This window comes from Gavia stellata, chromosome 14, assembly GCF_030936135.1.
Source record: "Gavia stellata isolate bGavSte3 chromosome 14, bGavSte3.hap2, whole genome shotgun sequence".
NCBI lineage: Eukaryota > Metazoa > Chordata > Aves > Gaviiformes > Gaviidae > Gavia > Gavia stellata.
Window position 1 is genome coordinate 23,615,230 of NC_082607.1, and position 261,262 is coordinate 23,876,491.

Genomic DNA, 261,262 nt, shown 5'->3' on the forward strand with positions numbered 1-261,262 from the left:
CCCAGCCAGCTCGCAGCTCCAAACAGGCAGAGAGGACAAAGCTGCTCAGTGCACAACTTCGGGGAGGTCTGCTTGGGGAGGTCTCAAAGCTTGGAAGCTAAAAACGAGCCAGTCCCTGAGAAAAAGGTTTGGCGTAGCCCAGCCCAGCCCAGAGCCCCAAGGCAGCAGGAGGGTGAAAGCAGCCGGGATCTCTGTCTCCTTTTCCCACTCCACGGAAACCAGGCTGCCCGCCAAGCATCTCAGAAACAGCCTTTCCCAGGCCCGTTTCTCTGAAAGAAAAGGGACTGAGGGTGTTTTGGTCACCACCCGGGTACCCCCTCCTAGCACACGGCTTGCCACCGCGTTTGGCTAACACCGTGGATGCGGAGCCTCGAAACAGACGCCTTTATATCCACCCTTCCCTGTGCCATGAGACACCCTCCTTTCGCACAGAGACGTGCGGGGATGTAATCCTGTGCGGTAGGATGCCATGGGCAGCAGCGGAAGGTGGCAGGACACGGAGGGGTTCCCCAAATGCTTTCTGCTGGGCTGTCCCCGCGTCTCAGTCCCCGCTGTGAGAGCAAGAGCAGAGACAGCTGCCTTGAAGGAGAGCTAGGAAAGCGGGGCTGCGGAGGTCGGGGACAGGAGCCATGCTGGCCCACACAGGCGGCTGACGTGCCCGGACCCCAGCTGGGCTGGGCTCTGGCTGTCCTTTTTCCTCTTTTTTTTCTTCCCTTTTTTTTTTTTTTTGATGTGCTGCTTTGCCAGGAGGTTGCAAAACCCGGGCAATGAGTCAAAACAACCTGGAGCTCCCTTTTACCCGCTGCAGGGCAGGAGCAGCCAGGCGTCGTGTCCCCGTTTAACAGCTCAGGGATGGCCGGAGCAGCCCTAGCATGGAGACGTCTTCCCTCGGGGTGCAATGACGGATCCTGGGGCTGAGCCGTGCTGTGTGAGAGGAGAAGCTGAGCCGAACCAGCCCAGATCCTGCTGGTTTGCCGGCGGCCACACGCACCAGCTCTCCATCACAGCTTCTGGGAGTGGGAGCTTCTGGTCCGCGAGGGCCAGCTTGTGCCCATCCAAGCCAACCCGTCCTGTCCCATTCGGGGTGGCCGCCAACCCCTCCAGCCTCAACCCTACACCTGGCAACCTGTGGGGCTGGAGATGGCCTGATGCAGCCAGGCAGGGAAGGTCTCCGTCCCCCGTGGTAACAGGGAGAAGCTCACCCTGGCCCCAGCCCCAGGCAGGGAGGGACCTGATGGGCAGACAAGAGCTGGGGGCTGCTCCCAGCCCGAGCGCTGTGAGGGTATGGGGGGGAAGAGGCTGGGTCCTCATGGCCGATGCCCTCCCCGGGCAGCCCCATCGCCAGCGCGCAGCGGGGCAGCCCCAAGGCTGCTCCAGCTCTGCCGCAGGCTGAGAGCAGGCGGAGGGGCCAAAACCCGCTGCCCCTCAGCACTGCGCAGCCAAAGCCAGGCGTACATCAACCCAGAATGAGCAAAGTTCACCCAGAAAGAGTGTTTCTACCAGGATACAACCAGGCAGTGAGCACACGCTGCCCCCGTGAGCTGCCTCGACACAGGGAAGGGGCCTCTCGCAGCTCTGCGGGTGGTGAGTGTATCTCAGCATCCTTGCGAGGAGCTGGATAGTTCTGGGGAGCAGGAGGGAGGAAGGCATGAAAAAGCCCTGAGCCAGCAGGAAACCTGTGGTGGGAAGCTCTGAGTCAGCTCCAACCACGGCTTTGCTGAAACCGGTCCCCCGCACAGCCTCCGCATGGCTTGCACGGTTCTCCGAATTCCCGGGAACAAAGGAGAGGATCTCCGCACCTCGCAGAGCGAGAGCACGCTGTGTCTGTCCGCATCAGCGTGTCCGTGTCCGCGTGTGCGGGAGAGCAGGGTCTTGGGACCTCATGGAGCTCAGGCTGAAGGTCCCTGCACAGGTCTGGCCAAGGGACCGGCCCAAACCGGGCGGTTTGAGGCTGACCCAGGGTGAGTTTAGGGGAAAGGACAAGGCTGAAAAGCAAAGTCTCCATTTAAACGGATTGCTGGGACCGTGGTTTGTACACTACCGCATGGCACCGCAGCATGGCAGCAAAGGGTGCTCTATATGGCACGGTGCCATGGGGAAACTGAGGCAAGGAATTGGGCCAAACCGTGTGCTTGGCTCATGTGGGAGGAAGGGGTGAGACGGGTAAGACTGGTCATAAACCCTAAAACTACTCTTCCACAAGTCTTACTGAGAGCATCGGCATGGCCTGACCCAAACGGCCAGGCCCAGCCGGACCCCCGGCGCTGTGGGGTGCTCACGCCTGCAGACCCTCCAGGACCACGCCTGAGCCAGGCTTGCGTTGTCCTGCTCGTCCCGTTACCGGGGCTCCCTTTCCGGAGGGATATTTTGGATGCGGCTGAGAAAGAAGAGCTTCTCTGGGCGTCTCTCAAAGACAGAGATCCCTCCCATCGTGCAAACTTTTGGGGTTGTTTGGGGGGATTTTCTGCTGGTTCAGTGGTGGTCTTAGGCAGACTGGCACTGCCGACCCCAGGGAGAAACTGGGCGCCCAGTTACTGCAGCATCAGTTACTGTGGCATCAGCACTTAGATGTTGTCAGACGGCATTTCTGGGGTGCTGAGTCATGCTGTCTGGGTGCTGAGTCACGTCTGCTTGGGTTGCCTCATCCTGGTCCCGCTGGCACATCCTCGCCCCCAAGCCAGGCTGCCGGAGGACCCCACAGCAGGACCGACCAGCGCCATGTGCTCCCACACTCCTCCCCTCGAGGTCCCCTCGGGGAGGGCGAAGGGGCACCACGAGCCCTGGGCTGAAATACTTCCGTTCTTCCCATTCTGAATTGAGGCTCTATCTCTCCCTAAAGTGGCCGACACATTGGTCTCACCCCCGCCTGGCATCTCTGCAGCATCCCCCCGATCCCCTCCCAGCTCCAGCACCGCAGGCGCCCGCATCCTGCCCAGGGGCTGTGTCTGCCCAGCCTGCCATGAGGCAACAGCCCCATCGCCAGACGGCAAACCCAAACGTGTCTCCCTCCTACCCCTCTCCCCGCTCAGACCCAGCAGACCCTTCTCCCAGCCCACCACCCTCCCCAGCAGCCCAGCTACTTGCTGGCTCTTCGGAGGACCAAGCGTACCTCCCAGCAGACCACCCTGCAGCAGATGGGACCCTCCACATTTCACCACACGTTAAATATGCTGTAAAATCACTGGTATTCTGGGTAGGGGAGGACAGAAAAGACCTGGCTTTAATCATCCCTCTTTGCTCCAGGCAGCAGCAGGGCTGCCACAGCCATCTCCAGGGGTTTTCTGCCCATGCCTGATGCAGGGATGGCGAGTTTCTGCTCAGAAATGTGTGGCAAGGGATAACACTGACTCTTGAAAAGCTTAAAACTGGCTTCAGGAGCTGGGAGCAGCGTCCCGACACTGGGCATTTTGCTGTTGGCATCCATCCCTTTGCACCCTGGGCCTCCCAACACCCCTCTTGTTCCCAGACCTATCCCAGTGCCACACTTTGGTTTCCACAGGCAGGGAGAGGCGCTGATGACCTGGCACGGCCCCAGCTGGAAAATCACCCCAGTAAGACCTGTGCCAAGGTCAGTACTCAGCCGTGCTGCAGCAAGGCACCTGAGCACCCTGTCTCCCAGGTGTCCCCTCTGCGGTGGCCTTGTAGAGGTGCCCCAGCCAACAAGAAGGTTGCTCACCCTGCTCCATCCAACGTCTCCATCCTGGTCCCCGTAGATCCATCTCCAGCTCAGTTTTTCAAAGGCTCTTCTTTTCCCCAGGACCCTGCATGGGCATCTCCCCCGGCGGCGCTGGCCGATGGTGATGAGGACCCTGTGCTGCCACTGCAGCTGGATACCCCAAAGCACCATAGAGGTGGGTGAGGAGAGGTCCCAGCACACATCCACTCTAAAGCCTGACCCACTTCACAGCCAAACGTACCCCACAGCCCCGTGTCAGCGGCCAGCTCCCCAGTGCGCAGGCACCAGCTCCCTGATGTCCACCCACGGGTGAGAGCATCACCCAGGGAATGTGGTACCACCCTGAGAGGGGATGAGCTGCCCCTCACATCTCCCCCCTTTCTACATAACAAGGGCTCTGGGAGCCCTCCTGCTATTTAAGCCTCTTCTCATAGCATCTCTCATCTGCTTCCAAACCAGCCTTTCCTCCCTCTGACCAAACACACTCCTCCAGGGCACTTCACTGTGGCAGAGCATTTGCGGCGTTCTCTGGGATGAACAAACACCAGGGCATCGTCCAAGCTGGACATCTTCCTGCCAGTGATCTCACGCGCTTGGGAAACCACGCAGGAAGCAAGACCCTCTGAGAGCTGAACAGGGGGGAAACTGAGGCACAGAGGGGCAGGGGGCCAAGACAGATCACTGGCAGTCTCCTGTTGCCCAGGTTCCTGCGACAGATAGAAGGTGTGGTGTTGCGCTGCCCCATGGATGGGGTGAACCACCCCGGCTTTGCTGGGCCACGGAAGAGGAGGCCAAAGGAGGAGGGTGGGTGCCTGCCACCCCAGGGGAGGGTGCTCCCTGCGGTGAGGGCAGAGCTGAGCCCGGCACAGAGGTCCCAGGGGGTTCTCCACGTGGTCGGGGCAGACCTGGTCAGGAAGGTGAGCTGGTCCAGCACCTCAGCTGGAAGCACTGACCTTCCCATTGAGCCTTGGAAGTGCAGTGTGATGGGGAAGAGGTTTTTCCCCCAAAAAAAATCTCAGCACAGGAACTGATCAGTTCAAATCAAAAGAAAAATGCTGGAGAGAGCATACCGGGGAGGTTAGCAAAGGCCTTCCCGAGCTGCATGCAATGATTTCACATCCCGGGGGGCTGCTGTTTCCTGACTGAAGATCATGTAGCCAACACATGTTAGAAATCATCAGCTGCTCGAGCAAACGCCAGGCTGTGGTTTGCCTTAAAGGAACAGCCTCAGGAAGCTGAGCCCTAGCACTGGAGCTCTGCTCCAGAAGATGCGAACCAGGGAGGAATTCCCTGTCGCTAACCCAGCTGAAGAGGGGTCCTGCCTAGGGTAACCCAACAGATCCTGCAGGCACTATCACCCCCCTAACAGGGGAAAATAACAGGACTAAATCGCACATTCAACCGTCCTGCCTGAGGCAAAGCTGCAGCGAATCCGAGGGACAGACTGGAAAATCCCAGACACACAACTCACATCCCCATGCAGGTACTCCCTGCCTCTTTCCCCCACCCCAGTGCCTCGCTGAGAGCGCTGGCAAGACCCCAGCAAACACCTTCTCCTGCTCTCCTGCACTTGCTCTGCACCACTGAGCGCTGAGGAAACATATTTCCAGGCTCAGCTGACCCGTCTCTCCTAGTGCACAGACCAGGAAACATTAAAAGTGAAAAACAACTCCTCAGCCAGTCTCAGGAGGCATTTTTTTATCTGGCTCCCACCCAATTTTCTTTGCACAGTTCCAGCTCTGGTCCTGCCCTCGCTCACAGGCTTGGCTGCTCTGCAAACCTCCTATCTCCCAGGCACGGAGAGCCGCCCCAAGCTACCAAGTCCTTGTAGCCCCAGGCTTCCCGCTGCTCATCGGCAGAGCCAGCGTGTGCCCTTGCCCCATCCGACGGAGCAGCGCGTGGCCCAGGATCGCAGCACGCGGATGAGCGGTACCCAGGTTGCTTCTGCACCTACCTCCACGCCCCAAATTGCAAATGCATCCGGCTCTTCAAGCTGACCTCCACCAAAAGCAGGAGCCTGGCCATCCCTGCCCCCTCTCCAGCCGCCCGGCTGGCTGCTCCGGCAGGCAAACACAGCCCCTGGCGTGGGGGGTTCCCTGCAAGCCCCCCCGTGCGTGCAGCCCTCCAGCACCAGAAGCAGGCAGAATTGCTGCCTGAGACCAGGGCAGGGGTTTGCAAGTAGTTTGTGCCACAGATGCGCCTTTTGCAGCTCTTCCCCCTCCACCTGGCTCTGAAGGTCCTGAGCCTTTTCAATGAGAAGAACAACCAGGAGGGTTCATTCTTCACTGGATTTTTTAGAAATGAATACTCATCTCTCCCCTCGCTCGGTGCCCTTCCCCAACTCCAACGAAGGCATCTCGCCTGGGGCAACAGCTGCTTGCCAGGGCAGGGATGGTGCCCGCGCTGGTGCTGAGCTGAGCAGCGCCTGCTTCTCACAGGCTCGGGGCACCGGGTTGCGCACCGAGTTGGCAGAGAACAGGGGAAAAACTGCTCGTGGACTTGGCAGATGCTCTTGTCTCAGGAGCATCCAGACTGACGCAGCACGGAGGTGGAAGGGGCAGCGTCTTCCCCACCCAGGTCCCTGCGAGACAAGTCACCGGGAGTTCCGTGGCCCCTTCCCGCAGGAAGAGCGGAGGACAGCAAAGGGTGGTAGAGATGAGAGCGGGCACTAAGATCAACGAGCAGCCCAACCTGAAAGGCTTTGGCTGGGACGGCTGGTAATAAATCAGTCCTCAGCCCTTCAGCATCCCCCTCCGTGTCTCTTGTCCGCCTCGGGTCCCACATCCTTCGCCCTGCTCCCGCAGCTTTGCTCCGACCAGGCTCCGGTGCAGGTCAGCAGGAGATAGGGAACAGGGGGAGCCGCAGCCCCCATCAGTGCTGCCTTCCTGCTAAAAGAGCAAGAGGAAAAACCTTTTTGCTACCCAGAAGATGCCAAGGAAACCGCCAGCCTCCTCCACACACACTCCCCCCCATCCTCTCCCTTTGCACATCACAGCCCACTGGAGACACTCATGCAGCGAGCGAGTGATTAGATCAGTGATCTACAGACATTTGTATGGAGCTTGCATTATTCAAGGCTCGGCGAAGCCTTTTACAAAAGCACTAAAAGCAGATAAGGTGACTAGTTACCCATTTTCCTATGGTTGGGAGGTCGTGATAGCTGGTCACCGGGCTCCTCTGCGTGCTGGGCAGAGCAGTAGCCTGGAGGAGCCCGGCACGCCTGGCCGGTGCTGCAGGGACCACCGCATTCAACCTCCAGCTCCTCTGTCTGGGTGCTCAGCAGCCCCGTGCCAGGGTGCAGCACCTGCGTGATGGGTGTGAGCCACCGCAGAGGCAGCACCCGCTGCCAGGAAGGGCCACCAGCACGGGCCAGGGGCACCCACGGGCCACCAAGAGCGGCTGCTGCCACAACCAGATGAAGCCCGAGGGTGGTCGGGAAAGGAGAAAGAAGCGGGGCCTGGGGTCACCCCCAGTGCCTGGGGACCGCCCTGCTGCGCAGGCAGGATTGCTCCCCATCAGGCAGAAGAAAAGGCAGGATCTGCTTGAGCCTTTGCCACGCTCTGCCCCACGCATGAGCAGCTCGGACAACAGGGCCACCCACTCACCTCCCCGCACCCCAAGTGGTGGCTGCATTTGGGGACGGGCAGGGGGACCTGCTCCCAGCCCCGGACATCCTCCGACAAGGGCCATCTCCTCCATCTCAACCCCAGACAGCCTCACGCTGCCCCACCACCCTCCTCCTGACCCGCGGGAGGGTGGGCGCTGCCTCGCTCTCCGAACGGGGCAAAGAGCCTGGCAGTGCTGCGGGGACAGGACACCGTCCCTAAGGGGGGACAAGAACGGGTAAGCAGAAAAGTAGGATGGGAAAGATGCTTGAGAGGTTTTTCTTCAAGCTCCTGCGCTGGCAGCTAAGGGAGAGGACGATTCCCGTCCCCCCCCACCCGAGCCCAAGGCAATTAGGGACCTGAGAGGGAGCTGCTGCTTCCCCCCAGCCCCACAAATCATTCAAAAGAGAAACTGGACCGGCTCTTCCGCTTTTAACTAGGTGGTACCTGTGAAGAGCTGCCTTCTGCATCCCCTCTCTGCTGAGGCTCCCTGCAGGAAACTGGTCCGCACGAAGCCAGGGGGAGGCAAGAGGATTCGGTGGAAGAGACAATGCCATTCCTGCCAGGCAGGACGTGAAGCGGCACAAGTTTCTTTCTTAAAGGGAAAAAAAATGCCCTTCATTGTGTGAGAGCGCTGGAGAAGCGAGCCGCTGGCGAGCCGCCTCTTCCGACCAGCTCTCCCCATTCCCCGGGTGGAGGGGGTCCTTAGATGACACACGCTCTGCAAGACCCAGCCCGGAAAGTCCAGGCTTAAGGGCCAAATCCTGAACTGATGTTATTGCTGAAATATCACAGACAGTTTTAAGCCCCGTAAGGATCAAAGCTCAGCCTGGCAGGGCTTTGGTTCGCAGCTCTCACCGAGGGAGAGCAGCACTAGCTGGGGACCCCCACGGCACACAGGGACGTCAGCCCTGGTGGACTCGGATCAGCTCTGGCTTCATGCCCACGTCCCGGTGGCGTGTCCCTATGGATAGCCGTGGCTGCGGCGCTGGCCTGTGTCCCAGCCTCGGGACGGCTGCAGGGCCTGCAGTCCTGGGGACAGGGCGGGCCACCTGGGTCCATCACGGGTCTCACCTGGGTCCAAACTCTCCCGCTCACAGCCAGGTCCCTATTTTGCCATCAGTCCTAAACTGCCCCCAGCACGGGGCTCGGGGTTCCCAGAGCTGGCCGTGGGTTTGGGCTGAGGCCAGCCCACTTTTCCCACGCCCCATCCTTAGAGAAGAGGGAGCGGTTCTGGGCGGACTGGAGCGCTCCAGTGTTTTATCAAGATCTCACTTCCATTTCAGAGGTAAAAGCACTAAAAGCCACAGACTCGGCCGACCACGGAGCGGCTGTTTCAGTCGTCAGGTAACAGCCATTTCTCCAGCCTCTCTGTTTGCTTTCCAAACAACTCAACATTCCTACTTCGGAGCAGCCGGGAACTCTTCCCACCCGCAGGACGGAGCGTTGGGGCTCAGCGGCCGGACAGCAGCGTGCGCAGAGGACCGCCTGCCCAGCTCCCAGCCCGGGGTGGGCTCTCACCCGTGGGCAGAGTGGGCACCTTCCCCCCGGGCGAGGCCTCTGGGAGATGCTCCGCAGCAGCTGACCCCCTTTCTGCAAACCTTCGCCTGTCCGAGCTTCTCGGGGTGGCCCGGTGCCCCCCAGCACGCGTCGCCCACCACCCAAACGCGTGTCGGGTCCCGGCCCCCAGCCCTGAGACCTGGTCTCAGCCCAGGCAGCACGGCCGGGGCGGGGGGGCTGTTCCCGCTGCCTGGAGCTGGGTGTCCCAGCCCCGGGGGGCCGCCCCACCGGCACCCACGCTGCCCTGTGGGTCACACGGGCGCTCCCCGAGGAGGCCCAAGCCCGTCCCCGAGCTCCCGCCGCCCGTCTCCCGCTGCCGACGGGGCACCTGCGGCCGCACCCTGTCCCCGGGGCCACCCCCGGGCCCCGTCCCCCGCCCCGGTCCCCGCGCCCCGCGGCGGGAGGTGGCCGGGGAGGCCCCGCCCCGCGCCCCGCCCCTCGCCCCGCCCCTCGGCCGGTCCCTCCCGCCGCCGCCGCCGCGGCCCCGTCGGAGCGCGGCGGGCTCGGGGCAGCGGCAGCCGGGGCGGGCCGGGCCATGGCCCCGCACCAGCCCAGCGCCGGGCAGTACCTGCGCTCCGACAGCGGCGGCTCGGAGGCCCGAATGCTGGCGGACGAGGCCGGCCCCGGCGGCGGCCCCGGCGGGGCGCGGGGGCGGCGGCGGCGGCGGTGCGGGCCGCTGTGGGGCAGCGTGGCCGTCATGGCCATCCTCGCCCTGCAGATCGCCTCCACCACCGGCCTCTTCGTCTACTTCACCATGGCCATCTCCAAGGTGAGGCCGCCGGCGGGGGCTCTGTCCTGCGCCCCCCGCGCACCCCCCCCCCCCCCGCCCCGGAGCCGTTCCGGTGCGGGCGGGGCCCGGGGGGGGCGGGCCGGGAGCGGCGGGGGTGCTGCCCCCGCGGGAGACCCGACGGCTGCGGGGAGGGCTCTGCCCGCTCCCCGCCCCGCGCCTCTGCTCGCCGGGGACGGCAGCTACCGGCGCTGCCCCGCCGCGCATCCAGCTGTGGAGGCGGGGGGGAGGCACTGCCCGAGCTCCGCCCGGAGCCGCCGGTCCAGATGTGGGGCGGGGGGTGGACGCTGCCCCCGGCTCCCCTGGGAGCCGCCGGTCCAGATGTGGGGCGGGGGGTGGACGCTGCCCCCGGCTCCCCTGGGAGCCGCCGGTCCAGATGTGGGGCGGGGGGCGGACGCTGCCCCCGGCTCCCCTGGGAGCCGCCGGTCCAGATGTGGGGCGGGGGGTGGACGCTGCCCCCGGCCCCGCCCCGAGCCGCGGATCCAGATGTGGCGAGAAGGAGCCTTTGTCCTGGGCTGGGGCGGGAGCTGAGGGGCCTCGCTGGGGCGGGGGGGGCTGCCCCGGGGTCCCGTCAGAGTTTGCAGCTCCAGCTGGGGATGGGGGGGCTGCCCTGGGCTCCAGGCCCCGTTTGCCCCTGGTTCCTACTTCATCTCCCCCCGTCCGCCCCCGCCATTCCCGTCCCACCCAGGCTCCGGGACCTCCGGATCCTCCGCGCCCCTCTGTGAGATGCTGGAAGTGGCCTGGCTGGGACCCCCCCCGCACCAGCAGCTCTTGGGTGCTTGCTCTGGCTTAATCCCACCAAATAACCGTGCTGGGACCCAGCCATTCCCCCCGACCCGCGGTGTCTCTCGTGCCAAACTCAGATGTGACGGGCCTGATCCTGCTAACAGCCCCCCCCACCAGCAGCCGATTCGGGCTCCACAGCAATCCCCGAGCAGCGGGGGGGCAAGGAGGGGAAAACCCCCGACAGGAGAGATCTTTGCTGCGGGAGAGGGAAATTCAGGCCTGGCAGGCAGCTCCACTGAGGGCACCCATCATCCCTGCTGATGCTGGAGGGCCCGTCAAGACAAGGGTCCCGCGGTGCCAAGCGCTGCACAGAACCACAACAGAGACGGGGAGAAAGGGAAAAAGCCCGGCCCGTGGAGGAACGGCCTGTCTGCTGCCGGCGGAGCAGACTTCAGCCCTGGCTTTGGGCTTTGTTTCCATCCCTGGATCCCGTGGCACCCGCTGTGAGGGATTTACATGAAAGGCACTGGAGAGAGGAGGGGAATGCGGGCGGAGGAGCCACAGGAAAGGGCTGAAGGGAGGAGAAAGCCACTTAAATTGACCTCTTGGGGCTAATTTCCGAGGCTGGTCACTGGATCCCTGCGTGGGATCTGTGCTGGGGATAGGTAGTCAGAGCTCAGCACCTCCGGGGACACCGAATCCCTCGGCAGGGCCAGCCTGCCCTCGCCCCCTCACGTGGGGTGCTTCCCGTGCCTCCGGTTTTACAAAACTTTCCCACTTTTTCCTTAATTCAAACACCCCACCCAGCACAAGGTCCCCAGGAGGGGAGACGGAGAAGGCAGGCGGAGGGGTTACGCTGCGAAGAGAGAGGTGCTGGTGGTACACGCAGCCCGTCGCAGCAAGATTTAGTCAAGGCAATTAGCGGGACCAGTCGGTGCCAGGCAGTTGTTGGGACCCAGAGGGACGAGGCACACGGTTGCAGTCCCCATGGTACTGCTGGGAACGTGCCACCGCCCTACCGGGACCGGTTAGAGGAGGGCTGACCCCAGTTACACGGGCACACGCCGGTAATTAGTGCTCCCGGCAGCACGGCGGAGCTGCACGCACGGGCCCTGCCCGAGCACGCGCTCGTCTTGTGGAGTTTCGTGTGAACAGCCCCATCGCTCGGGGATTTACTGCGGGCACCGTGCAGCCACCCGCTCGGGCAGGCAGGTCTTCGCGAGACCGCAGCCCGGGTGGCTGAACCCCGCCCGGGGAAAACGCTACGAGGGCTGCGCTCGCCTTTCTCCAGCCATGTGAGCCACCGCATCAGTCCCTCCGAGCGTGCCGCTGCGGCGCGTCTGCCAGCCGCCGTGCTCCTGGCCGGTCCAGCCGGCCCGTGCTAGGACAGACTGTTGGCCCAATAGTGCAAACAAAAGCCCCCCACCCCTTGTCATCTGGCCTCACGCAGCCTTTCTGCTGATGCTGGAGTCTGTATTGCTCCCAAACGCCAGCGCATCCTGGCACTAGGCCAAGTGAGCACCCAAAACTGCGGCCGAGGGAGGCGGGCGGGCCGGAGTCTGGTGAGGGCTCGGAGCAAGCAGGGACCTGGGGCAAGTGCAGGGTGCTGGAGGTGGCCAAGCCCCAGGTGACGGTGTGGCCAAGCTGAGGACTCCTGGGTCGTGTCCTGGGATCTGGGAACGACCCAGGTGGTGAAGGCAGGATGGTCAAGGTGCCGGTGTTCATTCCCAGCTCCTGATTTCAGGGCAACCGTCCCATCTGTGCCTCGGTTTCCCCACGCCCTAGACAGCAGCGCGGTGTGGTGAGACCCTATAGCCAGCCGTGCCTGTCCCCCACGGTGACGCCACGGCCAGAGCTGAGCCGGGTCAGCCCCGGGACAGCCTGGGAAGGGGCAGCTCGCCGCGCAGCAGCCCGCGTCACGTGGAGGGAAGGCTTCCAGCCCAAACCACAAGCCAGCGCAGGCTAGAAAGTGTCTGAGATCTGCCTGCGCTGACGCAGCCCTGCGAGTGCTCGGGGTCCCGTCTCCAGCCAGCACGGCTCGGCAGCTGGAAGGGCAGAGCTGCGCGAGAGCTTGTTTTGCAACCCCAGCTTAGCTCAGCAGCGGGAAAGCACGAAGAGCGGGGACCAGGCTGCCCGGACACGTCCAGCCTGCAGCTGCAGCTCGTACCTCTGTGCGCCATACAGAGCCAAGCCTCGCAGGGCAACCGCTTCCCCGGGAGCTGTGAACACCTCGTTCGAAGCGAAGGCTGGGTTTTACTGCTTGAGGGAGGAGTCTCGTTCCCCCAGGGCAGGAGAGGAAGAGGCGAAGGAGATGGAGAATGGGAAATTTGGGTTCCTTTTCTTTACCTGGTGCTCTGCAGCTTGCAAGAGTCCTCGAGTCTCGCCGCCTCCTCACGCTCGGCGCCGGAACTCAGTGAAAGGGGCTGTCATGTTTCCCGAAGGGCTGGGATGAGCAAGACTCGCTTCTTCCAGGGACCACAGGAGGACAAGATAAGCTTTAACCTCTCCAACTCACAAAAACGGAGTTCTGACAGAACTTGGGATCTACCCGGCCTCCTGCCACCCAACTCCATCCCAGCACTGGAGATGCAGTTGGTGTTTGCATCCCGGCGGTACCGCCCTGTCCCACCACCAGCTCTGGGGTTGGGGCAGCTCAGGGCTATTCTCCACCCCGCGTGACGCCAGACGAGCCGGGCCGAGGGCGGCTGCCCCGTGCGCGCACCCCGCCGGGCATCCCCACGGCTCCCCGCAGCCGAGTCGCGCACGCCGCCCCTGCCTGCGCGCTGTGACGCGGGGATGTCCGGGTGTTTCTGTTCCAGCTCAAAGCCCAGGCGCCGGGGAGCGCGGAGGAGCTGCGGTGCCTGCAGGTTATCAATCAGCAGCCGGAGGGCTCCAGCCTGGAGGAGCTGATCAGCAACCAGTCCTGCCTGAAGCTGGCCAACACCATCAAAGCCTACGTGGCCACGGTGAGCCCAGACCCGCCAGCTTTGGGGGCTGGGGGAGGATGGGACAGCCGATGGGAGAGCTCCTGTCTGCCCCCCTGCCTCAGTTTCCCCATCCGCCTCACCGGAGGGGTGGCAGAGGGCAATTGCAAGGATGGTTTAAGAGGGGGGGCGGAGGAGTGGGGCTGGACACCAGGCCCTCTGCAGCGAGGAGCTGCTGGAGCCCAGAGCCATAGCATGAAAGACAAGGTGATGAAGGGTTGGAAGAGACGAGAGGAGCTGGGGCGCGGGGAGCTCCCGTTTCACCTTTAACCGCAGGACCGTTTCTCTTCTCTGACGGTCCAGGTGACAGAGAACGTTATCCGCAGGAGCGCGGTGAAGGGTGAGTCCCTCCTGACCCAGTACCAGGGGTGGCAGCCGCGCTGCCGCTTGCCAACGCTGCAAAGTATCGGCAACCTCTTCGCTGGGGCCGGCTTGCAGCCGGACAGACGGAGCCGCGGTCCACGTGCGCACGGCTCAGCGTGCGGCTGGGCGTGCCAGCGGGCTGGGGAGGCTCGGTCGTTCCCGGGGCAAACTCCGCCGGGCACGGTGCTGCGAGCTGGGGCAGGAGAGGGGAGAGCAGGGACTGTCCCACTGGGCGGGTGAAGGGCATACGTCCCCAGGGAATGGGTTGGAGGGACAGCCACGTACGTCTGCCTGCAGTCCGGGGAACCGGGGCCACAGGGGACAGCACAGAAATGTTGGATAATGATTGACTAGACATTTCCATCCCCAAATAACCTCCCTCTTCGACGGTGAGTGGGGCATTTCCCTGCCCCGCTCGCTCTGCTTGCTCAGTAAGGACCTGCTCTGCCGGCACGGGGCTGGGCGTCCCCACGCTCTGTCCTCTACAGCCGTGTGTCCCTTTCCTCGCAGAGGCCCGGCGGAGCTACTTCAACACCTCGGAGGGGCAGGTTCCTCCCAAAACAGCCGGCAAGCCCTCGGCACACCTCACCCTCCGCCCGCAGAGCCTGGCCCAGGATGGTGAGTGGGGGAGCCCCACTGGGCACCAGCGGCTTTCTGAGATGGGAACAGGGGAAAGATCTCACCCAACGGGCAGGGACCGGGATGGGAGGATGCATTTGGTGGCAGATGGGGAGATGTTTCTCCTGTCCCATCCAAGACCACCTTCTCCACCCCTCCAAGCTGGATGACACCTGGGAGAGAGTTAGAGCCACCCCCGCTCCCCCTTTCTCCTGACCCTGACGGGTGCTCCCCAGAGCATCTCACTCCCCTCGGTGACCATTCCTTCTCCCCAGGAAACTCCAAGCGCTTCGGGAACCTCTCCCAGTCCTGCCGCCACGCCATCGCCCGCTGGGAAGACAGCACCATCCACTCGCACCTGCAGAACATCACCTACCGGGATGGCCGGCTGCGGGTCAACCAGGCGGGCAAGTACTACGTCTACTCCCAGATCTACTTCCGCTACCCCAGCGACGGGGCCAGCGCCCGAGTCTCCGTCCCCCAGCTCGTGCAGTGCATCAACTGGAAGACCTCCTACAGCCAGCCCATCCTCCTGCTCAAAGGGGTGGGCACCAAGTGCTGGGCGCCCGAGGCGGACTACGGGCTCCACGCTCTCTACCAGGGGGGACTGTTTGAGCTGAAGGCCGGCGATGAGCTCTTCGTCTCCGTCTCCTCCTTGGCCATCGACTACAACGATGCAGCAGCCAGCTACTTCGGGGCTTTCCGGCTCGACCTGTGACAGCCACCTGCGCCTCCCACCTTCCCGCTGCTCCTGCCCATCGACTCTTCCACGTGGCTTCGGGGCAGCAGCTATTGGAACAGGACAACGGCCGAATGGCCGGGGGGGGGGGGACCCGGCGCGGGGTCCTTCCCTGCGTGCGTGGTCCCTTGAGCCGGAGGAGGGCACGGGGGGTGGCTGCCCGCAGGGACCCCCTCTGCTCGGTGCCGCACCGGGCGCTGCCATCCAGCCGGGAGGAAGCCCGTGAGCCAGGAAGGGTCTCCGAGGGCCCACGGGAGACATGTGTGAGGGGGGACGTCCCAGCCCTGGTGGCACATCACCTCCCTGGCTCCCCTCTGAGCAAACGGAGCAGGCAGCACCGAACGGCTCCCTGCTGCAGGAGAGGCACCGGGGTCACATCTGCAACTGCAAGACAAAGCGTCCCCGTGGCAGGGTGACCCTCTGCAAGTCTGACCCCGCGTCTGGCAGGGGCAGCGCCAGCCAGGCTGTGAGCCCTCGGGGACCCCGAGCGGGAGGCGCTGGGGCAGAAGCCGGGGCTAGCGGAGAGCAGCGGCACGGCGAGCGCAGGGCTGGCACCCCCGGGGCAAAGCGGCAGGGCCAGGCTGCAGGTACGAGGCGGGTCCAGCGTCAGCTTCTGGAGACGAGTTGAAGGAGTTTCAGTTCGGGCTAATTAGAAACCTGGAGCGATGCCAGCAATCGGTTTCAGGGGAGGTCAAAGAGCAGGACCACGAAGCTGTAATAGTCACCAGCCCAAGCAACCGCGCCCAGGCACGTGGCAGAGGCACATTTTGCCCGAGCCGAGCTGCCCAGGACCATCCGGCCCAGCAGCTTGCCATCATCGCACCTCCCCTTCGCTTCTGACCAAGCGTCTCTTGCCTTGGGGTTTTTGGTCCTCCCGGCCCTGTTGGGCCAGCGCAGCCACCCCCTCGCTCACGTCGTTAGCCCCGGCAATCGTTAACCTGCAGGATTTCAACTCATGGGTGAGCCCCAGCGGTAGCAGCACAGGACGCGGGAGGGATGAGACCGACCCCTCGGTGTTAAAGGCCACGTCAGATGCAAAAGGTGGGTTCGAGCAGAACAGAGCATGGTCAAGCTGGCTCGGCCCATGGACGCTGGGCTGGACGCAGCCCCCTTTGTAATTACCTGTATACTCTCTGTATCATATTAAGACTGTGTAAGATGTGTATGGGCAGGACGGCAGCACAGGCTCCCACGAAGGATGCAAGCACCCCCCGTGCCGGCACGGCTGCGGCGGGGGGCTCTCAGTGCTGGTTTAAATAAAGCCTGTACCCCAGCACTGGTCTCGCACCTCTTTGCATCAGGCACCCCAGGCAGCGTGTCCTGGGACACAGCAGCCACAGTGCTGCGTAAACCAGACATTTTGAGGTCTGGGCTGGTTCCCACACAGCACCCCCGGGTCCTGGGCAGCCCCGCTCGCTGCCGCTCAGCCTTACTGCCCCCTTTCCCTCTCCCAGCCCAGCCCGGGGCAGAGGCTGGCTGCAGGCGGAGGGCTGCAAGGGGCAGAGCAGAGGGGCAGCTTCCCCCCGGGCTTCCACCCCTGCCTGAGCGGCGTCCTGCCGCGCCAGCCCGGCGGCGGCAGCGGAGCAGCCCGGGTGCGGTGCCAGAGGTGCCAGCTGCCAAGGCAGCCTGGGGAAATGGTTCTGCGGTTCCCAGGAGCTCTGGCTCCGAGAGCTGCAGACGGAGCCCAGCGAAGGCTGCAGGCAATAACCAGGTCCTGCCCCATCTTGCATCTGTAGCACCTCGAAGGGCTCCCCTGCCGCAGCCTCTCCCCTACGGACACCTGCGGCATTCCCAGGGAGTTGCACTCCCGCTCCAGGTGCCTTCGTCTCCCCTGGGACCAGGGGCAGCTCCAGCACCAGCTCCGGCAGAGCCCCTCCCGGGACCTGAGCCTGTCCCCATTCCTCTTCCTCATCAGCTCTCCAGGCTGTGTCGGTGCTGGTCCTCCTCTCCCCGCTTTGGGGTCACCAAGCCCAGCCCAAGGCACAGCCAGACCCCGGGGTGCCGAGATGGGCGAGTTCCCCATCACGCCGTGGCCAGAGAGGGGCTGCTCCTTGCTCCCGCTCTCCATCCCACAGCTTTCCAGGCCTGAGCCCCCTCTCTTCGCATCCTTGGCTAGGAGCCAGTGCCAGGCTGAGCTAGATGGCTCTCCCGTCCCCCCACATCCACAGACGTTGGCCATTGCTGCTCAGCAGCCCCAGCTCCTGCAGGCTTCCGCTCCAGCAAGGCGATACAGAAAGCCCCCCCAGGGGCACACTGCGGCCCCCTCACCCCGCACACAAGCGCCTGGCCCAGCCCCAACTGCACGGGCAGCTTTCCCAGCTCATCCACAGCCTCCCGGCCAGAGAGCGCCGAGAGCACCGTCCTGCTGTCTGCAAAAGGGGTGACGCGGCTGCTCCCCGCTCCAGGCAGGGCTGCAGGGTCCTGCTCCCCCCGCGGCCACCCCCTCCCCGGCCAAGGTCCCCCCGGCCCCATGGAGGGAGGCGAGCCGTGGCTCTGACGGGCGCGTTGTGCTCTTGCCCGACGCAAACACAACCCGAAAGCGCACAGCGCAGCGGGGTCCCCCGTGATATCGCTTAGCAAAGACCCCCCAAACACGGGGAGCCCTGCCACGGGCCGGCCCCGCTAACCCCTCCCTTCCAAAACCACCTTCGAAATGGTCTCTTTTTCATCCACCTCCCGTTCCTCCTCCCGCTTTCTCGACCATCTTGGTGACCAACAACAGGAATCAGGCTCCCAGGGCTCTTAAAATCCTTACCACCCCGAAACCTCCCCCCGGGGAGCACCTTACCACCCCGAAACCTCCCCCCGGGGAGCACCCAGCTCATGCCGGCTCCCGCACCCCCGGCCCCTCAGCTGCCTTTGGCAGCAGCTGTGGGAGCTCAGGGTTGAATCAGAGGATGCAGAGCTGCAGGAAACGGAGAAGGTAGTTCAAAGTTTTTCTTTGCAATAGAGTTTAAAGCAGCCCCCCGGCCCATGGGCGCAGGTCGGAGGTTGCCATTTGCCACGCGGCAAGCAGGAGCCAGGGGTACGGCAGGTAAAGCAGCTCCATGGGTGAGCGGGGAGAGCCGGGCTCCGCGCCAGCGGGGCGATGGGTCGCTCCGCTTTCCTGGAAGGGAGAAGACTTTGTGGGCGGATGCTTTTGGAGAAGATGAACTCCACGAGCATCAGGCCAAACGGCAGCCTCGGAGAGCCGAGCGGCACTGGGCAACAAGAGAAGGGATAGACTTGGGGGGCGAGAGCGGGCAGGGTGGGGTGGAGCCGGCCCTGGCCTGGGAGGGTGTTCCCAAGGTCCCAGCTCCGCAGCTTTGCCAGGTCTCCTGCTCTGGGCTCTTCACAGTGGCCAGTAGCGGGGAGGGGGGCTTGCAGGCATCCCCCAGCCCCGGAGCTGCTGCCGAGCTGCCTCTGGAGCCGTGGGGTGGACCCGGCCCGTGGGCACCGTGGGGGAGAGCAGGGTCCCGCAGAGCCCTGACGGCACGAACAGAAAGGGAAGGCAAAAGCTTGCCAGCGCCAGGCAGAGCTGTCCCAGGGAACAAACCCAGCATCCCCGGCGCTGGGCTGCGCATCCCGGACACGGGTGGGTTTGAGAGGCACAGGCTGCTCCAGGAGCATCGCCGGGTCCTGACTCTTCATCTCCCTGCCCCAGGACATCTCCCCTTTCAGAACAACCTCACCCTTCCCAGCCCTGGCGTGAGCTTAGAGGAGGCTTAACGCAAAAAAACCTAAGAGGCTGAGAAAAGCAAAACAATCCCGGGAAATCGATGCACATTTGACAACGCACCAAACTGGAAGACCGTCTTCAGTTTCCCAAACTAGGTTGAAATTTAACAACAAGCGGGGTTGGAGCCAAAACCATTTGGCGCCCATGCAGACAGGCATGGGAGAACCTCCTGCTCCGGCACATCCCACCCCAGCCCCTGCAGAGACACTGCTTTCATTCCCACAGTCACACGGATGTTTCCAGCACCCGGCCAGGCTGCCTTGCTGCTTCTTGTAGAAAAGCCCAGACCTGCTTTTGTAAGTTTGACGTTAATGGAAAGTCCTGAAGATTGGACAAGATCAACCCCACGGCCACATCTGCAACGTCCTCAGAAACTGAGCATTTCCACTGTCGGCAGTGACTGGAAGAAGAACCCGGCTCGTGCCCTTCTCCAAGCTGAGAGCTCGTTAACACAACATTATGCAAAGACTTTTTTTTTTTCAGGAATACCTGCAGAACAGCCCGGAGGTGCGAAGAGGATGGGGGAGTCTTTAATCAAGGCGGTTGAAGTCACAACCGTAACCTGCTAGCCCTCACCACCTTCGTTTTCTACAGCTGCCAGGGATGGAGAAAGCAGTCTGAGTAGGGCAAGAACTGAGCACTGCTCCGTGTCTTCACCAGAAGACCTGGTCACTCATGAAGCCTCTGTGCCTCGGTTTCCCCACTTGTACGAGATGCCTGTGGACATCAGTCCTTGTAAACGGCTCCAAGAGCCGCAGGTACGTGCACACTGGAGGAGCCTGTGGCTCAGCCGGGGTTTGTGGTGGCACAGACAGCACCAGGCAAAGACCTTGTGCCACTCGCTGTCACGGGTTTTACACCAAAATGTCCGTCTCTGTGTGGGTGTAATTACACACAGAGCATTTGGCACCGAGTAGCGTATACAGCAACGCCGCCTGTTGCGATACGCGCCTGGCTGCCCGGGGCAGGGCTGCTTTTCCCTGCCGTGATTCCTTCCTGCAGCTGCGAGGGCAGAGCCAGGGCAATGCCGGGGAAGGCAGGTGGTGGTTTCAGGGAAGAGGATCGGTGCTAAACCTCGGTGCCAGCACGCCAGTTACAAAACTACTCCCGCCGTGAAAAAGCAGTTTGCCTTTCCCGTGCCAAAAGCAGATTAGCCCACACACTTCAGGGGGGCCCTTCCTGGCCTCTGCCTGCACGACATCCGTCAAGCTCAGAACCGCACAGAGAACAAAACAAAAAATCCCCCGAAACTGAAAGCTGCTCCAGCTCCCCGGCCCGCTCCGGCGCCTCATCCCTGCCCGGTGACAGCTCCGAAACCTCCCCTGCCCTTTCCTCCTGCTTTAAAAGAGGCCGGGGGGTGGACAGTAATTGCAGCTCTAATAACATTTTCAGGTTGACCTTATTTCTCATGGCTTCACCGTGCGGATTTGATCCGGACACATACTGCTTCCTTGTAGTCGCTGCCAAAGGACCGTCTTATCTTCGCCGCCGCGGAGCTCTGCTTTCAATTCAGCGCAGACGGACGCGCCAGCCAGCCAAGGGCGTTCACAGCGCTAACTGTGCTGCCCTTTGTCTCAAAATAAATTCTGGGGCTGAAGTTTCTTCCCCCCCACCTTGTTAACCAGTTCATCACTACATCCAGGTCTTTTGTTCCCTTCCAAACACGATCTCGTTTTACTTTCAAATCCCAAGCCCAGAACAAGTCCGCAGCGGGAAGGAGGAAATCCACACTGAAAAACACGTCAACACCCCAGGAAATCATTTCTTGGGACATTGTAAATAAAGCGTACAAAGAAAGCAAACCTGGGGTTGTGACCCCACTGTCACATGGGTGCAGACGCTGCTGGCACCCACCGCTCTGCCCTGATGCGCATCTGCCCCGGGGGCACCTGGGGACATCTCCGCCAGCCACGGCTCTCCCCCAAGCATTGATTAAGCCTGAAAAAGAGCAAAACAAACCATCAAATCTCTTTCCTTCAGCAAGAAGGATTCAAAGAGCTGTAGGAGGCAGGATGCTCGTTAAACCGACGGGAAAACATATTTCTCTCCCCTTCCAGAGTCAATTACCTTTTACTGCTCAGACCTTGGATCCTGAGCGCCAGACGTGGGATCCTGAGCGCCAGACCTTGGATCCTGAGCGCCAGACCTCGGGGCTGCTGAAGCAGCGAAGCTGTGGCCAGCAGCTTGGCCATTCCTCCCTTTTCGCTCGCGGACACATCACCGCCGCTCCCTGGCGCGGTCCCAGGCTCCCCTGCCAGCACCGGCAACTCCCCGGCTCTGCCCTTGGGACAAGTGAGCTGTACACAAGAAAACAGCTGAGCCAGCTTGATCCAGACTCACGGATCTCGTGCACGAAGGACGCACAGTTTTCCCCTTTATTTCCCCAAGCGAGACAAGCTGGAGATACCAGGAAAAAAGAATTCCACTTACCTACTGCCTGCAGCGTGGGGGAGGCAGGAGGAGCCCGGTCCCTCGCTCGGTCCCTGGGCATCCGGACGGAGCTGCTAAAGCAAGTCCCAACCGCTGCAGGAGCCCACCCCACACGGACACCCACCATATACGCTGCCTTAGTCCGGCCGGGAACCTGGCAGGGTGGGACGGGAGGGCATCGGGCTCCCTTTTCCGCTGCGTTTCGTTGGGGCAAAAGTTCATTGAGGAGCTTCTCCGTGCAGGGGCAGAGAAGACGAGGCGAGCAGCAGAGCGTAGGCGAGAGCCCGCTGGCCCCGTTCCCCCGTAACAAACTACCTCGTGCATTTGGCGTCCCGCTCAAACCCCAGCACTAGGCTGGGGGAGCGCAAAGCCAACTACCCCAACCCGCATCCCGCCCTTGAGAAGGCCGACGGCTGGAGCAGGCAGCCAAACCTCTCCCCAGAAGGGTCCCCAGTAACGTACTTCATAAACGTGGTATCGTAACACCCCCCTGCCAGAGCCCTTCCTTTCCTGGGCGAGGGTAAAGGGGAGGGTGCCCTGCGGCCACCTCCTCACCCAGAGCCTCACCCCCGGCGTTAGGAGGTTTTAGCCACAGATGAAAAAGGCTTTTCCAAGAGCATCAACCCCAGCCTTATCTCTGGTTGTTCGACCCAGCGCCGCAAGCAACGTTTCTTGCTCCGCTGAGGAGATGACAGGCTTGGCGTTGTTTATCGCGCATATGGATTGTCTCCAGCTCTGACCTGTGTCACCAGCTGTTTGCTGCAGAGAAATCCCAGGGCTCCTCCTGGAGTCGCTCCGACGGTAAAGCAATGGAGAAGCAAGAACTGGACGGGGCAAAACCCTTCACAGCAGCTCCAACCCCCCCGGGGAAGGGGAACCCCTTCCCAGCCAGCGCCGCTGATTAGGGCCAACGGAGAAAATGCTCGAATTAAAAAATTTGAGTACCGCCCCTCCCCTGCACAGAATTTTTGATTAAAAGAGATAAACTTATTTTTGTAGGAATTAAATAAAAGCAGACAGCGAACAGCCAGGAGCTTCTATAACCCACATCTCACTGGGGAAGGGAAGGCACCAAGCCCAGTATAGAGCTATACGTCTATACCCGCATAATCCCCTCATGAACCTCATGTTCTGAGCACAGCGCATAGCACTGCTGCAGCTAATGCGATAACGGCGATCGGGTCATTTTGCTGCAAGTTTCCCTACGCAGAGAACCACAGCTTAGAAACAGGTCTAGAGCTGAAGTGAGTATTTTCCTTACACGGACATCATTTATGTTGGTTAATGCGGTCAGCAGGTTTTCGCATACAGAGCGAGCAGCTACAAAGTCACGCTCCAAGCTCCTCTTTCCACCTTGCCCACCTGTACCAGACCTCCAGCCGTTAAAGCGTGCATCCCCATTCACAGGAAAATTATCAGTTTCCACATTAAAAAGCAGCAAGAGCGGAGAGATCTGCTCAAGCAAGAAGCAAAAAAAGGTCTTGTACCATTGCAGCATTTCTCTTTTACTTGCCCATCGTCGCCGTGTTTGGTTTGGCACCGCAAGGACTCGGAATCCTGCCCACACCAAGGACCAAGCCTCACTAAATCCCAGCTCTACCGGGCTGTCCTGCAAAGTCAGGGGCTCTGTTTTCCCACACTCTCACCTTCCTGTGCAGGATTTTCTCAGGCCAGCCTCCCGCGGACACCTCTCCCACGCCAAGCCAAGCCACGTGATAGGCACGCCGACGGCCGCAGCGGAGCTGGGAGCGTGCCGGCTGGCCGAGCCCCTGCGCTGCCGGGCAGGTGTTTCCTGCCCCGAGCTCCCCTGTGTTTCCAGTGCTCCCATGCCCAGACGGCAGAGCGGCTGCGCTCCCCCTCCGACGGCGCGCTCCCTGCCCCGCTGCTTCCCCAAGAGCATCTGGGATAACCTGCCAGGCAGCTGCAACGCTCCAGCCTGCTCACGGGTTTCCCCTTCGGCACCTCTTGCCCTTACCTCCACGCTGGGCTACTGCAGCCTTCCCACAAGAGTGAGAGGAATGGGCTCTCACGTATTGCAGATCTAAGTGAAGCAGGAACCGTATTCTTCAAGCTAGAGCTCTCCTGTGTATTGTAAGGTGAGCAGAAAAGTGGAAAAAAGCTTTGTCTTTCTGGTGTCCCAAGCACGCCACAAAGAAGAGAAGCCCGCGCAGGCAGGACGGGCATCCCCGGCCTCTTCCAGTGCAGACACCTCCTGGAGGGAGCCCCCAGGGACATGGAAGAAGGCGGCTTCTTCCCTGGACCCAGACCCAGACTCACAGAGCATTCACCCTGGTGAGAGGGAGACAACCCTCTCCAAAGAGGACAAAAAAAGCATTTAAAGGCTTCTGCTGCCAGCCGCAGCAGAACGCGAGGCACGTCGAGTTGTGAGCAACTTACGGGCACGCTGCGGTCCTCGTTTCAACTCAGCAACCATCTCCCGCTGTACAAAACCACCACAGACAAAGTCAAGGCATTTATTTTCTAAGCAGAAGGTATCTGAGCCATCAGTAACATCTTGGTGTGATTCAGCTTTAAGCGATACAAGAACTCAAGACATCGCCACCTCACTGCCAGGTTAAAGACAGCGGCAGCAGGTACTCGCCGTTGGATGGCTTTGGAAAATAAATAAGCTGGCTTCTGCTCCAAGCAGGGATGAGGAATTTGTTTATATGTTGGAGAGTTTAAGATTGACCAAACTTCCGGCCAACTCTAGCCAGGAGTCCCCACACCCCACAGAACAGGTTTATCGCCGGCAGCGGCAGCAGCCTCACACGGACAGCCCATCGCCCCCTGCCACCAAGCCTGCAGGAGCCCAGGCGGGGACGAGGGGAGTTGTCACCACGGCCTCTGCGCCTGAGCAAAGTGCCGGAGGTTTCTCCGTCAGGAAGTGGAGTCGGAGCCCCCACTCCGTAATTTTTGGCCATTACTCAACAGCTTGGCTCCCTTCTGCAGCCTCAGTGGCGAGCCAGAGGCGAGAGGAAGCTCTGCCGCCACCAACAAGCCTCAGCCACGGACCGTAAAACGACGTCCGCTACAGACTGAAACCACGATGAACAACATCGACCTCCGAAAGCATTCATATACCTTCAGAATTCCAGTAAACGGTCACAATTTTATTAACAGGAAAATAATTTGATAAGATCGGGACAGGGACTCGAGGAGCACAGACGTGGAACGAGTTACTCGGCTGACAGTGGTCAGGAAGGGCTTTATTGCATAGTCGTTGGCAAGAGGAGAGACACCGAGCGGTGCACGTACGTAAAGTGGCAGTGCTGCCAATCCTAGAGCCGGGATCCGGGCCTGAGTTGGGTGCGGGGCTGAGGAGAGGAGCAGGGAACAGCACACGCATCCATGTAAACGTCCCGGGCGCGGGGCTCTCCGGTAGGACATCCTCAGCCACCTAAGACACTGCTGATTAAGGAAGAGGTCAGTTGTGCAATATCTAACGTGATCAGAGTTTACCGGGAAGTGCAGTAAAGGCGGGGCAATAACTTAGGGCTCGGCCTTTGCAATTTTAATTACATGCTCAAGGGAAATCAAGGAGAAGAAATCCTTAGGGATCTACCTAAAAAAGGGATCACGATGAGAATACAACTGTTAACTCCTCCTGCCTCCTCCTCGGGGTTCTCCTGGCAAGGCAGCGTCAGAGTAATTAAATACATTCACAGAAGATTAATCAAAATAAGCATCTTCCCAATCAGAAACTGGGCCCAAGTTTAAGGAGATCTGGTCTTCCCGGGGTTTTGTTTTTGTGGGTTTTTTTCATTCTTTCCGCAAAACATCCTCAGCTAGCCAATTATTTTTTTTTCCCCTCTCCTATTTTGACTTTACAAGGTTCTTATTTTTACCAAGTGGCTAATTGGGAATACACCACCCCTGAGTTACAACCGTATCCTTCTGCCACCACCTGAACGCTGTGTGCAAAATCATCCTTCTTCACAATTTCTGAAGGTACAGACCTTGTCTTTTCCTCCCCACGTTAGTAACAAGAGTTCAAATAAAGTAAGAAGAGGAGATAGAATTCTATAGCATTTTGCTTTTACTCCTTCATGGAAACTTTCCAATGCAACTTCACAAAAGCAACGTAAATAAAGTCTTTTTTTTCTTCTAAAAGAAGATTATTTTCCACAGATTATGTAGTGCAATCGGTTATCTGGTAGAAAAAAAATTATCTTCTTCAGCTCCATGGAAGGAAATGCTGAAAACAGTTCCATGGTCTCAATAAAAATAGGAAAGTATATCCAGGATCGTCTATAAAGTTTCCTTTGTGTTGAACACACGATACCTACTAGTCTGCCTTTAATTGAAGAGTATAGAATCTGGGTCCTGGTTAGCCAGCTGTGCAATGTGCTTTAATACATCCTTTTTGGTAATGATCCCGAGTAGCTTCCTGAAAAATGAAAACACGTTTTTAGTGCATCAACACCCACAGAAGGTATCCTTGCTCTCACAGAGCTTCACGGAGGGCAATTTTAATGCCTCGCAGGAGTTGAAGTGCCTTTTTGGATCACACAAAGCATGGCGCTCACAAGCCCCAACAGAAACTCTATCAGTATTTTACACTAAAAAAGGTAAGGAGGTTATAACCAAAAGACAAATATTAATAATTATTAACACCCACCTTCTCCGAAAAGATCAACCTGAACGTCTAGGGCTGCATTTTAAGTCCTACTACTCTCAGTAGCTATGCTTTCAAAAAGGTGCCGAAAGGCACGCCAGGAACGAGGGAATTAGGCAGAACATCTGCTGGGGAGCGATGCTGAGCCGTGCGGCTGCCTGTCAGGAGCTGAACGCATCAGCTGGTCCGAATGCACCACAGCAGGGAACAGGGAGAGAATTCCTGCTTGTGCCACGCTTCAGGGCACAGATCGCTGGGTTTCCATCTTTGCCCTCAATTTCTTCCCACCTCACCAAACACACTGTTTCTGATCGACACCAAAGCGAATTCAAGCAGTTACACGATATGTGTGGCCAGATTTGAGAGGAGGCTGTGAGCCCTTTCCATCAGTTTTAGAGACCCGTCACCCTATGGAGCCGTGTCTTCGCCTTACAGGCTCAAAGAGGCTCAGGGGTTTCACGATCGCTTTTTTCCAGGTAACAAGAGCTCCAGCTGATGCTCAGTGCTCTACACATCAGAGGCCTTTGTTCACTGGAAGGAGAGGAGGTTCTGACTCAGGTCTACAGGCAATCCTGGGACCCCGGGCTCTGTGTTCTTACCCGTTGTGAGTAACCAGGCACTGGCGCAATCCCAGCTTGCGGAATATATCCACGACGATTTCCATGGGTGTTTGGTCCGTCACCGTGAAAGGACTGAGGTCCAGGATGCTCCTGAGTTTCAGCATAGAGGGGGAGCTTGGAGGCAGCGGAGGAGAGTGGTCAGTGAAATAAATAATTGAAGTGCTCACGATCCCATCCTGCTTCTTGCGGGCGTTTTCTGGAAGAAGAAATATTTTATTAAATATCATGCTTCCTTTCCTTTTCCAAACTGAAGGGCATACCTTTTTCTCTCTCTGCCCGCATTGGGATGGCCTTAAAGGTCCATTCCTTCCCTTCACCTGCGCTGTTTCTCAAGGCAACCCATGACCCAAGGAGGGTGTGATATGTTTCCATCTTATCTTCTAATAACTACAGCATAACCTCAAAGGTCTCCAAAGTTTCACCCCAGGGGTGAGACCAGCACACGCTTTGCCTAACGTCAAGGCTGCCATGCATCTCAGCATTTTGCTCTGGCCATGTAAATGCAAGTTCTGGAGATCTTTAACTTCCCAGTTTTAAGAGGAGGTAGATAAAATGCTTCGCACTTTTATCAGTCACCGATTTGGGTCCCATGCAGAGTAGCTAAAGAAGTATTTTTAAAAGCGCTTAACCTACTGGCGAGGGTCCATGCCCATGACTAGGATCAAGAATAGAAAACAAGTTAAGTACTTGCCATCACTCAAATATTTACACTAGTGCATTATACTCCTGCTACACAGGCAATTCGGGTATCTGCCACATTGCAGCTCTGATTTGATATTTGCATTCCAAGACTCACCGGGAAGGGGCTAGCCCGGCAGCCCAAACACCAGACTGGACATTCAGAGCTGGCCATCAGAAGCTAAATCCCGTCCTGTGGCACACAACAGTGCATTACTGTGCATATCTTGGGGAAAGATTACTCTTAACGAGTCCCTGGAGATTCAGACTAACACAAATGTAAGAATTCGTGGTCAGACCACAAAGCAGCCTTACAGAGGACGACAACGCGCATAATTATAATACGATAGTGCATTTTTTCCTGTATTTCATTTGATATTGTCATAAGCATTTGGCCAGATACTTATCAGAAGAACAAGAGCAATATTCACGTACTCCAAAAGACTGTACGACACATCCTAAAACTGACACTGAAAACTCACCTTAAAAGAGAGAGGGAACACACAGGGTTGATTCATAGCTGCAGGCAACTTAATGATAAAATCTACTCTAGCTCTGCCATGGGACAAAGCTAGCTCAGGACCAAGCCTTCACACCACCCGTACAGAAAGTCATCAAGCTTGAGCTAAGACAACGCATTCAACCCCGCGCTGGAGAACGCACCGCAGAGCTCAATCCTCCGTGATCATGCTGCTCCCACGATCACTTTCTGCTTTCACCCAAGGTAACTGCCACCCCCCTCCCAGTCAGCGTGCTCTCACCCGCTCCCTTGCACCAGCACCCGTGTGCCCCCGCCAAGAGCCAGAAGAGGGGACTGACCTGCCGGAGCTACCCAAGCAGGGAGGGGAGATGTGTTTTCGGCTGCATCAGCTCTCCCATCCCGCTCGCCACGGGGCCTGCACGAACTCTGCTGGTGCGGGCGTAAGGAAGCGCGTGAGCAACCCCAACTCAGCCAACCTTGGCACGGATGCTTGGAGCCTGAGCTACAGCTGGACACAAACCGTGTGGACTCAACTTCCATGAGCGTACGGCTTGGTACCCCTTACACCCAATCTTCACTCCAGTGCAGGCGCAATTTTTAAGGACTTACATGCCCGTGTACCTCTCAACCCTAACAGACACATTTCTCATGCTTCATCAAGAGAAGACATACTGTCTCGCCCAAGCCAGCAAGAGACAACATGACCAGAACTTCCACTTGGGTCTCATGCTGGGAAACAGCACTAGCAGGTTTCTAAGAAACTGGAGAGCAAGAGGAACCTAAACGTGCCCTAAATTGTAACATGGCAAGGCTGTTTCCAAAGGAGCTCAATTCACATCACAGATGGGAACTGCATCTGAGTGATGCCAGGACAGCGTTTACCAAGGCCTGCCAGCACCGCACACCACCTGCCTCACAACCACCAACGCTCAAGTGAAACAAGTGAAAGACCGGGCTGGCTTTCAGCAGTGAAGAGAGATGGAAGACTTTAACATCAGTATCGGTATTTATCATTTTGACAGCACCACCTCAAAAGTGACCCAATATTCAGTAAATGGACCAACCAGACTTTTTTCCTTAATGAAATAAATTCAGGTTTGAGACATTAACAGTTAAGAAAGCTTTCCACGTCCAGTCATCCACAAAGTCAGGAAGGCTTAGCTCTGGCTGGCAAGAAGTCTCGTGCTTCACAACCATGCCCTAAGGTTTATGAATTCCGCAGAGCCATACTAATTGCACCAGGCAAGCCATCCTGTCCTTCGCGCTCAACGCATGCAGATCCCACGCTGCCCAGGGATGGAGATGCAGGCGCCAGTAAGCACAGCCACCACCACTACTGGGTGTTTAAACTCGTCAAGTAAAGTACAGCTGGTGCCATTTAAGGCCTCTGATGGCATCGTTTATCTATGCAGTATCTTGCCTCTTACCAATTGAAATGATGAGGTCTCTCCTGAGGACGAATCCAACAAGCCTCTGGGACTCCCGTGACACCACCACTGGATAGCCACTGTACGTGGTTTCATTGATAATGGTCTCAACATCTTCTACGGTCATGCTGTCCTGAGTGATGACAGTCAGAGGAGGATCGTTCCTCCGTGGCCTCATTACGTCCATCGCAAGCGTCTTGTGCGAGAACTCTTCCTTGGCTTCCAAGAAGGGGTAGCCGTTGAGGCGAATATGGGCATCGTAAATGCCTTCCCGCCCAATGGCATCAGCCACCCACTTGCTGGTCATGGCTGCTGCCATCAGAGGAACGATGTATTCCAGTCCACCAGTGAGCTCAAACATAATGACCACTAGCGACACGGTCATTCGGGTCACCCCACCTGCAAACCAAACACAGGAAGACAGATGACATGAACAGGCAATTTTGCGGGTATCCAGGCAGGAGAGCTGCTCTGAGGTTTGCTACAGCTGTCCTCTGCCAACGCATCTAGAGAACGTCTTGTGGCAGCAAGAGGTTGTACTATTGAACTCGAACTCCTACATCACATTCAGCATCGCAGTGGACACCAAACACAAGCAGAACACAGTACTGAAACCATCCGCCCCTTCCAGAATATCGTGCCATGGGCTGGCTTACAAGGGTTTGTGCTACATGGTTTTGATGGGTCTTTCCCTGAACTCCAAAGCAACCTTAAAGGATGGCTAAGTTTCTCTCGCATTACTTAGTTACCTGCAAAATAATCTGGCCGTGCCAGAGAAGGGCCTTATAGACACCTCCATAGGCAGATTCATGAAGCGCAACCTCTGACAGGCTGTACGCAAAAGGCAAATGTCATTATGACATCCTCTGGTTACTAGCGTTAATCCCCCTAATAGCGAGGGCTTCAGACAACTTAGCTTTCAAGTTTGATGGCTTTCAGTCAGACATTTTGACTACTGTTCATTACGCTTTTGTAGGTTTTCAACACTAAAACAGTTGAGGCGTTTCAAGAGAAAACAGATGAGTCTTCTTAAATATTGACATCATTTTTTAATAGCAGCATTTTGTCTTGGCGTATTTTAATTATGTTTTTGAGATTCAAGTCCTAAAGCTACTCCCAAATATTTTAGAGGAGTTTTGCTCCAATAACCATCTCCTAAAGGGGCACGTACCCTTTACTACTGTCTAGTTGCAAACAGAACAGTTAATGAAGCAGAACCATATTTATTTTTCATCAATTACATGCAAACAAGAAGGTTTATCCCCTTTAAAAAGACCAAAGATAGGTTTTGGTAGCATGCTTTTATTGTCCCCAAAATGAGAGTTTCTCTTGACACAGTGAAGTAGTCCCTTAAGAGTTAAATGTATTATTCCATGGAGGAGAGGACTGGGAATTACAATGAAAGTGAAGTTCAGTCACGTGCACTCAATTTCTCAAATTCAGCCAAGCGGAAGAAGTGTTACCAAAAAACAAAGCGCTTGAAAGAAGAGTTGCATCATAAGATTTAAGGCCAGAACAGGAAGTAAAATGAATTGAAACCCCACAGGAAAATCTCAAGTCCCTGGCCACTCTCATGTGTTCTAGCTGCCCATTCAGGAGACTCCCCACTGAAACCTGTCATGTCCAACGACAGGTTGGTGCTGGCAAAAGAATGCAAACAGGATGAGAAACACATTGCACATTCTACTACTACGTTTCCTGTTCTTGAGATGAAGCCAGCTTCTACGGACCGCGAGAACAGCAGCAGCATTTCACTACTATGCTTCTTTACCTGGGCCACCAAGACCCAAACCGCAGCTTGGACTTCGGAAGATATCTTGCTTACCTAGACACGCCGCAGCCCCAACCATTGCGTAGAGGCCAGGAGTGATGCAGTCAGCTCCTTGACTGCACCAGCCGCTGAAGATGGCCCAGTCGTGGTGGTAATAGGCCAGCTGCTCCACCGCTACTCCGAGCAATCTGCCTGCTATAGCACCCACCGCCATGCTGGGGATGAAGAGACCTGAAGGGACCTGTGAAAACACGCCTCGGTAAACACCCCATTTCTCAGACATTTCGAAGACCAGCAACGGAAGCTGGAAACAGGACTGAGATAGAGGTTACGCTGAAGTTAAAACTGGCACGGATGCCTTGCTCTATCACCTCTGCCCTTCCTGCAACCTCATGCTCTAGAGTCTCTGCAACAGAGTTTGAATTTACTTCTTTCTGAGCAGAAAGACATAGCCACACAAGAAGTTAGTGTGGACCAGAAAAAGCTTTTTTCAAAAGCTTATTTCCCAAAAGAATATAACAAAGCTTCACCCGCACACCGCTAACACTCCCCCAACCACAGGAGTACGTGTTTATTGCAGGCACAGGATTTCCCCACTCTGCTGGCTTCACGTACCGGGAGTGGAATCATCCTTCTTCCCTGGCAGAAATTCAAACTCCACTGTGAAAGTGAGGGTGCCTGGAATTAGCACACACAGCACAAGTGACACCCAGCAGAGCCACTGCCAGCAAGTTTCACCTCTGCACTTCAGCTGTTCCAGGACTCCAAAAGCTCCTGTTCTTTGAAGTCAGAGAATCTCCCCTCCTTTCCTTTACACATTTGTCATACACCTTTCTCACACACTGTACATCTTTCTCACAGACTTGGTGATTGCCCTTGAATGTCAGCGACCACCTCACGGCCACAACGATGTCCAAACCTCTGTGGTGGGGTCACCTTTCTGGACGGACCACTCAAGCACTGCGGGGCAGTGGGAGATGCTCAGCTCCAACTGCTGAACCCCACTGCAGGGAAGTTCAGACCTAGGCAGTACATCCACGGCTCGGGAGGCTGCCACCGAACAAGTTCAGGACTGTCTGACCAAGAACAGCTATGATAAGTAAGCATTTTCAAATTAAGGTTATCAACTGCTGTGCAATTAGCTATTGCGTATATATTGCATATATACCAAAAAGGCTTAAGACAGGACAATTTAGAAGCACTCCGTGTTTGGAAAATGGGACATGAAGCCCTGAGACACCAGCTTCAGTGACTGCATCTGGCGCCAACACTCAGGCGAAAAGGTTTCTACTGCCCTCAGTTACGAGCAACAGAGCAAATAATTGCAGTCTATCACCTTGCCCCCTTCTCAACAGAGCTTGGGAAGGAAAACATGTCTGTTTATTGGGCAAATAGAACTCTAAGATGTGGGGTTCCTGCAGAGGATGAGGAGAACGTGAGCTCCTTTACAGGCAATTCTCACCTTCATGCCAAAGGTGAAGATCGTGATGAAGACTTTCATTATAAGGGCCAAAGCCAGCTGCCACATGGCGGTGTAAACTCCTGGGCCAGCAGCTCGGTCTGGCAGGTCATCCCCTTTGGTGCTGTTGAAATCATTCACATACTCGCAGAGCTTGGAAGAGTCCAAAATCCCACAGTCATTGAAGAGCTCAGAAATCAGCTCGCTGGTGCTCATTCTGGTGTACTCGTTGGGAAAGGCCAGAACGGCTGTGATCGCAGTCACTACAAACACCTCCAGCACAGGGTATTTACCAAGCTTCGTCGTCTTGCGTCGCCTGCACCAGGCAATGTTGCTGCGAATGAAGAAAGCTCCCCAAAGCCCACCAAATATTCCCAGAAGGATGAATGGCACAAGCTCCAGAAGATGCCATGGCATGTGAAACTCCACGTAGAAGAGAACGAGGCGGCTGTTCCCAAAAGGGTTGATGGAGCGCAGGGTAAATGCAGCGACCAGAGCAGCGAAGAAGGAGCGCCACAGTGTCTTGAGAGGGAAGTAGTAACTGACCTAAAAAGGAAAAACAAAGCAGATTCAGTCACTTTAACACTTGTCATGACACCGATTGCTGCCCAGTAACAAAAATCCCCACTGCATGAAGCAAGGACTGAGATCAATGTGCACTGGGCTACGTACCCTCCTCTGCAGCCAAGCACTCCAGGCTTTGTTCTGAGCTCCCGTTCAATGCGGATTGCAATGACCAGGATGGGTCCTGGCCTGCATAATTCCAATGCAGCAAGTGCCCTCTATGATCCCTGAAGTGGAGGCAACTTACTCAGGTAATAAAAGCTGTTACAAATCAGCTATGAGCTGAACCCAGAGAACTATTTGCCTTGCGTGCTCTGCAAAGTCCAGAAGTGCAAAACAGTGCTTGCCATAGCTGCTGCCACAACTATTGCTCAGTTGAGCAAACCCATCCCATTCCTCCTCTGAGCTAAGCCCTGAAGCAAGCAGCAGTGATCCATTGCATGTTTGGATCAAAAGAACAAGGATTAGAAGTTCCTTGGGAAGAAAAGGGGTTTGATAAGCCAGATAAGTTTGTTCCCTGGGACAGAGTTATCAGGAGAGAGTGGACACACGGAAAACATGACAGAGGCTGTGGCTGTGAGCAGTCAGTGTTGCTGAGCACGGACAGAGCCAGGGAAACCAACAGGTTTATTGCAAAGCTATGGATAGATATCATCCAAAATACATTCTCCAGTATTCGTAAGAATTACCTGAAACCCCAATAAGCTTTTAGGTTGCTTGGCCTTGTAAATACACCACCAATCAGTATTCAACAGGGTCTCCTTTCCACACCCAAGCAGTTATGAGTGGACTGTATTTTTAAACCAGCAGGGTCAGTTCTTGCAATAAAACAGCTCGCCAAGAGCTAATAGAAAATGCTGATGTTACCTCTTCCAGACTAAAGAGCACTCCTCCGATCGGTGCACCAAAAGCTACAGACACACCAGCAGCTGCAGCTGCTGATAAAACCTAAGAGAGAAACCAAAGACAGTCAGACATTTTCAGCCCCCCTCCAAACCTTCCCCCTTTTTTTGTTTGTCTTTACTTAAATTTGTACAATTTTTATCTCCAGCGAGTGCACAGTAAGCCAGGGTCTGACCTGTTTTAAAGACAGCAGAGAAAAGATGGCATGAGCCAATTCCCTAGGGAGAAGGGCTGCAAGTAGCTACAAAAACATTGGTGTTAACATTTCACAGTCCCACCCCCAAACCACTAGAAGTGGCCTCACTGGCAATTACCTTTTTCTGTTTCAGCTGATTTCGTGCTATGCTTTCACCTTAGATAAAATTTCAGTAAAACAAAATAGCAGTCATTTCACCTCCCAGAAAACATTGCCTTTTGCCACGTTTGCCTGTCTCACATTCACACCATTTCTCAGAAGAGGGTAACACAGTGTATCTAGAGATGCCGTGGGGCCACTCAAAACCCTACCAGCCCACTGGGTGGATTCTGTCGGGTTTGATTTAGCAGAAGGTGAGTTGGCCAATGTGATACTACACATCTCACATTAACCACCCTCCAGTGACTTGTCCAGAGAAAAGCCTTATAGCACTGTGAAGAAACACTCACAAGCTTCACCTTAGATGTTAGCTCAGTTCTAACACCATACCCATCACCGTGTCCCTGAAAGTGGAGCCCTTCATTCTGCTCCTATGGCCAAGTCCAGGTCCCTCAAAGAGTCCCAACATAGTTTATGGAGCGGCATGGCAAGCACAAACAAGCCTTGCAGAACTGGGTCCGCAGCAGGTTAGTGCCAGTGAACGCTCCCCACACTACCTCCCCAGTTTGACAACATCGGTGTCTCTCCGTACCTCTCTGCGCTTTGCTTCGTTCTTCCTGTATTTGGTGAAGAGATGACACAAGATGTTTCCACAGCAGCAGGCGACGTGTACCAGGGGCCCCTCTTTGCCCAAGCTCAGCCCAGAGGACACCGCCAACACTAAGGTGATGGTTTTGATGATCAGCGTCCACTTGCCCAGGTAGCCTCTAATGATGAAACCACTTAAGATAGTTTTGATCTGGAAGTCAAGCACACAAAGCTCTACAGGCTTTCATTCAAGCCCTGGTCAGAGCTCCTGTTTTACTAGGCGCTCCCAATCCTGCCCTCAACTTTCCCCTACAGCTTTCAGAGTCCCTCCCCAGCTATCAAAAGTAACGTAGAGTCGGTAAAATTATCCCTCCGTGCAAAGGCAGAAACAGCCATTTGAGCCCTTCCTTCAGGGCCACTATCCCTGCTTAAGAAAAATCCAAGGCTAGCTTTTGTAGCCTGTCTTACACAAACGGTGTGCTTTTGTTCGTACTTCCTGCAGTAAATGCCAAAACATTTTAGTTTTTAAAGGGACTGCACGCAGACTTAAGTACTAGGCACATTTCAGGAATAGTTTAGAAAAAACCCCACATATTAAGCCACCATCTAAAGTGCAAGAAATTATTATTTGATAGCAGGCATGCGTAATCCTTGGATGGTGGATCCCTACCCCACCTTAAAAAAACCCAACCCACTTTCATTCTCACTCACCTCTGGGATCCCTGAGCCACAGGCATAAGGAGCAAACCCCTTCACAAGTAACACAGCAAGAAGGGAGAATAACAAGGCCCAGATAACGTACATGAAGTAGTTGAGGATATATGCAAAAGCCCCCTGAAATGCAGAAAAATTTACCCAAATCAGATTGTTTCAACTGAGATCACATCAAACCTGCGCGCTGAAGCAAGCACACAGAAATAGCAGGTAATCTCACATACAGTTATGAGTAAGTCTGAGGTTTCAAGGGCAAGTTACGTTTGCTGGGTTACAGGGGTATGAACCAATAATATCTCCAAAGACCGTTATATCAAATAGCAAGCAAGGTGCACAAGTAGCTTGGTACTGGGGTAAGTGTTGTCCCAGTCAAGCAGGCTGCTCCACTGGATAGAGCTGCCAGAAACGCAAGACTTGAGCTCATCTGGCATTCCTCTAAAACGTTCATGGGCAAAATATGCTTCAAGCAGCAAGTCTCAGACACACGACTAAACCACCGCACTTGGAAATGTGTCCATGTTTTGCTTCCCCTCCGAGGACAACACATAAGTAACTTGTTCGAGTTTATTTACACCCTTGGAAGACCCCAACAATGAATGTTAAAACCACCGAACCACCTAGAGCTTGCACTTCTGGCATGTACATCCAGATCGCCAGCAAGGGACGACGCAGGCTGGGGAAATGGGACATTCAGCAGCAAAACCAGCCGTAGGCATACGTCACCTCTCCATGGCCGAGGATCAGCTGGGACCAGCTCTTCCACTCGGGACACTTGTCTCTGTCCGTAAAGGTTGTGTTGGATTTCCAGCAGCAGTGCTCATGGTTAAACCAGAAGCCTGCTAAACACACTCCTTCTTTCAAATCTGTCATCCAGTGGGCAGAAATGTCTATCAGACCTGCTAAGGAGCCTAGTTTAAAGAGGAGAAAAAAAAGAAAATTTAATAATTGCCCTATGCAGACTCAAGTATCTGAAGGTTACAGTCTGCCCTACTAATTTTTAACTCACCTACCAACAAATAGAGCAGTACTGATATTTTTGCCTGCAATTAACTTCTGTTCTATGGAGAGCTAAATGGGAAGATCTGCTTAAGTATATATATTGAAAAGAGTAGGTCAGGAAACAAAGCACGCCTAATAATATTTCAACGGTTGACTATTGCAAACTGCGTTCAAACCACCCTACATCACTAGAAATTAATTCTTCTCAATTAAGCTGAAAGAGCACTTATTAAACATAGCACAGCAAGTAGTCAGAGGCAGAAAGGGACATACTGCATTTCTGGAGGACGCAGACAAAACGTGTCACTGGTCTCCAGCGCTAGAGCTGGAATCCAGGAGTTACACTAATAACCCTAAGACTGTGACAGGAAAAACTTTGAATTTGGAGAAAATGTTTCCAATCCCAGTTTAAAAAAACAAACAAAACCCAACCAAACAAACAAAAAATGGAGGGGAAAGTTACAACAGTGCCAAGTGAAATAAAGCAAGCAGAGAGCCAGTACAGAAAGTAATTCAGATTTTAAAAGAGGAATCTTCAAGCAATTCCTTATTCTCTGTTAAGGACAACTCCTACAGTCTCCAAAGATAAATGCTGCCATCAGCTCTGTTCTCAACTAAAACACCACATCAACACAGAGGCCAGGAACAGAGACCTCCGATCTGTATGAGCAAGTGCTACCACAAGCTCCAGAGGTAGCAATAAACATTTAGCAAATCTTCCTGTTAATGAAAAACTGGCTAGCAGCTTTCCTATGTAAATATTAACAGAAGATTTAATTTCATTCCTCATGATGAATGCTTAGCTGCTTTCTATTGGGAAGATCTGTATCCAACTGATTTACTTCTGCTGCACTGGGTCCAAAGTTTGCTTCTGAAGTCATTTAAAAGGTCTCAGCCAACCAACCTCTTAAAGAAGCCTGACTTCCCAAGAAACACCTCTCACTTTTTATATCTAAGTATAGTAGGGAAAAAAAAAAGAAAAGAAGACAATCTTGCTAGCAGTCCTTGGCATTAACCTCTCCAGTGTTAACAAAGAGCGTTCAGCAAAGATGATGTACAGCATGACACTCTCCTCTGACCCAGCATTTTGATCTGCTCTGCTTTGATGAATTTTTTTATTTTATTTCAGAGCTCTACACCCGCAGCAGATTCAGAGCAGTGTCCAGGACAGCTTTCGATCTCAGTTTTGTGTCTGGGTATTTACACAAACACGGCCTCAAAGCATTTAAAAAATAATTCTCCGTAAATTGCAAAGCAGCAGCAGAGCCATCAACATCAGCGCAGCCCCTCGCACAGCCCTTGCTCCAGGGACAAAATCTCCCGCTCCAGTGATCTGCCAGGGTTTGTGGGAGGAATCGACACTGATGCTGCAGTGCAGAACCAGGACTTAAGCTTTAAACTGAGGTTTGCTCTTACCTGCCAACAACCCAATGAGAAGCATCAACAGCCAGCCAGAAAAGGCATCGCTCACGCTGTGTATCAGTGCCCATGTGGACTCTTTACTTCTACTGGTGATCTAGAAAAGTTTTTTTCAAAAAGAAACAACAATCGCTTAAGACACTGCTCTACTTTGGTGTAAATGCTCTAAAAACTACATGGTGACGTTGTTAGTGGAAGATAGCCCCTAACATTCAAAACAACAGCTATCGCGACATTCTGCTTTGAGGGGCGAGAGAAAAAGGCAGTGTCTGCTCTCACAGCTGGCACAGTAAACGCAGCTCTGGTTAGGAGATGTACAAGAACGATCTATGATACTTCCATTCTTCCCAGCAAAAAAGAAAGTATTCGAGTAATGCTTTCTTCCTAGGTGTCTTCTGCATAAAAACAAGACAAAATTCATCCCTTAGTCTTTTAAAGCCAATACTTGTTAGTAATAGCAAGTTACCAATATCCTGATGCCACGTGCAAACCTGAACACTCAAGAAACCCTCCAAGCACTTTGCCCCCAGCAATTTATCAATGCCACCTCGCGGGTATTGATACCCACCAACCGTGAGAGCAAACAGCGGTCACCAGCATTTCACAGTCTCCAGCTACTGCCTCGACATCTGCAATGCAAACTAGACATTGCTTTGAGCAGAGGAGACTCTGCCAAGCACTGCTCAGCTGGACACGAGGCGCATTGCAGGTTTAGTACCAACACAGAGGAATGGTCAGGCTGGGAACCAGGCTGTGCTGGTGGCCCTGGAAAGTGGGACTCGGAGCCGTCCACGATGCCGCAGCAGGGTGAGCTCCTCTGAGGCTCTGGCCCTGATCTGCCTGCGTCTGGCAAGGACGGCTGAAGCCTGTCAGTCTCACTGCTCTTGACAGGCAGACAAAAGGGTGACCGAACAGCTATTGTACGCCCCGATTACCCCGGCTGCCTTTCCAAAGGGAAACATTCCAGGACACCATGATTATTCCCAGATAAAAAGGCACATTGATGCAAACAACTAATACCCACTAAATGAAGAATAAATAAAGTAAGAATCCTTTCTGCCAGAATGAGCATCACTTGGGGTTTTTTTCCCTCTGGATTTTTGTCTTTCAGATGCCACACTGATCATGAGTAGAACTGCTACTGAATCAAGGCAGGGGTTGGGGTGGGTGCCAAAACTATTTCCTTTATATTTCTTTTCATTGGACCAACCCTACACCTCTTTGGCCAGCAGTCACTTCTGCCTCAACCTGATTTCAACTTCTTTTGATAAAGCCAGACGCGGTCTTTTTATACAAGCATCTCTCTGCAGATAGGAAATAGATTGTCCTGCTCCACGCTGATGGGCATCATCTCTATGTACATGCATTGTGCATGCGGGCATACGTGTGAGAAGTCTTTTGGGTTTGTACTCTCAGTCCACAGATGGGAACAGTTTTTTGGGCAGGAGGTAGTGGGGGCATGGAGCCCCTTAATAGGGTCTGTACTTGCTCAAGTTTGGGCATTATACTGTATTGTATGTACTCACACTGAGCAGGGACTGCGTTCAGTTCGTGCCCTGTTACTAAGATACAAGTCGTTTTGTGAGGCTCAGGAAAAAAAAAAAAGAATATTTTGGGAAGCAAACAGACAAGTTGAGTTCAGTCATCGCCCTACAAGAGTTCTGCCAGCAAGGGTTTCTTGTGAATCAGGAGCACGTGGGGGACATCGGTACTTTATTTAAAGCATCCCTTGCTTTCTAAGTAGATTCCTTTAATTGCAGAGAGCTGTGAAATCCCACGAATGAATTCTGAAAGAATTGCACTTAGTTTTCTCAAACATGCAGCACAAAACAATTCCAACAGAAAGAGCATCATTCGCAAGTGCAATTGTGTGAGCAGAAAAATAGCCTGTTTCTTTATCAATAAACAGGATCATGGGTGCTTAGATTCTTCCATTATAAACCGTGCAATAGCAATGTAATTCTTCCAAATAATGCATGCACTTTCCATGAGTAGGAGGGCAGGTTTTGCAATGCTTCAGAGTTGAGCAAGTTTAACACGGCATAAGAAAATGTGCCATTAAGGCATTTAAGATGTGTATCAGAAATCCACTAAAGCTTTTTAAATAAACAAAAGCCTTCAGAAGAGAAGCAGCAGTTGATAAACTGCAACACGTTCAATTTAGCATTCCTTTTCCTCAAACTAAAGATCCTGCGGAGAGGCTCTCAGTTCCCATCTAAGGGCAATCCCTCCGCCCTAGGTGTATCTCCAGTTAAATGCCTCCCTAGTCCAGCAACCAGAACTAAGATTAGCTCTAGAGAGTTAATTATTCTGCCTTCAGTGCCAGCAAGGAGTAGTAAGAAATTTTACCTCTCTGTGCCTGTCCCGGTCCCTGGACTTCTCTCGCACCCAATCTATAGTGTTAAAATCTTCGTAGGTCCCCACACCAGGAAGAGGTTCCTCCAGGAAATCCATCATTGTGCTCGTGCCGTTCATCCCTCCTCCATTATACGAGGAAAATCCTGGGGAGAAAAATTGAGCATTTCTTGGTTTTCCCCCTTTTTAGGAAAAAAAAACCATCACCAAAACACTAACTTAGTCAGAAACCCACAGATTTCAGTGGAAGCAAACAGCTAATGAGCTGTTCCTTGAGGTAAGTATGCCAAGCAAGCCTCCCAGGGATGACCTGGGCAGTGCAGGTATGTCCTTCCCCAGCTCCAGCAGTTTTCTGCATGAAATGCATGTGAAGGAGGGAAGGATGCAACTGATACCCCCTCCGTTTGCACCTACAGCCTGCCTCTGCCTTCTGCGTCCGGGAAGACAGCACAGCAGCGAGACGCAGTCGTCGCACTCTGCATTTGGAGGGGGCAGAGAAGGGAGCTGTGCAACAAGCTGTAAAGCAGCAGGGAGTTGCACAGATCAACATCCCTGACATCTCAGCTCTGAAGACCTTTTAAAACAGTCTTGTATGACATATATTGCTGGTCAGAAAAGGAGAAGAGTAAGGTGCTGCCAGCCAGCTAACACGCATGTTGAGCCATCTCAGTAAGCGGCTGCCAGCCAGCAGCAAACCAAAGAGAAGTAGAGTACAGAAAATCTACGAGAAGGCAGTAAGAGACTGAAGTCCTCAGTAGCCCATTTCTCACCTAAGCTGGGACCCCCAGCCTTAAATAACCACAAATCATTCACTTGGCAATCCACAGCACACCAAAGCCACTTATACCCCGTATGCCCCGCAGAGTTCACATACTCCTAGTAATCCATATTAGTAGAACATAAACCATGCACATTCTTCCTCCAGCAATACGCTGCTACAAAGAGCTTCCAAGGGCGTACATATGGAGATATGGGTAGGGAGGCTGGCTTTTCAGACCTGGGCAGGAGAGTAAAACTAAGCACGGTTGTATAAGACAGTAAGCGTTTATAGTCATCCAGAAGAAAAAAAAAAAAGACGCAAAAACCAAAATCCAGTCAAAATTGAAAGGTGGTGGGGAAGAGGAGTATTAAAACTCCCATACAGAAGAGTAATCTTTAGTATTTCATTTAGCATATTTAGGTTGTAGATACAACCAGGGCAAAGATGTCTTCAGATGGGGAGAAGTGTGGAATTCAAACAAGTGCTCTCTACCCCATCATCTAAAAGCAAGAGAGGGGAAAAAAGACCTGTGATGTCTTCCCAAACGCATTTCCCAGATTGGCACAGCAGCCTCTTCACAGAGAAAAAGCCGCGGGAAAACAAAATGAGTCATGTAGCATAACTGACAACTACCACAAAATAACCCACTTAAAAAAGGCTCCTTGCTTCATTCGGGACAAAAAAAGCTTAACTGAAGTTCTCCAGAGGTCATCCCAACTGGAGAGTGCACAGACTGTGAGCCCCACCTGCCCGACTTGCACTGTAAAGAAAACGGGGCACATTTGTTAAGAGCCTCGAGGAATTACTCTGTTTTTAACACCATTATTGCACTTACGAGGCCGACAGCTTGGAAATACACAAACTGGCATCAACGCTTTCAGATATCACGTTCAAATATCCCCACTGGAAATCACAAGCACTGTTCTACAAATCTGACAGACCAAAACCTCCTTGAATAAATCATCCCAGTAACAACAGACAACCAGGTTTAGCACGTACAGCCCTGAGATACCTGCAACTCCTCCTGCAAGCCTGCTTACCTGCATAAAGCCGTCTGGATCAGTGCTGCCTCACAGCCTCTCGAGGCAACGACCCCTCTGAAGCAGTTATTTGATAGAGGGGACAAGACGAGGCATCATCCCAGTCAACCACAGCTCAAACAAGTCACACCTACAGTTTGGAGCTGCAGATCTTCACAGCAAAGGCCACGGATGTGGAGACCGTGACCACAGCAGAACAACCGAACCAGGGAGGCAAGCCAAGGTTTGATCCAGTGCGTCAGCTCGATGGTGGCACCGGGCTGCAAGCATGCCACTACCTCCCAGACAGCACCACATCCCAACACCCACCTGGGCCACTCTGTGGCATGCCAGACATTCTCACCACGGTCACCAGCTTGCTCACCTGGGTCCAATTCCCATTTCCAGGGTCCTCCCATCACCTTACAGTGGACTTTTAACAGCCTCGCTTAGATAGCAGCTGCTTTTCTTGGTAAGTTGAAATATAAATTTGGGGGTGGAGAGGTGGTTCCTGACTGTTGTTAACAGCATTAAGGAAAGCCAGCATCCATCCAGGCATTTGGTTTAGCTCTGTCCCCAGACAAGGGAACCACCACTGCCGCATCACTTTTAGAGCGCCTTCAGATACAAGTGATGAGATGGCTCTGGTGGGGGAGTCTTGGAGGCTTTGCTAAGTGTGGGTGATGGGTTTCTACCAAGTCCAGCGATGCAGAAGACTACTCTGAGTCTACCTTGAGAAACAGAATATGAACGACTGTCTCCCACACACTCACCTCTCAAAGCCAAGCAGCCCAGCCAGAAGAGTTTGCTTTTGTTTCTACAAGAATGACCAATTCTTCTCGAAGCACAACAATTCCTGTCTCCATGCTGCAGACACCGGGCTTTCACTACCTGTTCAATTTTATTTTGGCACACCTACCGCAACCTTTCCTAAAGATAAAAAGATATAGTTGTCCTAAAAAAAAAAAAGTACTAATAAAGCAGTGTTAAACCTAGTTAACTGAGCCTACTTTGAGAAGCATTTTCTGCAAGATGAGATCAGGGTCATTCCTTGCTCACTCTTCTGGAATAACTGCCCAGACCAGCGACTTTTAGCTGTCCTGGGAACACTCTCCCAGCTCAGAGCTGCCACAGAGCAAAATGAACAAGACCCCGAGGGCACAAACTCAGCACACAGCACTGCCCCACAACGCAAGAGGGACTGCCGGTCATCGCTTCCTCAGATCTACCCTTTTACACAGCACCGAAAGTCCCACAGGTACCAGCCCGCACAATCCCATCCACACCACAGCCGGCAGCTGCACAGGGGATCTCACGACGAGGTCCAGTGCGGAAGGGATGGTCTGGCTTGACTTGCACGCTCGGGACTAGCCAGGTGCAGTTTGGAGTCTGAGCCTGCTCTCCAGACACGGACCCCATTCAGCCCGGCCTGCCGTCCCTAAAGCAGCTGGGGTTTATATTACAAAATCAGAACCTCAAGGTCTCCAGCCACACAGGGCAATTTCACAGCCGTGTAAGCGGATAGGCTGTCCTTTTGACAGAAGATAATAAGAAAATGCTCTTACATTTTTTCCAGGAGTAATACCGAACTATAAAATGGCTGACAGCCATAAATATTTATCAAGATCATATTTCCTGCCTCAGCTTGTAGCAAATCAAGGACCCTTGGATAACCAGACAGGAATAAAGGAAGAAAATGAACTCAGTAATGCCTTGTCAAAACACAATCAAGGTGATCGTACAGGCCTCTGCGGTTCCTAATGTACGGATCTCTAAATCACTATTTAAGGCCCAGAGACAGCAAGTTAAATGCGACCCTGGTAGAGAAGTACAGTTTGTCTTTTAAACACAGGTTTGTTAGCGTTTTGATCACCTCTTCTCCCCAAGATGGGTTAATGCTCCACTTCAGACAGTCTGCCTGGCTAAAAAAAAAAAAAAAAAGGCAGTGCTTGTTAAAGTTACAGGCATCTGTCATTTGCAGCACAGCAAACCCACAGGGCTTTATTAATTGTCCTGCCAGCACAATTTGATGACAGCAACAGCACCTGGGAGAGGTCTGCCTCCGCACCGCTTCCCTTGCTCTAGCAAATCTGGAAAAAGAAAGGGTTTTGCAGACAAAAGGGAGACCGGCAGTAAACAACCAACCATTACACAGCAGAAATCCAACAGACCACCCCGGCTGCTCACCCGGCCCAACCACCCCTTCATCCGAGCGGAGAAGCGGGAGCAGCTTCGGAGTCGCCGCCAGCAGTTTGCTGCCCCACAGCCTCTGCAACGTGCGCCCACAGACAGACACGTTCCCCCTTGGCTCGCGTCCCCTCTTCCTCCCTGGAAAGGGTCTCCTCACCCTCGCTCAGCCGCTCCTCCTCCCGCGGGAGCACCTTCGGGAGCCCGTCCGTCCCATGGCCGCGTGGGTCGAGGGACGGCAGGCGCTCTTTCGTCTTACAGCGGCACTTGCTGCATCCTTTTCCTCCAGACTCGGCCAAAGACGAGCCCGCAGCAGCGCTGGGCCCTCCCCGCACGCCTGGCGTGTCGTCACATGAGCCGGCCCTTGCACCTCGCTGGAAGGGGCAGGATTTGAGCGGCACGGGGAGAGGTTCACGCTTGCAGGCAGGCAGGCAAGGACAGAGGAAGCTGGCTACATCCAGGGATCGTGACTCCCGATGCGCCCAGAATGGAGGCTGCACCCCGAAGCTGCGAGCGGAGCCGCTCAGGCAGCACTCAGGATGTTTTAGCCGGCAGAATATATTCCCTGGGACTTGCCGTGCTGCACAGACTTGGTGCTGCAGACAGCTGAAGCTGACTGTGCAAGGGCTTTAAGATGGAGAATAAATAGCTCGTTGCTAATGCTGTTTGCTCTCATAAGCACTAGAAGTCAGGCAGGTTAAAGCTGTGCACTCAGGCCTCCAGATCCCCTTCACCCCGACAGTCCAACCCCAAAGATCTGGCAAACCCGGCACTTAACCACCTCACCCACAGTCTGTCCGTGGGGGGACCCCCAGACACGAGCACCCAGCTAACCACGTCAGACCGGCGATGCTCCTGGCACACCAGCCTGGGACAGACCCCGCTCTGCACCCGCACGTTTTCAAAGGCCGGGACCAAGTCAAGCTTCAGCACAGGGAAACACGCGTTTATCAATGGAGTTTCCTGACATCGGTGGGTCAGCCACAGACGTACTGAAAAAACCCTGTCTTTTCCCACCTAGCTGACATTTTGCTTGCTCAGTAGCAATGCTCTCTGCTCACCGTCTGTCCAGGAGGCAGGCAGGCACTGAGTTTTTCTTTTGTCCTCTCTGCATAGGCAACACTTCAGAGCGCTCTCCCCAACCCCTCCCGGGCCCCACGAGCGCTCTTTATCTTGCCATTCAATGTACATAAGAGCTCAAAGGGGCTGGTGATTAAGTTCTTCTGGCTCCAATTTGCTAGTGATAACTTGTCACTTAAACATTGCCTGGCCAGTCCGACACACTACACCCCAGCAAACGCTGACTTTGGTCTCACCCGATACGCTGGCCGGAGGCCGCTCCGACAACCGTGGGTTTCTGTCTGGAGGTCAAGGAGGAAGGCGGCTGAAGAAAAAAGCCAGGGGAGATATGTCCCAGCTCAGGGATCGATCTCAGAGGTTGGCCCTTTAGCATTTCTAACGGATGGGTCAATTAGTCTAACCTGCCAGCGGTGCAGCAGTTGAGTGCAATCCCCTGGCTAGCAAACCAAGGAAAGGCATTTAATCCTTCTGAGAGGAGCAGCCAGCTGGCCAGCCCCAACACTGCAGCCAGCTACGCCACCCACCTCCACCTCCCACTGCATGGAGCAAGTATGTCTGGAGAGCACAGACAAGGACAGGGCTAGTGGATAAAACCATAAATCCATACGAAACCAAGCTTCACTAACCCTGCTGCGCTTTTGGGTGTTATTTGTTGCTATTGCAATTCTCAATTCTTGCCCTTAGAGTTCAAAGAGAAAAAACCTTCCTAAATCCTACAGCAAAAAGGAGACGTTCCAGCCATTGAAACATCTTTAAGTCTTCCTCCAAAGGAAGTGGGGAGGACAGTCTTGCCTTTGCTCCCTGCAATTTAAAGCACATCCAGAGACTACCCGTAATGCCCAGGCATTACATCTTGTTCCTCCCAAGCCTGCTGCAATGAGCGGAGAAAGGGCCACTAAAGAAAAGCACAAAATAAGCCAGCATCGCTGCCTAACTTATACACCCAGCCAGAACTACTTTATCCTATTCAGGGGAAACCATTTGTATTTTAATAGTTTTGGAAAGGGATATCGAGGAATTAGAAATCAGTACAACTTACCCTCATAACAAACCACTTGACAGAAGCAACCCTTCACTAGGAGATATCATTTGGTAAGGCAGCTGTTCCAACAGAGATTTTGCTAAAGGAATCAGGCCTCGTAAATCTTATATTTCTTCCAAAAAAAGAAAAACAAAATCAACAGTCTGCAGATATAACCTAACTGACCATGCACTTGGGTGCCCATGAAGCTTTGGACAGAATTTTCTTCAGAAGGTCTTAAGCAAATTAAGCTCTTGGAGAGTAACAGGGAAAGTTTTCTCACAGAAAAGCAACTGGCTGAAGACACAGGATGTTAAAGGCATAAATTCCTACGTTTTCAAAACAGGAGGAAGCTAACAGTGGAATCCCATTCATTTCTGCTTGTACTGGACTATTCAACGTATTTATAAGTGGTCTGGAAAAGTGGTGCCTACGCTTACTGTAACTTGTGCTGGGTAAGCAGCACCTCTTTGGCTGGCTTTGAAGGACTACAGCTGGACTACAAGAGAGCAGAAGACACTCAAGGCCAACAAAACAAGGCACACGGGGAGGGGGAAGAGACAACTGTAAACAATGTCATGCTCTAAGTCAGCATGACTTAAAAATTCAAGTGTCTGCTGATAATGCTCTGCAAGTCATTGCACCATACTTGAGAACAGTCGACAAGGAAATAGCTTTTTTTCTAAATCCCTTAAACTAGGAAGCAGAAAAGATTTACTGCTGTAGAAATGCACCTTGAACATCACGTGTAGTTCTGGTCACCTTTACTGAGGCACAGAAAGGAGGTGATGCCCTTAAGATGAAACAACTTCTGGGAAGCATGACTGTACCCTTAAAAAGGCTATGCCACCCCATCAACCCTTTGGCCAAGATTAAAATCTATGCTTGACAACAACCTTGAGAAAGCACTGCTAAGATTCACTTGCTGCCTGGTGCAACACCATTACCTTAGTACCAAGACTACAAGGAAAACTAGAAAACTATCAGGGGGTTTTACTAAAAAGCCAAGTTTGATTCCCATGCACAAATTAACAGCCTATGGGAAAAAAAAATAATCAAGGAAAGTCTTATCTGTTACCTTTTATTGATGAAATGCTGAAGTCCAAACCAGGGAAGATAAGAGTGAGAGAATGTGCTACTCACAGTGAGTTTTCAATGACGCAAACAGCACCATAGCAGGCATGAAAAGCCACTGCAGTCCATTTTAAATCATTTTGACTGAAAAAAAGCCTAAAGCACTTGGAACATCTACATTTTGGCCCAAGCTCTTAAAGAGCTCCAGCCTTTGGGGAGCAGGTGCCTTCTTGCAAATACCAGCTAGGAACAAAGTCTCATAGTCAATCTAGATCCTACATGAAGATATTTTTCAACACAAGCATCCTGTATTCCCGGCAGCAGGCAAGGCTGGTGGTTCCCACCAGGGACCTGACACAGTACGAAAGCCCTGTCACTCAGTAGTCAAGGGCTCGTAAGGAAAGCACAGAGGAGCACCGGCTGCCAAATGCACTCCAGATTCACAAATCCACCAAGCAGCAGGTGACCCTTCCTCCTCTGGTCACTTGACAGGATCTATAAGCTCCAGTTGTGGCTGTTTTTTCAACTTGAGATGCCACCCTTCTTGTAGGAGAGTCTGGCAGTCTTGCAGAGGGGGTAAGAGAGGGCTGGGCGCTGCTTCCAAAAGGTGTCACTAACTCACCCCCATCCAACAACACAGCAGACAGCAAAAGCAGCAGGGCCCAGCCAGAGGTTTGCAGCCAACTCCACCACAGGAGAACCTCGGTTACCACCTCTCCAGCTCCAGTCAAGCCTGTGCCACCCCATCTTCTGGTTGCGCACCCGGCGCCCAACCATTTGCCAGCAAACATTTCCTGAAGTCAGCAGGGGAAATTTGTAGAGTGAACTGAAACCACCATTCGGGCAAGCAGCTCTTTCCCCTTTTAAATTTCCTCTTTTACTTCTGTGTCAACTCCCCCGTGGACTTAAGCATCCTGCCGACAGAAAGAGCCTCTTTCAGGGGAACTGCTCCTCTCTGCCACCGGGTTTAGGGCAGCCCCCCGAAGTGTCGCCAACACCGTCACTCCAAGCCACACGTGCCAGCAGGGCGGACCCCCGCTTTTTTCATAGGAGTAGCCACAGGCCTTCAAACGCCCTGAGTGGGGACGGGAAAAGGCTATTTAAGCAAGGAGGGAAACAAGTGAGTGCTGTTTCAGGCTGGCAGCAAAACCAAACTCAGGTGGAGTTACCCACTGCTACTTCTAAGCTCCACAGAATAATAATTTCCTTACAAGATGTTAAAGAATTCAGCTCCTTCTCTCTAAATATTAAACACGAGCACAAGTTTAACTTCAGACAGCTGATACCCCAATGGCTATAGAAAAAGCAATTCTCACCAGCAGGTAAGAGAACATGAATTTACAATTCCATTACCAACATGCATTACGTGATGATTTCTATGCACCTAATTCTGCACGTACTAGTAATTAATAGATCTTCAGAAGTAAATTCGGTCACAAGTCATTATTTCAAGCTCTGTGGGAGTTTTGAAGTGGACTCCCAGATGTGCCCAGCTCTAAAAGCCACTTCCACCACCAGGTCAGGCTGGAGAGAGCACCAGCCCGATATCTGCACCGCAGCCGACCCCTGCGTACCAGCCACCCTCCTTCACGTTGGACGGAACCCAGGAAACAACACACTCGGAATGCAAATCTCTGCGTCCCCTCTGCGCACGGACAGAGGGTTTTTAACCACAAACCAATGCTTATCACTCAGAGTTAATGCAAATGCTACAAAAACACCGCGATCCTTCCTCTGCTTGAGCCTGAAAGCGCTGAGAGGGACCAAGCCAAGTAGAAAACAATCACACGCTCCTTGCAGGATCTCCAGCAGCCCAAGAGCTGGTTGTTTCGGCTACTGACAGGTGACATTTGAGGAATTCTGTCTTCGTTTGCACTACCTGGAGGCAGACCACGTAGTTGAGCAGTAAAACCAGAAGGATTTCTTTTTAATTTTTGCCCTACAGTAAACAGGGGTGGGGGAAGAGGAGGACAAGAAGGTTTATGGGAAGTCATGGAGACTTGCAGACTGCTGTCCAAAATTAAGTATTTTTGCTTGTAAACTAACTTACGATAATTCACAGAAGACAAAAATCAGGAAGGTCTTGCTGGTCTAGTGCCAAAGCTCAGCAAAACCATGCAGATTCATCCCACCCCCGTTAATTTCACAACCTCAGGCTCAGACTGGAGGAGGCAGCAACAGACCCTCCCTGGACAGAGGAGTGGTGGCAGGAGAAGCCCAGCGTCTCAGGCTGTGTGCAACCTCAGCACCAAACCCCTTTGTGCCATCATGTTTCCAGATTCTCTCCGCAATGGACAACCTTTAAAATTACAGGTAAGGAAGAAGGGACGGGGAGGCTGGAGTCTCTGCTCCTATCACAAACCCCTCGGAATCGCTCTGCGCTGTCATCCCTGCCCATCGCACTCACGACACCTCCGTCGTGGCACGGCCAGCTCTTCCCTACAGCAGCTATTTCTGAAAGCTCCAGAAAGGACTATCCAGAAGCCCTAAAAGCAAAGTGGTGGGAGAGGATATGCTACATCTAACAGCAAAGTAACCACACAGATGGCTGAGAGAGCAGTTTTCCTCTCTGACAGGTTACTGGATGCACACAGTCCAAGATCAGGCAGCTCGGTTGCTGGAGACAGACGAGCAGTGCCTCCCCACCACAACGAAGTCACTCACATGCTTCTTGCAATCACCGTTTATTTTAAGATTTTCTACTGTGCACAGAACACGCGCCTCCCACCAGCCTCACAAAGCAATGCTGGGAGCCAAATGCGGCACGTGAGCAAGCGTTCAGCTGTTCTGCAGAAGTCTATTCAGGGATGCAATGCAGTGCAGAATCCTGCAAACTATTCATATTGGTGTCGTGAAACACGAGACTCCCACCCTCGGCAGAGGCTAGCGGGACAGAAAATATTAACATGAAATCCTACCAAAAGCCATTATGAAAAACAGAAATCGGAGAGATGCACGGGTCTTACCTCCCATCTCCCTGTCGAGTGGTGGGTCATCATCTGCCATGGAGAAGTCCAGAGATGCTCCTGCAATTTCCAGCATATCTTCATCACTAGTGCTGCTCTGGAAACTCCCCCGTCGATAGCCTTTCTGCTCCATGGCCAGAGCTTCCAAACCTGGGAGCAAAGGGAAAATTTTTAGAGCACAAGCATGGAGATTCACAGAATCACAGAATCACTACGGTTGGAAAAGACCTGTAAGATCATCAAGTCCAACCTGAAAAAAAAAAAAAAAAAAAAAAAAACCCACAAAAACCCACAAACAACCCACGCAAGCCAACCACCACACAACAACAACAAGGCACAACACACCAAAAACCAACCCACCCAACACCACACAGCACCATGTCCATCAAGCTACATCCCACAATGCCACATCCACACGCTCCTTGAATACCTCCAGGGAGGGTGACTCTACCACCTCCCTGGGCAGCCTATTCCAATGTTTCACTACTCTCTCGGTAAAGAACTTTTTCCTAATATCCAGCCTGAACCTCCCCTGGTGCAACTTGAGGCCATTTCCTCTTGTCCTGTCACTAGTCACTTGGGAGAAGAGACCAACACCCACCTCACCACAACCCCCCTTCAGGTAGTTGTAGAGAGCGATGAGGTCTCCCCTCAGCCTCCTCTTCTCCAGACGGAACAACCCCAGCTCCCTCAGCCGCTCCTCATCAGACTTGTGCTCCAGACCCCTCACCAGCTCCGTCGCCCTTCTCTGGACACCCTCCAGCACCTCGATGTCCTTCTTGTAGTGAGGGGCCCAAAACTGAACACAGTATTCGAGGTGCGGCCTCACCAGCGCCGAGTACAGAGGCATGATTCATTTTCTAAGCCAACTGGACTGACGCCCACTTGACACTTTGTCCTTAAGACCAGGAGGCCGCACCGCTCTTCCCATATGAAGGGGGAGCGCAGCGATACCACCTGAAGTTTGGGCTACAACAGGACAAAACTGGATGTTCACCAGTCCAAGCAAAGCTCTTGCTCTAGATTTGATGTTGCCACGTGCCAGAAACAAACCTCAAGTCCCAGTATGGTGTCTGAACTCAACTGGAAAGACATACAAACACAGCAGCATTAGGAGGCCCAGGTTCTCAAAAGAAAACAGGTTTGGAAAACTTTGCACGCCCAAGCTAAGGCTCACAGAGGAAAATCCTTCCGTAATAAGGGATCCTACGCACATATCCTCTACTCCTCAATCCCCCGCCAGCTGGAAAAGGGCTCAAACTGGATTTTGAATAACCAGCTGCCAGCCACGAGCCAGGCTTAACCAAGGCAATGAGAGTGACAAACTGCAAGCAACCACCCCGAAAACTAGAAAGAGCCCCCGTCCCAGCTGCCATAGCTCAGGTGCACTGTCTCCTGTCACCCACGACCACTCGGGTGCACCAGAGCTCCGCTGAAGGTGGGACTGGAATCATTTTGAAAATTAGGTGTCATACAAAATCCACTACCTGATAATCACGTACAAGTTAACGTTAACTTCTGCGACTATCGTCTCAAACACAAGAGCAGCCCGAATGCCTCAGATAAAAATATAATTGGTTTTCTATAGAGAAAAATGTTAAGTTCTTGGTCTAAAAAGCCTTGTTCTTGGTCTAAAAAGGTATTTCCTTTTTCTCCTTTGTACTTCCCACAAAGGCTGCGAATCCATTTCTATCTGCTGATCATTACCAGACAGAGCAATTAGAAATCCACTCTAACAGCAGGTAGAAAATGACTCGGGTCAATACCACATTAGACAAGGCAAGTGACATGCACTGACGTCTTTTCTAAATACTCGTCACATGTGCTCTCAACAGGTTTGCAATCACTTTTTTCTTTTTTTTGACCATTTCACCTCCCACGGTGTCCTTGTATTTACTGCTAGAGCATTGTGCAAAGCCCACCACGGAGGAAGGATCCTCACAGCAGAAACACAGCTGTAATGCTCTCCAGATGTGCCAAGCTCACCTACCTGTCCTTCTCTCAGATGCAAGGAAACGATCAAAACAACCCCCAAGAGAATGATGATTCTTAACCACCCGCACACGGAGCTGCAAAACGCAATCTGGAAGTGTGCTATTAAACTTCGTAAGTAATCTTAATTAAGTACCCTCGACCTGCTGCGGGACCTAGCCATCTAAAGGAGCTGCCTGCGCCAGACCACAACACAAGACCCATCATCTCTCCTCCTCTTCTCTAGGATGGCAGGGAAACTATGAAAGCACAAGTTCTGAAAACATAATAATAAACTAAATTGGAAAAAAAAATTTAGGTCTCAGCCTCAAAAATAGCTCTTGCAACCCCAAAGTGGGAATCTTTTCATCTCAATGAGATGATGGGCTGTGCTCGCTGTTCTCTTGCAAACATACGTATTTTTCAAGAGAATTATAGAGGAACCAAATATGCAGCTCAGCCTTATTTCAGGAAGGGAAAAAGCCAGCCAGCATTTGCAAACGGTATGAATTACACACTCTGCAGAAAGCACTTCCTATTAAAAAAAAAGCCACCACACCACACAAAAAAAAGTCTTGGCATTGTACAAAGTGACGCACTGGGCTCTTTGCTGAGCCTGACTCTGTGGAACACGATGTTACTTAACTTTTAAGTCCTGTTTACTCATTAAACTGGTGCAGAATACACCAGTAAAGAAAGCGCTGAGCACTGGCCGAGGGGAGCTGGGCTTTCGGGAAGGCCCGTGAGCCGCTGCACGCCGCCCTGCCAGCGGCAACGCTTTCAGCACACTCTGAAAGCACAGAGACGGCGCGGGCTGCACTCCTCCATCAGCGTGGACGGAGAACCGAAGGTGAGAGAAACCGAGGAATCCAAAGCTATTATTTGCCAGCTAACAATAAAAGATAATTAAATTTCATTAAGGTGCTGTGGTGCACCTCCGGTAAGCTGCTTCCAGGGAGCACAGCGGACACCAGCTCCCAGCCTAGGAGAGAACTAAACTCTGTGCTTGTGTGTCACAGGGCTTGTCTGCAGCATAGATATTTTCCAATAAGACTCTGTGTGTGTGATACATATATGCGGGAGGGGAGGTTTAAAATTTGTCTGTATTCACATACTTGCTTTGCACAAAAAGCATAAATCCGTAGCCCTGCCAGAGGGTGAGCCCCTCAGCCGGCAGAAGACACGGCATTGCCAGCACAGGCAGCCAGAAGTCCCTGTTTGAAAATTGGAGCAATGTCACCTCCCGCTCCCCCGAAACCATCCCCAAGTTTCTTCTCATTTACGGTTTAAATAACCAAAACCAAGCCAACAAGCACACCACCTTCCAGTCGCAGCACAGACCATGTAACACCCAGCGTGTATGCAGCACAAAAAGGACACAGAAGATGCTAATTCAGCGCTCGATTCTCTCCCAAGTCCTAAAGTAGTCCCTGGAGATACAGGTTTAAGTCACTTTTTCTTACAAGAATGCTCCCTCTACGGGTGAGCAATGCCTCTCCGGGCTAAACCATGTGCACCAAAAAAAAAAAAGGACAAAAAAAAAGACTGTTCTCATGCTTATCTAGGTTGTTAATTTACCGCAATACTTCATTGGGCAACGGCTGCTTCTTTCCTACCAGGTCGGGGCACTCTCTAGGATGCCCCCGCATCAGGCGTACGTACCGAAAGGCTCCTGGTGCACCCAGCGCTTGCGTGAGTGAGAAGCCATCCTCCTCCAGCTGCTCCCATTCACCTCCTCTGCCTTTTTCCCATCGCAGTCAAGCAAAGGGAAGCAAGGAAGCAAAACCTGACGGGGTCGGTCAGCCCCGCGACGCCTGGAAGTGACTCAGATGACAGCACTCGCAACCAGGAAGCCGGAGCACCCCGCTGCACCCCGCACAGCAAACCCAGCCCCAGCCACGATGGCAGCTTCAGCCCTCGCAGCGCTTCTCCATCGACACCAGACGTTGCAGGCACTTCTCCCCATTTCATGCTTCGACGTCACCAGCACACCCAGCAAATCTGCTCCCCCAGCCTCGCCGCAGCACCCGTCCTCGCGCCGCCGCGGCACCAGCGCGCTCGCCTCTTCCTCTCTGCAGCCACAGGAGCGGGACTGGCGAGCCACCGGCACCGCCACGCTTGCCTCCACCGAGCCCCCGGCCAGCCACGGGCGGGCTCGGAGCAGCCCTTCCAGCACGCAGGTCTAACGCTTTCCAACTCAGAGCATGGTAAAAGCTCCCGCAGCATTTTTTCCCCTCCGTCGGACGGGAGGCTTGGCTCCGGCTCCGCAAAGGCATCGCACCAGGAGAGCACAACTTAAAAAGGAGCAGGGAGTAATCCTGAGCAGCTGCCTTCAAGAGCCATTGCTGCTGCGGGGGAAGGAGCGAGCTTACCATCTAGTGGCTATTCCATGTGAAAACCCAAAGCCCCGATCACAAGACTGTCTTTTTTTCAGAGATCAGCAAATCTAAGCTGAGCTTTGACAGTTCAGGGCACTTCTTCCTCCCCATCCCCACTGCATCTCTTCACAGGGGCGGGCACATCCCTTCCCACAATTACCAGATCCAATGGTACACAAGTAAGAAGAAAAATAGAATAAGCCAATTGTAACTGACAAAACAAAGGAAAGGAGAGAAAACTATATCATTTAGCCGTTATGTCAATACTCCTGGTACCTGGCTGGGAGCCAGCAGAGCAAGGCTTTCCTGCAACATTATCTCTCCAGAGGCTCACATTGCCAATAAGAAAACCACATTTTTCTTTCGAAGCAGAGGAGGTTACTCCACGAGACAGAAACTTCACTGCACTGCTCAATCAAGTAAGCTGGCTTGGATTTCGTCGTATCCCAGCCCATGAAGCACGTAACCCTGCCAGGCGCAGGCTCGATGTGCAGACTTCAAAGTGAATTGCAAGAGGGCTGGGCACTGATCTTAAAAAAACAAAAACAAACAAACCAAAAACCAAACAAAACAATTGTAATTTGTTCTTTAACTGCTAAAAAAAAATCAAACCAGAGTGCATACAAAGTTGGAGGCAGCATTCACAGAGGAGTTCCAAGGTTTTCAGCCCTCATCTGAAAACAAATCAGGGCTCAGATACCGGTGGAACCCTTGAAAGTATCCTTTTGTAGCTTTATAAAAGAGACGATGCTATTTTTCCAAGTCATTCCTTCCTCCACTTCCTTGTGCTGTCTGAAGTGCCTACAACCAGTCTCCCCTTCTGCACAGATGAAACCACACCGACAGGTGAGCTGATAACCGAGAGGATTTTTTACACCATCATTAAGTTCTCTTCGGGTGCAGTGTGTGACATACCAGTGTCTTCAGGGAAAAATGAAAATGTTCTAAAACGTGTTGCTATTAGCAATGGTTTGGTTCCACAAACAGCACATAAATCACTTAACAGAAGGGTTTAGCGGCTCAATTAAGATTATCAACATGCCTTTTGCCATTGCATTTTAAGTGTACGGTCATAAAAGCATTTATTTACCTACATGCACTTCTCGCTGTCCGCCTGCCTGTTTCTCCTCTGAAGAGCAGACACCTGCTTCATCCCTGAGCATCAGTCCGCTGCTCCCAGTCCCCTCCTCTCTCCGTAGGAGAGGACAGCTCCCTTCCTGGGGGGCTCCGGGGCTCCCCCAGCCCAGCGCTAGCACAGGAGCAGGGAACCGGAGAAGTTGTCCCTCCTGGGCTGGAGCAGGCGGCACGGAGCGCCGGCGGCCCCGGCGCAAGGCTGACCCGGCCAGCGGGAGCCTGCCGCTCCACCCCACAGCTCCACGCAGCGCCTCGTCCTCGGCGGCCGCTTGAGCAAAGGCAAACAAACAGGGGGTGAGCTGTTTGCGTTAGGCAAGGGCTGTACAGCCACGCTGGTCTGGAACAATAGATGGTTTTAGAGAAACTGGGAAGTCTACCAACACAAGCCGAACACAAAGACTTGAATTGTTTTAGGGCTTGTTTGGGGTTCTTTTGTTGTTCTTCGACACGTACTCACAGGGGCCCCAGGGAGACGATATTCCGTGCTCTGGTCTGACATCCTTCCAGCAAGGTAACACGCACCGTCACATTTCACCAGGTAACACCAGAAAGCAGCGTACAAATCCGGTGACATTTCAGGCTTCCCTGGCACTTTCGTACATCAGGCCGATACAGCGTGTTAACGGATCCACTGCCATCCTGGGAAGCTTATGTACTGACAGGCACTTAAGTCCGCATTAGTATCACCTCTTCTTGAATAATTCGTCATTCCACATAGCTTATGCCACTCAGCCCCGTACAGTGGAAAACTCAAGTGAAGGCAAACATCAATCACAGCTGATTTCATCCTCAGCTCGTGAGTAACCACACTTGGCTTCTGAATAAAACCTTGTTTCTGAGAGTGTTGTTAACAGAATCACATATACTTGCCAGAAAAGCGTATCTTCAGAAGCAAGATGTTCCAGTATTTTATTTATTAGATTAAAAATCCCCCACAATCATCCTTCACCGATTAAAGAAATGGTTTGCTCCTGCAGATGCTTTACATAAAAAGGATTTCTAGAAATAAGAAAAAAAAAAAAAGCAGCCCATTTCTCCTGCTTTACCAGGGATTTCCACAGCTCACATCAGCTACACACAGCTGGTCAGGAGACTTCAGGGAAGCAAAATACACTCATAAGGCCCACTGCAGGAAAGCTCCTCGGGTTTGCTCAAGAGGGCAGATCGGGGTGGATTTTTTTGTGTTGGTTTTCCTGGAGGAGGAAGAGGAAAGAGGAGAACAAGCAGCCGAAGACCTCTCTCCTGGCGTTTTCTGCACAATAAGCATGAAAACACTTAACACCTACAACGCAAGAAGTTATAATGGCTTTGAACTGTTCAGGTCACTGAAGAACTGGCTATGTATTTCTAGTGGATCCAATGAGGACACGGAGCTGCGTCTTGCGAAGATAAAGACCTCGTTACTCAGATCGCAATCAAGGAAGTGCAGAGCTGTTCCACCCCAACTTCTACACTAATTCAGCTAGTTTTCCCCGTCAGTACCTGGAAGGCATGTACCTTGGTAAAGGCCTGTACAACTTTCTAAAACTGGTATTTGTGAGAAAAGTTTTGACAGTCACCATAGGCATAAACACTGTGCATGCTGCTCCTAACCCCCGGGTAAGTGCACATTTAAACAAAAATCAAGCAGGAATGTGCTTTCGGGAAAAAAGAGGCAAGAAGACAGAGTGGGATGGGAACTCTGTAAACATCTGGCTTTCCGATGGGAGAACAAAGGCCAAGGATATCCACAAAGTGCCCAGGCTCGTCAGTGCTATTACAGAGACCGAGCCGGCCCGGCCGCCCACCGCACACGGGCCTCGCGGGCTGCGGAGACGGCAAGAGATGGAAAAGAGCAGAGGGAGGTCAAAGTCCTGGGGAAGATCTGCTCCCGAGAGTCACCCCATGAACAGAGGGCTTCAATGAAACAGCTGATATTCTCTCGCTCCTGCACCGCGCTTTCCTTTCCGACGAAGCCTGCCGTCGCACCCTGCGGTACCAACAAGCAAAAAGACATTACGAGACAAGGTCGCACAGGCAGCGCAGGCAGACTTGAGATCAGGAGCCAAGAGCCACAGGGCTGTGTCACTGTCCCAGAAAGCCACTTGTGGTTTTAGCTAAATCATATTATCTGCTTTGGTGTCTCCATCCACATCTCCAGCTGTGTGGGAGACAGGAAAGGACAGAAAAGCCTGCACGCCGCTGCACGGGAGGTGCAGAGCAAGGCACGCCTCCCCTGCCCGCAGACTCCTGAGGGTGAGCGTGGGAAGATGCACACAGACAGACCGACCCCAACGTCCCTCAGAGCAGCCACGCCGCTCTTCTCGGAGGGTTTGATTTTTTCCTGTTTCACTGAGGCAAGCATCTGTGACGCTTCAAATAACCGTCCTATTTAGAGAGAGATACAGACTACACCTTGGATTTCCCAATGCCCGCTCCCCTTTCCTAAGTTACACGCTGCTTACCTCTCCTCCCAGGCTAGACACCTCTGCTTCCAACCCACGGAGACATGCCTAGCGCGAGCCAGCCGGGATTCGGGAGAGGACCCACAGCAAAGCCAGCCCAGGCTCTGCACAATCGCCGTCCACGTTACCAAGCGACACTTTGATTTGCATCCCTCTTACGACGCTGACCACAGGCCTCAGACAGCTCTCGGGTCCAGGCTCACCTCCCATTCAGTCACCCAGCTTTCTTCAACAGGTTTGGTTTTATCCTCTTGTACAATATTACCCCCAGTGTAGCTTCGCTCAAGTGTTGCTCCATGTTCAGATCAAAGCAGCCTGACCGGCGTGTTTACAGGGATCATGGACATTTCAGTGCTTTTCTCCAGAAACCCCTGCTCTATGCAAGATGCTTCATCATATAGAAACACAGTAAATGCCGAGACACGAGTCAGACCGCCTTCCTTTCGCTGGGTTGGGTTTCTTCCTCCTAAAGTTTTTCTAATTTCCATTTTAACTTTCAGTTAAGAAGCCACAATCTTAGCTCAGACACCTCTTCCATGGTCCCAAAGCATAACCACCACACAAGTCTCTAACAGCCAAGAGCTTCTTTACAAGCACTTCCAGCTCCTTTTCAGGTTCATGTTTTAATAAAAAGCAGCCTAACTTGAAAATGCAAAAGACCAAATTTACAGGCAGTTTGCGATTGTGCCATGCAACAGACAGTTAAGGGGGTTTTGCTACTGTTTTTTAAGGTTTCTGTACTTTCCAGACTAAATTCAGTTATTTACCACTGTTCCCACAGTGAAACACAACCAGCAGCTTCTCTGCCATTCCCATCCTCTTTGGAAATCCAGGATGGTGAAACTGGTTGACGAGCACATCTCTGCACAGCAGTATCAGCTGAGCTAGAGCCTTGTTTATAAAATGTACCTGTGTAGCTGGTAAGCGATGACTCCAAAATGTCTACGGGCCACCCTCAGGTTAGGAAATCTTCAACAACATACAGCCAGATGTCACTCCATTCATCCAGCCTCCCCAACGCAAATGGAAAGAGCACGATTAACGCATGAGCCAGAGTGAAACAGCCAGAATAAATGCAGGTGTTTTTCATCACAGAGACTGCTTCAGCATTAAGAACAGATCTGACATGGTTTTCATTCCGAAAGCACCAAAATCTCGGATGAAGTCTCTAAAGCCACCTCCTGCCAAAATCTCTAGTCTTAAACTGGATCGCGACCAAAGCTGTCCTCAGGGCCAGCTCCTTCCCTAGGAGAGCTCTAGGAAGCAGAGCATACCTATGGGCCCCGTTTTTGTTAAGGAGATAGGCTTCTTCTTGGACGACAGCTTCCAAGGCGAGATGACCACAGACCGTGCTCGAGGAGCTACAGCCAAAGTCCAGGCTGATGAAAAGCGGAGAGGAGTCAGGGGCTCCCAGGCACACGGCAGCGAAGGCGTTCAAGCAGCCAAAGGCTGCAGGACCTCCCTTCATCCTCTCCCCGTGACGGGGTCCGGAGGGACCAGCCCCACGACCTGCAGCTTCAGTCCGGCGAGGTGTAACACACGGCAGTTCACAGCAGCGTATCCAGATCAAACCAACCACAGCACATCCGCCCCAAAATCAAGTGGAAAAAATCAAGATGAGATCTTCATAAGGAAAAGTCCTCAAGGCAGCATGAAAACCAATAGTACTGGCCAAATGTGGTTTTTATCAAAAGCATTCTTTTTCCGCTTTATGGTAGGGAAGCACGCAAAGTACATGTGCTAGCCTCGTCTAAACCCAGACACGCTTCAAGGCTCAGTGATGTTTCTCAAATGCAATTCCTGATATTGCAACGGGCAGATCCCAAGACCTAGTCTAGCAAGAGGCTTATATTCTCTCCCCCATTCCCAAAAATACATCACTGCACGGTCACCCAAGCAGCACAGCTCCCCAACCATCACGCAACCAGCGCTCTGCAGCCGTCGTCACCCGCAGACACTCGGTACCCACACAGGTCCCCTGCGCCACAAACCACGCCAGACAGTTCCACACTCCCCGCAGAACAACTTGCCAGGCAGCAGCGTTTTTAAAGACTGGCCCTTTCCTGTTTACCCCAATAGGGCAAACAAGAAAATAAGTCAATTTATTAAAGGTACGGATAATATTCTACGTCCCGACTAAAATAAGTTAACTGGAGCCTCAGAACTAGCGTTTCATAAGGTCCTCTCCACTTTTCAGGTTAAAAATGTAACTCCTCGTAGTCACACGCTATTCATACACCGTAACCACCAGCTGCGCAACACTGAGACAGAGGATCCTCACTTTCGGATTACATGCCTTACAATCATCCCATTCTTTCCGTATCTGTTACATATAGTTATTTTGCTGGAATTCAAAAAGGACAAGAATTTGCTGTTACAGAGCTGAAGTCCTTCAGATCTCACGGAGAAAGCTTATGCCCAAAACTGTGTCAGGCAAACAAAAGCCGATAACCACTGATAAAATATCATCTCCTCAAACACCACCACTTTCTTCCTCTTTTCCTTTCCTTTTTCCCTTTTTTGCCCCCCTTTTTTTTTTTTTTAAGAATAAGGACCATCATGGCTACGACAGCAAGATTTCAACAAATATTTGCAACTATATTTTATAGTCCAGTTTAGTTTCAAGCTTGCATCAAGTTTCAGCCAGAAAACTGTCACTTCGTATTTTTGTTAAGTGTCAAGTACTGTATTTCTTCCAGCAGCGTACCTGACCTTTTTTGTTTGTTTTTATGAGACACTTCACAGCACACCCCGAAATTCAAACAGCACAACATGGTATCAGGTTAAGACTTATCTTGGGGAGACTGCAGTTCTGCTTCTTGCCTGACAACACAGAAAACACCCAAACTACTGAAATATAGGCTACAACAGACTTAAGAGGGGATTTTCCGAGGCACAAAGAGAATGTAAAGTACAAAATCCTCAGTGAGAAAAGCCTCCTGAAAGCCTCCCCATCATGGTGGTAAGAAGGTTACAGGAGGAGAACCGGAGCCCTGGCAAGAACTGCTGCTAAGCCTCCCCAGGGAGCTGGCGTTCATGATCCAAAGAGATGCTGCCAAACTGCAGGGAGAATTACAGCTGGCACGCACCGAATGCTGTGAAGCAGCCAGGCCCCGAGTGCTGCGCACACAAGTTACCTTTCCAACATCTCCCTCTCCACGAAATCCACCTGAGCTGCTCGGCACACGTGATGCAGAGGATTTTACACGTTTTTGTCAAAGCAAAGGATTTCATTCTGCTTGCAGGCACTTCCTCAGGCTGACTGGCTATTCGATCCAAAGTATACATGCTCTTTCCTTGTACAGTCACTAGACATCTTAGAAAAAGCCCCAGAAGTTCCTGGGCTGATAATGGCATTTTGGAAGTGCTGAACTGCAGCGCAACAGGTCTGAAACCCCTTGCATTGAACCAGAACAAGCTGGCACACAAACAACAGGGCTAACTCGCTGACTGCAATGTTGAAGCAGCTCTCGGGACTCACTGAATTTCTACAGATGTTTCAGCTCCCTACAAAACCAGGACGCACGTTCGATAGCTCAACCTTCCACCCTCCAACAGCAGAAGCTGCAACATTTCGGTGTCCAGGTGTTCTGCAGCTACCCACCGACGCCAGCGCCCTCAAAGTACAAAGACGTTTCCGTATCCCCTTTGGGAAAAGTGAAATTTGGCTAGAGAGTAAACCAGCTACGGCCACTGAGATAAGCAGCCTGACCCTCTACTTAATTTCCAGCCAGTTTCTTAGGAAGCACCTTTAGGAGTCGAGCCTCGGCGGTGGCGGAGTCAAGCCTCATCGGTGGCACACTGGCCTCATCCACAGCGCAGTTTCAGACCCTCTGTTAATGGACACCTTCCGTGCTGTTTGCTATAAAGCCTTCTGGAAAACGCAACTGCACGTACATTTGATCAGGAAGTGTTCAATGTATTGTCATGCAGCACTCTAAGAGATCATGGGCACTAGAGGAACACACAAAGGATTTTCCCTTTACGGATTAGGGTCCTTACGGTCTCATGTAAGAGCAGAAATGGACTACCACTGACTGCAGCAGTATTTCTTTTATTTGAAACTTTTTTAAAAATTATATTGTAGCAGGTCTCATTAAAAAAGAAAAAAAATCGAGGTAATTTTACATACCCTGTGTAGGTCTCGCTACAGTACTTAAATTTCTGGATTTTCTGCTTAAAGCAAAAACCCATGAAGAGGCAAGAGGACTATTAAGATGAAAATCAGGGAGATGATGAACATCTCCTGCCCTCCAAAAGCCACCTGTTGCCTCTATCCAACCAAAGTGCTCGTCTGGGTATTCTCATCTCCCCTAACTCTGTTACCCAAAAGCATGCCTGCAGCATCCCTCCTTCTGAATAAAATACAGATACATCCACTACACAGATAAATCCGAAGTTCAGCAGCAGCTGGCTGCTGAAGTTCGACTGAAAAAGAGCCGTACAGAGACAGAAGGAGCGTCCATGGCAGCCCACTCTGTCCAGGAGACAACCTGATTCTGCCCTACAGCTCAGCCACTTCCTTCTTCTCCAGGTAACGACAGGGTGCTGCAACAGCCAACTTCCCGGGACACAGTCTCACCCATTCCTCAGCCTTGCGAAACGGATGGCTGTTGAGGAAAGCCTCCATGGTTTCACCCTAAGGATGCAGGGACACGCAAGCGACATCCCACCTTCCACGACACGGTCACGCAGAGAGGGAACAACTACGAAACACTGCCAGCGACACCGCAACAAGCCCTGAAACACTAGTGAAACACCGCCAGCGACACCGCAACAAGCCCTGAAACACTAGTGAAACACCGCCAGCATCACCGCAACAAGCCCTGAAACACTAGTGAAACACCGCCAGCATCACCGCAACAAGCCCTGAAACACTAGTGAAACACCGCCAGCATCACCGCAACAAGCCCTGAAACACTAGTTATGGTGTTTGCACACCACTTCACAGTATCCAAGCACTGGCCTCAAACCGAAAGCACTACGCAGACACCTGCGGCGTGAGAGCGACGGGCACGCAGCACCGCAGAAGTCCAAATCATCTGGCTTTGTAGCTTCTCCTATTAAGCAGGCACAGATGCGCCCAGGGTTACCTTGGCTGAAGCGGTGTGCCTGGTCCGTCTCAGGCGACAGGCTCCCCAGGGCCCCTCATCTGCTCTGCCTGCGGCTGCTGCCCAAGCTACACCAAGGAGACGGGTGGGCTTCCATGCTCAAGGGACTCATTCCGAAAAGGATCCTCCAAAACCAAGGCTCGCAGTCCTTCAGAAACAACTGCACATGAAGCTCTGCTGCATAACCAAGAGCGAGTTGTTATTCCAGAGGGAATAATTATAAGCATGATGCAAGATGCACATAAATATTCAAACCCACGCTGTCAATTCTGCACTCGGGCGCTCAGACCTGAATTGAAACTCCCAGACAAACCCGCTGGATGAGTCTAAGATGAGACAATGGCAATGTCAGTCACCACCAGCCCTCGCCCGGCTGTGCACGCAGTCTGGGGCAGCGTCCACCGCATCAGACTTCATCTGTCTCCAGAACACACAAATAACTTGTGATATTACATGGGTGAACTATACCCCTATGTAAGCACGCCCAAGGTGAGGAATTTTGGGGGACAGACTTGCCTTCCTTCACTAGTGACCACACCCAGCTGGTGCCACCTTCCACACTAAGGGTGGAAGAAGAAAAGAAGGAACCGTGGCAGAGGGAAAGAAATAATATGGGTGTTGGGGAAGGAGGAGGTGGGCGAAGGGGGACACAGGACAAAGGAGCAGAAGAAGCAGGCGAGCCTCGACAGCCCACGGAGCTGCAGCAAGCACGTCGATCTGAAGGGAGGATGCCACCACCACCGCACAGACGCGTCCTTCAAAATGCTATTCCCAGGTAAAAAAAAAGAAAAATTGTGTACATCACCCTGCACTTAAAATCCCCTGCCAAATCTAGGCGGCAGCAGCACAAGCTGAGATGCTGTGGGAGATGTTTCCAGGCACCTCAGCAGCAGGAGACCCTCCCCAAGCACAAAGCCACCCGCCACCACCCCACACCAGGGCCGCTGCCCCCCTGCACCGTTGGGCTTCCCCGATTTTTGAAACCTGCTGAACCCTGCTGCCGACGGCTTGCGTGACGGTAACGGCTGCCGACCTAAGAGCTCACTCCACGGTTCCTCCCATTAAACCAGTTGATCATGAAGAGCAGCTCTTTACACAGAAAGGAAGCGACTCCGTGCTCTAATTGCATGCTGCAATGCAACAATTGCACAACCGGCTTTTTGCCTTGCCAAGACATCTAGAGCTGAAAGAATAATGTATCATTGACAGATATTTCCTGAAATATTGGTGGTACAGCCACACGCCTTACTCAATTACCAGCTTCATGGCCTTTTTTTTTTTCTTTAAAAACAAACCAGACCAAATGCAAATCGGACAAAACAATGCTGGAGAACGACCAAAGAAAAGTATTTAGATGAAAAGAAAATCTTGCTTCTCAGCGTTACCCAGTCCTGAAACACAATGGGGTTGCCAAGAGCCCATGGCAGCAGAAAGCAACAGCACGGCTGTACGGCGAGGGACACGAGAGAAAAGAAAAGTACGTCAGTGTGGCACAGCTTCCCAATGACCCCCTACAAAACACAGCAGGAGAGAAGAGAAACGAGCTTTGGTATTTTAGGGCCCATGGTGATTTTCTAACTTCTGCAGCTCTCTAGTAGCTGAAGATCATGACCTACGAGTCCACAGGGAGACCAACGGAAATTTGCTGTTATGTTTTCAAGTGTGTGCAGCGTACGAGGGGGTTAGAAGGTGCAGGTACAACACAACTCCATTTAGAAAAAACTTTTGGTTGGGTGCTGCTCCCAAACCATTTCAGTTTAAGGTCATATACCACAGACCTTCACCTATCACCGTGCAGAGGGTGGGAGGCCATTTCAGAAAGGAGCAGCTCAGCAAGGCTCCAGCTCGGGCTGGCAAGAAGATGATTTGGCCGTTGAGTCCCAAAGAATTAAAACCAATTTGCCAGTTTATACAACTGGCATTCAAGCAGTATTTTAAAAACAAAAATAATCCTGTTTTCAAGTTCTTCTGGGAACAAAGGGAGTCAGAGGCACAGTGGTATCTGCCAGCCACACATCACCGCTGCCTCCCAGGTGCCATCGCTTGCAGTCCTGCCCCACGGCCACCCTGCCCCACGGCCACCAGGAGCCCAGATTGAACCACCAACACCTGGAAAATTATGAACTGTGCATTTCACAAACACCTGCTCTGCACAAGGGTAAAAAGCTAAATTGTTCCTTTCGTTCTGTCCACAAAGAAAACTGAGGTACAACCTTCAAGATTAATGAAGGCTTTAAAACTTGGACAAATGAAAGCTCACAACATCCAGAAGCTGGTACCGCACGTTGTATTAAAGGATTCCCAAACTCTGGCTGACCTATTTCTCACCCCGTGTACACCCGCAGGCTCCTTCAGATGGGAATTCTCCTTGAACACCCAAACAAAGCGAGCGGGACACCAGCTCCAACCACGGGTGCTCCAGCAGAGACAGACAGAAGGAGAAGCAGGTGCCGTGCCCCCCGGCAGCTCCTCACGTTGTCGCCGCACCCTGCCCGAGCCCGGTTCTCTGCTCTCGGCACCGGTGCTCGCCCGCAGGAGAGGTCGATCACGATTAGGAGAGGATCGTTTACCCATCCAAGGAGCGGCGTCGGTACCTTCTCCCAAGGCTCAGCTGCTCCTGCCTTCCCTCTGATGCTTCTTGGAGCTGCTGGAAGAGAAAGAGTGACTTGCTCAGGCAAGAAAACAGCCGACACACAGCCCTTCCCAGCGCTAACCCGTGGGGGTGAGCGTCAGCCCCGAGAGCAGGGGGCCGCAGGCCCTTCGGGCGGTGGCCCTGCCGAGTCCCATGGAGGCCGTCCCAGCGCGACACAGGGACCCAGCGACCCTCCCACGTCCTCCCCAGCTCTTCCCAAAGCTCCTGCTTCCCCCCTCCAGCTGCCACATCGGCATCCTTCCCCACCGCGGGACCCAGGGCACCATCGCAAAACGCGGGGGGAGAAGAGGCGGCGGGCGGCCCCCCGCCCGCCCCACACCGCTGGGCCCCACAGGCTCTCCACTCCCGCCCAAGCAGCTCAGCCCCACGGCTACGCCGCGGCCCTCCCCGGCCTGCCCGCGGCTGCCGCGGCCCCTCGCCCCGTACCTCCGCTCTCCGCTGCTCCGGGCCCCGCTCCGCCGCCCACAGCCGCTGAGGCCGAGCCTGAGCCTGAGCCTGAGCCTGAGCCTGAGCCTGAGCCTGAGCCTGAGCCTGGCCCCGGCCCCGGCCCCGGCCCCGGCCCCGGCCCGGGCCCCGGCCCCCAGCGCCGCCGCCGCCCCCCGGCGCCCGCCGCGGCTGCTGCACCTGCGCGACGGGCGGCTCCACCCACTGCGGGGCGGGGCGGGGCGAGGAAGGGGCGGGGCGGGGCGCCCGCATGACGCTACGCTACCCCGCCCCCGGCTGACCGCCCATCCGCCCGCGCGGCCCCCGCCTGTGCCTCACTCCGGGCAGGGCTTGTGCGCAGGCGCACTGCGCCGCTGTTGAAGTAGGGGCACGCCTTGCCGGCGCCATCTTGAGTGTGGGCGCCGGGCTCTTAAAGCGGTACGCTCCTCGTTCTGGAAGGGGGGAGTCAAGTGCAGGGAACACGGGTGCGGGGGGTCCCTGCGTGAGGCCACCGCGCGAATCGCACCTCCACCCTGCCCCGGTCCCGGCCCTGCCATATCCCCTCCCTCCCATCGCTGGCCCCCCACCGCAGACGCCCCCATCACTGACCACCCCCATCGCTGGCCCCCCCATTGCTGGCCCACGCCACCGCAGACCCCCCAGCAGAGACTCCCCATCACAGACCCCCCCATTGCTGACCCCCCCATCACAGACTCCCCCCCATCGCTGACCCCCCATCACAGACCCCCCATCGCTGACCCCCATCACAGATCCCCCATCGCTGACCCCCCCATCACAGACTCCCCCGCATCGCTGACCCCCCATCACAGACCCCCCATCGCTGACCCCTCCATCACAGACCCCCCCATCACAGACCCCCCCATCGCTGACCCCCATCTCCCCAGCCGGGCTGGTGCAGCCGGTCCCAGGGGTCCTGGCGCGATGCTCTGCCCCCCGCCTCCGCCCTGAGCCCCACTGGGACCCCCCCAGGCTGAAACCCTTGGGGAACAGCAGTCCCACCCCGTGGGGCGAGGAGGGCTGGCCCCGACCCAAACATCTCTGCCTTCCCCCCGCGCTCCGCTCAGCCGTCACCGCCGGGCCCTGGGCTGGGACATCGCTGCTGCCAAACCTGGGGGATGGTTTTGACCCCCCGTCTTAAAAATAAGTGCCCTCCTGCCCTCGCCCAGCCCTTCCCCAGGCCACCGCTGAGCAGTCGGGGGGACACGGAGGAGTTTCTCTCCCGAAGGGTCTCCGGCTGGAGAATACACCCTTACGCGTGATGGGGCACTTGCCAGCCCCCCGAAATCCGACCGCGACGAGAAGCCTGTGGGAGAATGCTCCTGGGAACGGGATCGTTCCCAGCTCCAGGAACACTTTTCCCTCTCAAGTCACTGAGCATTTACAAAGGACATTAGTGCTCTCGGTGGCCCGCAGACAGCTGTCCCTCGGCTCTCTCCCCGGGGTGCCCCCGTCCCCCGCGCTGCCGGGGGGTCCCTTGGGGCAGAAGGTCCCTCAGGTGGAAGAAAGGTGGGTTTAAAACAAGGCTCAACGTTGGGAAAACAACGTTTTACCCCCAGGTCCGCTTCTGGCGTGGCTGCGGAGGACAACCTCACTGACAACACCCTGCCCCGGGCCAGCGCCGGAGCCCCGAGCCGGGGCAGAGCGGGGGGCTGGCGGCTCTCCCTGCCCCCCCGGGAGGGCTCCATCCCTCCTGTCCGCCAAAGCGGACAAGTCTGGAGGAGAAAAGGAGTGCTAAAGCCCTCCTAAACCCAGCACCCCTCCACTTCTCCCCACCCAAGCCCCCCCAGATGGGCACCTCGGGGCTCTGGGGCCTAAACCCAGCTCCCCCCAGCCCAGAGCCCCCCCGGGCTTGCCTGCACCCACCGGTCTCTGCCCAGACGCTCCCCGTAAGCCCCCTGTGCCAAACTGGGGGCACCGTCGGAGCGGAGCACTGAGCTGCGGTGTGAGCCGGGGAGGGGGGAGAGCCATGGTGCCTCAGTTTCCCTGCACCCCCCGGCCTCCATGGGCCAAGCACTGTGACGGAGGACTCATTGGCAGAGTTTTTACGGGGATCCCCCCCCCCCGGCGCACGAGCATCCTCAGCAGCACCGAGCTCCCTGGAGCAGCAGCCGGGGTGGCTGCGGGTCGTGCCCCCAGTAGGAGCCCCGCCACCAGAGCCCACCTCCCAGTCCATCACCAGTCCCACCAGTCTGCCTGGGGACAGGCAGCACTAGAGGGCAGCAATGGTGCAGGCAGGGGCTGCCCGCCCAGGCAGAGCCCCCCACCCGCCGGGAGCCCCTCGCTGGGCTCCCCGGTCATCCCTCGGCGTCCTTGGAGGCATCTTCGCCTCTTCCCACGGAGACTGCTCAAAACCCGGCTGGTTTCTTCTCTGGGCCTGGAAGCGTGGCCGGTCCCTGCTGGGAGACAGCCCAGAAGAGCGCGGAGCCGCGCTGAGGACACGGCGGGGCGATGCCGCTGGCAGCGGAGCAAGAACCCGTCTCGTTCCTGGCGAGAGGCTGAGTCCAGCAGCAGACAGCCCTGCGGGACCAGGGCAGGGCAGGATCCAAGCCTACGGCTCTCCCTCGTCCCGGGAGCAGCGGTTCAGCGGGCTGGGGAGTCTGTGCAAGCTCCCCGCTCCGGCTCGGACGGAGATGCACAGATGCTGCACAGATGCGTTCGCTTCCCCCAGGAACGTCTCCTCAGATGGCACGTGGGAAGATGTCCCTACATCTCTTCATCGAAAGGCTTCGCCGGGTGCCCAACCTCCCATGTCCCACCAGGAGAGGTAGCAAAGAGGGTGACTGTCACGGTGGGGCTGGCAACCCTCCCATTTTCGGGATGTGCGAGAAGAGACACCTTAGTTTTACCCTAACAGCGACCCTAGAAGACAGCACCAGCATCATGCCATGGCAAGACCCCGCCATAACTCCTGATGAGGTGAACCCTGGCTTCATCTGATCTTCTCGGCGATCGCATGGCTCGGCCGGGCTCCCCCAGGGATTAGTGCCAAGAGATGAGCACCAGCTCCCCCGGCCTCAGCCCCAGGCGGCTCCGCTGGATGCAGCCAGCCCCACCGCATCCGTGTGCACGGTGTGGTGCTCCCACCCTTCAGACGTGCACTGAGCTGGGGCACGCTCTCAGCCCACCCACCGCCTCCCGGGGAGCGGAGGCTGCTGGATTAGGCCTTCCACCTTCCTCCCCTCCCCGTGCTCAGGGCATCGGGGCGCATGGAGAGGGGCAGGCGGGCAGCAGGTCCCTCCCGAGGGATGGCAAGTACCATCCTCTGCCCAGAGGCCCAGGACACGCGGCAGCGAGCGGGTCTCTCCGGCCCTGCTTGCTGGTTTGGTCCCTTTCTGGTCCCCTTCTCCCCACCTCTCCGAGTTACTGTCCCAGGTCTGGGAAATCCCGCGTGCCCCGCGGAGGAGGTCCTTGCCCTCAGCGCTCCGCGGAGCAGCCCCATGTCCAGCTCCCGCGGGACTGACAGCCCCACCATTTTCCCATGAGATGAACTAACGTCTCATTATTTTTTTCCTCCTGGAAAAATCAGCATTTATTTTCTCATTTGCATAGCGTGCAAAAGGCCTGGAAGAACCAGAAACAAACAGGATGGGGAGGTGCAACTCGGAAACCTCGTCAGAAAACAGAGTTTCTGCGAAGCAGTGGCCTTCGGGATGGAGGAGCAGGGCTGTGGGGCCAGGGAAGAGAGGGAAGGAGAGGGCTCTGCTCGGCTCCACCGCTGTCCTGCTCATCCTGACAGCGACAAGCGCTGCTGCCGTAACCGGGCTGCTCCATGGGGGAGCTTTGGGAAGAGAAACCCGGACCTGGAGGTACTTGCAGACATGTTCCATGGGCAGAGCTGCCGGGACCAGGAAGGCAGACCCCATCCCCGATTTCCTGCCCATTGTTTTCTACGCCGCTTGTCCGGGAGCTTCATCAGAAGAAAGAAAAAATCCCCCTGGCTGGATGTGAAAGTCAGAGCCATCACACGGAGGCAGGGCCAGCCCCAGGGCTGCCTGCCTCGTCCCCAGCGTGCTGGGAAGCCGCTCGGTTCAGGGAAACAGGAAGCCCTGAAATAGCCGAAGCTGGAAACACGTGGCTGGGGCGGGGGGAGTGGAGCTGGGAGCACCCAGCGTCCCACCACCTCGTCTGCACAGCCCCTGGTTTGCCCCTTGGCATCAATTTGTGGTGAGCCCGCTGCCCTTTGCCTCTCTTGCCACTGTGGTTTCCTCGTCTCCCCACCCACTCCATCCCAGCAGACCCCAGTCCAAAGCACTGGGTGCTCTGGGACCTGCCCCTGCCATGCTCTGGGCCACCCTGGATCTGGCACCCCACTTGGAGAGCGCTCCCAGAGAGCGGTCCCGGTGATGGGTGCAGCCCGTCACTGCTGCCTGCAGAAGGCATGGCCTTGTCCTGCTGCTAACAGAGCGCTCAGCCCCGCACCCTCCCGGGGAGGGGATGAAACCAAAGGCGATCCTCGGAAAGGAAGCAACCAGCTTCTTGTCCAACCCCACACCACGACCGTGCAGGGATGGAGCTGCCGACCCTGTGTGCTGACCCAGGAGGGGCAGAAGGACCTAGAGCCAGGTCTGAGCTGACCACGCAGAGGGCGGGCGGGAAGGAGGGGATGCTCTGACCACGCGAGGCTGCAGGGAGGATGCTGCTGCTTCATCCACCTGATACTTGCACGCAGTGGCTACCAGCGATATCTACCCAGCACTGGCCTTCCAAGTACTGACAGCCAGCACGCAGCTGGGAGCCAACAGATAGCAAGGAACACACCCCCAAAAAAGCAAATATCACAGCAAAACGGGAAAAGAGTTGAACTTTAAAACCTAAAAATGCCCTACAGCGATAGGACTGGCAGGACAGAAAAACTGATGGGACACAGTGAGGAAAGGAGTGTGCGGCTGGGCATCATGCTAACCAAACCATAAAGAATTACAAGGAAAAAAAAAGATATTTCAAGTCCAAAGATCATTGCATGAATAGACTGCTAGCCGCTGGCTGCAGGAAATCAGGGGTGATTATGTCGAGGAGGGTTATTTGCAGGCTTAGCCCCCTGCTTCAATGCAGGCTTGGTGCCGAGGAATGGCGACACAGGGCTGCACCCTCCTGGTATTAGTTTAATTAGTTTATTTATGAGGTTAATGCCAGCTAAGCCAGCAGGGAGCCCGGCCGGATCAGCTGTGTTCCTCTGTTCTCCCTCGAGCTCGCCCCGACCTGGGCCAGTCTCGGCAACGTCAGCCAAAGGCTTTTGGCTGGGATGGAAATCCGGCTCCTGCCCCGCGGTCCGGGGCTGCCCAACATTGCCGCTGGTGGGACTGCAGGAGGGCAGCTCCTCATGAGCAGAGGGAAAGGCGTCAGGAGAAAGTCCGGAGAGACGGGATAACCTTTCCCTGCCGTCGTCCCATGCCCCAGACGTGCTCTGCCGCCGAATGAAATACCACCGGCCGAGAGGCACGTGAGGCTCATCCGTTCCCGGTCCCCGGGGCCAGCCGGCAGCCAGCCCCTGTCCGAGCAGAGCAGAACAATCCCGGGAAGTGACCGGGGGGGGCAAGGGGACAGGATGCCTCGCTGGCCGCCACCGCCGGCATTGTCTCTTTGGATACCTGGGGGATGAAGTCAGAGCCCAGCCCCACGGAGGAGCACGGGGTGGGGGTTGAGCGGGGAGCAGCGGTCGGGAGAAAGAAACACCAAGTCCCTCTGATCGCAGGCACCCGCCTCGGTCTCCACCTGGGTGAAGCCTCAGCGAGGACCTGGAGGAGCTCCTCTCCCCTCATCCCGGGACATGGCATCCCCAGGGGGAAAGCGCCCACTCCACGCTGACCGACACTGTGGAGCTCTCCTGTCCTCTGGGCAATGGGGGGGTCACACAGAGACTCCCTGGGGGCTTTTTCAGGAGTCAGAAGGGGCAGTTGCACCACTGCTGAGGAAACCTCCCAGCCCCGTTCTGCAGCCTGGTCTGAAGGCACAAGCCTCCAGGCCACCGTGGACAAACCTGTCCCATTGCCTGCCCTGGTAGCCCTTAAAGCTAGCGTGCTGTCTCCATGGGCTGCCAGTTCACTGCCGACCTTCCCAGGGTCTCCCCCGAGGCATCCAGAGGTGGGGAGCACCCTTGGGGTTTCCTTGGGGCACTGGTGGTGGAAATCAGGGTGAAGGGTGTAAAGCAGGAGCAAGACCCCTGCCTCTGGTTGACACCAGTACTCTCTGCAGCCCGGAGGGACACGGGTTAGAACCAGCACCACACTGTTCGCTGAGGGGACGAATTTGAGCAATGACGGGGTTCACACTGGGGCGGTCCTTCGGGCACTGGTTGGAGCAGGGATGCGGCTCACAGGCCTTAACGCATCCTGAAAGGTGGTCCAGGAGAGACTCGCTGCTCCTTGGAGAAGACCCTGCTGAGGGCTGGTGGAGCTGGGGACTCCGCGGGGGCTGTACAGGATGGAGAGGCACGCTCCGCCTGGCTCTCGGAACACCCTCTGCGTGACGGAGACCTCCCTCCACCCCGCTGCCCATTGCAGCTTGGCTAGCTTCATCCTTGCACCGTTCTTCTGTGCAGGTAGCCTGAGCCCACCATGGCTACTGAAGCCCCTAACCTCTCGCCTGGCCCCTAAGTGCCATGTTACCATGTTCCTGCCACTCTCAATCAGGATCTGAGGCTGTTCAGCCTGAACTAGAGCTCTCCTTGCAGCCCTGCGCCAACCAGCCTCTCTCCAGCCTGCCTTTCCTTCCAGCAGCTGGGCTGGCCCCCCTGGGGACCCCCCCAGCACAACCATGACCTGTGACGCCCCGAGTCTCCTATGTCCTCACTGGATCCCTCCGTGGTTTCACATCTCCCCATGGCATCACAGCTAAAGTCTGCTGTCTCCGCAGTGGAAGCTGTGGGCAAAGGACGGTGGAGAGCTGATGGGACCGGTGACACCGGGCTATGGGATTGGAGACGCCGTCAGGCTACTTTCGGTTCTGGGAAGGAAGTTTGTTTCTAGGAAGGCATTTCAACAGAGAGGAGCAGTCAAAGCCTACGTTCATTCCCCTCTTGCCTAAGCGCGGGTCTCCCTCGGAGGAGGCAAAGCCACCCCACGTAAGGCAGCAGCGTGTCTCCTGTCTGTGGTGGCCAAAGTCAAGGACCGATGCTTCAAGAGCTGAAGGACAGTTGGGTTCGTTATGTCTGGAGGCAGGCAGGGTCACCATGCCCATCCTACCCTGGTCCCCAAAATGGAGGCACTCCCCGGAGCCTGCGTCTGGCTGCACTGACAAGGTGGTGAAAGGCAGCAGAGGGGAGCGAGTCGGTGTTCGGGGCATCGGGGACCTGCACCCCCCGGGAAAACATCTCGGGCTCTGCGCTGCGGTCCTGCGGGTCCTGCGTCCCCACGCAGGCGTCACCAGGGCTGTTCTCGGGCAGGGATTCAGGTGATGGAGACTTCGGTCTTCCCAGGTCCTGCACCGGTACCTGCTTCGCCACCTCCCACGAGCGGGACCTGGGTCGGGCGCAGACAGGGCTGGCAGCTCCCTGGGGAGAGGGGGGGCCGAGGACAGCACCCCCCAGGCTGGCAGGCAGGACGGACAGGGAGGGAAGGGCTCAAGAGCGGCGCTGCTCAGGCTGTTTCACATAAACCTGTTAGGAGGAGGACCAGCTGACGAGGACCTGGAGCCCGCATCACGGTCAGGTCCCGCAGAGCCAGTGCTCCTTCCCGCTCCCCCCAGGATGGGACCCCCACGGGTGCTCCCCTCGCTGCTGCCAGTCACCCAGCCCCGGGCGGGGGGACCTCTCACCCTCACGCCAGCACGGGCGAGCTGCGGTCTGGGTGGGCGAGGAGTGATGAGCCGGGCTTTTGGAGGGGAAACGTGAGCTATGACGAGAGCTGTGCCTGCCCCCACGCAGCTCTCTACCTCCAGCCAAAAAGCGTGCTGGAAAATACGCTTCTAAGTCAGGACCTGAAAGGGTCCTACTTCTCCTTTCCCGTAAATGTGGAAAGACTCCCCTCCAAACACATGAGAGGGCTTGTTGGGAAAGAAAGGCAGCAGCAGACGGCATCCCCAGCCTTAGGTTATCTCCCAAAATAGTTACAGCCTCTTGCATCACCACGGCCAGAGTGTCTGGGCAGCCAGGGACTTCCCTCCCCTAGAAGGATGAGGTTCCTCTCTGAAACGCAGCATGGCACAGACCTCCCGTCCCCAGTTGCACGCAGCCCTGGGCAGCACCACGCCAGCGTCCTCCCGGCTGCTGGAGGAGAAAGCACCAGCTGGAGCTGGTGGAGCTCAGCAGTCCGGAGAGGACCAGAGACCCATGGTTATGTGGGGATGAAGGAGAAATTTGGTGGGACTGCTGAGGTCCTGATACAAATCTTTCTCCAGTTCGACATCAAGCCCCTCTTGCTACTAGGTTTTAAACTCAGCAAGAGCAACAGCTCTTTGCCGTGGTTTTTTGGCGGAGAAATACCTCGCCTTATGTGCCTTTCTCAGGGCTGACCTGGTCAGCAAGGTGCGACGAAGGAAATTCGACCTATAATTTCTTTAGGGGGACTCTGGTGACTCTTTTTACCCCCACAGAGGCTGGGTAGGTCCCTCCAGGTGAGAGCAACTTCACTGAGGAACACCAAGCCTGGGTAGGCTGTGGGAGCGTGTCCAGCTCCATCAGCCTCCGTGCACAGACAGAAGCCCTGACATCTGCATGCTTGTCCTGCCTCCCCACAAGCATCAAGGGACGCCTCCATCCAGGAAAAGGCACCCCATCCCTTCTCCCTGCGGAGGAAGAACACAGGGAGGCACAGGCAACACCTGCCCAGAGGTGGTCCCTATGGTGGTGGCCACCGGGGAGGTTTCTGGCTGCCCTCCGTGCAGCGAGGGAGGAAGGCGGCTGGTTGCCAGCCGGCCCCTGCGTGGCTACGGGCCAGCTCTGCTAAAGCTCTCACCTCCATGCCCCAGCCTGGCCGTCCGGGTCCCCAGGACGCCAGGAGATCTGCTGCTCTGCAAGCTGGCCTCGCAGCTGGAGCTGAATGTCCCCAGCCTGGAGGAGGGGGCTTACTGAAGACCCTGTGAAAAGAGCATATGGGACCTACTGCTGGAGCAGCGCCTGCTCCGCTAGTAAATAACCGCCGCGGTCTCCGGAAAGGCTGGGTTTGTAGCTGGGCTTGAAGGAAAAGGTGCAGGCAGGAGCCCGTGCAGTTGCCTCGACTCCGGTTAGCCACTTCCCGTCCCTCGGTGGCCCTGCATACGCTGCTTTCACTTCTAAGAAAACAAGCAAGCAGTTAGCAGGCAGCAGACCGCAGGGTGGTGAACGCAAGGCTGGAAGTGGTGCCAGCCTTGCAGGTGGTCCCAGGCAGGCACTGTGTGCCTGCTCCAGCCCGCCTAGGGCTGGGTTTCTTCTCCGCTGAGCATGGCAGGACGGGGGGCTGCAGCCCACTTTCCCTGCCCGCTGCTGCCCTGCACCCTGACCAGCCTGGACCAGCAGCTCCCAGCTTATGCTGGGGGCTCCAGCATCCCCCGGGCAGTGCTGCTCAGGGGCTGACCGTCCCGGCTCCTCCAGCACCCTCAGCTCCCGCTGCCTCTGGAGGGTGGGTTCCCACCCTGGCAGGTCCAAAGCACTCTCAGGATTCTTTGCAGAGCCCTACACAAAGTCCAGCCTGGCCTCGCTGCTCCCAGGGCTCCTTGGCCCTGGTCCAGCCTCCTCCGAGCCGCTGTGGGAAGAGGGGCCCAGGGCAGGAACTGACGTGTTGCAGGACGTGCTTGTTCGCGCTGATTATTTTTGCAGCACCTCCACCGCACGTGCACACAGGGGCCATCCGACCCTCCCCACCGACCGCCTCAGCCAGCCTCAGCCCTCCCTGCTCTTGGGTTTTCAGCCACCCCATGAACGTGGCCAGGAGGCAGTGGTCCCCCCAGGCTGCACAACAGCCCTTGGACAACTGTCCCCCCACGAGCCGGTGGATGCCGTAGCCCCCATCTCAGTGCCACCCTGCCACCCAGGCGTGTCCCCAACCCCTGCCCGGGGTCCCCAGGAAATAAATCCCCCACCCTGTCCCAGCAGAGGACCTGCCGGAGCCCCTGTGCCCAAAGGGCTCTGCTTGCAGCGATGTGCACGAGTCCGTCCCGGGGGGGTTAGGCTGAGCACCACCATTGCTGCTGCTGTCGGTGCAGGCTGGGCAGGATGATGCTGGCATTATGTCCCATGTCACCCCGCCACCCGCATGTAGCACCAGCACTGTGGGGTGCCCAGTGCCAGCCCCACCATCCTCCCAGCACCAACCCAAGCAGATGCTGACAGCTATATCATCGGGTGCAGGAGGTACCGCGAGCCCTGGAGAGGATCCTGCGCAACATGGGACAGCTCAGCCTCGTGGTGCGGGCAGCACCCACGTAGCCTGCACAATTCAAGGGGCTGGAGGAAACCCGGGGTGAAACCTAAACCCCTCTCCTGGCAACCCCCACAACAAACAACCCCTCTGGAGCATCACCAAGTCTGTTATTTTGCAGCAGGGGTGTATCAGCCACAGCAGATTTGGGGCTTGAGAGTATTTATATCTGCAGCTGCTTAGCAACCTTCGCAGACGCCGTGCTGGTGCGAGCGGGACCCAGGGAAGGCGACAGCGTGGGATTCCCCAGCCCAGCACCGAGCATCGCCGCGACCCAGCCGGAGACCGCACCGTCAGGCGGGCCGGGGGGTGGTCTGTCAAAAATCCCCTTCCCACGCAGGCTGCTGCGGTGCTCATGATGCCCAGAGGCAGAAAGGGACCGTGGGTGGAATAAATACCAGAGTCAGAGCGAGATTGCAAGGGCGAAACGCCTGCGTGTAGTGACTCAGAGGGGAAAAAAGAAATGTCCCGAATGACACTGGGGTCACTGCCATCACCGGGCGCATGGCAGGGACAGTCCCTGCAGCTCCTGCTGCCCTGGGCCCATTGATGTGGGCTGAGTCTCCCCGCAGAGTGGGGTGCTCCAGCCCCCGTGGCACAGCCGAGCATCATGGGCACATCGAGCGTCACCTCCGCTCCCACCGCACTGCTCTCACCCCCATTTTGTGGCTGCCCCTCGGCGGGGCCGGGGGGTCCGTTTGGGCGGCAGAGCAGCGGCCACATCACGCAGCGTGGGGAGAGTGACAGCGGAAAGTGTTCCCACGCATGACCTGCCCTGCACAGGGCTCTGCTGGGGCTGCTCAGAAGCCCCCGCCACGCTCCTGCCCTCCCTCCCGAGCGCTTGAGTTTGCAGGATTAACGCGCGTTCAGCAGACTTGTGCAACAGCACTAAGCCCTGGGCTGGCAGATTAGATGACCAATATCCTCCTGGTCAGCACCCCATGAACCAAGGGGTGAGGGAAGAAGCTAAAACCGTCTCGTTTTCTGCTCAGACGGTTGCAACAGAGCCACATGTGGCCCTGCTCCACGCGGGCGTCCCGGGGAAGGAAGGGCAGCGCTGCCAGCCCAGAGACAAGCAGGACCCCACATTCCCGCGCTCCCCTGAGCTCCTCCCGGCCACCCCACTGCTCACGGGGCAGCTTCTGGGGACGGGAAACCCCGGGGTGGACTGAGCAACCCTCGCAGCTGCCAAATCTCACTCCAAGCTCAGGTGCCCCCAGGTCCATCTCCCACTTGAGCGGTTCCCTCATCGACAGCACCTTCCGTGAGCACCCCCCCCGGGACAGGGACACGCAGGAGCCAGCAAGGCAGAGGTCTGCAAACCCACATCCCCTGGGGACTCGCTCCCGGGGTTGCTGTGAGCGGCGATAACCAGAGAAGTGTCACCAGGGCATGTCCGTTAGGAAGCGGGACCCCCGGGGCAGCATCTGCAGCGGTGTCACCCAGGGACACGCACCCCAGCCTTTCCGAGCACGCTGCGAGCAAACCCGCAACTGCAAACCCGGCTCTGCATCAAGGGACCTTGTTTGCCTCTTGTTTCTTTAGGCCAAGCAAGAAAACCCCCCTGTAACGTATCTTCAGGGTAAAGTAGGTGGCTTTTCAGAAGAGAGTATCCACGGGAGCACAGCAGGTCCCCCAGCACCCCGGGACCAGGTCCCCAGGTCCCCTCCCACCGGAGCCAGCGGAGGGGGCAGTGGCTCATCTCCCCTGGCAGGTGGAGGTGGAAAGAGACGGACTCTGCCCTCCTCTCCCACCTTGGGTGGCTTCCCCACGCTCTCCAAGAGCCGGAGCCCACACGATGGGATGTCGGAGGAGCTGCTGTGGCGCTTTGCCCACCCCGCAGCTCCTGATGAGCCCCCGGGCTGCGTGGCTCCAGCCCCCCTCTCCCCCCTCCCCAGGGGGGCCAGGGCCCCCGGACGGGCTGGATCCAGCCCCGCTGGAGCAGCCGGGCTCCCTGCCGGCTCCTGGGGCTGCTCCAAGGAGGGCCAAGCTCCCAGACTGCCACGGACAGCGCTCGCCCAGCCTGCCCCACCTCAGCCAGGCAGGACTGGGGGATCCCCTGATCACCCACCCTCTTCAGGCAGACAAATGCTGCTTAATTTGCTTCCCTGAGGCCTCCCCCCCATCTCTCTGACACCCCACCGCCTGGCAGCCCCCAGGACTAGGGCGCAGCACAGTCACGCCGGCACCCAGCGCTGCGGGCAGCTGCGGAGAAGAGAGGAGCCCCCAGGAAAAGGCTGGAGACACACACACAGAGAAGCGCAGAGACTTCAAATCCCGTTCATAAAAATACATAGACTCTGTACAGCATGTGACATCCTTTTTTACAGTATTTACAGCAGCAGGCGGGGCAGAGGCACTGGGGTGCAGGCAGGGGCCTTATTTGAGGCTACCCATGGAAAGCGAAGGGTCAGCATCTGTCGCAGGCAGCGACAACCACTGCTGCAGTGGGAACAGGCTTTCCTGACCCAGGAGGGGACACCACGGTCTCACTGATGTACTGCAAGCTCATCTTCCCTAAGATCACCCAGGGTTTCTCCTCTGGCTTCAATGGCGGCATAGACCCCACACACGCATCCCCCCAAACCCACTCACTCACAAGAGCTGCCAGCCCCCCTCGCAGGGCAAAGCCCGGTGCCCCCAGCGAGAGCCCGTCCCAGCTCAGGCTGGCAGAGCCCTGCCCTGCACGCAGGAGCAGAGCGAGACCCAGCCGCCGTCACAGCCCAGCTGCCCGTCCCGGGGCTGGATCAGTCCCCGCTTGCGGCTGGCGCTGCCCTTCCCCGGCGCGGAGCTGCGTGGCACGGGAGAGCCGTCACCCACGCAGGCGGTGGGTGGCAGGGGCACAGAAGCAGAGGGTGCATCGGGGAGGGACGGGGCTCATCTGCTGCGGGTCCTCCTCTCCAAACTCGCCACCAAAACCGCATCTCACATCTCTGCAGGACAATCAAGAGGGAAAAAAAAGATTGGGGAGATGACTGTTGGGGGAAGGAGGGCTGCACGGTGCACTGGACCCCCCCAGGCATCACCAGCAGCAGGGTTAGAGCTGAAATCTGCTGGGCGGGCTCTGGTCCCGTTCCTGCTTCGCTGCCTCCCAGTATGACTCAGGGCCAGCAGAAGCAGCGCTTCCCACCAGCCACCTCATTCTGGACACTCAGAAGGGAAGGGAACAGATACTGAGAACTGTGACTTAGCCTGCCTTGGGGGAAATATTTCATTTTATTTTTTTTTAAATCAAGTTCTCTCTGCCTTCAGCCTGTCACCCAGGGACCCCTTTGGAGGGGAAGTGTGGCCTCTGCCTCAGTTTCCCCAGCAAGAAAGCTATTGGGGACCAGCCAACCTCACAGGATTGCAGAGCTGCCCGGGTAAAGTGGCCAGAGATGCCCAGCACAGCACCACCACCCTCCCCTGGGGTACCTGCAGCCAAGCCCTTTACCAGGAGAAAAACATCTGCAGGAGGAGACCACGACCCGCCCGTGCTCCCCGGGGGCTGGGATTGCCCTCTCTGCCACCGCACAGACCCTCTGAAGCGGTTCCTGCTCCGCAGATGCAGAAGTCGCACCCCAAGACCTGCCCACGGCTTCGCTCAGTGCCCCAAGGGGCACTTCCACAGGCGCGTGTCCAGCGGTGCTTATCCAGTCTGAATCCTCACTTTCCTCCCTCCAGATGGGATATTTCCACAGGGCTGATTTTTTCCAGGCGGGAGTATACCACAAGGAAAAATACTCTTTCCCTCCCGCTCACCTTCCCCCCCCGTAGCAAAGAAAAGCCTTTGAGCAGCAGCCAGAGGGATGCTGTAGGCAGAGAGCCACAAGCATCTGTACATCTTCCTGAACACATCAAGAGCTCTGCAGGCTGCACTATTCAGCCACCTTTTTTGCGGGCCTTCATCACCAGGACCAACCCAGCCTTCGCATTCCCAGTCCCCTCCACTTAAACAGTTGGGGGAAACTGAGGCACCAGAGAGGGAAGACACTCAAGCAGTGGAATTTCTGCCCCAGCTGAAAGAGCTTGAAGGGGGATGGGGGGTGACATCCAGATAAGCCCCCCCACAAAACAAAAAAGACAGAAGGATTCCATCCCTGCAGCCAAAACTGGGCTCTAACCCCCTGCGGTGGGAGCCCCAGCTGGGAGGGGTGCTGGGCCAGGCTTTGCTGAGCCAGAGCCAGTGGAGAAGCCCCAGCCCAGGCATCCTGCCAGGCTGGATGCAGCTTGGGAAGCACAGAGATCAGAGCTGCGTACGTACCCTCCAACACTTTATCCAGATCCGCAATGAAGTCCTCCAGCTCCTGCGTGTCTCCAAGCTTAGCTAGCGGAAAGAAACACACCATCAGGTCTGTCCCATTTCCCCCCCAGCTATAATATGGGAGAAGAAAGATCCCTATCCCTTGCTTCTAACCACAATTGCTCCAGCTGCCTGCTGCTTCCGTACCAGCCAGGTGCTGCCTGGCGGCGGTGGGAGGGGGTTACAGGGGGGCTGCATGTGCGACGGGGGCCGGTCACTGCACAGCCCAGGAATAACCCCAGCCAAATGCCCCCGAGCACAGCGTCCCCGTGGGTCGATGCATCTCTGCGGGGTTACAGCCCACGCCTGTACCCAGCTGCTGAAGGCATCAGAACAGCAGCACTGAACCTTTCCAAGCAGTTGCCTGGCGCTGCCTGGCTCTGGCATCCCGCGCTCGCATGGGCCTTAAGGGCAGCTCTAGCATCACCGGTCCCCAGGGGAGGGTGCCCCCCCCCCCCGTGCGCACACACAGACCAGGGCTGGGAGTTACAGGGCTGAGGAGCAAGGGGTTTCACCAAGGATGCTGCTGGAGGAAGGAAAACCCCAGGACTAGCTCTGACCTGCAGACACACAGCATTTCCACCCCCCAACACCCCCTCTGCCCCTCACACCCCAAACCCCCACACCCCCTCTGCCCCTCATCTCAGGTCCAGGCTCTGGAGGGAGGGTGGTGCCCGCAGGTATCATGCCGATCACCATCCCATAACCCAGCCAGTGGCACTTCAGGCTCAGCGTGGGGGAAAGTGGAGAGGCAGGGCACGTCCTCCCAAGCACACGAGGTCGGTTGGCAGGGGCTCAGCTGAGGCCAGAGCTGGATCCGCACACGGTGGGCAGGGTGCTCACCTTCCCTGCGCTGTCCCATCCCTGCGCAGTCCTGCACTTCCCGGGTCAGGAACAGAGCCCCTCTCAGTGACACTCCCAAACAGACCTCTGGCACAGTCTAGCATTGACTGGGAACACACCAATCCAACTTCATCCCTCTTCTGGGATCCAGGCAGGACCCCAGGGCTCACTCCCACCTCCAGACCCTGCAGGGCCCCATTGACACCCCCCGCCCAGGGCCGGTGAAGGCCCATCGCTGCTGAGCAAAGCCAAGCACGCAGAAGGAAGCCCTGGCATCAGCCCTTCGGGCAGATCTTTCAGCCTCACCTTTGGAGGGGTAGGCATTGGCAGGGGTGTTGAGGTCCTCCTCGCTGGAGTTGAGACTGCTTCCTGGGGACGTGCTGGTACCTGCAGGTACAAAGCATCAGTCACGGTCGACGGCCGCAGGCACCTCATAAACAGGTTGCAGAGGACCAGAGACCAATCTCGTGCGCAGCATAGGGTCCCTGGTCCACCCTCACTCTTGGCCAGCCTGTCTGCTCTTTCCCTGCTGCAAGGAATGCTTGGAAAAAGGGAACTGGGCTTCTCTGCCAGGCCAAAGAGCACCAGAGGCTGCCTGGGCATGGCCACGGGGACTCTTTGGGGTTATTATGGCAAACTGGTTCCCTCCAAGCTCCCAGTTATCTCAAGCCTCGTGCAGTCCTGCAGCAGCCGCCCCAGCAGAAGGAGCCCCCGCAGAAGGAGCCCCCGCAGATGTTGGCAGGCCCTGGGCCAGGACCCAGTGGTCATCACCCCATGCTACTCGTCCAGCCCTCAAGAGAGAAGTCAGGCAGGCAACTCTGAGGTGGGATCAGGAGGAAGCTCCCGTGGCTTACCATGGAGCAACCCCAGAGCTCCCAAAGCAACTCCGTCCCGACGGACACCGTCCTCCCCCAGGACTCCTCATTCCCCAGCCCCGGACTCACTCTCCAGGTCGTCAACACCGCTGTCGTACACACTGTGCCCCGCTTTCCTCTTCAGCTCCTCCAGGTGCTGCTCGTATTGACACGCAGGGCCTCGGCCAAAGTCCTCCATCACCTCATCGAACTCCCGCAGCAGGTCACTGAGCTCATCAGCCATCGCTGGGGGCAAGAAGTCAGCGGAGGGCAGGGCTGGGGCAGCACCCGGCAGACGGCCCCAGCAAAAGCCTCCCGGGAGCGGCACCGGGCGGGGGACGGGGCAGCCCCGGGCCACCCCCCGCAGGCCGGCTGCCAGTTCTTGCTCCGGGCGGCAAGTTCAGGGCTGGCATTGCCCCCCCCAGCTGTGAGCCCCCCAGCTCCTCGGGCAGCTCGGCCATCCTTCCAGCTCACCCCGCAGGGGCCCAGCCCAGCGAGGGCTGGTCCTCAGCCGGCAAGGGTCCTGAGCGCGGGCCCGGCTTCCTCCTCTGCCTGGGGGGGTTACGGCCGGGCTGAACAGGGGCCCCGGGCTGTGCCGAGGGCGGAGCCGGGCCGCTGCTCCCGGGGACGCGCCGCTCGCTCCCGCCGGTGCTGTCCGCCCTCCCGGGGGGAGCCGTCCCCTCCCCTCCCGTCCCGGGCCGCCCCACGGAGGCGCTTGGGAGAGCTGAGGATGGCCGCAGAGCCGGCGGGCGAGGGCCAGCCCTGGGCTGCCTCCGGCCCAGCACACGCGGGAAGGGGCCACGCGTGGGTCTGCGGCCCCGGGCGCGCTGATGCAAAGCCAGGGGGAGACCCGACGGAGCCCCAGGGGGCACGGGGCGGGGGGGGGGCACAAGCCCCGGCCAGGCCAAAGCCCGGAGCCTCCGTCCCGCACGCTGCAAGCCGCGTCCTGCTCCCCGCGGAATTCCCGACGGGAGGCTTAGCAAGGCGGGGGGTAGGATACAGGTGGGGGGCCCCCTCGGGGGGCGGGGGTCCGGGAAGGGGAGGCGAGGCACGGCACGGCACGGCACGGCACGGCACGGCACGGCACGGCACGGCACTCACCGGCGGGCGGGCTCCGGTCCGGGCGGCGGCGTGTCCCGCCGGGCGCGGCCGTTTTAGCCCCGGGGGCCGCCCCGCGCCGATGGGGGCGGTGGCCGGGGCGTGGCCGGGGCGTGGCCGGGGCGTGGCCGGGGCGTGGCCGCAGCGCCCTGGCAGCCCCGCCCCGCCCCGCCCCGCCCCGCCCCGCCCCGCCGGACTCGGGCGACCGCGTGGCTCCCGTGGGGTGCCGGTCGGGCCCGGCCCCTGCGGTCTCCGTGGGTCACCCCCCGCCCCTCCGCTCCGCGCCTCCCCGTCCGTGCCCGGGCGAGGGTCGCGCTGAAGGCACAGGGTCTGGGTGTCGGGCGCCTCCCCGCTCCCCCGCGGGGCTCGCCTTGTCTCCACGCTCTGAGGGTCCTGGGTGACGCCCGAGGACAGAGGGCTGGGGACCTTTGTCCTGCGGAGCCGGGTGGCCGAAGCCCTTCCCCACAGCAACAGCCACGGGGGGGTCTCCCTCCAGCCCTCCTCCTGGGGGCTGTTCCCTTCTGCATGGCGGGAGGCTGCTCCAGGAGAGCTTCTCCCGAGGCTGGAGATGTTCTTGGGACCTTCAGGTCTCCTCCCAGGTGCCCTGCTCCCTTCCCTGCATCGTTGTCCGTCCACCAGAGCTTGAAGGCCCATAGGATGAGTTTTCCACTTTCCTTCAACCAAGCTTTGCCTCCTTCCCTCGGAGCTCACCCCTCCTTCATCCCTTCTGCGGGCTGAGGTCACACCCCAGCGTGTGAGGATGGGCTTTGATGCAGATTTTCGTTCTCCCATGTTTCTCCTCCTGCCACAACCTTAAACCCCGACCTACGACAGGGTGGATGGACGTGGTCACCCATTACAAGAACGCTGTTGCTCCTCTGCACCCACGAGTTGCATCTCCTCTTCCCTGCCAGGAAAATGAAAAGCCATCAGATCTTCCAGTGGCATTAACCCAGCAACCGTCCGGGTGGCGAGAAGGCGGGCAACGGAGGCAGATCTCCCTCGCTCTCGTCTGCTGCTTTGGAAAAGGTGGATTCAGGCTGTGCTTGCTTTTTATAGAGGCTACATGCCCCTAACTGCCTAAAATATCTTCAGACCACCTCAGTATTTATTTTTTTTCAGTAGTGAAGATAGCTGTATTGAAAGTCTTAGGTATTTTAAGGCTGCACTCAAATTTGAGGTCCAATATTTAAATGAGGGAGCTGAAATCTGGCTTGTCCTCTCCAGGTTTAGGATGGTCGGTGGTTTGTCTCAGTGGAGAGTTTCAATCCACGCTACCTTGGTGGATTCAGGAGCCCATCAAGAGCTCTGCCTGCTTTTTGCCAGCCCTGAATCAGCCCAAGCGAGCATCCTCCGGGCGGGTGAGCCGGTCCCAGGGGAGACTAGAGCCTCTGGAGAACACAAGGGCACTCGAGTTTTTCTTTAGCTCTCACTCCTTCTGCACCTAACCACCAGCGAACGCTGGCGGTTGGTGGCTCCGGTGGCTCCGGGAGCGAGGTGATACGGGCGAGCTTCTCTCCTTCGGCTTTACTAGTCAGTTTTCAAGCCAAGAGGTCTGCGTCTGGGCAACGCTCTACAACGCGCTCCCACGACCGGTAGCTGCAGCAAGCACTGCCGCTCAGCCCAGCGCTGAGTAATTCCAGCACCAACAGCTGGCGAATGAAGAGGTCCTCGGTCGTTAAATGCCGTCTCGCTCCTTGTGACAGGAACAAACGCTGGAACATCGGCCAGAGACCTTTGCCTGGCGATCATGGGCTGTGCTGGGGACTCTTCGATCTTTCCCACAGAGCAGAGGAAGGCATTCACTGCCCCTTGCCGTTAGCTGCTGGCTTGTGGATGGGGACGGTATTCCCTCACAGTGCTTCGATTTCGTAGACGAGAATTATAGAATGGTTTAGGTTGGAATAGACCCTTTGAGTCCAACTGTAAACCTAGCACTGCCAAGTCCACCACTAAACCATGTCCCCAAGCGCCACATCTACATGTCTTTTAAATCCCTCCAGGGATGGTGACTCCACCACCTCCCTGGGCAGCCTGTTCCAATGCCTGACAACCCTTTTGGTGAAGAAATGTTTCCTAATACCCAATTTTGACAAAACCTGGCTGCCTGCGTGGGCTCCCGTAGGTAAAGGTCCCTTCCAACCCGAACTATTCTACGATTCTATGATTCTATACAGGAGACCAGGCGTTACAAGGGAGAAGAGTCTAGTTACTGCATTATTGCAGATGGAAAGTATCTTTACTGTTCATCTCCATTTTTTCATGTTCTGGGTAACCATACTGATCGACCAACGCCAGCAGCATTTGGCAGCATCCCCGGTTCTTCCCTGCGCGGGGTGGTGCAGGACATGATTTCACCCCTTGCGATGCAGAACCTGTATTTAGCAGACATGGCACGTCGGCAGCTGAGATGCCATCGGGAAGCGGTCTCAGAGCAGGCTGAGCCGCCGCAATGGGAGTGACCCAGCTCCGGTTTGCCGTGCCCTTGTTTTGGGATTTTCCACAGTGACTGACACAGCCCAGGAACCCCGGCAGTTCCTCTCACGCTGGGTGGTGAGGGGAGCTCTTCTTTGGGCTGGTTCTGCTCCACATCTCCTGCTCTCCCTCCAAAGGCAAGAAACATCCACCCAGCCAAGTTCACCCGTCGCCAGCAAAATGTTGCCCTTGCTGCTCCTTCATCTGACGGCTCCTTTTGGCTGGGGCGAACTCTCACCGGCTTTTTAGGTCAAACAAAATTAAGTATCGATCCCGTGGTACTCAGCACTGCTTCAAGAGACCAGGGCAATATTATCCGCCAGGTGAGCGTGACCCCTTTCCTCTCTGGATTTAACCCCTCGGGCAGTTTCTCTGGTCTCAAAAATACGAATAAAGCCATGCTTTGCTTAAAATTGGAGGAATTTATTTTGAGTCATTTATGTTCTCTCAGTTTACCCTGGGAACTTGAGTTGATGAAGTGTTACATGATGCCATTTGATATGTTTACATGTGTGCATATCCTGATCAGCAGTATAAGGGAGACACATGGGTTAAAAAAAAGGATCCAGCTTTCTTTGCTGTTGACTGTAAAATCACTCACTTGCTCATGAATCTCAGTAACTGATCCTACTGCTGCAAAATACTCCCTGTTGTACCCTTCTTAAGACCTCTAAGCTTGACTCCAGCTGTAAAACCCCCTCCAGTACTGAGCGGCCCAAGAGGTTTTTGGTTGCGTTGCTGCCAACAACCAGCCGGTAATCACCCCCAACAGCAACCCACCCCCCGTGCCGGCACTGGGGGTCTAGAAACAGCAAGACAGAAACTTTCAGATGGTTTCAAAGGGTGAAATCACGGAGGCTTGCAGATTAGCTTGGGGAGGAGGGGAAAAGAGCCCGACGGTAACCAAATCTGAAGCATAAGGTAACCAAATCTGAAGCGTAACAAAAGCTAACCGGCTTTTTCAGAGCCAGTCCAGAGCGATGCTAATGCCTCGTGAATGATGGTGCTTTGCAACTGATTTGTAAAGCGGGGTTTATTTTGTGAGGCTGAAATAAAACAAGTTACGAGCGAATACTTGTGCATGCCAGGCAGTGACAGCCGGTGTGCTTTTGAGGGAGAAAAAAGCTTGTGTACTGCTCAGAGGAGGCAATTGCCGGCAGAAGGCAGGGACGGCCGGTGCTGGGCTGCCCTCAAGAGGAGTCTTGAGCAATATCCCCATCAGCAGCGACAGCCGGTACTGAGCAGTTTCGTGTCTTGCGATGTGGTGGTAGAAAGTCCCTGCAGTGATTTTTATATTTTCTGTAGCAAACGGAGAAAGACGGCGTGCTTCCCAGCAAGCCCCCAGTGCCCTCTTCTGCCCACCATTACAGCGTTGGGAAAGTAAACTTCAAAAGGACTTTTCCTGCAAAGCAAAGCAAATAGCCACCGAGTATTTCAGCATCCCTGTCCCGTTCAGATTATCATAAGCTGGGTGGTGATTCTATGTCCTGTGCAGCGGTGCTTCTGAAACCGGCTCTGCAGCGCCTTGCGCTTCTTCCCATCACCCAGTGAGAGCGGTGTAAAATACAGAGTGTAAAATCTGAGGGCAGCCAGCCGGTCTGTCAGGAATCCTTCATCAGGATGACTTGATGCTCTTGTACATGCCTGTTGTAACGCCCAGTGGTGACCACAAACGTTTCCGTCACCTTTTAAATGCTCATGTGGCTTCCAAGGGGGCAACATATACAGACAGCTCAACACTACGGTCTTGTGTAGACCTGTTGGCCAACCATCTGCAACCCCCATGTCTCTCACATCCTCAAACATGGCCTAGCTCTGTAGCCCGTATTTCCCAAGAGCCATGAATGCGTTAGAGTTCATATGTTATCCACTACAATTTCTCCGCGCTTAGTTCTTAGAGAGAGGTATATGGCAAAAGCAGTGGAAGAACAAATTAAAGCTCAGAGGAATCAAGGGAGAGAAGCCAAAGTGATGCTGGTGGCATCAATCTACACCACAGCTGCTCTCTGAGTGACTCGCTGAGGTGAAGAGGAATGAGGAAATGTTCACTCTGCTTGGGTTTTTCTTTTTTCATACTGAAAAATTTGATCAAAAACATACGATGGAGGCTGTGTGGACTTCTCACCATTGACCTCAGTGCCCGATATGTTGCTCTTGATAGTAACAAGAAGTCAAAGCTACACCTAGAAGCAGTGGCATCAGGTTAAGCTCCGGCCATGACAAGGCATGAAGCACTGTGCCGGTTTTGTGCTCTGCTCAAGATCTTAACGTCAGCCTTGATGCTTCTGGCTTCCTCCTTTATGAGCAGACCAATGGCTGCAGCTGCTGAAATGTTTGGGCAGCAAAGTGCTTGTGATGTTCTCACGACGAACTAAAGGTGAGGGATGCAGGAGGTTTGTGCCATCCCCATCCACTGTCCATGGCTGTCAGTCTTGCCATCACCGCAGACAGGCAGTGGGCTCAGTGTTGTCTCCAGCGCTGCTAGCAGTGGTGTGCCGTCCTGCTTGTCTGTGTTGCCCCTCGCACATTACGAGTCTCCAGGCTTTGTATCACCAGTACTGCACAACTGTGCCTTTCCCTTTCCTCTTCCATTAGAATATGTTTCTTTTTGGGCCCCAAGGAATCCAATGTATAACACGCTTGCAGGGAAGTTCTCCCCAGGGTGGCCCATCACCCACTGCACCGGTTGAGCCTTATCCATCCATTCTCCGTACACCTAAGACTCCGACACTTCACATCCCTCCCTGATGACAAAAAAGCAGTTTTGCAGATTTGCAGTCCAGGTTTCAGGTTGGCAAAATTATTTAAGTGCCCTTTTGTCCAACTGAAGATGTAAAGATCACCTGCTTTTTCTTGGATTCAAAATTCTTGGTGAACATTTGTAAGAGCTCCTCCCAACCTGAGGATCTGCCCCCTTCCCAATGCTCCCCCTTAGCGGGGACACAGAGAGATCCACCATCAAGTCATGGCCAATAGTTACTGGAACACCTTGTCCTCATTAGTGCGTTACTGTTAACGGACTCAAGCTGTTACGACTAACAGGAGATAACTAGTCACTCACACCACTCGGGAACAGTGAGACCAACGCCAGCTGCTGACTGAGGAGTGGAGAGTCATGCTGACATGCCAGGGGCTTCTAGGCAGAAATTTGGAAGGTCCCACCAAGGGTCTGCTCTTGCAGCAGGTACAATCCTGTGGTCTGCCTGCACAGAGCAGCCACCGCCGCCTCCTTGGATATGGTGTTGGTTACACAGTTGATGCTCGAGTGTGCTGGTGACCTCAGAAACCTTCAGCAGACTCATGGTGTCCTGAGTTTATCTGCTCCTGCAGACTCAACAGCACTGCTCGTCTCTGGAGCTTATCGGTTCTTGGGACGCTTTCAGCAGCTATCTCTCAGCACACACTTCTCTTTTCAGCCCGCTGTTCTCCAGGAACTACTTATCCACCCATCCCGACTGCACCCATCCACAGGGAAGGGACCTTTACAAAATAAGAGCTCAACCCTGGGCAGTGCAGCCGAGAAGGTGTCGTACCGTGAGACAGGTACCATCCACTGGACAGAGGCAGCTGAGGCTATGGTGGAATACCTCCTCCCTCTCAGGCTGGGGGCACAGAAAGGCTCGTGCATTCATTAGTAATACTCTTGATGCTACAAGGCGTAGCCAAAGCCATCACACTGTTATGGGGGGGCCAGCTCCCCTATGGGACCAGTTTGGGCCATTGGTGCATGGTTCCAGCACGGGGCCCCCGAGTCACCCCCAGTGGTGTGAGCACCATGTGGAGCACCCGGGAGGAGCTGGGCTGTGAGAACCCAAACGACCAACGCTCAACTCTGCAGAGGCGCTGCCCCCCTACGCCTAATCCCCAGGGCCATCCGCCGGCACAGCCCCAGCCCCGCTCCGGCTGCCCGGCCGCCACGTGCTGTCAGAAGCTGCGTCTCAGGCCAGGCTCTGACCCGCATCCCCCTTGTCCCCAGGACTGAGCTGGTACCCGGCCAGCACCTGCCGCTCCCCCACACCGAGCATCCTGCCAGCCCCAAGCCTCCCGGGGCGCCAGCCCCAGCTGCAATTCCCCGTTCCACTTCCCATCCGTGGACCGACAACGGATGCGAACATAGGAAAACCCACACGGAGCGAGCCACTGATGGAGCTTCGGTCTGCCTTTAAACATCCCTGTCCCTCCTTGTCCTCCTGGAGCCGCAGTTCTGCCAAACACTCCAGCCTGGTTTTGTTTTCCAAAGCACTCTTTTATTTTTCAGCCACTTTTGGGAGGGGAAGGGGTGTCAAATCCTTCAGCTTCAACCCAACATGCCAGTGTCAACAGAAATATTTTAAACCACAACAAGAAAAAAAACTATGCCCACACGTCAGTGAACAACAGCTGTGATGAGGAGCTCATAGCGATGAGCTGGGAACTTCTACGGAGACAAATTTCAATCAGTTCTCTGCTATGGTTGAGTTTGGGGGAGTTTCAGTGTCATACACAAAACCGGACGATTAAACTCATCACAGAACAGACATTTCTGTCATACGTGAGAAACTCTGCTGTCTAAATCCAACCCAAACTGACAGATGGATGGAGACCTACAGAGCAACAAAAGGAAGGAACTGCAAAGCCAAACTCTCTGTGCCCTGAGTTATAAAGCCAGATGTTTTTGCCATGGGGGTTACTGAGTCAGGGGCTTCCAGGCCATGTCGAGCAGAGTAAAGGGAAAGAAAACAACAGAAAATATTTGCTGATAACTTCCATTCTGCCATACCAGCTAGAAATGTACATTTGCATGTAACTGGCAGTGACTTCCAATGCCTGAGCAGGAGGACCAAACCAAACCAGACATTTCTCAGCCAAAGATCATGAAAAGACACCGCAATCTGTAAAATACATTAGAAGGTCTACTTACTGAATATTAACTCAAGGAAGACTGAAGGATTTATAATCCTCAGAGTACATTGTTCCCTCTTACTACACCAGCCATACATTTTGGGGTCAATACAGTGTTTTCTGTCTATAAAACGAGCAGTTTGAAACCTGGCTTCAAACAAAGAAGAAAGCTGTGATTCATTCTGAACATGGCAGGCCAGGGTGTCTTTGCAACGATGGTGCTGTTGCTTTAGCTCCACGGGCATTCCTTTAGCTCCAAGAGAGCTTGCTTTCTGCACGAGCCTGTGACTCAACATCACACGGTGGACAGGATCCCAAAGCACCAACTGCACAAAGTTGAACTGTATTTTCCATCCTCACCGCTCTGCTAACAGCCCCCATCCCCTTCTGTCTCAGGCCACTCTCCTCCCTGTCTGCCCAGGGGGTCTCAGCCCTGGGCTACTGCTCCCCCCGTCCCTGCAAGCAGCCAGCCCCACCAGAGCCCAGCAAACGCCTGGAGGTGCCCCAGATGGTGTCTATTTTGGACCGCCGAGTGCCATCCGCCGAGTATGGCACCAGCTGTCAAACACCTGCCTGCTGCTCCCCAGCCTGCACCAGTTCGCTGTCCCAATTCCCCGGGGCTGGTGGTCACTGGGAGGGGAGAGGTTGTCCTCCCCAGGCAGGGATGCCACAAAGCCACGCTGCAGTCCCCGCCTGCACCGCCACCCAGCGCGCTGCTAACGCTGAGCCGTGAGCTCACGTGCAGCTCCAGGGACAGAAATCTCGTGCCTCGAACTCCTGTGAAGCAGCAGATCGCGGAGGCAGCGCTGCGCTGAGGGCACTGTGGTCCTTCAGCCCTGCAAGCAGGCTACGGCACACGCCAACGGCTTTCCGTCCCGGTCCCGGAGCACGCTCCCCTTCGCACACCACTGCTGACACGACCGTGCACGCACAGCCGCTGCACAAGCACATGGGCTTCTTGGTTGCCATCCAGCAACAAACCCCCACGTGGAAAGCCTTTCTGCTGGCAACCTGCGAACGCCTCTCCTGCTGTGGGTCTGCCTACACCAGAACAATTTGGCACGTCTGCTGGAAGCAAAGATGCTCCCGCAGGCATTCACGCTCCCTTCACTTCTCCGCTCCTCCAAAGTGGGATAGAGGTCTTATTTTTGCTGGGGAAAGGTTGCCCAGTTTTGTCCACGGACGGCAGTGCAGAGGGCCTGGCCCAGGTTGCTAGATGCCAACGTCCAGGTTTAGGAATGAGACGTTGCTGTACAACTCTGATGAGACCGAGCTGCTCTCCAGGGTGCGGGTCTGACCCGGCAGCGGGGAGGGAGCGTCCTCACTTTCCGTGCTCCTAAGAAAGTACAAAAAGAGAGATGCTATTTGCAAACTGCTTCTATTGCCACGTCTACGTCCTCTAGCAGTGACCCCAAAGATTTGCCACCTCTTTGGAAAGTCCCGAAAGGAACGTGAAGACAGACAAGGAACAGCAGCAGAAATGACTCGTAAGGTCTGTGCTCGGGAAAGCCACTTCGCACAAGACAGTCCACGTTTGCTGAAGGAGTCACCAGCCCTACAAGGAGACAGCAGGCTGCCGAGCGTGCCCTGCTCGAGGCCACAGGGGAGGAAAACACCTCCTGCGCTACGTGCCGTGACTGTGGGCTCAGACCACGGGACACAAGGCCCTTTTACCCCACCTTCTTTAATCACAGGGAGGGGCATGAGCTCAAATTCTGAGCCTGTATGGGACTATCCGATCTTGCAGCCCAAAAGCAGATGTACAGACATAGCTGCAGTCTCAGGCACAGACACGTGCGCACACAGATGCACACAGGACAGGCAAAAAAATGCACAGGAATGCAGACAACACCAAAGCAAAGAAAATTTGGAGGAGGCTAGTGATGGAGCTGAAAATGGAGCAGGCATCGGTGTGTGATCCCGAGAGGCTGGAGCAGCGGAGGGGTCTGGGGGTGCAGCAGGACGAGAGCTGTGTAGGTGTGCACACAGAAAGATGTGTGCAGCGGAGGAGTTCTGATGCAGGGCAGATTGGGGTAAAGGAGAGAGCATGGCACAGGCTGGGGGAGAAAAAATGGGAGAATAGCGTGCTCCAAGGGACAGAAAAGCTGGGATGCTTCAGCTGTTAGGTGTTAGCACAGAAAGTGAAGGATTTTAGCTGGAGAGCTCATGACCGAAAGTGGTGGAAGGAACAGGAAAGATGGGCAGGAGGATCAGCAGGATTTGCCCATCACTTGCCAGCAGCGCGGTGAGTGTGGCTGCAGGAGGGCTTTGCCCCCGTGCAGCAAGGTGCCCGCCAGCAGCACTGCGCCTCGCGGGGACTTACGGCACGGCGTTGAACTTCCTGCGCAAAAGGTGGTCGATGACATCGGGGTCTGTCTGAAACAGCCTCCTTAGGACGTCACGTTGCATTTCTGGAGAGACCTGGGAGGGATACACAGACACACTCACTCATGGCACCTCCTCCTCTCGGGGGAAGACGAGCAGAGGCAGCCGAGGGCAGTGAAAGGGCTCCAGGTCAATACACAGACCCACTGTGTTGGTGTCATGTCCCACATGCCTCCCAGGGGTCTGAGCAGGATCTCAGCCCCGGCTTTTCCCACACTAACCCCGGTCCTTTGGCTCCCTGCAGACCTGACAATTGCTAACAGGCTTTTTGGGGACCTGAAACGTCACGTTCCCATAGACCTGTAGGAAGTGGACGTTTCTGGTATTTCCCAGGAATTTCCCAGGTCCTCTCCTAAAACCAGGGCCAGGAGGACTGCTCAGTGTGTGCTCTTGCTGATCCAGGGGGTTTCTGACAAGCTTTCAAAGCAGCTGCACAGCCTCCGCTGGGTCGTCCCCAAGGAGAGCAGCTATGTGACTGCATGGCGCCTACCTACATCACGCCCCTTGGGGTCTGCTTCAGAGTGCCCAAGTCCTCACGAAGCACCCGTGGTGCTCGGAATGGCACTTTGCTGCATACCCACAGGGGCTCTCCTGCTCAACCACCGTACCCACCTCCGAGCCTGCACCGAGCAACCCCGCCTGTGCTCAGGTAACGCATTGCACCGCTCTCATCCCTCTCCACCAGCGTCTCCCGCAGTAGTAGAGAGGAGCACGGAGACTGGAGAGGTGTCCCCAGTCCGTCATGCCTCCCTGGCATCCGTGCTGCAGCAGGGCAGAGCGGAGAGTGCAACAGTGAAGGCTTGAAGTCCACCTGGACAGCCATGCAGACCAGGATTCGGCCAGGAGAAGATGCAAGAGGCTCTTCCTGCTGCCTGCAAGCACCCCGCGGGAGGGTGGAGAGAGGATGGAGCCAGACTCTTCCCAGAGGTGCCCGGGGAACAGATTGAGGTGCAGCAGGGACGAGCTGCAGCAGGGGCTCTTCTGACAAGGAGAAAATTCTTCCCCTGAGGGTGGTGCAGCCCTGGGACAGGACCCAGAGAGGTCAGAGCTCTCCATCCCTGGTAGTAGGTAAACCCCAGCTGGATGCAGCCCTGATCTAGCTTTGAAGTGAGCCCTGATCTGGTCGGTCCAGAGGCCCCAGAGATCTCTTCCCATACAAACCTTTACGTGACTCTAAAAGATGCATTTGGGAACCCCAGGTCGATGCATCCTCAAGGACAGGATGAGCATTCCCTGCCTCACACTGATGGTCCAAATCATCCACTGAAGAGTAGAATCGAAGTGATCCCACTCTTCACTGCCCTCACCAGCTCTCCCCACTGTTACAGCCTCCCCACATCTGCCTGAGGCTGTGGCATCTCCACCCCACACCATCGCCTTCCAGCTCCTTCCCTCTTCTAGGGTCTCCCATTTTTTCCTCTTCTTCCCCCCTCACTGGGACTTTAGGGGAGAAACAGTCCTGAGGTGCCCCTCCTGCAGCTGCTGTTGGCCAGTTGTTTCCCATGCCAAAGGAGCTCGGTCAGACATTACCAGGATGGAAAGCAACAGAGAAGATGGGACCTGTCCACGGCACAACCCTCAGCTCTGCCTTTACGATGCCAGTAACAAGCCATCCCAAATTAATATTTACAGCTGGCACGAGGGATGAATCACATTTTCATAAGCTGACTCGAGTCACCTGCTGCTAAACAGGGCTGTGACTACATCCTTCCTTCTGCTGCCATTAGAAAAGAGTTCAGAAGGGAAGGAAAGGTCTAGAGAAGCTGCCCTGAGAAAGCCTCACCTACCATGAACAAGGTCTGGTAGTGCTCAATCAACCTCTGGAGCACCAGTATGATGGCAGCGCTGTCTTCAAAGTTCATGGCACCAGCGTCTTTCTCCCCAGGCTTCTCTTTCTGAAGGATGTTGGGACCAAAGATTGTGGCCAAGTTTGAAACTGTCATTTTATTCCCAGGAATCTAGCAAGCAAGCACAAAAGGAAATTACAGACTGTAGATGCACCAGCATGAGATGTCCCAGGACAGCCTCACCCACCCCAGGACGGGAACACGAGCTGCTGAGCGAGGCCGGGGTGTTGATCTGGGTCCAGTTTGGTCCTGTCCGAGCTGGTGGCAGGGCCAGCATGAAGGGTTTGTGGTGCTGGAGCACACGCTCATCCTCTCCTTGCATCAGGGCCTCCATTCCCATCTACCTCACTTTCACAACACCTACCAGAAGATTAACAACCAATATTTCTGTATCATCTCACAATATGGGACAAAACCAGCCTCTTTGAATCACAGGGAGACTTAGAGCTTGAATCGTCCACAGAAACCAAAATCAACCTCAATGCACGATCGTAAGTCCTTCATGAAAGTTGGAGGTGGAAAACCAGAATTAGTCCACAAAAAAATGCCCCTTGCACTGCCTACGGACACACAGCCAAGTCTCTCTGGGGTTACTGCAACCCAGAAAATCGCTTGGCTGGACTGAGCGCAACCCAGGCCTGCCATGGACAAGGGGATTTATCAACAATTTGGTTTTGCCAAAGGATTCACCCAGGCTTGCAAGCAGCTCTGCTCGGTTTTAACCAACGAAGTTTGAGCAACCCCTTCTTCGTGCAGTCGACCCGTTTGGGCCAGCCTTACCTCCTGGCCGTCGGGGCCCCAGGAGCTCTCGGCGTGCCGGGCCACCTCGCTGAGGAACCGCAGGAGCCGGTGCAGCGTGTCGCTGTGGCAGGGCGGCAGCAGGAAGAGCAGCAGCTGGAGGGCGGCCAGCTGTGCCGGGCCCTCCATGGCTAGGCAGAGAGCAGCCCGTTAATTAGTGCCGTTCCCAGCCCGCTAGGCACTTCCAGCTGGACAGCCCTCGTTTCCACCCACGGTAACGAGCTCTGGAGGGAGCCAGACTGGCGTCTTACCCTTCATCCCGTCCATGCAGGGATAAGCACTCTGGGAGACCCCAGCAAGGGCTGCGATGTGATGGCACTTGGTACTGTGCAGCCCCACAGCCAAAGACTGTCCTAGACCAGAGGGATTATAACCCAATTATCAAAAAAAAAAAAGGCGCGGACCACAGTAGGTGCGTGGCAGGGCCAGGCAGCACATCGCTAATCCCACTGCTGTCAAGCGGTTTTGGCAAAGAAGGGCGGTAAGGAAAGATCTGGGAGCCAAATGTTTGAAAAATCGTACGTGGCGTGGTGTGAATTTTCATGGATTGACCCTACAGTGCACATGCAGCCCAGGGCCATTCGGCCTTTTTATTAACAGTGTCAGCAAGGGGAAAGAAAGTCACCTCACTGCAGCGATAGTGATATTGAGCTGGCAAGGGATGAGGACAGGGAGACAACAAACAGCCAGCCAAGGCTAGAGAGAGTGCCTAAAAAATCCAAAGGAGGGTATGACGCAAGAGGGACACTCAAAGCTCTGTGTGATGGACGACAGGTCAGGAAAGAGCAGCGGATGGGGGACTGCGCTGCTCTGGTGCTGGCTGCGAAGGGAGGCTCCTCAGATCACTTTTATAAGGAGAATTGGCAAGATCATCTGGTTCAGGTGTGAGGATCACAAACCCGGCGTGAGCTGAAGATTCACTCAGATCACACACCCTCACAGTGACAATGACTGCAGTGTGTAACGGAGCATGTAACTAAACCGCAGCCCTACAACCTGCTGAATGTTGTGTCCACCGCACAGCTGGATGGGCTCAAAAAGCGGCTGGGCAAGCAGCTGGAACAGAAATCCACTAAAGGCTGTAAAATGTTACCAAGAGTTCAGGCTCAGGTTACTTGGAGACCACTGGAAGGTGGAATATTGGAGAAAACAACACTGTTTTTACACACTCCTCTAAGTAAAAGACCCTGGCTGCTCCTGGAAATGGGATAGCGGTCCAGACCAACTTTGCTCCAGCCACGTGTGCCCACCCTTATGCTAAGCCTGGAAGACATGGCTGTAGCCTGTACGCATCACTCAAAAAAAAAAAAATATATATTTCAGTATTGTGAATGTTCTGCAGTTCTTCTTGGCTTTTTGGGGCAAATGTTAATGGCAATCTTCATTAACCTTCCCATCTCCAAGGAACAAAAACGTGAAGCCCATCTTTTAGCCAGAGTAACACCAATTTCCACTGGGGAAAGCATAGAGAAGGTAGTTCATCTGACAGTTCCCAACCATTTGCTTTACGCTGTGCGCTAAAAGTCCTTATATGACATAGGTGCATCGTTTATTCTTCTGTCTTTTAGGCTGCAGACTTGTATGAGAGATACTGTCACTTCACATTCAGAGAGAGATGAAAATACAACAGAAGTAACAGCTTAGCAGGTCTGGACAAGCGTTGAGGCTCCTGACCCACAGGGAGAGCATCTGACATTGCCAGGGAAGGGTCAAAGCCGGGACTGGCAGCGACTCAAACCCTTCCAGGGGATAACCACAGGCAGAGGGACGGTGCCGCAGGGCAGTGTGCCGGGCGCCGCTGCCTCCCTTCACGGGCAGTGGCCATCACACAACCGCCACCCACGGTGGCCGCCACCACCCTGGCCGTGACACACACAAACAGGGGAGAGACCTGTCCACAGACACAGAGAAACCAAACAGGGGTGACCGTTGCTAAAATACGAAGACGCAAAGTCAATGGGTTGACACAGCTTCTGCAGAGAGACGTCCTGCCGTTCAGACCTCCTGGAGCTCTCCGGTGAGTCAAGAAGTACCGGTGAGGGGGGTTGCTTCAGTCTTCCTGGATTTCTAGAAGGTTTTGGGCAAAGGCTCTCACTTAAAGTTTTGTGGTAAATGAAGGAGCTGGGACATAGGAAGAAGATCCTCTGGAGGACAAATAATTCATTAAAAAATGGGAAACACGGGGTAGGAGCAACTCGCGTAGTGTTTGCTGTTCGCAGCTTGTGCTGTTCAACGTCTTCCTTAATGACCTTGAACAAGAAGACAGCAGCGGCAGGAAGACAGCTTTGGAAGCAGCGGTCTGGCCTGGCCTTCTCTCCAGCTTTAGATGGCGGTTCCTTCCCTGCATCTTCCTCCGTTACGCTCTTTACAGGCAGTGAGACCATCTTCTGAGGTCAGCGATCTCACCCAAATGCTCTGTGCCCCAACCCTGCAGGTTCATCACCCTGCAGGCTTCTGGAGAGTGGGACACAGGCAAACACCGGGCCCTGTGTCCCCCGAAAGCATCTGCATCGCCTAAAAGGAAGAGAAGGAGTGATCCAACTCCAATCTCAGCTTTTGCTGACTCTTCCTGGCAGACTAAGTTTACCCTTGTGCTCCAGGAACTCCTTCTTCATCACGGACTCTCCCATCTTGTCAGGTGTTGGCATCACCAGCTTCCCAGAGCCCCTCTACAGCCTTTCTGTAGATGGGTCTTACAAAACACTGAAGGAGCTGGCAGCCCAAATTATTGTCGATTTGTAAAGTAGCTGATTTGGAAGCTCATATCAAACACAATACAAATTCCACATCTAGGACTCTAAACAAAAGACACCAAAGTAAAGACAGCACAGCCACTTCCAGCTGGGATGCCGTACTGGCCTGCTTTGCACTTGGGATGCTCTCTGCTGTTTCTCCCCTTTGATCCAGCTCTCTCCTGCCCCTGCAGAGACGCGGACCTGTTGCACAGCTGGAAGAGGTGGGCACTGCAGTCAGCCTTCCATCTTCACCACCCCCCGGGTTTTCCTGATCTCCCTAAGGAGACCGCGTGCTGAGACATGCCCCAGTCTCAGGATATATTTATCCTGAAGAAACTCAGTGACCCGTGCCCACAACTAGAAGACACACCTGTAGCCCCATGCCTTTGCTCTGGGGTGATTTCAGCTAGGACAGGTTGGTTTACGCTCCTGCTTTGCAGTGCACGTGTGCTGTATGCTCAAATACCTGAGCTTGAGGGCAGAAGGCGGCCTCGTATGTTCCCCTAAATCCCTGTAGCCCTCTGTTCCCCCCACCACGTGCCCTGTCTTGCTCCCCGACATGGCACAGCCTGGCAGCAAGCCCACTGGTGTGCAGCTGCTCGTCTTTGATGTGGAAGCAGGGATTCAAGGCTTTGGGTTTGGAGAATCAAACCTGAGGAGAGAAGGATGGCAAAAGGGAAGCAAAGAGATGGCAAAGGAGACCAGGAAAGAGTGATGCTGGAAGCAGTGGAGACTGCCTAAAAACTCAGTCACCAGAAATATGGAGGGCAGGGAGACCTGGGCAGCGCATTTGCAAGGACAGCCTTACAGGCAGCGCAGACTGCTGGGCTGAGCTGCCACGCAGCACGCTGAATGGTGCTGGGACCTGGTACTGAGCCAGGTAATTGCACAAGAAGAAACTTCCCTTTTTTCCCTTACAAAAGCAAACGCGGTGGGTGGACTGCGCAGGGTGAGTCTCTGCACCCCAGGTACTCACAGGCTGTGCTGAGGAAGGCTGCATAGAGCTCCCTGGGAATCAGTGAATCCGGCATGTCCCGAAGAAACTCTTTGAGCAGAGCAGCGACATCATGAACGCTTTGATGCTCATCCAAGAAAACATCCAGTCCTCGGTCAAACTCTTCCCTCAGCTTAAAGACAGAAGAAAGGAGAATAATAACAGCAACGGTCAGTTCTTCCTCTTTATACGAGTCATGCTGTCAGGAACTGGGTGAAGCACTGGAAGAGGCTGCCCAGGGAGGTGGTGGAGTCACCATCACTGGAGGTGTTCAAGGAACATGTGGACGTGGCATTGTGGGACATGTTTTAGTGGGCATGGTGGGGTTGGGGTGATGGTTGGACTTGGTGATCTTACAGGTCTTTTCCAACCATAGTGATTCTGTGATTCTGTGAACTGCCCCTGTACAGAGGTACTGCAATGGCAGGACAGGAGGGTTGGCTGCTCCCCATGTCTCCCTGATGCCGGGCACCCCAAAGAAGGCACGCCAGAGCCCAAGTGGCCGCTTGGAGGGTGGGCCACAGGACCAGAAGGAGCTGCTGGCTGGTGAAGGGAGCCCAGAGGGGCCTCTGAAGTGCCATCCAGGGGATGGAGGCTCACCTGCTAAAGGCAGCTTGGAGAGAGGAAGCCTGCTCTCCACGGCTGGGAGAAGGACCCAGCAGCAGGTTACAGCTTGTCTGTGATCCAGCACGTGCCTGTGATACTTTAGACCCCTCCATGTCAATGTCTGCTTTATTCATTCCCCACCCATACAGCAATCTGTCCTTTGGATGCGGTACTGCTACAGAGGATGCAGTAAATGTCTCACTTTACCTGCTGAACTCTTTTCTTGGAGCTCCCAACCCGGAAGATGCCCACCGTTTGGAGACCTGGGAGACAGACAGGTTAGTGCTCTGCATTTCCACAGCTCCCTGCCGCCCCAACTAGTCCTTGGAGCACCTCAAAGTCATGGAAGTGGTTGTCTTGCACTGCACGTGAGGCAGGGCATCCTTCCCTGCTCCTGGCAGAGGGGGTAAAAAGAAAGGTTTTTGGAGTTGTAAGATTTTTCTGGGGTTGATTATCTGTGGGCCAGGGAGGAGAACTCACCGGCACGGTCACTCTGAGCTAGATGCTGGATTTGCAGGGGGAGTTAAGGCCAGAGCGCACCGGGAGATGGGTCACTGATACGCACAGTGACATTCACTTCTCAGCCCTGTTGCTACCTCCAGCCCAGAGGACTCTCCCAGGCGGCTTTTCGGGAGCATGCCCTGCCCCAGGAATCAGCTGCCTCCTCCTGTCTCGGGCAACGGCCGAGCTAAACTGCCCCAGCCCACCATGTCTGACACGTTTTACCGACCTACCACGGGACGTGCCGTCTGGCTGGGGAGACATGCATATTTACCGTGCGTTTCAATATGTTTGCAACATCTGTCCACAATCCGCGGGACCTGCCAGGTGATGGGGTTGAGGCTCAACATCTTTTTCTTGCCCAGGCTTCTCCGTGGATCCAGCTCGTGGGGGTGTGACAACTGCAGGGCCTCCAGCAGCTTGGAAGTGTTGTCACTCAGGTCAGTGATGGAGTCCACGGACATTGCCCCCTGAGATGGAGCAGAGGTGATTCGCAGGGTGGCAGGAACTACCCCACAGGATCCCAGTACAGCGTCACTGCTGTGACCTCAGAAGTTTGTGGGAAAGGGAGGCATCACCTCCAGAGGAACACAGAGGTCTACAGAGCCTGTCTGGGGTTGCAAGAGAACCACAGAGAGACCTTTCATCCCCCACGCATTCGTTCATGCGCACTGCTCCTAGCGTGAGCTGTTCCTAAACGCAGCCGTCCTACTGGGGCAGACCCTACGCCGCACACAGACATGGAGAAAGAGGAAACATCCCCACATCCCTCACCTTTGACTGCGCAATACACTGGATTTAGTTACCTGTATTGGAGCTGCTTTACACCAGGGGTTACAGGCGCTTAGCAAGAGGCAGGCGTGGGTTTTCTCTCCGAAGAGATGAGGCAAACCAAACCCAGCCTACTACCCACCTCCCCTTGCAGGAAACAGGACTAAAGCCAAGAAGGTGGTGGCCCGGGCTGATGAGCCACACCACCTTCCTCGTCCTTTGGCGCAAGGGTAGTCGATGCTGAAAGCAGACCAGCTCAGCGGCACAGCTGATGTCCCCATAGCAGCGAGGAGTCTCTCCCTCCTGCATGGCCAGGGAGCCAACACGACCCACCATCGACCGCCACAGCTCCCGGTGGGAATTTTGCAAGTGTGCAGCCCAGTCTCCAAGGTGCGATGCAATGGAGGAGTAGAAAAATCCATGCTACTGGTGAGGAATCTCTTCCTACCCCTATCTACCTTTGGCTACCCGGCCATGTCCTGCTGGTAACCTCGGCTCCATAGGAGCTGAGCTAGTAAAGCGTGTCCCAACCCTCACAGACCATCTCTTGGGGGATGTAGGGGCATCCCGTTTCCCCAAAGGCAGACCGGGACTGAGCCAGCATGCAGCACAAATAACTCACATTCATTAAGAAAAGACCCCGGGAAACCGTATTTATTGCTGAAGGCAGAGCCTCCCCCAACCTGCAGCCCCATCACAGTGCAGCCCATTTTTGCAACCGTACCCTTCGCTGGCTCCAGGAGCTGCTGTCGAGAAAAGTTGGGGAAAGCGGCTCCTCCGGGAAGACCCCACAGGGTACCAGGCGACAGCTCCTGCCCATCGGGGACCTCTTCTGCCTCTGAGCCCGAAATCTCGTCACTGTCGCTTCCACCTCCAGGCAGAACCGGCGGCTCTTCTTCACTGCTTCCTGCAGTTGCTTGTAGGCACGGTCATTGGCGATGACTTGGAAGAGCGGGATCCCAAAAGTCTGAGGAGAGCAGTCTAGGGAAAAACACGGGAGAAAGGGAAAAGTATCGCTAGCAGGAAAAAACGAGAGGGAGCTGCACGAGCCCAGCCCAGCTGCCAGGGGCACGTGTGAACTTTCCTTCCTTTTACTGGTTACAGCCTCCTGAAGACGCCACAGTGTCTATGAAGTGGAGACTTCATAAATCACCAAAAATATTTGATACGAAAGATTCTTACCAAATTATAACCTCCAGTTTTCTACAGGGTTTGCATCAGCTATGTCTGTTCAACAACAGTCTTGGCATTAATGGCATTTTCCTCAAGTAACTTCCCCCCTCCATACCTCCTTGCAGATGCAAGGAGAGCCCTCCTTGCTTCCAGCCTCCACGCCACCCTGGGCCAAGGTGTTTGGTAACTGGAGTACAAGCCACAAATCCATTTAGTAAAATATCAGACTGCTGCTCAATAATTTCCTTCAGTGGACTTTGTACTGGTGTGAAGAAAATTAGAAAGTGCTCATTCCCAGCTGGCTGTGCTCTACACTTCTGGTTTCCCCAGGTTTGTGGCTGACGTCCTTCAAGGGACAATAAAACAGAACTCAGAGCAGGGAGACCAGGGGTAAAATAGGCAGGTAGAAATATTTCTATGTGTACATCTTTACAAATGCACATTCGCGCATACACATATTTCATCCACGCACATGCGCATCCCTTCCAGACTCTCTCATGCTTGTGCACGCGTCGTCACACCCCACTCTGGAGAACAGCAAAATGACATGGGACAAAGCACCTTACTGAGTCTGGGCACCTCCCAGCTCAGCCCCATCAAAAATCACCAATTCCGTTTGAGAGCAGGGACCAAAACCTGGGTAAAAGGGAGGCTGCTCACCTTTCTTCTCCTTTGAAAAGCTCTCCAGTTTCTGGCGGATAGATTTACTGCCTTTAGATCCAGCTACGAGGAGAAAAGAAAGCAAAGGTTCTGCATCAGTAGGCTGTTTTAGCATGGTCCCCCCTTAAAGGCGTTTGCCTTTCTGCACCCTGGCAGGCAGAGCACGGCCACAGGCATCTCCCACCGGCAGAGAGATGCTGTGGGCCTGATGTGGCCATGGCCCAGAGAAGATGCACGAGGCCACGAGGGATGGCACAGTGGGCATCAGCTACCTGGGAGAAACAGCCCCAGAGATGGGCCACCATCCTCCCCGAGTGGAGGAAGGGACCCCTCCGCACCCAGGCACCTGGACCCCACGGCACCGAACCATAGCCGTGGGTTAAAGACACCCCAGCTGTGGGGTTCTCCCCACCTGGCTCAGACCACAGCCCTATAAACCTCTCTCCGTCAGCGAGACCCACCCACTGACTCCGTCGGCTTCTGCTTCCTCCCAGTGAAAAAACTTCAGCTGTCCAGAGGCTGTAGCTTAAAACTGTTCTAGCCACCTTTAAATCCTGTATCCATGTTATACGTGACTCTGTGTTAATGATGATGTCCTAGCAATTACTTACTGACTCAGCAAGCTACCCCGCTTCATCCTCAGAGGTCTGGTCTTAACGCTGGAAAAAGGAATACAGCCCCAGAAAAGTTTTTGTGAATGTTTTACAGAGCACAGACAAATAAAGTTAGACAAAACACACACCACCAGAAATCCGTGCTGGTCCTAGAGAGGCAAGCCCTGCTCCTAAGTGTTCCCCACATTGCACATCCAGGGACAGCAGCCAGCAGCGATGAACTGAAAACTCATTCACTGCCCACCCTAAATCCTTCCAGGACACATCACCCTCTTCTGGCTTGTGCTCCTTATTCCTGAGGAATTCTCTTATCTAACTGTTTGGGTTATTTTGTAAGATTTACAAGAAAGCTATGAAAGTTGGTATGAGCAACACGGGCATTGAAGAGTAGCCTACATGAACTACTCCATACGCGTTGTTTCATTCAAATGACCAGCGAGCAGGAAGGTGAAGAATAACCTGGAGACGGAAAACTCCCAGCTAAGGAAGCAAAAGGCCAGCAACACTCCACTGTTTCGGCGTAGAGTCAGGAGGGGTGACACAACGTGCTGAGGCTGAGCAACAGCATAATTCTCCACTCCTAAAGTCGTGTGGATGTTCCTAAGGGAAACAACCCATGAGGCAGCAGATAGTAAAGGAACCATCAGGATCCCCCTGCCCAGAAAGCCTGAGCCGGTACCTCCATGACAGAGTAACGCATACGATCCACTACCAACCTACGAGACGAGGACAACTTCTTTTCACTGAGATGCATTACAGCAAGCTTGATGCTGTGCATCCTTCAGAGATTTCCTCTTTCTTGGCCATCTCCTGCTCGAACCACAGACTTGTTCCTGCAGGCTTGGCCAAAATGAGATGCAGTGCCCGTGACGGGTTTGCTCTGTAGCTCGGGAGCGTTGTCCTGAAGGAGGCTGTTTGCTGTAAGGTCCGAGATGCTGCAGAAGTTTGTTGGGATTGAATGAGATAAGGACTCTTGGAAGGAAAAGAGCAGCCCAGAGGGTATCAAAGCTGCAGGTTGCCCCAAAGGATGGCTCACAAGGGGATGCACACCCCATGATCCTCACCATCTAGGTGTCTGGAGATAGGAGGATTAAAAGAGGTGCTGAACACCTTTTCCTGGAGGAAAAGAACAACAGCTGTGGAACGGCTGTTTATTAAAGAAGGGAGGAATTTCACGTGGGTAGATGTTGGGGAGCAAGTACAGACAGGCGGATGGACCCAAATGGAGACCGTGCAGCCCAAATTCAGGCATCTCCAAACATGATGAACTTCCCTTTAAAAAGCTGGGACAGGAAAATGATGTTGCAAGTACAATAGTTTCACAGCTAACCCTCAGCATCTTACACTGACTCCCAGCCAACTAACTGCAAGAGCAATTAGCAGGAAGAAATCTAAAGGACACGAAGATGGACAAAAGGAAGGAGGGATTCCCTGACAGCAACTGCTTCCTTCAAAAACCAGGTGAGCATGAGAGTGATGTCCAAAATACACACAAGGGTGAGATCAGGACTTTGCAGTCCCCTGCACTTATCCCGCAGGAAGAGAGGAGTCCATCGGACAAAATGCAGCAGGCTTAACAGCAAGGAAGGAAATATTTTTTCTGCTTTTTGCACTGCACTGTTCCCTAGAGAAGTTACTGCTGGAGGGTATCACTGAAAAAGGGATCACGACAGCTCAAATCAAAAAAAAAAAGAAAAGGAACCAGGATGTTTGTGGTCAGAGTCCCCCAGGGACTTAAAGGCTGTGGTGGCTGCTGCTCCAGCCCTGGAGCAACTGGGTGTTCTGGGAATGAGAGGGGAGCTTTCTCTCTTTTACTCTTCTTGAAGCCATTTCATTGCATGAAATCTTCCAAATATTAATCAAGACAGGAAACCAAACTTGGATGTGGCCCCGAGTAAGCACTTGCTGTCCAGTATGAGGGTGGGTGTTAGGAAATGCTCCTTCCCTGGGACAGGTCCCCAGAGATGTGGGGGGCTCCATCCTTGGGAGGTCCCAGCCCCAGCTGCCCTGGGCTGGTGCTGGCGACAGCCCTGCTGCGAGCGGGTGGTGGGGCTGGAGGCCCCCGAGCTCCCTTTGCACCCACGCTGCTGGTACCACGCGACCCTGGGGCTGGTGAGCTGTAGGCATCTCCTGCCCTGCTGGGATGCCAAAATACGGCCCAGGGCAGAGGAGCCATTTCAAGCCGGTCTGTCCACTCTCGAGTAATGAGTAAATTTGGGAAGGAGTCAGCTGATCCCCAACTCCCTGTGCTTGCTTGGTTAGACGTGTAGACGTCGGGGGAGGCAGGCAGCTATGGGAACCCAGACAATACCTGTATGTCTACGTAGGCCAGAACAGAGGTGCTTCTGTGAAGCTATAGAAGCTGTGAAGCTTCTATATTTATCCACCCATTAATTTCAGTAGCACGCCTTCTAGCCTTGCATAAACCCCATCCCAGCATCAGGACCTTGTGCTGGACATTAATCCAAAAAGCAAAGCTTGTCCCATCCCAACGGCATTAAGATAGTCCCAGTGGAAGACCTCGCCAAGTCATACCACATCTGGTTTGGATTAGGGGGATCAGAGGCAGACAACAGGCAAGGTCATATTCTCACACTCTTATGGACATACAAACCCTCCTCAAAAGGCTGACTGGGCCTTCGAGGCTCAGACCAAAGGAGGGAACAAAAAATAAAATGGACCAAAATGTGTCACAAATGTCTTCCCATAAACATCATCCCGTGTTATGAAGTGCAGGCGTGGGGATGAGCAGCAATAATGGCTCAGAGCTCAGCCCTCCCTCGGCAGGAGCCGTCCTCTCCCATCTTCTACCTTTGGCCAGGCTGAGGTCTCCAACGGGCAGCTTCTCCCGCAGCTGGAAGAGAGCAATCTCTCGCAGGCTGGCTCTTTCCAACTCCGAAAGGCTGTGCAGGGGCACAGGCTGCATTTTGGCGTTTCGTCCTGGCAGAAGAGCTGAGATAAAGGTCCTCTGAAAAACATATATAAAAACAAGAGAGTCAGGAGCACATCGCAGACGCGCCTGCGTTAGGAGCGAAGCTGCTGAAAATGCCACAGGGTGTCTTTGCAAGGGCAGGAGACACTTGGCCCTCTTTCACCTCTCCGAAGAGCCAGCCCCGGCCACACCACCTCACTTTGACCTTCCAAGCAAAGGCCTTGGAGGCATCAAGGAGCACGTCGGGGACCTCAGCCCTGGCTCCCAGGACCCCACAGGCTCCCTGAGGCACCTCAGCGCTTGGCAGAGAGCTCCCTGGCCAATTCCAGCTGCCATCTGTTTTCACATGAAGCCCAATGCCATCAGGCTCACACACCCAAGATGGGGAACATCCTAGCTAGCCAGAGTAGGGACCGTGGTCCTGATGCTGGGACTTGGCCATTCTTCACCACGGGAATATAGTTCCTGGCTGGCATCAGCCTCGAGACCACGCTCCATGTGAGCAAAGTCAGGATGGAGGGAAGTCCGACCACCTCCCTACCAAACCTAGACGGCACAACATGTTCCAAAGCGCAGCAAAAACTCGCGTGAGGGAAATGGCAGTGAGCAGCGCTCCACCCTGCTCGGTCTGACACCATCTCTAACACGTTCCTCTTCCCACCTGGGAGCTGCTCAGCAAACAACACACACACGGAGCCACGGGCCCCATCCCAGTGCGTCCTCGCGTTGCGCCCACAGACCTAACCCTCAGCTGCAGGTATTGGTGGCTGCATTGGGATCAGCTCTGGATGCATTCAGACTTGGACTTCCTTCGCCTTCCTGCCCCCCTAAGAAGTGGCACCTAACGAAAAGCTCTTCCTGGCTGCTGCGGCAGCCCGGGCATATGCCTGCTCCCCCCAGACACCCGCCTTGCTTCGCCCCTGCCCTCCAACGATCTCCACCAAGAACCTTTTGGCATTACGTTAACAGGTCCCAGTAGTCCTTCTTCATACAAACCAGCTGAACGCCGCTCCCGGCCAGCCCCTGACTGCAGCTCAACGCGAGCAAAACCATGGGCTCTGGGTGGAAAGGGCTTGGGATGAGATACCAGCTTGGGACCGGTCTTCGGAGGATGCTGTGCAGATGCACATCCCTCCTCGCCTTCACCCACGTCCCACCACATGCCGGATGCCCAGGTAGAAGGAGGAACGGAGGAGCAGTGACCTCCTGAGAGAGCCACTCGGGCTGGTTTATAGTGGCTGTTCAGCGTGGGGACGCCGGGGCTGCACACACGCTGCCGCTCCCTCTCTCCTCCGACAGCGTGCTCCGTCAGGCGGGGAGAGGCTGGACGGATGCTTCCCACTCTGCAGAACAGTGGGCGCAGCAGCTTTCCTCCAGGGTGGGTGAAGAGAAGAGAGATTTGGGGTTTTGTTCTTTTTAGTCCTAAAAACCCTTTAAAACCTAAAAAGCAGCACTTATCCCACTAAATAACTTATGGCACCCTTTTATTCACAAGCTCTTCTTCTCTGCCTTTCCCCCCCATTTTAAAATGGTTTATTTCTTAACTTAATACTTAACACCGAGCTTCATCTCTTGTAAATCGGACACTTCCAGCAGCGACCAATGCTGCCGAAGCCTCACCAACGCCTTTACGCCCAGCACAGGCTGGACCGCAGCCCACAGCCCTGCGCAGGTCATGGCCAAACGCCAAATGCCCCATCCCCTCTCCCGCACCTTTGGGATCTTTCCCTGTTGTTCGCAGCTCCCGGGAGAGGCTGCGCAGGGACCCGTGCTGGCTCCCGGCTCCTCGCCCCGCACTGACCTGGGTGTCCGCTCCGGTGCCGCAGGCGGAGGGGCTGCGGCTGCTCTTCCTGCCCCCAGCCTGCCGCAGCCCGCACCACCTCCCCGGCACCCAGCGAACCCAGCCACGGTCCAAAGAGCAAAAAGCAGCAGTAAACGGAAGAAAGGACCAAGGTTATCAGCATGCGCACAGAAAAGATGCGGTCAGAGTACAGGCTCCCAAAGGAGCCTTCCCAAAGAGTGCTTTAAGGCAATAATGAAAATTAAATGCCTGGAAATCTCCCAAAGCCAGTGGTAATTGTGAGAACACTTGTCACAGGAGCGTGACCAGGCAGTCTGCCCAGGCCCTCGTGTCAGCCCCAGCACAGCGCTGAGTGCCCACCTCCATCCCCTGCGCCCGGGGAGGGCTGTTGTCTGGGGCAGTGTCTCTTTTGGCCAGGTTTTTAAGTTCTAAAGATATTTAGAAAGTTACATAAATTTGTTAAAAAAATAAATATAAAAGAGTTGTTATGAGCTCCCCAGAAGGGCACACCAAAAAGGGAATTCAGCTAAAGACAAAGATACTCTCGAAACATTTGACATTTATTACAAAACCAACGTGCCTCAGCACGGTCGTGGTGACACACGTGAGGTGCAGCATCGCCAAGCCGCGTGGCACAGCTCAACACCTCAGGACGATTAAAACGGGGGTGCCCGGGACTGTCTCAGACACTGGACTCGGGGGTAACTCACCCAGGAAGGGCTGGTGCAACCCGACTTACACGGCAGCTAATCCTGCAGGCAGCCAGATGCAGCACTGACTCCCACCCGGGGTTTGGGGCTCAGGGGATGCATTAGCAAAGGGGCCAGAGAGTCCCAATACCTGATTACATTTTAGGTGAGGCACAGCCCATGGATGCACTCATGTCTGGCTTGAGAAGGGGCTTTTTCATTATTAAATTATTAAACTTAATCAGGAGCTGTTCTTTAGGCTCTGCAGCTTGCTTTGGCTGCCCCTCCGCTTTCTGCCCCTCCGTGCGCTCCCTCCCGAGGCAAACTCAGCAATTGGCCATGAATGCAACACCTGGCTTTTCATAACTTTCATCCTGCAGGAAAAAAAAAAAGCTGTGGAAGGAAGATGCAGCCCTTCAGGAACGTATTTTGTTCACTGTCTCAACGGGGCTGTATGTAAGAGGTCAGTCTTAAATTAAAATAACCGCCTGCTCCTACCGAGCTTTGCAAACAGAGATCCTGGGACGTGAGCTCCCCTGCGACAGCCTGGGCGGGAGAAGGGGGCACGGGTAAAACATCGGCTTTGACAGACGAGAACATCCCCACTTGCCAGCGATAGCTCAGGTGTTTCCGCCACGCCAGAAGTGAGGGGCGAGCAGAAGCGGTGCCTGAGCAGGAGCCTCCCGGCAGGAGCTCTGCTGCGGGTGGACAGACCGGCCCCCGAGACAGACACACTGAAGGGAATTACCTCTCTGCAGGCAAAGCTCGCTGCTCCGGGCAGAGCCCACCTTCACAGCCCCTGCTTGAGCGGGAGGGATGGTCGGAGCAGAGTCAGGGAGGATGCGGCTGCCTTGGGGCAAGGAGGAGGAAACCCGATTAGGAGAGGGAGCAGAACAGAGGGAGAGCAGGAAGGAGAAGTCAGGGTAAGCTGCTGCTTATCTGGCCCTACCGTAAGCCCCACGAGAATAGCCCTATAAAACGCCATCATCGCTAGCTTTCCAATAAACTAGCCCTTCAACTGTTAACCCCGAAAAACCTGGCCTTACTTCCTGCAACGAGCGTGTATTTATGCTCACGGGAGCAAGCTGGATGGGGACCACCACCGACAGCTTCAAACTCCCCGATGGCAGCACAGCAGCTCGGCGGCTGTCCCTGCCCCGAGACGGGCGATGCCCTGCAGAACCCCGTACGGCAGCGGGGCGGGCAGGAGTCGGCAGGAGAGCTCGCTGCAGCCTGGGCAGGGACCAGTGCTTCCCGCAAGGAGGGAGACTCCAATACGCAGCGGGAGCAAAAGCCAGAGTTCTGCAAATCCTCCTTCAGAGGGGGATGCCGTAGAAGGAATCTTACTGACTCGAAAACAGAAATAAAATGCCTTTCGCTGGGAGCGTTAACACGGCACTTCCTCTCTGCAATGACTTTCCCTGCTTATTTTTAGGACTAGGGCTTATTTAAGGAAATCTCATGAGAAAAGCTTAGCTCAGCCACCCCTTCTATTCCCAAGGAGCTGCAGTTGCTCCCCCATTTTCAGCAGCGAAGTTACTCTCTTCCCAGCCAGAACGAAGGGCTGACATTTACCTTCCTCGTTTCCTTCTCACAGCACAACCAGCGGCAGCCTGGGCTCCCTTCTCTTCCTTGAAGATGATGGTTTTCAAAGCGGTGTCTCCGCCGTGTCTTGCGCGGCCCCGTAGAGCGGGTGGGAGAACCTTCCCTGTCCGCTGGCGGGAGGAGAAGCGGAGAAGTGACGGCGAGGAGACGCTGCAGCTGACGGCGGCCGAGGGGAGGAGAGGGGTGATGAGAATGTGAATTTTCTGCCAAAAGAAATGAGAGCCAGAAACATTGTGTGGCGAGAGAGGGCAGGGTTCGATGGGAAGGAACAGCACTTCCCACGCCTGACAGTGTTTGTGCCTTGGCAGGGGATCGATCATTGCTCGATCTATCTCCTCTGTCCCCGTGCTTTCCGCACTCTCACCTATCAGTACCTAGGACACCTACCGAAGCATCAGCTGTTCCGGCAGATGAAACCTGAAAGGGAAATTTGCTGCCTGGGTGCTGGTCGATGAGGGCCAGTGGGTGGTTTTCAGCTCGGCTCTCCATGCAGAGCTCTCAAATGCTCCATCACAGCATCTTCACAATGACCAAGTCTCAGTGCGGTCAGGCAGGGGCAGGCTGGGCCAGGCACGTGGCTGCCCTCCGCATCCACCATGGTCCGAGGGACCGCAGGGGTGCCCTGCAAAGCTCTGGCATTGAAAAGCTCACAGACCCAACGGGACAGATGCACAGCTTGCATCTTGTAAGATGCATGGTACCTGGGGGGTTACAGACCCCAGCGAGCCTTACAACCCACAAGACATGCATGTTAACACCCAAAATGGGCACCTCCTTGCATGTAAACACACCCACGAGCGCCTCGGGGACCACAGCCAGGGTCCTGGTCCATGACATGGTGGTGATCGAGGTGCAACAGCGCATTCCCCGGGCAGAGTCACAGAATCACTAAGGTCGGAAAAGACCTGTAAGATCATCAAGTCCAACCACCAACCCAACACCACCGTGCCCATTAAACCACATCCCACAGTCGTGCTGCCCCAGTCCCGCTACAGCCTTGGCTGCAGCTGGGGAGAAGCTGAGCTGAGGACATGGTGCAGAGCCCCGGGAAACCACCCGGTGACTGCTCTGCCGGGGTCTGCGTGCAGCACAGAAAAGGGTGACTACCAGCACGAGGTTTAATGAAGGACCGTCTCTGCTCCCACGCCCAAAGAGAAGGGAAACACCCGCAGCCCCTGCCTTTGCTCCAGGCTTGCCCGCTGAGATGCAGGCCAGGTCACAGCACTGGGGTGACAGGCCTCACCTAGGACTTGTCCCACTGCTGCTGAGGCTAACAGGATAGCTTTCCTCTCAGGAAGGGGTCCCCAGCCCCGCCGAGGGCTCCGCTGTCCCTCGGCAGCTGGAGCTGCTGTCCTGGTGCCAGGAGCGCCAGGCAGAGTCCTGACCGGGATGTCCGCTCACTGGTGGCCATCCCATCCCCAGTGGGATTGCTAGCACCAGCTTCCACCTAGCAATTCAAACCCCGGGATGCTCAGAGGTGCTCACTAATGAGTGCGAGGTGATTCCTGCCTCCTGCCCTCCTGCTGTTGCAGTCCCGATGTTCTGCTAGCGCTCAGATGCCCACGTCATGACACGTCCCACCCCAAGCCCAGCTCTCATATCTCCAGAGCATCTTTCTCCAAGAGGGCCAGGGTTATCCGCAGGCTCCCTTTTAAACTAGACACCTCCTGTTCATTGGGGACCCGGCTCTGCCGCTGCCTGCTGCCCAAGGGATCTCTGCAGGCACCAGTTGCCACCAGCCGACGTGCCTCCTTCCCCGCAGCAGCTGCATTTTGAGAGGCCACAGCCAGGCTTGCAGCTTCCTCCAAAACGTGCAGCCATTGCACGGGAACCCCCCTCGCAGGCTGTTGCACCTTCGTGGAGCACACTGAGTTCCTGTTTGCTCTGTGCATCGCCTCGTTGCCCGTTTTTGTCACCAAGTATAAACTGCTGCACCAGACGTCCACCCCAAACACTGCCATAATCAGCAAATGCCGTCTGCTTTGAAGAAGGAAGGAGGAGGTCACGGACCTTGAATTCACTGCCTGTTGAGCTAAACATCAGAGGAGGCTGGAGAGGAAGCAGGGAGCGTTTCGTAGTCATTTGCCACTGATCACTTGCTGGCCCGGTATTTGTGAATGCTCTGGAAATTTACTACAAGGACAGTAAAGCCCCATGTTGGCAGAGGGCTTGGGATGGAGCACCTCCTTTGCTGTAGCAGGCAACCTAAGCTAGGTGAAAAAAAGAAAGCAGCAGGGCCAAGATTTGCCCATAAAAAATATTTATTACTTAAAAATACAACGTTCACCTGCAGTGACACAACTATTCAGAACACTTCTTTAGGAGGGTTTTCACCTGCTTCCAGCATAGCAAGCCTTCAGCGTCAGGAGCAAGGAGAGCAGGCAGCCCCACGGGTGGGCAGCCCACTCCCGACAGAAAGGTTCCTTTCACCCCTTCCCGCTGCCGGCACCCAAGCGAGCTGTGCACGGGGCCCTCGCCCGCTGCTCCAGCTCCAGGAGGCACCCGCTCCTGGAGCTCTGGAGACAGAGAGGGTTTGGTACCTGCGGCAGCACCCCACTTTCCTCCTCACTGTCCAGGGACCCCAGTGGCAGAACAGATTTCTCCTGGTGGCAAAGAGCACACAAAGTTTCAGGGAAACCTCAGTCCCTCTGGAAGGGCCTTGGTAAAGAAAGCCTGGAGAGGGGAAGAAGCAGGACCCAGGGCTCGTCCCACCCTTACTTGCTTCTACAGCACAGAGCCATCGCTCCGTAGGTCCCAGCTCTACTCCCTCCCGCTGCCCCACACAACAACCTGCCCGGTCCACCATGAAACTGCAGAAGACATTCTCAGCCACACCTCAGAGGAGCTGCCTCCAGCCACACCAGCTCCCACAGGACGGGTCTCTTGCTGGCCAAGATGGCCTGTCCGAGTCACAACTCCCACCCTGCACCCTACAGCCGACACTCTGGAGGAGTGGAGCATAATGAGTCCTTCTGCTGCATCAGCTCCCACATTTTAGGTTAAATCCAGCCACTGCACCCCGCTCATCCAGCTGATCTCCTCTGGATGCAGAGTCAAGGACATGCCTTTCCTGACTCCTGTGTGCTCTGGCCATGCCTGCCCTCTGGGCTCTGAAACTGCAGTTTGCTAAAGTTTCTTTCCTGATTTTCCAAAGGAGAGGTCTCTGCTGAACACAGACTACCCTGTCCTCTCTCCACCTGGCTGAACACGGTGACTTAAGGCAACAAGTTCCTGCCCGGCGCAGCAGGCGCGTCTCCTCCGTGACCACCCCCCCTTCCCTTGCATCATAGGTACGAGGATTCTGCAAGTGGAACCCAACAATGATGAGGACGGTGGTTCATCCAGCTTGGAGGAGTTGCCAAGGTTAAGTTGACCTACGACCTGCGTGAAAACCGCTTCCATAAAGACAAAAAGATGGGTCATTGTCATAGGAGTCTGTCTCCTGAGGGGAACAGAAGGCCCAATAGACTGGACCCACTTCTTAGGGAAGTCTGCTGCCTCCCGGGGGACGGGTTAAAGATTCCGACCCTGGTATGGCCCTCGGTTTATTAGCCATTAGTGATTTTTCAGGTAGGCAGCGATGAAGTTGCATCAAGAAGTCCGAGGGCGCTCAAGAGAGACTTCAGGACCTTGGGACGACGGGTTAAGGGACGAGAAGCACAAGCAGTGTTCTCCTCTGCCCTTCCAGCTGCTGGGAACGATGAAGGGAGAAACAGGAGGAGCCAGCAGATCAATCCCGGGCTCCAAGCCCGGTGGCACCAGCAGAATTTGGGGGTTTTTTTGATCACAGGCCAGGCTACCCGACACCAGGCCTGCTGGCGCCAGACGGGGTACACCTGTCTGAAATGGGGAAAAGACTCTGCGCAGGAGTTAGCAGGGCTCAGTGGAAGAACTTTAAACTGGCTTTGAAGGGGGAAAGGGATAAAACCAGGCTTGCTAGAGATAAGCCTGGGGGCAGCACACCGATGTTTGAGGGATGGTGTGCTAGCGAGGTCCTTCGGTCCGCTCCACCACGTGCAGAGTACACTGGAGCACATTTGAAATGTCCCTGTATTAATGCACGCAGCCCCGTAGCCATCTCAGTGGAGGCAGGGGATGGAGATCCACACGGCAGCAAAGACGCAAGGGTCGTTGATGTGTTAGAAACTTCGGAAGCACCTGGCAACAGTCACATAGGAATTGGGGCTTCTCCCCCCAAAAAGGTGGTGGGATCAATAGCCCAGCTGAAGAGCATCTACACCAATGCACGCAGCACCGGCAACACACAGGAGGAGGTGGAAGCCGTTGTGCAACTGGAGAACTATGATACAGCTGCAATCACGGAAACCTGGTGGGCTGAGTCACACAACTGCAGTGCTGCAACGGAGGGCTACGAAGTCCTCAGAAGGGACAGGCAAGGAAGGAGAAGCGGTGGGGGAGCCCTGTCTGTTAGGGGCCGCTTTCACTGTCTAGAACTTGACGGTCCACTTGGCAGCCGGTCACGAACGGTGTTCCCCAGGGCTCAGTACTGGGGACAACTCTGTTTAATACCTCAATCAATGATCTGGACAAGGGGATCAAGTGCTCCCTCAGCGAGGTTGCAGAGGACACCAAGCTGGGCAGGAGTGTTGATCTGCTTGAGGGTAGAAAGGCTCTACACAGGGATCTAGACAGTCTGGGGCAATGGGCCGAAGCATTTTACCCTACATCTTACCAACCTTCTGCAGAGGGTTGGGGAGGAGCCTGGCATGTACTGAAAACACAAGGAACAGCCTTTGGGAAGATTCAGGAGGAGAAAAGTCTGTGCTACTTGTAGCACTTCCAGAGGCTCGGTCTCCAAAGCAAAGTGGGTGGAGAAATTTGGTGGTAAGTCATTACTAAAACAGAGGTCTGACGGAGGCTCTCTGCTCCACCCAGATCAACAGAAAATTAAATACCTGTCCCATGTAAAAAAATTTACAGACAGACTCTGCAACGCACAGACCACCCGTGGCACTGCCAGAATCACACTCGGCTCCTAGTGACACTGCCATCATCTTAGCGCAACTGTTAAACCATTAGTAAAGAAAATAGCATGAAAAAGAACCAATTGTTTGGCTCAGAGAACGCTGAGCCATCTAAATCTTCTTCTGTTTAAACATACCTCAGTTTTTAATCATAGAAATGTCTAAAAAAAAATGCCTTTTTTTTTTTCCGTCTCCTTTTGGTGGTTCTAGAAACCAGAAAATGCCTCTGTTGTTGGTTCAGAGGACAGTCTATGGCTGTTCCTACCAGTAAGAAGGTACAGGACAAGAGATTTGGGCACACAAAACACATACACAACATTGGCAAAACATACAGTCAACACATTGTGCTTAAAAATATCAGACATGAACTTTTTTCACAAAATATATTGAACAGCACTTGCCCATTAACAAATAACTGACCAAAGAAGCTACAGAACTTGAAGTTTCTTCCAGTGCTGCTCTGGACTTACAGTTTCACTTACATATTATCCCCCCCGAGTCCATGATGCGTGCAAGATAATCATCATGAACAGAGGTAAGAGGCATCCCAGGTTTTCTTGGCGTATATATCCTGCTGTTGTTTTCAGCATTAAGTCAAAGCTCAAGTCATTTTCAATCCATCAAAGCCACAAAACTTCCACCTTTTCTCTAGGCTGGCCCCAACGCCACTCAGCTCCTGCCTGAATGTGTTCTGGAGTCGAGTCATGAGAACTTCCACTTCTGCGGTGCAAATCTGTGAAAACAGAAGGAAAACATCACCAAAATTAAGATGCTTTTGGTTACGGAAGCCCTGTAATGACTGGTGATATTCAAGTTCAAACACATTTAATTGCTAAAGTACACCTAGGCTTTCCCTAGACGTCCTGTCCGACCACTCACGGTAATAACCTTGGGACAGCAGGAGTTGTGCTGCTGTCGCACTTCGGTGTGAGGTGGCTGCAGATATAACAAACACTAGCAATAAGGGTAAAAGGACTGCCCTAATTTTTGCCACTGTGAAATGCAAGATAATGGATTAAAAACTCCCAAGCATTTAAGTAACTGAACAGTGAGTACTTTTACTACTGCTGCAAGAATACCACTCCCAGTTACTGGGTACAGAAATCAGGGACATGGAGAATTTATATTCACATTCTGAACAGTCACAAGCATTCATCTACAGTGCAGCTACCATGTCCCTAACAGCCCAGGAGCTGCTCAAATACAGCCAAGATACAAGATCTGGAGGTTACACCGCTGCAAAAAAGAAACCTAAATATATAAGGTGGACAGATTTGCTAGAGCGGGTCAGACCAAAGGCTTCTCAAGCCAGACTCTTGTTTCAGGTAGTGACCCTTGGTGGAGAATGATCCACCCAGCTCCTGCCCCTAACCAGACCAGAGTGCTGGCGCAGCCCCAGGGATGTCACCCCCGCTGCCTTTCAAGACGACTGGTGGCACCTTTCTTCAGGAAGCACTCGCTGCGGCAGATTTTTCAGCTTTTGTAACATGGCAAGTGGTAGGAAGCATGATGCATTACATGGTTTTTCTCATACAGCTAAATCTTACTTCTAGAACACTGGCAAACTTACGTGTTTTCTCAACCCTGTGCCCTGCAAGAGCTGAAACTAAAGCCTCTGTAGTGTTTTCATGGGGTTGAAGCAGCGCAGGTACCTGCCAGCAGTCACACACCAGCTACACAATCTGCATAAAAAGTCAATCACACATAGAAAAGCACACCCGTAAATTTGACGGCTCAGGCATTTACTAGATACAACTAAAGTTCAGCAAGTGAAAAAATTTTAAGATGCTGCAAGTTAACAGTTTCAGGACATATAAAGAGTGCAAAGGCCGTGTCCACCTTATATTCAATTGCCTGCAGTGGTTTTCTTATGGCAGCAGAAAAATTGAAACCTTATTTGTTATATCCACAAGAATTCAAGATTGCTTCTGCTGTGTATTTGGGACTGCTTTGACACACGTTCAGAGCTATCTCTGCACAATAACCTCATCCACCTGCTGGTTAGGTAGAGCATTAGGATATATTTTTGGATAAAAACATGGATATTTTCCAGCAGAACAGCACAATGTGACATCCTTTGTACATGTTCTGTTGGCCTACCACAGTCACTGTCTCTATTTTTAACTCCCTTTACAGCTTGCAGAGTCTGTAGCTCTGCGGTTGCAGCACTGTGAGCTTCCAGGGGCTGTGCTCTAAGCCAGGCGTGTATCAACCGCTCACCTCAGCAGCGCTTTCTCCTGCTGATGTTTCATTTTCACCCCTGGCACAGCGGATTCAGTTTGACTATTCTGTAATGTCAAGCCTGATTCCACTTCATGGTCTCCAATACAACGCAAAACTGGATTTTCCAGGAGCTAATCCTGAGTCACTTCTCCTACCATCCTTCCAAACTCATGTTCGACACTGACATTCTCAAGGAGGCATTACACTGTTCTTTTGATTCACTTACTTTCTGTGTATGCCAGCATGAATTACAGTTTCAGCTAGCACTTAGCTGGGGAGAAAAGGTTTTTGCTTCCAAGAGTGCCGGGTACCACCTACCACCGGGAAGACAATGTACACAGAAAGTACATCCACTTTTAAGCCTTCATTAGTGCGCAAGTGTGTTCCTCTGAAATCCCTTTGGCAGTAATTGCAGGTCCACAGTTTTCAAAACGTGCCCAACATGTGACAAAGATCAAGAGCACCTGCTTTGCAAGATGGCTTTGCATTTGGTGGATGTGCTTTTTTCATCACGCTGTTTTGCAATCAGGGAGAAACAACAGCCCAAGTTTTGAGAGACAGAGAAGCGCACAAGCTCAGGCTGGCAATGGGTTTGCTAAGGCAGAGGTCCAACCTAAGACACGAAACAGAGTGGACACCCGGCGAGGAGCATCATCCACACCGCCCAGCACCTGCGATGCTCACAGTGCTACAGAGAGTTCCTGCAAGGAGTGTTTCACGGCTTCAAACCACCCTCAATCTTAATTTCTGCACTGTCTGCTGACCTGCTGGCCTTCTTGGTGAGACTGATGAGCAGGGAACAGGGGAAAGATATTCCTCCTCCTTTCCTGCTGGCAGCTTCAAGAAACCGGGTTCTACTCTCAAGTACTCCCCCCAACTCCTACCCCATCTCAAGCCCAAAGATCTGCTAGATGTCAAAAGCAACACCCCCAACTAATACCTAGCCCCTGTAATAATCAAGAGGGAGACAAAAGAGCTAAGATGTAACCTGAAGAACAAATGGGAAGACCTCCTTTGAAGAGACCAGGCACAAAAGACCCGTGCACGTCAGCAGGCTGATGTGTTTACTTGTCAGCGAACAATAAAAAAGACTGATGCCACTGCAGAGGTTAAAGGATGCTCTTTTCACGGGGCTTTTCTGCTAAGCTTATTGTAGAAACTCCCAGGAGCCCTTTTCTACACTGTAGATTCCAAAGAGGACGTGGCAGAAGTCAGATGAATGATGTGACAGCATTTCTTTAGGAGCTCCAAAGAAAAATAAAGGCAGCTGTTCACCTCATAGACAATTCGGAACTAGGATGAGAAGATAAATTATCAGCTATGTCTGTAAAGGGCTGGAGCAAGCCTGGGAAACGCAGGCCAGCAAGCTGCGCTTTCTTAGAAAGGGGAAAATTAAACAGTAAGTTATAAACAACAGCAGCTGAAAAAGTTCCAGTCACAAGAGATGATTCCCATGCTGGTAAGTCTCCTGTTCCTGGGGCTCTTCAAGGAAGACAACAGAAGAACAGTATAGTAGAGGAGCGAGACGTTTTTTCTTTGAACTTTCGAAAGCCTTTGCACAGTTCCTCCCCCTTTACTCTGAAAAGGAGTCTGAAGCCAGCGATACACAGAAATACTGCAGGAAACCGGAGCTTCTTGTTGTACTAAGGAAAACGCATGAGCACCGCTCTTGTTATTGCCCTTCTTGACCCCTGCACCCAGGACTCGATCCCTCCACTTAGCACAGATTCCTGTAAGCAGGGACTGCAATTCAGTGCTTATGCTTTTGTAGTATAAAGCCCTTGCACAGCACCCTCCTAAAAATGACCTCACTGATGGTATCAAAACAGAGACAGAAAAGGCTCAGTGAAGGGCTACAAGATCAGAAATATGGAAAAACTGTGCTCAGAGACACAGAAACAATATGACTGTTCAGTTTAGAGAGAATATATACAAACAGTGGCATGCAAGATAAGATAATAAACAGTACGCAAGATGCGGGTTGTTTGCTCTTGTCCTTAGAGGTCATAAGGGTAAGGGAAACAAAAGCAGCAAACTTAAACAGAATAAACAAAAATACATTTTAGATGGAGATTTTAAAGATGGAATTCACTGCTGCAAAACACAGCTACCACCAAAGGGATTTCTTGAATTACGAGCAGGATTACACATGAACGTCTGCAGTAAGAACATCATCCTCAGCTCTGTATTCACGTTACATTAAGCTGTGTAAGGGCTAAGCTAGGAGCTGGGCTGCTTTGAGCAACCTGGTCTAGCACAAGATGCCCCTGCCCACGGCAGCGGGGTGGACTGCACGATCTTTAAAGGTCCCTCCCAGCCCTAACTGTTCCGTGATTCTAAGAAAGTTCACCCTTTCCCTTGTCCTCTTCCAAGAGATTAGTCCAGTTAATACACACCAGTTCACAACCAGGTCCAAGCCCCGCACCCTTCCCCGGGGGGGAGTGAAGCTCTTCACCAGCCACACAGACCGAACGCACTCGGGCAAACACACCACCCAGGCTGGCTCAGGGAACTGGAAGTGTTGGTACACCTACCTTGCTGTCCAGACGCTGCAGGTAGGAACAGATGTACTCTATGCTTGCTCCAAATGGGTGCACGTGAAGAAACGTTGAAATTATTCCTGGGGAGAGGAACACCACAAACGTCATTCTCATGAGACAAGAGCCAGCTGAGAACACCAGCTCTCTGTTACCACTGGCACAGCACAAAGGGATCTAATTGGGCATTTTTGTTTTAAGTACAGTGAGGTTTGACTCACAGACTGCAAAGGAAGCAAGAGCTAACCAACGCAGCTGGCTAGCACTTAAAACAGCCCTCACCGCCCTCACTCCTTGCCGAGTACTGGTAATGTGCCCAACGATCAACCACACCGAGATTATCATCCACGTGGGGATGCAAGGCCCAAGGAGAGGGAAAGCAGAGCTCTCCTCCAGCTGTCCATCAAAGGCCAAGGAGCAAGAAAAGACAGAATTCAAATGGGGAGAGCAGCAGTGGCATGTGTGGCCCATCCCAATGGTTTTGCAGCACTCAGATAAATCGAGCAGCCCAAGTTTGCACCCTGTCCCAAAGAGGCTCCGTTCCAGCTCATGGCCAGGACTCTATCAAAAAGGCTGACTTGCATTTCTGACCATCACCTGCAGGAAAAGGCTGTGCCTTTGGTTTTCCCCAAAGTCCCTTCCCTCTCAAAGCAGAAACCAGCACATGATCTGGCACAGATCCATCTGGATAATAGCAAATGATCTATTGTTATTCTCAAATCAGATGTAGAGGGATGGCTAAGGGAAACTTGACTGAGTGACAATGAACTAAAGAAAATGCCTTGTCCTATCAGGACAAGGACTTCTGGTCCTCCTTTTCAATGCTCCAGAAAATCCCCAACTACCCAGTACTTTGGCTGAAAAGTCGTAACATGCCATGTTAAGTTATTTTTCAGTATTACTAGGAATAGGCAAGGGGAAAAGGAAATAAAAAGGGTAGCAGATACACCTGCGCTGTAAATCACTGGTCACCAATTGCTTTGTGAGCATCATTTGAAAATGCTGGCAATATTTCTCATCCCATCGAGCCGGCCTTCTCTCCCTGCCACCTTTCTCCACCCTTCCCTTGCTCTCTGGCTACAACTTCTAAAGCTAGAAGAGCTTATCTGCTTGGGGCCCACAGCACGCCATGCCTGACCTAACGGGGTGCCTTACTGCTCTGTGGGTCCACAAATGGCATCCACACTGTGAGGTGCTGCAATGCTCAAGCTGATTAAAGTCTTAGAGCCTGTGACACTGCTTAGGATCCTGTAAGGTTGATTAGGCTCCAACTGAATGAAGACAGACCCTCCTCTGTAACTTACTACCTTCAGTGATGCCTCCCAGAAGAGCAACTTGCACTCCGGTACGTGCTGACCTGGACTGCCACTACACACAAGCCCACTTCACATGTGTGTGGTTTTGGCTGAAGGGTGCACAGCACAAGATTTCCACTTGAACAATGCACAAGGTGAAACCCTGACCCCGCCAAAGCTCGAGGCTTTCCTTGCTTCCAGGACTCGCACCTCCACTGGCATAACAAGGAACAAGAGGTGGCCAGCGGGAGCTGCGAGGCCACCGTGAAGTAAGTCCCACTCAGTTCAGGTCTCCAGCATCGTCACCAAGCCCATCAAAAGAACTTACCAACTAATAGAACTTCTCGTTCAGATTTCACAGGACTGTTGCTCAATGTCTTCTCAACCGGGCATTCCTTCTCCTGGCTGCATGCACAAACTCTGGATGTACTGCTCTCCTGCAAAAAAACCACAGGGCCTGTTCCACACACCAGCAGCACAGCAGGCACTCTTCACACCAAGGAGCAGCTCGGTCAAACTTGACAAGAGTCCGTATCTTTGTCTTCCTGTTTCTGTGAGTCATTGCATTCATGGCATTGCTGTATCTAGTTTGTTTTGCAAAATGCTTCCAACAAAGGACAGCTATGTTCATGCTGCTGTGTCTGAATTATTGATTTAGATTAAAAGCCTATGAAGTTAAGCAAGATGCCACAACACACACTTTATCAGCGCTGTTCACTGGTGTGACGTCTGCTCTAGAAGGGCCTTGTTGTAAATAATAAAAGAAGAAACAGCCCAGAAAGCAAGTCTTGCAGTGACTGATTCAGATGCGGTTGTTTATTTTTCAGATGCCTAAACTGAGGCAAGATGATTAACCAAGCGCCCAACGGCTGCACAGGGTTTAGGATCAGCCTGTCCTTGACTTGAGTTCGTGGTACTGAATTAAAACACAATTTTACATAATTTATTATCCCAAAAATAAACACAAGACTGCCAGCGATGCAAAGACATAGTGAGTGCACTAAAAACAGGACTTTCTTTTACTCCTAAGTTTTATGCGGAATTCCAGTGGTCTGAGCGCTACAGACAGCTATAATTGGAAATGGCCTCCAGTCACCAGTGAAATGGACTGGACTTGGGCCAATAACAAAGATAGAATTAAGTGGTCCCTTGGGTTTGCTTAGCTTCTTACGTCAGTGCAATTCTCAACTACACAGGACTGAAACTGTGCAGTCCTGGCCTAAGCAGGCTATAATCTGCTTCTGCAGGGGAAAGTAAAGGTCTGCACTGTGGAGACGGAGCTAGCTTCAGGCTGACACAGGGACTGCAGTTCAGCCAGGTGTGTTGTAACGGCAGCGCGCTGCCTGCCTTCTCTTGGAGATCCTACAGATACTTTTGAAGGCTAGTTGAAAGAACAGTGCAACAAATTATCTTGCACACCAAAACCCATTTCTACACCACACTGTTGCAAATACGTACCGTTCTTCCAGCCAGAAGCTGCTAGCAATGGATAACGATGATTTTAATTTGTACATAGAGACAGTCTGTATGTACCACGCTTATACACTTCACAACAAACCAAACTGTAAAAAATTGCTCATTTTACAATGAGGTGTCATGACTTCCTTCAGTAAGATATTCTGACTAAAATAGCAGAAAAGAAACTCTTAGACTTACATTCCCTTGACAATCAATTGCATCTCTCTCCTTGTCCTCTTCATCTGCTATGCTTTGCTATATATAGGTAAAGAAAAGAAAGGTTACTGATGATAAGTCTGTTACTTCTGTTCTTTGATATCAGGCACTGAAGCTCCTGCATTGAAGATCACTAGGACACAAAGCCATTTTTAATTACTAGAAAGACATTTATTATCTTCCCAGCTCATGGCATAAAAAGGGGGGGCTAAAGATTGAAAATCTGAGACAAGACCTAGGATTTGGCTCTATGATCCTCAGTGAGAAGTGCTGCGTAATGTTTCTTGTCTATCCTGTATAACTGTGCTATGGAGGAGAGGACCAAGCCAGTTTAGATCCATGCATGGGTCCACAATCAAAAGACAGAGTGGATCACACCTGAGAAGAAACAGTATGTATTTAAGTTTAGAATATATCCAGCAAGTATAAGAATCTTCTAACACTGACAAAACCTTTCAATGCAATAGTGTTTTATGGAGGCCAGCTCAAAATATGTCCCTAAAAATCAATGTCTGATAATTGAGACCTTTTTTTCTTATCTTTTAAAGCTCAGGTTGCAGAAAAACACATTTCAGCTACAATACCACTGTATAATATAAAATGAAATTTAATCTTTTATTTGTACAGTTGCTTAAGTAGATTGTCTCACTAGTAGAGGAAGCAATCAGTAAGTTCATTACTGGTACACATCCTCCCATTTGGCAGGTAATTTTTTTCTAGCTTTCCAAAGACAACTGCTTCTAAGCCAGGGCTAGGCATCTTCTACACTCTGTCCTTCACTGCGCTCGTGACGGACCACGAAATCCAAGGACTGCTTTTACTACTGACAATAAGGAAGCTCTGGGATGGCACATACCTGCTCCTTCAGGTTTTCTAATAATGCTTCTATTTTTAGTTTGTCTTCTCTCACTTTTTCTAGCTCAGCTTCTCTCTTTTTGTATTCATCTTGTACTTTCAAAAGATGCTGGAAGAGAAAAGATAAACTCAGTTCTTAACCCGCCTTTCACCTCCTACCATTTAAAGAATATAAAATGAATACGAGCTTTTCCATGAAGACCAGACAGATCACATTCAGAAGAATTAAAAGGTTAAGTACATAACAAGAAGAAATCTTTACTACAGTGTACCTTAGAAACATCTTTGCCTATTAGCATACAAAAACAGCATGACTTTGTAAACATGGGGCAGTAATTCCACCATCAACAAACCTTCACTGTCCCTGAAACAAAGCATGTGCTGTGCACTAGACTGCAGGCCTGACCCGTGTTAAAGCCAACTTTTCCTCTCCCCCAGTCTGGTTCCCGCTGTGGCTGTACAAACAGCCAGCACGTGGGAAAGAGCAGCACAGAAACAAGCGACCTGGGGAAGTCACCTTAAAGTCTTCCTAGATCTCTAGCCCCATGTTAATACAGACATATCTTGCAATTTAAGAAAATACTCTGAAACAGCTATTAGATAAGGAGATTTGCAATATTATTTGCACAGTTCCGCTCTGCAGAAAAATGCGATGACTGGTCCCCACCCTGGGCATCAGCCCAGCAGTGCAGGGTGTTTGCAACAAACTCCGCAGCAAGCTGTGCACTCCCTTGACTAGCAAAGCTCAGGAGAAAGGGTGGGGGGTGAATCACAACCCACATCTCCAAGGCAAGCAGAATGAAGTTCTCAAGCCCAACCTGGTGTCTCTCAAGGAGAACCAAGCTGTGGTTGTGGATATAACAGTCTGCTTTCAGAGCAAATTTGTACTCTTGAACACGTCCGTAGGGAAAGCAGATGAGTACAAAAACCTAACTGAACAAACCAAAACAGGCGACAGAGGAAAAGTATGATTGATCTCCCATTAGAGCCAGAAGAAAACAGTGCTCAGCAAACTGCTAACAGCACTGGACCTCCCAGAAACAGGCAAGATCAAATCACCAGGAGGAGAAAAGCTTATATGCTAATATGGCAAAGGCACTAGCCTAGCAGCTTTCCTAAGTCAAACAAGGATACATAAATATGTATCTATTTCAGTGAATGCTTTCTTCCACGCTTAGAACACTCCTAATCAGTTGTTTAATATTTTTCTCCCTCAACTAGAAAAAAAAAAAAAAGAAAAAGAAAAAAAGACTTAATATCCCAAGGGCTACTCTTAAGGTTTACGAGGACCCAAACCACTTGATATTCAGCCCAGGGAAATCCCAAAGAACAAGACATGCCCTACACATTTCCATGAGAATGAAAGCCCAGTAAAGTTCAGAAAAGGTGTCAAAGCAAGCTTGGGATTTCCCACTTTCTTGCTCATGATGATAATCAGGATCTCACACGGTTATAGAGCCGGTAAGCACAGACTCAGTACTTCAGAACTCACAGTGCGGTCAAGCAAAGAGCACACAAGGAATGCATAAACTATGGATTATTTCCATGTGACTTATCAGTTCATACACAATCACAGTTTGGAATGTTTGGTCGTTTGGGGGTTTTTTTTGGCAAGACTGGAGATGACAGAAAGTTGATCCCATTTGCCAGCTTTGATCCCACTGAAAAACAAAACGCTTTTGGCTTGTGTTTCTGCTCCACATCACAGCCCTTTTGCCTTTGTAGCAAGGCTATAGCTACAGAAAAGTCCGGGCCCACCTTCTGCATCCCCTGCAGAGCCTGCTGGAGAAGCTTCATCTGCTGCTCCTTGGTCGTGTCTTCATCCCTGCTCGCTTTGCCTTGCTCCTGCTTTAGCAGTTCCACCTCGTTCCGGTAGGCATCCAGCTGCCAGCGCAGACTGTCGTTTTCTTCTTTCAGGGCTTCCACCTGTGACACCAGCACTGGAGAACAAGGCAGGCAGGGATTAAAAGTCAAAGAACTGGGGACAAGAAGTCCCTGGGTGCTCTCTCCCAGCGCACAGTGGCTCTGTAGCTCCCACCACCCAGTTACAAATCAAGAGTACCAAAATTAATTTCTCCCAACCGCTGTTTGTGACGTCTCTTTAGAAAACAAGCTCCTCTGGACAAAGAGCACCTCTCAATAGTGAATGCAGTATTTAAGTTGGAAGAAAAATAAAAAGAAGCAAAAGAACATATTGGGGTGAAATGACCATGCTGGCAAGGAAGCAGGTTTCCTAACCAGCAAAGCTGAAAGACTCTGGGACAGACTCCAGGACAGACTCCACTGGCACATTCAGCCAGAAGAATGTTTCCATCAAGTCATGGGATGAAACACTTGCACCAGTCTGGTGTCCACATAGGGCTTGATAAATTCAGGAATGGGATTATATAACATTACGGCTGCAAAGACAGCTTCAGCAGGTTTCAAAACAAACCCATGATGTGGAGGGCCATAGTCTGACATCCCATAGCCTTGCTATTAACCGCTGGTACCTGGGCCACGGCCAGAGCATGTGGAGGTACGTTTGCTTGGGACTGGCACACTGTACTCAGAAGACAGGGAAGACATGTTGCATGGGAAGAGGGTGGGGTTTGGGTGGGTTTTATCTAATTGCCCCCACCCATTATCCCAGCTACTGAATATGTGTTGGACCCCACTTTGCGCAGCTGTATGTTTCAAAAGGAAGGACAGCAAGCAATATTCAGTAGATCAAAAACTGCTTTCCTCATATCAGAAAACCAAGGTGGAAATTAATGAATTCCCTAAAATGGATCTGGACCAAAAAAAAAAAAAAAAAGGCAGCTTCCAGGATGAACCCCTGCTCTTTATGAATGCAAAGAACTGACAGATTTTGCCTGGTCATTTGGTCGTTGGGTCTGCTCTTTGCTCCCATTCACCATCTGGCCACACAGAGCGGGGCCAGGCAAGGAGATTCTCTAAGCTTCTACTACAGCTGAAAGAGCTACACATGCCTGTACACTGCACGGCAAGTTTAGGAACAGTGAGGGGGAGGCGGGACCATCATTGGGCAAGAAAAGCCTTCCAGTGACAACCTACAGTCTCCCTAGCACAGCCCATGGCAGTGGGAAACGTACCTGAACATCACCGAAACACTCCTGTTGTCAACCAGATTTGTGCCTATTCGCCAGTGAAATGCTCAGTAACAGCAGGAAAAAGTTGCAGTGTTTCTGAGACAGTGCAGGTGTCTCAGCAAGGCAGCAGGTGAGACAGTGGAGGTGTCTGAATAAGCAGGTGTCCTCCTGCTTATTTCAGAAGGAAAAAAAGACTAGATGTTTTTAGCAGAAATGTTCAGAGAGACAGGCCTTCTATGGTTTTCTGAGGCAGCAGACAGCTTAGGAACAAACTACATTGCTTAAGGCAAATGTAAGGACCTGGCTACTTCTCTTCAGACGATCTAAGCAAAGCATGACGAGCAAGTCGGAGCATTTAGAGTCTGGTAAAACAGACCATAGAAAAATTTTGCTTAGATGGGGTCGGGGTTTGGTGGCAAGAGGGCACCTGGAAAATGCTTTGGAGGCATTAGAATATTAGTTCAGCTTGAATGGAAAGGTTGCTATGGCAGGCTCATCCCAGGTTATCATCCAAAGAGAATAAACTGGAAGCAACCTTGACCGATGACTTTTCTAACTCCACCGGTGGCATGTGAGAAACAAGAGTTGGAAGCAGCCCTGGAACAGTTCAGCAGCTGCGGCACACAGCTTTGCCAGCCTCCCTCACCCCAGAGGGACGGTATGGTCCTCAGCAGTGCATTACCAGAGTCACAACCAGGGCTGTGCACTGGTGCCCTAGAGACCAGATTCAAGCCTTTTAAGAAATGATAGCAGGAAGACAGACAGAATGGGACAGTGGATAAATCTAAACAATTCACAGAGGGGGACAGAATGGAGAGGCAAAAGATCCTAACGGGTACAACAAGGCAGACCCCAAACCAGTAGAGGCTCACCAACCGAGAAAGGACCCAGAGGGCATCAGGAGGACGCAATAGCTGCTGTCCCTTGTCCTCCATGACACCTGGAGGAATCCCCGACAGACCAACAGGATACAAGCATCTTGGTGCCTGCATACTGGACAGACCATCTGGAGACACATCCTAGTGCCTGACTACTGGACAGGCTACTTGAGGACATGTTTTAATGCTTGTGAGTACATGGCTACACGAGTATGTGTGTGAACCACTAAAATCAGCACGGCTCCGCTTTTCTTTCTCCCCTTGTATAACGAGTTGGCACTGAGATCATATGATTTCCCACACAACCTTCATGATGGCATTTCCTGAATGTTTGGCAAGCTGAATGTTTGACTTTATAACCTCAATATCCAGGAAAGTCCTTCAACGCATTTCTGGACTATTCACCTTTTATTTCCAGCAGACAAAGGTATTTGGACAGCACAGTTCTCATGTTAGTCCCAGCCAAGGGCATTTCATGCTGTACAATACAGGAGCACTCAGCTGACCGCACAGCCCTGCGCTAAGCCTACAGCCACGTCTACCACCGCACAAGCCTTGCTGCTCCCTCTCCAAGCGCTGCTGTTGGCCCAGCTGCTGCTCAGAGTGCCAGTGAAACCCAGCACCTTGGGATGGGGATCTGCTGCTGTGTAAATGTGTCTCCAGTGCTGGGCAGACATCAGCGGTGCACTGAAACGGGACAGCTCAGGCCAACAGCGGTGTAGCTGCAAAAGCCCAAAGCAGTTGTGCAGATGACCTCACACCAGGCACCGAGAGGAAAACAACTCCAGATAACTGCAGCTGATTTTGCTCTGCCTGTGACAATTTTGGGGTATAGAACAGTCAGAATGGGGCTCCTGAAAGAAAGCGCTGAAGAGACAAAGTACTTTGAGCTGTAAAAAGTGATTTTACCTGATTCTTCCGTTTCTTTCATCTCTGACGGATCTTCTATTTCTTCATCAGACATTTCCATTTCCTCCTCTCTTCGAATACCCATTAGTTCATCATTATGAATGTTACGAATTTCCTAAGGTTCAGAAAGCAGAGTTTTTTTTTTAAATACAGATTACAAGGAACAGATTGGTTGGATAAAAAGATGCTGAAATCTAAGTCTGCAAAATGCAGGTCCATGATACAAGAAAGGGCAAATGATAAAAAAATCTGGCACAGACTATTAGATCAATATCTAGCATGAGTCAATCTGCCAATGCTACTGGTATTACTGACTCTTCCATCTCCCTTCTACTCTTTGCCCCAGGGCAGGCACCTAGCCTTGCCCACAGCACAGTTTCTGGGCAAACCCTCTCCCCGCATCTGCCCTGCTCGATGTCCACACACCTCTCCCACATTCAGCGCTGCCCAACCTTGTAACCTCCACTGGGTCACTACCTCGTGTCTTCTCGCTCGCAGCACACACCTAGATCAGTAACTCCCTGCCATCACAAACTGCATCTGTGCTTTCCCCTGCCCGCGCACCCAAGAGTTGTGCCAGCCTTACCCTTCCCTGATGCCATTCTGCCCTGCCTCTTCCCTGCTGGGCTCCTACCCCACGCTCTCCTGCTCAGCGCCTGCCAGATCCCCCAACTATGACTGAGCGAGCAGTACTTTGGTTCAGCCATCACCAACAAGTTTGCCCGACTGAAGTCAGCCCTGCTGTGCAAACCGTGAGAAATTGTGCTAGGCTGTATCTTCTCAGGAGCTAACGGTACCAGCCTGAGCTGGGACTAGAGCAAACTAAAACCACTACAGCTGTGCACCTGCACATACACCGAAGGGAGTTTGACTACGAGTCCATCACTTGACACTACAAATATCCGTAGCCCCCCTGAGCCCACTGAGCTCTCCGATACGGCAGCGGGCTGCGCAGCGATCTCCCTTGAGCAGGGACACCTCTCACTCAAGGTTACCCCTCAAGGCTGAGAGACCCCTTATCTGGCATCTGATGTCTATAATGAGGTAAGCAACATTTTACATTACACCTAAAAGTATATTGTATGCTAGCAACATTTTATATATATATATATATCTCTCTAGCTACAGCTTAATTATTAGAAGTACAGTAAGTAGTAGTGTTCGACCACTGTCTAACCACTGTCAAATCACTGTTTAATTACCATTTAATTATTGCTTAATCACCATTTGATTACCACTTCATTATCAGATTAATTATCATTTCATCATCGTTTAATCATCAATAAACCCCTTTTAGTTAACCCCACAATGATGACTTCTTTTAATAATTCACCTGTGACAGCACCTCCACTGGCAATGTCCCCTCCTGACCCACGTAGCCTGGCTGCTAGCTGACACATCTCCCTGGCATTTCTTTCCCCTGCCATACAACATATCCTGCACCATCCAAGCACGGACCTACATGGTGCCCACCACACACCCCTCTTGCCCCGCTGCAGCATGACCCGTAGTGCTGCCCACTCCGTTCCTCCCTGCTCCATGTTTCCTCCATGCAGCTGCACGGCTACAACAACAAAACCTACCTGAGACAGAGGTCATGCCAGTTAGAAGCAGGAATTGCAAGCACACAGATAGAGGCCAGCAACTGCCCAGCCACCTCCTGACCCTTATCAGTCCTGGTGCTCTTTGAAGCTTCTCTCCCCCTGTGCCAACCACCGGTGCTCGGCCTCCACCACAGTGACTCTCCCTCCGGCTGCCAGGATCCTCTCCACTCTGTCACAGCCTTGGGCCACATTAGGGATCAGAAAGGAACAGAGATGCTACGTCCTGCGCTGGTCCCTGAGCCACCCCAGCTCCTGCTGTGTGTCCTTTCTGCTCCATTCACCTTGTCCAGGCAGAGCTGGCCAACCTCACCCACTCCTCCAGACAAGATCCCCTGCTCTGTCCTCTGCTCCGGCCAGCTCACACCGGGCAGAGACAGAGCTCAGCCTGTTTGCAAGGCAAGGAAACACCTAGCTCAGCCTCTCCATCCCCTCCACAGAGCAGGACAAGCAACATTCAGAAAACAGTCAGTTATCCAAGGAGATGGAGACGACAAGAATACTTACTAGAGGCTAGCACAGGCGGCCAAGTGTCCCTACCCGATGTCAGTTTACCACAACTCCACTTGGATTATACACCCCAGAAACAGCCATAGGAGAAAAGATCTAGAAGATTGACTTATGAAATAAAATTAATGTCCAGCTCTTTGTAGATTTCACTCTAATGGCCTGAAACTTTCAAAAACTCCGCTTGCCAGCACCGAGCACACGTCCACCAAGAGCAGCCAACAGGGTAAACGACCACGTGTCCAGCTTGGAAGAATGGACACCTTGGGGACAGCAACGGGGAAAGGGCAAGAACGAGGCAGATCCAAGCACGATGGGCAGCACTGGCTACACCTCCAAAGCAACTGCTGCCTGCCCTAGAGACCACCCATAAAATGGCAGCTGGGTTGACAATCAGAGGAAAATCTTCCCATCGTCTTTAACTGGACTCTGCTCAACAGCTGAAAGGCTGAAGTGGCCTCGACGCTGGAGCAGGCTGCGCAGAGCACCGCACGCAGCGGGGCCAGGCTTGGCGGGGCTGCCCAGCAGGCTATACCATGGTTCACCAGCACCCTGACTGCATCCGAGGGGGAGTCCTGGATGGGAGGGGAAAAAGCATCAGAGAAGCCAAATACTTGAGTGAGGCCCTTTCTAAGCAAGGGAATATGCTGGCTGGTAGCTACCGTAGCATGGTGGTTCACCAGGTCTCAAGCTTCCATGGCTTCTTAATGCGCTGCCTGCAGCTACAGCTCTTGCCGGCACTGCCTGGGAAAAGCACCTGAAGTCACCATTGATAAAAATAAAACCCTGGCCTAGCCTAATGATTCCCCAACACATACTCAATCCCTGAGCTGCCCACCAGGCTCTCCTCCGATGTGGTGACCCACAGGATTAAATTCTGCCAAAAGCTGTACCGAGAAGATGCATCTTGTGAGTCCACCTTCCTTTAAGAGAAGACCCTAAGCTGGGGGAGACCAGCACGCTGAGCCCAGCAGCAAGTACTCCTGGAAGAGGCCTCACCAGTGGTCTCACAGCCTCTTCCCACCGGGAGAACTTACCTTGGAACAAAAGACAGCTCCAAATGGAGAGAGTGCTCCCACCCCAGTCATAGTAAGCAACCTCAGTAAGCAGGAAAGAACAGGAGCACTAGGATTCAAAGTAGAGGCATAACCTGAATCAAACTCTGCACCTGGCTTATCAGATATAAAACAGATCATTAGCCCCTCCTTTAGCCACTACAAACGGTTTGACTCAGGGGGATTTGGAAAGAAAGTCCCAGAAGTGCAGTCTCTTGGAGAGAGCACAGCTGGAAACCTCCCAGGAAAACACAGTCATTTAGAGTTTTCCAACATTGTGGAGGATCGATCATCTGCCTTTAACCAGAAGGCCACTGGCTGGGTATTATCCAACTCTACAGATTGTTCTCAGGTTGCAGCTGTGTGTGAAGGCGGCCTGCACATACCCAAACTTGTTGCGATCATGGATCACTGTCAACTTTGCCCAGATTTACTTTTGATGTTAAATAATCTTAAAGGTGAAAGACGGCTTCTGGCTTTGCTGGCATAGACTTGTTTTCCAAGTTTGTAATAAGGAACTCAATAACTGAGAAAAACACAGAACCCCAGGAAGATTTATGCTAGAGGGAAGAGATGCCAACCAGAGGGACCTGGACAGGCTGGAGGAGTGGGCTCATGTGAACCTCATGAGGTTCAACAAGGCCAAGTGCAAGGTCCTGCACCTGGGTTAGGGCAACCCCCGGTACAAATACAGGCTGGGGGATGATGAAGGGATTGAGAGCAGCCCTGCGGAGAAGGTCTTGGGGTATTTGTGGGTGATAAACTGGACATGAGCCAGCAATATGCACTTGCAGCCCAATCGTATCCTGGTCTGCATCACCAGCAGCGTGGCCAGCAGGTCGAGGGAGGTGATTCTCCCCCTCTACTCCACTCTCATGAGATCCCACCAGCACAAGGTCCCCAGCGCAAGGAGGACATGGACCTGTTAGAGTGGGTCCTGAGGAGGCCACAGAAATGGTCAGAGAGCTGGAACCCCTCTGCTAGGAAGAAAGGCTGAGAGAGTTGAGGTTGTTCAGCCTGGAGAAGAGAAGGCTCTGCGGGGAGATCTTATCACAGCCTTTCAATATACAACATGCAGAGAGGATACTGTGTCACTGAATTTGTACCCCCCATGATGGCCTTTCAATATATAAAGGGGACTTACAAGAAAGACGGAGAGAGAGACTTTTTACCAGGGCCTGTAGTGACAGGACAAGGGGCAGCGGTTTAAACTAAAAGAGGGCGGGTTTAGACTGGTCATAAGGAAGAAACGTTTTACAGCGAGGGTGGTGAGGCACTGGAGCAGGCTGCCCACAGAAGCTGTGGATGCCCCATCCCTGGAAGTGTTCAAGGTCAGGTTGGACAGGGCTTTGCGCAAGCTCATCTAGTGAAAGGCAGGAGGGTTGGACTAGATGGCTTTGAAGGTCCCTCCCAACCCAAACCCTTCTGTGATTCTGTGGTTCTATGCATAAGCAGTCTGGAAGACAAATCTTGCAAGAAGTCATATGAAAGTTCCTAACAGAAGTAACCTAACAGAACCAAACAGAGACCTTTGTCTGCAAAGCAGAAACATGATAAAGTTCAATGATGTTCTTTATTACTATATCATGAAGGTTAAGAAAGCAAAGCCCGTACAGCTCTTATAAATGACCTCTTCCTCCATAGAAAGAATGATACATGCACAATCTCTTTCCAGAAAAGCAATTTCTCCTGTCTATAAATCATGTTCTTATCTCAAATCTGTCATTTATGCCTTTGCAGATGAGTTCTATGGAGAGAGGCTTAATCAGCTACTTGATGCACTTTTTTCTGTTGGTTAATGTTACACATACGTTGCAATATCCATGTGTCACCATTCCGTTAAAGATTAACGTTGACATACACTAGAAAATAAGGATAATGTACATCACAAACATTTTGCACTAACACCCAAGAGCGCTGGATTAATTACCGTTTCACCAAAAGCAACCCTGTAAGATCCCTCCTGTATGAAAGTATATAGTGATCTGCTTCTTTCATTTCCATGCCCTGGCTGAGACAATCCCACGTCTTTCACAGAAAGTAACATCCCGCAAAGAGTAACAGGTTTCTTTTTAGACACTCAATATTACAGGCTCAGTTAAAAAAAGATAGTAGGTATTTTAACACAGTTAAGACTAACAAGCCAGACTAACGTTTTCAGAGGCGGTTTAAGCAAAGCTGTTCTGTTTCACACTGGGACAAGACCAGGATCCACGTGGGTCTGAGACAGGGTGCCTAGCACTGCATGAGGAAACAGTGAAAATTCACAAAACACCTCTGGAGCTATCACAAGTGATGCTCTGTGAGCTTGGTGTTCTTGCAGAGTCATAGCTACCTAATGAAACCACTAAACTCATTTACCACTGTCATTTTCCACTACAAATGTATTGGAAATGGAATATTTTAAGATATTTGCATGCCATTTCTTCTTCCCTGTTCCGAGCATTGTCAGGAAAGAAGCGATGATGGAAGTAATTTCTTCCAGACACATCAGAATACCCCGCATGGCACTGACGTGCTGCACAGGCAACTTTAGTATAGCCCAGCCTTCAAATCCCTAATAGAAATCAGTGTGCATGCCTGATGGACTGGCACGCTGCGGGGATTTGGGTAGAATATACGTGCTCTCTGGCTTGGAGCTCTACTTTCGAGACAGACACCTGAATATTGCAGAAGAGAGATGCGAGAAGGAGTCGCTGAACAGAATTTCAGCACCGTACTGAAAGAGTAACTGAACAAGATGCTGTGGTTGAAAGCTAACCTTGCTCTTTATTTGCTGCTCTAGGGCTTGCATATTAGAGTCCTTTTTCCCGGGAATAAACAAGCACTCCAGAATACACTTGTCTTTTACCGCTGCCTTCACCTGGATGGGTGTCATGAAGCATCTCCAGACTTTCAGCTCTACCTAATCTCCACAGTCAGACACAGGCACGCTCCTGCAGCATGGCTGTGTGCTCGCAGTGCCGAGCGCCATCCACAACTGGGAGCCAAATATCTGGTCTTCCAGAGAATTACGGGGCAACATTAGGCAAATGCTTCTTCAGTTGGGGCCTCCCCTCTCCCCATCTCAAGAGGGTATATTCACTGCTGGCTGCACAGCGCTCTGAAAAGCCACACGATGAGGCCCAGCAGTCAGCAACCTTTGCTTTCCAAGCAAGGGAACCAAAACAAAGAAAAATGAAAATCCAAAGCTATCAGGCAGAGCAGGATTTCTCACCCAAACCTGACTAATCTGCAGTATGTGCAGACAAGACCCTCTCGGCTGTTCACACATCTGTCATGGGAACACTTAGACAACGGTGCCAGACGCCCAACTCCTTTCCAGTCCCTCAGCCACGGCTGCCGTCTTACACATCCAGATTGATATTCCCAGCATGGCTTTGCTGAACGCTGGCAACCCACTGGGCTGGAAGCCTTCTTAAGGTCACGCTGAGATGAGAAAGCATCTGCTTTGCCTTATTTCTGACACATAAATGACAAGATCAGCTCTGCACTGCTAGCGTTTCTGCAATGAATAAAGAATATTTCCAAACACAGCAGTGTCTCCCTGGATTAGGATATAAGGCAGGTATTTTTCATAGCAGTTCTTTTCTACACTTCAGATCTGGGTCCTACTACTTTGAAGAAGTCTTTGGTAAAAACTAATTCAAAACTGTCAGGGGCAAAAACTGATTCAAGCTCCACCCTACTTTAAAAGCTTAATGAGCAAGAAAAATACAATTTCTTGCTCTTCCCTTCAAAACTATTCATACCCCAGGGTGACAATAGTTCTGTTACCACTTTGAGCATTAACCTTTCTAGGGAAGGGACACAGAAGCGAGACTCCAGGGGAGACAAGCTCTGACTAGGAGACCCACGACGGGGCTCTTCCGCCACTCATGGTAGACCTCCACTTTCCCAGGAGCGCAGCTCTCTCCCCCTTCTTCCTCAGGCCAGACAAACATCAAGATGGGCTCCACTGCCAGATGCAGCCAAGCAATGTGACATCCCTACTATGCAGGTGACAGAAGGCAGCGTGTATTTCATCACAGACTCCAGGACAAACAGCTCCCAAAACCACCACTTTCCCAAGAGACAGTCTTTCTTTACCTTAGCTTCATTTTTTCTGACATTGTGCCTGACTCCAGTAAGATTGGATAAGATCTGATAAGGGACTGAGAACTATTCTTCCTCTTGCAGGAAGAGCAGTTTAAGTGACATGCCTTCTTCCATCAACCCCATCCTTGTCACCGCCTTTAAATCCTGTATTTCACTAGCAATGTCGCTGCATGGGATAAATACACAAATATGAGAACATCCTCCCTCAAGTTTTCCAGACTGTCCAGCTACAATTATTTCCACCTCTCAAGTCTGTCAATAAAAACGTGATAAAACAGATCTCTGATGATGCTTAGGGTTTACTGTTTTGGGGTTTTTTAACACCTCTCTAGAAATCCCTCTTGCTTTAACATTAAAAACAGCAGAAAACAGATCAATAATTATTATTGTGCACAACTTCAATCAGCACACAGATCTCAATGTATTGCTACTAGTAACACAAATACCAAAAGAAAATTTATTACCTGTAACACAAGAGATGACTGAGTAATTCCCATCTTACACTGTGAATTAAGGTGGTGTTATCCACGCGAGCATTGTGCAAACTTAACATCAATATCCTGACAAGAAAGAGACCGTGCTGGAGGATCTAACACAATAAAAAATTACCAACCTCTGCTTGTTTGCACCACACGCTGATGTTCTTACGCTGAGCTTTCGTGAAATGGTCCCAAGCCTTTTGTTTGGAGGCAGAATGGTACACGGCCACTATCTGCTCGACTGTAGTATCAAATCAGCAGTCAAATCAGGCCAGAATATCATCCAGAGAGGGCGAACAAGAGGAGTAAAGGAGTAAAAAAGTGGAATCAGGCAGGTGGTTTGGCTAACCTTTTCTTATAACACTGTACTGTGCTGAAGCTATGCTCAGGAAAGGGACTCTGTGCCTGGAAAGAAAAGTCTGGACTTCACCAGGCCAGTGTCAAATGCTCACAGAGTAACGATCAACTGGGAAAACGGCATGTGCTCTCAACTGGAAAAAAGGCAGGCACACGTTGCACTGGAAGATATTCAAATACGCTGCGCAACGCTGCCTAGGACTGTAACAAGTACAGCTGGGTGGCACTCGCTCTCTAAAATGGGATGATGAAGTACAGCTGTGAAAGCAGGCACTTCAGATGCTCTTCTGCCCAGTGGGCGCAGTCCCACAGAACAGTGCCACAGCCTGAGCATGACCGCATCCCGCCCGTGCGTACTACAGAAAAAGGACTCTGGCATCAGCCATCAACTCTTTTTTGTTCCTGAGATTTATTCCTTCTATTTCTCTAGAAAATTTGCAGAGGTTTTTGGAAATACAAAGTGCCTCTCCTGGAATGAGAATTCACCCAACAGCAGAAAGCACATCTACCTCTTTTTTTTTTTTTTTTTACGCTTGTGATGTTGTAGTAAGCATAATTCTTATAAAATAAAATCTTCTCTCTGCTACTTAGATTAATCTAAGAGTGGCTGAGATATCAGTGGGTGTTTTATAGAGCGGAGTTGCATGCTATTATTTATTACTACTTACTCTGCAGTGCTTACTGTATTTCCCTCTGGACCATGTGCCCATATGTTTCACCATGAACAGAATTTTTTTAAAAAAAATAAAAAAAAAAATCAAGTATCAAACAAGTCACAGCCAAAATTATTGACTATAAAACCAAAAGTTAAGAATGTTCACAACCTAGCCAAGGGGCTCAAGGAGACTTAGGAAAATAGTGGAGAAGGTACTCTGAAAGGTACTCTTGGAAAAAAAAAAGTAAAAAATATTCAGACTTACTAAAGAAAGGATGTGCAAGAGGCAGTGAATGGTTTGAGGAACTGTTATAAATCACACCTTGGATCTAATATAGCCCATGCCTCTTCCTTGATTTCATGGTTTAATAAAGTACTGGGATTTGAAAGACCCAGGTTCGAAACACTGTTCTGCAACAGGTTTTCAGTTGTGACTGAGAACAGGGTGTTGGGAACACTCTGCTGCATCCTACCTTTGGTGAATAAATCCTGTACACTTCGCTGAGGCACCAGATTACCAGGAACTTACCTTGTCTGTGCACAGAAGTGGAGTTGAAAAGATGACAGAACTACTAATAGACTATAATTGAAAGAGGAAAAAAATTAAGAATTCATTCTCTCCTCCCCTCAAATGTGGACTCTTACTCCACTAAAAAGTACTATAAGAAACTTTTGCCAAGTTAATGATCTATGCTTACAAATTAACTGTAGCTGCACAGAAGCGATTGCTACTTCTTTTCCTAGAGCACTTTTAGTGTGGCCCCTCCAGACCCTTGAAATTAATCATCTTCCCTACAACAGAAGGCAACCAACATTCAGCGCGGAAACACTACTCACACTGCACCAGAATCCCTGAGAGAGCAAGTTTGAATTTCTCTTTAGCTTCTTCCATCTCTTTCTCATGAGCTGCTTTCTCGTTCACTAGTCTGCGAATGTGGCTGTTGGCCGACTGGATCATGGAGTAGAAGTTGTTGGCAGTCCTCCTGTTCACTTCTCCACGCTCTATCCAGGTCAGCAAGGTCTGGATGGCTTCCAAGAACTTTGTGTCATCTGCAGCAAGAAAGGATACCTTTACACCACAGAAGTACAGGGTCGCCTGCGCAGCTTTCAGATCCTTTCCCCATCACTGCTGAACTGCTCTCTTTCAAAGGTCAACTTACTTTAGGTGGCTAATCACAATTCTTGAAAGCACGGTATTATCTGAATACAAGGCTATACAAAGGAAGGCAAGTCTAACATCAAGCTGATGGAACAAATCATCCGTTGAGCTGCAAGAAGAGGAGGACCAACTGCTAGAAACCTACTGGAAAACATCATATGCCTATTCAGATGTACTCTTTCATGAAAGAAAATATCCTCCAGCTCCAAAACAATCAGGCTGCACATGGGTCTTAGGCTTCAAAGAAGGTCTTAGGGCTTACACTAGTCCTTTTAACATGAACAAAAATGGTTTGGAAGAAACTGTTGTACTCAAGTATGGGTTTGTTTTTACAAAAAGACAATTCTGAAAAAGAGTTGGCTACGATTGCTGCTGTGTGCAGGCTGAGGGCTCAGTCTGAATGGGCTCTGCAAGGTGTAGATGGCCCCATCATTTCAGTTCAGCAAGACAATCACTGGGGAATACAAATCTCTGTCCCAGCATCTGCAGAGAAGGGTGGTTGTGGCCCACAGAACCACTTACCTTTCAGTTTCTCAGCGACAACACTGCACTCGTGGTCGGAGTAATGCACGACGGGAGGTGGGGAGGGTGGTCGGAAGCGCTCCTCTTCCAGCCTCCTGCGATGGCGCTCCTCTCTCGCCAGCATCCGCTGCTTACATTCCCACTCGTACAGATCATCCCGAGCCTGAGCAAAATCCACGTGCAGGCGCCCGGTATCCTTCTTGTCAGTGCTGGAGCCCAGCCTGATGCGATAGCCTGGCAGTGATGACAACAGTGTTCAGACAGAACAGGTGACTTACCTTAGGCTCCAACCACCCACCAGTGCCCGTCTCTCACTCCTACAGAGCCAGAAAGCCCCTGAACAGAGGAGTTTGCTGAAAAGTTTAGTGCACAGAGAGTGATGCTGGAGAAGGAAACGTTGTTAAGGCGTTTGCTGCTATCTGCCTGTGTTCTGCACATGCTAGGCAAGATCTTACACGGGCTGTTCCTCCTCTAAACGCTAGCGGGTACTGGGTCTCCAACAGCAACGGTAATTGTACACAACCTCGAGGGGTGTGGGACTAAGGCCGGCTGTTCACATAGGGAAGGCAGAACCGCCTTGGATCCACACTTCCGCAAACTTCAGAAATCGGGGATGGGAAAGGGGGAATGAGAGATGAGACAGAGCAAAGAGGGCAGCAGATGGATGGCGGTAATCTTTGGAACAGCTCCCATCACCCAGGGGGAGCGGGAATAGCGTCACCAAACGTGCACATCCACTGTGTGGGAACTCTTCTTCCCAGCACGGTTTGCAGGACTCCAGAAAAGGAGTTTCACATCAAACATGCTAGAAGGCTCTCCTCTGTGACTAAGAAAAGCACAGCTGGGATGTATGGAAGAAAATCTGAACCACAGAGAGGCTTTGTACAAAGAACAAACCCAGAAACAATGCTTGCGTGTGGAGGACACCGATGACCCTGCACACGACCATGGCTTTGGGCAGGAGGAACTGTAAGGAGAGAATGCCTGCAGCTGAAGAGGCTGGTTTGGCTATGCAGAAGGGGTAACCGCAAAGGGACACAGCTCTTACTAATGGGGCACTGCAAGTCTAACCCAACTCAACAGTCTTTGGAATGAGACGCAATGCTTACAATGAGTGAAAACAGACTACAGGAAAGTTTCCATTATTTTAAACAGCAAAGAGCATTTCCCTCACTTAGCTTGACAATCTCATCTCTCTGGAGACAGTACGGGCCTTGGAGGCAGTACACTGGTTTGTTAGTATACTGAAAGAATGAATTTGGAAGGGATTTTAGCATGGAAATAGAAAGCATTACTGTATTTTTTCTAGAATGTTTGAGAGGTAGGTGGAGAGCCCAGGCTGCTGAGGGCAGAGGTAACCAGCATAGCAAACGCGGGCTTGGCTGGTAATGCACAATCTGCCAGCCACGCAGAGTCTGTGAACACCAACCATGAGGTCTCTCTCCTCCATGAAACAAACCTCTTAAAACCCTACGGATGCAGAAGAGAGGCTCCCTAGGCAAAAGGAGCCCAGGTGTTTCAGTTCTGATGACTAACGGGAAAAAAATACTGGCAAAAAAGTCAAGCACACCATCCAATTAGAAGCAATTGAGAGCAATTGCAAATTTTTATAGGACCTTTAAGCACCATCTATAGAATCTGCTGGACATTTACCCAGGTAAGACAGGGATGGACTCTGTACCTCATCCCAGTATTTTGCAGAGGTTTGCAGTACACCCAAGGTAATAAAGCATTGCTATCTTTCCTATCAGGAGCTGTTTTCATGTATTTAAGCAGAAATGCAACAGCAGCAGAAAAAGAGGCAAACTGACACAACATTAGACAAATCTTCCAATTGCAACAAAGCCTATCATTACAACTGTAAAGAAGTCATTACATCTCTGTCTCAGAATTTCAAGCTGCCATCTGAGACAGAAATACACATACCAGAAAGATAAAGTGCCTTGTCCACCATGAACTCCTCAGCAAAGCGGATATGACAGAAATTCTTCTTACTCTTTCGAATAGCTATGACTTCCCCACACTGTTCAAACACTTCCATAATGATCTGCTCGGTTCCGTTTTCCGGCAGTCCTCCAACAAACACCGTCTTACACCCTGGGGGCCTCTCTCTTGTTGCTGGAGGGGGAAGATCTGAAGACAGCAGGAGAGAGAAAGCAGAGCAGGTTAGTTTTTGGTTCAGCGCACATTCCTTTCATCTGCCCACCTCTCCTGAGACAACCATACCTTCCTGGCTTCTTTCAAACATATTCGTTTCTGCAGTTGCCACTGTGGGCCAAAGGTATTAATGCACTGAGAGGAGAGGAAGACTGAACCCTTCCAGTCCCAGCTGCTTTCCTTGGGGGTTGCCCTTGAAGAGGCAATATTTAATACTGATTTTCTTCCCTCCCTTCAGAGAACCAACAGTGGTAAGAGGTTCCTCAGCAGTGTCCGCCTGGACAGCCTACCACCACCTCCAGGGCTCCAGCTGGAGCAGGGCAACCAGTCAGAAGACAAAACGCTGCCCTCTAAAACAGAGAGGTTTTAGCAGCTTGCCAAGAACAAGCAACCTGTAGACAAGAATCAATCGTTTTTTTGAAAGTAACTGACCACATTTAAGATGGTTTTTACATGGCAGTCTTGACCTTGGCCTTTTCACAAAGGCAGACTTGACCTCAAGAGAAGTTCAGCGCTGTGCCTAGCCAGGGGTAGGGAGGCGAGAAAGTCAGAAAACGCCAAGCTGTGCAAGAGGAGAAAAATGGAGAAAGGACTGCACTTGCTTCAGTTAGGAACCTAAATGAGAGTACTTAAACCTGTTAAAGTAGGACATGGAACAAAATTGTTGTTGGAAGAAAAACAAGCAAGCTCCAAATGAAGTGAGGCAAGGGTATGTGCAAGAAGGACTGAAATTAGTGGTACAGCTTTGTGGTTCAGTTGTGAGATAGTGAAAAAGGAATACTACGGATAAAATCAGAAATTACTTGAATGATGGAGTGCTTAAGGAGAGGATCTAGAAAACATTAGAAATTTTTTAATTTTTTTAATATTCTAAAAAGACGTCATGCTATGAAGAACTCTGACTATGACATCAAAGTTCTCAGATAAAAGCTGAAAAAAATGTCTGGATAATGATATTGCAAATGACAAGTCAATACATTTCATCAGGTAGCTCCTGAGCCAATAAGAAGTGACGCTTGCAATCCATGGAGCAGTAATTTATAAGTATTAAGGATGCTAGAGAACAGCTAGCACTAAAACAAAGAATCTTGATGGAGCAACCACGAGCTGATCCACTTAAATTGAAATGAAAAGCTAAAAAAGCAATGTTTTTGCTGCGGGGTTTGTAACTGAAGAGGCTTTTATTTCATAGCAGCAACTTTAAGAAATTAAAAGAACTGCTCTGAAAAGTTCTAAGGACTTGAATGTAATTGAAGCTTCCAATAAATGAACTAGAACCTCTATGTCAAAGCAAGGGGGGAAAAAAAAGCAGTGCCCTGCAAGCCTAACCGGATCAGTAACCACTCCAAGACTTCAGAAATACACATACAGAGTCTGCAACAAACAGGAAAATAATTGGTTCCCATAGAAATGTATGTGTTAAAAGCAGAAAGAGTGAGGGCAAAGTAAGATTTGACCAAAAAAGTGATCAAGATGATCTAGAAACTTTTCCTGGAAATTAATACAAGTACCAAGAAGTCCCTCAGCCAGAAGAATCCCAAAGTCCAAAAAACTGGGGCAGACTGGATGCTAAGTACGTAATCAATACATGTCTCTTCTAACAGCAATAGCCAAGGATATCCTCCAAAGCCAAGAAATGAGATCTCCTACTTACCTCTATCACATCTACATTTTGTTGGCTATTTCATCCCCTTCCTCCTTCCCTGCACAAGCCCAGCCAACTGACAGGTAACGATGGTTTTTCCCCTTCTGGTTTTTGTTAATAAAGTGAGGAGAAAGGGTCAGACAGCTAGTTTGAAGGGGTCCTTGTTTCTTGCTATAGCCTGGTGATCCTGACTGTCTGATTTTTTTAAAGTTTTCTGCCTTATTTCCAACTGCCTCTGCTCTCCTTCCACCACATTCTGCAAAACCCAGAGCACGGTCTCAGCACAGACCACACTGGCGGATCCAGTCCCCTTACCTCCAAGAGCTTGCCGTCTTTCAAGCCTTAGATGATACATGCAGAATCATGCCATGAAGATTAGAGTTCAAATACCCAGGGACTGCAATGCTTTCTTTCCCAGCCCTTACCAATCTAACAACCGAAAAGGCTATTTACTGAAATGGCAAACACTCAGTCACAAGAAAAGGCTTTTCCTATTGCTCTGTCACCAGCTTGCCGACATCTAGCCATAGTGCCTCACCCCAGAGCAACGTAATGGCTCTTCTCTCATAGACACTTTTTTTATATATATATACACACACACACACGTATTCCTATATAGACAGACAGAAACAGGACAAAACATAGACAGTTACGTGGGTTAGGTGGGAAGAGAGTGCAGCTTTTGCAGTGAATGATCTCCTTCACAGCAGGCATGTCCGGAGGGATGGGAGGTGGGACTATCCCCAAGCCTGGCATCATGGGGTTGATCGGAGGGATTCCAGTCATCATCCCAAGAGCAGGATCAAAATCTAAACGGGGAAGAGAACAAGGGAGTCAGGCAGTGGTTTGGACTCGCACAGTAACTGTTTATTCAGACAGCAAAGGGAGTAGTCTCCCCACGTGTGCCGGTGAAAATTAGCTGAATAAAAAACAACAAAGAAGGAACACGCCAATATCAGAACTTCCAATTTGTGCCCTTAAAACAACTTTTTAAGAACTATTTCATTGTTGATTGCCTCAGCCAAATAAGTTTTCTCTGTTCAGATACACTACTTCTTTTTCCACTCTGTAGACACCATCTCCCATCTAGTGTCAAAACCTTCCCCAGTAAGGTTTATTCACTTAAAGAAATCTGTGGAAACAGTGTAAAACCAAACCCAGTTTAAGCAGTTTAGTAGTGCAGGCAGCCTGTGACACAGGGTTAAGGGCATCACCTTGCAATCTAGACAAGTGTACCAATTTCAGCAGCTAAGAATGTGCCAGAATAATTGCAGGTAAAACACGCAGCAGCATTTAAGAGAACACCTTACTGCATGCCTTACCCTGCTTAACTTGTTTCTAGGCTTTAGTCAGCACTCTGACTATATTTAAGTAGCATTTTACTTTGATTTTGCTCTTAGATTTGCCTTCAATGCCAAATAAAACTAAACGGAGCTGCCAAAGGAGAGGTACTTTATCTGTTCAGAAGTTGCGAACCCTGGGGAAGCAATACCTGTAGGCAACCAAGATGGAAACAGTACGCCTAGATGCCTTTCGGAGGAGGCTCAGGAGTTTGAGAATGTCAGCAGCTAAGCTGTAAGGACAACCAGTCCCAGCAAGGCCAGCTGGTACTACCGGGGTGAGATCTCAGGAAGAACTCCCTCCTGCAAGCATACAACATCTTCTCTACCCTCTGCCACCACTACTCTCTTCGCAGAGGAAGCTCTGACGACCTAGGTGATCCCAAAATAACACAGAACACACAATCCTGAGCACTACAGAGCCTTTCAATCTGGCTGCCTGTTTCAGATGTAGACAGATAAAATTAATTTTGCAAGGCACAGACAAAAGTTACAAATAGGCAGACCTGAGTGGTGCAGAGGCAGCATTTTCCTTTGATCGTAAGCTGGCATCATTTCAGATGCTATTCATACCCCTAAGGCAGGCAAACATTTTTGTATTCCGCTCTTCACAACCACTACTTACAGCAATCTGGATGCAAGACAACTTTTAGTGCCCAGATTAGATGTTTGAGTTTGGTAGCTGAATTTTGTTTTCCTTTGTATTTTGAAATATTTTACCTAGGGCTACATTTCTACACAGTTTATGTATGCTGTTTTGCTTGCCTAATTTGGATTTCCTTGCACACAGTGCAAGTGTTGGTGTTCATTTTACGTGACACATGAACAGTGACAGTAAAAACACAGATCTGACGCAAATCTTCTGCCATGAAACAGGTGTTTCAGAAGGCGGCACAGGAAACCTTCCTGTAGCCAACTGTGAAATATGGATGTAGGGATACATGTGAATTGTAATCTTATGAGATGTATTAGTTTATTGACAGCCAGCTGATGCTGGGATGGCCTGGTCTGTGACACCTGGCTTGGAAAGCATGACATTGAAGTTGCAGAATTTTAATATTTAAACTTTCATTAGTAGATTTCAGAGATGATACTGTCAAAAAGATCAGGCAGACAGCACTGATTTCAGCTATTTTATTTTCAGCTGTCTTAAAAAAAAATTTAAAATTATGCAAGTTTATCTTCAGACAGAGCCTCATTCCACAGCACAGGTGGCCTTACTGCTCCCTGTGATGGTGCTACACGACTCCCCGAGACACACTGCATACGTATTTCCAGAGGAAATGGGCTGTAAGGAATGACAAGGGTTGGCCTGAATGATCGAGGCTATTCCTGTACAACAGCTATCTCGGGGCACGGAGGCCTCTGAGTCAGGGCTTGGCTCACAGGCTCAGACCCGGGAAAAGACAACGGGGAGAGGCTGCCCCATCCCAGATCTCTGTGGTTTAAATTCACATGTTGCTTAAGTTGAAGTTTGAGATGAAGGTCACCTCGTAGATGACTGTGACCATCAGTGACAAAACTCCCTGAAGGTGTGAGGTAGCTGGAGAAAAATTGCAGGACTTAGTCCTGAGCAAGTAACGTCCTGATCCAACCTGCGACAAAGGTATTGCCACCGGAGGCAAACTGAAGTCCACAAGCACGGGACAGCCCCTTCCCTGAAGGGCTGGAAGAACGCTTGCCAAAACCAGCAGCCTGCCCTCCAACTTACCAATACATCTTCCAGATTTCTTAGGTTTAGGCTGGGATGCTCATTACTTCCTTCCCTCTCGGCAACACCTGTGCCAGTAAACTCAATGCCAGCTGGGAGGCGTTAGACCAGTCTCACAAATGCTGCTGGTCTGGGCCAGCCAGCCCCTGGGCACGCAGCAGGTACCAGAGCAGGCCCTGATGTACCCCTCTCAGTAGCACAGAAGCCACCCCAGGACATGAGCTCTCCACAGCCTGTGCCCTGCTACACACAGCCTTGGTATCCTCCTGTAAGAGCGCTCCCGAGATGGTAAAGAAACTCTTCCTTTTCCTGGAGCTGTACTCCAAAACGTCAGCAGAGAGTGATCTGGACCTTGTCCACTGCTGCCTATCAAGAGCAACTGGAAGGAAGAGGAATAGCCAAAGCTCTCACTGCTGAGACAGCAGAGGATGGGAGATAACAGAGCACGCAGTGATCTGCTGGAAAATGCAGAGACCGTTCAAAATGTCCATGTGTTAGAGCCCGAGATCCCATTTGTCATCCCAGCACAGTCTGATATAGGCACCCCGAAGAGATCGAGAGCACGACCTCAGTGCTGTCAGCAAGAGGGGCAAAACAAGGTGCGTTTCAGCCACCTCCCCACCATCCTTGGCAGGGTGGTGGCTGTTCTTCCCAGCCCCACAGCCACAGGTGCTGGGGCTTATGCTGGGCTACCTGCCACTTGTCAAGGACAGGCAAGTGAACCCCACTGCTACAACTTTTGTAAGCCTCTCAATTCAGTCCCTTCACATCTTATAATTCTTCATGCCAATGAGAGCAGCCTCACCTCATCCTGGTAATTTGTTACTGCTTCAAGGTTAGCTGACGGCAATGAGTATGGATGCCAATCAGAGAAAATCCTTAATGCAGGACCAGAGGAGCTTGGGGAATCCAAGGGAGGAGAAAGCCAAGATGGGTGTTTCTCTGATTAAGCAAGACTTACAGCCTTCTAAAAGCGTGAATGGATATAATTATCAGAAGCAAAAGAACTTGCAGGGTAATGAACTACCACATTATAATGTAAAGTAGAAAGTGTGTATTCAAGGGCAAACAGAGCCCGCGGTTGTGGAATCTGTGGTGAGCCCCACTGTTTATTGCTCAACCAGCAATGCATAAGACAACTTGCCAGCTTGCGTAGAGACCTGCTTCTTCTGTTAAGAAGCCATGGCTACAGGCCAGCATCTGAGAGGCTTAAGAAGAAGATTCAGAAAAGCCAGTCTCCATTTTTAAGAGCAGAAAAAGAATAAAGAAGTCCTCAAGGACTCTAAAGAGTTCAGAAACATCAGGCCTGGCAGGTACTTTTTGGTGAAAGCTGTGATAACCTTTTTTATACAAAGCTGGCAGTAGCTGGATGGAGTGAAAGGTGCTATGCATTCATTTTAGACATTGAGGTCCTCTTAAAGCATCTCACAACTATATGCTTTACTTCATCTGTAGGAATAGAAATTGGCTGGTAAATTCTTAAGCATTTTTAGACATTGTTTTACTGTGACCTCAAACTTTAGTCCCACCTAGCTTTCAGCAAAGATGGCCCAAAGCACATCAAGCTTCCATTGTCTCTCATCTTTAATAGATACTGTAGATATGACCGGTCTAAACTTCAAACCATCTCCGTGCGTGGGAACTGATCCGTATTCACCAAAGTACCCTGCTCTCTTGCAGCCAGATCAGAAAAGAATACTTTGCTCCTTCTAAAACATTCCGAGTTGTTTGTGTTGGGTACAGACCTCTTGATCTCAATAGGATGAAAACAAACATCCCCCAGAAGCCTTCCCCTATTCTTACAGCAGGGAATGGGAGACTGGATTCAAACTTGTGTGCTCTCCTAGGACAGACTTCTATTGATTTTTACTTGACAGAAGCATGTGAGCAGGAGAATGACATGAAAACAACACCCCTACAGCAAAGAGAAATGTGAAAAAAGGCCTAGGGGACAGAAGAGTACAGACTGCATGCAAAACTTACAGCAAGTTAAGTGACGCTGTTAGTTAAATATAGTATCAGCTGCACAGCAAACTACCTGCTCTATGCCACAAGAGCAGAAATAGGATTGTAGAGTGCTGCCAACACAGACACTCCCTCCCGAGGTGAGCAGGCAATTAATCAGGCAGGCATCCTTCTCAAGCACTTAATGCAGTAAAGCGCTGAAACAGTAATTTCATTTCAGGATTTTGAAGCACAAGCATCCTACACTGCTGAGAAACCAGGTACAGCACAGCTCCGTTCCTACAGGAGCTCTTTAACAAATCCTGGGTAGGATGACTCACCCATGCACATGTACTCCGGACTGTAAGGTGGTCATTTCTGGAGCAGAAGCCTCCATTAATTTCTGTCATATCCATTTTACTGCACTATTGCTTTCCTCTTCATCTTCCTCCCACCCTTCCTTTTAAGCAGTTCCAGTTCAGCTTAGAATAATGTGTTACTTGATACCACTGGTTTCCTGAGCTCTGCGTGGGACCCTCCTCCTGCTGGTCCACTGCAGAGTATCTAGAGGTACCCCACGATAACGATTGTTTACATCAAAAAACTTGTATTCTTATTTCCTCTAAAATCAGTTTTAAAACACTGGTCTCTAAATAAATCACTCGCAGACATTAACACATTTCAAACACAGCTTATTAATGTTTTACATATGCAGTAGGCACTTATCTAATTCAACTGAAATAGGCTCTTCTTAAAGACATGTTCGAAAGAAAAGGTGGGCACAGTCCGGATCAGCGCACATACCAGGCAGGAGGGGCTGCCCTGTCATCCCCATGGGAGCCATCCCCAGATTGTTCATCGCAGTGGTCCAGGCCGTTGGGTCTGACATTGGCAAGCCCATCGGAATGGAGTCAAGGCTTAGATTTCTGCCAGCATCTGCTGAGAGGAGAAAAAGTGATTACGAGCTTAGTGCGTATCTTAACTTCTACAGGGCATACGCTGCCCAGCGAGGCTCTGCAGTATCAGCATCCAAAAACAAATTTGAACCTAACACATAGGAAAGAGCCAAATGAAAAAAAAAGAACAAAAACCAAACAGTTCTGTCCCTCTCGAGTACATGACATTTTACAGAAGCAAGGTCTATGAAAACACTGCCTTCCAAGAGCATCTAAATAAATTATGGTTTATCCACTACAATCAACAGCTCTAAGAGACATTAAAGGAACACTGATTAAAGGTAAGGGGTACACTTTGATTCCTCCCAAGAGACTTATGAACAAAGGACAAACATTCAGCAGGTATAAATTGTCATAATTGCACTGGATTTAACAGAGATGGTCAGTCTGTTCCAGCAGAGACTACTTCCACCGCCATTTGAAGACATTTCTCCTCCATGCTAAAAGGGGAAACGAAGCAAAGAACAACGTCATGCTGCTGACAGCAGCAGTACCAGTGTTATTCACTCAAGGTCTAGCAGAGTTATCTGGCAATCCAGGTGGAACCATTAACATTATACAAACATGTGGCTTAATTAAGCATTCAAATCATCTTCAGTGATTTAGCTGGGTCAACCATGCCTTTAGCTGGTTACTTCCATGTACCATCAAGAAATACGCTTGCTCTTTTTGTTTGCACAGATTTTCACTAGAGGTGCCCAAATGCAAAAATACCTGATTTCAAAGGAAAAAAAAAAATGCTTAGCACAACGTTAACCCTGCCCAGAGGAAAAGGAAAAAAAAACCACCCAGAACCAAAAACCAATCCCCACACAAACTTTTTTTTCTTGTGGAAAAACACAGAAGGACTCAGCCAGCTCACAAAAGCCAACAGCCAGTGCCCAGGGCGTTCTTCTGCTGAGGAGAGAAGACAGAGCTTGAGATAGCTGCCCAAACGAGAGCGGGGACACCGAAGCTGGCCACCTGCAGTCACAGAGCTGTCTCCCATGCCATCTTCCTGATGAAGCTTTCATACAATGAATGCTTGTTTGAAAAAATCTGGCTTCAACAACAGAGTGGGGGGGAATATCAACAGTATTACTGACAGAAGCTGTATGAAAAAATTCCCAGCTCTAGCGTGAAACTCAGCAGAGTTGATATTCTCCCATCTCCTATAATCCGGGACACAACGCAGTGTACCGACTCCCAAAGCTGTCCTGAAGCTCTCCATAACGCACCAGCAGGAGGAAATCCATTGACCATTTATCTCACCCTGTGATTTAACGATTCAGAATTTCCATTTCCCGCCCTGTTCCACCACTCCTCTCTTCTTGGCATCAGAGAGGGGACAAGAGATCAATTCACCTTCCTGAGATGCCACCTCTACGCCCCTGGTGAGAAGTCTCCCTCAGCACTGACCCATCTTCTGCTAACCACCCAACCCATGTATCACTCAGACCATCTCCAAAATCCTCATCTCCCACGCGCAACTTTATGAAGCACTGCCAAGGTTGAACATGTAGCTTTGGCTTCATCTTTCCCTTATAAGAAAGATGAGGACAGACTTTTTAGTAGGGCTTGTTGCAATAGGAAAAGGGGTAATGGTTTTAAACTAAAAGAGGGTAGATTCAGACTAGCTATAAGGAAGAAAAGTTTTATAACGAGGGTGGTGAAACTCTGGCCCAGGTTGCCCAGAGAGGTGGTAGATGCCCCATCCCTGGAAACGTTGCAGGTCAGGTTGGACGGGGCTCTGAGCAGCCTAATCTGGTTGGAGATGTCCCTGCTCACTGCAAGGAGGGGTTGGACTAGATGACCTTTAAAGGTCCCTTCCAACCTAAACTATTTAGGATTCTAGGATCTCCCTCAGTCATCTTTCAAACATCCAACTTTTGTGACCTGTGGCCCTCCTCTCCTGAAGAAATCAATACTGAGCTGTCCCGGTTTTGTAACCCCTTTGTTTCAGGAGATCTGGGACAAGCCTGAACTTTAGTTATCACCATTCGTCTGTCAAGGTGAGAGCGCACAGGCTACCAGGTTGGACAGAAAGAGAGAGAAACAGAGGATACCGAAGAAGAGAAATGGGATTACCAAGCTGGCAGTTGCTAGTTTAAAGGAAAGAAATGAAATCAAAGATTAAAAAAGGAAGCACCAACATGAAAGCCAAAATACCCAGGAGAAGGCAGCAATGCAGTGAGATCACGGATGATCCCACTGCACGAGGGTGAAAAGCTAAGAGCTCCCTCACCGTCTGGTAAGCGTCTGTCCAGACGAGACTGCACCAGGGCAACACGCAAAACAGTGCTTCGCCTACCTATCCCAAGCATACCTGTCCTGGTCCAGAACCATATGTATTAGTCAATAAATAAGATCATTGAATGTTATTCAAGTTGTGCGAGGTCCTGGTCTCACATCTCCACGTCCAGATGTAGAAGGGCGAACACAGCAGATATTTGTAACGAAAAAAAGCTTAGCAAAGATAATCTAGAGAGAAAAATAGAAAGCAGCTGCAAAAAAGTATTTTCTCAAGGGATTTTAAAGGAGACAGTTCATTCAAACACAAATGAGAAATGGAAAGGACAGGAAGGGAGGAGACACATTAGAAGGACAGCATAAGCCCTCGGTCAAGAGGCTAAGCTCCACACTCCCCGTGGAGCTCTCCCGTGCTCTCACTATCAGCATCTCAAAACCACCCCTCAACTGTGCTGGACTATTATCTGTAAAGTTCCGGATTTTCCTTCAAGTTTCCTTTAAGGGATTTTTCTCTTCAGGGAAACAGCATTGGACTTTCTCTCTAACCAATTTCATTTCAACCTCTCTTTCTGCAACTGTACGCTTTGCACATCGCCTTTCCTCAGTGAGACAGCCTTCTGCTGCAAAACGGCACCTCTGCCTCTGCTCCAGCCCCGTCCTTCCCCTCCTGCACCCGGCAGCTCTCTGTGGAAAAGTTACACAACTAAGTCCCACAGACTGCTATTTACACGATACATGCAACATCTCATCTTCATGGCGTGAGCAGGTGCCACGTTTCCCCAGTCACGCTGGTGGGATTGCAGTTTTCAACCACAATGTAATCTGCAAATACATTATTCTGTCTGGTTTTTTTCCAATCACTCTGAGAAATACAAGGAAAATTTCTTAGATACCAGCTTCAGTAAGACTGCTAGATCTGATATTACAACATCATAAGCTATTATGGTCCATTTAACAATTTGCTTTTATTACACTATCTTAAACATGAATGCCTCCAGTCATTCAGGCTGATCTGCCTTATTATGCTTTTCATTATCGCCGTGATTTTAATACTGAGATATTGTCCAATTAGAAAAGAAGGATAAATCTATTGGGACAGGTACAGAGACTCCAAAATGCTTAAAAAAAAATAGTAATACAAAAGTTGCTTTTGTTTTGCACTGAAACAGCAATGAGCACTCGCCCAAAGCCATGCAAGCATGGAACCACGAACGCTGGTCTAACTGCAAGCAGCACCAGACCACAACTTCATTTCCATCTGCCCACCGTCTGCATTAACACCTTAGCATAGCAGCTGTTTTCGGTCTGCGCTTATGTGGATGCCTTCCCTACTGCCAGCCACCGAGCTGCCACTCGGCTCACCTGGAGGAACGTTTGCTCTCTTCCTCTTCTTGCCTGGATCGCTTCCATTCTCGGCTGGGCTTTCCGACACCCGCGGGCCAGCAGCGCTGCCGAACTGCAGAGACTCGTTGTTGCTGGCAGGATCAAAGGGCAGATGGTTTAAGCCTAAAACAGAAAAACACACTCAGAGACTTTCTTTAAATTGGTTTGCGATGCTTCAGGATCACAGTAATAAGAAAAATGCCCAGTCCCAGGCACAAGCAAGCCCTTCAGGCCCCTGGAGGAATTGTGCCCGTTTACTGTCCCCAGCTACACCTGATCTTAATGTTACACTGATACCACTTTAAAATATTACTCACAAACATTAATCCCAACACCCACACAAATCAAACTGTTTGATACTGTAAACCAGGGGTGCATGTCCCCTGTGTTGTACAGTATTTCATATTTGGAAACTCAGAGGCCAGAATTTTTTTTCCATTTCTTCCAATCCAGGAATATATTTTTAATAGTTACTAAAGTTTCACGCAATTTGTCACCAGTTGTGAATTCTCCTGGAATTTTTACTAGCAAAAAACAAGGCACGTCTTAGATGATCTTCAAAAACATAAGGTGCTACTGCAATTTTATTCAAGGAATCTGGCAAGCAGTTGCCCCTTTTCATAGCTGAGGAAGGGTGCTCTGCAATGCACATCCCCGAAGAGGGGAGCTCACAGACCCAGCCAACTGGCCCAAACTCCTCCTTGGTTGAGCGATGGATCCACCAGAGTCCAGACAAACTTCTTCAGCCTCAAGTTCCCTCTCCCCTATCCCACAGCACAAGAAAAGGTTTTCCTTTGCGAGCACCAACTTGTCTCCGATTCCCACTCCGTCACTCCTCAGCCACACCATCACCACACGCCCCGTGCGCTGGGCGCAGGCTGACGAGTGCCGCAGGAGATGCTGGCAGAGCCTCCTTACGCTCATTTTAAGAACCACGGCACTCAGAGACAGAGCACCTTGAGTCCTGTTGCTCAGAGCTTGTTATTGATAATAGAGCAGATCTACCGATGAGTTAGGTTTACTCAAGAATAAATTTAGACTGACCCATATGAATTAAGTAAATCTAAGGTAAATATATAAAACCAGAACAGTTAAGAATGGTGTGTACCACCAAGATCCCCTTTGCCTGATAGCACACTGTGTGGTGGTTTTAGACACAGCTGTCCACCTTTTTTAACAGCCATTATCCACCTTATGAGCCGAGATACCCCACTATCTTGAGAACACCAACATAACAAACATTTTCCAGGAAGGATCCAGATGAAGGAGACACCAAGGCCCATACAGACCCATGAAGACCAGAATTAGGTTTCAAAAATAGCGTAACGTTTTTAGTATTCACTAGCTTTTTTAGTGTTCACTAACTATAAAGCACACTCTGAAATATCAAATAACCAATAGTCTGAATATTACTCAAAAATTACTTAGCTGATCACTTGGAAAAAGGTTTTTTGTGTTTCCCCGGAAGTTTTGAGTTTTTCCTCATTCACAAACATTCCCATCCCTACACAGGACAAGTTATTTCAGTGCCAAGCCCACTTTTCACAAGAAATAAGCATGTGTTCCCCATACAAGTAAACAAAAAGCAACAGTTAAGAAGTACAAGTAAGGAGAAATACGATGAAACAGAACAAAAGCTGGCAGAAGTAAATGCTGGCTGGTGTGATGGCTTTTGCACTGCCCCAAAGCATCCAAGCACTTAAGCGACACGGAGAGGAAGCCTGGATGCTCACGCAGCCAGGAGAGGCAAGCAGCGATGTCGGAGCTGGCTGCGTTTGAAGAGCATCCATTGCACCACACTCAGGCGTGGTGTTCTAATGACACATCAGAAGAAAAGGAAGTTTCAGAAAACCCATAAGTGAAGGAGCAAGCACAAGGAAGGACAACCAGTTGTGATGCTGACAGCACACGGTCCTGCCATCCCCCTACAACCTGATGACTGTAGTCCTCAGACGGTTTCTTCTCCTGAAACAGCTTCTTTGGAGCATAATTTCTAAAGGTTCGCCCACCTGGCTGACCAAAGTTGTAACTATCTTCAGTGGCCACTTCAACATCCCTGAGAAGGTGCCTATACCCCCACCTTCTACTTCCAAGGAGGCAAAGCTAATTCATGTGGGTCAAACCTCACTCCTGTCAAGGCACATCACCAGGAGAGAAACTCAGAGGGGAACCAGAGCAGCCACCATGGAGAGCAGGAAACAGTGAATTTTGGTCTCTGCTCCCATCTTCTCTCCTGTGAGCACCCTGAGTACAGTTTCAGGTATCTTTAAGAGTTTTGAAGCCCAGCGTTGTTTTCCAGCATCATCCTACTACAGCCAACTAGTTCTTTAAATGGTTACAGGATCTCCCTAGATGATCCTAGTTGCCCTATAATGAAAATCAAAAGATTTAAAGGAAAACTGTTACGGAGGAAAAAGAAATTGCAGAGAAGTAGCGCTTGCTGACGTGGCAGTTGGTGCAGTAGGAGTGGGGAAAGGAATAATTTTTTTTTGACATGAGAGGCATTTGAATGAGACAGCGTTAATGGAATGGATAGTTTGGGTTATAAAAATGACACATTTGAGAAAATATTGTTTGGAGCTTTTTCTAAGACCACAAGAAAGCATTTCTAAGGAGAAATAAAACTGATATTACAGAAGCCCAAGTGCATGGCTCAACAAAAACAAGGCAAAACCTGTCCACTGCATCTGAATTGGGGAGCAGAGGGAAGCAACCATCGCAATTTCAGGTCATCTCCCATTCAGTCACATGGGGCTCAAAAGGCCTTAACGGACAATTCACAAAACTGGGCAAGACTGGGGGCCTCTAGGGAGTACAATGAAACAGAGAAAAAAAAGCACACAGATCCTTAAAATACTAACCACTATATAAAGTAAAAATAGCTAATTATACAGATTTGAACCAAAGAGGATTGAAGAAAAATTGTTTTGCAGCTTCCAGTGTATTTCCATAAATTCCAGGTATTACAGCCATTTCAGAGTAATTCTGTGCTAACCCATCTTTTAGACAATCACCCTCCACAGATCTGTGGTGGACAAATTGCAGGTGATGGTCAATTATTCGCATTTACGTGCCAGTAGCACGCGGGCCCAACCATCCCTGGCTCTCTAAAATGGTCTGTTTCTTAAAACTACAGGTAACAAGAAAAAAGTACTTTGTAAACAATTCCAAATTACCAGAGGCTTCAAACATAAAGCTTCAAGTATGCAATTAATCCCAGCAAGTTTGACAGAGGTATACTGCCCTTATTTGAGCCCTGAGTTCACTATTCCACATTCTGTCATATTCAGCACTTGCAGGGATGCAAGGCTGAAGGGACATTAAAACATCCAGTTTGATTTATCTTTGTCTCAGCAAACTTACTCTGAACAGTCAATGGAAAAAAAGAAAACCAACCAAACAAATACTTTTTGTGGACCCATATGAAGTGATAAAAACAGCCACATTTCTCCTAAGGTACGCCTGTGTTCCTGGGGGGAAAATCAGCAGAGCTCCAGGAGTACCAAAGATGACAATTATGCCGTCTCCACGCACTGAGGGGCCGAGGCACTCGTACCAAACCTTTCTCTAGACACACTGCAGTGTCGCGATTTCTATCCTAGAGCATTCCACTTCCAAGAACTTGTTAATAAACATGGTTGCTGTGTACGGCTGTAAATAGACAAGAGAGTGGATACAGAGAGCCTGAAGGGGCTCTTCTCTTAGCTGCTGAAAGGTGAGAACGCAAGAAGCAGCCAAAAAAATACGTACTATTCAGCTGGCAACAACAATAGTCACGCCCGACTACACAAGATGCCTACAATGCTGTTTCTTAAATACCCCAAAGTCAAAATATCACTGCGGTCATAAGGGCTCAGGAAAATAAATCTTGAATGCAGCAGGTTAAAAATAGAGAGAGGCTGTGTGGAGCAAAAGAAATAGAGAGAACAGAAAAGGAGCAATTGTAAGGTTTACTTCTATTATTATCCAACTGATAGAAAAGGCAACATTAAACTTGAAAGCGTGTTTTCCCATGCTTCGGTGAAGGGAAGAACGCGGGCAAGCAGCGATCCAGCCGGACACTCATGCCGCCAGGCCTGAAATGGATAGACGCTCTGCTCTGGCTGAGGACGACACGCCACACAGGCGCTCAGCATTAACCAGCACCTGAATGTTAACGCACACCACTCAGGCAGTTACTTTCTAACCCACTGAAGAGCAAAGGCAGCTACTTACTCCAATTATTTCCATCATCAGTTTGAGCTAGGATGCTTGATTACACTCTGTGGTACAGGAGGAGCACTCAGATGCTGCATCTGCTCTGATGACTGTGCTGGGGAGGGAGGCAGTTGTCTCCAGCAGAGGTGAGCTAACAAGGAGTGAAAAACTTGTCTTCTTCATAAAAAAAATTGTATTAACGTATTTTGGGAAAAAAAACCCCACAGATTCCTTAGCTACAGGACAAACACTGGGGTCTACAGGAAGCAAAGGAAGTTCTCACAGCTGTACAGCCAGCACCCCCGCCAGGAGTTAGGTCATGAGTCAAACCCTAAGAAAGTGCCCGAACCAACTGAACAGCTCATGCCAGACCAGGAGGGAGGCAGCCCTGCTCCGAGCTGCCCAACACACCCCGTACACCCGTGCCAGCCCTGGAGACCTCCTGTGACCTGATTCAGCTCACACCCCGGGCAGAAATTAATGCAGCTCCTGTGAAGCAGATATGATGTTCTGCTGGGATTAGTATATCCAAGTTGCTCACAGAAGGCTCCTACCCTGATCTGACATATATAGGAAGGAACAGAAACAGACCTACATATATGTTCTTAAGTCTTCAGCATCAGGTCCCACGACCCTGACTATCCACCGCCTCCCCATCAGCAATGAAGCACCGCACAGCTGCAAACCAGCAGGCAACTCGCTATGGTCCAGCTGTGAGCCAGCAATGTCTCTCCTGCTTTCAGCATGCAGATTAACAAGAGGAGACCTATAAAAGGAGAAGAGAACGTGGTGACAGAGAACTGAACAGTAATTAACAATTACTTGTTTCTCCTCTTGTCTTGTATCATTTCTACCTGAAAACACCCAGACCTCAAGTACTGGCATTAAACACTGCCCCAAAGACAGCTACCTGAAGAGCAATTAAAGAAGAAAAGAAAGGTACCTTCCCGGAATTCATCAAGCCCTGTGAAAAGCCCAGGAGGGCAGCTCAGTAATTAAAAGCATTCCTGAGGAATTCTCCCTGTTTTCTCCTGCAGCAAAAGGTCAACCTGTTCCTGACAACTTGTTTAAACAGCCAGTGAGGAGCAAAGGGGAAGGGGAGGCTGGTGCAAATGCAAGTAAAACACTCTTGAACAGGCACAGGAACACGACTGGTGACTTGGTGGCTGGACAGACGCTGTCCCAAAGCTCCCAGAGTCGTTCTCAAGTTAGGATGATTAGCAGCAGCAGGCTAAGCCTGCAGCACAGTCTCTTCCAGGCATTATATGTCATTAAGAAGAGATGGAGTAAGGAAATCTCAAATCAGCCTCTGAACCTCCCTCTTCTCGACTGATCCTCACCTTAGGTTTCACTGCTGCTCTAAGAACCTGCCAAATCTGCTCTGCAGCAGCTCTCTCAGACCCTCCTCACCAACAGACACCCCAATCCCTTCATCACATTAATTACCCTTCATCGGGCTCACTCCAGAATGTCCATGACTCTCTCGTACTGGGGAGCCCAGAACGGGACACAGCACCCCAGGCGTGCTCTCACCAGCGCCGAGGGGAAGGGTCCCCTGCCTGGACCCGCTGGCAATGCTCAACCTAACGCAGCCCAGGATGCTGCTGACCTCCGCTGCCGCAAGGGTACGTTGTCGGCTCGTGTGCAACTTGATGTCAACCAGAACACTCAAGACTTTTTCCACAAAGCTGCCTCCCCAGCGTGTACCGGTGCGTGGGGTCATTCCTCCCCAAGGTGGGGGACTCTCATCATAGGAGCTGCCTAAGGGTGACAGTAACCCAAGTTAAAGTTCAGTGGAGTGTTTCTTGGGGGAAGTCAGGTGAAGTCCAGCGTGAGATCAATGACTCCCAAAGGATGAGGATGTGTTCAGCTCAGCGTTACTTCAACAAATGCATTTCTAATTACCAACACGCATGCACTATCTGTGAGAGGTGTGGGCAAAATCTAGCAAAAGCATCATAAAGACAACCAGAGCCACTCCCGGGAGAACAGACTGTGGACTTGCTCCAGCCACTTCATGAATATCCCACTTCCAAAAAATTTGTTATTTATGGGCTCTCCATTAAATGTAATCAGATATGCTCTCGAACAGATGCAACACATGATCCCCAGACGCGAATGCAGCAACATTTTTCATGCTGGTACAAACTCACGGTGTCAGATTAACGCTCAAAGGTGACCACACAGGACGTGATTAAGGCACCAGTACCAGGAATCCAGACCCAGGCTCACTGCCTCATCAAGCCATAGCTTAGGTCAATCTCTTTGAAAGACCACACCAAGTTCAGTGAAGAGGTCAGAGTTAAAACCCTCGTTTTGTTCCCACTGGAGGATTTGGTTTTGTTTTCAACCTCAAGCCACGTAACAACAGTCATGTCTTACAGAGCAACCCTAAAACAGCCACACCAGTACAATGAAGAGATGAGAATATGAAGGAAGCCAAAAATTATTATATGGCTCTCAGATTTCCAGAATAAGCGATTGACTTTCCTGTAGCCTTTTTTCCAATTGATACCTCACAGGCCAAGGACGCACTTTGAGGCAGTGCTGCGGCAGCAAGGATTCCTTGCTGTGAATCCCTGCATTAGGATGTAAGATTTAAAGAGCTAAAATGCAATTGCTTCAAATCAAGCTTCATGTCCAAAAACATTACCAAACTGCATGAGGAAAGGAGGAAAGTTTGCACCCCTGCTGCAAAACTTCATTCCCATTTACAGCTTTTTTTTCTTCTGAGCCAATTATTTCTCAACACAAGAAGTGGTTTAGAGCTACCTTTCTCATTTGATACGCTCCTCCATAGCGCCCAAACCTCTTCAAAAGGTAGAAATAGGACTTTCTTGGTTTTAAAGCTAACCCTCTGCATTTACAACTTCATTATGGCATGCAGAGCACATGGTACGAGTGCTCTGGAAGAGAAGTCCGCTAATATCCTTATACAGACTCAGACTAGAATTCCACAAGTCAGAAATACTCAGAAGTTACAGAAAATGGAAATTGATGAGATCATGAACAGCAACATATTTTTCTTTGCAGGCACAGGCTGGAAACCGAGTAGCTCCTTCACAAACCATAAACAAAAAGGGATGTATTTTCTGGGTAGTGTTGTCTAGAAACAGCGCTAGAGAGGATGCAGTTATTCTTAGTCCCACTCACACGGGAGATCCTGCTAGCTCCTCCAACAAGGACTTCCAGGATCCCAAGACCTATTCCACAGGCACTTTGCCCTGTTTTGCTCCAGGCTCTGTGAGCAGACAAAGCCAGGAGCTACTGCTGATGGTCACCGAGTCGTCTTCGCCTATAGAAACTGTCATTTACTTCATGACAAACATCTGGACCTCTGCAAGGGCGGTTATGGTGAGCAGCAGAAGTCCCTGTGCGCAGCTGCCTGTCCCAAGAGCCTGCCGACAGCCGGGAACAAGGCACTTGTCAGCCTCCAGCCGGAAGGCTCTGGGTGGAGGCACCCACGCAACGGGGAGCAGGCACCCTTGCCCTTGCCGGCGCGTCTCCAGGGCCCCCCAAGACGGGACGAGCTACCATCCACAAGCACATTATGGCATACTCAATACGGAGAAGCAAAACGTCTTGGGAAGGCTTTGCTCTCACTTCCCCAAGACGGAGAAAGAGTAAATGGCCTACAAAAGAAAAGGGTAGTATTGAAAAGCGGGCAACGGAAGCAGTACAAGAAGTGGGCACCTTGCTTGCTGCTCTCTTGCAATATGGAGCTTGCTCCAAGAATTAAACCAAGCCAGAGAAAAGATTTCCAATGCACTTGAGAGTGAGAAACTCCTCATTACGTCAGATTTCCCACCCTACAGTTGGTAAATGCCACAGACAGCAGCCACCTCCAGAACCAATTGCCTCTCCTGCCATTTCAGCAAACTGCTGCTCAGCTTGAGCTCCAACCACATCCCACTGGATACAAAGAACATATGCACAGAAGAAAGCTGAAGCTGCAGAAAAGCTTCTCTCCTGGGCACAGAGCAGGATAAAAGCTGGCAGAACCAGCCAGTACGACTGTGAGGCACAAGCACTTTTGCTTTGCGCCAACCAAGCGCACCCAGGGATTTTCAGAAGAGTTAATTTTTAGGAGCAAGATATCAGGAGCTGCCATAATGCAGTGACTAAAAATTTTTTAAAAAGCAACTTGGACTAGAAGATTCCTCACTAGAAAAATGGATCAGGGAAAAACAGTGAAGATGCTTAAAGATGAGCAGGAAATGACCATCAGCAAGTCCCCTCACACAGCAGCAGCAAGCTGCCGTAGGTGGTTGGTCTTCACCTCTGGGAACAGATGCTGAGTTGTGTCTTACGGGAAGACGTGCGGCAGTCTCCCGCTGTCCTAAATAGCATTAACAATGCACAGCCCTGCTTATCCCTTCGGGTAGGTATTGATTTGGGTCTGTGCTGATGCTATATATGGCTGTAGCTTTCACGGCACACGTTTAGAAAGGGCCTGGATAGAGACAGGAAAGATCTCAATGTTCCAGGCATAAATCAAGGGAAGTATCTACCCTCACTGGGTCCCCTGCCAGACCCTGGGCAGGACTTCATTTTCCAACCCCTAGTTCCTGCTAACAGAGCTTGGCCATTTGCCTTGATGACCAACCGAGAAAAAGAAATCAGAAATAGTCACCAACGTGAACGGAAAAGCACTGTTTTACAGATCATTCCTATTACCGAGAGCTGAACGTGCTGACAACGCTTCTACCCAAAACACAGGTTTGCGCAGCTCACTGTGCGAGGCTGCTGTGATTGTACAGGCGAACAGCACCCCGGCAGGGCTTCCGCTTCAAGATTTTTGCAAAATCTTCCCCGCTGGGTTTACCAATGTTCAATCAAACGACAAGAGGAGCTCTGCTCACAAGCCTAGCACCACTTTACAGGCACACAAACCAGCCCAGCCAGGGCCAGACGAGGGAACCGCACGCTCTGACAGCAACCTCGCACTGCTGCCGGTCAGACACCCAAACGGTTTTCTCGACGTCCAACTACTTAATAAAAAGCAGGTACACAAATCTCTCCCAGTAACCTAAAGAAAAAACCTAGTAACAGGTACTCTGACACTTTCACATACCTAAAAGCATTTTAACGATACACTTAAAAAGCCCACATAGATTATGCCCACCCAAACTTCTCACTTACCCAGCATCGAGAGGAACTTAAGAAATGGGCTGACACAGGCTTTACTATAAATATGGATTTACCTTTTGCCAACATTGGCAAATATATAAAATAAGTATTGTTCAGCCTGAACAGGGGTCCCTTATCTTTTTTGCATGTTTAGAAATGCAATTTAGAAATAAACTGGATTCCAGGATACAATCTGCCATCTGATTACATATTGCTTGTTTTCAGCTCTAAAGAAACACACTTTAGAAGAAACCAAAGTACATCGCATCTGCAGTAATCAATTAGAAAACACAGAGAAAACAGCAGGGAAGGGAAAGGAGAGAAGATGCCGAGGCTCTGAAGTTACGTTTCGATACCAACCATTCGCTTTCCGAGACCAGTTCCCAGGTTCAAAAACCGCTGTTAGGCTTGCGTGCTCTTTTTTACTGCACTCCTGGCTTAAGTGTCATGGTTAGAGCTTTACGATCATTAGTTTGGTCCAGAAGCTGCCTAGGCACATTGATGAGACAGCAGACTTTGATAGTTACTTCTGTCAAGTCCGTATAACCCTATATGCTAACAACACTAGCGAGATATTATCGGAGAAACATACTTTGAAGGAGAGCACACAAAACACATACTTTACCCGCACACTGCACGAGAAACATGACAAGGTGCTGATCATATTTCAGTATTTCAGCCAGTTCTCCTGCTGCTCCCAGCTTGTTTATTTGTTTAAAAGATGGAGCCCGGGTTGAGCACCCACGCTCAGTGCAGCTCCACGCAAGCCTCCGGGCTCCAGCTCCAAGCACAAAAGGAAAGTCGGGTCCTAATGACGGTAAAACTACCACCGCGCTGCCCCACGGGCGGGCAGCAACAACGCAGGCATCGAGAGCACAGGTTGGGACTGGCGCTGGCAAACGGCGGCTGCATGTGTCCCCATCAGTCTCCAGTGACTGACACCGATAGGCGGATTCCGGGATGTGGGGGACGGAGATGGGCGAGCAGGTGGAGAAGTGATTAGCAGCAAGTACATCTGAATGTGCACGGGATTTCATACATGAATGCTTTTAAGCGCTGGCACGCAGTTAAGTAAACCCTGTTTGCACGCCTGAGATTAGTTGCCTTTGCACAGAAAGATTAAGTTCTGGTAATCCTCGATGGTAAGAGGCACACTGCCCACCTTCCTTCATTCTGGAAGCTTGTACTCAAAAGAAATACTAACTTCAGACAAGCTAATTATTCTATCAGGGCACTGTAAAAAAAAAAAAAGAGGCACAAAAAGTCCCTTTCTTCTGTGACACTGAAAACACAGCGTTCAGTAACACCAAAGGGCTATCTACAGTGTTTTCAAGCAAATGGCGTATTTTCACAAACATGTATCCACAGCAGCAAAACCACAGAGACTTGATCAAGCCACGTGTGAGCTGTGCCGTTTGCCTACCGTTATAACCCAGAACAAAGGAAAAAAATTCTTTACCAGTGTGTATGCCGGCAGACACAGACACTCAACCGTGTTTGCTTCCCCGTGGGCAGTCCTCAGCAGTCCTCAGCAACCGCCTCAACCATCACGCCAAGTTACTAAATATTCCACGGAGTGTTTTTCGGATGCTCGCATGGCTCCATCAAACCACATTCCCTCTTGACGCAACGTCTAGAAATTGTTTTATGCTAACACCGGGATTTACATGGGGCGAGCAGCTCGTCCTCCATCACCTGGGGTGCAGAGCAGGTGGCTCCCAGCTCAGAGGGGACATGCCCGACCCCAGGCAGCTCATGGGTCACATCCCTCCCCATCCTGCCACCCTCACTCACAGCACGCCCAGAGAGCAATACCTGCTGCTTCGTAACAAATGCTCGAAAGCTCACCTTTTCAGGAATGTATTTTTGAAAGGCTAGGAGAAGAAACCTGTCAGGCAAAGGGATGCAGGACACAGACCTACCGGGGGAAAAAAGAGGAAGAAGAGAAAAGAGGAAAAAAAAAAAAGAGGGAAGTCCCAAAGCAAACTCCAGCAGAGCCAGCAATCAGGATCATTGGAAAATCCTAGTGCAAAAAAACCTGGACCAAGGGGCGAGTGCTGCTCCACAGATGAGAGCCTCACAGAGGGGCAGCACCAGTGCAAGGACCTGAATGGCTTCGTCTTGGCGGAGAGCAGAGCGGCTGGAGGCAGTGGGAAGATGCTGCTTTGGGACGGACACGTTGGCACCGGAAGAATGTGAGCAGAAAAGTTGGGGATTAGGAGAGAAATCTCACACCATCTTTGGAAGGTGCACAGAATGCCTCTCTAGCAACACCTTATCTTTGAAATTACTCAGAGATTGAACTTCACGCCTTCTACGAGCTCAAGTCACCCATACCAAAAACATGACCTTAAACTAAGAAACCTGACCTTACAGTGGCTCAGACAGCGCTTTCAACAGCTTAACACAGGGGGCTTTTTAATTAGATGTTACGAAATCCCTCAAACAAAACGTTAAGAAACAGAAAAAACAACCAGTCAGCTTCCAGAGCGGGAAAGAGATGAAAGGTTGGAGTAAGAAGGAATGCAAGTTTGCTGGACAAACTCCTTCCCCAGGTGGCCTTAGCATTTTACCCATTGTCTCACGGCTCTGCTGCAACGTTCTGCAGGCCGGAAAAATACGGTGTCTAATTATTGTAGCTGTGCAAGTGAAGTATGGGGGAGCTAGAAAGTGCGCGCACTAATGAGTAATCTATCCAAGGACTAACACGTTGGTGTAACAAACACGTGGCACTAAAGAACAACAGCATTTCTACGCAGCACAATCTAAATACATGTCGCTGTTAACAGCTGGACCTCACACACACAACCAAAATAATTAAGACTGTAAGAAACACATAAATATAAATAAGCTCGAGTATAATGCTTAAGGAATCAAATAAATGTATGCATGCACATATATATGAATTGTAGTGAAAGGATCTTTACGGAGTGGGGCTGCGGGAGCGTTACAGCCCACTGGCAGCTGTGGTTACTGGTATGAGCGTGCCTGAACCTAACGGTGCTTCCTACGTACGGTCTGGGTGTAGCAGAAGGGATCCAGCGCAAGCCGAGTTACACGGCTGGGCATGGCTGAGCCTGCCCGGTGTTCAGAGAGAGAGCAGTTAGTTACACCTGACCAGTTACACTCAGCTGGGGAAAAGCTGCTGCCACCTTTATCCCCAACCTTTGCAAACCAACCACTCTCGGAGCGTTGAACTGGCCTGTGCAACAGTCACTTCAATAATTTCTTTAAATGCGACTCATTTCTCCCTCCCTCTTGTACTCCAGCTCGTAACGTTTTAATTACCACCGAACCCAAAGGGCAGCCCGCAGACTTCCCGCCCAGAATAAACCTTTCGCAGCAGCCCCCCCGCCACCCAAAGGGCCACCGAGGTACGGAGCACTGGAGGCTGTCACCAGCAGCAGGTCCCTCGGTGCTCGGACGACTCCCAGGAGGTGGTTGTCAGACGCGCCACTCAAAGACATCCGTCGGTGATGACCGGTGGGTGCCGCACCGGAGCGACCGGACCGACCAGGAGCCCAGCGTCCCGCCCGGGGACGGCGGCTACGCGGGCCAGGAAGGAAAGCTGCTTTGGCCCGGCGGGCCCTGCGGGCGGCCCGGCGGGGCTGCGGCCTGAGCGGCGGCAGGAGAAGCCCCCCGGGCGGAGGAGGGCGGGGGCCAGCACCCGCTGCCGCCCCCCCGCTCTGCAAACCGGCAGCAGAGACCCGCAGCAACGGAGCGCACGCCGGCCCCGCCGCCCCGGCCCGCTGAAGCGCTCCAGGCCCCAACCGGAGCCGCCGCCCCGCTTCCCACAGTGGGCAGCCCCGGGCCGCGGGCGCAGCAGGCCGGCCCCTGCCCGGCCCCGAGCCGCCATTCGGCCGCTCCCGCCGCGGCTCTCCCGGGGCCGCGCCCGGCCACAGCGAGGCCCGGAGCCCCCCCGCTCCCCGGCCCGTCCCGGCCCCGCACTCACCGCCCGTCCCGCTCCCGGCCCCGCCGCGGCCGCCCTCCGCGAACATCCGCTCCGCCCACCCGGCCCTCCGCGCGCCCCCGCGCGCCCCCGCGCGCCTCGCCCATTGGCTGCCGCCTCGCTAGGGGGCGGGGCGCTGCGCGCACAGCACGCCGGGACGGCGGAGGCCTCCGCTGGCGCCGCGGCCGTGGTGTGTCGGCCCGGCGGGTACCGGGCGCCCCTCGGCGCGGCTGCGGGCCCGGGCCCGGGCCTCTCGCCTGCGCCCGCGGTGGAGGAGCCGGGGCCGGCCCTGCAGCCCTTCCCCGCGTCCCTCCGGGCCCGCCGCGGTCGGGCAGTGTCGTTCTTCCCGCCCCCGGCGCCCTGCCCGCCCTCTGCGGCCCCGCAGCCCCCGGGGCACCACCGGGCCCGCCCCAGCGGCAGCGCCCGCCGTCTCCTGGAGAGCTGCGGCCGCCTGCCCCCGTCCTCGCCCCGAGCGCAGCTCCGCATCCCCGGGGGGACAGGGAGGAGCGCCCGCCTGGAGGGCCGCGAAGCAGAGGCGCTGGCGCGGGCCGGGGCCCGGCTGCCTGCGGTGCGGTGCCGGCGGGGCTGCTCCCCGGGGCCGGCCCTGGCTACCCGCCCTGGCGCAGCAGCACCCCGGCCGCAGCCCCGCCCTGCCCCAGGTCACCAGGAACAGAGAACTGGCTGGTGGAAAAGCAGTTTATTCAGCGGACGGACAGCAAGCGGGGAAGCGCCTTCGCCTTTCCCTCTTTTCCCCTCGGGGCAGGAATAATCCGTCCTTCCTCGCCCCACAGCCTCGGTGCGCTCGCCCTTGTCCACTCGGTGCACTCGCCCTTGTCCACTCGGTGCGCTCGCCCTTGTCCAGCCGCGTTCCTGCGGCCTCCCCGGAGCGCCCGGGCGACGTGCGGTGCTCGGTACCCGCGGAGTCACTGCGTGACTGGAGCAGCAGTGGCGGAGCAGGGGGAGGGATGCTCTCTGGGACAAGAGATGAAAGTAGACATGGTCTCACAGGGAATGGCTGCTGGTCCGTGCTATCCCACCAGGATCTGGAGGTGTCTTCCAGGAATGGAGCCCCAACTGCTCCAGCCTGTGAGCACCTTCTCCAGCCCAAGGCTTGGAGAGAGAGGAGGCGCAGGTCAGCGCTGGGGTGCAGGTGCTTAGCAAGGGATCCTCTGCTGCAGGGAGGTGCTCTGTTTCCAGCGGCACCGTGTCCTCCACCGCTGAGGACTCCTCTCCCGTCCGAGCCACCGCCCTGTGTCTCTGGGGCACCAAGGAGGCAGCCTGAGCCACGATCCCCGCTACGGATGGGGACGCCGTGGTGGCTGCAGGCCTGCACAGCCAGGGCTCCTGCTCCCGCGCTTCCCGCTGTTCCGGGTCTGCAGTCTCATCTGGTTCTGTGCCCGGGGCCGTGGGCAGCAGAACCGCAGCAGAGGCGGCAGTCAGCAAGCTCGGGAAGCAGCAAGAGGCCCACATGCGAAGCGTCTCTGTTCACACTGTGTACCCACCCATGACGCTCCCTGCGGGAAGCATGTTGGTGGGAGGCGGAGGATGGCTTCAGCCTTATCAGAGGCTCAGTGAGGATGGGTCGGCTTTGCAAAGCAACAGCCGGCAGAGCTCAGGCTTCACCGAGAACAGGCAGCAAACACACCGTACAGACAGATGATGTGTTGATCCCCAGAACTGAGTCAGACTGGATCCACCTACTAGATCCACCTACGAGGCGTCAGTCTGCCCACAGAGCCAGGGCTGCTCTACACAGGCCTCCTCTCAGGCTCATTCCATGTTGTACGGCTAGGAACAGCATCTGCCGTGTGATATTTAGTCTCAGGCCTTTCCCAGGCAGAGGTGAATGCCGCAGAGGGCCTGTTGTTTGGTTTTATTTTTTTAAAAGGCGCTTTCATTTTTGCCTCTTGCTCTAGGATGGGGAAGGCCTCAGGACCAAGGCAGGTTCTGGATGCGTACTGGATATGGCCTTAAACCTGCATGTCAACCGGTGGGGCAAATGACAGGGGTGGAAACAACTGCTATTTTACACATAGCACCCTCATTTTCAGATTAGGGTACGTTCTTAACTAAGAAACCTCTTTTAAGGGAAATTTTCTTGCCACGTGGATTAAATGGACATGATTTTATCAACAGAAACAATTAAATGTCATCATAGCCTCAGCGGGGTCAGCAGTCTGGCCACCGCTGCAGTGTGGCAGGGCATGCAGAAGTGCTGTGTGCTCCCATGGGATTGAGTCAGTGTATAGGGACCCTTGCAGTCCCAAATCCCGCCCTACAGCCCTGGTGGGACACAGCAGCCCTCCTGCATGGGGTTTTCCCTGGCTCCAAGGCAGCCGTTCCTCCTACCCCTTTGCCACAGCTCAGCGTTCAGCCAGTTACTCATTAACTCGCTTTACAGCAAAGCCAAACAGTGGCAGCACAGCCCGTCTGCTCTGTGCTCGCCGTGCCAGCTCTGGTGCAGATACAGCTGCTGCCAAGGAACAGCAGGAGCCCTCGCTGTGTCCCCGGTGCCACGGCAGAGAGCCCAGGCCCATACCCCTCGCCTCTGCCACGGGTGGGCACAGCCTGGAGCGGGGGCAACCCTGCCGCCTCTCTGGCTGCAGGTTTGACTGCAGCAGGGGACGGGTTTGGGGGATTGCACAGGCTGCAGCTGTAGGATAGCGAGTTTGGTTTAGGAAGGGCAGCGACTGGGAGCGCCTGCGGTCCAGGACAGATTAGGACACGCACGTGCCTTCCAGCCTCTGCTGCCTGGGCCAAGAGCCAAAGGCAACAGAGCCACCGCTGTGCCAGCGGCCCTGCCCCGGGTGCCTGGCGCTCGTCGCCCAGAGAGCTGGTGCTGCAGGCGGAGGGGAGGGCAGGTGGGTCCCAGGTCTGGGCAGGGGAAGCTGGGCAGCAATGGGTTAAGGATCGTAGCTGTGAGGGCTTGGTCCCAGGAGACACAAGGCTGCTCTTGCTGAGGCTCTCCAGGCAAAATCCAATGTGTGCCATGCACCTGCAACTTGGGGTGCCTGGGGCGGGTACAAAACAGGCCGTGCTGTGGCTCTGTGGGCGGGCTGGAATGTGGCCGTGCTGATGTCTGGGAATGAGCACCCAGATCAGTCCCACCCCGCCTGTGATCTCCTCCACAGCTGGCAGGCCCCGAGTTCATGGTCGCGATGCAGGAAACGAGCTGGAAAGCCGGTGACAGCCGCTCCTTACCGTGTCAGTCCTGGAGCCGCAGGCAGGACACGGCGGGGAGGGCCTTGGTGCCTCTGCCAGGGAAACGGCCACGGTTCCCCAGGTGAAGGAGGACTCTCCTCTTCACGCCTGCAGCCAGCTTGGAGAGCTGCAGCCGCACGTCCTTCTGCCAGTAGGAGTAGAGCAGGGGGTTCAGGAGGGAGTTGCACAGTCCCAGCAGCCAGAGGTAGTTGTCAATGACTTGGTAGGGGAAGCACTCAGGACAGACCATTTGCACGATGCTGGCAATGAAGAACGGCAACCAGGACAGCGTGAAGCACCCGATGAGCACGGCAACAGTGCGCATGGCCTTCATGTCACTGGTGGTGCGGGACGGGGGGCAGCCCCCCACCAGCCCTGCGTGCTCCACTTCCCGGATATGCTGCACATGCACAGAGGCAATTTTCAGGATGTTGCAGTAGAGATAAATGAAGAGAAAGAGCGCTGGGAAGAAGCCGACGCAGAAGACAGTGAACACGTAGGCGGGGTGGAAGACTCTAAAGAAGGAGCACTTCTCATGGATGGAGATCTTCTGAAAGCCCGGGATGAAGACTGGGAGGAAGCCGATGATGGCAGCAACCAGCCAGAGCCCCACCAAGCGCACCGCAACCCGCAGGCCTGTCACCAGCTGGAAATAGTGGAAAGGCTTCCTGATTGCCAGGTGCCTGTCGCACGCAACCAGAATCAGGGATAGGATAGAGGCAGCGGAAGAGGAGGTCACAAAAGCCATTCTCAGGACGCAGAAGATCTGGGGAGGATAAAAGGGCTGGGAAAACTCATCCATGACCAGACCCGTGACTGTGAAGCCAACCATAGCATCCGCAACAGCAAGATTAAGGACAAAATAGAGCCCCTTGGAGCCGCTCTTCTGGATGAGGTAGAGGAGGGCGATGGCTACCAGCACATTGGCAGTGATGATGAGCGAGGCCAGCACAGCGAGGATGGCTCCCAGGGCGGAGCTAGCCATGGCTGTCCCCTGTGGGGCACAGCCCAAGGACAGCACGTCCCCAACACAATTCTAGGCCATCCCTCACCTGAGGCTTCCCGGCACGTACAGCTCAGCAGCAGGCAGCGGGCAGCAGCGAGCGCAGCCCCTCACTCTCGGGGTGGTGCGGCGAAAGCCCTGGGTGTAGTGGCGTCTCTCAGGCTGGGGAGCAGAGCTCTGCTGAGCAGCTGCCTGCCGGAAGGGACCGAAGCACTCATAGCACCCGCTGTGCCCACAGAGGTCCCTCCCCTCCAGCCACGTTTCCAGACAACCCTGGAGCAGGGGGGTGAGCAGCGAGCGCCTGGGCAGGAAGCTGCCACGATGGCACACAGCGTGGTGGACATTCCCCAGCCAAGCACCAAGGACCCGAGCAGAGCCAGTGCCCTGCTCTGACACGGGTGATGGTAACCGGGAACATGCAAAGAGAGTTCCCAACGCCCAGCCCCACTGCTACGTGTGGGGGGCTCCTGCGGGGTCACTGCCAGACCCAGGGCAGCCTCTTCCTGCAGGGACCAAGGAACAGCACTGATCCCTTGTCGGAGCAGCAGCCAAAAAGGTGACCTGGTTATAGTGGGGAAAAGTACTGACAAGAGAAGTCTGCTGAAATACAGATGGAGAAAATGTCTGCCAGCATGGGAACCTGGCGCATTCTCGGCAGGTACAGGTGGGAGACTGCAACGCCCTCGATAAGCGCAGCAGGGAGCCCAGGGCATCCTCGATATGCCCAAAACAAAGAACCTGCCATAACCTGCCAAGGGGCCTCCTAAGCAGGCAGAAGACAGCAACAGCTGCTCCAGGAGCTGGTGTCCTCTGCCCACTTATGGATCCACGTAAAAGTAACTGGCTACCTACCCAAAATGAGCCTCTCTCTCTCGGAGAGCTCCCCCTGTGTGAACTTCTTGCGCGATCCTTCGGACCCGCCGGGGATGCCCGGCACACTCCAGGCTCCGTGATACGGACCATCTCCAAGGAGAGACTTCATCTGTCATTGATTGACCTCACTCCTGGCAGCAGCTTAATGAACTGTACCGTAATACTTTGAATGAAATATATATACCTGCTACTAATACTAAAAAAAAAAATAAAGTATATGTACACACACTTGCTTTATTAATCAGAACTGTATTTACCTTACTAATAGTAACTTTTAACAAAGAAATTCACAGAAACAAAGCCTCCGTATCCTTGTGTATTAGAGAATCCTACAAACCCACCGCCACGTCCTTTACACTCCGCAGGAGGGGTAACCCTTGTGGGCTGTGACTGCGACTGCTCCATCCCTTTAAAGAAAGGGCCACAAGGCACCTCTCCTGCCCCGTGAGCCGGAAAAATCCAAGCTGCCAGGAAGCAGGGCAGGTTCAAGCCTTCCTCTGTCAAACAGTAACCTGAGGAGCGCAGGCTGGGGAGAGGCTGAGCGTGGGGCCCAGGGCAGGATGCGGCCAAGGGGCAGGACGTGGGCACTGCGGGGGGGAGGAAAGATGCAGCAGACATATGAATTATGGCCACTACGGATGGAGCTGTAGAGCGGTGAAGCCCCTTGGGAACAACCTGGCGGCTATGGGAAGGGCTCTGGTGGCCTTACACCTCCTCCTCTTTTGTCTGCCCAGGGAGATGTTTGGGGAGCCTTAGCCCTGATGGGGGAAGAGGGTCCAAACCCCACGGCATGAGATCAAGGTGGAGGGGAGGTTAGACAGAGAGAGGAGAAGCGGCAGGACAGCTGGGGAGAAAGGACAAATACAAACTGGAGGCGGTGCCTCCCCGTGACCACATCCATGCCCCGTCCCATACGTAGCGCTGCGGTAGCTCACCGTGACAGGGCAGTCCTGCTCTGCAGGCTGCTCCATCCCACCTCACCAGGACAGAACAGGTATTTTCACAGGACCATCACTCAGCAGCAGCGACATCCAAGTTGTGAGAACACAGCTGGTTCAGCAGCCATCGCTGGCAGCGATTCCTCCTTCCCGCTGTGCCACTTCGTATTTCTACTTCACCGTGCCCCTCTGCAGCTCAACGCTGCCCGCTTTCCCAGTTACAACCCTGAATACTTCAAATCACGGTCTTTGTTAGACCCCGACAGGCATTTCCCTTTTATCCTGCATCAGTCTAGCTGCTTTGACAGCTTTCATAAAGGACTTAATCAAAAGCCTTTTGGAAGCACAGACAGACTAGATTAACTCCAGCTTCCTGGTCCATGTACTTGCTGACTCCTTCAGAAACCTCCCAGCAGATTTGAAGTCTGGATTCCTCCTCTTCCTCACCCACTGGACTTTCCAGCACATCATAGTCATTTATTTCTCATCTTCATTAGAGTTTCTACCAGTGTGGCAAAGACATCACGGTCACCGGCTGGTAGTTCTCTGAAAACAAACCTTCTTTCGAACCCCGTCCACACTTTTGACACCTCCCTAATGTGAGGAGGACTTTAAACGAGAGGCTACAAGCAAGAGCTTTGGCCTTTTCATCCTCAGGTCCCCCTGCAATTTGGGGTGCAGGCCGAGCCCCCTGCTCACGTTCATTGAACGCCCTGTCCTACCACCTCCTCTGCCAACGTTTCAGCTTGAGACCTACCCCCAAGCCTCCCCGTCGTAAGTCTCCAACAGAGTAAGCCCTCTGAGCCCTTCCAAGTAAAACCAGATAACCTTCAGCTTGTCTACTACAACCTTCGCTTTTTTGAGTGGTCCTTTCATTCCTCGATTGCCCGCCAGCCCCAAGGGCTCCCTGGAAGGCTTCTCCCTTCTATCTGAAAGAGGACACGCCCTCAGATTTGGGGTTTTATCTCGGTAAGCGGATGCCTGTGGTCCCTCTTCTGGTTTTGACCTGGTTTATTGCCATTTTCATATTTAATGTACCAGGGACCGTGCATAGTTCTACTTCCCACACTTGGGCAGGACTTTGACTGTTTTCCAGGGTGCTTTGAATACCACCTCCATGTCAGAATTAAACCACCTGGACTTTTCTGTGGGTGCATGGGGAAGGTCCCTGCCAGTGTTCATCTTTGACGGGACATGTATTTACCCTACGTACTGCAGACTCTAACACTGATGCCTACACTGTCTTCACAGCACTTGCAATCATTTTTCAGCCACTAAAGGTAGCAAGATGTTAATGGCTTCAGGGCATGAACACAGCCCACACTGGCGACTGTGGGGCAGCACTGGCTGCAGAAGCTCAGGTACCACTGCCTCCTGGGGCAGCAGCAGGATCTGCATCAAAACGTGCTTGACATAACCGGGTACACAGACTGCTCAGCTACGCTCTCACACATTACTTGGCATGGCACAGAAAAGGTTAGAAAGAGAAACACGTAAGCTTGAGCACATTCGACAAGCAGATGTTTAGGGAGTGCTGCTGGGAAGGACCGCCTGAGGCAGTGAACCTCCTTAGGAAATGCCAGATCTCCGGCAGCACTAGCCCCTCGCACAAGTGGTTACAATGCCATTTATGGGTTGGGATTTTTGTTTTTAAAACACCTAGCAAAATACTAAAGTACCGAGAAACCTGAAGCAACTCAGCTTTTCCTCCCTGTCGGCTGCAAAGGCAAGATGCTTTCGGGGTGAAGGGCTTTATGACCACCTTCAGCAAACACCCGGCACGGTGCCGAGGTGCGCTCCGAGCCAGCTGTCACCTCGCCGTCACATCCGCAGAGATCGCCACCACCACACAGTTACCTGCAGTTACTATTGACAAAGTGAGGCAGCGACACGTGGCAACATTTATGACAGCCAGTGCAATCAAAGCTCAGATAAGGGACGTCTCCAGGGGCTGAAGACCACTCAGGCAAGTGGAAGGAGTATCTCCAAAGCCATCCAGGGGAGGTGATCCAATGGGAGAAAGAAGAGGAGAAAGAAGAGCCTCTCGCCAGCACCTTACAGCTGAGAAAGCAAACAGTAAAGTGGCCTTGGGGACACTCTTCCGGCATTGCTGAGGAGCTCCTCGTAGGAGCCAGCAGAACGTGGGCAGGATAGCAACTGCAAATACCAAAGAACTGTCAGAGGATCAGTCCAAAAATTAACAGCAGCAGCAACATCCCGTGGAGCTGCACAGAAGAAATGGCTCCAGAACTGAAGTTACAGAAACACTGCAGAAAACCAGAAGAATGAAATGAACTGCAGTTAAAATACATCTCTCAAACAGACTCATATTCATCCACCACGTAAGTATTTATTTACTTTGTGATATTGAGAAATCCTCTTCAAGAGTAAAGCCAGGTGAGGCCCGTGAACCTTGTCCACTTTCAGTCCACTGCTCCCCGTTTCTGGTAGCTTGAAAGTACGGTTTAACTCTGAAAATGATCCTCCCAGCCTACTGAGCTGTGGCCCTGTGGCAATACCTCTGTTCAAGGCATGATTGAAGTCCAAGAGCTTACTGGAGTCACCTTCCTTATGCATGCAGCTGGTACAAGGCAGCTACGCCTTTGCAAACCACAGCAAACAATTCTCTCTCATTTGTCCGGGCTGGATTTGGCTGAACATCCCTTGTGCGATTTGCACAGATATGTTCTCAGCTTACAGCACTCCCAGACAGGAAGCGCTGCTGTGTGTCACAGGGGACCTTCATCCACACTACAGCCACACCATAAAGATGAAAGGGAGTAGGAACGTAAGAGCTGTTTGCTTTCATAGCCAAACACATTAAAAAAAAAAAACACAAACAGAAAAGGATGACCAAAATATCTCGCTTGATGTTCTGCTTAGCACTAGCAATGTTAAAGCCACCATTTTAAAGTAGCGGGACATCTGAGTTCGGCTTTAAATCACATTGCCTTGCTTTAAAAATGATATAAGCAAAAATAATATAAGCAATAAGGTTAAGAGACTGAGGTTTTGCAAAACTGAGCTGAGTGCAACACCATAATTTTCTGACACTAACAAACTTTGTTTTAGAAACATTTCTATTGTAATGAATCCTAAAGATTGCTTTTATATATATATATATTTTTGGGGAAAAAAGATACATATAGTGTGCTGAAAAAATAGCTTCTGTTCTCTCCAAGGGCAGACATACCATCTGCTCTGGAATATACCTGCAGTTAATCTGCACAAACACAAACTCAAGCTATCCAGTCAATAAATAATTTAATGAGGTTACAATTCTGCAAGAAAACATGACAGCACCCCTCCCCAGCCTCACCCCGCAGGCATGGCAGAAAAATGCACACGAGCCAAACAACAAACCACTGCTGCACCAGAAGGCCACTGGAATGCACAGATCTTCACAGAAGATATTGCCTCGGGCCCAGACACTTGCACACTGTTAATACTTGCCTCCATGGGAAAAAACATGCAGCACCTGCCATCAGCCTCCCAGGTACGCTTCAGCCAGATCATGCTCCAGGGACCGTGCATTTGGGGGAGGGGGAGAGCCCACACCCACATGTACCAAAACATCAAAACATGGGGATGGCGAAATGAAGAGGAAGGCTGCAGCAAAACTCTCTGCTGCAAGTCTTGAAGATGACCCTCGGGAAAAGAAGCCAGCTGTCAGAATGGAAGTCGCTTCAACTGCTCATATGTGATAAAAAACTGAAGGGAACGTCAAGGAACTGGGTCAGATACGTAAGGCAGCTGCACCGGGCCTCCCGACACGACCAGGCCATGCCTGGCAAGGCAAGGCAGGTTAGAGCATCAGCACAGCACAGCTGAAGACCAGCGTGGGGAAGCCCCTCTTCCAGGCAGCATAAACTGGTCTGCACAGGCAGAAGAGAGTGCTGTGGGACAAGAGCTACCAGGAGAAGGAATAGACTGATCCAGAAGGGAACTGGCCCAGGCTTGCCTAGACCGTTCAGAAAGGTAGGTGGCTCTAACCCCAGGCTGGGACTTCTTTAAAATAAATTACGCACACAATTTCAGAGGGCAAGAAGGATCTAGCACAGCACACAGCAGCGCTGGTTCTGCAGAGCAGGTCAGCACCCGTCTCAGAGCAGCAGAATGCTCCCCAGGCTTCCTGCACGAAACAGGAGCCGATCCAGAAACTGCAGCACCTTCAGGAGCTCAGGCCAAAGGGAAAGTCTCAAGCCAAGCACTTGAAAGCACTCACTCAACAGCAAACCACTCATACTGCTGCACTGGAAGTCCCTGCACTGGCCACCTACGGAGCTGTTAGAAGCAGCAGTCAAAACCAGTGGCATTTTTTGGCACTTGAACCAGCAGCAGCCACGTCACAGCTTAGGTCTGTCCCAGCAGGACAGGGAGTCCGCTTTGGACTGCCGCTGGGAAGACAAAGAGGTGCCCCATCAAGGTGTCTGCCCTGCACTTCCCTTTACAGCTTGGTTTTCCCCTGTCTGTCCATACCCATGACCTCCCAGCAGCACACTGAAGGATACAATGATGTTCCAGGGACCAAGCCGAAGCCAGTTGGGCCAGAAACCTTTATAGAGTGCAAAGAAGCCCTCGCTCTTCCATGTCTGAGAGAAGAGAAGAAACAGATCAATTATGAGACACACCAGGTCCATGCTCTGCCCATCTCCCTAATGCCACGTGTGATGTAATGGACCTTTACAGCTGCTGCAGTAAGCAGACAGGCCAGTGGAGATGCAGTTAAGTTGTGTGAAGTGTCACTTACAGTATATGAACCTAATCAAACTGCATCACTGACAAAGGTTGGGAGGATGCTCAAGCTGATGGCGACCTCAGGAAAGTGACTCTAGGACCTTCCCTGGTTTGTCTGAAACACTCACTGACAAGCATGTTCTGTTGCTGCAGACTAAGTGCTCGTATCAGTGGCATGTAGTGCTGGAATGTGGCCAGCCTCTTAAAGCCAGGGATTTGCCCACCTCTCTCACCTCCTTACCTTCACAAGGCCATCCAGAGTGCCCTTATAGAGCTCCGTGCTGCCCACTATTGCCCGCTGGTTCATCATCCGTGTCCGCACCACGTCCACAGGGTTGGAGGCAATGGCCCCAGCCAGCCCACATGTAAAACTGGAACTATATACACACCACAACAGGAGAGAGGAACAGCTCTGAACACAGCCATTCTGGCTCAGACAGGCCTCGACATAAGCACAAGAGAGTATCTTTCACTGGATTTTATGAAAGGCATTTTGCAATAAGCATTAGCTGCACTACCTGTTCCCACCCAGAAAACAGGCAGAGGCAGGAACCATGCCACCTCAGGACCCCAGAGAGCTAGGGGAAGGGAAACGCTCAGCTCTGTCTAATCAAGACCCTCGTCAGAGCCTGCTGCCGGGTCTCCGCAGGGGCAGCCCGCCAGCCAGCAAGTGTCTCTGGGTGCTGTCAAGGTGACACAGACCTGAAGGCAGCCTCTTGGAAGTGCACATCCTTCTCACCAGAGCAAACATTTCTTCAGGACGGGGAAGGAGGGAGGAAGACCAAAGGCAGCAAGAGGGAGCATGCAGCTGCTAGTCTCCTCCCTCCACGTATGGTCTAGTGCTTGTCACCTTCAGCCCACAGCAGGCAAACCCAACAGAAGCACTGCAGCACCTCCAGCTAAAGTGTCTGCCAGAAGAATAGGAAAATGCAGGTGAAAAAAGACTTTGGGAGGTCTCTAACCCACCCCCTGCTCAGAGCAGGCTGACTTCAAAACTTGGTCAGATTGCTCAGGGTCTTGTCAGCTTTGCAAGTCTCTGTTCATCTCACAAAGTCCGTACAGCAATGGCTGCAAGCTGACAGTGCCGGTACAGATGAGGACCTAGGACCGGAGCAGCTCTTTCAGCTGATTGCTACTGGTAGTCACACACCCAAAACTCCTGCCTTGTTCATACCAGGGCACAGACATGGAGCAACAGCATTTCTGGTCATCAATGAGCTGAAATCAAGCTGACATTTCACATCACCAAATGATTTCTGCCCGGCTCCTTCTCCAGGGAGGTCTCTCTGGGTATACTTGCCAGTCATTCTGAGCTGCTCCAGTCGACACAGCAGATGCCTCAGAAGTACCAAGCCTGTTCTCCGCAGCTCCAGAGCACTTGCTCTTTGGTCTCACCCAAAATCCCACCCTGCTCCTCTGCTTTACACACCCCTGCCAAGCTTGGAGAGTGCAGCAGCTGCAGCAAATACTCACACGAAGTGGGCAAAGATGGTGTCACCCATCAGGCCTGACAGAATTAAGTGCTTCTTGGTGATGTCGTAGACTGGCAGTTCCACCCCAACCACGATGGCGGCTCTCTGAGCTGTTGGGACAACACCCTGCAGAGCACAAACATCAGTCACAAGCGCAAACTGCTGCCCAGGGACTGCAGCTAGTATAACATCTCCCCCCAGCTTCCTCTCAGGGGCCTTATGCTGACAGTCTACCTTGTATCCTCCTTGCCCTATCTCCCAGCTGTAGCTCTTCAGGTAGACCAGCTCACTGTCTCCCAACTTTACTCCAAAGCTAAGGAGGATTCCTCCTCCCTGGCAGCGTTACTCCAGCTAGATTAACTACACACTGCTTCTCTGCTCCCAATCCTGGCACAACCAGCTCAAACATCCCTACAAGATGAATGCCAGAACTGGTGAGACTGGTGAGCACAAATGCCTTTGCCTCAAGGTGAGGGAAGACTGGAGAGAGGAGAGTGGTTGTCCCAGATCAGAGAGCAGTGAGACTAGCTTGATCACTGGACTCGACCTCGAGACTGATCTGTCTCTGCACCATGTCCTGTCTGCAGCACACATCAGCAACACAGAGGGTTTCATTTCTTTTCTAGTCTCTCTTCCCCTCTTGTGTGTCTTTGTCTATAGAGCAGAAATAATCTTGAAGTAAATATTGTGTCAACACTGGCACTTTATTGACTCCTCCTTCCCTGCCCACACAGAACACTGCAACAGCTATCGTTCTGTAAAAGAGTTCAATGACCATAAGAGGGAGAAATCGGACTGTTGCCTGGAACAAAAAGCATTGGGATTCTGTAGTTCCTGCACCTGACCTCACGACTTGGCAGACTGCTGGATAACTGAGCGTATGGAAGACTTGTAATGGAAGGACAAAGCGAGGTTCTCTAACAAAAGCCGAAGAACCACTGCTAAAATCCAAACAGTAAGGCTTAAGCACTGGTAACTCTCACCTGCCTTCAAGCCCAAGAGCCTTACATCACCAGCTTCAACAAAAGCCACCACTCTGTCCTACTCTTTGCACGCTCAGAGGGCATGTTTTAAGGGGTCTAAGACTGGGTAGGCGGGGACACAGGGCAAATTTGTCCCTTTGGAACTTCAGAAAGTTACTGCATGTCATTAGTGTCTCTCAGGTTACTTGGAAGAATTCCTCTTCCTCCACATGAGGAGGTGCTCAGCCACTCATATTCAGAGGTAGGTAAATTGCCCAGCTCGCTGCCTGCAGAGTCACCTCCAACTGACTCCAGGACACACCAGGCTGAGCATCCTTCCTAAGGCAGACCATGGAGAGGATCCAGCCCAAATGCTGGTCCATTCAAGGGACACTCATGTATTTGAAACTATGGACACCAGCTGCAGTCCTGGAAACCAGGTCTGCTTAGCCCAGCGCTGATGCTGCCATAGCAGAGACCCAAGTTCCACCACAGACGTGCTTCTGTTTGGCCAGTCACCAGAAGCAGAACTTTGCTACTCCCCTTGGTTAACAGTTCCCTTCAAGAGCTGCACCTGGCTGTAGCAAACGATTTGAGGAAGCTGTTAGTTCTGCTACTAGTGGGAGGGTTCCAGCAGCTGGTGCTCACCCTCCAGAGGCCTCGGGTACCCTCCTGCTGGTAGATGTCGATGAAGCTGCCAATCATGCCACCTTGGAATAAACTGCCTTGAGCCTGCATTCGAATCTGAAAGAAACGTGAGAGTCAGCGGGACGACATCAGCGCCTGCCCAGGAGGGCAGAGACACCAGCTCAGTGGGCCTCCCGGTAGAAAGAACACCAGAGCAACTCAGAGCAGGCACCGCCATCCATGTGCCCTCGCCCTTCAAATTGTGCAGCAAAAGATGACGCAGGCAAGGATCAGGGTGGAAGCACAGTGCAAAACTCGGACAAGACAGAGAAGTGACAGGCAAGGCCTTCCCACTCTGAAAGCAGTCCTACACAGGGAGAAGCGTGGGAAAGTTCTGCAGGCTCTCTTTGTTCAGAGCAGAGCTACCTTGACCCCAGTAACCCCACAGTAGGGAAGGGAGGGCACCAGGCAGTCCCCATGGGACTCCTGTCACTCCACGTAACAGGTTGGACTTTGCGGCAGTGTCAACAAAGCACAGCACAGTGACCAGAGGGAAAGAAGCCGAGAAGGTCTGATGAATAGCTGGCAACCACCCCATTCCCCTCACCCGTTAAGATAACACAGCTTCCACCCCTTGCCACAACAGATTTCATGACCTTTAAGAGCTGCATTTTTAAAAATCTGTTTATTGCTCTGGGCTTCCGTTCCCATTCATAAAAAACCCAAATTAACAGAACTGATGCCAGCAGTGGCTCAGAGAGCACCTCACTGCAGCTGGGAGAGATGCATCTTCACTGGAAAGAAGCAGCTTCTACAGGTCAAACCACAGCCAGGCAGGAGCTGCCTCTGGCCCCGTACACTTCTTACCTTCAGCACATCTGTCGGATTGGCAATTGCAGAGGAGATCACCCCTGAAACCACTCCGCAGATGACATTGATTAGCAACGTTTCATCTGCAATCAAGAAAAGAAAGTCAGATCCTAAAGATCTAAAGAGGAGGTGCACAGATTGTACTGAACAAGCGAGAAGCTCTGGGAAGAGCAGAGAAGCTCAGTTCGCAAATCACATGGTGAAGTTGCACGAGCAGAGGCTGGCCAGCTACATCAGCTCATGGCAGATCTGTCCCCACACCTGCCAGAGACAGAAAGCAGCAGCTGAAACGCTCAGCAACGCGCTCTCAGAGAGAAGCGGGTCTTACTGATCAGTCTAGCTGATCAGACAAGGAAAAGACCTGTGATACGTGAAAATTTTGAACAATTATCTGAGATTTCAGTGTCCAGTGATGCATTTCTCATGATGGAGACAAGCCAAGACAGAGGGAGACAGAAAGGGACAACCCAACACTTCTCAAGGCAACCTGATACCAATTCGTTTTGATCTGGAGCCCCAGCTGGCCACACTCAGAATATGCAGCCACCTTGAGAAAAGAGAGAACAGGCAACCCAGGCAGAGAAAGTTAGATGCAATTAGTTCCAGGGGCGGGCAGAATAATCCAAGACTTCCAGGCCCAGTATTAGGCTGATGGTTACGTTGGGAAAAGGCACAGCCCTTTGCTGGTACTGACCACGGCACTTCCCAGAGGAGACCAGGCCACTGGCTGCCCCAGGCCTGTAGGGAGACAAACATTCAGACAACGGTACTCACGACTGGAAATGCCGCAACGGCAAGTGAGGAGAGACATGCAGCCCAGTGTACACACACAGAAGTGCGCACAGGGAGAGGTGTTAACGGAGAACAGAGCAGCCCCTGGAAAGAAGCTCTAGTGCGCTGCACTTCCCAGTCCTCTCGCTGGCCTGCTGACCAGCCCAGACCACCCACCTCACTTTCCCAGGTCAGACTGGTGTTACAATATTCACTCATGTCACACCAGGGTTTAAAACCATACGTGCAGATCCTGGTGCTCCTTCGGTGAACGCGTAGACTTCTGCTGCTCCACCCTCTAGGCAGGAGCTGCAGAGGCCCTCGTTACCAGAGGTGCACAGATCAAGAGCATTCGTGGTACCCCATCTCTGCAGTTGGAGCCAAAGCTAAAAAGCCGGACAGCGCAATTTCTGTCCAGATGTGCTGCGTTCAGGCACAAGGACTCAAAAGGCACCAGCAGGGAGACAGGAGAGACTCGCTACCAAAGCTTTCAATCCATGGGCCACATCTGATGTACAGATGGGATGGGATGTCTTCCCTGAGACTAATCAGAAAGGAGAGATGAGCCTGGGTCAATGATACCTTCTTTTTGGCTCCGACTTTGCAAAACAGAGATAAAGACTGGGGAAAGGACAGACCTGGCTGGAGGGGGAGGTGTCTGGCTTGGGACTGTGGGCAGTGCCAAGCACAGCGAGATTCACATCTGTATTAAAACCTATCCTTGCTATTACTGTACAAACAAAACCACAGCACAAAGTAACAAGAACTCCATTTCTGTGGGTATCTATAGCTGGGAAGGACAGAGAAAGGAATGAGCAAAACCACGCAGCACAGAGAGCACGAGATTTCACACTGCGCCTCTGGCAAGACGAGAGGTGCCTGTACCGACACGTTTACTGACACTGACCTTCCATGCGATCTACAAACAGCCGCTTCAAACTCTGGTAAATGCCAATCTTTATGGTGCCGTAAGATGCCTGTCTCAGCAACGCAGGGGCGATCCTGAGTGGGGGAACAAATGAAACCGCTGAACCCTGCCAGTGTGGTGGTCCTCCTTGCAGGCCCAGCACAAGCCACTCCCCATCAGCCCCCAGACTGCAAGGGGCAGCGCTTGGGCCAGGCACGCCCCTGCTGCGGCTCAGACACTCCCAAGAAGCGCAGCTCTGTCAGGCGCCCAGGGTAACACCCCCGGGTGCCCGAGAAGCACCTCGGATTGCCGCCACACACCCTCCAGTGCGGAGCTGGCACCCATGCAGCCCCTGGCCTTGCCACGCCAGTCCTCGCTCCCCACCTCGGGAAAACCGGGAGTCTCCAGGCCGCACAGCAGCACTGCTGCCCCGCTCCCCTGCTCGGCTCAGGCCGGCCGGGATTCCGGCGGGGCTCGCAGCGGCGTGCGGGCAGCGGAGCGGTTACACGGGCGGTGGGGAGGGGGGCCCGGAGCCCGGCCCGCCCGGCGCTTACCCCGAGTAGAGGGCGCGGCCGCCCTCCTCACGGCAGATGCGGAAGAGGGCGTGGAACATGCCGCGGTACCGGACCTCGCGGAACCGCGCATCGGCGCTCTGGCCCTGCACCTGCAGGCGCGTCTTGGTGAGGTCCACGGGGAAGGTGCCTGCGGGGAGAGCGGCCGTCAGCGCCCCGCCGGCCCGGCCCCGCCCGCCCCGGCCCCCCGCCGCCTCACCGAACTCGGCCACGATGGAGGCGAGCCCGCCGTACACGAAGGGTTTCCAGTTCAGCGCGGACATGGCATGGCGGAGCGGGGCCGGCGGCGCACCGGGCCGGACACCTGCCTCGCCGCTGCGCGCCGACCCGGAACCGGAAACGCAGGGCGGGGCGGCGCGCGCAGGCGGCGAGGGGGGCGGGCGCCCCCTGCCGGCCCCTCCCCGCCGGCAGAGCGGCCTCAGGCCGGCACCGCGCCGGAGCGGGGCCGGTCGCCGCCCCCCCGGGGGTAGCGGGAGCAGGCCCCGGCCGGGCAGCGCCAGGCAGAGGGCCCCCCCCGGCCTGATCCCCACACAAAGCCGCCCCGGGGGCTCCTTCTCAGGCGCCAGGGCCCAGGCCCCGCTGCTCAGGGGGTAAAAACCCCCCTCTCCTGCAGCGACGAAGCCAGAGGACTGCCTGGAGCCGTGACAGATCCTGTCGGGAGTTGTTAGTCCTCATAGCAACCAGAGCCCGCTAAAACCCATCCCTCCCTCTGTCGCGACGCACCCCCCTCCCCTGTCCCTCGCCCCGGGTCTTCGGGTTAAATCAGCCAGAACAGAGTAAGAAACGCACACCTTCTCCCGTCACCAGGAGATAGAGAGGTAACGGGTGACTTTTATTACAAAAAACAAACCAAACAACAGTAAATCGCCCCAACGCAGCAGTGCAGCTCTAGGGCTCCATCACAGAAGCCGGGAGATGCGCCGGGTGGGCTCAGGACCCAAAGCCAGCGTGCGAGGCTGGCAAGACACCCACCGGCCTCTCCCTGCAGTACAAGAGGGGGACACCCCCCACCAGCACTGAGGGAAGGGGGCAATTTTGGGAAGGAGAGGATCCTGCCGCTGCCAGCAACCACCTTCACGCCACAGTGCAGCGTCCCGACACGCCTGCAAGTCCAACGCTGCGAGAAGGGCTGAAGGAGGCAACAAAACTCGCATCCCGATCCGCAGCACAAGCAGCGAGGAGAGCCCTGTCCCCGAAGACGGAATGAGAAACCAAGTGGAAGCTGTTGGAGGCCAACGGTCCAGCCGCGGTGACCACACCCCCCCACCCCGAGAGGCACTCTGAGCAGGTTTTTGGGCAGGCTCAGGGCCTCTCTCAGCCCCCGGAGTGCTCGCCCCAGGGCTCAGCAGCGGCTGGAGCCTTTCGTGGAGCCCCGCTCCCTGTGCCTGGGATGGGGCTCCCTGGCGCCACGCTCCCAGCGCTCCCGGGATCTGCCTCCCTCGGGACACTCTTCTCGCCGGCTGCTGTGCCCGTCGCCCTTCCTGCCAGCCTCCTCTCTCTTCTCCCTCTCGTCCCACAAATCACTTTGTCCCCTCTGGTCCTGGCAGCTCTTTTCCCCTCTTCTCTCCGAAGGCCTCTGGTGCCTCCGCTCTTCCTCTTCCCGCTGCGTCCTGCTCGCAGGCTTCCTCTCAGAGCCCTTCCAGGGCTGCTGGCTCCCGCTGGCATAGCGCTCATAGGCAGGGTCCTCCTTCTCCTTCTTAATCTTGATTCTGGGGTGCACCTCCTCTGCCGACGCCGCCCTCTTCGCAGCCTGCGAGCTCTGCTTTTGCCGCTCCTGTCTGCTTTTCTCCTTATCTGAAATACAAGGTTCATCTTTTGGGACGGGCAGTCCTGCTAGAATCACCTCAGCTCCCCAAGCTCTGCCTAGCACCACGGTGCCTTTCCAACTCCCCTCCCATTTTAAGTTCTGCCCTCTCCACCCAAGCTTCACAGCCTGTTTTCCCCCCCTCAGAGAGATCCTATTCCCCTCCCAACCCAACACTTTTCTCCTCCAGCTTGAGCCATCCCATTTCCTTCTTTAAACACTCGCCATGTCATGTTCTTCCCAGCAAGACTGCCCTCAGGCACTTCAACATAGCTGGAATATCAAGCACCTTTCTGTCATTCCTTCCTCAGTAACATGCACACAGTAAGAACATCGTGATCCACTCTGTGGAAATTCAAGATCTCTACTGCACAAATGGAAAAAAAAAACCATAATGGATTCTTAAAAATCCATCAGTATAGCTGCACAGGCTGGTCCTTTACCTGGCACGTTTATTCAAGTTCCATTTGGATGTACTCTACATCCTTCCGTTTTCTTCTGAAAGATGTAGAGCAACAAATCCTGCTGTGTCCACTGAGAGCAGGAGGTATTCAGGCACTTGGATGGTTTAACTTCTACTGCATTTTTAGGTCTACTTTCATAGAATCATAGAATAGTTGGGGTCGGAAAGGACTTTTAAAAGTCATCTAGTCCAACTCCCCTATTTTTTTTGGCTTCAGTTTCCAGCCACAGAATCTCATCTAGATCTACTGTTTTTATGCTCTGTTCAATTCAGTTATCTCGCTCAGGCCACATAACGGTCATTCCGTACATCTACAGCACTCTAGTCCTACAGTAGCAGCATCCAGATTTTAAAATTAAGTGGTGCCTTTCCTAAGCCTTCCCTCTCCCCGTCCCCTGCAGCGCTCCTCCACCTGCAGTAACCCTGAAGCCTGGCAGGCTTTTTTTCCAGGAAGAGTGCTATTATTGTCTGCAAGATACAGCTCTTCGGAGGCTGGAGGATGACATTCACAGATACGGGTTAAATACAGGCGCTCAGACACCCCTCAGGAGGTCACAAAGCAAAGCCCGGACATTAGGTCTGTGGCCCTTTTCAAGAGCACACCCATCCTTGGTGTTCCCTCAAGCAAAGGGCCCCTGCGAGGCTGAGGGCTCTGTGCAGACGCTCCCGCCGGGAGTCAGGACTGGGCAGGAACACAGCTCACCTTTTTGCTTTTTTACGGGCACATCATCATCTTCCGACAGGGAATCAGATGACGTATGAGGTGGCGTTCTAACTCCACAACCCTTTGCATGGAGGGCTTTTGTGACGTCATCTAAGTCATCGGAGTCTTTGGGGGGCCGATAGTTGGCCACATGGTCCACTCGAATTGTCCTTCCTTTGATCTACAAAAGGTGTCATGCCATTAGTGAAGGGACAGACCAGCGCCCCATGTGCTGTGGGTCACCAGTGACCCGTGTTGTCAGGGTTCCTGTTTGACATGAAGCAGCATCTTGGGAGCTGTGGCTGGCAGGCAGGACTGCGCCCCAGACTGCCTCGCTCACCTTGATCCCATTGAAGTTGTCAACAGCGAGAATGGTGCTCCTCTGGTCCTCGTAACACAGAAAGCAAAAGCCTTTGGACTTTCCGGTCTTCTTGTCCCGCACCAGGTTAATGTTGACGACCTCCCCGTACCTGCAACACACCTCTTGGCACCCGAGGCAGCGGCAGGGGCGCGGCGGGCCCGGGGGGCTGCGGCACTTACTGTGAGAACACGCAGATGACATCCCCCTCCGTCAGCTCGTAGTGCAGCCCGCCTGCGAGGAGAGGGAGAGGAGGGAAGGGGGCACCGGCACCGCGCAGGCCCGGCCCGGCCGGGCCCGGGCCCAGGCCCACCCCCCCCCTCCCCGGCCCGGCCCATACCGACGAAGATCCAGGCGCTGTCCTTGTACTCCGCGTGCCACGAGACCGCCTCCTGCACGCCCAGCTCCGCCTCCCGCGCGTTCAGCTCGTTGATCAGCTTCACCTTCGTCAGGGGGCTGAGGGCGAGGGCACCGTCAGCACCGGGAGCGGGGGACGGCCGGGCCTTCCCTCCCCCCGCGCCCCGCAGACCTACTTCATGGTGGCGGCGCCGCACACTGCGCATGCGCCCGCCGCCGCGCATGCGCGCCGCCCCCCCCACCCCGAGCAGAGCCGAAGGGAGCCGAGCTGGGCCGAGCCGCGCAAAGCAACACCCAGAGCTGACTGGAGCCGCAGAGACTTTATTGGGGTGACCGTGACAGAGGGCGGCGGGGGCCCTGCTCAGCACGGGCAGGAGTTTTTACCGTTGGCGTCGTGCGTCGGCTCCAGCCTGCGGGCCTGGGCCGGCCGCCCCTCCAGGTCCCGGCAGAGCAGCGACCGCTGCGCCTTCAGCCGGCAGGCCAGGCACATGAAAATGGCGTCCACGTTCTGGCTCTCCTTAGGGTCCTTGGCCGAGGTCTCAAACAAAAGCATGTTGTGAGCGTCGGCGAACTTCAGGGCCATGCTGGATGGCACTTGGATCAGGTCTTTCAAGTCACACTTGTTCCCAACGAGCACCCTGGGGACAAGGGGGGGCACTGCGTGCCCGTTGCACTCCTCGATCCACATCTTGAGGTTGGTGAAGGAGGTCATCTTCGTGACATCGTAAACGAAGACGACGGCATGCACGTTGCGGTAGTAATGCTCTACCATGCTCTTCCGAAACCTCTCCTGGCCAGCCGTGTCCCACACTTGCACCTAGGAAGCAAAGCAGACAAGAAAGAAGGCTACAGGAGCACCGAGTGTCCACCCGGGGCAGGGCCTGCTGCTTCGGGAGCAGGCTGGCTTGTTCAACTCCCTGCAGGAAGATGCAGGAGGGCTTCCTGTGGGTCCATCTTTGACAGCCAGGCCACAGCCCTGAGGCAGGGCGCAGGCAAGGCCAGCCTTGCAGGGAGGGGCAATCTCTTATTACAGGAACCAGGATAGATGAATGAGTTACACAAGCTCTTGGGCCTGTGTTGACAGTGCCCGAGGCTGTATAGGCCAGTGCACGTGCTTGTGTAATTCAACCAAGCAAGCCCAGCTCATCTAGTAGGAGAGACCATGTCAGCACTTTCATTCACTTTTCAGTATTCACAGGCAAGTGCCAGGCTCTGCACAGCACATCCCGTTTTTCAGCCACTGCAGCTGATCCTATATATTCAGGAGAATTGGCAGCACACTTTTCAGCAAGAAAAGGCCCTGCCTGATGACTTACCTGACTCTGTAACACCTTGCCAAGCAGCTCTCCTACAGCTCTCTGCTGCTGGACTGCTCCCTGCTTCTCATCTTCTTCCCGATGCGCTTGAGCACCATCCCCACCACAGAAACGAACCGCACAAAGCACTTCTCATTTCACAAACATTCTTGCGCCATATCAGGACATTTGTCCACCTAATCCTACACCATAAAAGAGAACCCCGACAATCACACAGTGATATGTACAGAGGAGTCAGGGCAAAGAGCAGATGAGGAGGGGGAGCCACCCTTTGTGTGAGAGAGTAGCGGGAGGGCATGGAGCTCTGGGGATGGGTGAGGAGCCAACTGAGAGCTTGTAGGAGCCAACTGAGAGCTTGTGGGTGAGGATTAACGAGCAGACCAGCACGGGTGACATTGCAGTGGGTGTCTGCTATAGGCCGCCTGACCAGGAAGAACAAGCAGATGAGGCACTCCGCAGTCAGATAGGAGCAGCCTCATGTTTGCAGGCCCTGGTCCTCATAGAGAACTTCAGCCACCCCAATAGCTGCTGGCAGGACAACGCAGCAGGGCACAAGCAATCCAGGAGGTTCCTGGAGAGCATTGATGACAACTTCCTGACCCAAGTGGCAGAGGAGCCAACAAGCTCCTGGGCTGGATGAGCAGACAGTGAGGTGGATTGGAAACTGGCTGAACGTCTGGGCCTAGGTGGTGGTGATCAGTGACACAAAGTCCAGTTGAACACTGGTAACTAGCAGTGTACCCCAGGGGTCAATATTGGGCCCAGTCCTGTTTAACATCTTCATTAATGATCTGGATGGTGTGGCAGACTGCACCCTCAGCAAGTGTGCGGACGGCACCAAACTGGGAGGAGCGTGGCTAGGATGCCAGATGGTTGTGCTGCCAACCAGAGGGACCGCAACAGGCTGGAGAAATGCACTGACAGAAACCTTATCAAGTTCAACAAAGAAAGAGAAGTGCCAAGTCCTGCCCCTGGGGAGGAACAACTCCAGGCACCAGTACACGCTGGGGACCACCCAGCTAGAATGCAACTTTGCAGAAAAGGACCTGGGGCTCCTGGTGGACACCAGGTTGAACATGAGGCATCAGTGTGCCCCTGCAGCAGGGGTGGTGAATGGTATCCTGGGCCACATTAAAGTATTGCCAGCAGGATGAAGGAGGTGATCCATCTCCTTTATTCAGTGCTGGTGAGGCCACACTGGAGTGCTGTGTTCAGTTCTGGGCTCCCCAGTACAGGAGAGGCATGGACTGGAGAGAGTCCAGCGAAGGGCCATTATGATGTTGAAGGGACTGGAGTGTCTCTCCTATGAGGAAAGACTGAGAGAGCTGGGACTGTTTAGCCTGGAGAAGAGAAGGCTCAGGGGGGAATCTTACCAAGTGTATATATACCTGAAGGGAGACTACAAAAAGGACGGAGCCCGGTTCTTCTCAGTGGTGCTCAGTGCCAGGACCAGAGGCAGTGGGCACACACTGAAACACAGGAGGTTCCCTCTGAACGTCAGAAACACCTTTCACTCTGAGGGTGGCCAAGCACTGGCACAGGTTGCCCAGGGAGGTTGTGGCATCCTCCATCCTTGGAGATACTCAAAAGCCATCTGGACATGGTTCTGGGCAAGCGGCTCTGGGTTGCCCTGCTTCAGCAGGGGGGTTGGAGCAGATGACCTCCAGAGGTCCCTTCCAACCCACGCTTTGCAGTTAGTCTGTGACTCTATGAGTTCTGCTGGCCCTTGTAGGTAATGTCTTGAAGCCTGGAACTGGCAATTTCTAAACAAGTGTCCGTGGTTAATCCAAATCACCCTGTACCCCACTGAGACAGTGCCTGCCCCAGAGTCTTTCAGAGTGGAAAAACGCTGGCAAAGAAGAGCTGCTGCTCATTCGTTTCCCTGCAGGTCTCTCCCAGGCTGTTCCATCTGGGCAGAGCAGGAGAGGGAGGGTACCTCTCCCACCTCTCACCTCCCCTCCTGGACGCGTGGTCCCAGGAAAAGGCCAATTTGCTGCGCTGCCTCCCACTCCGGCCTGCTGGAGCACAAATAATGTCCAAAGGCAGAAAGCCTGGCAACGTTTTCCGGCTAGTGGCAGTAAGACAGGCTTCATGCCAGCCTGCACTACAGCTTACAACAACGCAGCTCTGTGGTGTTGGATAGAGCTGGGGAAAGCAGGGTGGAAAATGAGCACCTTTCCTCTTAAAGGAGAGAAAAATGTTCAGGGACAGTTTAAAAGCACAACTAAAGTTCTTACCCACCAATAGTAGCTCTAATTTCATTGTGATTAGTCCCTCAACTTTTGATCGCCCATCTGTCAGCAAAATAGCAATATTTGCTTCTTCTGGCAGTCAGTTGTACACGGACGGCTGTTGCTGCCGGTCCGCCTAACCGGGCAGGCCAAGCTCGGCTGCAAACTGTGCTCCCCCGGCTGTTTCCTACCAGCTGCTGTTGATCTGCAGATCTGTTCCGACACATCAGCCAGAGCTCTTTGGGTTTGGGCTGATGCATTTCTTACAGGTGTCACGCTGGCCTTCATACAGCAAATTTGTCCTATTCTAGTTCTGCTGAAATTGCACCCTCCCAGCGCTCACTGTCAGCAGTCTTCAGCATTAATATCACAGCCGCCAAGCCCACTGCAACCAGCTCGTGCGAGCTCCTGGCCTTCCAGCGCAGCCACTGCCAGCCTACAACCATCTGCTCCCCCGAAAACGCATTGGTTTCTGCGTACAGCTCCTTCCCCCAGCTCCCTGCAGCTTCGCCTCTCTTTTGGTCCAGCTTCTGAAGCTGGAGGCCACCCTTTGCTTTGAGGACCCGGTTATGCCGGGTGTCGGGAGAGCAGGAGACAGCAGCCTTTCACCCCAAGCTATCGTTTCAGACTGCCTGCAGACTCAAGCAAACCGCATCAATAGCGACAACGCAGCAGTGACGGCTTCAGAAAGCGTCTCTGCAACACGGGGACCAGAAACACCCCCCCGTTCCCCTCCCTCGAGTCGGGCTGAGAATGGAAGAGCCCCTGGGAGGCGTCTGGGGTGCGAAGACGCAGCCCCGGGGCAGGGGCTGGGGCAGGGACGGGCGGCCGCTGCCGGCCAGCCCGGGGCCGGTGCGGGTGCTGCCGTGGCCCACCTTGATGCGCTCCCCCTCGATCTCCACCGTCTTCTCGCGGAAGTCCACGCCGATGGTGGCCTCGGTCTTGTCGGGGAAGGTGCCCCCGCAGAAGCGGAAGGTCAGGCACGTCTTGCCCACGTTGGAGTCTCCGATCACGATGATCTTGAAGATGCGGGTCTGCACGTAGGGCTCCAGCGAGGAGTCGGGGCCCGGCGGCCGCCCGCCGCCGCCCGCCGCCATCCCGCGCCGCCGCCGCCGCCGCCTCACCGTCTCATGGGGCCGCGCCGCACCGCCCCACGCACCGGCTACGGCACCGGCATGGCCCCGCCCCGCGCACCGGCACCGCACAACGCCGCCCCGCGCACCGGCTACGGCCCGGCCCGGCCCCGCCCCGCGCACCGGCTACGGCACCGGCATGGCCCCGCCCCGCGCACCGGCACCGCCCCGCCCCGCCCTGCGCACCGGCTACGGCACCGGCATGGCCCCGCCCCGCGCACCGGCACCGCACAGCCCCACCCCGCGCACCGGCCCGGCCCGGCCCGGCCCCGCCCCGCGCACCGGCGCGGAGCCACCTGCTGTCCCCGCCAGGCCCTACGCTGCGGGGACTCGCCTGGGCGCGGGGACCCGGCCGGCGTCCCCTCGGCGGGGGAGGAGGACACGGCGCCGGGCTCAGAGCCCCCCCGGGCCAAGCGACAGATCCGGGACAGACTGCCTTCGCGGCCCGGGCCGGCCGGGGCGTCCGCCGGCCGCCTTCCCGGGCAGACCGGGGACCGGCAGGGCAGCGGGCAGCGACACAGGTCACCTCCCGGGAGGGAGGGAGCCCAGCCCAAAGACAGTGGTGGGAGCAGGGCAGGGCAGGACCAGAAACTGGGGGACAGAAACAGCCGCATGCCCAAAAGCTGAGCGATGCCAGCGTGCTCGCTCCCACCACGGCTGGTGCCGCCAGAAAGACCCTCTTTGTATCCGGCTCGGCAGCCACGGGGGCTGCCGCCCTCGGTTTTCGGGTGCGTGCCGGTCGGTGTGCAGAAGAGCCCCGCGCAGGCAGCGCACGGATGCTCCGGCATGGATGGAGCTGCCCACGCTGGTGTTGGCAGGGGGATGCGCGGCAGCTCCTGCTAGAGATGAGTCAGGCCTCCAGCCCTTCTCCCTGGCTTCCGAGGGCTGTGATGGCACTCCCACCAGCTGCTGCCAGCATCAGAGATGACGGGGAACGGGATGGGGTCTCTCTTGTCCCCATCCTTCGTGGGTGGAGCAGGGCAGCGGGTGCCTCTGCCTGCGCTGGAAGCCAGCACTCACGGCGTGAGGGCATGGGGGTCTGCAGCCTGAAGCGTGCACACAGGGATGGCAAGAGCGAGGGGTACTGGGTAAAACCGCGCAGGGGAAGAGGAGTACCATCGCAGGGGCTGAGGGGACCTGCCTTTCTTCTCATGGGTAACGTGAAAGAGGCCGGACAGCGTGCTATGGCACAGGGAGGGTATCATGGAGAATCGCGAGGGCGATAGGAGGGAGAAGCAGCATAGTCTGCCCTCCCCTCTGCAGAGACCCACAGTGCTCTGAGGGGGCTGCGCTGCTCCCGCAGCCCCTAGTAATGCAGCCCGGGCAGCTCCAAAACAGATCACAGCCCCCTAAAATTGGCCACTGATACAAGAAGGCTCCCGCCGTGCAGGCACTTGGTGGGGACTGGAGGAGGCAAAGGCTGGGAAGGATTTACCAGAGGTCTCCACATGGTCACAACTGCTCCAGGGCATCAGCACTCAGCTGCCTGCTTCCAGCAGCACTGAAATGAAATGAAGAGGGGGCAATAAACCACGCAGCATGTGGAAAAGCCTCATAAAGTTGAGTCTGGGCTTGAAACACATCCCCCCTTTCCAATTTTGGTCATGTCTGCAGGTCTATGCAGTTGAGTGAGACCACCCGTTCAACCACTAAACCACCCTGTCTCACTGGACTGCCTCCAGTGTAACGAGCAGAGTCACACAGAAGGGATCCTCCCCATCAAGGCTCAGGTAGACATCAGCTGAACAGAGGTTTTGGCCCTTAAAGGAAGCTCAGCTGACGGACGCAACAGATCCACTTGGACTACGTCTCAGAGATGTTACCAGGAAACCATTTCTGACTACCCCCAGCTACTTCTGGCCTGGCCAAAAACCTGTGGGGCAAAGTCAAGGTGAGATCAGACCAGCTGCAGGACTGCAGCTTAGCCCTCTCCCTGTGGGAGTAGAGACAGCACGGAGAAGGCCCCAGGAAAGACCCGTTCTTTCCTCAGGGGCAGTCTGATCCTCCTGGAGACTCAGCCTGAATGCTAGCCTGAGGAGGGATTCCTGGAGTGAGCAAGCAAGCAAGTTGTGGAGTTGCTGTCTCTGGAAGAGATTGCTGAGCAGATTGGCTGCCGCATTCACGTTTAACATGTCCTCAGCAGAGCACCCGACCCACTCCTCACATCAGAAAAGACAAGGTAAAGGGGCCAGAAGGGAAGATATGAGACATAGGCAAGAGAGCTCTCTAGCAGAGCCCCAAGACTATATAGGAAGAATAACCTAGTTTAACCTGATAAATACTTGCCTCTGCCACTTTTTATGTCCCTTAAAATACATCAGGGGAAAAAAAGCAGCAATATTCAAACCCTAGGCTGTCTCTTCAGTTCATTCTGTTACCAACTTAGCTAATTAAGCGTTCCTTCAAGGGCATTACTCGAGGAGATTTCCTAGCTCTTAGCCCCACTCACACACCCAATCTGCCTCCGTGTGTCTGCTTCCCGCATCAGGCAGAGCCCTATGCCAGTCACCCAGGCAGGTCAGCACAGCCCTGCTCAGTCCGGTTTTCCACTCACCCACTCTATACCACCACCAAGAGATGGGAGGAACATGCTTTTAACAAAGACAACATTTTCCGGGAGTGCCTGGAGGCTTTTATTTACAGAAGCTGTTTGTCAGAGACTAGAGCTTCTTGGTTTCTATCTGATGCTGTCTTGACTTCTCTAGTCTGTGAAATAAGATGCCGGTGTCAGGTCCAAGCTGTCTCCCTTCAAAGGGACACGGTTTCCCATGGTAGCGTGGCAGAAATGTCAAACTTGAGAGACCTCTCTCTTCTGGCTCAACAGCCAGCCTGGAAAGCAACTTGTCTGCAATGTGTGGGATGACGGGCTGCAGGAGGGTCCCATAGACACGCAGGCATTCCAGCGTAATGTGGATGATGGTGTCAAGCCAGAGCTGCTCTGTGGGGTCTTTTCGGTCAAGTTTCCAAGGCCTGTGTCTTTGGAAGAAACTGTTGGTCTGCCTTACGCAGAGGGCAACACATTCTAAAGCCTTGTAGATCTGGAAACCTTCAAAATAACCAGCCACCTGCAGAGGCAGAGAAGCCACAGATGCCACGAACTCATAGTCTTCAGCAGAAGCCCTACCCACGGCTTTGGTCCCCCTGTAATCCACGATCTTTGGAAAACAAGACTCTGAGAAGCAAGGGTAAGTGTTGCTGGGGTTAATGCTGAGGGCTGTTGACCGATTCAGAAGCCCCCCAAGTGCATCTGCCAGTTCTGAATTCACTAATTTAACCACCTTCTCGTCATAGTAGTCACAATCCCGCTCCGGTACACCCTGCCTTAGCAGGAAGTACCGAAATCCATCCACTGTGTACTGCCCAATAGAAGCAAAGGGGTCAATCACGTTGCCCAGGCTTTTGGACATCTTCTGCCCATGGACAGTCCAGTGGGAGTGCACCAAGATTCGCTCGGGGGGAGCCAGCCCTGCTGCCATCAGCAGCGCTGGCCAGTAGACAGCATGAAACTTGAGGATGTCCTTGCCCACAACATGGTGCGCAGCAGGCCACCACTCACTGTGCGTCTCAGGGTAGCCCACCACGCTCAGATAGTTCACCAGGGCATCTACCCATACATAAATAGTTTGTGTTGAGTCACTGGGGACAGGGATACCCCACTGCAGCCGGCTTCTCTCACGAGAGACGGACAAGTCTGGCAAGTCCTCTTCCAGCCAACGGAGCACGCGCTGGTAGAAAGGGTCAGGGGAAATGGCGTTTGGGTTGTCCCGGAGCCAATTCCGCAACGGATCCCGGAATGCTGAGAGCCTGAACATGTAATTCTCCTCTTTGGTCCACTGCACCTAGGAAGGCAGGAGAGAAAAGAATTACGGCCCAAATGCTCTGCAAACAGTTTTACAATTTGCACACAGCATTCTCAGCGTGGAGTTTATCACACGCTCCCTCTGCGTTTGGGTGTGCTCCCCACCACCTGTGAAGCCCCTGGTATCTTTCTACAACTAGCGGGAACCTCCTCTCCTAAGACACCGCCTCCCTGGGCTCCCCAGGACAACACCTAAGGACTTAGGCACTTGGGATCGCTCAGCACTCTGCTTTTAAAGATGCCCGTGCCCCCAGGGAAGGAATACCTTTCTACCTGCCAGATTTATGTGTCATCAGGCAAGAATTAGGGAGACGAGAATACACTTTCTTAAAAATGTAGTTTTGCAATAATAGTAGAAAATCGTGAAAAGACAAGATGACGTTGTTAATTACTGCCTTAGTAACAACCCTAGTGAGTGCCTCTGCTTTACTCCTAGGTGCTATGTTCCTCTTTTTCCCCAGTTCAAGCATTAGTGCATCTTAGTTGCTAGCTTTGTTAGCCTGTAACCATGTTAAAAACTGACAGCACTTCTCCCACACGTTTAAATTCATTAAATGACACATTTAGCTAAATCAATGAAAACTTTGTGGGTTGATAGAGTATGAGTGAGCTATGTAAAGGCACTCAAGATCTATGCCTAGGTCAAGAATTCTTACCTTTTAAAGCTAAATAAGGCTCTAAGATAAGAAAGTATAGGCTTTGGCATCACTCAGGAGAGTTTCAGTTTCTAGCACCGAACCCAACGACTTCTGACTGAGCCAGAAAGTGCCTCACTGTCAATACAAGCAGTAAAGAGTCCACCACACCCCAAGCTGAGATACCCTTAGGAATAAGTAGTCCTAGTGGCACGAAACTGCTTTATGATGTAGTTGAATTTACCTAATTTCAGCAGCCACCAGTAGCAAATACAACCTTTGCTTATTGGATTAGAAGGTCACCCCAAAAGAAATATTCTTCCCTACAGAAATCATAAACAAGTTACACAAAAATGCTTTGGTCTCCCACCCCAAATTCTTTATGTTTTTCCATAATCTTTTTCAGTTTCTGTGTACCAGCTCTCCGCATTCTGTTCAGGAGTAACACTTTACACAGAGCCAATGCCATGTCCTCCATCCAGTATTCCCTTTTACACGATCCAGTGATCCTTTTGGTAACAACTTGGGACTCAAAAGCCATCTCAAAGTAGGACCTGCAATCATTTCTTCTGAAACGCTAACCAAATCCGGTATTTGGCTCTGAAGAGCCCACCTCGCATCATCTGCCAAGTGCTAAGAGCTGAGCTACCTATCAGCTAGCCACCTGCAGAAAAGGTGGTTGACAGGTGAGTAGAAAGCCGTTCAGGAAAAGAGATTAGAAATAGGCTATCTCCTGAGAACTGGTAAGTTAGAGCTTGGAGCATACAGAGAGGTTGATACAGGGCAGAGCAATTGTAACAACCCGCAAAACCGGCGTCTTTGTTCAAGGCTTGCCTGTGAACAGTTACTGGAATATCTGCCCTGCAGAGAAATCTGTGTGCCGTCTCTCCTGATCTTCAAACAGCTCTGACCTTAGGAGCACAGGATAGTTCAGGAAGTCTCTAGTCCAGCCTCCTGCTCACAGCAGGGTCACCTACAGGGTTAGAACAGGTTACTCAGGCCTTTAGCCAGGCACATCTTGAAAACCTCTAAGGATGGAGACTGCAGAACTTCCCCAGGCAGCCTGTTCTGCTGCTTGGCTGTCCTCATGGGGAAAAAGTTTCTCTGTAAATCCAGCCTGAACCTCTCTTGTTTCAACTTACGCCCATTCTCTCATCCTCCTGCCATGTACCATTAGAAGAACCTGGCTCCATCTTCTTGATGATCTTCTCATAGCTATTGGGGAGCTTCTGCCACTAGGCCCTCCCAAATTCCTGTCTTCTCTAAGGTTGCAGAAGCCAGCTCCCCCAGCCTCTCCTCAAATGGCAAGTGCTCCCGCATCCTAACATTCTTGGTGGCCCTCCACTGAACTTCTTCCAGTTTCTAAATCGTGCTTCCTATATTGGGGGACAGAAAACTGGAGGCAGTACCTAGATGTGCTCATTAGAGTGCTGAATAGAGGGGGATAATCATGTCCCTTGAACAGGCACTGCTGCTGTTCATAGAGCCCGAGATAATCCCGTTGGCTGCCTTTGCTGCTAGGTCACGCTGCGGGCTCACATTCAGCTTGCTGTTTACCAAACCCCCCAGGGTTTTTTCAGCATGCTCCCTGGAGAGTCAGTTCCCAGCTCCAGCTCATTTTCCTCATCAGAAAGAGAATCCCTGCAGCCCCACATGCACCAGCTGTCTCCCGGGTGGACCTGAGCAATGAATGCAATACTTCAACGAATGCAACTCCCTTCCCAGCGAATACAGAACAGCACAGTTCCTGGTCCTGCAACAGAGCATCTGCTCACTCTACAGGTAAACTAATCCACCACCCCACACCAGAACAAACCCATAAAACGAGAGCAGCGGAGGTGGGACGTGCCCTCCACCTCTCTCCAGCCCCACAGCCTGCTCACAGCAGGGCTGGCACCAGCCAAGGGTGACTGGAGCTTTAACCAGCCAAGGCTGGGATACCCCAAAGATGTGGCACCCCACCTTGCTGCGGACCTGCCCCAGGATTGCGCTGCCCTCCTGGGGAAAGAGCTTATCCTAATGCCCAGCCTGACCCCGCAGCGCAGCTTGTGGCATCATTACCCCTTGGTCTAGCACCTGGCACGCCCAAGAAGCATATGGCTTTGTGCTCTTTGTAACTGCCCTGTGAATAGGTGTAGGCTGCTATTAGCTTGTCCCTTCGCATCCTGTTTGCCAAACTAAACTGGCCCAGTTCCCTCTACCTCTCGTAGGCCCGTGCTCCGTACCCTGACCACATTGGGAGCCTCTGGTGGCTCCTCTCCAGCTTCTCTGTGCATTAAATGACACAAAAGCACAGTAACAGAGTGAAGAAGGAGGAGAATTTCCTACAGAACAGACTCTGATCTCTCAGTGTTCATGGAAGACCTGAAGAACATCATTCAAAGATGAACTATATATTTTCACCCCCAGGCTCTACTGGATACCAAAAATCAGAGACTCACCAGCAGTATGGGGTTTATGGCATGTTGTAAACTCCCCCTTTTCCGTCACAAAACCTTCAAGCAACAAACTACCCAACTATCTGTTTCTGGTTGGAGATAAACACCTACCATCTCCTTCCACCACCTTGCAAGACCTTCTCTGCACCATGCACACGACCATTTCTCTTGGACAGTTTGATATGCAGCTAAAGCAAGTAATTGTTCTCAGGGTGTATCTGACTTTGAAGCCTGCTGACTCTATTTTAGATCTAAAGAATGATTTCTTTGCCTGGAAACTTGTATTTTCCCCAACTACGTTAGGTGCTTTATCAAGAGATATTATTTGCCACCATACTCCTTTCTGTGTGAACCAACACTCCTATGCCCCAGCCTCATACAAACATCACAAGAGCATACCCTCTGCTTAGCTCTGAAGGACGATTACCTGCAACTGCTGGATTAAATCATGTAACTCCTGACACCTTACAGAAAACGCAGCAGCAGAGAGACACTCGGTCAGGTACCACACTCCTGGTTGCACCGCTATTCAGTCATCAGACTAGACCTCAGGCAGATGATGTTACGGTGTTTTATGGAGGGCCGAAACCCATGTAACAAGATTAATGAAAAGTGTCCAGAGGCCAACCTGAATTGCCTCACAAAATAGGTCTGAAACTCCAGACACCCAATGAATACCTCAGTTATAAACACCTTTATCCCTCTGCACAGCTAACTTCTTTCACCACCGCTTTGAAATGCTGTTTCCAGGCCAGCAGCCTGTGGAACCCAGCAGCAGCTGAATCCTTCCCATGGCACACGGCTGAAATTTGCATCTGCCAGTGGGGTTCTGGCAGCTCGCCCTTGCGTAGCCACATACCGCTATCAACACAGAAGAGACATTCTATGAAATACAGGCGAGTCTCAGCTGACACGAACGACAAAAGACTACAGGAAGCATTAAACACCCCCAAATTTGGCCAGACCAGAGCAAGAGACGAGCGCACAGTGCTTCCACAGGAGCAGCCGCCCTTGACCGGGATGGAGCCGGTGCCGTTACCTGATGGCCGGTCTCCAACGACACCTTGCATGGGCGTCCCTGGGCGTCCCTGCGCTCGGCGAGCTGGCTCTCGGGCAGGAAGCACTCCTCGGGAGTGCAGTACCAGCCCTCGTAAGACCCTTTGTAGAGTGCCCCACTGTCCCGGAGGGCGCCCCAGAAATGGCGCACGGCTCGCTGGTGGCGGGGCTCGCTGGTGCGGATGAAGTCAGTGAAGGAGACTGCGGCCTGGGTCAAGGCCTGGCGGAAGAGGCCAGAGACCCGCTCGCAGAGCTCCGGGGGCGACGTCCCTGCCGCGGCCGCGGCCTGCTGGATCTTCAGCCCGTGCTCATCGGTCCCTGAAACGGCAGAGAGGCCGGGGTGCCGCGGGGGCCGTGGGGAGGGGGCGCGGGGGCCGGCGCCCCCCTGCCCCCGCGGGGACACGGGGGCCTCGGGACGAGCCTGGGGACACGGGGAACGGGGACAGCCTCACAGCCACGAGGACAGCGCCGGGGGAGGTGGGTGAGCCCCGGGGATGAGCCGGAGGGTGCGGGTCAGAGGCGGGGCCGCGGCGCCCGACGGGCCCACGCTCACCCGTGGAGAGGCGGCCGGGGCCGGCGCCGCGGAGGCCGCGGTGGCGGTGCAGCGCGTCGGCCAGCAGAGCGGAGTAGAGATGCCCGATGTGCGGCGGCCCGTTAGCGTAGAAGATGGGCGTGGAGAGCAGGAGGCGGCGCCCGGGCCCGGTGGCGGTGGAGCGGCGGGGCGGCCGCGGGAGGCGGCGAGGCGGCCGCAACATGGCGGCGCCACCATAGAGACGGCGGGGCAGAGGGACCGACCGGAAGGGCCGGCGGAGGCGCGGCAGCGGCGGCCAATGGGGAGCGGGCGGCGGCGCCTGCGCCTTGCGGGCGGCGGGGTCGGGCCGGCGGGGCCGGGAGCGGGGTGAGGCGACCGGCGACATGTTCCGCTGCCGCGTGGTGGCCGCCGCGGGGGGCCTGGCGCGCGCCCTGCGCCCCCTCAGCCCCGCGCCGCGGGGCCGCGCCGCCGCAGGTGAGTCGGGGCCGGTCTGCCCCGGCGCGGGGGCGGGCGGCCCGGCGGGGCCCTGCCGCTGCGGCGGGCCTGGGTCCGGGGGGTCGCGTGGGGCGGTGGGGCCGGGGCTCCGTGAGGGTGGCGGGCGGAATCCCTGCCGCTGCCTTCCTCCCACTCGCGGGTCGGGGCGCCCCTTCCCGCGGCGCAGGGCCTGTGTGGCTGGGCGGAGCGGCGGCCCGGCCCGGCCCGGCCCGGCGGGGCCCGCCGCCCCCTCCCCGCCGGGCCGCTGCCCGGGGAGCCAGGTCGCCGTCGGGAAGGGCGGTTTTCTAAAGCTGCAGCTTGCTCGGGGGCTCTCCGCTCCCGTTAGGCAGGCAGAGGGCACCCGGACCGCGGTTCCAGCGGCGCCGGGCGCTGCCGGATTAGGAGGTAACTTGACAAAAACGCTTTTGGCGGCGAAGTCGGCGCGGGGCGTCGCTCTGCCCTCGGTGCAGCAGCGGGACGGGCTGCTCAGCTCCGCCGCCAGCCGCGTCGGAGAAGGCTTGTGGGTGAAAAGCGCTGCGGTGATGGAATGGCCCCGGGGTGCGGGGAGGGCGGAGGAGGTGCAGGTTCTCAGCGCCCGGCAATGGGAGGGAGACCTACTATGTTTTGGGAAACGGTAAGTTAGGTGGAGTTATTTAACCTATTTGTTGCCATTTGGATGCTTGTGATCGTGCTGCGGGTTGGTATCGCAAGTACGTGCGTTTAGGCAAAGAGATCAAATGGGTACAGCAGTTTGTGTGTCATCTGAGTACCGGAGGAGGTGGAAGGCACTTTCTGCGTCAGGTGGGAATATATTCAGCAGAAAAGCCCAACCACTTCTGCAAGCTTCATCTGGCCAGCTGCGTTATAAACACAGCGCTCCAAGCAATCACCGTGATTGCTCTGTTTAGAGGTATAATTGGGGCAGGCTGGAGTCTGTAATTAAACAATAGTAAAATAAAGTGTTATATAGCTGTTCAGCTAGGTGCGCTCTTTGTCTTGCTCGCGTGCTGGTAGATGCCTTCATCTGGATTGGCAAGCCTTGCTACTCCTTTTCATTTGGGATGCCCTTTGTCAGCAGAAGCCTCTTTCTGCTGGTAGTTTACCTCAGTGGAATAAGCTGTGTTGCCAAAGGGATTTTTGCTGGTATAACCATACCTACTGCTTGTCCTAATGAGGTTATGTTAGCCTCTGCTCACGCGTGGTGGAGCAAAGTGCATCTTTAGACCAGCGCCGGCCTCCAACAGAAGAGGCCTGCAGAAGGGCATAAGAGCAGCAAACACAGAGCACACGCGCATCTCTGATGTGCTCTCCCACGGATATGTGGCTTGAAGGCTCCTTCAGCTGGACATAGTCTTTCTAGCTTCCTGGTAGATGTTCCTGCTATTTGTTTGTTCAGGTACTCTTTGATCTTGCAGATGTTTTTAGTGTCCACAACTGCCTGGAGCCGTTTGTTGTGGCAGAGGATAATTCACTACAGTCACTCAGATGTGGTACTGGGCTTTTCAAACAAGTAGCTTGTTTACTTGGTTTCAGAAATCACTTGGTCGCTAAATTTCAAAATGTAACTTTGTATTGACAGTCTTTTTGTGTTTTTCTCTAACAAATTGTATTCCTTAGGCAACTTGTTGCAGCGCTGGAATGTCCCCATAAAACTGCAGATGAGCAGACAAGTGGCTAGCTCTGGTGTGCCCGGGGGCAAAGGCGATAGTTCTGTTTTTGTCCTTATTGTGGGCTTATCAACATTAGGAGCGGGTGCCTATGTAAGTAGAAAGGTAGTTCATGGAAAGAAGCTGCAATACATCTCTCCTGTCAGGCCTTTGCTGTATTTCAGCTAACTTTTCTTAGCTTTTTATCTCTGTAGCTATTTCCTCCTTCAGAAAACTTCGAGGGGAGCTAACTCAACTGGCTGGAAATTAACTTCTTGTGATAATTTTTTTTAACTGTAATTTCAGTTACCTTTTAGGTTTCTTTAGGGTAAAGGCACTCTTTTTTTACATACTATGACCAACCACAGCACTGTCTGCTGTTTCATATGTGATAATAGCATATAGTTCAGGGAGAGTTGGATGGCATATGCCTTTAATACCAAAATAAACCGTTCTTTGCCAAATCTCAATTCAGAACGTCAGTGTTTAGCTTGTGTAAGTATACCAAATCAACCCAAAACTGGTGAGCATACATTTATGTCCTACTCAAAAGATTCAAAAGGATAAAGCTTTTTAGTCCAACTTGGAGAGTAAATTGCATTCCCAGACAGCTGAAGGGTAGCAGCATTACCTGGGAGTGGAAGGGTCCTAAGTTTACATCACACAAATCTTTTGTTTCAAAATCCTTTCTCTTAGAGGATCATATTACTTAAAAGTTCTGAGTCCTGATTTTCTCCTAATGGAACTCTTCACATGCAGAAGGCTCCCGGGAAATAAAAAAAATTCAAAACAGTGTGTGGAGGAAAAGTCTTTTCCTATTCCCTTTAAATATTCTTTACTGTGCCCTGCTGTACTTTTTTTGACAAGCAAGGTAACTGAAATTGCAAAGCACATTCTGCTTTTCCCAAGATCTGTTTAATCGAGAGTCCTTAATATTCAGCTCTTTCCCTCTCTTCTCTTTCATTGCCTGTCTTCACCTACAGTTTTGCAATGTCATCATCTAAGATGCCCTTCTAGATCATTGATGTCTTCAGGTGTTCCTGGCAAAGCTGGCAGCAACCTATTGTTATACTTAATTGTAGGAGGAACAGTCACTGGCACAGGAGCTTATGTAAGATGCTTAAATAAACGTGTTTTAATTGGGTGAGAGGGTGGAGGGAGGGTACCTTTCTGTATGTCATGCTAAGTTAGCCATTTACTTTAACTAAGCCCTCTTTGTGCTCCCTGGCCTTGGATATTTAATTTCAAGGGACTTTGTCAAATAATTTAAGTTTACAAATTTGATATTCTCAAACAGTGTAGTTCTTAGTGGGAAAAATTGCCTTAGAATTAACTTTTCCACATTAAATAAATCTAAAACCAAAACTGGCCATCTTCAATTTGTAACCATCAGAAAGGCACAAATTAACACATCTATTCTGATATCAGTTACGTTGGCATACAAAAAAAGGAAATAATCAACTAAATATAAGTATGCTAGAGGAAAGAAAAGAAAACTTTGTGATTTCTTCAGAGAACAGCACTGAAATATCGCTCCGTTATCTGACAAAGTACACAGCTATGTTTCTGACTAGAAAGAACTTGGCATTGTCCTTTGGAAAAATTTATCCTGAAGATCTGATTTGATTTTTTGCATGTATATAATAGTCATTTTTTTCTAAGCGATCAGATTTAATTTGCTCTAGGCTGCCCTTCAGACTCACTTAAAAACTTTATGGTTCTGCTTCCAAAAGCAGAGGTAGTTCTGTTAACCTTGACTTCTATATGTTTAAGCAAAAGGCTTTAAAAGTACCTTTCTCTTAATTCTTTTCACTGATGAGTTCTTGTTTTCTGTTATTTTTGACATTGTTTCAGTTCCCTGGATATGCCTTTGTCTGCCTGTGCTCTTTTTCCTGCCTGGCATTAAATTCCTCAGTTCTTGTTTGAGACTATTTGCTATGATATAAAACATCTAACCGTGGAGATTGGTAAAATGCAAAATGTCTAGGGAGTAAAAGAGATTTCCGTTCCCCAAAGGAATTAACTTTTGTTCAAACATCGTTTGGATGTCATAACACTCAGTTAGCTAACAGTAAGTGGTTTGGCATCAGCTGCAGCGTTACCTGTCGTGCCTTTACATTTAGGAGGCTTTTATTTCTTGCTGGAAATGTTCCAGTTTTAATATTCTTTCACAATTCAAATTACAGTAATTGGATAGACGGTTGTGTTTCAGACTGTCTTGATAGATTTTTTTTTTCCCCCCCTTTTTATAAACAATGCAAGATGAAAGCTAATGTCGTGCACATGTGATATGGATTATTAGCAAAGCTAGGTTTTGCCTTGAAGTTGTTTGCTTCTCTCTGATTTGTTAGCTGCGACCTGCTTCCAGCAGTCTTACTGACTTTTGCTTCTCTACATTACCAAATTTTCTTGAAAGTTAATATGATGTCTTAAAAGGTGTTCTCTCCTTGTCTGTGCCACTAAATTGCATCCTCAGCACATGCAGGCTGTGCTTACACTGTATCCTAAGTTTAACAGACAAATAAACAGAAGGTCAGCATTCAGACACGGGAGTCTCTTCCAGCTGAAGGCTGTTACCTAGAACAGCCATGCTCCCGTGTCTGAAGAGGTCTGCTACTGTCAGTGATGTTACCACTGCTGACATCATGCCTGTAACATCTGGCCTAAAGCAAGCCAGTAAGGTTGTTTGCTTGTTCTGTCCAGCTGCTCCAGGCTTTTGAAGCTGGGAGTTGCTTTTTGTCTTGAATTTGTCTTCCTTTTCTGCAGCCTTGCGTTGTGCCCTGTGCCATAGCCTAGCTGGCAAATAGCCTTGGGGTTTGTTTGACTGCGTTTCCTTTGTTGTAGCTGGTTCCTCTTGAAACAAGTCTGCAGCCCAAAGGCCAAGCATCTGCAGAAAGGTTGATTGCTTGCTTATGGAAAGCAACCAGACAACTGAGATTCATCACATCATATGTAGAGCAGATCGTTTTCTGAGTTCATTCCTCTTGCAGCTATATATACATACTTTTTCCAGTGAGGAATATTTTGGTTCGTGTGCTTTAATTGAAAGCAGATGGCTGTTCTGAGCAAGCAGGATAGACAAAAGCCTGTTGGGGGGTAAAAGCAGAATGGTGCCTTGATGCTGTAAGATATACAAGGTAAATATCTCCTTGTCTGTCTCCAGTTATACAGAACATTGAGAGAAAACAAAGAGCGATTCACCAGCCGTGTCACAACAATAACTACGCGATCTCAAGAAAATGAATCATCTCCTTCCGGTGGGTACTAGTCTGCTAGTTCTAGGTTTGGGTTTGTTTTTCATAAGCTGCTGACTTGCCACCTCTAAAACAAATGGAACAGAGCCCTTCTGAAAATACAGATTAGCATAAGCTGTGCCTTCACAGAATTGTCACTTCTCCATGCATTCTGTTGTTTGTGAATTCCCATGTCTTCCCAGCATAGAAGATGGTGTTAGCTTTCCATGACCCAGAACAAGGCTCTGTTTTACAGATAATCGTGAGGATAAAGTAGGTTGTCTCTTGGGGCTCCTTTCTGCCATTTATGCCTTCTGTGATAAAAGGAGAAAAGAGTTAGCCCTGCTTCTGGCTGTTACCCTTATGCAGTCTAGCAAAGACACTGTGATTCCAAAGGGATAATATGGTCTGCCAGCACAAAATCCTTTGTGCCGTGCCACATCCCCGTCCCGTGCATAGCGGGCTGCGCATGCGCGAAGTATCATGCTTGGGCCGCGTGTAGAGGGAGGAATCGGGACAATTAGTGAGGCTCTTGACGATGCTTTGCAGGCTGTATGTGGACCACAGGTCACTCACTGAAGGGCTCTCTTAGTTTATGAGATCGCAAACTGCAGTGTCTGAACTATTGAGCCAAAGGAGGATACGTTTCGTAACAACAGTGGCTTTAGATTGTAGAAGATAGGGTGTGTTATGTCACTTTACTAGGAAACGAATAGAAAGAATATCCTGCAGACAGGAGAGAAAACCAATTGCTTTGGTTTGAGGGAGCGATAAAACATGTTCATCAGGGTTGAGGCTGGAGGACAGAGGGTGAGAGCCTAAATGCTGAAGCAGAGGTCTTGGTAAGTCTACATGTCTGGAGACTCTGTCCCTTTGTAGTGGAGAGCCTCTTAATCTTGTGGTCTCCTTGAGTGAGCCCCGAACTGCAGCTTCCTAACTGCAGTATCCTTGATAGCCTGTGCTTCGCTGAGTGAAGTCAGTGTCTTCTCTTTTCAGATACAGATGCTGCTTCTCAGGGCACAGCAGGTGAGTCTTGATGGTAATATTTAACTGACTGTTTTATTCCTATCTATGGTTTATCTGCATGTTGCTTAGAAACAGGACCTGCATGTGGGAGGAAATGCATTCTGGTAGGAACTCAAAAGTTGGTCTCCTTTCAGAATACAATTACAGAAAAAATGCCTTGGCATTTTAGGGAGCTTTCTTATCAACTGTTCACTGAATGGCCAGTGCAGAGTTTTGGTCTTGCTCACAAGTTCATTTGTCTTAAAGAGGACATGCAGCTAGATCAAACACTTTTCAGTTTGTATTTTCCAAATAATTTTGAAAATTGTTTTCTGATTTGAATGACGCCCAGGTCATATCTCTGCTCCTGGTGTTTTGAATAATCTTTTGGCTATGTCCCTCTTGCTAGCTCAGCTAACTGTCACTTACTGTAAAACCTGAATGTTGGATCTTTAGTGCGTTGTTTGGCCGGAGTAGAGGCCAAGCATGTTTTTGCTGTCCTGCATCTACTGTACAGAGAATGTCCTGATCTTATATGAAGCTTCTGAAATGGTGCATTGAATGCTGGAAATGAACTTTGTGAGTCTTTGACTTTGCAACCACTTCACCCAGCTGTGCAAATGTAACCAGCGTTCTTAAATAGATCGATTTATAAAATGAAGCTCTTTGAGAGTCTGCTGGACAAGCAGCACCTGTTCAGAGTAAGGCTTGAAACCTGTTAACAGGCTGTCCAAATAGTGGCATTTCAAGCTTGTTACGTAGGTCATTCTTACCCTTAACATGTTAAACCAGAGAAAAGTAGGTCTGTAATACAGGAGCTAAGGCCATGTGATAAAAGCTGGGCTACTGGCCTGTTCCAAAACTCTGCAATTGCCATTGAGCTCAGCTGTGCAGATCTAGCTTAGGAAAATAATTTGCTGAAATCTGACAGTTTGATTTATGCAGGGAGCCAGCTCTGAGTGAAGCAGCAGCGTGGTGCTTGGGAAGTATATTGGGGTGGAAGGGAAGGGGAGGAGAAGGTATTTGAAGGGCAATTTGCCAAAGGAAGTCTGTATGTGAAAGGCATCTGGTGACATACTCTCTTCTTTGGGGCTGGGCTGTTTTTCCCTGCTGTATTTGCAGTAAGCTGTCCAATCTGTCACCTGCAGCTCCGGGAGCTCGCCCTGAGGTCCCATCTCATGTTCCTTTCCTGCTGATCGGTGGAGGAACTGCTGCTTTTGCTGCTGCCAGATCCATTCGGGCTCGTGACCCTGGTGCCCGGGTAAGAGATGCCCTGTTCTAGAGCAGACTTCTGTGGATGACTGAATACTGTGCTTGCTTCGGAGCCTCTGTTGTATGTTTTGCCATTTGCCTGGCAGTGGTACAGCTGATGTGTTTAATGACCAATTAAAGGTGCTGATTGTGTCTGAAGATCCTGCCCTGCCCTATATGCGTCCACCTCTTTCCAAAGAACTATGGTTTTCAGATGATCCAAATGTGACAGAGACTTTGCGATTCAAACAGTGGAATGGCAAGGAGAGGAGGTATGTGTCACTTACGGGTAACAAGGACAGAGGAGAGTGTTTAATGAAAAGTTGATGATGATCAAACTGTTCTTGCGAGAGAGCCACCGCAGAGCTCTGAAGGACCGCAGTGTGCTGCGTGGACATATCACTGGGTAGATTTCTGTGTTCGTGTCTGCTATGAAGAGAGCCTTGGGGGGGTGCGTGTGTCTGTGTGCATTGTTGCTACGCTGATGGAAGAAAGGACTGAGCATTGCATGCTGTGTGCGGAGCTTGTGTGTTGTTTTGCACTGGAACAGCTGACTGACTACTGTGTGGAGTGCACAAGACTCCACGATGTAGGCTGTGGACTCGTGCAGCGTGGCTTCCCAGAGTTGCTGAGATGTTACAAACAAGTCAGTCAAGCACTAAGGAGCAGACTGAAAGGTGTGGCAGTGCTGGCAGTTGTCAAGAGGCATGCTGCTTCGCACATGAGAGTTAGCTCAGTACTTAATGCCTCTTGAATCTTGCAGTGATTCCCTCAGACATACACCACCACTGGCAGTAATCCTGTGAAATAAGTCAATAGTAAAGGTGAGAGTATAGCCTCACAGTTTAGAGCAGAGCTCCAGGGACCCTGGATCACATTTGATTCTTGTGACTTTTGTGATTAAACACTTACTGATCTAAACCCTTGAACTTGAACAGTGTGAAGACCCTAATTCTTAAAAACAGATGAATAAGAATTCTGGAGCTTGTTATGGATGCATAGAGTTGTCTTTGTATCATTGGTAATTGCTGAATAGCTGGTATCACAGAGAAAGTGGAACCCATTTGATAATGGAGCTTTTTTCAGTATATATTTCCAGCCTCCGTCATTCTATGTGCCTGTTCGTGATCTGCCTTTTGTAGAAAATGGTGGAGTAGCAGTTCTCTGTGGCAAGAAGGTGGGTACAGCACTAGCTGTTGTTCTAGCATTGTACAGTTCTTCCCAAGCAGAGCCTGTGCTCTAAGCTGAAACTAAACAACTGTAGATGGTGGTGTAGAGGGTTGGCTGAGGAGGAGAATGTGTACAAGTTTGGGAAAAGCGTATATGATGAAGCAGGGGCTATGCTAATCTGAAGGACAGCATGGGTGAAGATTGAAAACGGGAGAAGCTATAAGGAATAGTAGTGAGCTGAGGGAAGATGAGGAAGAGGGAAGGATAAGTCTAGAGTTTGGGCGTGGGACAAGGATATGTAGAGCTTAGAGACAGGGTGTGACAAAATGGGAACGAGGCTATGTATCGGTCAGAGGGTGAGGCAGGGAGAGTAGAGTGATCTGAGTAGTGGGTTATAATGTGAGCAAGAGCATTGTGCAGAAGTAGTGGGAAGGTGGAAGAGTTTATGGTGAGGCTTCTATTTGCTTCCTCAGGTTTTTTTATATGTTGCTAAAATAAGATTTCAGTGCTTGCTGCTTTTACTGCTGAACTACACTAGGTGTCTGAGTCCATTTCTTAGACTCAGATCCTGGGAAGATCAACCTGATCTATGATGTCTGCCAAAGAAGTTGTCTCAATTCCTGCTTCCAGTCTTCTCCCTTTCCCCCTCCCACCTCCCCTAAACTTAAAGGTGGGAGAATGTTACTTCCGACTTTGCTTCTCTAATCAATAGTCTGTGCAATTTAACTCGAATGGCCTACAGTGCATGAAAGCTTGAGCTCTCCTGCTTGTTTAATTTTGCAGGTTGTGCATATGGATGTTAGAGGCAACATAGTGAAACTCAGTGATGGTACCCAGATATCCTACGACAAATGTCTAATTGCCACTGGTAAGTTTTTGGGATTTTTTTCTTTGTCTTGTGCCAGGCTTTTTATTTCAGTGGCATTTATCTGACAAGGAAGTTTCTGCAGTATGCGCTAAACACTTGGTAGAGCAGTCATGTGAAGGACAGTCATACAGGCAACCATGCCATTGGGCTTTTCACCTGCCTCGCATCAGCCAGCTTCTCTGGGATGTTCAAAGTTTTGCCCTGGGAAAATCAGCAGGGAAGGAGGAAAAAGTGACTTCCCTAGCAACACAGTAAAGGAACCCCTGTACAGGTCAGCCTCTTCAAATCCTGCCTGTAGCAGTACCAAGCAGAACAACCAGCTCTTGCTTGGGCAGAGCACTGCTCTAGCATCTAACCCTAGCAGTTCTGTAGCCCTCTGTGGTTGAAGTGGAACTGGCTGTCTCCAGTCAGTGAAGCAAGGTGTATAGCATTAGATATTTTTTTCCCTTGGGTGACTGTTGGCTCACCTACTGCTCACACAGAAGGTCTTTCAGGTTAAAAACAGCAACAGGGAATAGAGCATATAGTAACAGTTTGGAAAGCACAGTCCCGATTAAAGATAGCTTCGCATTGTCTGGATAGCCAATGACATGGCCATGGTATCATTAGTGTCTCTCTCTCTCTCTCTCTCTCTCTCTCCTCTTGTCCTCAGGTGGTTCCCCAAGGAACCTACCCGTCATTGAAAGAGCAGGAAAAGATGTACAGCAAAGGCTGACACTGTTCCGAAAGGTAATCTCCAGGTGCTGCTAGTCCTGGGGTGAGGTTAAAAAAATCAGAGCCACTACCACTATTTTCAGCTTTTTAACTCTTCTGCTTTGGGTCCAGAACAGCCTTGCCTTGGCAGCTGCTTCCCTCAGCTGGTAACCAGGAGTCCATTTGCTATTTATTCCTTTTCCCCAGGCAGGTAAACAGGGTAGAGTTGACTAGACCACTCATCTGCTTGCCTCAGGCCCAAGGACTGTAATAATGTGTGAATTTTTTTTTTTTGTTTGTTGTGTTTTTTAGTTTCCCTCCTGTATGACTTCCCTCCTGCACCTTGCAGGCCTTTTAAAAACATAAGCAATGTAAGCTCTGCAAGTCAGCTTGGGCTGTAAGCAGTGTGTGCCTTCAGGACCATGAGTAGACACAGGAAGCTAGCTTAGTACTCCAGCCTGATACCCCTCTTCGGGGTGAGGTGCCTTTGGCCTGAGACAGCACGGAGACTGCTCTCATGCTCTGAAATTTTAGCTGAGTAAAAAGTTGAGTGTTCATGTTAGCTCTTGGATTGGCTTAAATAGTTTTCTGATGAACTAATAAACTGATATCCATGCCTTCTTCGTGACATTTTTCACCTTCATCTTGTGCCTTGGGACAAGGTGAATAAAAGACATGGAAGTTGGTCAATGGTCTGTTTTTTGCTGTGGAGTTGATTTTTGTTGACAAACTCCACTTTTCTTGAAAACACAGGATTTAGAACAGGCATGTGACCTTCTCCTTAGTCTAGTTCAGGGAATGAATCAGGACTAAGAAGCCATATGGGAACTTCTGCTCTATGCTGGACTTCCCCTAAGGTCTGGTCTGCTCAACTGTGGGAAGGGAAGCATGGATGACGTGAGCTGTGGCATCCTTGTAGTACTGTATGTGCTGTAGTACATTTGCATCTAGAAATTTCATTGTAATTGCTTTTGAAAGTTAGAGGAAAATGCAGGAATCTGAGATTGCCGGTGCAGGGAAAAGCTTGCACAGACATTAGGAAGCCAGAGTTTTTTCTGTGCAACAGGCAAACAGGAGAAAGGAGAAACATCTTTCCCTTTCTAAGCTGGGGAGAGAGTTGCTCTTATTTCAAAGGGAGAAATTGGAGAAAAATATCTTCTGCTGCCATTCCTATTTGAAGGTATTTGAAATGGGAATAAATCTTCTTTCAGATTGAGGACTTCAAAAGTCTGGAGAAGATTTCAAGAGAAGTCAAGTCCATCACAATTATTGGTGGTGGTTTTCTCGGCAGTGAGCTGGCCTGTGCTCTGGGGAGAAGAGGTAAGTGTGCTTCTGCAGGCAGCTTGTCTTCAGCTGGCACCTTGAGAGGAGTGATAGACATTGAATGTAAGCAGCCTGACATTATAAACTTCCTTTTCATTCCCTGACTGCTGAGTTTTCACACGGACTTGTAGTTTGCCTGGAATAACCTTAATGCACATGTGTTTTGTTGCCTATATGGCCTGACCTGGTTTTCCATTTTCTCTCTCATTAGCTGTCAAGCAGCCCCTGACCACAAAGTTTTTTCTAAGTTGGGCTCCCTGGAACCTCTGCAGGCCAGTGCATGTTGCAAAGTCATTCCACCCTGTAAAAAGTTATATTTGCTCTCTCAATGCTAAAAGCCACCCTAAAACTATTATTTCAGAGAGGTTGTGAACAACTGGATTCTTACTGTCAAGTGCGTGCAGCTTTTTGAGTAGTGTCTTTATGGCAATTTTTCTAATAAGGGAAGTTTTCTCCAAAATACCAAGCATTTTACTGAGAAGTCTGCTGTCTGTTATTCTAGAGTTTGCAGGTGTATGCGATACAGTGGCCAGTCACTTTGTGACTCCTGTGGAAAATCTGGGAGCCAGAATTCCCAGTTTTGGAAACTTCCATCAAGCTCTTTGCATAAAGTAAAGCATATGCTTGTGTCCTAAAGTCTGTGCTGCTGCTCTTTACCCGTGGGTTATAAGAAGCCGGCTCTTTGCTTTCCTTTCAGCACGAACCAGAGGCCTGGAAGTGATTCAGCTGTTTCCGGAGAACGGCAATATGGGCAAGGTCTTGCCTGAATATCTGAGCAACTGGACCACAGAGAAAGTCAGAAGAGGTGAAGCTGCACTTCAGTGCTCCTCCTCTGCGAGTGGCAGAGCTGTGGTGTTTAGGCCAGTGGCTGTTGTGTAGCTCTTCCTTGGGAAATGCAGCTCTCTGCTTGTTTTGTCAGAGGAGCCTCAGGAAGACTGGGACCCTGGCAAGGTGCCCCAGGTGCAGAACAGAAGTTGCAGTTCAGGCAGCTTGGGTCGTGCCGAGCTGCAATGAATCTCTGTCGTCTTAGCAGTTCCTCTGGGAAAGCCAAGCAAGTATGCATGCTGATGCCAGTGAGATTTTCCTTCTGGCTGTTCCTACACAGAATGATCCCTGCTACCACACTTAGGAGTTACTTTAACGGCCTCTGTAATCTGGAACCAAAGTTGTCTTACGATAACTGCCTGTTCTCCTCTTCTGAGTTGCTCTAGCCTCAGATAACTTTACTTCTTACAGCCTAATGCAGTCAGCCTAGAGTCACTTTGAGAAGAAGGGTTGTGTAGCCCCGTGCCTTATGCGTACACCTTTGTAAGGCCAGCTGCTGTAGTGTTTAGCTGATAAAATTGGTATGATCTGAGGTACCTTTTTTCCATTTGCTATATTAAGTGCAGAATATATTCCTGTGCATTGGTAAGTGGAATGGGGGTAGAGGGAGGAGGGATATAGTTGGGGCTGCAGATTGCAGGGCCTGATAACCCACAGGTCTGAGTTAGTTTCTGTTGTTTATGCAAGCTGCCTTGTCGGACCTCTGTGTCTGGCTGTGACAGAGCAATAGGTAATTGAATACCCTTAGTGCCTGAAAACCTGTCCGGGGGAGGTTCTTTTGGATGTGACCTTCTCATCGTATGAGGCATGGACTTTTGATTGCCATTTAAGTAGCTCTTGCAAACTTTTTAGCTGGGTTTCTTTCTCCTCAGGCTTCACTCAAAACTGTACTGGCACATGCAGCAAAGATAAGGTGGTCTCTCCCTTGGTTCCTAACCTGGCCCCTGCTCTGCCTGCATCTGTTTGTACCAAAGGTGCCTGCTTCAGCCGAAATCTGTCTACCCCTGAGCAAGCAGTTACATTTCCTATGTTTGTTTGCAGAGGGTGTTAATGTCATGCCTAACGCTGTGGTCAAGTCTGTCTCTGTCTGTGGCAATCGACTGATGATTAAACTGAAAGATGGCCGAAAGGTAAATATAAAAGCATGGAGAAGGTAAAGTTTGCAGGGGCATTGAGAGAATTAAGATAATAATTGTGAATTCCCAAACAGGTGGAGACTGATCATATTGTGGCTGCAGTAGGGCTGGAGCCTAATGTGGAATTAGCTAAGTCAGCTGGGCTGGAGGTGGACTCTGACTTTGGAGGGTTCAGGGTGAATGCGGAGCTGCAGGCACGCTCCAATATCTGGGTGGTGAGTATGTGCAGAGGAGTTTTCTGTCTGCTGGTTCTGCTGATGCAATCAGAATACACAGAGTTAAGGGGCCTGGCATACCTCGATTAGGTGAATGGGGCAAAAAATAGCAAGTAATGAGACCAATTGTAGTGCAGATCCTGCTGGCAGCCATGGAGTCTGTTCATGCACCACAGCACACTTTGTTGCTGTGGTAACGACTGTGTGAATTTTTGAATATTTATGCTGTGTAAGAGGAGTTGGGGTAACCTAAAGATAGCGCGGATTACTCTATTGCGTAAGAGTCCCTCTGGTGGGAGTAGAGACTTTGATTCCTCTGGAAAAACATACCTGATGCTGTCTTACTTTTCCGAAGATTGGTGAAAAATGCTGAGAAATTGGGACTTACCTAGCCTGGGGAGTGGGATAAGGTGGTGGTGGTGGTGGTTGGGGTTTGTCAGAAAAACTCGGTTAATAGTTCCACTTTGTTCTCTTCCCAATGCCTTTTTCGTTTGTGCATTAATTTAAGCTTTCGATCTCAATGTTCAGTCCTCACTGAATGATTCTTTTTAAGGCCGGGGATGCTGCCTGCTTCTATGATATCAAACTAGGTAGGAGACGTGTGGAACACCATGATCATGCTGTTGTGAGTGGAAGACTAGCTGGAGAAAACATGACAGGAGCTGCGAAGCCCTACTGGCATCAGTCCATGTTCTGGTAACATTGATTTCTTCTTTCAATATTTCTTACTTGGCCATGTTGTAGGAGCTATGACAAGACACACCTTATAAAGGTTTCTGTTTCCTGAGCGTAGTGAAACTACTTCAGCAAATACCTTGTATAGCTTCTTGTTCCCAGAAGCTCAGGGGAATGGGTGGGTGTTTGAGCATTTGCTGCTCTGCCCTGACCTCTCTGAAATGTTTTTCCTTCCTGCAGATCCCAGTTTCTCCCTGAATGAATCCCATTCTGCAAAGCAAGTAGCAATAAAAAGCAGCCCTTTCCTCAGAGCGGGCTAATTTACAGGTTGAACTTAGCAGCAGCTTTTCTGTTACAATTATCTGAAGTTCCCCAGGACAGTGGGTTGGTTTCAGTTGTGTCGCACCTTTGCTGATTAGCTGAACTGATGCTTTAGTAGCAACGCATCACTACATCCAGGAGTGTACGTGAAAGTTTGTTGTTTTCCAGAGAGAGGTATGGAGAAAATGGGCAGTTCTGTTGTATCTTTTTAAAGTTCTTTTTAAAACAAAACACACAAAAACCCAAACAAACAAAAAATAACGCAAAAAAAATTAATGCTAAAGCCTATTAGCTCAAGATCAGAAATTTAAAGTTAGCAGGAGTTTAAATACAGGGAAGGGAGTTTTACTTTTCTTGGAGAAATCCCCTCAAAAATAGCTGTGACTTGCTGTCATTTACCTGAACACTTGGTCTGTACTGCATGGACTCTAGACCCAGAAGAGTTTCTCACTTCACTTTTAAACAAGGACACGGAAGCATCCATTTCAATTGTGTGTCTGTCTTCTGGATACTCTGACCGTGACACAGATGTGGGCATTTGGGGGACTGTGAGTTGCAGTCTTCTGTTTTGTTGACAGGTGGTAACTCGGGGAGTTTGCCAGCCCTCACTGAGTGAGACTTCCTTCTCCTGTGCTAAAAAGCTGGCAAATAGCAAGAACTCCTCTTGCATTTTTTTCAGGATGTTCAGGATCCCTCCAGAGTTCTGACTTACCCACTGCTGGGTGCCTACTCTGGTTAGCTGGCATATTATTGGTATTCCTTTCAGTAATCCCAGTCTGTGCTGGAGGATTCTGGCCAGATCGGTAGTGATGTACATACAGAGATACCCAAATTCTTTTGTGGGATGCATTTATTTCCTCAGCATAGCTGTGAACACTTTTGACACATTGTACTTACTGGGCCCCAAACCACAGTTGCGCTGACTCCTGTAAACACCCCAGTTCAAATTCAGCTGGTGCCTACTTCAAGGAGGTGTTATAGCAATGTGTTTTTCTCTTTAATATTCCTTAAATAGTCTCCCCGAAATATACACTAAATAAGTGTCTGTGCTGCAAAGTCTAGTGCTTATAACTCAGCATTGTCAGAAGTTTGGTCAATTGATCTTATCAGGACCTGGAGGAACACTTGCTTCTGCCCCAAGTCTGTCTCCTAGTCACATTGTTCTAAGCGAGCAATATAGAAGATTTTTGCAAGTACCTACTAACTGCGTCCCGATACTCACATTTGAATGCTGAGGTCCGATGTGTGACTTTCTAAAGGGTCGAGATAGATGCAGTTCTTGGAAGCCACCCAGCTTCCTTCAAGGGAGCAGGCTTTAAGTATTTTAAGTTTTTGTTCATTTAACTGGTTTCTTGTGAAACTGATGGCCTTAGACTCGCTGTGTCTTGAGTCCTTGTTCCACACTAGCGTATGCGGAAAAGAATAACGTGTGTCAGTCAGCCTGCGTACCATGATCTCTCGCACAACGCTGTCATTAAGGATTTGGGGCTGGGTGGAATTGCCTTGTATTTGTCTCACTAATGCTACAAATTTTTTTTTCTTCCTCCACTTCATTCCTAGGAGCGATCTGGGCCCTAATGTAGGGTACGAAGCCATTGGCCTTGTTGACAGTAGTTTGCCAACAGTAGGAGTCTTCGCTAAAGCAACAGCAAAAGACACACCGAAAAGTGCAACGGAGCAATCAGGTAGGGCTGTGGTCATGCTTGGGAGCTGTCTGCATGCGTGAAGGTTTTTGTGTCTCGCTCCATGTGGTGGCCACAGAGTCAGTCTGATCTCACTGTAGAGCACTGGGAGACATCAATCTGTTCGCTTCTTTTCTACACCAAGCTTTAAAGGCTGATTTTGATATTAAAATGTGATAAAAACACAACATTCCTCCAAGAAGACGTCATGTAACTCATTTACCAAAATTAGAACTTTTTTTCCCAGTGAAGCTTAATTTCCTCCATAGCAATAAAATGATCAGGTTTTGCACAAAAGAGGTTCTGTGGATCTAAGCATATTTATTTTGTATATGCTGCCTGGAAGAATTAGGCTGTTCTGTCGTTTATATTTGGTGATGGAAGTTGGAAATTGTCAGTGTTGTGCTTCGTGTTAGGATTGTTTCATTCTCGTGTTATTGAAACTGAACTTTTGCTGGACGCAACTCAAAGAAAAACACCTCCTCAGTCTCTTGCAGAACCCTGCTTTTTAGTCTGCTTTCACCATCACAGGCAAATAGCTGCTGCTTTTTTTGCACTGGATGTTTGATATCTCCTGTCTTTGTGTTAGGGACGGGTATTCGATCGGAGAGTGAAACAGAAGCCGAAGCCTCCGAAGTTCACATTTCTCCAAGCCTTTCGCCAGCGCCTCAAGTTCCAAAGCAAGGAGAAGATTATGGCAAAGGTGTCATTTTCTACCTCAGGGATAAAGTTGTGGTAGGAATCGTATTATGGAACATCTTCAACAGGATGCCTATTGCTCGAAAGGTCAGTACAGTACTAGTATGCTGAACAGTGAGGCTTGCTTAGATTGGGGATTTTCTTGTGGAAAAATCAATCTACCAATTTAAAATGAGAATAAATAAATGCAGGTGCTCTGTCTGGAGCAGAGCTGTGCAATGTCCAATGGTAGCCCCGTCTCAGGTGAATTATGGGAGATGTGCTTGTGCTTCTCTGCATGTTTGTTCAAAATTCTTACAGAAACAACTTGAATCAGGTTTATGCTTCAAGCCTTGCCTTGGCATGGCTGAAATTTCAGGTCTGTAATAAGTACAGGCAAGAATAACGTGCGACTGAGCATCAGAGTGAAATGTCCTATTTTTGTGCCACTTAGTGTAATGTACAGTTGTCTAAAACAGTTTTAAACATCTATAATCCTCGATAGACAGCCACAAAAAGTCAGGGTTAGAAGCAGCCTTGAGTAGGTGCTTAGTCTGTCTCCATCCTGCAAGGTAAGATCAGCTATGCTTAGGTCATTTTCTAAAATCTTGGGAGAATTTCAGTAGTTTAAACTATGAGTGATTCCACACTATCCCCAGGTGATATGTCCCAAAATGAATTATTCTTAATGTTGGAAGTTTCCGTTGGTATCTAATCTGAAGCTTTCATGATGCAGTTTAAACCTATTACTTCTCCCATCCCCATGAAAGAGAGATCCTTTCCTTCCTTCTCTTAGCAGCCCTTCCTCTAAATCAAAGAGCCAAGTATGTACGGGATCCTTGGCCTTGTAGTCTCGTTGTCTAAAAGATAGGTTTGCAAGTTTAAGCCAGTTATGCTGGCTGCTCCTGTAAGTCAATGCAAAGAGACTGGCTCATCTTCTCAGAGTTGAGATGAATCGCTTCTTGAAGAGACTTGTTCTCCCCAGCTGTAAAGGGAAACCCAGACAACAGAAACAAATCCTACAGGGACAGTGAGGTTGGTTTTAACTCCAGCCATTCCTGTAGGCAGATAATGCTACATTTAAGACACCCATATAAATTTGGCTGTAGTAAGTACTGTTGTCGTGTTGTGGACTGCCTAAGTCGGTGAGTTGTCATCAGCAGAGCTTCAGACAGGATCTGAGAAATTCATCATATTGACCACGTACAGTCTTGCAGCACGGGTTGTTTATAGTATGTGCAGGTTTTAATGTGTTCTTCCTCCCTTCAGATCATCAAAGATGGGGAGGAACATGATGATCTCAACGAAGTAGCAAAGCTTTTCAACATCCACGAAGACTAAACTCGAGAATGGGAACACCGCAATAGGAGTGAGTAGGTCAGCAGGGGCCACTGGCTGTGTGTACCCCTTGATCTCAGACAGTTTACTCTGAGTACTCGTGAATATTTCCTGTCACTTAGAGTCCTAATGTTTGCACCAATAAAGTCAGATTGTTCTAAGTTAAATGCCTTCTTCCTGTGTGTTGCTCACTTCGAAAGGAGAGTATGCTGCCCGCTGTTGTCAGTTTTTCCCTTGCATCAACCATGGAGAAGCCTGCAGAGCTGCCTCTTTTCTTGCAGCACTTCCCAGCTGGTGAGCTTGCAGTCCCGCGGGCTACCTGCGTGAAGAGCTGCGCTCTTGCAGCAAGCGCTGCCTGTGTCAGAAAAGTACATCCCAGCGGGGTGACGTAATACGTGATGCAGTGGCTCCCATGTAAGCTTGCATTTGAAGCCAGGTGTGTGCTCCAGCCTGGTGACCAGTACAACATGGGTTATGGAAGGGATGAGAAGGATAAGGAGAGAGGCTTAGAGTCGCTAAGGCAATAGATAAGGGACTAAATTATGAGAGCGATGGAGGAGGTGTGCTAATGGAGGGTGGGAGAGCAGAGGCTGAAGTAGGTGGGGGGAACCAGTCACTGGTGGTGCCGGACATGGGGTGTGTGGGGCACCTGCCACAGCCCCACAGCCTATGCCGCAGCTCTGCAGGAGATATCCTGGGGCCTCCGGAGTGACATCCTGGGCAAGGTTTTCACTGGGAGCCGGGGACCGAGCCAGCAGCCGGAGGCACAGTGGGACTGGACACACAGCCCTGGTGGTCGCTGTGGAGACGCCCAGGCCCGTGACCGGGCCTGCAGGCCTCCCCTGCCTTTCTCTACGTGGGCAGCGGAGCACCCCCAGGCCTGGGGGCCCTGTGTGGGAGCAAGGCCTGGGGACAAGGCCCAGGGCGGCGGCACCCGGAGCGGCTGAATGCACCCAGGACGGAGCTCGGCAGAGGCCGCGGGCACCGGGGGTACGTGGGAGGTGTCGGCTCGGGCCTGCCGGAGCCTCTGTGAGGGGAGAGCAGGGGCTGCCCCGTGCCGGTCCCAGCCGGTAACGGGCGCGGGCGTCTCCACAGCGACCGCCAGGGCTTTGTGATGCGGGGGCCTCATCGTGCCCAGAGGCCATTGTGACGGGGGTCCCCGCGATGACCGTGGGGGCATTTAAGGAGCGAGAGCCCTGGGGTGCCCACTCCCAGGAGAGCACCTCCCTCAGGAGGCAGCATCTCCCCTGGGTGCCCATGGCAGGTCTACGGCAGAGGACGCCGAAGATGCCCATGGATGAGGAGGCGAGAGCCCACCCCCAGTCCGCCGACAGGCCGCAGAGCCGGCAGAGGAGGCGCCAGGTGAGGGACGGGGCAGGAGGGAGAGGCCGGTGGTGGGACAGGGCCGCACGGAGCTGCCTTGGTGCAGGGCTTGCTGGCACTGTAGGAGCCGCTGTGCCAAGGCAGCCGCCTCCATCCCATGCCTCCTCCTCCTCCTGCCCGCAGATGGACCGCAGGCAGCCACAGGCAGAGCCGCAGGGCAGACAGAGCCAGGTCTCGTCCCTCCACGGGGACAGGCTGCCACGGCTCCCCTGCCCAGGGAGCTCGCAGGCCGCTGGGAGCCACCGCGCACAGGTAGGGAGCCCGAGGGAGACGGGGCCGAAGGTCTTCCCGAGCCCAGGAGCTGCCGACGGGCAGGCGGGAGGTGTGGGAGGGGACAGGCGGGCCCAGGCCCTGTAGCAAGCTGAGCCCCCCATGCCGGCACTCCCGGGAGTCGCCGTGGGCCGCAGGGGGACCAGCCCTCTCCCCAGGCGGCTCTGGGAGCCGGGCAGCAGCCGCCTACGGGGCTGAGCGCTGCCCTAAGGGCTGGCAGGGGAGCCCAGCTGCAGGAGCACTTCAAGCTGGGGCCCCGGGGGCAAGGGCCACAGTCACGCAGCCTCTCTCCTCGGCTTCTCTTGCAGACGGACAGCCTGGCGCGCAGGGTGGCACCGCCCTGCAACAGGGTGGTACGGCCCCGCAGCAGGGTGACACGGGACGAGACAGCCCGTCTGCCAGCCTTGCCGCATCTCCCCAGGCGGGCAGCGGCACCCGGGCACGCACCCGCAGCTCGGCCACCAGGAGCTGCCAGCACCAGCTGCAAGCTGCCGCCTCTGCCACCAGCACCCTCTGCATCTTCTGCCAGGGGCAGGGAACCGGCCCTCAGCACCACAGCCCGTGGCCACCGACAGCTTGTCCCCTCTGCTCGGGGCATCCGCGGTGAGCGGGCCACTGCCGTGAGGGTGGAGAGCTGGAGGCCCGGCCCGCACAGCCCTGCAACCTATGCCACAGCTGTGAAGGACGCATCCCGGCGCCTCCTGAGTGAGGTCCGGAGCAAGGTTTTCGCTGGGAGCCGGGGACCCAGCCAGCAGCCGCCAGCACAGCAAGACCGGATGCGCAGCACGGCTGTGGCGAGGACACCAAGAACAGTCAAGGTCTGGGTGGCCGACGGTGCAAAGGCACCTGCAGCTCAACCGGTGCCTGGTCCCCGTGCACGTGGAGTCACTGGTCCTGCTGGCAGAGCCCCTGCGCCACCTTCCACAGGCAGGGATGTGAGGCCAGGGCGTCGGGGACGAACGGCACAGCACAAGCCAGCAATCCTCCAAGTGCCAGAGGACAAGCTAGGGGCCTTGGCCGAGGAGAAGGAGAAGCGGGAGGAAGACGACAGCAACAAAGAGCTGTCCCAAGGGGAAGACACCATCATCTATGACATCTGGGTCAACCCCTTGGTCCCGGAGCTCTTCCAGGACCCCCATGCTGGTCCCCAGGAAGGGCCCGGCTGGCCCAGCAGCACAGGCACAGAGACGGCAGGAGAGTCAGCCGGCGACCTGCAGAGCGCGTCTCCTGCCCCGGCACGGCTCACGGATGCCGAGCTGGCAGCTTCTGCCCTGGCCGGAGCTCCTAGGGAAGAGAGGCAGCATGCTCCCGGGGCACAAGAGGACGCCAAGGCATCAGCTTCTCCTGTCCTGGGCGAGCAGGCCAGAGCAGCACAGGAGGAGAGCCAGGCACTGGCCCCGCACAGCTCCGCAGACTCTGCCGCAACTCTGCAGGACACAGCCCCGTGCCTTGTGAGCGAGGTCGTGGGCAAGGTTTTCACGGGGAGCCGGGGACCCAGCCAGCAGCCGGCAGCACAGTGGGACCGGACACGCAGCACGGCTGTGGTGATGACAGCAAGAACTGTCAAGGTCTGGGCAGCTGACGGCGGTAAGGCACCTGCAGCTCAACCGGTGCCTGGTCCCCGTGCACGTGGAGTCACTGGTGCTGCCGGCAGAGCCCCTGCGCCACCTTCCGCGGGCAGGGATGTGCGGCCAGGGCGTCGGGGACGAATGGCACAGCACAAGCCAGCAATCCTGAAAGCGCCCAAGGACAAGCTAGGGGCCTTGGCCGAGGAGAAGGAGAAGCGGGAGGAAGACGACAGCAACAAAGAGCTGTCCCAAGGGGAAGACACCATCATCTATGACATCTGGGTCAACCCCTTGGTCCCGGAGCTCCTCCAGCACCCCCACGCTGGTCCCCAGGAGTGGCACGGCTGGCCCAGTAGCACAATCAGAGGGGCGGCAGGAGACTCAGCCGGCGACCTGCAGAACACGTCTCCTGCCCCGGCACGGCTCACGGATGCCGAGCTGGCAGCTTCTGCCCTGGCCGGAGCTCCTGAGAAAGAGGGGCACCATGCTCCTGGGGCACAAGAGGACGCCAAGGCACCAGCTTCTCCTGTCCTGGGCGAGCAGGCCGGAGCAGCAGAGGCAGAGAGCCAGGCACCTGCCCCACACAGCCCCGCAGACTATGACGCAGCTCTGTGGGAGACAGCCCGGTGCCTCGTGAGTGAGGTCGTGGGCAAGGCTTTCTCTGGGAGCTGGGGACCCAGGCAGCAGCCGGCGCCACAGCAGGACCTGGCACAAAGCATGGATGTGGCAACGGCAGCAAGAACACCTGCAGGACCCCAGGACACTGAGTCTCCCTTGGCTGGAGAGCCTCAGGGAGAGGCCAGCACAGCCCCTCTCGTCCCAGCGGCATGCCAGGATGGAGAAAACATGGCTTCTCCCATCTCTGGAGACCATCAAGGAGAGGCCAGCACAGCTATTGTCTCCCCAGCAGCGCACGAGGATGAAGGGGCTTCTCCATTGCCTCAAAAGGTTCCGGCAGACATTGGCACAGCCCACCTTGCCCCAGCAGCGGACAATGAAGGAGACCCAGTGGCTTCTCCCTTGGCTCGGGACCCGCACCAACAGGTGAGCCAGCACCGGGCATCCCAAAGTGCCGGAGACAGCCGCAGCGCCCGGGCTGTGTGCAGCTGGGAGATGCCTCTCCGTGTCATCCCGCTGACATCCCTTCAATCCCCTGCCTTTGCTCTTGCTCTCCCCATGCAGGTGGCCTCAGAGCACAGAGGCGACGCACAGCTCTCCTCCGCCTCCAGGGACATGCCCGAGGATGACCCAGGTATGTCCGCGAGTTGGGCGCTGCCCCGGCAAGGGCAGGCCTGGCCCGGCTGTCCCAGTGAGCGGCACCCAGGCCGGGCCGGCAGCACTGTGCGCACGGGGGCTGGCCGTGCCCTGGCCACCCCTCCCTGCGGAGAGCCCTCGGCGGCTTGCCCGTCGCCTGCCCAGCCCCTTGCCTACAGCTCTCCTTCCCCCACAGACACGGCCGCCCTCCCGCACACCCCAGCTCGTCGGCGATGGCCCTCCCTCTTCAGGAGGGCGCTCCGGGCTCTGCGCAGGGCTTTCTGCTCTTCCTGCATCACGGGACAGCAAGAGGAGCAGCGCCCCGCTGCCAGCACCAGGCAGGTCCCCGGAGATGGCGGCTGGCCCTGAGCCTGTGCAGCGTCCAGAGGGAGCGGCACGGGGAGGTACGCGAGGGACGGGTGCATGGACGGTGCCCCAGGCATTCAGCTGCCCTGAGGACATGGTGCTGAGACCTCCGCTTGGCCGTGGATGCTTTCTTAGGCCAATAAAAGATGACAGTTTTCCCCCCGTGCTCGCCTGTGCCTGGTCCATCTCAAGAGAAAGACAGTGTGCAGGCAAGGCCCATGCCGTCAAGCAGAGCTGGAGACCCCCCGTGCTCCCTCTTCGGGCCGAGCAAAGCCCGCAACCTCGGCCTCTGCCCATGTCTCCGGCGCTCCAGCTTGCAACCAGCTGGGGCCTCCGCTGGCCTCGCTCCACCGTGCCCGTGTCTTCCGGGACCCGGGCAGCCCCAGCCCGCAGCCGGTGCCCAGGCACGGCCTCCCCTGGGCCCAGTGGCGCAGAGGAACCCCTTCCCCATGGTGCTGCCCACGCCCTTGCTAGCACAGCCTGGGCTGCAGGCCTGCCCTTGGCCTCCAGGGCCTTTCCCACAGCCTCTGCGGCACTTCAGCCACCCGGCCCCAGCCCCACCTCCTGCGGGGCATCAGCCCATCCCCAGGCCAGTGCTTGGCGCTTGCCTTTGCCGGACTTCCATGCGTCCCCAGCAGCCCATTCCTCTGCCCCAGCCAAGTCCCTCCCAAGAGTAGCCCAACTGCCAGCACCGCCACTGCCACCCCCAGCGTGGGGACCTCCCCTGGCCTGGCTGGCAGCACGATCCCCTGCACTCTCCACCTCCGAGGAAAGCCACTGAACAAGAGCAGCCCGTCAGGGACCTCTCCCGTAAGCAGCCGCCAACCAGGCTCGGGACGCCGAGCGCCACCACCCCTGGCGCCCAACCGACCGGCCAATGCACCACCCACCCCTGGTGCTGGTTGCAGAGCCTCCCCTCTCTGCTCAGGCCCACGGCCGGGGGCAATCCCAGAGGGCCTCAAGCCTGTCTGGCACCATTGGCCCCAAGGAGAGCCCAGCTGGCTCTTCCCAGTCCCCGGCTCCTCCAGCACGTCCCTGGGAACGACGTCCAGGAGCGGTTGTGCCACCACCTTCTTGGTGTCAGAGCAGCCTGGAGGTGCTCCCACCGCTCCTCCTCGCCTTTCTGGAAGATGGCTCTGGCAGTTGCTCCGATCGCCAGGAGCCTCCCCAGATCAGCAGGCCCTTCCAGAGAGCAGAGCGTGGCCTCGCACTGGCACGGCACGGCTCCCCCCAGCCCTGCGACGCTCCCCAGCCAGTCACACAGCCATTTGGTAAACGGTTTAATTAATACACTGAAAGGACCACTGCCAGCCCAAGCTGCGGTTCACCCGCTGCTCTGCTTGGCCGCCAGTCTCTCGTCTCGCTCTTCAGCAACGGTTGGGCAGATGCCCTTTCCACGGGGCAGGGAGATCCACGGCGTGTTGCCCTGCACCGAACGAGAAGAAGCCACCTCTCATCATGAAACCCGGACGGGGCAGAGCTCTCCCTCTCAGGGGCGAAAAGCAGCAGAAGCCAGCCCCTGCCCATGCTGGGCCACGTACGCGTGGCCACGGCATTGGCCCGGCAGAAGCCCCTTAGGAAGGTGCCAAAGGTGTACAGGCCTACATCTGCCTCTTTCGGCCACGCCCATGAAGAATGCGCTTCAGCCCAAAGCAAAACACCACCCCTTTCCAACCCGGACAAGAGAGCCCATCGGGGATGGCGAGACAGCAGAGGCGTTGGCAGGGAGGGCACGCTCAGTCAGAGCGGCTGCCCAGGTCCCATCAAGATCTCAGCACTGCTCAGCTCCCAGCTCTCAGAAGGTTGAAAAAATCCCACAAGGCTGCTTCTCGAAAACGTCCCCATTCCTAAAGTTACGGATGCTTCCCCTTCCCACAGCGCTCAGCCCAAAGCAGGCAGAACCTCAGGGAGCAGAGCCAGAACTGATGCCAGCCCTGGAGCTTCTGTGCGTGGGAAGGCAGCTGCCTACAGAAGACACCAACGCCTCTTTGCTTCAGCCAGCAGCCCCCAACAACAGGAGAGAACCCACCCGCCTTGCCTCCGCGCAGGCTTGCTTTGCCAATGAGGAAGATGTTGGAGAGCCTGGTGGCAAAGCTATTGCCATTGGCGCTCTTCACGTGAACCACGTCAAATGACCCGGGGTGTCTCTCCCGGTTGGTGATCACCCCAATACGGCCCAAGTTGGCACCGCCGGTCACCATGCACAGGTTGCCTGCGGTGAAGGAAGACGGCTGTGACAAGAGCCGGCACACGGTGGCGTGGTGAAGCCCTTCCGCTTGGGCTCTTTGAGGAGCACCGCTGGAGAAGGGCAGGGACAGAGCCGCACTGGCCCGCGGAGCGGCCACCGGAGGGGGCACCTGGTGACACCACGTCCCACTGGAACCCTGGCACACCCCGAGGAGCCAAAGAGCTCTCTGGCCCCAAGGCCCGTACCAAGCATTCCCCACCACCTTCTCGGTTGTGTCGGCACCCAGGAGGCGACCCTGCTTCATTGTCCGGCTTGTGGGTGTGATCCCTCACCCGCTCCACCTCCGGAGGAAAGGCACTGAAGAAGAGCAGCCCGCGAGGGACCTCCCAGAGCCGGCTGGGGAGAGGGCTGGTCCCCCTGTGGCCCAAGGCGACTCCCGGCAGCACCCCCGGCATGCCCAGTGGCCTCCGGGCACGACGACGCCCCGCCATCGCAAAGCCCGGGTCGCTGTGGAGACGCCCAGGCCCGTGACCGGGCCTGCAGGCCTCCCCTGCCTTTCTCTACGTGGGCAGCGGAGCACCCCCAGGCCTGGGGGCCCTGTGTGGGAGCAAGGCCTGGGGACAAGGCCCAGGGCGGCGGCACCCGGAGCGGCTGAATGCACCCAGGACGGAGCTCGGCAGAGGCCGCGGGCACCGGGGGTACGTGGGAGGTGTCGGCTCGGGCCTGCCGGAGCCTCTGTGAGGGGAGAGCAGGGGCTGCCCCGTGCCGGTCCCAGCCGGTAACGGGCGCGGGCGTCTCCACAGCGACCGCCAGGGCTTTGTGATGCGGGGGCCTCATCGTGCCCAGAGGCCATTGTGACGGGGGTCCCCGCGATGACCGTGGGGGCATTTAAGGAGCGAGAGCCCTGGGGTGCCCACTCCCAGGAGAGCACCTCCCTCAGGAGGCAGCATCTCCCCTGGGTGCCCATGGCAGGTCTACGGCAGAGGACGCCGAAGATGCCCATGGATGAGGAGGCGAGAGCCCACCCCCAGTCCGCCGACAGGCCGCAGAGCCTGCAGAGGAGGCGCCAGGTGAGGGACGGGGCAGGAGGGAGAGGCCGGTGGTGGGACAGGGCCGCACGGAGCTGCCTTGGTGCCGGGCTTGCTGGCACTGTAGGAGCCGCTGTGCCAAGGCAGCCGCCTCCATCCCATGCCTCCTCCTCCTCCTGCCCGCAGATGGACCGCAGGCAGCCACAGGCAGAGCCGCAGGGCAGACAGAGCCAGGTCTCGTCCCTCCACGGGGACAGGCTGCCACGGCTCCCCTGCCCAGGGAGCTCGCAGGCCGCTGGGAGCCACCGCGCACAGGTAGGGAGCCCGAGGGAGACGGGGCCGAAGGTCTTCCCGAGCCCAGGAGCTGCCGACGGGCAGGCGGGAGGTGTGGGAGGGGACAGGCGGGCCCAGGCCCTGTAGCAAGCTGAGCCCCCCATGCCGGCACTCCCGGGAGTCGCCGTGGGCCGCAGGGGGACCAGCCCTCTCCCCAGGCGGCTCTGGGAGCCGGGCAGCAGCCGCCTACGGGGCTGAGCGCTGCCCTAAGGGCTGGCAGGGGAGCCCAGCTGCAGGAGCACTTCAAGCTGGGGCCCCGGGGGCAAGGGCCACAGTCACGCAGCCTCTCTCCTCGGCTTCTCTTGCAGACGGACAGCCTGGCGCGCAGGGTGGCACCGCCCTGCAACAGGGTGGTACGGCCCCGCAGCAGGGTGACACGGGACGAGACAGCCCGTCTGCCAGCCTTGCCGCATCTCCCCAGGCGGGCAGCGGCACCCGGGCACGCACCCGCAGCTCGGCCACCAGGAGCTGCCAGCACCAGCTGCAAGCTGCCGCCTCTGCCACCAGCACCCTCTGCATCTTCTGCCAGGGGCAGGGAACCGGCCCTCAGCACCACAGCCCGTGGCCACCGACAGCTTGTCCCCTCTGCTCGGGGCATCCGCGGTGAGCGGGCCACTGCCGTGAGGGTGGAGAGCTGGAGGCCCGGCCCGCACAGCCCTGCAACCTATGCCACAGCTGTGAAGGACGCATCCCGGCGCCTCCTGAGTGAGGTCCGGAGCAAGGTTTTCGCTGGGAGCCGGGGACCCAGCCAGCAGCCGCCAGCACAGCAAGACCGGATGCGCAGCACGGCTGTGGCGAGGACACCAAGAACAGTCAAGGTCTGGGTGGCCGACGGTGCAAAGGCACCTGCAGCTCAACCGGTGCCTGGTCCCCGTGCACGTGGAGTCACTGGTCCTGCTGGCAGAGCCCCTGCGCCACCTTCCACAGGCAGGGATGTGAGGCCAGGGCGTCGGGGACGAACGGCACAGCACAAGCCAGCAATCCTCCAAGTGCCAGAGGACAAGCTAGGGGCCTTGGCCGAGGAGAAGGAGAAGCGGGAGGAAGACGACAGCAACAAAGAGCTGTCCCAAGGGGAAGACACCATCATCTATGACATCTGGGTCAACCCCTTGGTCCCGGAGCTCTTCCAGGACCCCCACGCTGGTCCCCAGGAAGGGCCCGGCTGGCCCAGCAGCACAGGCACAGAGACGGCAGGAGAGTCAGCCGGCGACCTGCAGAGCGCGTCTCCTGCCCCGGCACGGCTCACGGATGCCGAGCTGGCAGCTTCTGCCCTGGCCGGAGCTCCTAGGGAAGAGAGGCAGCATGCTCCCGGGGCACAAGAGGACGTCAAGGCATCAGCTTCTCCTGTCCTGGGCGAGCAGGCCAGAGCAGCACAGGAGGAGAGCCAGGCACTGGCCCCGCACAGCTCCGCAGACTCTGCCGCAACTCTGCAGGACACAGCCCCGTGCCTTGTGAGCGAGGTCGTGGGCAAGGTTTTCACGGGGAGCCGGGGACCCAGCCAGCAGCCGGCAGCACAGTGGGACCGGACACGCAGCACGGCTGTGGTGATGACAGCAAGAACTGTCAAGGTCTGGGCAGCTGACGGCGGTAAGGCACCTGCAGCTCAACCGGTGCCTGGTCCCCGTGCACGTGGAGTCACTGGTGCTGCCGGCAGAGCCCCTGCGCCACCTTCCGCGGGCAGGGATGTGCGGCCAGGGCGTCGGGGACGAATGGCACAGCACAAGCCAGCAATCCTGAAAGCGCCCAAGGACAAGCTAGGGGCCTTGGCCGAGGAGAAGGAGAAGCGGGAGGAAGACGACAGCAACAAAGAGCTGTCCCAAGGGGAAGACACCATCATCTATGACATCTGGGTCAACCCCTTGGTCCCGGAGCTCTTCCAGGACCCCCACGCTGGTCCCCAGGAGTGGCACGGCTGGCCCAGTAGCACAATCAGAGGGGCGGCAGGAGACTCAGCCGGCGACCTGCAGAACACGTCTCCTGCCCCGGCACGGCTCACGGATGCCGAGCTGGCAGCTTCTGCCCTGGCCGGAGCTCCTGAGAAAGAGGGGCAGCATGCTCCTGGGGCACAAGAGGACGCCAAGGCATCAGCTTCTCCTGTCCTGGGCGAGCAGGCCGGAGCAGCAGAGGCAGAGAGCCAGGCACCTGCCCCACACAGCCCCGCAGACTATGACGCAGCTCTGTGGGAGACAGCCCGGTGCCTCGTGAGTGAGGTCGTGGGCAAGGCTTTCTCTGGGAGCTGGGGACCCAGGCAGCAGCCGGCGCCACAGCAGGACCTGGCACAAAGCATGGATGTGGCAACGGCAGCAAGAACACCTGCAGGGCCCCAGGACACTGAGTCTCCCTTGGCTGGAGAGCCTCAGGGAGAGGCCAGCACAGCCCCTCTCGTCCCAGCGGCATGCCAGGATGGAGAAAACATGGCTTCTCCCATCTCTGGAGACCATCAAGGAGAGGCCAGCACAGCTATTGTCTCCCCAGCAGCGCACGAGGATGAAGGGGCTTCTCCATTGCCTCAAAAGGTTCCGGCAGACATTGGCACAGCCCACCTTGCCCCAGCAGCGGACAATGAAGGAGACCCAGTGGCTTCTCCCTTGGCTCGGGACCCGCACCAACAGGTGAGCCAGCACCGGGCATCCCAAAGTGCCGGAGACAGCCGCAGCGCCCGGGCTGTGTGCAGCTGGGAGATGCCTCTCCGTGTCATCCCGCTGACATCCCTTCAATCCCCTGCCTTTGCTCTTGCTCTCCCCATGCAGGTGGCCTCAGAGCACAGAGGCGACGCACAGCTCTCCTCCGCCTCCAGGGACATGCCCGAGGATGACCCAGGTATGTCCGCGAGTTGAGCGCTGCCCCGGCAAGGGCAGGCCTGGCCCGGCTGTCCCAGTGAGCGGCACCCAGGCCGGGCCGGCAGCACTGTGCGCACGGGGGCTGGCCGTGCCCTGGCCACCCCTCCCTGCGGAGAGCCCTCGGCGGCTTGCCCGTCGCCTGCCCAGCCCCTTGCCTACAGCTCTCCTTCCCCCACAGACACGGCCGCCCTCCCGCACACCCCAGCTCGTCGGCGATGGCCCTCCCTCTTCAGGAGGGCGCTCCGGGCTCTGCGCAGGGCTTTCTGCTCTTCCTGCATCACGGGACAGCAAGAGGAGCAGCGCCCCGCTGCCAGCACCAGGCAGGTCCCCGGAGATGGCGGCTGGCCCTGAGCCTGTGCAGCGTCCAGAGGGAGCGGCACGGGGAGGTACGCGAGGGACGGGTGCATGGACGGTGCCCCAGGCATTCAGCTGCCCTGAGGACATGGTGCTGAGACCTCCGCTTGGCCGTGGATGCTTTCTTAGGCCAATAAAAGATGACAGTTTTCCCCCCGTGCTCGCCTGTGCCTGGTCCATCTCAAGAGAAAGACAGTGTGCAGGCAAGGCCCATGCCGTCAAGCAGAGCTGGAGACCCCCCGTGCTCCCTCTTCGGGCCGAGCAAAGCCCGCAACCTCGGCCTCTGCCCATGTCTCCGGCGCTCCAGCTTGCAACCAGCTGGGGCCTCCGCTGGCCTCGCTCCACCGTGCCCGTGTCTTCCGGGACCCGGGCAGCCCCAGCCCGCAGCCGGTGCCCAGGCACGGCCTCCCCTGGGCCCAGTGGCGCAGAGGAACCCCTTCCCCATGGTGCTGCCCACGCCCTTGCTAGCACAGCCTGGGCTGCAGGCCTGCCCTTGGCCTCCAGGGCCTTTCCCACAGCCTCTGCGGCACTTCAGCCACCCGGCCCCAGCCCCACCTCCTGCGGGGCATCAGCCCATCCCCAGGCCAGTGCTTGGCGCTTGCCTTTGCCGGACTTCCATGCGTCCCCAGCAGCCCATTCCTCTGCCCCAGCCAAGTCCCTCCCAAGAGTAGCCCAACTGCCAGCACCGCCACTGCCACCCCCAGCGTGGGGACCTCCCCTGGCCTGGCTGGCAGCACGATCCCCTGCACTCTCCACCTCCGAGGAAAGCCACTGAACAAGAGCAGCCCGTCAGGGACCTCTCCCGTAAGCAGCCGCCAACCAGGCTCGGGACACCGAGCGCCACCACCCCTGGCGCCCAACCGACCGGCCAATGCACCACCCACCCCTGGTGCTGGTTGCAGAGCCTCCCCTCTCTGCTCAGGCCCACGGCCGGGGGCAATCCCAGAGGGCCTCAAGCCTGTCTGGCACCATTGGCCCCAAGGAGAGCCCAGCTGGCTCTTCCCAGTCCCCGGCTCCTCCAGCACGTCCCTGGGAACGACGTCCAGGAGCGGTTGTGCCACCACCTTCTTGGTGTCAGAGCAGCCTGGAGGTGCTCCCACCGCTCCTCCTCGCCTTTCTGGAAGATGGCTCTGGCAGTTGCTCCGATCGCCAGGAGCCTCCCCAGATCAGCAGGCCCTTCCAGAGAGCAGAGCGTGGCCTCGCACTGGCACGGCACGGCTCCCCCCAGCCCTGCGACGCTCCCCAGCCAGTCACACAGCCATTTGGTAAACGGTTTAATTAATACACTGAAAGGACCACTGCCAGCCCAAGCTGCGGTTCACCCGCTGCTCTGCTTGGCCGCCAGTCTCTCGTCTCGCTCTTCAGCAACGGTTGGGCAGATGCCCTTTCCACGGGGCAGGGAGATCCACGGCGTGTTGCCCTGCACCGAACGAGAAGAAGCCACCTCTCATCATGAAACCCGGACGGGGCAGAGCTCTCCCTCTCAGGGGCGAAAAGCAGCAGAAGCCAGCCCCTGCCCATGCTGGGCCACGTACGCGTGGCCACGGCATTGGCCCGGCAGAAGCCCCTTAGGAAGGTGCCAAAGGTGTACAGGCCTACATCTGCCTCTTTCGGCCACGCCCATGAAGAATGCGCTTCAGCCCAAAGCAAAACACCACCCCTTTCCAACCCGGACAAGAGAGCCCATCGGGGATGGCGAGACAGCAGAGGCGTTGGCAGGGAGGGCACGCTCAGTCAGAGCGGCTGCCCAGGTCCCATCAAGATCTCAGCACTGCTCAGCTCCCAGCTCTCAGAAGGTTGAAAAAATCCCACAAGGCTGCTTCTCGAAAACGTCCCCATTCCTAAAGTTACGGATGCTTCCCCTTCCCACAGCGCTCAGCCCAAAGCAGGCAGAACCTCAGGGAGCAGAGCCAGAACTGATGCCAGCCCTGGAGCTTCTGTGCGTGGGAAGGCAGCTGCCTACAGAAGACACCAACGCCTCTTTGCTTCAGCCAGCAGCCCCCAACAACAGGAGAGAACCCACCCGCCTTGCCTCCGCGCAGGCTTGCTTTGCCAATGAGGAAGATGTTGGAGAGCCTGGTGGCAAAGCTATTGCCATTGGCGCCCTTCACGTGAACCACGTCAAATGACCCGGGGTGTCTCTCCCGGTTGGTGATCACCCCAATACGGCCCAAGTTGGCACCGCCGGCCACCATGCACAGGTTGCCTGCGGTGAAGGAAGACGGCTGTGACAAGAGCCGGCACACGGTGGCGTGGTGAAGCCCTTCCGCTTGGGCTCTTTGAGGAGCACCGCTGGAGAAGGGCAGGGACAGAGCCGCACTGGCCCGCGGAGCGGCCACCGGAGGGGGCACCTGGTGACACCACGTCCCACTGGAACCCTGGCACACCCCGAGGAGCCAAAGAGCTCTCTGGCCCCAAGGCCCGTACCAAGCATTCCCCACCACCTTCTCGGTTGTGTCGGCACCCAGGAGGCGACCCTGCTTCATTGTCCGGCTTGTGGGTGTGATCCCTCACCCGCTCCACCTCCGGAGGAAAGGCACTGAAGAAGAGCAGCCCGCGAGGGACCTCCCAGAGCCGGCTGGGGAGAGGGCTGGTCCCCCTGTGGCCCAAGGCGACTCCCGGCAGCACCCCCGGCATGCCCAGTGGCCTCCGGGCACGACGACGCCCCGCCATCGCAAAGCCCGGGTCGCTGTGGAGACGCCCAGGCCCGTGACCGGGCCTGCAGGCCTCCCCTGCCTTTCTCTACGTGGGCAGCGGAGCACCCCCAGGCCTGGGGGCCCTGTGTGGGAGCAAGGCCTGGGGACAAGGCCCAGGGCGGCGGCACCCGGAGCGGCTGAATGCACCCAGGACGGAGCTCGGCAGAGGCCGCGGGCACCGGGGGTACGTGGGAGGTGTCGGCTCGGGCCTGCCGGAGCCTCTGTGAGGGGAGAGCAGGGGCTGCCCCGTGCCGGTCCCAGCCGGTAACGGGCGCGGGCGTCTCCACAGCGACCGCCAGGGCTTTGTGATGCGGGGGCCTCATCGTGCCCAGAGGCCATTGTGACGGGGGTCCCCGCGATGACCGTGGGGGCATTTAAGGAGCGAGAGCCCTGGGGTGCCCACTCCCAGGAGAGCACCTCCCTCAGGAGGCAGCATCTCCCCTGGGTGCCCATGGCAGGTCTACGGCAGAGGACGCCGAAGATGCCCATGGATGAGGAGGCGAGAGCCCACCCCCAGTCCGCCGACAGGCCGCAGAGCCTGCAGAGGAGGCGCCAGGTGAGGGACGGGGCAGGAGGGAGAGGCCGGTGGTGGGACAGGGCCGCACGGAGCTGCCTTGGTGCCGGGCTTGCTGGCACTGTAGGAGCCGCTGTGCCAAGGCAGCCGCCTCCATCCCATGCCTCCTCCTCCTCCTGCCCGCAGATGGACCGCAGGCAGCCACAGGCAGAGCCGCAGGGCAGACAGAGCCAGGTCTCGTCCCTCCACGGGGACAGGCTGCCACGGCTCCCCTGCCCAGGGAGCTCGCAGGCCGCTGGGAGCCACCGCGCACAGGTAGGGAGCCCGAGGGAGACGGGGCCGAAGGTCTTCCCGAGCCCAGGAGCTGCCGACGGGCAGGCGGGAGGTGTGGGAGGGGACAGGCGGGCCCAGGCCCTGTAGCAAGCTGAGCCCCCCATGCCGGCACTCCCGGGAGTCGCCGTGGGCCGCAGGGGGACCAGCCCTCTCCCCAGGCGGCTCTGGGAGCCGGGCAGCAGCCGCCTACGGGGCTGAGCGCTGCCCTAAGGGCTGGCAGGGGAGCCCAGCTGCAGGAGCACTTCAAGCTGGGGCCCCGGGGGCAAGGGCCACAGTCACGCAGCCTCTCTCCTCGGCTTCTCTTGCAGACGGACAGCCTGGCGCGCAGGGTGGCACCGCCCTGCAACAGGGTGGTACGGCCCCGCAGCAGGGTGACACGGGACGAGACAGCCCGTCTGCCAGCCTTGCCGCATCTCCCCAGGCGGGCAGCGGCACCCGGGCACGCACCCGCAGCTCGGCCACCAGGAGCTGCCAGCACCAGCTGCAAGCTGCCGCCTCTGCCACCAGCACCCTCTGCATCTTCTGCCAGGGGCAGGGAACCGGCCCTCAGCACCACAGCCCGTGGCCACCGACAGCTTGTCCCCTCTGCTCGGGGCATCCGCGGTGAGCGGGCCACTGCCGTGAGGGTGGAGAGCTGGAGGCCCGGCCCGCACAGCCCTGCAACCTATGCCACAGCTGTGAAGGACGCATCCCGGCGCCTCCTGAGTGAGGTCCGGAGCAAGGTTTTCGCTAGGAGCCGGGGACCCAGCCAGCAGCCGCCAGCACAGCAAGACCGGATGCGCAGCACGGCTGTGGCGAGGACACCAAGAACAGTCAAGGTCTGGGTGGCCGACGGTGCAAAGGCACCTGCAGCTCAACCGGTGCCTGGTCCCCGTGCACGTGGAGTCACTGGTCCTGCTGGCAGAGCCCCTGCGCCACCTTCCACAGGCAGGGATGTGAGGCCAGGGCGTCGGGGACGAACGGCACAGCACAAGCCAGCAATCCTGCAAGTGCCAGAGGACAAGCTAGGGGCCTTGGCCGAGGAGAAGGAGAAGCGGGAGGAAGACGACAGCAACAAAGAGCTGTCCCAAGGGGAAGACACCATCATCTATGACATCTGGGTCAACCCCTTGGTCCCGGAGCTCTTCCAGGACCCCCACGCTGGTCCCCAGGAAGGGCCCGGCTGGCCCAGCAGCACAGGCACAGAGACGGCAGGAGAGTCAGCCGGCGACCTGCAGAGCGCGTCTCCTGCCCCGGCACGGCTCACGGATGCCGAGCTGGCAGCTTCTGCCCTGGCCGGAGCTCCTAGGGAAGAGAGGCAGCATGCTCCCGGGGCACAAGAGGACGCCAAGGCATCAGCTTCTCCTGTCCTGGGCGAGCAGGCCAGAGCAGCACAGGAGGAGAGCCAGGCACTGGCCCCGCACAGCTCCGCAGACTCTGCCGCAACTCTGCAGGACACAGCCCCGTGCCTTGTGAGCGAGGTCGTGGGCAAGGTTTTCACGGGGAGCCGGGGACCCAGCCAGCAGCCGGCAGCACAGTGGGACCGGACACGCAGCACGGCTGTGGTGATGACAGCAAGAACTGTCAAGGTCTGGGCAGCTGACGGCGGTAAGGCACCTGCAGCTCAACCGGTGCCTGGTCCCCGTGCACGTGGAGTCACTGGTGCTGCCGGCAGAGCCCCTGCGCCACCTTCCGCGGGCAGGGATGTGCGGCCAGGGCGTCGGGGACGAATGGCACAGCACAAGCCAGCAATCCTGAAAGCGCCCAAGGACAAGCTAGGGGCCTTGGCCGAGGAGAAGGAGAAGCGGGAGGAAGACGACAGCAACAAAGAGCTGTCCCAAGGGGAAGACACCATCATCTATGACATCTGGGTCAACCCCTTGGTCCCGGAGCTCTTCCAGCACCCCCACGCTGGTCCCCAGGAGTGGCACGGCTGGCCCAGTAGCACAATCAGAGGGGCGGCAGGAGACTCAGCCGGCGACCTGCAGAACACGTCTCCTGCCCCGGCACGGCTCACGGATGCCGAGCTGGCAGCTTCTGCCCTGGCCGGAGCTCCTGAGAAAGAGGGGCAGCATGCTCCTGGGGCACAAGAGGACGCCAAGGCATCAGCTTCTCCTGTCCTGGGCGAGCAGGCCGGAGCAGCAGAGGCAGAGAGCCAGGCACCTGCCCCACACAGCCCCGCAGACTATGACGCAGCTCTGTGGGAGGCAGCCCGGTGCCTCGTGAGTGAGGTCGTGGGCAAGGCTTTCTCTGGGAGCTGGGGACCCAGGCAGCAGCCGGCGCCACAGCAGGACCTGGCACAAAGCATGGATGTGGCAACGGCAGCAAGAACACCTGCAGGGCCCCAGGACACTGAGTCTCCCTTGGCTGGAGAGCCTCAGGGAGAGGCCAGCACAGCCCCTCTCGTCCCAGCGGCATGCCAGGATGGAGAAAACATGGCTTCTCCCATCTCTGGAGACCATCAAGGAGAGGCCAGCACAGCTATTGTCTCCCCAGCAGCGCACGAGGATGAAGGGGCTTCTCCATTGCCTCAAAAGGTTCCGGCAGACATTGGCACAGCCCACCTTGCCCCAGCAGCGGACAATGAAGGAGACCCAGTGGCTTCTCCCTTGGCTCGGGACCCGCACCAACAGGTGAGCCAGCACCGGGCATCCCAAAGTGCCGGAGACAGCCGCAGCGCCCGGGCTGTGTGCAGCTGGGAGATGCCTCTCCGTGTCATCCCGCTGACATCCCTTCAATCCCCTGCCTTTGCTCTTGCTCTCCCCATGCAGGTGGCCTCAGAGCACAGAGGCGACGCACAGCTCTCCTCCGCCTCCAGGGACATGCCCGAGGATGACCCAGGTATGTCCGCGAGTTGAGCGCTGCCCCGGCAAGGGCAGGCCTGGCCCGGCTGTCCCAGTGAGCGGCACCCAGGCCGGGCCGGCAGCACTGTGCGCACGGGGGCTGGCCGTGCCCTGGCCACCCCTCCCTGCGGAGAGCCCTCGGCGGCTTGCCCGTCGCCTGCCCAGCCCCTTGCCTACAGCTCTCCTTCCCCCACAGACACGGCCGCCCTCCCGCACACCCCAGCTCGTCGGCGATGGCCCTCCCTCTTCAGGAGGGCGCTCCGGGCTCTGCGCAGGGCTTTCTGCTCTTCCTGCATCACGGGACAGCAAGAGGAGCAGCGCCCCGCTGCCAGCACCAGGCAGGTCCCCGGAGATGGCGGCTGGCCCTGAGCCTGTGCAGCGTCCAGAGGGAGCGGCACGGGGAGGTACGCGAGGGACGGGTGCATGGACGGTGCCCCAGGCATTCAGCTGCCCTGAGGACATGGTGTTGAGACCTCCGCTTGGCCGTGGATGCTTTCTGAGGCCAATAAAAGATGACAGTTTTCCCCCCGTGCTCGCCTGTGCCTGGTCCATCTCAAGAGAAAGACAGTGTGCAGGCAAGGCCCATGCCGTCAAGCAGAGCTGGAGACCCCCCGTGCTCCCTCTTCGGGCCGAGCAAAGCCCGCAACCTCGGCCTCTGCCCATGTCTCCGGCGCTCCAGCTTGCAACCAGCTGGGGCCTCCGCTGGCCTCGCTCCACCGTGCCCGTGTCTTCCGGGACCCGGGCAGCCCCAGCCCGCAGCCGGTGCCCAGGCACGGCCTCCCCTGGGCCCAGTGGCGCAGAGGAACCCCTTCCCCATGGTGCTGCCCACGCCCTTGCTAGCACAGCCTGGGCTGCAGGCCTGCCCTTGGCCTCCAGGGCCTTTCCCACAGCCTCTGCGGCACTTCAGCCACCCGGCCCCAGCCCCACCTCCTGCGGGGCATCAGCCCATCCCCAGGCCAGTGCTTGGCGCTTGCCTTTGCCGGACTTCCATGCGTCCCCAGCAGCCCATTCCTCTGCCCCAGCCAAGTCCCTCCCAAGAGTAGCCCAACTGCCAGCACCGCCACTGCCACCCCCAGCGTGGGGACCTCCCCTGGCCTGGCTGGCAGCACGATCCCCTGCACTCTCCACCTCCGAGGAAAGCCACTGAACAAGAGCAGCCCGTCAGGGACCTCTCCCGTAAGCAGCCGCCAACCAGGCTCGGGACGCCGAGCGCCACCACCCCTGGCGCCCAACCGACCGGCCAATGCACCACCCACCCCTGGTGCTGGTTGCAGAGCCTCCCCTCTCTGCTCAGGCCCACGGCCGGGGGCAATCCCAGAGGGCCTCAAGCCTGTCTGGCACCATTGGCCCCAAGGAGAGCCCAGCTGGCTCTTCCCAGTCCCCGGCTCCTCCAGCACGTCCCTGGGAACGACGTCCAGGAGCGGTTGTGCCACCACCTTCTTGGTGTCAGAGCAGCCTGGAGGTGCTCCCACCGCTCCTCCTCGCCTTTCTGGAAGATGGCTCTGGCAGTTGCTCCGATCGCCAGGAGCCTCCCCAGATCAGCAGGCCCTTCCAGAGAGCAGAGCGTGGCCTCGCACTGGCACGGCACGGCTCCCCCCAGCCCTGCGACGCTCCCCAGCCAGTCACACAGCCATTTGGTAAACGGTTTAATTAATACACTGAAAGGACCACTGCCAGCCCAAGCTGCGGTTCACCCGCTGCTCTGCTTGGCCGCCAGTCTCTCGTCTCGCTCTTCAGCAACGGTTGGGCAGATGCCCTTTCCACGGGGCAGGGAGATCCACGGCGTGTTGCCCTGCACCGAACGAGAAGAAGCCACCTCTCATCATGAAACCCGGACGGGGCAGAGCTCTCCCTCTCAGGGGCGAAAAGCAGCAGAAGCCAGCCCCTGCCCATGCTGGGCCACGTACGCGTGGCCACGGCATTGGCCCGGCAGAAGCCCCTTAGGAAGGTGCCAAAGGTGTACAGGCCTACATCTGCCTCTTTCGGCCACGCCCATGAAGAATGCGCTTCAGCCCAAAGCAAAACACCACCCCTTTCCAACCCGGACAAGAGAGCCCATCGGGGATGGCGAGACAGCAGAGGCGTTGGCAGGGAGGGCACGCTCAGTCAGAGCGGCTGCCCAGGTCCCATCAAGATCTCAGCACTGCTCAGCTCCCAGCTCTCAGAAGGTTGAAAAAATCCCACAAGGCTGCTTCTCGAAAACGTCCCCATTCCTAAAGTTACGGATGCTTCCCCTTCCCACAGCGCTCAGCCCAAAGCAGGCAGAACCTCAGGGAGCAGAGCCAGAACTGATGCCAGCCCTGGAGCTTCTGTGCGTGGGAAGGCAGCTGCCTACAGAAGACACCAACGCCTCTTTGCTTCAGCCAGCAGCCCCCAACAACAGGAGAGAACCCACCCGCCTTGCCTCCGCGCAGGCTTGCTTTGCCAATGAGGAAGATGTTGGAGAGCCTGGTGGCAAAGCTATTGCCATTGGCGCTCTTCACGTGAACCACGTCAAATGACCCGGGGTGTCTCTCCCGGTTGGTGATCACCCCAATACGGCCCAAGTTGACACCGCCGGTCACCATGCACAGGTTGCCTGCGGTGAAGGAAGACGGCTGTGACAAGAGCCGGCACACGGTGGCGTGGTGAAGCCCTTCCGCTTGGGCTCTTTGAGGAGCACCGCTGGAGAAGGGCAGGGACAGAGCCGCACTGGCCCGCGGAGCGGCCACTGGAGGGGGCACCTGGTGACACCACGTCCCACTGGAACCCTGGCACACCCCGAGGAGCCAAAGAGCTCTCTGGCCCCAAGGCCCGTACCAAGCATTCCCCACCACCTTCTCGGTTGTGTCGGCACCCAGGAGGCGACCCTGCTTCATTGTCCGGCTTGTGGGTGTGATCCCTCACCCGCTCCACCTCCGGAGGAAAGGCACTGAAGAAGAGCAGCCCGCGAGGGACCTCCCAGAGCCGGCTGGGGAGAGGGCTGGTCCCCCTGTGGCCCAAGGCGACTCCCGGCAGCACCCCCGGCATGCCCAGTGGCCTCCGGGCACGACGACGCCCCGCCATCGCAAAGCCCGGGTCGCTGTGGAGACGCCCAGGCCCGTGACCGGGCCTGCAGGCCTCCCCTGCCTTTCTCTACGTGGGCAGCGGAGCACCCCCAGGCCTGGGGGCCCTGTGTGGGAGCAAGGCCTGGGGACAAGGCCCAGGGCGGCGGCACCCGGAGCGGCTGAATGCACCCAGGACGGAGCTCGGCAGAGGCCGCGGGCACCGGGGGTACGTGGGAGGTGTCGGCTCGGGCCTGCCGGAGCCTCTGTGAGGGGAGAGCAGGGGCTGCCCCGTGCCGGTCCCAGCCGGTAACGGGCGCGGGCGTCTCCACAGCGACCGCCAGGGCTTTGTGATGCGGGGGCCTCATCGTGCCCAGAGGCCATTGTGACGGGGGTCCCCGCGATGACCGTGGGGGCATTTAAGGAGCGAGAGCCCTGGGGTGCCCACTCCCAGGAGAGCACCTCCCTCAGGAGGCAGCATCTCCCCTGGGTGCCCATGGCAGGTCTACGGCAGAGGACGCCGAAGATGCCCATGGATGAGGAGGCGAGAGCCCACCCCCAGTCCGCCGACAGGCCGCAGAGCCTGCAGAGGAGGCGCCAGGTGAGGGACGGGGCAGGAGGGAGAGGCCGGTGGTGGGACAGGGCCGCACGGAGCTGCCTTGGTGCCGGGCTTGCTGGCACTGTAGGAGCCGCTGTGCCAAGGCAGCCGCCTCCATCCCATGCCTCCTCCTCCTCCTGCCCGCAGATGGACCGCAGGCAGCCACAGGCAGAGCCGCAGGGCAGACAGAGCCAGGTCTCGTCCCTCCACGGGGACAGGCTGCCACGGCTCCCCTGCCCAGGGAGCTCGCAGGCCGCTGGGAGCCACCGCGCACAGGTAGGGAGCCCGAGGGAGACGGGGCCGAAGGTCTTCCCGAGCCCAGGAGCTGCCGACGGGCAGGCGGGAGGTGTGGGAGGGGACAGGCGGGCCCAGGCCCTGTAGCAAGCTGAGCCCCCCATGCCGGCACTCCCGGGAGTCGCCGTGGGCCGCAGGGGGACCAGCCCTCTCCCCAGGCGGCTCTGGGAGCCGGGCAGCAGCCGCCTACGGGGCTGAGCGCTGCCCTAAGGGCTGGCAGGGGAGCCCAGCTGCAGGAGCACTTCAAGCTGGGGCCCCGGGGGCAAGGGCCACAGTCACGCAGCCTCTCTCCTCGGCTTCTCTTGCAGACGGACAGCCTGGCGCGCAGGGTGGCACCGCCCTGCAACAGGGTGGTACGGCCCCGCAGCAGGGTGACACGGGACGAGACAGCCCGTCTGCCAGCCTTGCCGCATCTCCCCAGGCGGGCAGCGGCACCCGGGCACGCACCCGCAGCTCGGCCACCAGGAGCTGCCAGCACCAGCTGCAAGCTGCCGCCTCTGCCACCAGCACCCTCTGCATCTTCTGCCAGGGGCAGGGAACCGGCCCTCAGCACCACAGCCCGTGGCCACCGACAGCTTGTCCCCTCTGCTCGGGGCATCCGCGGTGAGCGGGCCACTGCCGTGAGGGTGGAGAGCTGGAGGCCCGGCCCGCACAGCCCTGCAACCTATGCCACAGCTGTGAAGGACGCATCCCGGCGCCTCCTGAGTGAGGTCCGGAGCAAGGTTTTCGCTGGGAGCCGGGGACCCAGCCAGCAGCCGCCAGCACAGCAAGACCGGATGCGCAGCACGGCTGTGGCGAGGACACCAAGAACAGTCAAGGTCTGGGTGGCCGACGGTGCAAAGGCACCTGCAGCTCAACCGGTGCCTGGTCCCCGTGCACGTGGAGTCACTGGTCCTGCTGGCAGAGCCCCTGCGCCACCTTCCACAGGCAGGGATGTGAGGCCAGGGCGTCGGGGACGAACGGCACAGCACAAGCCAGCAATCCTCCAAGTGCCAGAGGACAAGCTAGGGGCCTTGGCCGAGGAGAAGGAGAAGCGGGAGGAAGACGACAGCAACAAAGAGCTGTCCCAAGGGGAAGACACCATCATCTATGACATCTGGGTCAACCCCTTGGTCCCGGAGCTCTTCCAGGACCCCCACGCTGGTCCCCAGGAAGGGCCCGGCTGGCCCAGCAGCACAGGCACAGAGACGGCAGGAGAGTCAGCCGGCGACCTGCAGAGCGCGTCTCCTGCCCCGGCACGGCTCACGGATGCCGAGCTGGCAGCTTCTGCCCTGGCCGGAGCTCCTAGGGAAGAGAGGCAGCATGCTCCCGGGGCACAAGAGGACGTCAAGGCATCAGCTTCTCCTGTCCTGGGCGAGCAGGCCAGAGCAGCACAGGAGGAGAGCCAGGCACTGGCCCCGCACAGCTCCGCAGACTCTGCCGCAACTCTGCAGGACACAGCCCCGTGCCTTGTGAGCGAGGTCGTGGGCAAGGTTTTCACGGGGAGCCGGGGACCCAGCCAGCAGCCGGCAGCACAGTGGGACCGGACACGCAGCACGGCTGTGGTGATGACAGCAAGAACTGTCAAGGTCTGGGCAGCTGACGGCGGTAAGGCACCTGCAGCTCAACCGGTGCCTGGTCCCCGTGCACGTGGAGTCACTGGTGCTGCCGGCAGAGCCCCTGCGCCACCTTCCGCGGGCAGGGATGTGCGGCCAGGGCGTCGGGGACGAATGGCACAGCACAAGCCAGCAATCCTGCAAGTGCCAGAGGACAAGCTAGGGGCCTTGGCCGAGGAGAAGGAGAAGCGGGAGGAAGACGACAGCAACAAAGAGCTGTCCCAAGGGGAAGACACCATCATCTATGACATCTGGGTCAACCCCTTGGTCCCGGAGCTCTTCCAGGACCCCCACGCTGGTCCCCAGGAGTGGCACGGCTGGCCCAGTAGCACAATCAGAGGGGCGGCAGGAGACTCAGCCGGCGACCTGCAGAACACGTCTCCTGCCCCGGCACGGCTCACGGATGCCGAGCTGGCAGCTTCTGCCCTGGCCGGAGCTCCTGAGAAAGAGGGGCACCATGCTCCTGGGGCACAAGAGGACGCCAAGGCACCAGCTTCTCCTGTCCTGGGCGAGCAGGCCGGAGCAGCAGAGGCAGAGAGCCAGGCACCTGCCCCACACAGCCCCGCAGACTATGACGCAGCTCTGTGGGAGACAGCCCGGTGCCTCGTGAGTGAGGTCGTGGGCAAGGCTTTCTCTGGGAGCTGGGGACCCAGGCAGCAGCCGGCGCCACAGCAGGACCTGGCACAAAGCATGGATGTGGCAACGGCAGCAAGAACACCTGCAGGGCCCCAGGACACTGAGTCTCCCTTGGCTGGAGAGCCTCAGGGAGAGGCCAGCACAGCCCCTCTCGTCCCAGCGGCATGCCAGGATGGAGAAAACATGGCTTCTCCCATCTCTGGAGACCATCAAGGAGAGGCCAGCACAGCTATTGTCTCCCCAGCAGCGCACGAGGATGAAGGGGCTTCTCCATTGCCTCAAAAGGCTCCGGCAGACATTGGCACAGCCCACCTTGCCCCAGCAGCGGACAATGAAGGAGACCCAGTGGCTTCTCCCTTGGCTCGGGACCCGCACCAACAGGTGAGCCAGCACCGGGCATCCCAAAGTGCCGGAGACAGCCGCAGCGCCCGGGCTGTGTGCAGCTGGGAGATGCCTCTCCGTGTCATCCCGCTGACATCCCTTCAATCCCCTGCCTTTGCTCTTGCTCTCCCCATGCAGGTGGCCTCAGAGCACAGAGGCGACGCACAGCTCTCCTCCGCCTCCAGGGACATGCCCGAGGATGACCCAGGTATGTCCGCGAGTTGAGCGCTGCCCCGGCAAGGGCAGGCCTGGCCCGGCTGTCCCAGTGAGCGGCACCCAGGCCGGGCCGGCAGCACTGTGCGCACGGGGGCTGGCCGTGCCCTGGCCACCCCTCCCTGCGGAGAGCCCTCGGCGGCTTGCCCGTCGCCTGCCCAGCCCCTTGCCTACAGCTCTCCTTCCCCCACAGACACGGCCGCCCTCCCGCACACCCCAGCTCGTCGGCGATGGCCCTCCCTCTTCAGGAGGGCGCTCCGGGCTCTGCGCAGGGCTTTCTGCTCTTCCTGCATCACGGGACAGCAAGAGGAGCAGCGCCCCGCTGCCAGCACCAGGCAGGTCCCCGGAGATGGCGGCTGGCCCTGAGCCTGTGCAGCGTCCAGAGGGAGCGGCACGGGGAGGTACGCGAGGGACGGGTGCATGGACGGTGCCCCAGGCATTCAGCTGCCCTGAGGACATGGTGCTGAGACCTCCGCTCGGCCGTGGATGCTTTCTGAGGCCAATAAAAGATGACAGTTTTCCCCCCGTGCTCGCCTGTGCCTGGTCCATCTCAAGAGAAAGACAGTGTGCAGGCAAGGCCCATGCCGTCAAGCAGAGCTGGAGACCCCCCGTGCTCCCTCTTCGGGCCGAGCAAAGCCCGCAACCTCGGCCTCTGCCCATGTCTCCGGCGCTCCAGCTTGCAACCAGCTGGGGCCTCCGCTGGCCTCGCTCCACCGTGCCCGTGTCTTCCGGGACCCGGGCAGCCCCAGCCCGCAGCCGGTGCCCAGGCACGGCCTCCCCTGGGCCCAGTGGCGCAGAGGAACCCCTTCCCCATGGTGCTGCCCACGCCCTTGCTAGCACAGCCTGGGCTGCAGGCCTGCCCTTGGCCTCCAGGGCCTTTCCCACAGCCTCTGCGGCACTTCAGCCACCCGGCCCCAGCCCCACCTCCTGCGGGGCATCAGCCCATCCCCAGGCCAGTGCTTGGCGCTTGCCTTTGCCGGACTTCCATGCGTCCCCAGCAGCCCATTCCTCTGCCCCAGCCAAGTCCCTCCCAAGAGTAGCCCAACTGCCAGCACCGCCACTGCCACCCCCAGCGTGGGGACCTCCCCTGGCCTGGCTGGCAGCACGATCCCCTGCACTCTCCACCTCCGAGGAAAGCCACTGAACAAGAGCAGCCCGTCAGGGACCTCTCCCGTAAGCAGCCGCCAACCAGGCTCGGGACGCCGAGCGCCACCACCCCTGGCGCCCAACCGACCGGCCAATGCACCACCCACCCCTGGTGCTGGTTGCAGAGCCTCCCCTCTCTGCTCAGGCCCACGGCCGGGGGCAATCCCAGAGGGCCTCAAGCCTGTCTGGCACCATTGGCCCCAAGGAGAGCCCAGCTGGCTCTTCCCAGTCCCCGGCTCCTCCAGCACGTCCCTGGGAACGACGTCCAGGAGCGGTTGTGCCACCACCTTCTTGGTGTCAGAGCAGCCTGGAGGTGCTCCCACCGCTCCTCCTCGCCTTTCTGGAAGATGGCTCTGGCAGTTGCTCCGATCGCCAGGAGCCTCCCCAGATCAGCAGGCCCTTCCAGAGAGCAGAGCGTGGCCTCGCACTGGCACGGCACGGCTCCCCCCAGCCCTGCGACGCTCCCCAGCCAGTCACACAGCCATTTGGTAAACGGTTTAATTAATACACTGAAAGGACCACTGCCAGCCCAAGCTGCGGTTCACCCGCTGCTCTGCTTGGCCGCCAGTCTCTCGTCTCGCTCTTCAGCAACGGTTGGGCAGATGCCCTTTCCACGGGGCAGGGAGATCCACGGCGTGTTGCCCTGCACCGAACGAGAAGAAGCCACCTCTCATCATGAAACCCGGACGGGGCAGAGCTCTCCCTCTCAGGGGCGAAAAGCAGCAGAAGCCAGCCCCTGCCCATGCTGGGCCACGTACGCGTGGCCACGGCATTGGCCCGGCAGAAGCCCCTTAGGAAGGTGCCAAAGGTGTACAGGCCTACATCTGCCTCTTTCGGCCACGCCCATGAAGAATGCGCTTCAGCCCAAAGCAAAACACCACCCCTTTCCAACCCGGACAAGAGAGCCCATCGGGGATGGCGAGACAGCAGAGGCGTTGGCAGGGAGGGCACGCTCAGTCAGAGCGGCTGCCCAGGTCCCATCAAGATCTCAGCACTGCTCAGCTCCCAGCTCTCAGAAGGTTGAAAAAATCCCACAAGGCTGCTTCTCGAAAACGTCCCCATTCCTAAAGTTACGGATGCTTCCCCTTCCCACAGCGCTCAGCCCAAAGCAGGCAGAACCTCAGGGAGCAGAGCCAGAACTGATGCCAGCCCTGGAGCTTCTGTGCGTGGGAAGGCAGCTGCCTACAGAAGACACCAACGCCTCTTTGCTTCAGCCAGCAGCCCCCAACAACAGGAGAGAACCCACCCGCCTTGCCTCCGCGCAGGCTTGCTTTGCCAATGAGGAAGATGTTGGAGAGCCTGGTGGCAAAGCTATTGCCATTGGCGCTCTTCACGTGAACCACGTCAAATGACCCGGGGTGTCTCTCCCGGTTGGTGATCACCCCAATACGGCCCAAGTTGGCACCGCCGGTCACCATGCACAGGTTGCCTGCGGTGAAGGAAGACGGCTGTGACAAGAGCCGGCACACGGTGGCGTGGTGAAGCCCTTCCGCTTGGGCTCTTTGAGGAGCACCGCTGGAGAAGGGCAGGGACAGAGCCGCACTGGCCCGCGGAGCGGCCACCGGAGGGGGCACCTGGTGACACCACGTCCCACTGGAACCCTGGCACACCCCGAGGAGCCAAAGAGCTCTCTGGCCCCAAGGCCCGTACCAAGCATTCCCCACCACCTTCTCGGTTGTGTCGGCACCCAGGAGGCGACCCTGCTTCATTGTCCGGCTTGTGGGTGTGATCCCTCACCCGCTCCACCTCCGGAGGAAAGGCACTGAAGAAGAGCAGCCCGCGAGGGACCTCCCAGAGCCGGCTGGGGAGAGGGCTGGTCCCCCTGTGGCCCAAGGCGACTCCCGGCAGCACCCCCGGCATGCCCAGTGGCCTCCGGGCACGACGACGCCCCGCCATCGCAAAGCCCGGGTCGCTGTGGAGACGCCCAGGCCCGTGACCGGGCCTGCAGGCCTCCCCTGCCTTTCTCTACGTGGGCAGCGGAGCACCCCCAGGCCTGGGGGCCCTGTGTGGGAGCAAGGCCTGGGGACAAGGCCCAGGGCGGCGGCACCCGGAGCGGCTGAATGCACCCAGGACGGAGCTCGGCAGAGGCCGCGGGCACCGGGGGTACGTGGGAGGTGTCGGCTCGGGCCTGCCGGAGCCTCTGTGAGGGGAGAGCAGGGGCTGCCCCGTGCCGGTCCCAGCCGGTAACGGGCGCGGGCGTCTCCACAGCGACCGCCAGGGCTTTGTGATGCGGGGGCCTCATCGTGCCCAGAGGCCATTGTGACGGGGGTCCCCGCGATGACCGTGGGGGCATTTAAGGAGCGAGAGCCCTGGGGTGCCCACTCCCAGGAGAGCACCTCCCTCAGGAGGCAGCATCTCCCCTGGGTGCCCATGGCAGGTCTACGGCAGAGGACGCCGAAGATGCCCATGGATGAGGAGGCGAGAGCCCACCCCCAGTCCGCCGACAGGCCGCAGAGCCTGCAGAGGAGGCGCCAGGTGAGGGACGGGGCAGGAGGGAGAGGCCGGTGGTGGGACAGGGCCGCACGGAGCTGCCTTGGTGCCGGGCTTGCTGGCACTGTAGGAGCCGCTGTGCCAAGGCAGCCGCCTCCATCCCATGCCTCCTCCTCCTCCTGCCCGCAGATGGACCGCAGGCAGCCACAGGCAGAGCCGCAGGGCAGACAGAGCCAGGTCTCGTCCCTCCACGGGGACAGGCTGCCACGGCTCCCCTGCCCAGGGAGCTCGCAGGCCGCTGGGAGCCACCGCGCACAGGTAGGGAGCCCGAGGGAGACGGGGCCGAAGGTCTTCCCGAGCCCAGGAGCTGCCGACGGGCAGGCGGGAGGTGTGGGAGGGGACAGGCGGGCCCAGGCCCTGTAGCAAGCTGAGCCCCCCATGCCGGCACTCCCGGGAGTCGCCGTGGGCCGCAGGGGGACCAGCCCTCTCCCCAGGCGGCTCTGGGAGCCGGGCAGCAGCCGCCTACGGGGCTGAGCGCTGCCCTAAGGGCTGGCAGGGGAGCCCAGCTGCAGGAGCACTTCAAGCTGGGGCCCCGGGGGCAAGGGCCACAGTCACGCAGCCTCTCTCCTCGGCTTCTCTTGCAGACGGACAGCCTGGCGCGCAGGGTGGCACCGCCCTGCAACAGGGTGGTACGGCCCCGCAGCAGGGTGACACGGGACGAGACAGCCCGTCTGCCAGCCTTGCCGCATCTCCCCAGGCGGGCAGCGGCACCCGGGCACGCACCCGCAGCTCGGCCACCAGGAGCTGCCAGCACCAGCTGCAAGCTGCCGCCTCTGCCACCAGCACCCTCTGCATCTTCTGCCAGGGGCAGGGAACCGGCCCTCAGCACCACAGCCCGTGGCCACCGACAGCTTGTCCCCTCTGCTCGGGGCATCCGCGGTGAGCGGGCCACTGCCGTGAGGGTGGAGAGCTGGAGGCCCGGCCCGCACAGCCCTGCAACCTATGCCACAGCTGTGAAGGACGCATCCCGGCGCCTCCTGAGTGAGGTCCGGAGCAAGGTTTTCGCTGGGAGCCGGGGACCCAGCCAGCAGCCGCCAGCACAGCAAGACCGGATGCGCAGCACGGCTGTGGCGAGGACACCAAGAACAGTCAAGGTCTGGGTGGCCGACGGTGCAAAGGCACCTGCAGCTCAACCGGTGCCTGGTCCCCGTGCACGTGGAGTCACTGGTCCTGCTGGCAGAGCCCCTGCGCCACCTTCCACAGGCAGGGATGTGAGGCCAGGGCGTCGGGGACGAACGGCACAGCACAAGCCAGCAATCCTGCAAGTGCCAGAGGACAAGCTAGGGGCCTTGGCCGAGGAGAAGGAGAAGCGGGAGGAAGACGACAGCAACAAAGAGCTGTCCCAAGGGGAAGACACCATCATCTATGACATCTGGGTCAACCCCTTGGTCCCGGAGCTCTTCCAGCACCCCCACGCTGGTCCCCAGGAAGGGCCCGGCTGGCCCAGCAGCACAGGCACAGAGACGGCAGGAGAGTCAGCCGGCGACCTGCAGAGCGCGTCTCCTGCCCCGGCACGGCTCACGGATGCCGAGCTGGCAGCTTCTGCCCTGGCCGGAGCTCCTAGGGAAGAGAGGCAGCATGCTCCCGGGGCACAAGAGGACGCCAAGGCATCAGCTTCTCCTGTCCTGGGCGAGCAGGCCAGAGCAGCACAGGAGGAGAGCCAGGCACTGGCCCCGCACAGCTCCGCAGACTCTGCCGCAACTCTGCAGGACACAGCCCCGTGCCTTGTGAGCGAGGTCGTGGGCAAGGTTTTCACGGGGAGCCGGGGACCCAGCCAGCAGCCGGCAGCACAGTGGGACCGGACACGCAGCACGGCTGTGGTGATGACAGCAAGAACTGTCAAGGTCTGGGCAGCTGACGGCGGTAAGGCACCTGCAGCTCAACCGGTGCCTGGTCCCCGTGCACGTGGAGTCACTGGTGCTGCCGGCAGAGCCCCTGCGCCACCTTCCGCGGGCAGGGATGTGTGGCCAGGGCGTCGGGGACGAATGGCACAGCACAAGCCAGCAATCCTGAAAGCGCCCAAGGACAAGCTAGGGGCCTTGGCCGAGGAGAAGGAGAAGCGGGAGGAAGACGACAGCAACAAAGAGCTGTCCCAAGGGGAAGACACCATCATCTATGACATCTGGGTCAACCCCTTGGTCCCGGAGCTCTTCCAGGACCCCCACGCTGGTCCCCAGGAGTGGCACGGCTGGCCCAGTAGCACAATCAGAGGGGCGGCAGGAGACTCAGCCGGCGACCTGCAGAACACGTCTCCTGCCCCGGCACGGCTCACGGATGCCGAGCTGGCAGCTTCTGCCCTGGCCGGAGCTCCTGAGAAAGAGGGGCACCATGCTCCTGGGGCACAAGAGGACGCCAAGGCACCAGCTTCTCCTGTCCTGGGCGAGCAGGCCGGAGCAGCAGAGGCAGAGAGCCAGGCACCTGCCCCACACAGCCCCGCAGACTATGACGCAGCTCTGTGGGAGACAGCCCGGTGCCTCGTGAGTGAGGTCGTGGGCAAGGCTTTCTCTGGGAGCTGGGGACCCAGGCAGCAGCCGGCGCCACAGCAGGACCTGGCACAAAGCATGGATGTGGCAACGGCAGCAAGAACACCTGCAGGGCCCCAGGACACTGAGTCTCCCTTGGCTGGAGAGCCTCAGGGAGAGGCCAGCACAGCCCCTCTCGTCCCAGCGGCATGCCAGGATGGAGAAAACATGGCTTCTCCCATCTCTGGAGACCATCAAGGAGAGGCCAGCACAGCTATTGTCTCCCCAGCAGCGCACGAGGATGAAGGGGCTTCTCCATTGCCTCAAAAGGTTCCGGCAGACATTGGCACAGCCCACCTTGCCCCAGCAGCGGACAATGAAGGAGACCCAGTGGCTTCTCCCTTGGCTCGGGACCCGCACCAACAGGTGAGCCAGCACCGGGCATCCCAAAGTGCCGGAGACAGCCGCAGCGCCCGGGCTGTGTGCAGCTGGGAGATGCCTCTCCGTGTCATCCCGCTGACATCCCTTCAATCCCCTGCCTTTGCTCTTGCTCTCCCCATGCAGGTGGCCTCAGAGCACAGAGGCGACGCACAGCTCTCCTCCGCCTCCAGGGACATGCCCGAGGATGACCCAGGTATGTCCGCGAGTTGAGCGCTGCCCCGGCAAGGGCAGGCCTGGCCCGGCTGTCCCAGTGAGCGGCACCCAGGCCGGGCCGGCAGCACTGTGCGCACGGGGGCTGGCCGTGCCCTGGCCACCCCTCCCTGCGGAGAGCCCTCGGCGGCTTGCCCGTCGCCTGCCCAGCCCCTTGCCTACAGCTCTCCTTCCCCCACAGACACGGCCGCCCTCCCGCACACCCCAGCTCGTCGGCGATGGCCCTCCCTCTTCAGGAGGGCGCTCCGGGCTCTGCGCAGGGCTTTCTGCTCTTCCTGCATCACGGGACAGCAAGAGGAGCAGCGCCCCGCTGCCAGCACCAGGCAGGTCCCCGGAGATGGCGGCTGGCCCTGAGCCTGTGCAGCGTCCAGAGGGAGCGGCACGGGGAGGTACGCGAGGGACGGGTGCATGGACGGTGCCCCAGGCATTCAGCTGCCCTGAGGACATGGTGCTGAGACCTCCGCTTGGCCGTGGATGCTTTCTTAGGCCAATAAAAGATGACAGTTTTCCCCCCGTGCTCGCCTGTGCCTGGTCCATCTCAAGAGAAAGACAGTGTGCAGGCAAGGCCCATGCCGTCAAGCAGAGCTGGAGACCCCCCGTGCTCCCTCTTCGGGCCGAGCAAAGCCCGCAACCTCGGCCTCTGCCCATGTCTCCGGCGCTCCAGCTTGCAACCAGCTGGGGCCTCCGCTGGCCTCGCTCCACCGTGCCCGTGTCTTCCGGGACCCGGGCAGCCCCAGCCCGCAGCCGGTGCCCAGGCACGGCCTCCCCTGGGCCCAGTGGCGCAGAGGAACCCCTTCCCCATGGTGCTGCCCACGCCCTTGCTAGCACAGCCTGGGCTGCAGGCCTGCCCTTGGCCTCCAGGGCCTTTCCCACAGCCTCTGCGGCACTTCAGCCACCCGGCCCCAGCCCCACCTCCTGCGGGGCATCAGCCCATCCCCAGGCCAGTGCTTGGCGCTTGCCTTTGCCGGACTTCCATGCGTCCCCAGCAGCCCATTCCTCTGCCCCAGCCAAGTCCCTCCCAAGAGTAGCCCAACTGCCAGCACCGCCACTGCCACCCCCAGCGTGGGGACCTCCCCTGGCCTGGCTGGCAGCACGATCCCCTGCACTCTCCACCTCCGAGGAAAGCCACTGAACAAGAGCAGCCCGTCAGGGACCTCTCCCGTAAGCAGCCGCCAACCAGGCTCGGGACGCCGAGCGCCACCACCCCTGGCGCCCAACCGACCGGCCAATGCACCACCCACCCCTGGTGCTGGTTGCAGAGCCTCCCCTCTCTGCTCAGGCCCACGGCCGGGGGCAATCCCAGAGGGCCTCAAGCCTGTCTGGCACCATTGGCCCCAAGGAGAGCCCAGCTGGCTCTTCCCAGTCCCCGGCTCCTCCAGCACGTCCCTGGGAACGACGTCCAGGAGCGGTTGTGCCACCACCTTCTTGGTGTCAGAGCAGCCTGGAGGTGCTCCCACCGCTCCTCCTCGCCTTTCTGGAAGATGGCTCTGGCAGTTGCTCCGATCGCCAGGAGCCTCCCCAGATCAGCAGGCCCTTCCAGAGAGCAGAGCGTGGCCTCGCACTGGCACGGCACGGCTCCCCCCAGCCCTGCGACGCTCCCCAGCCAGTCACACAGCCATTTGGTAAACGGTTTAATTAATACACTGAAAGGACCACTGCCAGCCCAAGCTGCGGTTCACCCGCTGCTCTGCTTGGCCGCCAGTCTCTCGTCTCGCTCTTCAGCAACGGTTGGGCAGATGCCCTTTCCACGGGGCAGGGAGATCCACGGCGTGTTGCCCTGCACCGAACGAGAAGAAGCCACCTCTCATCATGAAACCCGGACGGGGCAGAGCTCTCCCTCTCAGGGGCGAAAAGCAGCAGAAGCCAGCCCCTGCCCATGCTGGGCCACGTACGCGTGGCCACGGCATTGGCCCGGCAGAAGCCCCTTAGGAAGGTGCCAAAGGTGTACAGGCCTACATCTGCCTCTTTCGGCCACGCCCATGAAGAATGCGCTTCAGCCCAAAGCAAAACACCACCCCTTTCCAACCCGGACAAGAGAGCCCATCGGGGATGGCGAGACAGCAGAGGCGTTGGCAGGGAGGGCACGCTCAGTCAGAGCGGCTGCCCAGGTCCCATCAAGATCTCAGCACTGCTCAGCTCCCAGCTCTCAGAAGGTTGAAAAAATCCCACAAGGCTGCTTCTCGAAAACGTCCCCATTCCTAAAGTTACGGATGCTTCCCCTTCCCACAGCGCTCAGCCCAAAGCAGGCAGAACCTCAGGGAGCAGAGCCAGAACTGATGCCAGCCCTGGAGCTTCTGTGCGTGGGAAGGCAGCTGCCTACAGAAGACACCAACGCCTCTTTGCTTCAGCCAGCAGCCCCCAACAACAGGAGAGAACCCACCCGCCTTGCCTCCGCGCAGGCTTGCTTTGCCAATGAGGAAGATGTTGGAGAGCCTGGTGGCAAAGCTATTGCCATTGGCGCCCTTCACGTGAACCACGTCAAATGACCCGGGGTGTCTCTCCCGGTTGGTGATCACCCCAATACGGCCCAAGTTGGCACCGCCGGCCACCATGCACAGGTTGCCTGCGGTGAAGGAAGACGGCTGTGACAAGAGCCGGCACACGGTGGCGTGGTGAAGCCCTTCCGCTTGGGCTCTTTGAGGAGCACCGCTGGAGAAGGGCAGGGACAGAGCCGCACTGGCCCGCGGAGCGGCCACCGGAGGGGGCACCTGGTGACACCACGTCCCACTGGAACCCTGGCACACCCCGAGGAGCCAAAGAGCTCTCTGGCCCCAAGGCCCGTACCAAGCATTCCCCACCACCTTCTCGGTTGTGTCGGCACCCAGGAGGCGACCCTGCTTCATTGTCCGGCTTGTGGGTGTGATCCCTCACCCGCTCCACCTCCGGAGGAAAGGCACTGAAGAAGAGCAGCCCGCGAGGGACCTCCCAGAGCCGGCTGGGGAGAGGGCTGGTCCCCCTGTGGCCCAAGGCGACTCCCGGCAGCACCCCCGGCATGCCCAGTGGCCTCCGGGCACGACGACGCCCCGCCATCGCAAAGCCCGGGTCGCTGTGGAGACGCCCAGGCCCGTGACCGGGCCTGCAGGCCTCCCCTGCCTTTCTCTACGTGGGCAGCGGAGCACCCCCAGGCCTGGGGGCCCTGTGTGGGAGCAAGGCCTGGGGACAAGGCCCAGGGCGGCGGCACCCGGAGCGGCTGAATGCACCCAGGACGGAGCTCGGCAGAGGCCGCGGGCACCGGGGGTACGTGGGAGGTGTCGGCTCGGGCCTGCCGGAGCCTCTGTGAGGGGAGAGCAGGGGCTGCCCCGTGCCGGTCCCAGCCGGTAACGGGCGCGGGCGTCTCCACAGCGACCGCCAGGGCTTTGTGATGCGGGGGCCTCATCGTGCCCAGAGGCCATTGTGACGGGGGTCCCCGCGATGACCGTGGGGGCATTTAAGGAGCGAGAGCCCTGGGGTGCCCACTCCCAGGAGAGCACCTCCCTCAGGAGGCAGCATCTCCCCTGGGTGCCCATGGCAGGTCTACGGCAGAGGACGCCGAAGATGCCCATGGATGAGGAGGCGAGAGCCCACCCCCAGTCCGCCGACAGGCCGCAGAGCCTGCAGAGGAGGCGCCAGGTGAGGGACGGGGCAGGAGGGAGAGGCCGGTGGTGGGACAGGGCCGCACGGAGCTGCCTTGGTGCCGGGCTTGCTGGCACTGTAGGAGCCGCTGTGCCAAGGCAGCCGCCTCCATCCCATGCCTCCTCCTCCTCCTGCCCGCAGATGGACCGCAGGCAGCCACAGGCAGAGCCGCAGGGCAGACAGAGCCAGGTCTCGTCCCTCCACGGGGACAGGCTGCCACGGCTCCCCTGCCCAGGGAGCTCGCAGGCCGCTGGGAGCCACCGCGCACAGGTAGGGAGCCCGAGGGAGACGGGGCCGAAGGTCTTCCCGAGCCCAGGAGCTGCCGACGGGCAGGCGGGAGGTGTGGGAGGGGACAGGCGGGCCCAGGCCCTGTAGCAAGCTGAGCCCCCCATGCCGGCACTCCCGGGAGTCGCCGTGGGCCGCAGGGGGACCAGCCCTCTCCCCAGGCGGCTCTGGGAGCCGGGCAGCAGCCGCCTACGGGGCTGAGCGCTGCCCTAAGGGCTGGCAGGGGAGCCCAGCTGCAGGAGCACTTCAAGCTGGGGCCCCGGGGGCAAGGGCCACAGTCACGCAGCCTCTCTCCTCGGCTTCTCTTGCAGACGGACAGCCTGGCGCGCAGGGTGGCACCGCCCTGCAACAGGGTGGTACGGCCCCGCAGCAGGGTGACACGGGACGAGACAGCCCGTCTGCCAGCCTTGCCGCATCTCCCCAGGCGGGCAGCGGCACCCGGGCACGCACCCGCAGCTCGGCCACCAGGAGCTGCCAGCACCAGCTGCAAGCTGCCGCCTCTGCCACCAGCACCCTCTGCATCTTCTGCCAGGGGCAGGGAACCGGCCCTCAGCACCACAGCCCGTGGCCACCGACAGCTTGTCCCCTCTGCTCGGGGCATCCGCGGTGAGCGGGCCACTGCCGTGAGGGTGGAGAGCTGGAGGCCCGGCCCGCACAGCCCTGCAACCTATGCCACAGCTGTGAAGGACGCATCCCGGCGCCTCCTGAGTGAGGTCCGGAGCAAGGTTTTCGCTGGGAGCCGGGGACCCAGCCAGCAGCCGCCAGCACAGCAAGACCGGATGCGCAGCACGGCTGTGGCGAGGACACCAAGAACAGTCAAGGTCTGGGTGGCCGACGGTGCAAAGGCACCTGCAGCTCAACCGGTGCCTGGTCCCCGTGCACGTGGAGTCACTGGTCCTGCTGGCAGAGCCCCTGCGCCACCTTCCACAGGCAGGGATGTGAGGCCAGGGCGTCGGGGACGAACGGCACAGCACAAGCCAGCAATCCTGCAAGTGCCAGAGGACAAGCTAGGGGCCTTGGCCGAGGAGAAGGAGAAGCGGGAGGAAGACGACAGCAACAAAGAGCTGTCCCAAGGGGAAGACACCATCATCTATGACATCTGGGTCAACCCCTTGGTCCCGGAGCTCTTCCAGGACCCCCACGCTGGTCCCCAGGAAGGGCCCGGCTGGCCCAGCAGCACAGGCACAGAGACGGCAGGAGAGTCAGCCGGCGACCTGCAGAGCGCGTCTCCTGCCCCGGCACGGCTCACGGATGCCGAGCTGGCAGCTTCTGCCCTGGCCGGAGCTCCTAGGGAAGAGAGGCAGCATGCTCCCGGGGCACAAGAGGACGTCAAGGCATCAGCTTCTCCTGTCCTGGGCGAGCAGGCCAGAGCAGCACAGGAGGAGAGCCAGGCACTGGCCCCGCACAGCTCCGCAGACTCTGCCGCAACTCTGCAGGACACAGCCCCGTGCCTTGTGAGCGAGGTCGTGGGCAAGGTTTTCATGGGGAGCCGGGGACCCAGCCAGCAGCCGGCAGCACAGTGGGACCGGACACGCAGCACGGCTGTGGTGATGACAGCAAGAACTGTCAAGGTCTGGGCAGCTGACGGCGGTAAGGCACCTGCAGCTCAACCGGTGCCTGGTCCCCGTGCACGTGGAGTCACTGGTGCTGCCGGCAGAGCCCCTGCGCCACCTTCCGCGGGCAGGGATGTGCGGCCAGGGCGTCGGGGACGAATGGCACAGCACAAGCCAGCAATCCTGCAAGTGCCAGAGGACAAGCTAGGGGCCTTGGCCGAGGAGAAGGAGAAGCGGGAGGAAGACGACAGCAACAAAGAGCTGTCCCAAGGGGAAGACACCATCATCTATGACATCTGGGTCAACCCCTTGGTCCCGGAGCTCTTCCAGGACCCCCACGCTGGTCCCCAGGAGTGGCACGGCTGGCCCAGTAGCACAATCAGAGGGGCGGCAGGAGACTCAGCCGGCGACCTGCAGAACACGTCTCCTGCCCCGGCACGGCTCACGGATGCCGAGCTGGCAGCTTCTGCCCTGGCCGGAGCTCCTGAGAAAGAGGGGCAGCATGCTCCTGGGGCACAAGAGGACGCCAAGGCACCAGCTTCTCCTGTCCTGGGCGAGCAGGCCGGAGCAGCAGAGGCAGAGAGCCAGGCACCTGCCCCACACAGCCCCGCAGACTATGACGCAGCTCTGTGGGAGACAGCCCGGTGCCTCGTGAGTGAGGTCGTGGGCAAGGCTTTCTCTGGGAGCTGGGGACCCAGGCAGCAGCCGGCGCCACAGCAGGACCTGGCACAAAGCATGGATGTGGCAACGGCAGCAAGAACACCTGCAGGGCCCCAGGACACTGAGTCTCCCTTGGCTGGAGAGCCTCAGGGAGAGGCCAGCACAGCCCCTCTCGTCCCAGCGGCATGCCAGGATGGAGAAAACATGGCTTCTCCCATCTCTGGAGACCATCAAGGAGAGGCCAGCACAGCTATTGTCTCCCCAGCAGCGCACGAGGATGAAGGGGCTTCTCCATTGCCTCAAAAGGCTCCGGCAGACATTGGCACAGCCCACCTTGCCCCAGCAGCGGACAATGAAGGAGACCCAGTGGCTTCTCCCTTGGCTCGGGACCCGCACCAACAGGTGAGCCAGCACCGGGCATCCCAAAGTGCCGGAGACAGCCGCAGCGCCCGGGCTGTGTGCAGCTGGGAGATGCCTCTCCGTGTCATCCCGCTGACATCCCTTCAATCCCCTGCCTTTGCTCTTGCTCTCCCCATGCAGGTGGCCTCAGAGCACAGAGGCGACGCACAGCTCTCCTCCGCCTCCAGGGACATGCCCGAGGATGACCCAGGTATGTCCGCGAGTTGAGCGCTGCCCCGGCAAGGGCAGGCCTGGCCCGGCTGTCCCAGTGAGCGGCACCCAGGCCGGGCCGGCAGCACTGTGCGCACGGGGGCTGGCCGTGCCCTGGCCACCCCTCCCTGCGGAGAGCCCTCGGCGGCTTGCCCGTCGCCTGCCCAGCCCCTTGCCTACAGCTCTCCTTCCCCCACAGACACGGCCGCCCTCCCGCACACCCCAGCTCGTCGGCGATGGCCCTCCCTCTTCAGGAGGGCGCTCCGGGCTCTGCGCAGGGCTTTCTGCTCTTCCTGCATCACGGGACAGCAAGAGGAGCAGCGCCCCGCTGCCAGCACCAGGCAGGTCCCGGAGATGGCGGCTGGCCCTGAGCCTGTGCAGCGTCCAGAGGGAGCGGCACGGGGAGGTACGCGAGGGACGGGTGCATGGACGGTGCCCCAGGCATTCAGCTGCCCTGAGGACATGGTGCTGAGACCTCCGCTCGGCCGTGGATGCTTTCTGAGGCCAATAAAAGATGACAGTTTTCCCCCCGTGCTCGCCTGTGCCTGGTCCATCTCAAGAGAAAGACAGTGTGCAGGCAAGGCCCATGCCGTCAAGCAGAGCTGGAGACCCCCCGTGCTCCCTCTTCGGGCCGAGCAAAGCCCGCGACCTCGGCCTCTGCCCATGTCTCCGGCGCTCCAGCTTGCAACCAGCTGGGGCCTCCGCTGGCCTCGCTCCACCGTGCCCGTGTCTTCCGGGACCCGGGCAGCCCCAGCCCGCAGCCGGTGCCCAGGCACGGCCTCCCCTGGGCCCAGTGGCGCAGAGGAACCCCTTCCCCATGGTGCTGCCCACGCCCTTGCTAGCACAGCCTGGGCTGCAGGCCTGCCCTTGGCCTCCAGGGCCTTTCCCACAGCCTCTGCGGCACTTCAGCCACCCGGCCCCAGCCCCACCTCCTGCGGGGCATCAGCCCATCCCCAGGCCAGTGCTTGGCGCTTGCCTTTGCCGGACTTCCATGCGTCCCCAGCAGCCCATTCCTCTGCCCCAGCCAAGTCCCTCCCAAGAGTAGCCCAACTGCCAGCACCGCCACTGCCACCCCCAGCGTGGGGACCTCCCCTGGCCTGGCTGGCAGCACGATCCCCTGCACTCTCCACCTCCGAGGAAAGCCACTGAACAAGAGCAGCCCGTCAGGGACCTCTCCCGTAAGCAGCCGCCAACCAGGCTCGGGACGCCGAGCGCCACCACCCCTGGCGCCCAACCGACCGGCCAATGCACCACCCACCCCTGGTGCTGGTTGCAGAGCCTCCCCTCTCTGCTCAGGCCCACGGCCGGGGGCAATCCCAGAGGGCCTCAAGCCTGTCTGGCACCATTGGCCCCAAGGAGAGCCCAGCTGGCTCTTCCCAGTCCCCGGCTCCTCCAGCACGTCCCCCTGGGAACGACGTCCAGGAGCGGTTGTGCCACCACCTTCTTGGTGTCAGAGCAGCCTGGAGGTGCTCCCACCGCTCCTCCTCGCCTTTCTGGAAGATGGCTCTGGCAGTTGCTCCGATCGCCAGGAGCCTCCCCAGATCAGCAGGCCCTTCCAGAGAGCAGAGCGTGGCCTCGCACTGGCACGGCACGGCTCCCCCCAGCCCTGCGACGCTCCCCAGCCAGTCACACAGCCATTTGGTAAACGGTTTAATTAATACACTGAAAGGACCACTGCCAGCCCAAGCTGCGGTTCACCCGCTGCTCTGCTTGGCCGCCAGTCTCTCGTCTCGCTCTTCAGCAACGGTTGGGCAGATGCCCTTTCCACGGGGCAGGGAGATCCACGGCGTGTTGCCCTGCACCGAACGAGAAGAAGCCACCTCTCATCATGAAACCCGGACGGGGCAGAGCTCTCCCTCTCAGGGGCGAAAAGCAGCAGAAGCCAGCCCCTGCCCATGCTGGGCCACGTACGCGTGGCCACGGCATTGGCCCGGCAGAAGCCCCTTAGGAAGGTGCCAAAGGTGTACAGGCCTACATCTGCCTCTTTCGGCCACGCCCATGAAGAATGCGCTTCAGCCCAAAGCAAAACACCACCCCTTTCCAACCCGGACAAGAGAGCCCATCGGGGATGGCGAGACAGCAGAGGCGTTGGCAGGGAGGGCACGCTCAGTCAGAGCGGCTGCCCAGGTCCCATCAAGATCTCAGCACTGCTCAGCTCCCAGCTCTCAGAAGGTTGAAAAAATCCCACAAGGCTGCTTCTCGAAAACGTCCCCATTCCTAAAGTTACGGATGCTTCCCCTTCCCACAGCGCTCAGCCCAAAGCAGGCAGAACCTCAGGGAGCAGAGCCAGAACTGATGCCAGCCCTGGAGCTTCTGTGCGTGGGAAGGCAGCTGCCTACAGAAGACACCAACGCCTCTTTGCTTCAGCCAGCAGCCCCCAACAACAGGAGAGAACCCACCCGCCTTGCCTCCGCGCAGGCTTGCTTTGCCAATGAGGAAGATGTTGGAGAGCCTGGTGGCAAAGCTATTGCCATTGGCGCCCTTCACGTGAACCACGTCAAATGACCCGGGGTGTCTCTCCCGGTTGGTGATCACCCCAATACGGCCCAAGTTGGCACCGCCGGTCACCATGCACAGGTTGCCTGCGGTGAAGGAAGACGGCTGTGACAAGAGCCGGCACACGGTGGCGTGGTGAAGCCCTTCCGCTTGGGCTCTTTGAGGAGCACCGCTGGAGAAGGGCAGGGACAGAGCCGCACTGGCCCGCGGAGCGGCCACCGGAGGGGGCACCTGGTGACACCACGTCCCACTGGAACCCTGGCACACCCCGAGGAGCCAAAGAGCTCTCTGGCCCCAAGGCCCGTACCAAGCATTCCCCACCACCTTCTCGGTTGTGTCGGCACCCAGGAGGCGACCCTGCTTCATTGTCCGGCTTGTGGGTGTGATCCCTCACCCGCTCCACCTCCGGAGGAAAGGCACTGAAGAAGAGCAGCCCGCGAGGGACCTCCCAGAGCCGGCTGGGGAGAGGGCTGGTCCCCCTGTGGCCCAAGGCGACTCCCGGCAGCACCCCCGGCATGCCCAGTGGCCTCCGGGCACGACGACGCCCCGCCATCGCAAAGCCCGGGTCGCTGTGGAGACGCCCAGGCCCGTGACCGGGCCTGCAGGCCTCCCCTGCCTTTCTCTACGTGGGCAGCGGAGCACCCCCAGGCCTGGGGGCCCTGTGTGGGAGCAAGGCCTGGGGACAAGGCCCAGGGCGGCGGCACCCGGAGCGGCTGAATGCACCCAGGACGGAGCTCGGCAGAGGCCGCGGGCACCGGGGGTACGTGGGAGGTGTCGGCTCGGGCCTGCCGGAGCCTCTGTGAGGGGAGAGCAGGGGCTGCCCCGTGCCGGTCCCAGCCGGTAACGGGCGCGGGCGTCTCCACAGCGACCGCCAGGGCTTTGTGATGCGGGGGCCTCATCGTGCCCAGAGGCCATTGTGACGGGGGTCCCCGCGATGACCGTGGGGGCATTTAAGGAGCGAGAGCCCTGGGGTGCCCACTCCCAGGAGAGCACCTCCCTCAGGAGGCAGCATCTCCCCTGGGTGCCCATGGCAGGTCTACGGCAGAGGACGCCGAAGATGCCCATGGATGAGGAGGCGAGAGCCCACCCCCAGTCCGCCGACAGGCCGCAGAGCCTGCAGAGGAGGCGCCAGGTGAGGGACGGGGCAGGAGGGAGAGGCCGGTGGTGGGACAGGGCCGCACGGAGCTGCCTTGGTGCCGGGCTTGCTGGCACTGTAGGAGCCGCTGTGCCAAGGCAGCCGCCTCCATCCCATGCCTCCTCCTCCTCCTGCCCGCAGATGGACCGCAGGCAGCCACAGGCAGAGCCGCAGGGCAGACAGAGCCAGGTCTCGTCCCTCCACGGGGACAGGCTGCCACGGCTCCCCTGCCCAGGGAGCTCGCAGGCCGCTGGGAGCCACCGCGCACAGGTAGGGAGCCCGAGGGAGACGGGGCCGAAGGTCTTCCCGAGCCCAGGAGCTGCCGACGGGCAGGCGGGAGGTGTGGGAGGGGACAGGCGGGCCCAGGCCCTGTAGCAAGCTGAGCCA

The 261,262-nt window shown here is 54.8% G+C and overlaps 12 protein-coding genes across 15 annotated transcripts in view; 3 read left to right on the plus strand and 9 right to left on the minus strand.

Moving 5' to 3' along the window:
• The first annotated feature begins 9,376 nt into the window (after nucleotides 1-9,376).
• Nucleotides 9,377-15,191, plus strand: LOC132318171 (tumor necrosis factor ligand superfamily member 10-like). Its single transcript, XM_059824525.1, has 5 exons — nucleotides 9,377-9,610; nucleotides 13,174-13,320; nucleotides 13,642-13,678; nucleotides 14,212-14,319; nucleotides 14,595-15,191. Exons 1-5 carry the CDS (start codon nucleotides 9,377-9,379, stop codon nucleotides 15,035-15,037), a joined length of 969 nt encoding a protein of 322 aa, XP_059680508.1. The 3' UTR covers nucleotides 15,038-15,191.
• Nucleotides 15,192-24,799: 9,608 nt separating this feature from the next.
• On the minus strand, nucleotides 24,800-65,828 carry LOC104257976 (H(+)/Cl(-) exchange transporter 5). 2 transcript variants are annotated; one of them, XM_059824627.1, is made up of 13 exons: nucleotides 65,813-65,828; nucleotides 50,205-50,354; nucleotides 40,092-40,243; nucleotides 37,740-37,839; nucleotides 36,048-36,232; nucleotides 35,322-35,444; nucleotides 34,615-34,821; nucleotides 33,692-33,772; nucleotides 32,264-32,806; nucleotides 30,856-31,042; nucleotides 29,031-29,429; nucleotides 26,424-26,640; nucleotides 24,800-25,596 (listed from the first exon to the last, which is right to left on the minus strand). In XM_059824627.1, exons 1-13 carry the CDS (start codon nucleotides 65,814-65,816, stop codon nucleotides 25,506-25,508), a joined length of 2,439 nt encoding a protein of 812 aa, XP_059680610.1. In that variant the 5' UTR covers nucleotides 65,817-65,828; the 3' UTR covers nucleotides 24,800-25,505. The 2 variants fall into 2 exon arrangements, with proteins under 2 accessions (XP_059680610.1, XP_059680611.1); XM_059824628.1 differs by lacking the exon at nucleotides 65,813-65,828 and adding an exon at nucleotides 63,225-63,251.
• A 13,107-nt stretch (nucleotides 65,829-78,935) lies between these two features.
• Nucleotides 78,936-83,772, minus strand: LOC132318146 (regulator of cell cycle RGCC-like). 2 transcript variants are annotated; one of them, XM_059824407.1, is made up of 5 exons: nucleotides 83,751-83,772; nucleotides 82,740-82,895; nucleotides 82,102-82,182; nucleotides 80,914-80,976; nucleotides 78,936-79,603 (listed from the first exon to the last, which is right to left on the minus strand). In XM_059824407.1, exons 2-5 carry the CDS (start codon nucleotides 82,891-82,893, stop codon nucleotides 79,596-79,598), a joined length of 306 nt encoding a protein of 101 aa, XP_059680390.1. In that variant the 5' UTR covers nucleotides 82,894-82,895; nucleotides 83,751-83,772; the 3' UTR covers nucleotides 78,936-79,595. The 2 variants fall into 2 exon arrangements, with proteins under 2 accessions (XP_059680390.1, XP_059680391.1); XM_059824408.1 differs by lacking the exon at nucleotides 83,751-83,772 and adding an exon at nucleotides 83,124-83,164.
• Nucleotides 83,773-92,315: 8,543 nt separating this feature from the next.
• ARHGAP36 (Rho GTPase activating protein 36) lies at nucleotides 92,316-107,138 on the minus strand. The gene is made up of 10 exons (XM_059824594.1): nucleotides 106,999-107,138; nucleotides 103,574-103,636; nucleotides 102,465-102,721; nucleotides 101,244-101,439; nucleotides 100,676-100,731; nucleotides 99,845-99,995; nucleotides 96,116-96,264; nucleotides 95,276-95,446; nucleotides 93,427-93,524; nucleotides 92,316-92,439 (listed from the first exon to the last, which is right to left on the minus strand). The coding sequence occupies exons 1-10, from the start codon at nucleotides 107,111-107,113 to the stop codon at nucleotides 92,316-92,318; spliced, it is 1,380 nt and encodes a 459-aa protein (XP_059680577.1). The 5' UTR covers nucleotides 107,114-107,138.
• Nucleotides 107,139-116,576: 9,438 nt separating this feature from the next.
• Nucleotides 116,577-153,578, minus strand: ENOX2 (ecto-NOX disulfide-thiol exchanger 2). 2 transcript variants are annotated; one of them, XM_059824368.1, is made up of 15 exons: nucleotides 153,440-153,576; nucleotides 149,697-149,831; nucleotides 149,028-149,045; nucleotides 144,551-144,706; nucleotides 142,022-142,228; nucleotides 140,096-140,329; nucleotides 139,252-139,464; nucleotides 137,537-137,643; nucleotides 129,663-129,777; nucleotides 126,542-126,723; nucleotides 124,785-124,892; nucleotides 123,911-123,967; nucleotides 122,583-122,691; nucleotides 120,957-121,042; nucleotides 116,577-116,932 (listed from the first exon to the last, which is right to left on the minus strand). In XM_059824368.1, exons 2-15 carry the CDS (start codon nucleotides 149,791-149,793, stop codon nucleotides 116,801-116,803), a joined length of 1,821 nt encoding a protein of 606 aa, XP_059680351.1. In that variant the 5' UTR covers nucleotides 149,794-149,831; nucleotides 153,440-153,576; the 3' UTR covers nucleotides 116,577-116,800. The 2 variants fall into 2 exon arrangements, with proteins under 2 accessions (XP_059680351.1, XP_009815340.2); XM_009817038.2 differs by lacking the exons at nucleotides 123,911-123,967; nucleotides 149,028-149,045 and having other exon boundaries at nucleotides 153,440-153,578.
• A 16,363-nt stretch (nucleotides 153,579-169,941) lies between these two features.
• Nucleotides 169,942-170,982, minus strand: GPR119 (G protein-coupled receptor 119). Its single transcript, XM_009809498.2, has one exon. The coding sequence runs from the start codon at nucleotides 170,920-170,922 to the stop codon at nucleotides 169,942-169,944; it is 981 nt and encodes a 326-aa protein (XP_009807800.2). The 5' UTR covers nucleotides 170,923-170,982.
• A 5,016-nt stretch (nucleotides 170,983-175,998) lies between these two features.
• Nucleotides 175,999-183,947, minus strand: SLC25A14 (solute carrier family 25 member 14). The gene is made up of 9 exons (XM_059824233.1): nucleotides 183,869-183,947; nucleotides 183,652-183,799; nucleotides 183,098-183,192; nucleotides 181,417-181,502; nucleotides 180,571-180,666; nucleotides 178,962-179,086; nucleotides 177,730-177,865; nucleotides 177,263-177,343; nucleotides 175,999-176,462 (listed from the first exon to the last, which is right to left on the minus strand). Exons 1-9 carry the CDS (start codon nucleotides 183,930-183,932, stop codon nucleotides 176,421-176,423), a joined length of 873 nt encoding a protein of 290 aa, XP_059680216.1. The 5' UTR covers nucleotides 183,933-183,947; the 3' UTR covers nucleotides 175,999-176,420.
• A 504-nt stretch (nucleotides 183,948-184,451) lies between these two features.
• Nucleotides 184,452-187,578, minus strand: RBMX2 (RNA binding motif protein X-linked 2). The gene is made up of 5 exons (XM_059824595.1): nucleotides 187,338-187,578; nucleotides 187,180-187,231; nucleotides 186,980-187,109; nucleotides 186,640-186,820; nucleotides 184,452-185,463 (listed from the first exon to the last, which is right to left on the minus strand). The coding sequence occupies exons 1-5, from the start codon at nucleotides 187,576-187,578 to the stop codon at nucleotides 185,012-185,014; spliced, it is 1,056 nt and encodes a 351-aa protein (XP_059680578.1). The 3' UTR covers nucleotides 184,452-185,011.
• A 137-nt stretch (nucleotides 187,579-187,715) lies between these two features.
• Nucleotides 187,716-191,998, minus strand: RAB33A (RAB33A, member RAS oncogene family). The gene is made up of 2 exons (XM_059824235.1): nucleotides 191,777-191,998; nucleotides 187,716-188,171 (listed from the first exon to the last, which is right to left on the minus strand). Exons 1-2 carry the CDS (start codon nucleotides 191,996-191,998, stop codon nucleotides 187,716-187,718), a joined length of 678 nt encoding a protein of 225 aa, XP_059680218.1.
• A 2,672-nt stretch (nucleotides 191,999-194,670) lies between these two features.
• MARS2 (methionyl-tRNA synthetase 2, mitochondrial) lies at nucleotides 194,671-200,795 on the minus strand. Its single transcript, XM_059824503.1, has 3 exons — nucleotides 200,576-200,795; nucleotides 200,006-200,340; nucleotides 194,671-195,873 (listed from the first exon to the last, which is right to left on the minus strand). The coding sequence occupies exons 1-3, from the start codon at nucleotides 200,775-200,777 to the stop codon at nucleotides 194,695-194,697; spliced, it is 1,716 nt and encodes a 571-aa protein (XP_059680486.1). The 5' UTR covers nucleotides 200,778-200,795; the 3' UTR covers nucleotides 194,671-194,694.
• A 142-nt stretch (nucleotides 200,796-200,937) lies between these two features.
• On the plus strand, nucleotides 200,938-219,248 carry AIFM1 (apoptosis inducing factor mitochondria associated 1). The gene is made up of 17 exons (XM_059824596.1): nucleotides 200,938-201,028; nucleotides 203,658-203,785; nucleotides 205,838-205,931; nucleotides 206,904-206,933; nucleotides 208,061-208,173; nucleotides 208,305-208,435; nucleotides 209,250-209,340; nucleotides 210,117-210,201; nucleotides 210,854-210,930; nucleotides 212,106-212,214; nucleotides 212,915-213,022; nucleotides 214,084-214,172; nucleotides 214,253-214,393; nucleotides 214,947-215,089; nucleotides 216,950-217,074; nucleotides 217,661-217,857; nucleotides 219,019-219,248. Exons 1-17 carry the CDS (start codon nucleotides 200,938-200,940, stop codon nucleotides 219,088-219,090), a joined length of 1,824 nt encoding a protein of 607 aa, XP_059680579.1. The 3' UTR covers nucleotides 219,091-219,248.
• Nucleotides 219,249-260,674: 41,426 nt separating this feature from the next.
• The window catches only part of LOC132318191 (skin secretory protein xP2-like), a 4,900-nt gene continuing 4,312 nt past the window's right edge, over nucleotides 260,675-261,262 (plus strand). The window contains 1 exon segment of the mRNA XM_059824597.1: nucleotides 260,675-260,872. Within this exon segment, the coding sequence (XP_059680580.1) occupies nucleotides 260,675-260,872 (198 nt within the window).

Excerpts from the sequence above, each read along its gene's own strand:
- LOC132318171 (XM_059824525.1), top strand. The coding sequence starts at position 9,377 with ATGGCCCCGCACCAGCCCAGCGCCGGGCAGTACCTGCGCTCCGACAGC. Across the intron at positions 9,611-13,173 it reads TCACCATGGCCATCTCCAAG|CTCAAAGCCCAGGCGCCGGG; the intron begins GTGAGGCCGCCG and ends TTTCTGTTCCAG. Across the intron at positions 14,320-14,594 it reads GCAGAGCCTGGCCCAGGATG|GAAACTCCAAGCGCTTCGGG; the intron begins GTGAGTGGGGGA and ends CCTTCTCCCCAG.
- LOC104257976 (XM_059824627.1), bottom strand. Across the intron at positions 40,244-50,204 it reads ACTCGACAGGGAGATGGGAG|GATTTTCCTCGTATAATGGA; the intron begins GTAAGACCCGTG and ends TTTTCTCCCCAG. Across the intron at positions 32,807-33,691 it reads TGCTCTTTAGTCTGGAAGAG|GTCAGTTACTACTTCCCTCT; the intron begins GTAACATCAGCA and ends TTTCCTTTTTAG.
- LOC132318146 (XM_059824407.1), bottom strand. The coding sequence starts at position 82,893 with ATGGCTGATGAGCTCAGTGACCTGCTGCGGGAGTTCGATGAGGTGATG. Across the intron at positions 82,183-82,739 it reads CGGTGTTGACGACCTGGAGA|GTACCAGCACGTCCCCAGGA; the intron begins GTGAGTCCGGGG and ends TTGTACCTGCAG. Across the intron at positions 80,977-82,101 it reads CAATGCCTACCCCTCCAAAG|CTAAGCTTGGAGACACGCAG; the intron begins GTGAGGCTGAAA and ends TCTTTCCGCTAG.
- ARHGAP36 (XM_059824594.1), bottom strand. The coding sequence starts at position 107,113 with ATGCAGCCTGTGCCCCTGCACAGCCTTTCGGAGTTGGAAAGAGCCAGC. Across the intron at positions 100,732-101,243 it reads CAAACATATTGAAACGCACG|GTCTCCAAACGGTGGGCATC; the intron begins GTAAATATGCAT and ends TCTGTCTCCCAG. Across the intron at positions 99,996-100,675 it reads CCAAGAAAAGAGTTCAGCAG|CTGAGGGAAGAGTTTGACCG; the intron begins GTAAAGTGAGAC and ends TCTGTCTTTAAG.
- ENOX2 (XM_059824368.1), bottom strand. The coding sequence starts at position 149,793 with ATGGGCTTGCCAATGTCAGACCCAACGGCCTGGACCACTGCGATGAAC. Across the intron at positions 142,229-144,550 it reads TCTCTTCCCACCTAACCCAC|ATCTTCCCCCTCCAGCAACA; the intron begins GTAACTGTCTAT and ends TGCTGTCTTCAG. Across the intron at positions 124,893-126,541 it reads CTCTGCAGGGGATGCAGAAG|CATCTTTTGAAAGTACAAGA; the intron begins GTGGGCCCGGAC and ends TTTCTCTTCCAG.
- GPR119 (XM_009809498.2), bottom strand. The coding sequence starts at position 170,922 with ATGGCTAGCTCCGCCCTGGGAGCCATCCTCGCTGTGCTGGCCTCGCTC.
- SLC25A14 (XM_059824233.1), bottom strand. The coding sequence starts at position 183,932 with ATGTCCGCGCTGAACTGGAAACCCTTCGTGTACGGCGGGCTCGCCTCC. Across the intron at positions 180,667-181,416 it reads ATCCGACAGATGTGCTGAAG|ATTCGAATGCAGGCTCAAGG; the intron begins GTAAGAAGTGTA and ends CGTTTCTTTCAG. Across the intron at positions 176,463-177,262 it reads TTGGTCCCTGGAACATCATT|TTTTTTATCACATATGAGCA; the intron begins GTATCCTTCAGT and ends CGTTCCCTTCAG.
- RBMX2 (XM_059824595.1), bottom strand. The coding sequence starts at position 187,578 with ATGCGCGGCGGCGGGCGCATGCGCAGTGTGCGGCGCCGCCACCATGAA. Across the intron at positions 187,110-187,179 it reads GTCATCTGCGTGTTCTCACA|GTACGGGGAGGTCGTCAACA; the intron begins GTAAGTGCCGCA and ends GGTGTGTTGCAG. Across the intron at positions 186,821-186,979 it reads ACAACTTCAATGGGATCAAG|ATCAAAGGAAGGACAATTCG; the intron begins GTGAGCGAGGCA and ends CACCTTTTGTAG.
- RAB33A (XM_059824235.1), bottom strand. The coding sequence starts at position 191,998 with ATGGCGGCGGGCGGCGGCGGGCGGCCGCCGGGCCCCGACTCCTCGCTG. Across the intron at positions 188,172-191,776 it reads TCGAGGGGGAGCGCATCAAG|GTGCAAGTGTGGGACACGGC; the intron begins GTGGGCCACGGC and ends TTTGCTTCCTAG.
- MARS2 (XM_059824503.1), bottom strand. The coding sequence starts at position 200,777 with ATGTTGCGGCCGCCTCGCCGCCTCCCGCGGCCGCCCCGCCGCTCCACC. Across the intron at positions 200,341-200,575 it reads CCCCGGCCGCCTCTCCACGG|GGACCGATGAGCACGGGCTG; the intron begins GTGAGCGTGGGC and ends CTGCCGTTTCAG. Across the intron at positions 195,874-200,005 it reads CGTTGGAGACCGGCCATCAG|GTGCAGTGGACCAAAGAGGA; the intron begins GTAACGGCACCG and ends CTGCCTTCCTAG.
- AIFM1 (XM_059824596.1), top strand. The coding sequence starts at position 200,938 with ATGTTCCGCTGCCGCGTGGTGGCCGCCGCGGGGGGCCTGGCGCGCGCC. Across the intron at positions 208,174-208,304 it reads CTCGTGACCCTGGTGCCCGG|GTGCTGATTGTGTCTGAAGA; the intron begins GTAAGAGATGCC and ends GACCAATTAAAG. Across the intron at positions 209,341-210,116 it reads CAGTTCTCTGTGGCAAGAAG|GTTGTGCATATGGATGTTAG; the intron begins GTGGGTACAGCA and ends TTAATTTTGCAG.